Source organism: Pelobates fuscus, chromosome 1 (genome assembly GCF_036172605.1).
Source record: "Pelobates fuscus isolate aPelFus1 chromosome 1, aPelFus1.pri, whole genome shotgun sequence".
NCBI lineage: Eukaryota > Metazoa > Chordata > Amphibia > Anura > Pelobatidae > Pelobates > Pelobates fuscus.
In genome coordinates, this window is record NC_086317.1 from 93,288,990 (window position 1) to 93,560,654 (window position 271,665).

The 271,665-nt window shown below is 41.5% G+C and overlaps 3 protein-coding genes across 6 annotated transcripts; all 3 read left to right on the forward strand.

Annotated features, from left to right (window-relative positions):
• The first annotated feature begins 30,601 nt into the window (after positions 1–30,601).
• On the forward strand, positions 30,602–34,912 carry UBB (ubiquitin B). The gene is made up of 2 exons (XM_063450066.1): positions 30,602–30,688; positions 33,430–34,912. The coding sequence occupies exon 2, from the start codon at positions 33,436–33,438 to the stop codon at positions 34,804–34,806; it is 1,371 nt and encodes a 456-aa protein (XP_063306136.1). The 5' UTR covers positions 30,602–30,688; positions 33,430–33,435; the 3' UTR covers positions 34,807–34,912.
• Positions 34,913–65,545: 30,633 nt separating this feature from the next.
• On the forward strand, positions 65,546–96,222 carry LOC134588049 (caspase-1-A-like). Of its 3 annotated transcripts, none has more exons than XM_063444248.1 (11): positions 65,546–65,654; positions 73,477–73,737; positions 76,797–76,838; positions 78,415–78,456; positions 79,169–79,216; positions 83,467–83,537; positions 84,195–84,368; positions 86,763–87,021; positions 87,212–87,475; positions 90,619–90,728; positions 95,634–96,220. In XM_063444248.1, the coding sequence occupies exons 1-11, from the start codon at positions 65,648–65,650 to the stop codon at positions 95,721–95,723; spliced, it is 1,368 nt and encodes a 455-aa protein (XP_063300318.1). In that variant the 5' UTR covers positions 65,546–65,647; the 3' UTR covers positions 95,724–96,220. The 3 variants fall into 3 exon arrangements, with proteins under 3 accessions (XP_063300318.1, XP_063300316.1, XP_063300317.1); XM_063444246.1 differs by lacking the exon at positions 65,546–65,654 and adding an exon at positions 71,860–72,030 and having other exon boundaries at positions 79,175–79,216; positions 95,634–96,221; XM_063444247.1 differs by lacking the exons at positions 65,546–65,654; positions 76,797–76,838 and adding an exon at positions 71,860–72,030 and having other exon boundaries at positions 79,175–79,216; positions 95,634–96,222.
• Positions 96,223–132,823: 36,601 nt separating this feature from the next.
• On the forward strand, positions 132,824–220,425 carry MTMR4 (myotubularin related protein 4). Of its 2 annotated transcripts, XM_063450068.1 has the most exons (19): positions 132,824–132,990; positions 135,198–135,230; positions 153,098–153,184; positions 179,815–179,931; positions 180,265–180,347; positions 182,892–183,063; positions 183,841–183,932; positions 185,100–185,213; positions 187,801–188,000; positions 189,391–189,519; positions 197,294–197,405; positions 199,113–199,308; positions 199,393–199,578; positions 199,813–199,983; positions 210,884–211,038; positions 211,405–212,479; positions 214,380–214,490; positions 217,567–217,655; positions 218,661–220,425. In XM_063450068.1, exons 2-19 carry the CDS (start codon positions 135,228–135,230, stop codon positions 218,836–218,838), a joined length of 3,270 nt encoding a protein of 1,089 aa, XP_063306138.1. In that variant the 5' UTR covers positions 132,824–132,990; positions 135,198–135,227; the 3' UTR covers positions 218,839–220,425. The 2 variants fall into 2 exon arrangements, with proteins under 2 accessions (XP_063306138.1, XP_063306137.1); XM_063450067.1 differs by lacking the exons at positions 132,824–132,990; positions 135,198–135,230 and adding an exon at positions 149,516–149,666.
• Positions 220,426–271,665: the final 51,240 nt, after the last annotated feature.

A 271,665-nucleotide genomic window follows, 5' to 3' on the forward strand; every position in this document is an offset into this window, starting at 1 on the left:
GGCGTAACAACATACGCTTTCGCGGCGTACCAGAATCCGTCACGAGAGACCAACTATCACAATTCCTCCTGTCCCTATGTAAAGCAGTGGTGCCAAACATGGCGGATAATGAATGGCTCATGGACCGAGCACACCGGTTACCGAAACCGCAAAACCTGCGGCAAGACACGCCACGTGATGTGGTAGTGCGCTTTCATTATTATACGACGAAAGACTCTCTACTGCAAGCGGCAAGAAAACTACCTAAACTACCGGACCCATACGCTACTGTACAGCTTTTTGCGGACCTGTCGGCCATGACGATGAGCAGGCGCAGAGAATTTATTACGGTCACAAAGACTTTGAGAAACAACGATATACAGTACCGATGGGGCTACCCAACAAAACTACTCGTATGGAGAAACGCCAAGTCACACGTTATTAACGATCCGGAAGTGGGGATGCGATTGCTGAAAGAATGGGGACTGTTCCCGCTACAAGACCGAGACGCTGCGAGCTCAAAATCGCCGAATAGACCAAGTGCAGAATGGCAAATGGCGGGCTCGCCACGAAAACACGTCTGAGACCTGGTACTTGCCCCGACTGTCACGAACTTGAACTTTGTCACATATGCCAACCAAACGACATTCTGCCTTTATAATGTCACCATGATAAGTACCATGCAATACATTGGGTTGTGAGTATGACAAATACCAAATGTGAATATTACGTGAAATCTGTATGTTACACCTCAGTTACCCCAGATGAGTTCTAGGCCGTAGATAATAACCAAACCATATACGTGAAAGTACAGTACGGGGCAAAATACAGACAACATGGGTGAGAACAATACCGCTTAATGACAGGCTGTTTCTCACTCGGCCCGTCTTACCGGTGCGACCCCAGGATGAGTACTGCGAGGAGGGCCGTATGCCCCCTCGCATCTCACCCACGAAGAGCGCCGACGCTCTTAATGGCGCTTTATATGTATTATAGTTGCTCGTTATTTATACCCTTTCTCTGTTCCCCTATTTCCCCCCCAAACCTCCTATGCTCTGGACTGACCCCACAACGCCCAACAAGAGGTGCAAGTGTTCCCTTTAAACCCCAACGCCAGTCGGCGTTCCCACAGGACTATGGGTGACTCCCTGATAATATTTAATCTAAATGTTAAAGGCCTCAATAGCCCACATAAAAGAAGAATGGCGATGGTAGAGATGTCCAAATCTAAAGCGGCCATTGTTAGCTTACAGGAAACGCATTTTTGTGTTAAAAACCCACCCAAATTTTATACTAAACACTACCCCCAGAGCTACGATGCAATGTCCCCCACTAAGGCCAAAGGTGTCTCTATATATTTTCACAAAGATTGGGTATTCACTCCTTCCCAACAATTCGCAAGTCGCGATGGGAGAATATTGATATTAGTAGGCTCTCTAAATGGCCTGCTGATGACGATAGCATCTATATATGCGCCTAACGTTAAACAACAATCCTTCCTCACTAAGGTTTTCCGCAAGATTGACAGCATGAAAATGGGTCACACAATTATATGTGGGGATTTCAACTGCGCCCCAGACCCTGAGGTCGATATCCAAAGGGAAGACAATAAATCACCCCAACTCCACTCAATCTCCCTGGGTCAACACCTTAGGAAATTATTGAATGACCATGACTACTACGACACTTGGAGAGGCCTTAACCCGAGTGGCAGAGACTACACATACTACTCTGCAGTCCACAGGACATACACGAGGATTGACCTCTGCCTACTAGACACTAAAACACTACCCTTTGCCACCAAGGCGTCGATAGGTCCGATTACTTGGTCCGATCACGCCCCACATATAGTGACTATGCGCATACCGTACCCAGCTAGAGGTAGAGGTACATGGCGACTGAATGAGGGGCTACTGGACGTGCCGGTCCACCTCCAGAGGCTTCAAACCAGAGTAGGGGAGTATTTTATGACCCATGCAAACTGCCCGTCGTCCACTACCATGCAATGGCTGGCCCATAAGGCGGTCGTGAGGGGCGAACTGATTCAAATGGGAGCTAGGGCCAAGCGAAGTCAAAAAACGCTGCTAGAAAGTACAGAGCAGGACCTGGCTAAAATAGAGACCATCCACAAAACAAACCCAAACAAATCCACACACAAGAAACTGATGATACTCCGCAGGCAACTACACAACCTCCACCTAGCCACAACCGAGCGCCACTTACGTTTTTTGAAACAATCACACTACATATTAGGTAACAAGGCGGGTAGACTGTTGGCAAGGAAAGCGAAACAAATAAAGTTACAATCTAAAATTCCTTACATCACCTCAGATACAGGGGATAAACTGTATAACCCCCAAGATATAGTAGACGAGCTAGCAAAATATTATGCCTCTTTATACCAACTAGAGACCAACACCACTACACATCAACCTACAGATGACGAAATTTCCAGTTTTCTAGATAAAGCACCTCTACCTAGACTAACTCAGGCGCAATGCACTCAATTAGAGAGCCCCTTCACGCAAGACGAAGTAGAGACCGCGATCCTCTCCTTGCCCAAACACAAGGCCCCCGGCCCTGATGGACTATCCAACTATTATTACATAACACTAGTCAAACAGCTAACCGGTCCCCTCACATCGCTGTTTAACCATATCAAAGATGTAGGGATTATGCCCAAAGAAATGTTGGAAGCACACATTGTAACTCTCCCCAAACCCAACAAACCCCCCACACTATGCGCAAACTTACGCCCGATCTCCCTTTTAAATGCGGATACCAAACTGTACGCCAAGCTACTTGCCTCCAGGCTAAAACAGATACTTCCGGACCTGGTCTCGGAAGAACAGGCCGGCTTCGTACAAGGCCGACAAGTAGGTGACAACACCAGACACTTTTTAAACCTGGTAGACTGGGCAAATGCCTCGAAGCAAGCGGGACTTCTACTCGCGCTCGATGCAGAGAAGGCATTTGACCGTCTACACTGGAGATATATGCTACTCACACTTGCTAAAATGGGGTTCCCACCGACCTTTCAATCTAGCATAATGGCCCTGTATCAAAACCCCTCAGCCAAGGTGTTTAGCACTGGCTTTGTATCCAAAACATTTGACATTCGTAACGGGACCCGCCAGGGCTGCCCACTTTCCCCTTTAATTTTCATCTTGTGCTTGGAACCTTTGGTCAGAATCATTAAAAAACCACATACACAGTGATAGCCCCAAAAACAAGTGTAGTGGTGGTAGATAATCATAAAATACAACCTGAACATAGGCAGCTGGCAGAATGTTATCTACAAAATATAAATATAAAACATAACATAGTGTATACTGTGTAATACAAATGTATGCTAAATAAGGATGGACTGCCACTCACATTTGGCAGAGCCGTACCAGGCTCTGTATAATAGGCTCAAGGGTGCCAATTCAGGCTGACGAAACTCCAAGAAATGACTGGAAAGGTTCCGTGGTAAAAAAACGTATATTTATTTAAAGATAAAAATAATAAGCAAACTCCTGGTTATAAGGGAGTGGAACCCAAATACAAGTAATATAAAAAAGGGGTTATCCACTTACCCAAACAGTATTAACCTTTGGAGTAGTATAAAACAAATATATAAAATACAAACAAATATTGGAATAGCAGCAAACGCGTTTCGGCTTGGTTGCCTTCTTCCAGTGCTGTTTCTCAAGTCCTCATGGCTTGTTTAAATGCGCCCGGCATTTCAGATCACCTGTGCGTATTTTTCTTTCCGCGTACGTCACTTCCGGTATTTTCAAGCGATGTCACTTCCTTATTTGGAAGTTGGAACGCATGGTGGAACGCATACGGCGTTCAGTCATTTCCGGTATCGGAGAAAATATGTGTCTTAGAGAAAATTCATAATATAAAAGACAGGAAATATAAATAAAACAAAATACAATAGATGAAGGGCCACAGAAGTGGCTCAGAAGCTATCACTAGCTATCTATACACTTTAGGCACTTAAATTGACGAAAGTCAGTATAGGGCAAGATACATCTAAATAGGATGTAAGAGCTGGCAAAGCAGAGCAAAAGGAAAGAAAATATGTAAACGGACACTAATCAAAAATTGAGAAAATATAACAAGCAAATTTGATAAAAAAAAGTAGTTTTATACTACTCCAAAGGTTAATACTGTTTGGGTAAGTGGATAACCCCTTTTTTTATATTACTTGTATTTGGGTTCCACTCCCTTATAACCAGGAGTTTGCTTATTATTTTTATCTTTAAATAAATATACGTTTTTTACCACGGAACCTTTCCAGTCATTTCTTGGAGTTTCGTCAGCCTGAATTGGCACCCTTGAGCCTATTATACAGAGCCTGGTACAGTGGCAGTCCATCCTTATTTAGCATACATTTGTTTTACACAGTATACACTATGTTATGTTTTATATTTATATTTTGTAGATAACATTCTGCCAGCTGCCTATGTTCAGGTTGTATTTTATGATTATCTACAACCACTACACTTGTTTTTGGGACTATCACTCCCTATGTGGTTTTTGATACACACCTTCTACCTATATTTATTCTGATTTAGTGTCTGGGAAACACTGTTGTATCAATTACTGTTGTATATTCACTTTTACTCCATTCCGTGAAGCGCCTACTCACTATCTTCTACCTTATTTTAAGGCTTTAGGCCTAGAAATTTGCAGGAGCTGTGTGTGCAAGCAGCCATCCAGCTCGGCGGTCCGGCCCCGCCCCCTCTTATAAATATTTTAATCTGATAAAGAATGTTAAGCCTGCTAGTATACAGACGGATATCACAAAAAGTAAAAATATTGCTTATTATATTATTAAAAATGGAAACACAATGTGGAATATAATTCAAGATCATGCTAGCTTTAGTGTTCTTATAATCTTAATTTTAGTAATGACAGGAGGCAAGTATTTTGCATATCTTTCTTTTATGAGCTCTAAAAGAGCAAAGAAAGACACATATAAACAAAGTACGAATCAAGAGCAAGTACTGTGTATATGAGGTTCAGTGAACCTAAGCACCTCATCTTTTTTAATGCAACAAACATAGGCAGAATAGTGAAAACATATAAAGCAAGCAAAAAAAACACCTTGAAATCCTGGAATTAGCATCCTGTAAAACGAGGACTCCGACAACAGGACCTGAACATCATGTGCGTCCCCCGAAGCAAATCCAACAGAAAATAAAAAATGTAACAGGCTTAGTCATAAGGTAATAAGACATGTGCTATAAATAAATAAAACTGAAGCCATCCAATGAATCCTAAGCATATATAATGAAATGAATCTAAATATATACTCATATATCAAAAATCTAGTAACATAAAACATTAGATACAGAAAAACTATAAACAAAGAATACAATCAAACCATTATAAAAAAATATCTCCAATCACAAATAAAAAACAGAACCACATGTCAACAATTCAGCGAAGAAAAGAGAAGAAAGGGAAAAGGAAGGGAGGGAAAACACTAGCCTCCTGTCATGACTAAAATTATGATTAGAAGTACACTAAAACTAGCATAATCTTCAATTTAACCACATGACAGGAGGCTTCATATTTTGCAATGTTAACACTGAGAGTAAAAGCATCATTAGAAGATGGATGGAAATAAAAGGTCAGAAACTTATATTCCCTAGACCAGTCCGCCAAATCTAAAATATCTGCAAGCAAAACGCGCGGAAAAAAAGCAGAAGAAACCGCAGAGCCAAGAACAGAATGCACTCCAAAAGAAGAATCTATACCTGCCGAGGACAGGAGATACCATATACACCTGGCAAACGTTGTGTCTGATACAAGTTTATGTGGATAGATGTAAGAAATGGGCAGCTGTCCCGAAGTGAAGGACTGTAGGGACATCATAATCTCTACACAATGAAGTAATGTAAAAACCACACATAACTGTGCATCAGAAACAAAAAAAATTATATAAAAATTATTAAGAGCCCGACTTTGTGCATTGAGAAATCCGAAAAATAACCCCTTCCGTAAAACAATTCTTCAGACCCCACCTCACACTCCCAGAACCAACAATACTGCATCTCTCTATTTTACATTTCCCTGCAGCTTTTAGCAAGCTCCAGGCCTCACCTCACACTCCCAGAATCAACAATACTGCATCTCAACATTTTATATTTCCCTGCAACTTTCAGGAATCCCCAGGCCCAAATGTCTGATACCCAACGAAAGGACACAGAGAACAGGTGGAAGGTAAATTTAGCTGATAATTGATGTAAAGAGAGTTTGTCATTAAGCAGTGAGTCCCGTAAAAAAACGCAAAACAACAGAAATGTCCCACGAGTGAAAATAGTTTGGACCCGGGGCTTGTTAAAGGCTAATGCCTCTCATTACACATCAAACGAGAGGATCTTTGCCAACAGGGACCGATTGACCACCAAGGTAGTGGAGCGATAGGAACGACCAAATTCAAAAGTATTCACAGGAAGTTAATGAATGTGGACACAGAGATTGTAAATGGAACGAGACCCTGATCCATTCACCAACAAGTCCAGGAACTCCAAGCAGGGAGCTAACAAAGTCCCGTCCCCAGGGCCAAGAATCCTATAAGAGGTCTTTAGCAGCCTGCTAAAGTTCACTGACATGGCAGGAACCCCTAAAAGAGTCCAAGCCATCTGAAGAAGTTGGTCTTCTTGAAGCAATGGGTGAGTGTTCCCTTCCACGTTCTTGAGAAGCATCAGGTATAATGGCAGGAGGAGTGGGTCATCGCATAAATGCAGCAGTTGGACCTTTCCTTTGTCAGGTGTGGAACGTGTTTGGCATGTAGGGAAACAAATAGTAAAAAAAGGAATATTAAGAATACTAATGAAATCACAAAAAAAGATTTTGTGATAAGAGATCAACTCACATGCTTTTCTAAGAACATTATTTATCTACTAAAATGCCCATGCAACAAGATGTATATAGGGAGAACAATTGTTGGAATTGTTGTCAGAATTTCTGAACATGTGAGAAACATTTAAAAAGGAGTAGAAACACACAGTGTCTCACAGCATTTTAAACATTATCATAATCAAAATCCACAAGATCTCACATTTTGTGCACTAAAACTGGTTAAAAAAAATTGGAGGGGTGGAAACTTTACAAAAAAAATTGGGATTGAAGAAATGACGTTTATTTGTAACTTTAATACCTTGGTCCCTCATGGATTAAATTTGGATTTTGAGTTATGCCATTTTTTATCATAATTCCACACTCTCCGATTCTACTATGTGATTTTTATGTAATACTAATTTTATAGATTTTTATTATGCTCATATCTGGAATAATTTTATATATTTTTACAGCTCCCCCTCCAATTTCACCCTCACTTCATACTTGTGTTATCTGTACTTTATGGGGAAGTGAGATATCCCTACATTTATACTAACTAGTAGGAGACTAGTTCTATTTGTTGATTAAATACATTCCTAAATCTTTACACAATCTTTGAGTGTGCAATAGAATATATTTAAAATATTATTTACCTTTATTTTTATAAATAATTATATTGTTTTTAACATGAGAATTAAGATATTTTACAGTGTGATGAATTGAATATTAAGTTATGTGCCTAATTATGTTTTTACCTATTTTTTATCCTCCTGTTTATTGTGAGGGTCAATTGACTATTAGGGTAAGATTAGAATGCCTAATAGGATTTATCAGTACGAACTCCGGAGGTGGAACGCATATGTTGCGTTCCACGAAGAATAAGGAAGTAGAAAGCCGAGTCACATGACTGACGCACGAACGTGCGTTCCAACCAGCTTCACATGCGTTCCACGAAACCAACTTCCGGTTTCACAGATGTCGGCAATTTGATCATTAAGACCACATAAAAGAGGAAAAGGACACAGCATGAGAAACACACCAACTGAGGAAGCCAATCAATGGCGAAACGCGTTTTGGACTTATTTGAAGACTTTTTATTCTTATCAATTGATTTTTAATAAGTATTTCATATTCTTGTTTATTTTATTTAATACATTTCGTCTCACTCATCTCTGGAGTTATCCTGTTCATCTCTATATGCAAATTGGATGTGGAGGAGACCAGAAGGAGACAGAAAGAGGGCAGTGGATCTCCCTTAAAAGATCCCAAGGCGTTTTTTTACTAGAGCCAGGTGGTCTTTTGGCTCTATGTTTGTGAGTTGCCAATTTGGATTATTTCATTCACCTTTGGTTATAATAACTATCTACACTATGATTTGATTGTTAATTATTTGCAGATTATTGTAATAGCGCTTTAATTAACAATATTCATCTGTTCAGGTATTTCAGAGCTCCACTTATATTTTGTTCTTATCACGTATTGTACTGTGAAGGTTAAGGGAATCCTTCACTTAAGTGTAGAGCCTGTTTTCACCTTATTGCATTTGTGTGCACTTGTTTGTATACACTGTAGGTGTGTAAATCAGTCACCTTCAAGAAGAAGGTCCTGCAAGAGATTTATGCCTTTTATCTCGACGTGGCAGTATACTACATAAGCATTGAGATCTTATAGATTTGTCACCGGACAGTTTTCTTCCTGACCAGGAAAATATTGCTGAAGGAGCCCCCGCCATCCATTGCAATGATACCTTTGTGCTGTAATTCCTTGATTTCCATGTCATCCGACGAGATCCAGATGAGTCAAGGCGGATGTCTTTGGAGAGGGATATTGTTGAACTTGATTACTTATCTGCAAGATCCATGTATCTGATGACAGGTCCTCCCACTTCTAAAAAATATTTGACCACATATTTGAGGGGAAATCATAGGATTGCTTGCCTGAGGAAAGTTGCTCAACTGCATGCTCCACAAACCCTGTCTGAGCCTCATGAATACTGGAGCTCTTGCCTTCCACCCACTTGCAGGTTGAATGGCTAATGTTGTCCTGTATGGGGGCCTGAGTGTTTTTAGAGCTCTTTCATGACAGCTTTGCCAAAGATCCTGCCTTGTGCCTAGGGTCTGAGTTCTATAGAAACCAAGGATGCCAGTTTACTATTGATACAAAATAGTGTTTATTTCTGTCTCTCCAAAGAGAGAGACATTGGTGCTTCCAATGAAACAAACACATCTCTGTGCCCATTCTCTCATATTGTGGGACCATTCACGTACAGTACCCATGTCAACGTACCTACGTCAGTACCCACATCATCTGCCAGATACAGGACCCTTGAGAGGGATCTAATGGCATCTAGGATTTTGTCATCACCAGACTCTGTCGTCTGGACCTCACTCAGTAAAGTTTATTGCACAAAAGCTGATTCCTACTTAATACTGGTGTCCAAAGCATCATTGTCTTCAAAGCGTCACTGTCAGCCTGCTATTAATCTAGCATCCATAGGTCCTGATCCTCAATAGGTCCTGAAGTAGGTTCTGGTCCTTATTAGAGGAATCATCAAAGTGCTGGACCGAGGCAGTGAGTGCTGTCACTTGCCATGTTTAGCAGACACCTTGCCCTTTGACATTTTGGGTGACATATGCCTTTCCAATGTCGCTTAACTAGGTTGGGAAACATCTTAGCTAGGTGGGGACACTCCTTTGTAGAAGAATCTGAATCATCAGAGTCTGCTATGTATTCAGTACTCTTACAGGCAGAAGTAGGGTTGGGAGGGTCTGTTCCTGCAGGCAACACCATAGAAAGTGCTTTCTCCACAGTTGTAGCCACTGCTGCATTGACCATGGATTGAAAATCTACAGGGAGAGTTTGTGAATCCTCCATAATCTAGGACACTTAAATAGTACACAATGTGGGGCTCACCCAGAATAATAGGCCTAAAGGAAGGCTATAATAATGTATGGTGACAAGCAGACTGCAGTGGCCAGATATACAGTAGGCACAGTGAGGCAGGCAAGGGGTGTGAGGCAACAAAAACAAGGTGCCCTTGACAACTGCCCTTTGGTGGGTCCCTGCTCAGATCTCAGCCAGGTTAAAGGGAGGAAAGGTAGGACTAAAAATCATCACCATACAATAGTGCATGGAAGAGATCAAAAACTCTGATCTGTCTTTTGGATGGAGCAGCAAAGAAAGAGGAGGTGCTTAGGTTCACTGTATCTCATATACGCACTACTTGTTTTCAATTGTTTCTTTTTTTTCTATGTGTATTTCTTTGCTGCTATGGAGCTAAATAAAGAAATATATACAATGCAAATATAAAGCCTCCTGTCATGTGGTAAAATTGAAGAGTAGTAACTTAAATGTAGCAGTGTGGAATGTATTGGCTGTCTGTAAGCCTTTAAGTGTTCTCTTTTACTTTCTGTCTTTGTTTTTGTTTGTATTTTTAAAGTTATATAATACATGTATTAATCCCATAATGCAGTTATAGCATACTTTGCCATGCTCCAGTAGGTCCCAACAATTGGCAGCCCCCCATCAGCATGGCTACTAACCAGGGGCGGGCTGGGAAGGGGGGCAGGGAGGCAATTGCCCCCCAGGCCGCCCTAAACCCAGGGGCCAGGGCTGCCCACATCCAGCAAAAAAAGGAAAACCTGAATCCCCTGCCTCTGGCTGAGGACTCAGATTTTTCAATCTTCCTCACTCTTCCTGTAGCCTGCAGTCAGTGGAGTCAGCCGGCCTCTCCTGATGATGTCAGGAGGAGGGGGCGTGACTTTCACTGCTCTTCTCCCAGGTCCGCTGGGGAGTCTGGGAGAAGAGCAGAGGAAGCCACGACCCCTCCTCCTGACATCAGGAGAGGCCGGCCGACTCCACTAACTGCAGGCTCCAGACTTCACTGACTGTTGCTGTATGCTGGCTGCTGCCCACCCCTCCCTGGCTTAAGGTAAGACTCAGGGAGGGGGAAATACACTTTGGTTTTTTTTTTATTCCCCTCCTCAGTCCTGCCCCACTTTCCCCCCTCCTCAGCCCTACCTCCCCCTCCCCCCTCCTCAGCCCTACCTCCCCCCTCCTCAGCCCTGCCCCCTCTCTTCCCCCCTCCTCAGCCCTGCCCCCCTCCTCAGCCCCTGTCCCCTCCTCAGCCCTTGTCCCCCTCCTCAATCCCTGTCCCCCTCCTCAGCCATCCCCTGTCCCTTAGTCAGGCTCTGGTCCCTTAGTAAGGCTCTGTCCCACCCTTTCCCTGCTCCTTTTTTCCCCCCTCTCAGCTCCTGCCCCCTTTCTCAGCCCCATGCCTCCCACTACAGCCCCATAACATCCCCACTACAGCTCCTCTTCCCCCAATTGCAACCCATATCACCCACACCACAACCCCTTTCCCAAATTGTATCCATCAACCTACTTAAGCCCCTATCCCCCCCTACATTTCCTAAACCCCCCAATTACAGTTTATACCCTCCACTACAGCCCCTGTCCCCCAATACAACCCTGTCCCTTTACTCAGCCACTGTCTACTGGTTTTAAAAGTGTAAAGTTTGGGTGTATGTGTGTGTCAGTATGTCTGTGTGTGTGTGCGCCAGTATGTCTGTGTGTGCGTGCAAGTATGTCTCTGTGTGTGCCAGTTTGTGTGTGTGTATGTCAGCCAGTATGCCTGTGTGTGTGTGTGTGTGTCAGTATGTCTGTCTGAGTCAGTATGCCTGTAACAGTGTGTCTTTCTGTGTGTATCTGTGTGCCTGTCAGTGAGTATGTGCGTGTGCTTGTCAGTGAGTTTGTGTTTTTAGTGTGCGCCAAATCAGCAAGTGTGTGTGTGCTTGTCATTGAGTGTCTGTTTAGGTGACTGCTCCCCCTGCCCCCCTTTCAATCACATGGGAAAGGTGTTTTTACTCTCCTCTTGGTGCAATGGGCCACTTGACTGGATTTGCCCCCCAGGCCAAAGGCTGCCAGCCCTCCCCTGCTACTAACCTTCAGCGTTGATCCCAATCGGTGGTACTGCCAGACAACCCAGGCAGTCCCCCACCAGCAAATCTGGCCCTTCCAGGGCATGTGGTTATGATGACAAATCAGCATGTTAAATCTCTGCCTGCAGGAGCACTGTCTGGATTATACTGATATAAATATGAGTGTTTTAAATCAGTAAAATGTATAATGATGATGCTTAGTGAAAGTGATATTTGTATGTGAGAAATAAAAATATTCCACAATATTTGTTACTAAGCAGCTACTAAAAAATACTGGAATATCCATTTTAAATATACTGGGTTGTCTACTTTTGCAAATGCCAAGATGGGGGTAATTCTCATTCCTGGTATGCCATATGTTTCCAAATGCAACATAGACCAAGCAAACCAATCTCAATGTGTAAAAAGTGAAATGGACAAAACCCCATAAAGTCTGTACATGATGGGTACTGTTAAACTTATGAGACTTTGCTAACTACAAATATGAGTGTTTAAGAGCAGTAAATGTATAATGATTGTGATATTATCAGTGAAAATTTAGTTTTTGTGTGCAAAATACAAAAAACAAATATGAGCACTAACTTTAGCCAGGGTTTGTGACTAAGTGGCTTTTAAAAAAGACTGGACATGGGGGCTCAGCCAGCAGACTCAAGAGTCGGTCATAGGAGGCGAGAGCTCTGCAAGATTTGTTGTTACCGGCAGCCTACACTGGTCACATGGAAATATATTGCTGCACTAACCCTCCAGAATCTGATGGAGAAAAGATTTAAGAAGCATGGGGATACAAAGGTATCCAAGGCTGCCCAATGGCCCTCTGTAGTTGATGACACAGTCCCTTCCACTAAAGCAGACATCAATGCCCTGGTCCAGGAAATTAGGGTAATGTTCCAAGCCAATGTAGCAGTGGTGAGGAAAACATGGCCACACTTACCAACATGATTGTCATTGTTGAAGATGACATGGGGACTGTGAAGGTGGTACAGTTGGCCCGGATGTGGCCCTATGTACAGTGCAAAAGAGCAATGCAGATATGCTTAACCGTATGGCCACCCTGGAAGACAGGACCAGTGCAAGAAACATGAGACTCAGGGTGGTCCTTGAGACTGTCAACACCAAAGAATTACGACATTTTATCAGGCAACTTCTGGCCACACTACTGCAACCGTAACAGGTGAAACTGGTTGTAATGGACTATTGCTTCTGCTTATCTAAAGCACCCAGAGCTCCTTTGGAGACTGACAGAAATGTACTCATCAAACTTGTGCGATACTCTGACAGAGGGATTATCATGGGGGAAACTAGGGATGTGTATTGGCAAAAAATTTGGAAATTCGGGTTAGTAAAATAAATTGTCTGCTTTGGAAATTCGGACCAATGGCATTCGGTTCGGTTCAGCATTCCGGCACGTGGCATTCTGGCATTCATTTTGGGTAGTGATGTACCGAACTGTCCGCCGGCGAACTTAGCGTGTTCGCGTTCGCCCCCGCGGGCGAACACATGGGCGGTTCGATCCGCCCCCTATTCGTCATCATTGGGCAAACTTTGACCCTGTGCCTCTCGGTCAGCAGACACATTCCAGCCAATTAGCAGCACTCCCTCCCTTCCAAACCCTCCAACCTCCCTCCCAGCATCCATTTTCGATTCATTCTGAAGCTGCATGCTTAGTGAGAGGAGGGAAAGTTTAGCGGCTGCTGATTAGATAGGGAAATTGATAGATAGGCTAGGGTATTCAGTGTCCACTACAATCCTGAAGGACTCATCTGCTGTAAGGACAGCACCCCAAAAAGCCCTTTTTAGGGCTAGAACATCAGGCTGCTTTTTTTATTTTTCTGTGTAATGTAATTGCAGGTGCCTGCCTGCCAGCTTCTGTGTGAGGTTCACAGTGGATACTGTGCCCACTTGCCCAGTGCCACCACTCATATCTGTTTTTACAATAGCTTAAGCTTTAGATTAAAAAAATATATATTTTTTTTCACTGTAATAGAAGAGCAGTTGCCTGCCTGCCAGCTTCTGTGTGAGGTTCACAGTGGATACTGTGCCCACTTGCCCAGTGCCACCACTCATATCTGTTTTTACAATAGCTTAAGCTTTAAATTAAAAAGAAATATTTATTTTCACTGTAATAGAAGAGCAGTTGCCTGCCTGCCAGCTTCTGTGGGAGGTTCACAGTGGATACTGTGCCCACTTGCCCAGTGCCACCACTCATGTCTGTTTTTACAATAGCTTAAGCTTTAGATTTAAAAAAAATATTTTTTTTTCACTGTAATAGAAGAGCCTGCCTGCCAGCTTCTGTGTGAGGTTCACAGTGGATACTGTGCCCACTTGCCCAGTGCCACCACTCATATCTGTTTTACAATAGCTTAAGCTTTAGATTTAAAAAAAAATATTTTTTTCACTGTAATAGAAGAGCAGTTGCCTGCCTGCCATCTTCTGTGTCAGGCTGGATGCTGTGCCCATTTGCACAGTCAGTGCCACCACTCATATCTGTTGTGACAATAGCTTAAGCTTTAGATTTAAAAAAAATATTTTTTTTCACTGTAATAGAAAAGCAGTTAGTTGTCTGAAAGCATCTGGGTGTCAGGCCTCCTTCAGCGTGTGCTCTGCAGACCTGTGCCAGCGTACTTTGACAGTTGCCACTCATATCTGGTGTCTCTGTAGCGTGCTTTTACAAAGAAAAAAGGTTTCCGGTGTAAGCTAATAGCAGCCAGTAAGTGTCCTTCAAGCGGCTCTGTCAGTCCTTCCTTCAGCGTGTGCTCTCCAGAACTGTTACAGTGCACATTGCCAATCATATCTGGTGTCTCTATAGCGTGCTTTTACAAAGAAAAAAGGTTTCCATTGTAAGCTAATAGCAGCCAGTTAGTGTCCTTCAAGTGGCTCTGTCAGGCCTACAGTGTGTGCTCTCCAGAACTGTTACAGTGCACATTGCCAATCATATCTGGTGTCTCTATAGCGTGCTTTTACAAAGAAAAAAGGTTTCCATTGTAAGCTAATAGCAGCCAGTCAGTGTCCTTCAAGCGGCTCTGTCAGGCCTACAGTGTGTGCTCTCCAGAACTGTTACAGTGCATATTGCCAATCATATCTGGTGTCTCTATAGCGTGCTTTTACAAAGAAAAAAGGTTTCCATTGTAAGCTAATAGCAGCCAGTCAGTGTCCTTCAAGCGCCTCTGTCAGTCCTTCCTTCAGCGTGTGCTCTCCAGAACTGTTACAGTGCACATTGCCAATCATATCTGGTGTCTCTATAGCGTGCTTTTACAAAGAAAAAAGGTTTCCATTGTAAGCTAATAGCAGCCAGTCAGTGTCCTTCAAGCGGCTCTGTCAGTCCTTCCTTCAGCGTGTGCTCTCCAGAACTGTTACAGTGCACATTGCCAATCATATCTGGTGTCTCTATAGCGTGCTTTTAAAACCAAAATTTTTTTTTCACTGTTATAGATTGAATAGTAGTTACTTGTCTTCAAGCGGTTGTGTCAGGCCTACAGTGTGTGCTCTGCAGAACTGTTACAGTGCACATTGCCAATCATATCTGGTCTCACAGTAGCTTGCACGCATAGTACCACTAATCCCCCAAAAAATGACAGGCAGAGGCAGGCCACCCCGCAGGGGCCGTCGTGGTCGTGGTGCTGTGATTCCCTTTTGCCCTAGAATAATGCCCAGTTTTCAGAAGCCACGTACCCTGGACTTGAAAAGTTCTGAGGACATAGTTGACTGGCTAACACAGGACACCCAATCTTCTACAGCCTCCGCTCGGAACCTTGACGCACCATCCTCCTCCAGCTTAGCTTCAGGCACCTCTCAAGATACCACTCACCCGCCTGCCGCCACCACCAAAACTAGCACCACAGACGCTTTACTTGGTATGTCAGAGGAGTTATTCACACACCCGTTTGAAGAAATGAGTGATGCCCAACCATTATTGCTAGAGGATGTAGATAACAGGGATATGTCTCAGGCAGGCAGCATTAAACACATGGAGGTACGGTGTGATGATGATGATGATGTTGTACCCGCTTCTGCTTCCTTTTCTGAGTTGTCAGATACCAGCGAAGCGGTTGATGATGACGATGCGTCCATGGATGTCACGTGGGTGCCCGCTCGGCAAGAAGAAGAACAGGGCGAAAGTTCAGATGGGGAGACAGAGAGGAGGAGGAGACGAGTTGGAAGCGGGGGGGGGGTCGTCGCAAGGAGCTAGTGGCACAGTCAGACAGCATGCATCGGCACCCGGGGTCAGCCCGACAGCACGCCAATCAACGCATGCTGTGTCCACCGCCAGAATGACGTCATTGCAGAGTTCAGTAGTGTGGAATTTTTTTTGTGTGTCTGCCTCTGACAACAGCGATGCCATTTGCAACCTGTGCCAAAGGAAACTGAGTCGTGGGAGGTCCAACACCCACCTAGGTACAAATGCTTTGCGTAGGCACATTATCTCACATCACAAATGCCTATGGGATCAACACATGAGTACAAGCAGCACGCCTACTCTAAGCCGCCATCCTCCTCCTGGTCCAGCATCTTCAGCCACGTCAACCACTGCTGTCCTCCTTGCCCCCTCTCAACCATCCGCCACTCCGTCTCCCGCCTTGAGCAGTTCCCGCTCATCTGCCCACAGTCATGTGTCTTTCAAGGACATGTTTGAGCGTAAGAAGCCAATGTCACCAAGTCACCCCCTTGCCCAGCGTCTGACAGCTGGCTTGTCCGAACTATTAGCCCGCCAGCTTTTACCATACAATCTGGTTGAGTCTGAGGCGTTCAAAAAATTTGTAGCTATTGGGACACCGCAGTGGAAGGTACCCGGCCGGAATTTCTTTTCACAAAAGGCAATCCCCAACCTGTACTCGATTGTGCAAAAGGAAGTCATGGCATGTCTGGCACACAGTGTTGGGGCAAGGGTCCATCTGACCACTGATACCTGGTCTGCAAAGCATGGTCAGGGCAGGTATATCACCTACACTGCGCATTGGGTAAACCTGCTGACGGCTGACAAGCATGGAATGCGTGGCATTGCAGAGGAGTTGGTGACACCGCCACGACTTGCAGGCAGTCCTGCTGCCACCTCCTCTACTCCTCCTACTCCATCCTCTTCCATAACCTCCTCGGCTGAGTCCTCTTGCGCTTCTGCATCTTGCTCCACATCAACGGCACCCCCCCAGCTCCCCAGGTACTATTCCACATCACGGATACGGCAGTGTCACGCCGTCTTGGGTTTGACTTGCTTGAAAGCAAAGAGTCACACCGGACAAGCACTCCTGTCCGCCCTGAACGCACAGGTGGAAAAGTGGCTGACTCCGCAGCAACTGGATATCGGCAAAGTGGTGTGTGACAACGGAAAAAATTTGATAGCGGCATTGAAGTTGGGCAAGTTGACACATGTGCCGTGCATGGCACATGTGTGTAATCTGATCGTACAACGCTTTGTGCATAAGTACACAGGCTTACAGGACGTCCTGAAGCAGGCCAGGAAGGTGTGTGGCCATTTCAGGCATTCCTACACGGCCATGGCTCACTTTGCCGATATCCAGCGGCGAAACAACATGCCAGTGAGGCGCTTGATTTGCGACAGCCCTACACGTTGGAATTCAACACTCCTAATGTTCGACCGCCTGCACCAACAAGAAAAAGCTGTTAATGAATATATGTATGACCGGGGTGCTAGGACAGCCTCTGGGGAGCTGGGAATTTTTTTGCCACGTTACTGGACGCTCATGCGCAATGCCTGTAGGCTCATGCGTCCTTTTGAGGAGGTGACAAACCTAGTCAGTCGCACCGAAGGCACCATCAGCGACATCATACCATTTGTTTTCTTCCTGGAGCGTGCCCTGCGAAGAGTGCTGGATCAGGCCGTGAGCGTGAAGAGGAAGAGGAAGAGTTGTGGTCACCATCACCACCAGAAACAGCCTTATCAGCATCGCTTGCTGGACCTGCGGCAACGCTGGAAGAGGATTGTGAGGAAGACGAGTCAGAGGAGGAATGTGGCTTTGAGGAGGAGGAGGAGCAAGACCAAACACAACAGGCATCCCAGGGTGCTCGTTGTCACCTATCTGGTACCCGTGGTGTTGTACGTGGCTGGGGGGAAGAACATACCTTCAATGACATCAGTGAGGAGGAGGAACGGGAAATGAGTAGCTCGGCATCCAACCTTGTGCAAATGGGGTCTTTCATGCTGTCGTGCCTGTTGAGGGACCCTCGTATAAAAAGGCTGAAGGAGAACAACCTGTGCTGGGTGTCCACGCTACTAGACCCCCGGTCTCTATTCTGCTCTGTGTCAGTGTGTATCAGGGATCATTAGGATAGGTGTCAATCCATATCTGCCAAGTGACCCTATGTAGGGGGAACAGTCCCTATTCTGCTCTGTGTCAGTGTGTATCAGGGGTTTTGAGGACAGGTGTCAATCCATATCTGCCAAGTGACCCTATGTAGGAGGAACAGTCCCTATTCTGCTCTGTGTCAGTGTGTATCAGGGGTTTTGAGGACAGGTGTCAATCCATATCTGCCAAGTGACCCTATGTAGGGGGAACAGTCTCTATCCTGCTCTGTGTGAGGAGGAGGAACGGGAAATGAGTAGCTCGGCATCCAACCTTGTGCAAATGGGGTCTTTCATGCTGTCGTGCCTGTTGAGGGACCCTCATATAAAAAGGCTGAAGGAGAACAACCTGTGCTGGGTGTCCACGCTACTAGACCCCCGGTCTCTATTCTGCTCTATGTCAGTGTGTATCATGGTCTCTGAGGACGGGGAACAGTCTCTATTCTGCTCTGTGTCAGTGTGTATCATGGGCTTTGAGGACAGGTGTCAATCCATACCTGCCAAGTGACCCTATGTAGGGGTAACAGTCTCCATTCTGCTCTGTGTCAGTGTGTATCATGGTCTCTGTGGACGGGGAACAGTCTCTATTCTGCTCTGTGTCAGTGTGTATCAGGGGCTTTGAGGACAGGTGTCAATCCATACCTGCCAAGTGACCCTATGTAGGGGGAACAGTCTCTATTCTGCTCTGTGTGAGGAGGAGGAACGGGAAATGAGTAGCTCGGCATCCAACCATGTGCAAATGGGGTCTTTCATGCTGTCGTGCCTGTTGAGGGACCCTCATATAAAAAGGCTGAAGGAGAACAACCGGTGCTGGGTGTCCACGCTACTAGACCCCCGGTCTCTATTCTGCTCTGTGTCAGTGTGTATCAGGGATCATTAGGATAGGTGTCAATCCATATCTGCCAAGTGACCCTATATAGGGGGAACAGTCCCTATTCTGCTCTGTGTCAGTGTGTATCAGGGGTTTTGAGGACAGGTGTCAATCCATATCTGCCAAGTGACCCTATGTAGGAGGAACAGTCCCTATTCTGCTCTGTGTCAGTGTGTATCAGGGGTTTTGAGGACAGGTGTCAATCCATATCTGCCAAGTGACCCTATGAAGGGGGAACAGTCTCTATTCTGCTCTGTGTGAGGAGGAGGAATGGGAAATGAGTAGCTCGGCATCCAACCTTGTGCAAATGTGGTTTTTCATGCTGTCGTGCCTGTTGAGGGACCCTCGTATAAAAAGGCTGAAGGAGAACGACCTGTTCTGGGTGTCCACGCTACTAGACCCCCGGTATAAGCAGACAGTGGCGGAAATGTTACCGAATTACAAGTCGGAAAGGATGCAGCATTTGCAAAATAAGTTAAAAAGTATGGTTTACACAGCTTATAAGGGTGATGTCACAGCACAACGGGAATCTAACAGGGGAAGAGGTGAAAGTGATCCTCCTCCTCCTCCCACAACCATGCCATATCTGCCAAGTGACCCTATGTAGGGGGAACAGTCCCTATTCTGCTCTGTGTCCGTGTGCATCAGGGTCTCTGAGGACAGGTGTCAATCCATATGTCAAGGTGTCAATATGTCATATGTCAGGTGTCAATCCATATCCATTGTGATTTAGGAATGTTAGGTGATTTCTGCCCTTTACGGATTAAAAGCAGACTCTGCATCAACTGTGTAATTTTCCATGGGAGTTTTGCCATGGATCCCCCTCCGGCATGCCACAGTCCAGGTGTTAGTCCCCTTGAAACAACTTTTCCATCACTTTTGTGGCCAGAAAGAGTCCCTGTTGGTTTTAAAATTCGCCTGCCCATTGAAGTCAATGGCGGTTCGCGCGGTTCGCCGGTTCGCAAACATTTGAGGAAGTTCGCGTTCGCCGTTCGCGAACCGAAAATTTCGGGTTTGCGACAACACTAATTTCGGGTATTTGGCAGTACAGTATGTTATTCGTTTCAGGCATTAGGCAGTTTGGAATGTCGTTCGTTTTGAAAAATAAACATTTGTGTATTTTTTTCTTAAACAGCAATGTTTTACATTGCATAGTGGATCACAGCAACACCCAGACTACTTAATCTTAAAGAAGTGGTCTGGGTTTAGTTAATAATTAGTAGTAAAGTCTCCATCTGGTAGTTCTAGCTCTTAGAGTAGGTGCAGTAGTAGTAAGGTGCATCAGAGAGGTGAGGGAGGGAGTGGGTCTTGCCACCCTTCTCCACAAGAAGCCTGTGCATCCCCCATTTGTACAACACCCTGTGTTTCTGGAGTAACTGGGTGAGTTGCTGGAGTGATTGCCTCCAGAGGATGATGTGGCATGACAAGTCCTGGCAGAAGGAAAGCGGGTGGCCTTCAGAACTCATGGAACGTGTACTACTGGTTTCCCCTAGACATTTGCAATTTGTTTCGTTCCAAATGTACATCCGTACCAATTTCATGCCATTCGGACATTCGGATGCTTATGAATGTATCACCTTAGTATCATGTTTACCTTAGTGAAACTCTTTTTTGATGCTCGGAGCATTTCATGACCATGGATACACACAATACATCAGTTGACAGTCTCCAGCATACTGTTTTTATTTTAGTGTTTTTAAAATTTAAAAAATGTGCTGTGCCTTTGACACAATCGGTTAGTTTTTCTGTCATATTTTGGTGAATTTGCTGACATGTCTTTACCTTTCTGTATGCTTATTAAAGCACAACCAAAATAAAGAATATAAAAAAAAGCCTGGATATATCCCATTTTTATTACTATGGGTTGCCTACTTTTAGAAATGGTATGCTGTTATGGGGGTAATTTTCAATACAAGGCTGCCAAAGAGCCTTAGATGCAAGATAGACCAAGCAAATCAATCTGCCAAATTTCAATGTGTAAAAACTGAAATTGGCAAGCTCTTTAATTGACCCTGTGACTTTCCAAAATGCCATGAAACCTGTACATGGGGGACATCATTGTACTTGTGGGCAATCGCAGACTACAAATAGGTATGTTTTGTTGAATTAAAGGCTAACAGTATAGTTACATTCACAGTCAAAATGCTATGCAGGAATGCGTATAAATAACATTTCTTAATTTCTCACACCTTTTTAGATTTTAACCATCTAAATTGTGTGTTATATATATATACACACATAAATAGAAAAAATTCTTGCACTTCAACCCAGAAAAAAACCTTATGGTACTTGGTGCTCTGGCAGCTATAATCACATATCCAAGTAAATACCGGCACTCCAGGAATTTTTCAATCTTTCAATATTCTTTATTTGATACAGGACATCAGGATGTCCTGTATCAAATAAAGAATATTGAAAGATTGAAAAATTCCTGGAGTGCCGGTATTTACTTGGATATATATATATATATATATATATATATATATATATATATATATATATATATATAGTTAGATGATAAATGAAAGTCCTAGATCCCATTTACAACATGATATATAATAAGTGTGGGTGCACTTAATATGAAGGAGGTAAATTGTAATTGAACAGACATATTGTTTAAATTCTAGATGTGTTGTTTTGGTCAGAACTTGCCTACATCCTTACAGGGTTAAGCTGTGAACCTGTCCTTTTTGAATCCCGCAAACATCTTCTATTTAGTATTTTGGTAGTTTAAAGGCTCATGTACTGTTGTATTCAGTAAAGCATTGCGAATAAATCCAACACTGGTGATTGAATATTTTTAATAGCATCCTTGAGCCCATCTGGACTTTGCAAATCTATTTTGATAACATTGAATATTTTATTGGAGAGGACCCTCGGGACTTGGTTGTTTCAGGGGTTCATCATGTCTAGATCCACTTAATTCATTACCTTTTTTCGTAAGAAGGATAGTACACATCAAGGAGCTATTATACTCTCATAAAATCTGTTCTGAAGTTAGTCAAGAAAGAACAGGATTATGTGTCTAGATGCAATGTATTATGCCAAACACAATATAGTCATAAAGTAACAATTATATTTGCAGCAATAAAAAAGTCAACAACGAAAAGCTCACAACCTTGCGTCGAAACACTCTCTGGAATATATTTAATCTCAAAAAGTTGGATACTTTTAGATGCAATTTTTACATCGTCAAATCAAAGTAATATACTTTCACATTTTAAGTTCTACTTTATGTGTATTAGCAAAAAAGTTATTATTAATTATTCCATCTGATGGCAACAAAATATTATAGCATGTCTTACAATGCTGTGATCTATTACTCAGAGATGTGGAATAGCTTTATTTTCATAAACCAAACTTTTAAAAGCATATGGTATCACTGTAAAAAGTACCTCACCCATCTAAAATTTGACTGACTTGTTCATTGATGTGACTGTGCCACCGATTCCTTCTGTCACATACTGAGGAATGTGCTACATCACTCCTGACAAAATTGAGTTGTTCTTTTGCTAAACAATGTCAGAACAGGTTTGAGTCTTGATTTATTATATTTCTTCACAATGAGTTTTCAATGTCTCACTATTCGTCATCATTATGAATGGCACTGGTTACGAAACAATATCCGCAAAAATCATTCAGTAAAGCATAAACTAAAAATTCAAAGTACAGAATTACAATGACATTAAAACTAAACTGAACATTTAAAAACACAAAAAGTTACCAGTGCAATATCCCAAATCCTTACGCACATTTGGATATGTGTAAAAATAGGGTAATACAAAAAAAGGCACTTCAAAAGGTTAAGCTTAATTAAAAAAAAGTGCATAGAAATTTGAAATAGTGAGTAGTTTGTGTTGTGCTCTTTTGTTTAAATAGATTGGTTTCGGCTGTGTTGTTGTGTAGTATGTGTGACTAGAGGATGTAAACGTTTTAATTCAAAACTGTTGGTATTTAGTGACTCTAGATCTGCACCTCTGCTAGGTGCAGGCTGAGTTCACTCTTCTTGCGAGCTTTGGCATAATCATGTATTGGAGCATTGTTGTGATAGCCCGTGGTAGTAATAATATACATCCAGGCGTAGTGAAGTTCTAGAGTCTCCCTGGTTCTCCCTATCCTGCAGCAGGGTAAACTTGGCCAAGATTGATTCAGCATACGTTGAATTGGTTCAGCAGAAGTTTGATAGTGCCTCCTTCTCATCCTTCCAAGATAGACAGAATTAATTTAGCACCATTAAGCTGGGTAAACATATCTGGACACAAGATGTACTTGAAGAACACAAATGACTACAAGCTAAGGTTCTAAGAATCTAGAACTAAATTTAAGAGCCACAAAAACAGAAAAAAATTATGTGCCTTACTGGAATATTGCGATATTTCTGTAATTAAAGTTTCCTTATGAAATATCTGTACTTGGTATTTTTGTTTCTCAAACAGAGTAAACGCCCTTATTTGAATGTAAGCACTAATTTATCTCTGGGAATTACAAAAGGCCATGTCTCTTCATGTGCTAACTGTTGAATAACACTTGCAAGTACTGAGCTGAACTCCCTTCCTTTCACACCCTTATCTGAAGATGTAAAGATGTGTTCTACAAAGGCCTTCAAATGAATCAATAGATTTTGATGGCAGATAAAAATGGCCAATTTAGCTTTGCTATTATAAGATTGGATACATATTTTAAATTTGTAGAGTTATACACATACCAGTCATGCTTGAGCTTTCTTTCCGTGACTTCCTACACTACTTTAATTTACATCTATTTAATGCATTCACAACCTTTCCTATATTAAATAGCATTATAACATCTAAATCTTCAGTCTTACATATTCTGGCTTCTATTAATATCCATTTGGTGCAGTACCTGCAATGGGGAGAAAAAAGCCTTACAGTACTAAGCTCATTGGATGTATTGGCAGAAAACGTCAGCTGGTTGCCAGTCTACCTTTAGGTCATAGTGTGAACATATGTAACCTAAAAAAAGCACAGCAACGGTGAAGGAGAGAAAAAAAAAACCCTCACTGGAGTTGAGTAGGTCGTAGGGTATCAGGGAATAACCCAAGACAATTAATATAAAAAAGAAAGAAACTGAAAAGGGATTTCCAATTGGTCCTCCCAAAAATCAGTCCCTATACCCTAAAAGGAGGCTGTTCCACTAGTATAAGGCGATAAATTGCCAGTATTGGAACATAGGAAAACTAATAAAGAAAATAACAAATCTTTATTGATCCCTCTTGAGGAAAAAAATATCAAATAATAATAGTAAAAGTGTATATACAATAAAGTGAAAAGTGTATATAAAAAACGTCTACTGTTCTATTTGTTAAACAATATATACATCACACCAAGAAGCTCCTGCTTTTAGCAATTGAGATTTAAATATTAACTGTTGCTAGTAATTCATGTGCAACAGTGTCTCAGTGGCGAATGTAACTTTTTGTGTGAATCTAAAGAAGTCAAAATTAAACCTACTGAAGTGACATGACTTCAAAACAAATGCCTCGCACTGGGCAATAGGTGATTATATCCTGTCTAGTGTGGGTATTAATTTACATCCCCCTGGCTGTCAATCAGACAACCGATCTTGTTTGGAGCTCAACACAAGAGGCAGACAAGTGCCCAGAGCACCTGCCTTGCAAATGCTTCTCATTGAGCTGCATTGTGATGTCTGTGGACAGCCATAGAAAGTCTTGACTGTGCTAGAAGGGGAGGGCTTGCAAAGACTTCAGACAAGAGATCTGCAGCTTTTACACATTTTTCATTGGGGTATACCTACTAAACAGTAATTTTTATTTATCTGGGCAGTGGAGGGCCACATTAATTTTCTTTCTTGTTGTTGTGAATTATACCTGCACTGTGATTGGATTTCTAATTGTATGATGCACATATTTTATGGCTTGATAAAGACGCTTAGTATATCCGAACATTACCAACTCATGCTTGATGACTGAATAACCTACCATTATACCTCATGCCGTGTGCTGAAGGGTCTGTTATTCTATTAATATTTTGGACCTGTGAACAAGGACTAAAGCTGGGGCACAGGTACCAAAGAATTGAATATTTGAGTGCCCTATACCGATAACCTCACTATATCACATTAATGTAAGTGTCAAACGTAATAGTACCATACATATTTATTTAATAAAGTATTTGTTTAGCTACTATGATAGCAGAAAACTGAAGTGTGCAATCTTTGCTCCTTACACTGCCAATTTTGTTAACGTTTGTTTTACCAAATTCTCTTTATTTGAAAAACTGCATAATATTTATTTGAAGCATGGGATGTTTTGCTATATATCTGTACTGTACTGGGCATTGCAAACTATTGTTGACATATCCAAATATTTCCTCTATTAGAAACATAGAAACATAGAATGTGACGGCAGGTAAGAACCATTCGGCCCATCTAGTCTGCCCAATTTTCTAAATACTTTCATTAGTCCCTGGCCTTATCTTATAGTTAGGATAGCCTTATGCCTATCCCACGCATGCTTAAACTCCTTTACTGTGTTAACCTCTACCACTTCAGCTGGAAGGCTATTCCATGCATCCACTACCCTCTCAGTAAAGTAATACTTCCTGATATTATTTTTAAACCTTTGTCCCTCTAATTTAAGACTATGTCCTCTGGTTGTGGTAGTTTTTCTTCTTTTAAATATAGTCTCCTCCTTTACTGTGTTGATTCCCTTTATGTATTTAAATGTTTCTATCATATCCCCCCTGTCTCGTCTTTCCTCCAAGCTATACATGTTAAGATCCTTTAACCTTTCCTGGTAAGTTTTATCCTGCAATCCATGAACCAGTTTACTAGCACTTCTTTGAACTCTCTCTAAGGTATCAATATCCTTCTGAAGATATGGTCTCCAGTACTGTGTACAGTACTCCAAGTGAGGTCTCACCAGTGTTCTGTACAATGGCATGAGCACTTCCCTCTTTCTACTGCTAATACCTCTCCCTATACAACCAAGCATTCTGCTAGCATTTCCTGCTGCTCTATTACATTGTCTGCCTACCTTTAAGTCCTCAGAAATAATCACCCCTAAATCCCTTTCCTCAGATGTTGAGGTTAGGACTCTATCAAATATTCTGTACTCTGCCCTTGGGTTTTTACGTCCAAGATGCATTATCTTGCACTTATCCACATTAAATGTCAGTTGCCACAACTCTGACCATTTTTCTAGTTTACCTAAATCATTTGCCATTTGGCTTATCCCTCCTGGAACATCAACCCTGTTACATATCTTAGTATCATCCGCAAAAAGACACACCTTACCATCAAGACCTTCTGCAATATCACTAATAAAAATATTAAAGAGAATGGGTCCAAGTACAGATCCCTGAGGTACCCCACTGGTGACAAGCCCAAGCTTCGAATATACTCCATTGACTACAACCCTCTGTTGCCTGTCACTCAGCCACTGCCTTACCCATTCAACAATATTGGAATCCAAACTCAAAGATTGCAGTTTATTGATAAGCCTTCTATGTGCAACAGTGTAAAAAGCCTTACTGAAATCTAGGATAAGATTAAGATCAATAAGATTAGTTTGGCATGATCTCCCTGAAGTAAACCCATGTTGTCTCTGATCTTGAAATCCATGTGTTTTTAGATGTTCAACAATCCTATCCTTTAACATGGTTTCCATCACTTTCCCCACTACTGAAGTAAGGCTTACTGGCCTATAGTTGCCCGACTCCTCCTTATTACCTTTCTTGTGAATGGGCACAACATTCGCTAACTTCCAATCTTCTGGGACTACTCCTATTAACAATGATTGGTTAAATAAATCTGTTAATGGTTTTGCTAGTACACCACTAAGCTCTTTTAATAGCTTTGGGTGTATTCCATCAGGTCCCATTGACTTATTTGTCTTTACTTTTGACAGTTGAAATAGAACCTCTTCCTCTGTAAACTCACATGTAATAAATTACTCATTTATCCTTTTTTTTTAACAGAGGTCCCTTTCCTTCATTTTCAGCTGTAAATACCGAACAAAAATATTAATTGAGGCAGTCAGCTAGACCTTTATCCTCATCTACATACCTTCCTTCTTTTGTTTTTAATCTAACTAATCCTTGTTTTACTTTTCTTTTCTCATTTATGTATCTAAAAAAAGTTTTGTCCCCCTTTTTTACTGACTGTGCTATTTTCTCTTCTGTGTGTGATTTGGAAGCTCTTATAACTTGCTTAGCCTCTTTCTGCCTAATCTTATAGGTCATTCTGTCTTCCTCACTCTGGGTTTTTTTATAATTACTAAATGCTAACTTTTTGTTTTTTACTATTTTGGCCACATCTGCGGAGTACCACAGTGGTTTCTTGAATTTTTTGCTTTTACTGACAAGCCTAATGCAATTTTCTGTTGCCTTCAGTAGTGCAGCTTTTAAATAATCCCATTTATTTTGGACTCCATTTAAGTTGCTCCAGTCTGATAATGACTCCTTTACACATATTCTAATTTTAGAAAAGTCTGTTTTTCTAAAGTCTAAAACTTTTGTTTTTGTGTGGTGTGACTCGGTCACTGTTCTTATATTAAACCACACTGACTGATGATCACTGGATCCTAAACTTTCACCTACAGTAATATCTGATACCAAATCTCCATTTGTTAACACTAAATCTAGTATGGCCTCTTTACGAGTTGGCTCCTCAACGACTTGTTTTAGAGACAATCCCAGTAGGGAGTTTAGAATATGTGTGCTTCTGGCACAAGTAGCTATTTTTGTTTTCCAATTCACATCAGGAAGATTAAAGTCACCCATGGTGATAACTTCCCCCTTCATTGTCATTTTAGCTATTTCTTCAACTAGTAGATTATCTAACTCTTCAATTTGTCCTGGGGGCCTATAAATCACACCTACACGAACTACTGTGTGATTACCAAATTCTAACGTAACCCAAATGGACTCTATGTTCGTCTCACTAACCTTTATTAGGCTAGATTTTATGCTATCCTTCACATACAGGGCCACCCCTCCACCCTTTCCCCCCTTATTTAAAGAGCACCCTGGTATTTCTATGTCCCAGTCATTTTTTTATTTTTTTTTGCATACACACACAGCATTCATATACACACTGCATTCATACACACACACACACACACACTGCATTCATTATATACACACACTGTAAATAAATATTAAATTAATGTAATTTTAATGGGATTTAATTTTATTTAGAAATTTACCAGTAGCTGCTGCATTTTCCACCCTAGTCTTATACTCGAGTCAATAAGTTTTCCCAGTTTTTTGGGGTAAAATTAGGGGCCTCGGCTTATATTCTGGTCGGCTTATACTCGAGTATATACGGTATTTGATATTTTAATGGAGCAGAAGGTAGTGACAGTAAAAACACCTCTATTAAAATACTTGATTGAATCTAGTCTGAAGATGACTGATTCAGCTTACAGGAGAGCTGTTAAATTAAAACTGTTACACTAAAGTTGTGTGCAATGCAAGAGCTAACTGAATAGTTTTTTTTTCAATTCTGAACAGATTTTATTTTTTAATTACCTATGTACAGCACGGCAGAATGTGCTGATACTTTATAAATAAAGTAAAATAATAGTACATTTATTTTTATACCTGGCGATTTTTGTAAATTACTTTATGTAAGGAGCATTCACATTCAGACTACAATTCTCTTTAAACGCCCAAACACTCATGAGTACCCTCAGAGCATAATAAGGTGCTAACGTGAAGTGAAGTGCAGAGGAGGTAAAGGTTTTTTTTGTTTTTATATGAAAGGAAAGTGCCAAAAACAAGTAGTACACTGCAAATGCAAAACACTGTCTATATGAATATAAAGAAATAAAAAAATATATCATATATTTTACATGCACTAAGATATAACCTCTAGTGAAACCAAATACTTGTACTTGGAATAAGATCACAACGATCAGGGTAAACTCATATATGAATCCAAATACGAAAAAAAATATAACCCCACAAAGTAAATGTATCATAATGCAATACTGTACATTAAAAGACAAAACGAGGAGGCAAAAATATGTCTATCCAACTAACTGTGGCCAAACGGCCATATAAACCCATATCATGAATCCAGAGTTCACTGTGACATTTGGTATATGGGCACATGTCTACATGACTTGGCGTTGAGCCATTCTGTACTCAACAAGCTTTTGTGGTACGATGTCTAAAGACAGATTTTGCTTTCGAGAGGCAATAACATTTCTGTAGGTGCCTATATTTGGAACAATAAAAAAAAAAAACTACTCACACTTCAAACTGCTAATCTGTGTACATTTTTCTTTCCGTCATTGTATTGTTGGTTTTTGAAGCAAAACGCAATTAAGAAATATCTTTAAAAAAAAAAAACACAGATTGTGTCTACGGCTAAGCGGAGCTAGTCACTTGGTGCTGTGATGAACAAATATTTGCTGAGCAGAAATCTAGCTCCCATCCTCCTTACAATGCAGATTGCTTCGGCTTCCCTCTAGCCATCTAGCATAGGAATAGAAAAAGACATTATCAGAAAAAGCAGCAATGTGTGAAAAATTCAGTAAAGATAGTTTGTTCTAATTTTTTTACATTTGTTCTTTAAAGTTGTCGTTCTTTAAAAGCTGTTTGGAAATTACACCGTTGACTAAAACATTAAAATTAATTTATAACTTGTGTAAACCTTTTTTTTTTTCGTGTTGTGCTCCATTTTCGTTTTAAATGTATAGTAAAAACTTAGCAAGTGACATCACAATCCAGTAAAATCCAGGCACAGCCAAGGCATACAATGCAATTGAGAGGAGAACAAAACATTGTTTTGGTTTCTCCTCTTCTATTAACTATGGCATTGGTTTAACTTGTTTTAATCAGCATCAGAAATTATTCCAATAAGTTGAATCTTTTCAAATGGTTTATCTATGAAAAAATCCCATAGTTTATATGGTGGCTTCTGTAGAAAAAGCATATGGAAAGCTTTTTTCTAATAGATTGAAAACATTAAAAACGCTGATTCAAACAAATTAAGGCCTGTGTTAGTAGAAGAGGAGGAAACGTCAACACTTAAAACAAAGATTGACATAGAGCCAAAAAGGATTGATAGAGCACAAAAACGGCAGCACACATCCTTGAAAATATATGGGGATTTCTACATTTAATTTTATTTTCCAGATCTCACAAAACCATATTTGTCAAAAATAAAGGAAAAGTAAATATGGTATTAAAAATCCTGGTAAGTTACAATTCCATTTTAACTGAAAAAAAATCAATATAATTTGCTATTTTGATGGTAAGGAATAATATTTATTGTACGTCAAATACCAATTGCAAATATGTGGTTGTGTGTTAATAAAACTTAAAGTTTGCAAGTATTTTTTTGTACTTTGTTAGTATATGCTGTCTTAAAGTATGTGTTTTACATTTACTTTGCTCTTTGACTTCTTGAGTTTTGAGTCACTGCAAAAATACCAGGCAGTCTAGATCTTTCTATTTTCTATTAACCTACAAAGCTTACAGCTACAACACAAACCGGTTTTTCATTTTAATAACAGGGAGTTGCCTTGCACAGTAAACCATCATTAAAATAATTGAGCTAATTCAAGTTATTTATAAATAAATGCTGAATATTTTAGAATGTATGCCAGATTTATAAAAGGAGGTGTATTTAAATTACTGCTGTGTTTTCTCTGAGCTGTCATGCTCACAGGGTCATATAAATACCCAGTTAAGGTGTGCCACACAATCAACCCAACACTTCGACTGAGCTGCACAGAGGTTATTGTGCCTGCGTTAGGCATCAAACAAGGTAAGGCTTTGGGGTAACTTTGCTGTTTCATATAAAATTTAACTCGCTAGGAGAACGGGAGTTTAGCTTTGTAAAAAAAAATAATCAGATATCTTATTGTATAGCGATAGCCCACTCTGGAGTATTAAATTAATTAAGTGAAAAATAAAGAAGCTGTAGGTAACAAAGAACTGCTAATAAATATGGGCTGCTACTCAAAGACAAGATCAGAGCGACTTCAATGAAAATATCACAAAACAGAAAATATGGTGTGTGGGCTCTGAAATAAATTAAAAACATGATTTTTTTTTTTTTTTCAGAGCACACACACCAGGTTTTCTGTTTAAAAAAAACAAGTGACTATCAACCTATGTGACTTTTTGATAATGTTCCATGTTGAGAATTGCCGTATATTAACTGTATATAAAAAATATATTTCACAAAACTATTCTAACCTGTAAGGGAAAAGAAGGCAAAATTAAAACTTTTTAAAAATGAAAGCACTAATAACTTGGTGTCAATATATATTACACACAAAAAATAAGTGTGTACACTTATTACACACAAAAAATATCTGATTTTGACATTTTTTCTCTTAGTTATAGTCACAGCTTAGCTAGTTTAGCCTCAATTTTATAAAACAGTTACTAGTCTAGTTTATATATATATATAAACTAGACTAGTAACTGTTTTATAAAATTGAGGCTAAACTAGCTAAGCTGTGACTATAACTAAGAGAAAAAATGTCAAAATCAGATATTTTTTGTGTGTACATTTTTCAATTACCTTTTTAATTCACAATTAGGTATTTAATGATTAAACCCCATCATTGTAATTTTTTTTTAAAACAGGCTTTTAATTGTGTTGATGTTCATGTGAGCTGTGTAATAACAAAATATATTTTTAAAAGTATCTATACCAAACCAAAAAGACTATTCACAGAACTGATAGAACAAGATGGTGGAGCTCAAAGTGCAATAACATTTATGAGTACCATTCAAAGACTTTTTCCATCTTAAGTATAAAATCATCTTCTTTCTCTATGCCCTTTGTCTTGAAAACACCACTTTCTATTTTATATATTTGTCATTTAATAATTTATGATCACCACAGCCTTTTTAAAATTCTCTTTACCAAGAACCTTAATTATCTGTTCTACCTATCTTTCCTATTCACCCTTTCTTCAGTTGCCCTTCTTCTCTTGTCCACGTATCCCTGCCCACTTCATTTCTGTCCCTCAGCTTTATTTTCCTTCTTTTTCTCCGACCATGATTTACATTTCTCCATGTCCTCACTCTTTGCCCCTTATCAATAGCTCATAGATTTCCTACCCTTCCTTCACACTAAGCTTGATTCCCATCCTGTCTCTTGTTGAATCATTTTCCTCACCCCTTCTCACAATTAGGATTGTCCCTTTTGCCCTTGAAAAAAAAAATATAGAAGAATAAAAATACTTGTTACAGCAACCCTTCCACTTATCTAATTGTTTATCGCCAGCTGCTGTAACCCTGGTACTGAGTCAAGACAAGTCAGGATGAAGATTTTGTTTATATTTTTGCTAGTCTTCTTACATTGGCATACAGGGAATAGTTCAGCAACTAAATAATGTGTGTTTGTAATAAGGTTAATGGTATGCCTAGAGTTGTAAGGCCAACAATCAATCATGTTCCTTGCCTAAATTATTGTTACTGAAGGTTGAAGGCTTCTTGATTTCATGTAAGAATTAACCATCGGAATGCCAAAAAAAAGACATTTGCAATGTAACAATCTGGCACTTAAATAAGCTCTAAACAAGGTATTATATTCAAAGGTGTTCCAACTAGCTAGCTGGTATATTATCAAACTCATACAGACATACTGTTAAGAAATAAACATTAATGGTATGGTCAATCAAAATTAAAATGTTGATTTATGTCTATCAGCTTTAGTGATTTATTGGTTGTGTCTATTTAACTCCAGGCCCAGACCCTCTCAATGATATTAGCACCATAGGTGGTCCAATGCTGTTATTGAAACCCAACCCTTGTAAGGAATGCGTTAGCCATTAAACATTAACCACATGACAACACTGGCTGTTCATCCATTTAGACAACTGGAAGTTGGTCAGAGATAGAAATACTTAAACTGAGAAATGAATCAAACATTTTCTAAAATTTCAGGGGAAAAAAACAGTTTTATTGATACTCAAAAGACCAGTTTGGACACCATAACAATTTCATAAATATGAAGTTGTTTTGGTGCTTGGAGGTCCCTGGCACTGGTTTACTTTTAGGGGTTAAACCATTCTCCAATGATTTAACCTCAAAGTCTGTGTTCTAGAGCCAGATCGCTCTGCTTCTCTTTCCTTTCACTTGCTGAAAAATTGGAAAACGGAAGTGTGGGGCTGCCACAGACAGGAGCGCGCGTTGATTTGCTAAACAGTCAGCTGACGCTCTCAGCCATTCAGTGGCTCTCTATTCATAAAATCGCCTCACAAAAGGCACTCATGAAAAATTCTCTCTCTGATGTCATCCTACCAAGCCTTCTCACTTACTTCCAACTGATGCTTTACGTAGGAGCTTAATAGTGACTATACATTATAACTATTCACTATTTAGTCAATCTAGCAATATTGCCAAATTGTCTATCACCATAATATCTTTATATATTAACTGTTTTGCTTTGTTCATAAAAAGATGGAGAAAACAACAGCGAAAACACAGATTTGTTTTTAAGTATTTACACTTGGTTAATTGTTCTTAAACTTTCCTTTTTATTTTCAGGCAAACATGCAGGTCTTTGTGAAAACACTGACAGGCAAGACCATAACACTTGAAGTAGAGCCAAGTGATACAATAGAGAATGTAAAATGTAAGATCCAGGACAAAGAGGGCATTCCACCTGATCAGCAGAGATTGATCTTTGCAGGCAAGCAGCTGGAAGATGGCCGTACACTTTCTGACTACAATATCCAGAAAGAATCCACTTTGCATCTGGTCCTTCGTCTTAGAGGTGGTATGCAGATATTTGTTAAAACATTGACAGGCAAGACTATCACACTGGAAGTAGAAGCAAGTGATACAATAGATAATGTGAAATGTAAGATCCAGGACAAAGAGGGCATTCCACCTGATCAGCAGAGATTGATCTTTGCAGGCAAGCAGCTGGAAGATGGCCGTACACTTTCTGACTACAATATCCAGAAAGAATCCACTTTGCATCTGGTCCTTCGTCTTAGAGGTGGTATGCAGATATTTGTTAAAACATTGACAGGCAAGACCATCACACTGGAAGTAGAAGCAAGTGATACCATTGAAAATGTGAAAAGTAAGATCCAGGACAAAGAGGGCATTCCACCCGATCAGCAAAGATTGATCTTTGCAGGCAAGCAGCTGGAAGATGGCCGTACACTTTCTGACTACAATATCCAGAAAGAATCCACTTTGCATCTGGTCCTTCGTCTTAGAGGTGGTATGCAGATATTTGTTAAAACATTGACAGGCAAGACTATCACACTGGAAGTAGAAGCAAGTGATACAATAGATAATGTGAAATGTAAGATCCAGGACAAAGAGGGCATTCCACCTGATCAGCAGAGATTGATCTTTGCAGGCAAGCAGCTGGAAGATGGGCGTACACTTTCTGACTACAATATCCAGAAAGAATCCACTTTGCATCTGGTCCTTCGTCTTAGAGGTGGTATGCAGATATTTGTTAAAACATTGACAGGCAAGACTATCACACTGGAAGTAGAAGCAAGTGATACAATAGATAATGTGAAATGTAAGATCCAAGACAAAGAGGGCATTCCACCTGATCAGCAGAGATTGATCTTTGCTGGCAAGCAGCTGGAAGATGGCCGTACACTTTCTGACTACAATATCCAGAAAGAATCCACTTTGCATCTGGTCCTTCGTCTTAGAGGTGGTATGCAGATATTTGTTAAAACATTGACAGGCAAGACCATCACACTGGAAGTAGAAGCAAGTGATACCATTGAAAATGTGAAAAGTAAGATCCAGGACAAAGAGGGCATTCCACCCGATCAGCAAAGATTGATCTTTGCAGGCAAGCAGCTGGAAGATGGCCGTACACTTTGTGACTACAATATCCAGAAAGAATCCACTCTGCATCTAGTGCTTAGACTGAGAGGTGGTTAAAAATTATATAAGTTTTTTTTATACTTTGCAGTTGTATTAAAACATTTATCAAATACACTTCATAGCTACTTTAAATCATTTTATTACTTTCGTTGATAATTTGTTAACCAAACACTGAATAAAAATTGACCTTTCTTATACATTTAATGTGTTTTAATAGTGTCATTTTATGGTTTATTAAAATAAAATTATACGTTTGTATGTTCACTTGTCTTTAACTTTACTTTGCAATTTATTTACACAAATTAAGTCCAAAGCCTATCATATATTGTCTACTTGCCATTTTCTACAGCTACATGCATCTTTCCCTTCCTTCCTGTAGCCCAGCAGCAGATATGACAGGGCGCACAAAGGGCACTCACCACTAGCTTTTGGTGAGTGAAAACATAGCCCTGGTGAGTTGAACACCCCTGGTTGAGTGTGACATGAACTTTAGAGGGACACTCCAGGCATCAAAACAACTTTATCTAAATGAAATAGTTATGGTGCCAGGAGTTCCCCAAAGGCACACTTACCTCAAAGTACAGTTGTTGAATGGTTTATCCCCAAAGTTACCTCCAGTGATGATCTCCACTCCCCAAATCAGTGACTCCCAACTCACAAAACTGGATTGGAATGAAACAAACCTTTTCCTACTTTAAGATCTGGCTAGTAGCATAGGATGTAAACTATTAACCCCTTAGTTCACTACATCACTTCAAACAAGACATGTGTGACTGATCTTTAAAGGGAAGCAGTTAAAGGAACACTCAAAGCACCATAATCACTGCAGCTAGAGCCACGCCAGCATAATCTGTTAAAGTTTTTTACCATGTTATAACATTTGCCTGAGTACTGCAGGACATCCCGTCCTGCTTTCAGTCTTAGAGCTGGAGAACTTGGATTTTTAGTTTTGTTCAATACAAAAATGTATTTGACTCATCCATTGGCGTAGCATGCTCAGCTGACTCTCCCAATGAAAGAATGACTAAATCAGTCTCTGGCTTCTGCTGTTCAAGAAGACTGGAAGCAGTGTAGAGGTGGGTGGCAGGTAAGTGTCTTATTCTGTAATAATCCTGCAATGGCTCTAGGGCACTCCGAGCACCATAACTACTACAGCAGTCTAATATGACAATTCATGTTTTTCTCCTATGACAGCAGAGCTGCTTGCCATTGTGTTGTGTAAAATACACCTGTTTGCAAAGAAAATCTCTGTACCTTGTGATAATTGATTGGTTTAATAAATCCCACACACAAAAATGCCTCTCATTCTTAAGTTACTGATTTAGAATAGAGGTCCCTAAATCAGGCAGCACTTTACACCCCTTCTGCTACTTCGCTCATTCTATCTATTTGTTCGACAATCAAATAAACAGGGATAGACTGGTCACTCTAAGTGAATACAGTGCAGTATAGGGAACTTTGTATTGCCTACATGATGAAACTCTTACTGTGGTATGCTGCCATCTAGTGGTAGAATCTCAATTAGAAGTTGCCTCTGAAAAACACATGAAGCAGGTTGCTAGTAGTTTTTGATTAGATATTTGTTTTTCACAAGTATATGTGCACTTGTGGATTTGACCGCTCATTTAAATGAGTTAAACATGCGTCTTCAAGGTGAAAACCAATTTATTACTGCAATGTTTCAAACCACAAAAGCGTTTGAAATTAAATGTAAAGTATGGCAAGCTCAAGTTCTGGAACATAATTTAATACATTTTAATTTGTTTGCCCAATGTGACCCAGGGAAGCCAAAAGGTTGGACACCCATGACCTTTTGGCTTCCCTGGGCCACATTCAGTGAAAAGAAATTTTGTTGGCCACATATAAAATCTATAATATATTTAAGGTATATAAGTTATAAATAGTGATGTACCGAACTGTTCGCAGGCGAATAGTTCCCGGCGAACATAGCGTGTTCGCATTCGCCACGGTGGGCGAACACATGCACGGTTTGATCCGCCCCCTATTAGTCATCATTGAGTAAACTTTGACCCTGTTCCTCACGGTCAGCAGACACATTCCAGCAAATTAGCAGCAGACCCTCCCTTCCAGACCCACCCACCTCCTGTACAGCATCCATTTTAGATTCATTCTGAAGCTGCATTCTTAGATAGAGGAGGGAAAGTGTAGCTGCTGCTCATTTGATAGGGAAATGGATAGCTAGGCTAGGGTATTCAGTGTCCACTACAGTCCTGAAGGACTCATCTGATCTCTGCTGTAAGGACAGCACCCCAAAAAGCCCTTTTTAGGGCTAGAACATCAGTCTGCTTTTCTTTTTCTGTGTAATGTAATTGCAGTTGCCTGCCTGCCAGCTTCTGTGTCAGGCTCACAGTGGATACTGAGCCCACTTGTCCAGTGCCACCACTCATACCTGGTGTCACAATAGCTTGCATTTAAAAACAAAAAATTGTTTTTCACTGTAAGCTAATAGCAGTCAGTGTCCTTCAAGTGGGTGTCAGGCCTTCAGCGTGTACTCTGCCAACTTCTGCCAGTCCACTTTGCCACTCATATCTGGTGTCACAATAGCGTGCCTTTAAAAAGAAAAAAAGTTTTTCACTGTAAGCTAATAGCAGTCAGTGTCCTTCAAGCAGGTGTGTCAGGCCTACAGCGTGTACTCTGCCAACCTCTGCAAGTGCACATTGCCACTCATATCTGGTGTCACTATAGCGTGCATTTAAACTATAGCGTGCATTTAATTAACCAATATGTTTGTACCCGACAATGTGGTCTGATTGTGTGTAACCATTTACCCTCACCCCATCTTATTTCTGTACCCCTTTGTTTACATTTCCTTGATCAAAACCAATAAATATGAGACATTGAAAAAAAAAAAAAAAACCCAAAACCTTTTTCACTGTTATAGATTGAATAGCAGATACTTGTCTTCAAGCGGGTGTCAGGCCTACAGCGTGTACTCTGCCAACCTCTGCCAGTGCACATTGCCACTCATATCTGGTCTCACAGTAGCTTGCACGCATAGTACCACTAATCCAAAAAAAAATGACAGGCAGAGGCAGGCCACCCCGCAGGGGCCGTCGTGGTCGTGGTGCTGTGATTCCCTTTTGCCCTAGAATAATGCCCAATTTTCAGAGGCCACGTACCCTGAACTTGAAAAGTTCTGAGGACATAGTTGACTGGCTAACACAGGACACCCAATCTTCTACAGCTTCCGCTCGGAACCTTGACGCACCATCCTCCTCCAGCTTAGCTTCGGGCACCTCTCAAGATACCACTCACCCGCCTGCCGCCACCACCAACACTAGCACCACAGCCGCTTCACTTTATCTGTCAGAGGAGTTATTTACACATCCGTTTGAAGAAATGAGTGATGCGCAACCATTATTGCCAGAGGATGTAGATAACAGGGATATGTCTCAGTCAGGCAGCATTACACACATGGACATACGGTGTGATGATGATGATGTTGTACCCGCTGCTGCTTCCTTTGCTGAGTTGTCAGATACAAGTGAAGCGGTTGATGATGACGATGCGTCCATGGATGTCACGTGGGTGCCCGCTCGGCAAGATAAGAACAGGGTGAAAGTTGGATGGGGAGACAGAGAGGAGGAGACGAGTTGGAAGCAGGGGGAGGTCGTCGCAAGGAGCTAGTGGCACAGTCAGACAGCATGCATCGGAACCCGGGGTCAGCCCGACAGCACGCCAATCAACGCATGCTGTGTCCACCACCAGAATGCCGTCATTGCAGAGCTCAGCAGTGTGGCATTTTTTTGTGTGTCTGCCTCTGACAACAGCGATGCCATTTGCAACCTGTGCCAAAAGAAACTGAGTCATGGGAAGTCCAACACCCACCTAAGTACAACTGCTTTGCATAGGCACATGATCGCACATCACAAACGCCTATGGGATCAACACATGAGTACAAGCAGCACACAAACTCAAAGCCGCCATTCTCCTCCTGGTCCAGCATCTTCAGCCACGTCAACCACTGCTGTCCTCCTTGCCCCCTCTCAACCATCCGCCACTCCGTCTCTCGCTTTGAGCAGTTCCCGCTCATCTCCCCACAGTCAGGTGTCTGTCAAGGACATGTTTGAGCGTAAGAAGCCAATGTCAGAAAGTCACCCCCTTGCCCGGCGTCTGACAGCTGGCTTGTCTGAACTATTAGCCCGCCAGCTTTTACCATACAAGCTGGTGGAGTCTGAGGCATTCAAAAAATTTGTGGCTATTGGGATACCGCAGTGAAAGGTACCCGGCCGAAATTTCTTTGCACAAAAGGCAATCCCCAACCTGTACTCGATTGTGCAAAAGGAAGTAATGGCATGTCTGGCACACAGTGTTGGGGCAAGGGTCCATCTGACCACTGATACCTGGTCTGCAAAGCATGGTCAGGGCACGTTTATCACCTACACAGCGCATTGGGTAAACCTGCTGACGGCTGCCAAGCATGGAATGCGTGGCTCTGCAGAGGAGTTGGTGACACCGCCACGACTTGCAGGCAGGCCTGCTGCCACCTCCTCTACTCCTCCTACTCCATCCTCTTCCATAACCTCCTCGGCTGAGTCCTCTTCTGCTGCTGCGTCTTGCTCCACATCAACGGCATCCCCCCAGCTCCCCAGGTACTATTCCACATCCCGGATACGGCAGTGTCACGCCGTCTTGGGTTTGACTTGCTTGAAAGCAGAGAGTCACACCGGACAAGCACTCCTGTCCGCCCTGAACGCACAGGTGGAAAAGTGGCTGACTCCACAGCAACTGGATATCGGCAAAGTGGTTTGTGACAACGGAACAAATTTGTTGGCGGCATTGAAGTTTGGCAAGTTGACACATGTGCCGTGCATGGCACATGTGTGTAATCTGATCATACAACGCTTTGTGCATAAGTACACAGGCTTACAGGACGTCCTGAAGCAGGCCAGGAAGGTGTGTGGCCATTTCAGGCATTCCTACATGGCCATGGCGCACTTTGGAGATATCCAGCGGTGAAACAACATGCCAGTGAGGCGCTTGATTTGCGACAGCCCGATACGTTGGAATTCCACACTCCTAATGTTTGACCGCCTGCTCCAACAAGAAAAAGCCATTAATGAATATTTGTATGACCGGGGTGCTAGGACAGCCTCTGGGGAGCTGGGAATTTTTTTGCCACGTTACTGGACGCTCATGCGCAATGCCTGTAGGCTTATGCGTCCTTTTGAGGAGGTGACAAACCTAGTCAGTCGCACCGAAGGCACCATCAGCGACATCATACCATTTGTTTTCTTCCTGGAGCGTGCCCTGCGAAGAGTGCTGGATCAGGCCATAGATGAGAGTGAAGAGGAAGAGTTGTGGTCACCATCACCACCAGAAACAGCCTTATCAGCATCGCTTGCTGGACCTGCGGCAACGCTGGAAGAGGATTGTGAGGAAGAGGAGTCAGAGGAGGAATGTGGCTTTGAGGAGGAGGAGGAAGACCAACCACAACAGGCATCCCAGGGTGCTCGTTGTCACCTATCTGGTACCCATGGTGTTGTACGTGGCTGGGGGGAAGGACATACCTTCATTGAGATCACTGAGGAGGAGGAACGGGAAATGAGTAGCTCGGCATCCAACCTTGTGCAAATGGGGTCTTTCATGCGGTCGTGCCTGTTGAGGGACCCTCGTATAAAAAGGCTGAAGGAGAACGACCTGTACTGGGTGTCCACGCTACTAGACTCCCGGTATAAACAGAAAGTGGCGGAAATGTTACCGAATTACAACAAGTCGGAAAGGATGCAGCATTTGCAAAATAAATGAAAAAGTATGCTTTACACAGTGTATAAGGGGGATGTCACAGCACAACGGGAATCTAACAAGGGAAGAGATGAAAGTCATCCTCCTCCTCCCACGACCACGCCGGCAAGGACAGGACGCTTTAAAGACATGTTGTTGATGGAGGACATGCGGAGCTTTTTAAGTCCTACGCATCGCCACAGCCCTTCGGGATCCACCCTCAAAGAATGACTCAACCGACAGGTAACAGACTACCTGTCACGTCTAAACATTTGTTATGAAGGAACACAACTGCAGATTTCTTATAGTTTGAATATTTATTATAGAAAGTAAAAGGTATTGACTTTAATTCCAATTACAGGTACTGTAGCTTTAAGTAGTAAACGATAACTGAAGTCCACAATTATATGCACTGTAGCTTTAAGTAGTAAACGATAACTGAAGTCCACAATTATATGCACTGTAGCTTTAAGTAGTAAATGATAACTGAAGTCCACAATTATATGCACTGTAGCTTTAAGTAGTAAACGGTAACTGAATCCCAAGAGTCCTTTAGTAGTATTAATTAATTAGGTGATAAGAAGTTACAATAGCTGTTCCATAGACTTTAACTGAAGTAAGATAGATGCAGCTAACTGAGACAAGTATGAGTTGAAGTTAGCTGTAACGGGTTGGCTTTAACGAAGGACTTTGGAGACAGGAAATAACAGCCTTGAGATGCAACGCTTATCACAGAGGTTTTACTTAGCTTCCGGCACATAGAACACTGGTTCCCGAGATTTCCTCAGAGGCGGTTTATCCTGCATGGATAGAGTTCAGCTTTAGCCGTGGATGAGGAAAGGTGAAGGGAACTTGAAGTCTTCCAGTCCGGTCCGGTAACAGCAGGCTTTCACAACGATGTTGCAGCCGGTTCGTGAGTACGGAACGTAGTTCATTAATCCAGCATCGATCAGCTGGTGCGGTCAGATTAAATAGGGAGACCGGGTCATAAAGAGGTGTGGCTAAGCTCCGTGGAACCAGGAAGTAAGGGGATATTATAATTAAGGCATGACAGTATCCCCTCCTTAATGAGCAACCTCTGGGTGCTATTGACTTGGCTTAGAAGGGTAACGTTTGTGAAACTTGGAAATTAATTTGTCAGCATGAACGTCAGAGGAGTTTTCCCATGTTTTCCCATGTATCTTCATCAACTCCATATCCTTTCCATCTGATGAGGTATTGTAAGGAGCCACGATGGATCCTTGAATCCAGTATACTTTGAATCTCGTATTCTTCTTCACCCTGGACCAGTATGGGATCAGGAGAAGTAGTGACATTTCTTTGGAAAGGGTCAGGATGATTACCAATTCAATAATTGACCAAATGGTTGATGATGGACATGTTTTGATCTTTGGCATACAGAACAAGATTTGACATAAGATTCAATAGTTTGGTCTTGACGAGGCCACCAATAGTATCTTTTAGACAATTCAAGGGTCTTCTTTATACCTGGATGACCTGCCAGAGGAGAATCATGAATAAATTCGAGTACTTTAATTCTGAAGGAGGGAGGCACGTAAATCCGGTCTTTGAAATAGTAGAGACCGTTTTTCTTAGATAATTTAAACGATTTAGGAAGTTCGAGAGCATCTTCACTGAGATCTTTAATGTCGTCAATAAGAGAAGATAAGATTCCAATGACTTTAGGCGAAGGAGGTTCAATTTTAGTGTCTTTATGGATCCTGGAAAGGGCATCAGCCTTTTTGTTTCTAGACCCAGGTCTAAAGACGATTTGGAAGTTGAACCGGGAAAAAAAGAGATTCCATCTTACTTGTCGAGCAGACAGTGTTTTATTGGAGTGAAGATATTCGAGATTTTTATGGTCAGTATAAATGATTAAAGAGTTCTGAGCGCCTTCAAGAAGGTGTCTCCAGGTTTCTAAAGCCACTTTGATACTTAATAATTCTTTTTCTCCTGTAGGATAATTCTTTTCAGCAGGAGATAGTGATCGTGAGAAGAAGGCGACAGGATGAAGAGGTTCTTGAGGAGTTTTGTGTTGAGAGAGGACAGCTCCAATTGCAATTTCCGAAGCATCCGTTTCAAGGACATAAAGATATGAAGGATTTGGAAGTTGAAGAATAGGAACTGTTGTAAACTTTCTCTTTAATTCAGTGAAGGCAGTTTGAGCCTTTTCGTTCCAATTGAAGGGATGTTTTTTACTGTTAAGTTGATTGAGGGGGTGAGCAATCTCAGAGTAGTTTTTAATAAATTTTCTGTAGAAATTGGCGAACCCTAGAAATCGCTGTAATTCTTTTACTGTAGAGGGAACAGGCCAGTTGATGATACAATCGACTTTTGCATTATCCATACCTATTGAATGAGGGGAGATGACATAACCTAAGAAGGTTATTTCTTTGACGTGAAAAAGGCATTTTTCAGGTTTAGCGAATAATTTGTGAGTTCTGAGTCTTGATAACACCCATCTGACATGTTTTCTATGTTCCTCAGGAGTGTTGGAGTATATGAGAATATCATCTAAATAAATGATGACACAGACGTCCAATAGGTCTCTAAAGATATCATTTATGAAGTGTTGAAAAGTTGCAGGGGCGTTGCAAAGGCCAAAAGGCATCACCAGATATTCAAAGAGGCCATATCTTGTTCGGAAAGCAGTTTTCCATTCATCATTAGCCTTTATCCTGACGAGATTATATGCCCCGCGAAGGTCAAGCTTTGTATAGATGGTAGCAGTTTTCAATCGTTCAACCAGTTCATTGATGAGAGGAAGAGGATAACGATTTTTAACTGTTATTTTATTTAAAGCTCTGTAGTCAATGATAGGACGTATAGTCTGGTCTTTGTTTCTTACAAAAAACATACTTGAGGCAGCAGGTGAACTAGAGGGTCTAATAAACCCTTTCCGTAGATTTTCATCTAGATAGTCTTTGAGAATTTGTAATTCAGCCTCGGAGAGAGGGTAGATGTGCCCAAATGGTACTGGGGCACCAGGTATGAGGTCTATAGGACAATCGTAGGAACGATGAGGCGGGAGCGTTTCAGCTTCTTTTTTACTGAAGACATCTGAAAAGTCTGAATAACAAGAAGGTATGGTTGGTTCTTTAGAGATTTGAAGAATAGGAATTTGCTGTAAACATGTTTCTTTACAATAATGTGAGTTAAAGGTGATAGAGAAAGGAGACCATGAAATTTGAGGGTTGTGGTTCCTTAACCAGTTGATCCCTATTATAACGGGATAGAGAGGTGACGGAATAACATCAAATACTAGAAATTCGGTATGTATGTGATTTGTGGTTACCTTTAGAGGGATGGTTTCATGAAGAATCGGTCCCGAGGAGATAAAGGAGCCGTCAATCACTTTAATAGGAACAGAATTAGCTTTTTAAACACAAGGAATTTTATTCTTTGTTACAAAGGTTGAATCGATGAATACTCCATGTGCACCAGAATCGATGAGAGCTTCAGTCACAATTCTAACCTTATCCCACTGTATTACAAGGGATACAGTTGAGAACGGAGTGGTCGATGTTGAAGGGAGTGCACTGAAGATAGCAGAAGTATAGGCTTGTCTACCGGCCTTTGTCCGTTTTAATAAGGGACAATCAGAAACCAGATGATCTTGAGAGGCACAATACATGCATAGGTTTAATTGACGTCTTCGGTTCTTCTCTGCAGGAGTAAGAGGACTTCTTATTACCCCTATTTCCATAGGTTCACTGGGTAAGGAAGTCTTTTCTGGAGCTTTTGAGGGAATAAAAGGTTTGCGGTCTTTAGAATGTAAAAGGGCTTTTTCTGCCTTTCTTTCTCTTAATCTTCTGTCAATGCTGATTGATAAGTGAATTAGAGCGTTCAAAGTAGTAGGAAGTTCTGTTCTAGATAATTCGTCTTTTACAGCTTCAGATAACCCAATTCGAAATTGGTTGCGCAATGTGATGTCATTCCATTGCGTTTCTACAGCCCATCTTTTGAATTCAGCAATATAATCTTCAACGGGTCTATTTCTTTGCTGTAGTGTTCTGATTGTTAAATCAGCTGTAGCTTGTTTGTTAGGATCTTCATAGAGGAGAGACATGGCTTCAAAAAATTCATCCAGTGAATCTAAGATGGGGTCATCGTTTTCCAGAAAGGAATGGGCCCATGACATAGGTTCACCTCTTAGAAAGGAGATAACCGAACAAACTTTAGTTCTTTCTGTAGGGTAGGATCGAGGTTTCAAAGCAATTAATAATTTGCAGGAGTTGAGGAACTCCCTGTATTTTGAACGATCTCCAGAGAACTTTTCAGGGTTACACACAGCAGGATCACTAGCCGAGTGCAGAGTAGTATGAGGAGTATGCGTTTGTAAATCTCTAATATAGGTGAAAAGTCTTTCGTTAGTATCTTGCAGTTCTTGCACACTTTGGGCTAGTGCATTAACTCTTTGATTCAACGTAGTTATAGTAGAATCGAAATCTGCTGGATCCATTACAATGGCTGGATTAATCTGTCACGTCTAAACATTTGTTATGAAGGAACACAACTGCAGATTTCTTATAGTTTGAATATTTATTATAGAAAGTAAAAGGTATTGACTTTAATTCCAATTACAGGTACTGTAGCTTTAAGTAGTAAACGATAACTGAAGTCCACAATTATATGCACTGTAGCTTTAAGTAGTAAACGATAACTGAAGTCCACAATTATATGCACTGTAGCTTTAAGTAGTAAACGATAACTGAAGTCCACAATTATATGCACTGTAGCTTTAAGTAGTAAACGGTAACTGAATCCCAAGAGTCCTTTAGTAGTATTAATTAATTAGGTGATAAGAAGTTACAATAGCTGTTTCATAGACTTTAACTGAAGTAAGATAGATGCAGCTAACTGAGACAAGTATGAGTTGAAGTTAGCTGTAACGGGTTGGCTTTAACGAAGGACTTTGGAGACAGGAAATAACAGCCTTGAGATGCAACGCTTATCACAGAGGTTTTACTTAGCTTCCGGCACATAGAACACTGGTTCCCGAGATTTCCTCAGAGGCGGTTTATCCTGCATGGATAGAGTTCAGCTTTAGCCGTGGATGAGGAAAGGTGAAGGGAACTTGAAGTCTTCCAGTCCGGTCCGGTAACAGCAGGCTTTCACAACGATGTTGCAGCCGGTTCGTGACTACGGAACGTAGTTCATTAATCCAGCGTCGATCAGCTGGTGCGGTCAGATTAAATAGGGAGACCGGGTCATAAAGAGGTGTGGCTAAGCTCCGTGGAACCAGGAAGTAAGGGGATATTATAATTAAGGCATGACACTACCTCACCTTAACTGCAGATATCGACACTCTGAGGAGCGATGAACCCCTTGACTACTGGGTGTGCAGGCTTGACCTGTGGCCTGAGCTATCCCAATTTGCGATAGAACTTCTGGCCTGCCCCGCTTCAAGTGTCCTGTCAGAAAGGACCTTCAGTGCAGCAGGAGGTATTGTCACTGAGAAGAGAAGTCGCCTAGGTCAAAAAAGTCTAGATTACCTCACCTTTTTTAAGATGAATGAGGGATGGATCCCGAAGGGACTGACAGTGGGTGTTACATTCGACTAAAAAAGGCCTGATGAGAGGAGCTGTCTTGGGCTAAAAATGGTCCACACGCTGCTGTATTTTAGCTCTGAATGCCGGTTGACTTGCATGACTTATCCGCCACCAACTAGGGTTCAAGCCACAATGTTTTAGGGCACTTTCTGCGTGGGAAACAAACATCAATTGTTATGGCCGCTGCTACAGCAGCGGCTGCAACAATACCTAATTTTTCAGGCATGTGTACATGCCTAATATCTCGGCCCTCTGGTGCTGCACTATGGCTTCAAAAACCAAACCAAAAAAAGGCACATAACAGGGATTAAACTGATAGGAATAGTACTACTTAACACACCACTCCTATCTGGTGGCACATTAGATTGCACGCGCAGTGCCCCAAATTTGAAGTAGGAGGACCGACCAAGCATCTTTTTCCATCTCCCGGTTCCTAAAATCGATGCCATATACACGTCCCCTGATAGGGCGCCAGCTCGTTATTCTCTTGGGCGCCAGCTTGTTATTCTCTTTTTCACTTCACTAGGGACACTTTACTGCACTATGGGCACTTAGACCCACTCTTTGTCTTGCACACTGTTATTCCTAGCCAGCATCTGTGATGGGAAATCAGGCAGTCATCTAAACGTAGATTGAGCTTTAGCTTAGAACACCCTTGAAGGTGTTTAAGGAGATTAGGGCTAGTTTAGAGGATTCTTCTTAGACCTCTCTGAGTCTTTATAGCCCTTCTACCTATCCATCATTTCTGGAAACTAGCTAAGAGAAAGGGTGGCTGTGTGTCTGTGATACATTTAACTTTATATCACCTTATTGACACTTTATCACTCCAGGCTCCATACTCTCTGCCTATACCCATCTATTTAGAGGGAATGTCCTTGCCCCTGCCAATATTATATAATAGGTAATAGTATTACCATTATTACACAATTAGGTCTCTGAGGACAGGTGTCAATCCATATCTGCCAAGTGACCCTATGTAGGGGGAACAGTCCCTATTCTGCTCTGTGTCAGTGTGTATCATGGTCTCTGAGGACAGGTGTAAATCCATATCTGCCAAGTGACCCTATGTAGGGGGAACAGTCTCTATTCTGCTCTGTGTCAGTGTGTATCATGGTCTCTGAGGACAGGTGTCAATCCATATTTGCCAAGTGACCCTATGTAGGGGGAACAGTCTCTATTCTGCTCTGTGTCAGTGTGTATCATGGTCTCTGAGGACAGGTGTCAATCCATATCTGCCAAGTGACCCTATGTAGGGGGAACAGTCTCTATTCTGCTCTGTGTCAGTGTGTATCATGGTCTCTGAGGACAGGTGTCAATCCATACCTGCCAAGTGACCCTATGTAGGGTGAACAGTTCCTATTCTGCTCTGTATCAGTGTGTATCAGGGTCTCTGAGGACAGGTGTCAATCCTTGGCTCACAGCCATAAAGGCCCACTGGGTGTTTTCTGGAGAACCCACCAACACCCACCTAAAATCCCAAACTGCCCACTAGTGGGCGGTAGGGACCAGGTTGACTACCCCTGCTCTAAGTGAATACATGGCAGTATAGGAAATGTTTGTATTGCCTCCACTTTTCTTATTTTTGTCTATGACGAAACCCTTACTGTGGTATGTTGCCATCTAGTGGTAGAAACTCAATTAGAAGTTACCACTGAAATATATATGAAGTATGCTGCTTGTACTTTCTAATTATATATTTGTTTTTCACAAGTGCATTTAATTGGGTACTACAATGTCTAATAAAAAGTGATATATTATTTTGTTATATCTACAGCACCTGAAAAAAAATCAGACCTGAGCTTTGTATCTTCTGCTGTGATGAGTTTTTGGATTGTGATATACAATTATTTTAGTAGTAATAATAAAAGTTACTACTGGTTATTCACCCTTTCTGTCTGCTTGTTCTACATCAATGAGGGACTGAACCTTCTTTAGTGTGATAACTTTTTACTGATAAGTCTTTATGCTTTTGCGGTTAGTGATTCCAAATTGTTTGATTTAATGCTAGGCTGAGAACAAAACAACAGGTTCATGTTGGAAACAGATACAAAAAAATAACTGCCTCAATTAGATTTATACATTAACCACATTCCGTTAGCTACAATGCTTTCATACTCCTGTTCTTCCTAATAAGACCCATGTCTTATTCTGCCTTTCTACTTCTAATAACACCATGAACTGTTGTAATCCAAACTACCCTGCTGTTACCACCTTCTAGTTAGGTTTCCAAAGTTAGAAGACCTTTACTTATTCTCAAGTTCAAAAGTATGTGTTGGCAGTACAGTTTCTTAAAAAAAGACTTTCATAACCTAATTGCATTCTACAAAGAAGTAAGTAGAAGTATAGATCAGGGTGTTGCAGTGGATGTGATCTACTTGGATTTTGCCAAGGTATTTGATACGGTTCCTCACAATAGGTTAGTCTTCAAACTAAAAGAAATTGGTCTAGATGAATATTCTTGTTCTTGGGTAGAAAATTGGCTTAAGGATAGAGTACAACAAGTTGTCATTAATGGTAAATTTTCAGGCTGGACAAAAGTGGTAAGTGGTGTCCCTCAGAGTTCTGTTTTGGGACCGCTTCTATTTAACATATTTATAAATGATCTTGAACTAGGCATTAAAAGCCATGTTTCAGTGTTTGCAGATGATACAAAGCTTTGTAAAGTAATAAAATGTGAGGAGGATATTGCTTTGTTGCAGAGGGGTTTGGATAGATTAGGGGAATGGGCACTAAAATCGCAGGTTAAATTTAATGTAGAGAAATGCAAAGTTATGCACTTCGGTGTCAAGAATGCACAAGCAACTTACACCCTAAATGTGTCAGGATTCTTCATAAGTTTATTATAAAAATCCGAACCACAGCGGTCGACGCTCCTAAGAACGTTGCACCCACTACGGACCGGAACGGAGGGAGGTCGGGTAGTGATCTGCTGTGATTAAGGTAAGTAAGAATTGTTTATGTCGGCGTGGTTGCTTAATTCATGTGCAACCACGCTGGCAGAATCACCAGAAGCCGTAGCACTACCCCCCCACTTGAAGACCACCCACCGGGTGGGCAGGACCAGGCTTGAGGGGAAACCTGGCATGGAAAGAACAGATTTTGCAGACCCCATGTATGGCTGAAGCAGAACCCAAGAACGTTCGGCAGGCTTTTCTTGTTGCAAAGGGCGGTGATCTCAAGGAGAAATCTACTTTGGGTATTACCAGAGGACATATCAATCACACCTAAGACCTGTCCCCTTGAGGTTCTTAGGTGCGGACGTTTCCGGACGTATAGGACAAGCATCTCATTTCTTGCCACTGTATAAACAAAGGCCCTCTTTCTTCTGTACTGTTTCTCTGCCTCTGACAGTCTCGTAACCCCTAACTGTGTAGGTTCAGGATCACACTGTACAGAGAGGCCGGAGACAATAGGTTTGGAGAAACAAGGTGCCAGTGACATAGCCATACGTCTGGTTCTATCTCTAGTAATTTCCCTGTTCCTAATTCGGTTATTAATCTGCATCACATGTGATAAATTAATTTAGCCTCTTAAATAGATCTTTGGCAGCAATTTCATCAAGGATAGCTTCGGATAATGCCTCTTTAAATGCAGAGATTAATTCGCTATTAGTCCAGTCTACCTCAGAAGCCAAGGTGCGGAATTCTATGGCATAATCCAAGACACACCGGTTCCCTTGTTTGATATGCATTAGGGCATCATCTTCCCTGCCTATTGGTTCAAACGTTAATTTGAATTCTGCAAGGAATTCCTGGTAATTATACGCAATGCTCCTGTTACTCTCCCATATTGGATTGGCCCAAGCTAAGGCTTTACCTTTAAGTTGTTTCATCAAGTACCCAATTATAGCTCTATCTGTGGGAAAAGACCCTGGTGAGGCCTCAAAGTGGTACTCAATCTGATTGAGAAATCCCCGACATTCTTGAATATTACCATCATAATGTGGAGTAGATAGGGAGATAGTAGATGCCTTATATACTATAGGTGAAGGTACATTAGGCGGAGGTTAAATAGTCAGAAGAACATCAGGCTGTAAATGAGCGTCTGATTAAGAAGCGTACTGAAAGCCTGGGCAAATTGATCCATATGGTGATCATTTTCCTCTAGCTTTCTCTCGCAAGCTGCTATGTCCTGATACAATTCTGCAGGATCTGTGGCCATGTCGTAATAGCAGAATTACTAGTTGATCCAGAAATAGTATCACACCTAGGACTAAGGATAACGTCTAACCGGACCTTAGAATGGCCGGACTGAACATACCCAAGAATAGTCAAAATACTTGCCGAGGTCAGGTATACAGAATGAGACACAACGATGAGGGGAAGCCAAAAGTCAAGGATACCAGAAATCAGGGAAGTCAAAATGAAGCCAAAGTCAAAAACCAGAATAATACGATCAGGAACACACTCTCGGATAACCAGCAAAGGGAAACCACGACAGGGCACAGACAGAAAGGTAATTTGGGTTTCAATACCCCTCATTCAGTTGTAATTGCCTGCCTCCGACCTCTGACCCCAAAATGTGCGTGCGCGTCTATGATTTGACATCGCATGCACGTTGGCGCCATCTTTGGTGTTGGCGAAGGTAAGTTTATTACAAAAATCGGAACAGCAGTGGACCGGAGGGAGGTCGGGCAGTGATCTGCCGCGAGCAAGATAAGTAAGAATTGTTTTTGTTGGCGTGGTTGCTTACTTTATGTGCAACCACACTGGCAGAATCACCGGGAGCCGTGACAAAATGGTAATGAATTAGGGATAACCACAAACGAGCAGGATTTGGGAATTGTTATAGACAACAATTTAGGCAGCAATATGCAATGTCAATCTGCATTTGCTAAGGCCAGTAAGGTTTTGTCATGTATAAATAGGGGCATAAATTCTCGGGATGAAAATATAATTTTGCCTCTTTATAAATCGCTGGTAAGACCACACCTTAAATATGCTGTGCAATTTTGGGTACCTGTTCTAAAGAAGGATATCATGGCACTAGAAAAAGTGCAGAGACGAGCTACATAATTGATAAAAGGAATGGAACATTTTAGTTATGAAGAAAGGTTAAAAAATTTAAATCTCTTTTGAAAAACGGCACCTCAGAGGGGATATGATAACATTATATAAATATATTTGGGGCCAGTACAAACCTTTATCTGAAAATCTATTCATAAACAGGTCTATACATAGGACAAGAGGTCACGCATATAGGCTGGAAGAAAGGAGATTTCATCTAAGGCAAAGAAAAGTTTTTTTTACCGTAAGAGCAATAAGGATATGGAATTCTCTGCCTGAAGAGGTGTTTTTATCAGAGTCCATACAGATGTTTAAACAGCAATTGGATAAATACTTGCAAAAACATAACATACAGGGATATCATTTCTAATTAGTGGGATAATAGCTGCTTGGTCCAAGGAGATATCTGACTGCTATTTTGGGGTCAAGAAGGATTTTTTTTCTGGTTTGTTGCAAAGTTTGAAGCGCTTCAGACTGTTAAACAGCAAAAACATATGTGAGGAAGGCTGAACTTGATGGACTCAAGTCTCTTTTCAACTATGTAACTATATAACTATATATAATGATCATATATAATTATTTCTCAGCCTCTTTATTAGAATACAACCAGAAAATGCAGGAAATTTAAATGCAGTATGTAAGCAAGGCCACTCTCAAAGGGAAATCAGCATACAAACTGGATATTGAAGATGTGATATTCAGGCTGTCATAAAGAAGTTTGAAGAATCAGGAGAGGTCATGAATGAAAAAAGGACTAGAAGGCCAAGAAAACTTACAAAATCTAATAAAAAGTGTTTAAGTTTCTTCGTTGAGAAATCGGAAGAAGTCCAGAAAGGACCTGGCTCAGCATCTGGAAGATTCATCGCCAAGTTGACCCTTCTACAGTCCGAAGACATTGATCAGGAATGGTCTTTGTGGAAGGGTATACATTTCAATATTTGCATATCTTAGCCTTTTCACCCTGTTCCCCTTCTGAAATTTTTTTTTTCTTAACTGCTACACTGTGCAGCCTAGCCCCAGGAAGCATAGTTACATAGTTACATAGTTACATAGTTACATAGTTAGATAGCTGAAAAGAGACTTGCGTCCATCAAGTTCAGCCTTCCTCACACCTGTTTTTTGCTGTTGATCCAAAAGGCAAAAAAAAAAAAACCCAGTTTGAAGCACAATTTTGCAACAAGCTAGGACAAAAAATTCCTTCTTGACCCCAGAATGGCAGTCAGATTTATCCTTGAATCAAGCAGTTATTACCCTACATTGAAAGATTATATCCTTGAATATTCTGTCTTTGCAAGTATGCATCTAGTAGCTGTTTGAACATCTGTATGGACTCTGATAAAACCACTTCTTCAGGCAGAGAATTCCACATCCTGATTGTTCTTACAGTAAAAAACCTTTCCTTTGCCTTAGATGAAATCTTCTTTCTTCCAGTCTAAACGCATGGCCTTGTGTCCTATGTAAAGTCCGGTTTGTGAATAGATTTCCACACAATGGTTTGTATTGGCCCCGAATATATTTGTATACTGTTATCATATCCCCTCTCAGGCGACGTTTTTCTAAACTAAAAAGGTTTAAATTTGTTAACCTTTCTTCATAGCTGATATGTTCCATTCCTTTTATTAATTTTGTAGCCCGCCTCTGCACTTTTTCTAGTGCCATGATATCCTTCTTTAGAACAGGTGCCCAAAATTGCACAGCATATTCAATATGTGGTCTTACCAGTGATTTATAGAGAGGCAAAATGATATTCTCGTCCCGAGAATGAATGCCCTTTTTCATGCATGACAATACCTTACTGGCCTTGGCCACTGCTGATTGACATTGCACATTGTTGCATAGTTTGTTGTCTATAACAATTCCCAAGTCCTTTTCGTCTGTTGTTATCCCTAATTCACTTCCATTAAGGGTATACGTTGCTTGTGTATTCTTTACGCCGAAGTGCATAACTTTGCATTTTTCAACATTAAATTTCATCTGCCATTTGAGTGCCCAGTCCTCCAGTCTATCTAAATCCTTCTGCAGCAAAGTAATATCTTGCTCACATTGTATTATTTTACAAAGTTTTGTGTCATCTGCAAACACTGAAACATGACTTTCAATGCTGTCTTCAAGATCATTTATAAAAATGTTAAATAGAAGGGGTCCCAGAACAGACCCCTGACCACTTGCCACCTCTGTCCAGCTTGAAAATTTACCATTAACGACAACTCTTTGTATTCTGTTTTTAAGCCAATGTTCTACCCAAGAACAAGCATTTTCATCGAGACCGATTTCCTTGAGTTTGAACACTAATCTTTTGTGTGGAACTGTATCAAATGCCTTGGCAAAATCCAAATAGATCACATCCACTGCAACACCCTGATCTATACTTCTACTTACTTCTTTGTAGAACGCAATCAAGTTAGTTTGACATGACCTGTGCTTCATAAAACCGTGCTGATTTTTGCTGATAACCATATTCTTCTCAAGGAATTCTTGAATATTATCCCTTAATAACCTTTCAAATATTTTACCAGCCACAGAAGTTAAGCTCACAGGTCTATAATTTCCAGGCAAGGATTTTGAACCCTTTTTGAATATAGGAACCACATCTACCTTCCTCCAATCCTCCAGAACACTTCCTGAAAGAAAAGAATCTTGAAAGATTAAAAACAGAGGTTCACTTATTTCTACACTTAGTTCCTTAAGTACACGTGCATGGATACCGTCAGGCCCTGGAGCTTTGTTTATATTAACTTTCTTTAGTTGCTGCAGCACATTGTCTTGAGTTAACCAATTACAATTATTCTGCAAGTTTTTAGAAGCAATCATTTGCACATCGATTGCCATGGGTTCTTCTTTTATATATAAGGAGGAGAAATAGTTATTTAGAATTCCTGCCTTTTCTTGGTCTTCATTAACTAACACCCCCGTTTCAGTTTTAAGTGTACCTATACTTTCATTTTTGTTTTTTTTTGGAATTTATGTACTTAAAAAATGCTTTGGGGTTGGTTTTGCTCTCTTTAGCTATCATTTTTTCATTTTGAAGTTTAGCAAGTTTAATTGCCTTTTTGCACGCATTATTTGCTTTCTTATATCTTTTATAAGATGCATCTGATTTGTCTGATTTAAATGCTTTAAATGCCCTTTTCTTATTTTTAATCTCTTGTTTTACTTCTCTACTAAGCCACATTGGTTATAATTTGTTTCTTTTATACTTATTTCCGAATGGTACATACTGAGAAATGTACCTTTCTAATATTTGTTGGAAGATGATCCATTTATCCTCAGTGTTCTTTTCCCTAAAGAGTTTATGCCAGTCAATATATTGTAAAGCACTACTAGTAGCCATCTGAGGAGTGCCCAGTGGAGGTATCCCTGGGCTGTAATGTAAACACTGCATTTCTCTGAAAATACAGTGTTTACTGCAAAAGGCCGCAAGGGAATGATTCAATTTACCCAAACAACTACAATAAGCTGTATTTGTTCTGGTGACTATAGTGTCCCTTTAAGAAGATTCCTTCTAAAATATTCCGCTTTTAAATTTTTGTTTGTTCCATATTTTTTTTTTCTCTTTTGTAAAATAAAATCGAGTAATATACTCACCTTATTTTTGTGCAATGGCATTTCTTCTTCTACTAATTTGATCCTGTATCAATGAAAGGTAAAAGACAATTATGTATTCTCTCATTCAACAAACCCCTTAGTTAATGTCTAGAAAAGATGTAACAGATTTACAGCGCCCTCTTGTGTCTCTTATACAATATAGCCTGCACAATTGTCTCAATCAATGGAAACATTAACACTTGTTGACCTTATTACACAGTTTCTTCACGAGTTACACATGAGGCAAAATGAATTACAAGCTCAATTAAACACTTTAACATCATCTCCTGTGCATGGACCCTCTGAACCTACTGTCTCCTTGCAAGTGATAGAACTTTCCTACATGAATGAAAATTGATATTTGCTTTAATGCCCTGTACCTACTCAAATGGGGATATTAAAATAAAAACAATAATGTCATTACTATAGGGAAACTAGAAACTGAAATTAGAAACTGAACATCCTTATCTATCAAATCTGAATAATTTTCTTCTTAAATTAGCTAAATAGTATGAGGATTCACACAAATGATACAGCTGAAAGTAAATTGAATGTAATTTGATACAAGGAAGAAATAATGTTAAGGATTATATTAGCACAATTAGAAGGTGGTTGGTTAGCTAGCTGATATCTCAAGGAATGGAGCCGCATTAAATTACCAATATAGGATTGGACTTTCTGATTCTTTAAGAGATAAGTTAAGTTAACTCGGACGGGAATTCCCGAATCCTAAAATCACTTGATTGATCTTACCATCAAACTAGATAGATGACTATGTGAAAGAAAAGCTGATATGCCTCTGTTTTTCATTAAAAAAAAAAGCATTCAATCCTAACAGTAATAAACGTATTTTCCAACAGACCTATTAAAACCAGAACCTATAGAAGTTTGGTCCATCAGACCAATATGGATACCGCACTCTCCTAGATCCAAGGGTGCAACCAGGCTTGAAGTTGGCCAATACTCACAATGGGATTTGCAAAAAAGTAATGATGGTCCAGGCACTCAAGTTCAATCCAGTGGGCAGATTTATCGGAGCAGAATCAAAACAACATTTCGGCCCACAACAGGACCTTTATCAAGCTGCTTGACAAAGGCCCAGTTGTGGGCAGAAATGTTGTTTTGATTCTGCTCCAATAAATCTGCCCACTGGATTGAACTTGAGTACATCAGATGATCTTTGTCTGAAGAAGAAAAACAAAGAAGAATCAATATATGCCTTTATAGTGCCTAGTCTAACCATCTACTGCTGAGTTGTCCTATATTATAAAAAAACACTTAACACTTAAAACTTAAACTTTCTCTAAGCACATCTACTCATGCTGGTACATTTCTTTGTTAAGGTGTCTCTAGGGATCAATATTGTTATATATGACCTCAATCAATTTATTGATTCTGGAGCCATCGAATGCTTCCTAACAAGTTTGCTAAGGATCATGATATTGCTGTAGAAGAAAAAAAATTGCATTTACCCAGACCATTTTGTTTGATGGGTTTAATTCATACAAGGGTCTCATAACACTTCAAACCAACCTTATGCAAACAATAATAAAATCTACTCATATTGAATGGTTAACATATAATTTAGCCCCCACCTAAATGTTTGACATTGTTCTGCTAATTAAGACAACATAATCCTTCTATAAACTAGGAAACCAATTCAATTACTTTTGAATCTCAATAATGTCTTAAAAGTTGTTGCTATCATCCATGTATTAGATCATTATCTCCAACTATTAGGGATGTGCATGGGCAAATAATTTGGTTTGGTTCGGAAATTTGGGTAAGTAAAAAGGTTTGGCACTTCCGCATTTGAGCACTTCGGTTCAGCACTTTCGAAATTCAGAACATCGGCAATTCGGAACTTCGGAATTTGGAACATCTGTAGGGCTCCCTAACCCTACCCCTTCTTATTCTGAAAAAACAAGATGTGTTCAGTAAGGTTGAAGGTTGATTTGCCTCCAAACTGTCCTTATAACTATCCAATTGACCATATCGTGATCAAAAATACCTTATGGTCAACTGTATCCCTTATCTGAACTGGAATTTAAAACACTCGGACTATTTAGATAAAAATGTAGAAAAGTGATTCATAAGACATTCCACATCTCAGGCAGGTGCTGGAATACTTTTTGTCAAGACAGGACTATCAGACCGAACATTAAGTACAGGCAATTGAGTAAAAAAAACAGATACCCTCTCCCTCTCATACTAGAAATTCTTGAAAGAATTAAGGATGCCAACGTATTTACTAAACTTGACCTTAGGGTTACCTATAACATCCTACGAATCAGACAAGGTGGCAAGTGCAAAACTGCTTTCAGTACCAGGTACCGAAATTTTGAATATTTAGTCATGTGATTTAAGCTCTGCAATACCCCTGCTTCTTTTCAACATATTATACATAAAATCTTCAAAGACATTGTAAATTTATTAATTGTAATATACCTTGATGACATTGTTATTTTCTTGAAAAGTTCAAGCCAAAACATTACTCTTGTTAAAAGGGTCCTTAACAGATTGCGTTTACACAAATTATATGCTAAACTTGAAACGTGTATTTTTAATGCAACTGAAATTTATTTCCTTGGATATATAATATCAATGTCTTCTATACAGATGGATCCCCAAGAAAGTCAAAGCAATCAAACAATGGCCTATACCAAAAAAAAAAAAAATAGAAAGATTCTTAGGTCGCACTAATTTTTTACAGAAAATTCATCAGAATTTCTTTTTTCATTTGTCTCCACTAACCACCTTAATTAGACTCAATCAACCTTTCATATGGGGGAAGATGCTTTTTAGGAATTAAAAACATTTTTCACGTCCAATATTGAAACAACCTGATATTTCTCTACAATCTACATTAGCAGTTGATGCATCCGATCATGCCATAGGCACAATCTTCTCACAAGGTGAATACTCCAGTAAACCTATGTATCCTACTGCCTTTTTGTCAAAAAAAAGTCCTACTGAACAAAACTACTGTATAGGTGAAAGAGAATTTTATTGCAAGAAACGGAGGTTCATATTGCATATCCCTTTCTTTACTGTCCACCAATAGAAGCAACATAGGCGTGCGCACGGGGTGTGCCGGGTGTGCCTTGGCACACCCTAATCACACCTCCGTGCTGCACTGCCTCTGGGCAGACTAACATGTCGGGTCCTGGATAAATAAGCACTGCCTTGCCCTGTGAGCTTGGTCAGTTCATTGACTCTGGTTCTGCTGTTTGGTTCCTGATATTCGTATCTTGATCCAGTGTTCTTTTAGACTGATTCCGGCTTCAGACCTTGGCTTATTTCCTCGATTACTCTGACCTCTGGCTTCCCCTGACTTCGGCTTTCCACAACTACTCTTCTGGTAATTCTTGCCTGTACTGCGACTTGGAGCACTATTCCTGCACAGCCCCCATGCACAGACTCACACCTGTGAGGTGGATGGATTATCTCGGCAAAGGAGAGGTGCTCACTAACACAGATTTAGACAAATTTGTGAACAATATTTGAGAGAAATAGGCCTTTTGTGTACATAGAAAAACACTTGATGTTTGAGTTCAGCTCATGAAAAATGGGGGCAAAAACAAAAGTGTTGTGTTTATAATTTTGTTCAGTGTATATACCTGACCATGGCTTGGTATCAAGAGATTCCTGAATTTATATATACACACACACATACATATGGTAGCACTCAACTGATGACTGCTGCGGCTAATTAATACAACATAAAATATCCGGCGCGCACACACTCACTAAACACTAACTTCACAGCTGTTTTTTTTTTTAAAAATGATAGGGATTTATTTACAGTATAGGATCATACATAGTGTCATACTTCATGGCATAGTGGCAGGCTTAGGCTTAATGTACTATCGTATATTGTAACTAAATGCAGGTGTCTTTAAAAAAAACCTGTTACATTTTGTCAGCTTTGAAGGTTTTGTTTAGTGAGTGAGTGCAAGAGCTGGATCTTGTATAGTTGTGCTCAAACATTTGCATACCCTTGGACAATTGGTAATATATGTACCATTTTTAAAGAAAACATTAAGTGAGCAGGCAAAACATGGGATTCATATGCAACTGTAGGTTATAACGGAATGGCACAATCATAAAAATCATAAAACAAACCATGGCAACAAAGAAAAAAATGAGATGACCCCTGTTCAAAAGTCTGCATACCCTTAGTTCCAGGGCCGGACTGGCCCACCAGGATACCGGGAAATTTCCCGGTGGGCCGTCGGCACCTGGGGCCGGGGTGACCTGCGGCCGCAGGGAGAACTTGAAAGGCGGCCGCAGGGGAAGCTTTTCATGAGGCCGCTGGGGGAGCAGGCTCTTCTGGGGGAGCAGGCTGTTCTGTCTCGGCTCCCCCTCCCTCGCGCGCTAGAAAGAGACCGGGGCCGGCCCGGAATATGATGTCATATTCCGGCTCCGGTCTCATTAAGCTGCGCGCGAGGGAGGGGGAGCAGAGACAGAACAGCCTGCTCCTCCAGAAGAGCCTGCTCCCCCAGCGGCCTCATGAAAAGCTTCCCCTGCGGCCGCCAGCACAGCAATCAGTCTGCCCACCCACAGGTACCAAAAAGTGTGTGTGTGTGTGTGTCTGTCTGTCATGCTCTGTGTGTGTCTGTGTCATGCTGTATGTGTGTCTGTCTGTGTCATGCTGTGTGTGTGTCTGTCTGTCTGTCTGTGTCATGCTGTGTGTGTCTGTCATGCTGTGTGTGTGTCTGTATCATGCTGTGTGTCTGTCTGTGTCATGCTGTGTGTGTGTGTCTGTATCATGCTGTGTGTGTGTGTCTGTGTCATGCTGTGTGTGTCTGTGTCATGCTGTGTGTGTGTGTGTCTGTCATGCTGTGTGTGTGTGTGTCTGTCATGCTGTGTGTGTCTGTCATGCTGTGTGTGTGTCTGTCTGTGTCATGCTGTGCGTGTCTGTTTGTGTCATGCTGTGTGTGTGTGTCTGTCTCTCTGTGTCGTGTGTCTGTGTCACGGTGTGTCTGTATCATGGTGTGTGTGTGTGTGTCATGCTGTGTATGTGTGTCTGTCTGTGTCATGCTGTGTGTGTGTGTCTGTGTCATGCGGTGTGTGTGTGTCTGTCTGTCTGTGTCATGCTGTGTGTGTGTGTCTGTCTGTGTCGTGAGTGTCTGTGTCACGGTGTGTGTGTTTGTCATGGTGTGTGTGTCTGTCTGTGTCATGCGGTGTGTGTGTCTGTCTGTGTCATGCGGTGTGTCTGTGTCATGCTGTGTGTCTGTCTGTGTCATGCAGTGTGTGTGTGTGTCTGTGTTATGCTGTGTGTCTATCTGTGTCATGCTGTGTGTGTGTCTGTCTGTGTTACGCTGTGTGTGTCTGTATGTGTCATGCTGTGTGTGTCTGTGTCGTCTGTGTCACGGTGTGTCTGTATCATGGTGTGTGTGTCTGTATCATGGTGTGTGTGTCTGTATCATGGTGTGTGTGTGTGTCTGTCATGGTGTGTGTGTGTCTGTCATGGTGTGTGTGTGTGTGTCAGTCATGGTGTGTGTGTGTCAGTCGTGGTGTCTGTGTGTGTTTTTAAAAATAGTGTTTTACTCACCTTTTTTTTTTTTCAACGTCGTGCTGGTCTCTGCCTCTATGACTGAGATCAGCCAATCCGCACTGACACAGGAAGCGCCTCTAGTGACCGTCTGAGTGTCTGTCACTAGAGGTGTCACTAGGAAGCAATGTAAACACTGCCTTTTCTCTGCAAAGTCAGTGTTTGCATTCAAAAGCCTGCAGGGACAGGCTATAGACACCAGAACCACTACATTAAGCTGTGTGTGTGTGCGCCTGCTAGTGAGCTTGCTTGCTTGCATGTGTGTGTGTGTGTGTGTGTGTGTGTGTGCCTGCTAGTGAGTGAGCTTGTGTTTTTATGTCAATGAGCTTATGTATATTAGTGAAATTGTTTGTCTATGAGGCTGTGTATCAATGAGCTTGTGTGTGTCAGTGAGATTGTCTGTGTCTGCATGTGAGTATGCTTACTGTATAATTAAATGTTTTACTCTGAAAGGACCAATATATTATATTAGAAAAAGCAATATATATATATATATATATATATATATATATTTTTTTTTTTATATATATTACTCTATTATCTGGGTGGCAAGACATATCCTTACATATTACATGCGACAATATATGGCGCAATGACTTATGGGGCTGGCATAGATTTTTTTTTCCAGGGCTGCTTTGTATCCCCAGTCCGGCACTGCTTAGTTCTTAATACTGTGTATTGCCCCCTTTAGCATCAATGACAGCATGCAGTCTTTTGTAATAGTTGTCTATGAGGCCCTTAATTCTTGCAGGTGGTATAGCTGCCTAATTCATGCAGGTGGTATAGCTGCCCAGAGTGGCTTGATGATATTACGGTCAGGAGACTGAGATGGCCACTCCACAATCTTTACCTTTTTCTGCTGTAACCACTGGAGGGTCAACTTGGCCATTGTCATGCTGGAAAGTCCAAGAGTGTCTCATGCGCAGCCTTCGTGCAGAAGACTGCTAATTGTCTGCTAGTATTTTCTGATAACATGCTGCATTCATCTTGCCATCAATTTTCACAAGATTGCCTGTGCCTTCAGAGCTCACTGCCCCCAAAAACATCAGTGAGCAACCACCATGCTTCACAGTGGGGATGGTATTCTTTTCACTATAGGCCTTGTTGACCCCTCTCCAAACATAGCGCTTATGGTTGTGAGCATAAAGCTCTATTTTGGTCTTGTCACTCTAAATTACAGGGTGCCAGAAGCTGTGAGGCATGTCAAGGTGTTGTTGGGCATATTACAACCGGGCTTTTTTGAGGCATTGGCGCAGTAAAGGCTTCTTTCTGGCAACTCGACCATGCAGCTAATTTTTGTTCAAGTATTTTCATATTGAGCTCCTTGAAACAACTACATCGTCTTTTTCCAGAGCAGCCTGTATTTCTCCTGAGGTTACCTGTGGGTTTTTCTTTATATCCCGAACAATTCTTCTGGCAGTTGTGGCTGAAAGCTTTCTTGGTCTACCTGACCATGGCTACCTGAATTTTCCACTTCTTAATAAGTGATTAAACAGTGCTATATATTTTCCATCTTTATAAAGCCCCATTACCTTGTTATGCAGGTCTTTTGACAGTTCTTTTCTGCTCCCCATGGCTCAGTATCTAGCCTGCTTAGTGCATCCACGTGAGAGCTAACAAACTCATTGACTATTTATACACAGACACTAATTGCAATTTAAAAAGCCACAGGTATGGGAAATTAACCTTTAATTGCCATTTTAATGTATTTGACAATGAGTTAGCACACCTTTTTTTTTTTTAAAAGCTCTCAAATTGGAATGTACATAAAAATAAGAAATTATAATTATAACCTATTAACCTTATAGATGTAATTTATACAGAATATGTGCTCACACAAAAATACTTTTTCATTAAATATGAACTTCCAGCACAGAGAGTCCCAGAAATGAATCCCAGAAATGAGCAGTCCAAATCTCAAAAGATAACCACTTTTTTTTTTCTTTTTCCAGCACTCCAGGTGTTAAGCTGTTATCTAGGGAAATACAAGGCTTAAATGGTGTGATAACATTAGGTAAAGAGCCTCCACCATATGCACCCTCGGTGGAGCTCTCACCTTATTCTGTTACACTTTGGTTATAATGACTTGTATCCACTTTGTATACAACCCACAATATAGAGATTAATTACTCCAGAGATCTTTCAAGGATTACTCAGCTTTATTTCCATTTTAAAAATAAATAAAATATAAAAAATATATAAAAGATATATAGCTCAAACAGTAAATGTCACTGTATTTATCCAGCTCACTGTTCTTGGGGTAGTTACAGTTTTTGTGCAGGGCCACCGTCCGCCGATGTTGCTGCTTGTTTCTCCTCTCCCCTGAACGCTGGATACGTACAAATTGGCACCACGTAACTTACTAGTTTCGCCCTGGGTGGGCTTTCTCAGACACTTTGAGAAAGCCCACCCAGGGCGAAACTAGTAAGTTACATGGTGCCGATTTTTGCGGCAACATCGGCGGCCGGTGGATCTGCACAAAAACTGTAACTACCCCAAGAACAGTGAGCTGGATAAATACAGTGACATTTACTGTTTGAGCTATATGTCTTTTATATATTTTTATATTTTATTTATTTTTAAAACGGAAATAAAGCTGAGTAATCCTTGAAAGATCTCCGGAGTAATTAATCTCTATATTGTGGGTTATATACAAAGTGGCAGCAAAGAGGTTAATGAAGGGGGCAAGACTTGGAAGATGCTCCAATATGTAATTTACCACAATTTGCTGTATAGTAAATAAACCCCTTAGTAATCAGTTTAAAACTCAAAAATCAGTAGTGTCCTAAGGGATGGGCAGTTCGCCCCGGGTGCCATTCAGTAGGGTTGTGCACTTAGACAGGGACTACATTTTGCCTCTGTAAGGGACCCAGGCGCCTATTTGAGAGGATAGGAGCTGCTGCTGATCTATATTCAACATGGAGACTCCTGGGCCCTTTTTCAGAATCCACGCAGCTGTGCCACCGGACCACCAGAGAATTGTAAAATCCTCCCTTCCTGACCCTCACACCCCCCTTAAGAGGTAAGGGTGGGTGGGATAAGCCCTATTGATTTAAAAAAAAAAAAAAACAGTTCACCCGACCCTGTCACTCTCCCAGCCCCCTTTCACCTTCCTACACCCTGCCTACATTCTGTCCCCTCCACACCCTGCCCCCGCACTGTCACCTTCCTACACACTGCCCCCACACTCACCTTCCAACACACTGCCCCCTCCACACTGTCACCTTCCTACACACTGCCCCCTCCACACTGTCACCCCTAAACACTGCCTCCCACACTGGCACCTCCGTACACATTGCCACCTTCATACACACTGCCCCCTCACCCTGCCATCTTCATACACACTGCCCTCCCCACACTGTCACCTTCCAACATGCTACCCCTCATACTGTTAACTTCCTACATAATTCCCCCCTATACTGTCACTTTCCTACACACTGCATCCACTACACACACACACTCTGCATCCATATTGCACACACATATAATGCATTCACTACACACACTGCATCCACAATACACACAATGCATCCACTACACAAACAGACATTGCATCCACTACACAAATAGACACTGCATCCACTACACACACTGCATCTATTATACACACATACACACTGTGTACCTGTGTCCATGCATCTGTATGTGTGTCTGTGTCTGTGCATCTGTTAGTGTCAGTGTTTGTATATATGTGTGACTGTATCTCTGTATCTGCATATGTGTACCTGTGTCTGTTAATCTGTAAGTGTGTATCTTTATGTGTGTCTGTATCTGTAAGTTTGTGTAACTGTTTGTGTGTATATCTGTGTGCATGTGTGTGTGTGAGTGAGTGTGAATGTGTGTACCTGTGTGTAGCTGTGTGTGTCTGTGTATCTGTGTGTCTATGTATCTGAATGTGTGTGTATATCTGCATACATCTCAGCATCTTGCCAACACTACACAAAAATACACCCCTGCATTCAAATGCCAACAATACATACAAACACACCTCTGCATTAAATAAATACCACCATTTTATATAAACACACCAGAGTATTCAAAAACGACACTACACACAAATGCACACCTGCATTCAAATGCCAACACTACATAAAAACACACTCCTACAGTCACTCACACATACTCCATACAAAAACATGCTTACATTCTGTGGCAGAACCACTGCTTATTTGTGTGTTTTCCACTTGTATTGTGTGTTTACCCTTGTATTTTGTGTGATGTGTCTTGTTTCTCGTTCAGGAGAGTCCGTATGAACAGAATCCATTAGTCTCCCAAACGGGGACCACCCCAGTTCCCCATTAGAATGTGCACACCAATTACCTAGAACGTTCACACCAATAACTTAAGTGTGAAAACCGCAAGGGAAGTAATTAATGAGTGCTCCCCTGGGTGGCCGCCATTTCATATAGATGAATGCCAACCAGGGAGAGAATTAGTATGCCGAAAGGAAGCGGTTCCCTTGCATGGTGTCCGCACAAACAGAGGCCGGTCGGGGGATGTACTTTTGCGGGGTTCCTGAGATTGGTGGGGACACTTTTTGGGTAATGGCTATTTTGGCGGGGTTTCTGTGTCTGGGAGACAAAAGGGACTAGAGCCTTTTTCACGCATCTTGGCTCCCAGGCACAAATGATCCTGGGATGAAGACCCCTGTCATGTTTCGTGTGGAAGACCCCTTGCATGTGTGGCAGGCTTTCTGTACCTGGAAGACAGAGACTAGGTCCCTTTTCCAGTGCCTTGACTCCCAGGTACAGAGGATCCTGGGATGGAAACCCCTGTTTGTTTGTGTGGAAGACCCCTTGCAGGAGGTTATGCATAAAAGTCGTGTGTGTCACAATAAAATAGTGTTGTACTCCCAGAGCTGTGTGTCGTCCAGTTACTGGGGGGAATGGAGGTCTGCTTAGTTTAATGAAGGAAGGGATTAGAGGACATAACCGGTCAGGTTATCCGGGGTCCACTACACATTCAAACACACAAACACTGCTCAGTGCTAAATACATTAAAAAAAAAAAAAATACACAAACACACAAACACTGCTGAGTGCTAAATACATTTTAAAAATACACAAACACTGCTGAGTAATAAACACATTAAAATATTTTGCAGGTGTTTTTTACATTTTAAAGTTTGGGGAGAGAGGGTCCCAAATATAGGATTCTCCCCGGGTGTCAAAGCTCAAAGTACGACCCTGCCAACAATTAGCTCCAGGACAGTCTATATGTTTTGGAATGTAACTTCCTTGATGTTCAAGAAACAAAATAGCTTGAATGGGGGTGTATTTTTGTGTCCAATGAAGAGACGTGAAAGATAGGTTTCAGTTTTGCTTTAAACAATAATTTCCTGTTTCCTGTAAATGCAACCCTGTGCAGTTGTTTCTCTATGCTCGTGCAAAGACAAAGTTACAGCCACACTGTGAATATTTTTTTGTTTCTATAGTTTGTAAGAGCTGATAAGACATGGCTGGTAAGTATAATCTGTATGTGGTAAGTTGAACATTCAGCATGTATTTTTCATGTGGAGTTCTTCTATATGAATGAATCACAATGATTGGTCTAATGACTCAATACCTGCCTGTGTTCAGGCACTATGATGAAAAAAAAAACTACAATATTTATAAAAGCCAGTACACTGCAGTGAATAGCTATTTACTTTACAGCAGTTTTTTTTACATTTTTGAACCACTTGAGTCAGAAGCAGTATTTGTAATATTGCACCACATTCTGCAACCATTTGGGTTAAATAGTACTTGATTATATTAACCATTTTTAACTCATCTAGAATTAAATCCTATTATATGTTTTTTTTTCTTGCATTTCTTTTAATTTAAAATCAATGTTTGCATCTTGTAGTCACCTTTAAATCTCCCATATAATACCCTTGATTGCATTAGGAGACATTTGCAAAACAATGGTAATTGTGATAAATATTATGGAAACAGTACTACTTATAAATATACCTTTTTTACTTCCTGGTTTCCTTAAAGGACCACTCTAGTGCCAGGAAAACATACTAATTTTCCTGGCACTAGAGTGCCCTGAGGGTGCCCCCACCCTCAGGGACCCACTCCCGCCGGGCTCTGGGGGGAGGAAGGGGTTAAACTTACCTCTTTCTCCAGCGCCGGGCGGGGAGCTTTCCTCCTCCTCTCCTTCTTCCTTGCGACGTCATCGGCAGGAGCCGCGCTCGCATTCAGCCGGTCGCATAGGAAAGCATTTACAATGCTTTCCTATGGACGCTTGCGTGCTCTCACTGTGATTTTCACAGTGAGAAGCACGCAAGCGCCTCTAGCAGCTGTCAATGAGACAGCCACTAGAGGTTTTGGAGGCTGGATTAACCCTCAGTATAAACATAGCAGTTTCTCTGAAACTGCTATGTTTATAAAAAAAAGGGTTAATCCTAGCTGGACCTGGCACCCAGACCACCTCATTAAGCTGAAGTGGTCTGGGTGCCTAGAGTGGTCCTTTAACTTTAGTTTGACTGTAAGCACTCAGTCAGTGGTGTAACTACAGAAGGCGCCGAGAGGAGTGTGTCGATGATTACCTTAGGGCAGGGGTAGGCAACAGCCTATGTGCCGATATAGGATTGTGATGTCCCGTAGCGTGCCAGTCCTATTTTTTTAAATTACGGTGTGTATTCTGTCAGATTCTGCTTGTGTTATTTATACTGCAGTTACTTCGGATTGTTGTATTTGTATGTATATGAGCTATTATATTGTATATATTCATGAGTAGTTTGTGGTATTGTGTATGATACATATGAATGTGGGCTGTGTATGGGGGCTGCTTGTGGAATTGTGTGTGTGGATGGATATGTCACATTGTGTGTTTGGTAGTGTGTGTATGTGAGGGGCTGTTTGGGGTATTGTGTGTGTGTGTGTGGATGGATATGTCACATTGTGTGTTTGGTAGTGTGTATATGTGGGGCTGTTTGGGGTATTGTGTGTGTGTGTGTGTGTGTGTGTGTGTGTGTGGATGGATATGTCACATTGTGTGTATGTGAGGGGCTGTTTGGGGTATTGTGTGTGTGTGTGTGTGTGTGGATGGATATGTCACATTGTGTGTTTGGTAGTGTGAATATGTGGGGCTGTTTGGGGTATTGTGTGTGGATGGATATGTCACATTGTGTGTTTAGTAGTGTGTGTATGTGTGGGTGCTGTTTGGGGTATTGCATGTGAGAGGCTGCATGTGGGGTTGTGTGCATGTATGTGGATTGTTAGCGGGTTACGTTTGTGCGGATTGTATGTATGTTTGCTTGTGGGCTGTTCGTATTATTTGTATGAGGGGAGGGTTATTGTGCATTTCTGTGTAAATCTAGCAGTGTGGGTGGCTTCCCTGGGTTCCAGTGGGGACCAGGCTGGCCAGGTACAGGTCAAGTACAGGAGCTGCTACAGCAGCTGCAGGCTGCTCTACTTCAGTGTGGATTCCCATTCACAAGTGCTGGGAGGAAGTGATCTGAGATCACTTACTCTATGTGCTGCAATACCTAAATTGAGGATTGTCCTTCACCACCTTTTCGTATTAGCAGATATCTGAAGTTTCACTGGGACTCCTGATAGGCCAGAGCCTGTTTGGCTGTAGCAGCCTTGAGTGCCGTGCAAAGACACCTCGAGTGCCGTGCATGGCACTAGTGCCGTAGGTTGCCTACCCCTGCCTTAGGGTGTCCCCAGAGTGGGCAGTTATTCCCTCATATTGAGTAAGTACCTACTTACCTGGACAGCAGGTGCCTACTCTGCTGGATTGAGGAGGCAGACGGCAAGTGAGAACTGATCTTTCAGTTCCTCGCTGTTTCCTTGCGTGCCCTCTGTGGTGATGTCGGGAGCCGGAATATGACGTCACTCCAGAGGGAGCAGTGTGAGGACCTGGGAGATTGCAGGAGCCCTCCGGATCCCAGGGAGAAAACCCATACCAGCTCACCTAAAGGTTTGCAGGCTGGGTGAGCTAAAAAAAATGACACCACAATAAATAGAAAAAAATTGTGAGTGTGTGTGCAAGAATGTGTTATGTGTCTGTCATGTATGTGTGTATCTGTCAGTATATGTGTGTGTGTTTGTGTGTCTGTCTGTGAGTGTGTCTGTCAGTGTGTATCAGTAAGTGATAGTGTGTCTATCAGTGGGAGTGTGTCAGTGTATCTGTCAGTGAGTGTTTCTCTGTCAGTGAGTGTTTCGAATCAGTGAGATTGTGTCTGTCATTGACAGTGTGTGTCAGTGTGTATGTCTGTAAGTGTTTCAAACTGGTGAGATTGTGTGTGTATATGTCAGTGTTTACGTGTTTGTGTTTCAGTGTGTATGTGCAGGGCAGTGTTTGTGCACCCAGTAATCAATAAAAAAGAAAAAGAGGGAGGTATCCGATAGATTTCTCCTTAGTGGGGGCTAGCCCCTGGTGAATTGCTTCACCAAAAATACAAAAAGTAAAGGACAAACAGGAGAAAGATAGGAGGAGGGTGAATTATCCTAGTACAGTGGGTTTCCCTCTCTCACAGGGAAACTTATGGGGAAGAGTATAATAACAAATTACAAAACTTCACTAAATACTAAAATTTAACTTTTAATTTTAAGCAAGCTAAAATGGGGGTTGGAAAGAATGCCTAACACCCGTGAGAAATACAGTAAAAACGGCAACTCAATGCCACAATCTTGTTCAGTTTGCAATTAACTATATAAACAAGAGAGAGTTTCTACAATAGCAAACAAAATCTGTTTTGGCAGGATTAATGGCATAAAAGGATAAGAAGAGCCACTCTGTCTAAATATGTAAGCAGATGTCAGTAGAAAAAAACTTGCACTGAAGGTGGAAGTTGTCTAAACAGTACGGTCTGGAGATCAAATTGTAATTTGTGGCTGTAGCCTCAATTAATACATGCAATATACTATTGCCAGTTAAGGTAGTATGTCATATTCACTGAACAAAAATCGTTAAGAATCACGTTGTTAAAGTGGCTAAGACAGTATACTGTTTTTATAAAACATATGTCAGTTGTGCTGCTGCCACTTATCTATGTCTGATAGACAAAAACCAGTGCATTAAGTCATAAAGTAGCACTTGTTATAAAACATATATTTGGTAGATTGTATATTTATCCATGGAAAAATGTGTTATCCGATCTGATGTCAGTAAGGGGAATACTGTTATGGTAAAAGTTATTATTTAAAGGATCGCTATAGGGTCAGGAACACAAACATGTATTCCTGACCCTATAGTGTTAAAACCACCATCTAGCCCCCCTGGGTCCTTCATGCCTCCATAAATATAGCAAAACTGTGTTCAAGCCTGAAGCTGTAGATCTGCATGCTGTTTGCCTCGAAAAAAAAAGGCTGTCTGCTGACATCATCAGAAGTGGTAGCCTGATCCAATCACAATGCTTCCCCATAGGATTGGCTGAGGCTGACAAAGAGGCAGATCAGGGGCAGAGCCAGCTGGCCAATCAGCATCTCCTCATAGAGATGAATTGAATCAATGAATCTCTATGAGGAAAGTTCAGTGTCTGCATGCAGAGGGAGGAGACACTGAATGTATGGATGCATTTTAGGCAGCCATGACCCAGGAAGGATCTCTAACAGCCATCTGAGGAGTGGCCAGTGAAGTTATCACTAGGCTGTAATGTAACACTGCATTTTCTCTGAAAATTTTATTTTACAGCAAAAAGCCTGAAGGTAATGATTCTACTCACCAGAACAAATCCAATAAGCTGTAGTTGTTCTGGTGACTATAGTGTCCCTTTAATGTGTCAGTGCAGAGTCTGACTTGACATCTGTTAGATTTGATATATTGTAGCAGCATTGTATCTGATCGCTCATTTGTTTAGTTTTGTCTGAGTAGACTGAAATAATTATGGTTTAACCCCTTAAGGACACATGACATGTTTTATTCCAGAAGTTTGGTCCTTAAGGGGTTAAAGGGACACTATAGTCACCTGAACAACTACAGCTTAATGTATATGTTCAGGTGAGATCTATAGCTCCCTGCAGGCAATCTAATGTAAACACTGTATTTTCAGAGAAAATACAGTGTTTACATTGATTGATAGGAATACCTCCAGTGGCCGTCACTCAGACGGCCACCAGAGGGACTTCCTATCATGCAGGGCCCTAAAAAGGCCATGTACACGTCAGACATGTACACTGTGTGCGCGCCTTCTCTCTCCAGCCTGTCAGAGAGGAGAGGGGGCGGGCAAAGACCGCGAGCTGAGCTGTCAGTCAGCTCAGCTCGCGGCCGCGCACACCGCGCGCATGCGCGGTAGTGCGCTTAGGACTTCAGAGGGCGGCATGAATGCCGCCCTCTGAAGTATGTGCGCATGTGTGGCGAAGCAAATGGAAACGTCTGATTGCTCCCTGCTCGCGCCCGCCTATTTCGTCATTTTGACGAAATAGGGGGCGCGGCTTCACGAGGCTCCCGGCGCTGAACCAGGTGAGTAAAACTGCTTGGCTGGAGAGTCCCTTTAAGCAGCGTTATCAAGGTAGCGGAAGTGGAACGAAATGCGAAATACGTTTATCCAGCGAGCTATTTGGCTGTTTTTACAGCCGGACACTGTAAAGTATTATATAGATACTAAACAGGTATAACCAACGATAACACAGATGATGAAAACCACAGTATAATATAAGTGGAAAGAAAATCCATGAGGAGGTGTATCCTAATTTCCAGGCTGATGTCGGTAAAAACTGTGTAATTTGTATCCAATAATTTTGTCTATCTCCAGCGAGTGGAAATGGAGTAGGTGCAAATATATGATACAGAATACATCCATGCCGGTACCGACATGCACTAGCCTATATCTCCTGCTTAGTTACAGGAAAACTATACACCTCCTCCCGCCATTAACATAAGAGCGGCTGCCGTATAGATTCAATAGTTCTCGTGCTATCAGTACTGATAACTAAAAACGACAGCTAGAGTATAGATAGGTGCTATACTGACTGTGCTGCTATTAAAGGAACGGCAGCTAGTCCTAAGATTCAGGAACTCAGTGTGCCGTTTTGACAGACGGCACAGAGCCGCTCAACAAAACATTATGAGCAAGTAATGCAGTATAGACCTGCTCATGTTACAGCGGGGATACAAGTAATACACTGATGATTTAGTAATGATGGATAATGCCAGGTAAGTGCCCCATGATGAGCCATGGTGGCGAAACGCGCGTCAGAGGCACTTACCTGGCGTTATCCAACTTTCTCTTGTTTATATAGTTAATTACAAACTAAACAAGATTGTGGCATTGAGTTGCCTTTTTTACCGTATTTCTCACGGGTGTTAGGCATTCTTTCGAAGTATTGGTATTCAGTGAAGTTTTTGTAATTTGTTATTATACTCTTCCCCATATGTTTCCCTGTAAGAGAGGGAAACTCACTCTACTAGGATAATTCAACCTCCTCCTATCTTTCTCCTGTTCGTCCTTTACTTTTTGCACCCAGTAATCAAACACCAAGTGTACATACAAACACATTCAAACACAAACACTAAACACAAGTACACCACTGCTTTCAAATAGCAACAGTACATACAAACATACAACTGCATTCAAATGCAGACACTACACACAAATACATACATACATTACATTCATACATTCAACTACACAAAATATGCTTAAAGTTTTTTTTTTTTATATTGCGATAACAAGTGTTTGTTCGCACTTTGTCAACAAATAGTCTTTACATGTGTTGAATTAACCTTACAACCAGAGGGACAGGGTGGATGGGAGCTGCAGGGATCATTTTGTTCTGCCCCGGGCGACCGTATCTCTGGTTACGCCACTGCACTCAGTTGAAGGTCTCAGCCAATGAGAGGGCCCTGCACTACATGGCTTAACGCAGTGGAGCCTGTAACAGGCTTACAGCAGACCAAAGGTAAGTTGTCAAACCATTTGTGCATACCGTATATAGTCGAGTATAAGCCGACCCGAATATAAGCCGAGGCCCCTAATTTTACCCCCAAAAACTGGGAAAACTTATTGACTCGAGTATAAGACTAGGGTGGGAAATGCAGCAGCTACTGGTAAATTTCTAAATAAAATTATATCCTTAAAAAATTATATTAATTGAATATGTGTATGAATGCAGTGTGTGTGTGTGTATGAGTGCAGTGTGTGTGTGTATGAGTGCAGTGTGTGTATGAGTGCAGTGTGTGTATATAATGAATGCAGTGCAGTGTGTGTGTATGAGTGCAGTGTGTTTGTATGAATGCAGTGTGTGTATGAATGCAGTGTGTGTATGAGTGCAGAGTGTGTGTGTGTGTGTGTGTGTGTGTGTGTGTGTGTATGAATGCAGTGTGTATATGAGTGCAGTGTGTGTGTGTGTGTGTGATGCAGAGCATTGGTGGGGGGGTGGGCATTTTTTTATTATTATTTAATTATTATTATTTTAATATTTTTTTTCTTATATTATTATTTTTTTTATTTTATTATTTGTTTTTATTATTAATATTTTTTATTTTTATTTTTTCGTCCCCCTCCCTGCTTGTTAGCTGGCCAGGGAGGGGGGCTCTCACTCCCTGGTGGTCCAGTGATGTGCACTGTGTATGAGGGAGGCTGGCAGAGAGCTGTAACTTACCTTTCCTGCAGCTCCTGTCAGCTCCCTTCTCTCTCCTCCGGTCCGTGCAGCTCCCAGGTCAGCTCCCTCTGCAAGTCTCGCGGCCGCGTGGAGCGTTGCCACGGTAACCCGTGGCAACGCTCTGACCCCACGGCTCTCGCGAGACTTGCAGAGGGAGCTGACCTGGGAGCTGCACGGACCGGAGGAGAGAGAAGGGAGCTGACAGGAGCTGCAGGAAAGGTAAGTTACAGCTCTCTGCCAGCCCCTGGTCCTTGTCTGTATTATGGCAATGCAAGTTGCCATAATACAGACAATTGACTCGAGTATAAGACGAGTGGGGGGTTTTCAGCACAAAAAATGTGCTGAAAAACTCGTCTTATACTCGAGTATATACGGTACTTACCCTGGGAGGGCTACAGGGCATTCCTGGCCCCATAACCACACCAGCATGTTATAGTGGTTATGGTGCTTGGAGTGTTTCTTTAAGTCTGGTTATTTTAAGTTCTTGTATGCTTCAAACTGTACCTCTATCTGAATAACCACATACTTTAAGAAATTCCATCCAGAATGGAAAAAGTCATTGTTATCTTACTTTGTAAATATAATAATGTGTGTTTTATATTCTATGATATCATTAAATTTAAAAGTGGGTGGTTATATAGTCTGGTTTCATGAACGTCTAATTCCCAATTTTACAATAACTATGATGCTCATTTTCATGCTAAACTCTCTCTCGCTATAAGTATCTAACTGACTTTTCTGCAGACGAACTTCAACGAGTGAGAACTAAGCTGGTGGAAAAAGCCAGCCAAGCACTGCTTGATGGTCTGCTCGATGACCTACTTGATGGAGCAATAGTGAGTGAGGCAGAAATGGACGACATCAAACAGAGATATCCTGTTACCAGAGACAGATGCCGCCAAATAGTTGATACAGTAAAGCGTAAAGGAGACTTGTCCTCTAGTTTCTTACTCCAGAAACTATCTGAGAGGGACACCATTCTCTGCACAGAACTAAATATAAAAGGTAAATATAGCAGGAAATAGTGTGTAATTTATAAAAAGGGAGACAGTATAAATGTTACACATAAAACAGTTGCCGCGTGTCCCTTGATTATATAACCAACCCCTTTCTGGGGATTACAGATCCAATACATTTAGATTGTAAGCTCACGGGCTATCTAACTAAGCACTCTATATAAAAGAGCTTCAAAGGCATGTTGGCTTACATTATGATAATTTTTTTAATTACTCTCATTGCTACAAATAAAAATTTGATAAAGAAAAATTACTATTTGCTCATAGAATCCTTACAATTGCCGCCAGTCATAGTCTACATTATGTAAAAACCAAACCAGGAACTGCACTCTTCCATAAGCACACACTAAGGTGCAGTCGGACCAAGGGGCCAACACCCAGCACTCAGCCCCTTGATATAATTTGTAGTCAAAGGAGAAAATATCCAGTGACTCCAAGACAATATAAAGGTTATTTTATTGGACCCAAATGTCCAGCAACGTTTCGACCTAAGATGGTCTTTTTCAAGGTCGAAACGTTGCCGGACCTTTGGCTCCAATAAAATTGCCTTTGCATTACCTTAGAGTCACTGGATATTTTCTCCATTGACTACAAAATAGTCTAAATCATGTCGTCTCTTGGAATATCAGTCCTTTTTTTCTGATCTGCCAAGTATTTATTGGATATATGATATAATTTATAGTTATTTGATTGGTAAGTGAGTGCTTTATTTTAACTCATTAGTGATGTTTTTTTTGTGTTGATAGTTACATTAAATTTGTCTATCATGTAATACTTTCTGTTGCCATGGATGCTTTGGCGTATTCTGCCCTGTACATGCGCTAGACTTGCCATATATGTGCACGTTATTAATTCTAACAGCTGGCTAAAACTAGGCAAAGTTGTTTCTGTCAGAAACATATTCCAGTGTTTTGTGTTAATCTGTACCTACCAGTCAATTTAAAGAGAATAGCACTTCCTATTTATATATAGAAGGGAAGACCACAGCTACACATGCAGCCTTACAACCCTTAGTTGGGGCTGAAATCATGACATTTAAAGGCAAGGTTGTGTTGTTGCTTCTGAAGCTGCTCCATTTCAAAAAAAATTTGAGTGAAGAGGAAGTTCTGGTAAGAGGAAGTTCTGGTACATATGCTTTAAAGCACAACTATACTGTCAGGAGTACAAACATGTAATGTTTAACTATTTAGGTTCCCAGCCCCTCCTAGATCGCTTAGGAAAGGTGTTTATACTCACTTTTTCTCCCACGCTGTACCGGTCTCCCGTGCTTGATGATCTCAGCCAATCTATTGGGAGGCTATTGCGCATGTGCGACAAAATACTGCACTGCGCCAGTCAGCATCTCCTTGTACAGAGATGCAGTGAATCAATGCATCTCTATGGGGAATGTTTAACGCCTTCATGCAGAGCAATAAAGACTCCAAACGTCAGGCTCAATTTACCAAGGGTCCATCACCTAAAACAAGTGAGCATATATAAGAAAAATTAGTTCTAAAGAAAGAGCAAATTTGAGCCTTATTGATGATTCCATTATCAGGAGAGAGTTTTTCTTAGTAAGCCTTCACTTCTTTTGCAATTTTATGAAACCCTGGCACAAATGCACAATATTGTATAATGGCTTGATCCTTATAGTGAGAATTCAAAGTGGATTCAGAGTGAAGCTCAAATTTAAGTTCAGAGTAGCCGAACTGAAAACATATCTGACTTAGAGAGTGTTCCTAGTTTGGCTATTTTCACCTTAAATTTGAATTTCACTTTGAATTCTCACTATATTGAATAACATTGCAAGACTGAAGAATGTCAGAAGCCTAAAAAATTATTTGATCAGCAGCTTGCTATAAAGCAAGAGAGCGTTCCGTGAAATTGGGGGATTGCCCGGGAAGAATAAAAGCATGGGTTGTCCAAAAACAAGAATTTATGTAAAAATATAATCTGCCTGACTAGTAGTGACAAGGGTGCCCAAAGGTCAAAATCTTCAGGTTTTAGGGGAAGATAATCAATAATTCCACATAGAAGGCTAAAATCCATGCTGTTCCTCTAATGAACACACTAGCAAGAGTAAATATGTGGAATCAAACAGAACCAGTCTTTTCAGTTGACTCGAACAGATGCACAATTAGTTGAATAAGTGATCTGAAACTTGCAGGTAGTTACAAAACCCTTCAAGGCTTCTTGAGATATATTTCTAAGTAAAGAAAACCGATTGGGGATTCTGACTTGTAATAAGTCTCCAAACCGTAGCTACCGTCGCTTACATACATTACAAAGAGGTCTTTTGTAAAAAGATCTTCTAATGCCAAATGCTGGATATTTAAGATCAGATCAAGATGAACAATTAGGTGACCTTAGGCAGCTGTTTAGTGCCAGAGATTAGACGGGGGCCTCTGAAACATAAATTTGCTTTGCTCCATTAACGATCCCTATGTGAAAAATGAAGGAAGGGGCAAATTGGTAACCTGCCAAGGGTCCCATGGGATCTTAACTCTTCTCTGGCCAAGATAGATCTCAAACACACACAATGTGTTATTAAAACACAGATGTTACATCAGTTCTCTCATTGTTACAGTCTTCATCCCTACCGTGACTCACATAAATTATTAAACTAATGGTCAGTTTACTAGAGGAGTATGGTTAAGCAGATACCTAGACGATAATTTTAATGATTTGACGATTTTAAGGATTCTTGTGAACTGGATTATCATTTCGTTTCTTAAAGGGATACTCTGAGCACCATGACAATTTGAGCTCAGTGGTAGTCTATGGGTTCCATTCCTCCTTATTGGGGGAGGTTTGAGAAAGCCTTGGGCTCTGCAGAACACCCATAATACATACGCTCTTTAATCCCTTAAGGACACATGTCCTTTTATTCCAAAATGTTGGTCCTTAAGGGGTTAAAGGCACTGATAATGCAGAAATTACACTTGTATTAAACTCGGCTACAACATTTACTGTGGGTGACAAAAAAGTCTCAGACTCCTTTTGATTATGTTTTATGTTTTAGTGGATGAAAATGTATTTCTAATAATAACTAAAAATGTTTACATTTAGCTCCCAAGGAGAGGCAGTCAACTGGACCTTTCAACATTCCAGGTAAATTGTGTTTTAAGTAGAAGGCAATTCCAAAACATATATATATATATATATATATATATATATATATATATTTACACTTAGATACTTATATTCAACTTCTCGTAAATATATTATCAGTCAATCATGTGTCAGTAACTCAATGCATAAAAGCTTACAGACGTGGTTAAAAGGTTCAATATGACAAAAAGCTTTGGGACAGCACCTATATACTATTTGCAATATAGCCACTGTACAGAACTGTAGAGCTTATGTTGCTATGTTGCATAGACATCCCCTTTAACAACCCTATTGTGAGACTGAGATAAACAGAAACCTTAGGTCTGAGACTTATTTTTTCTTGCTACAGTAACTGTTGGCAAGAACAGGTTTGAGATTTAAATCATTAATTGATTAAGCTTGAACTTTCATAATGCAAGTTCTATATTAAATTAGCACTATAGGGTCAGGAAAACAAACATATATTTCTGACCCTATAGTGCTAAAACCCCCATCTAGCCCTCATGGCCACCTCTTGGCACCCTACATATATTAAAATCTTACTTGTATTTAAGTCTGCAACTGCTACCTCTGTCCCTGTCTGTTGACATCATCAGACGTGATTCTGGAAGCCAATTACAGTGCTTCCCCATAGGATTTGCTGAGACTTTAAAGGAGGCAGATCAGGAGCAGAGCCAACACAAGTCAAACACAGCCCTGGCCAATTAGCATATCCTCATCGAAATGAATAGAATCAATGCATCTCTATGAGGAAAGTTAAGTGCCTGCATGCAGAGGGTGGAGACACTGAATGGCAGTGCTGCACATTAGGCAGGACTGCTTAAAAGACCACTCTAGGCACCCAGACCACTTCAGCTTAATGAAGTGGTCTGGGTGCCAGGTCCCTCTAGGATTAACCCTTCTTTTTATAAACATAGCAGTTTCAGAGAAACTGCTGTGTTTCTAATAGGGTTAATGCAGCCTCGAAATTCTCTAGTGGCTGTCTCACTGATTGTAAATGCTTTTCTATGAGACCGGCTGAATGCGCGCGCAGCTCTTGCCGCGCATGCGCATTCAGACGAAAGGGAGGATCGGAGGCGGAGAGGAGGAGGAGAGCTCCCCGCCCGGCGCTGGAATAAAGGTAAGTTTTAACCCTTTACTCTCCCCAGAGCCTGGCAGGAGGGGGTCTTTGAGGGTGGGGGCACCCTCAGGGCACTATAGTGCCAGGAAAACAAGTATGTTTTCCTGGCACTATAGTGGTCCTTTAAGGAAACACCTCTAGCAGCCATCTGGTTAGTGGAGTTATCACTAAGCTGTAATGTAAACACTGCATTTTCTCTGAAAGGACAATGTTTACTGCAAAAAGCCTGAGGGTAATGATTCTTCTCACCAGAACAAATGCAATAAGCTGTAGTTGCTCTGGTGACTATAGTGTCAGTTTAAGTAAGGGATAGTGGGGTCTGCCAGACAACTCCTGTAGTCTATAACTATATTGTATAAATTACGAATTATGCCATAACTAGCACTAAACTACCAGAAAAACAGCTAGTGGGAAGGATGTTTTTGATAACATCTTTAATATCTTGTTTTGTTTCAGTTCCCCCGAAGAGACTAATGGCAGGACCGCCCTTGCCTTCAGGTAAGAGGAGATAATGTAAATGTATACAAATAATAAGAGTGTAAGAAATGGCTATTAACAATATCAATATTCAATGAGAATTTTCTTCCTGTGTATATATCCGTACTGTGATTTTAGTCAGGACTACACACTAAACTATCCATTATGGCATCTCATAGGCTGGCTAGTGGTTGGGGATAGTTGTAAACTTTATATAAACTGTATATATAGTTACACTTAGATATTTATATTCAACTGCTCCTGAATATATTATTAGCCAATCAGTAACTGTAGCCCAAATTCATAAAAGAGGTTAATTTGATTTAACAAAGAGGTTTGATGTCACAAAAAACTTTACCACAGCACCTACAGACTATTTGCAAAATAACCTTTGTACTGAGCTGTAGTGCGTAGGTTGCTATAGTGCATAGACAGTCCCTTCAATTACTCTGTTGGCTAGACAGAGACAAACAGAAACCTTAGGTCCTATACATCTTTTTTCTTGCTACAGTTACGGCTTGCAAGAACAGGATTTAGATTTAAATCATGACTTCGTAGATGTAGCTTCAGCTTTCACAATGCAAGTTCTATATTAAAAACAAGGGTCACTACACTATGTAGGTGGGCAAAATCTATTCATCCCTCGATGACTATAGCTGCATGTGCATGTGCCGGCCAATTCATGTCACCTATATATGGATGTCATTGATAACACCTTTAATATTTTGTTTAGTTTCAGTTCCTCCGCAAAGACAAACGGCAGGACCATCATGGCCTTCAGGTAAGGGAGGATAATGAATCGATATTTATGTAGAATTTTCTCTCTGTGTGTATATTCTTACAGGGGTTTTAGACTAGACTCCACCCTGATCCTTGGATTACAGGCTAGTGGTTGAGGATAATTAAGGAATTTTCCTGTAAGTAAAACTGAGTGTTTTGTCTCAGCTCATAGCAATCATTCTGAAATATGTCATGATGCATATAGAAGTGTGATCCTCACTCCATATCTTCAATCTATGAAGACTTAGATTCTTCACTCTGGGTTGCAGCTCCAGTCCTTGTACAGTACCAATCATATTCCTATTAAAACTACAACTGGGGTGAACACCTAACTTTTTTCCAAAGAGAGAGAAACACGTATACATTATATCACTGTTAACTATGCTTTTGCAATTTCCATTTAATTTGTGTTTTTTCCACTTAATTATTTTTGCACCAGTAAAAGCAGTAAAAAAACCACATCTCAACATTTATATCCATTTCACACACTGCATCTTAAATGGCAATCACAGTTGGAATGATACGGAAAAGTCGTTGCATTCTTAAATGGACACTCTAAGCACTATAACCTCTACACTTAATGTAGGGGTTCTGGGACAAAGATACTGTCCCTGCATGTCTCTGCAGAGTAAACACTGTCTTTTCTGAGAAAAGTCAGTGTTTACATTGCTGCCTTATGCCATCCCTGATGGCTGTCATTCAAACAGTCACTAGAGGAGCTTCTTGGCTACAATCCTGCAATCTTTACTGAACTGACATCCATCGAGTCAATGCATCTCTTTGAGGAGATGGTGATTGACGCAGCGCAGTGATTACCACTAGCCTCCCAATGCTTTCCTATGGGGAAGCATTGCACTGGCTGAGATAATTGTGACGGAGCTTCAGTACTCCGACCGAGTATGACTCTGCCATGTCTGCTTCCTTGTAGCTATCAGAGACCCTGGAGCACTTCCGACCCAGTTGCCGAGGCTTGACTGGGATCACTTAGAGCCTTTTCTACCCTGGACCAAACACCAGATGACACTTGGTGAAGGTTAAAACAGCAACTAATTTTACTGGACATAGCACACACATTTTAGCCCCCAACAGCCTCATTTACATACAACAGGGAACATAGAGCACTATAGTACAAGGAAGGGTGGGGTCAGACAATAGCAAGGGCTTATGGGAGATTGAGGAGGGATAGGGCAGCTAGCTTAAACTGGTCTGGCAGTGTCCCTGGGACAATGCGCTGCTGGGGAAACAATAGGACAGGAAAAAGGAGGAGGGGCACATACAAGCAATACATTTAACATACCCTGCACCAATAATAGGCACAGGATGACCAAAATACAAAAGGAATCAGATGGTGACTACCGTCACAATCATCATCACAATCACTCTAATGAAAGGAATACATGTTGTGTTCCTAATCTTAGAGGGTTCCTTTAAGTACAACACAGCTTTCTCAAGACAAAGTAGGGACTACGTTGTGTTATGGTAAAGCCTAAGCTTAAACGCTAGTGACAGCTGTGGGTATGAGGCTGCTTTTTGCAATCACGAGACTTAGTCTATGTCAGGGGGGCCCAAAGGGTAGACAGACATTCCAAGTTGGGAGACTCCTGCATTTTGAATATGGCTCCCTGACACCCCCAAATCACATACAACAATAATAATGTATGTCAGATTGTGTGTGGGTGATTTCCAGGCTATTATATATGAGTTGTGCCCTAAATCCTCACTAAACAAAGGCCCACTCAGGTGCCGGTCCTATGATATCAGCCTGCAGGGAGGAAGTGATGCATTTTTGCAAGGTGGGGAATCTGGGTAGAATAATAACACCCTTGATGCTTTGTATGCCTTTAGAATGCCTTTACAAAGGCAAAGCATCATGGAAGCTGTAGTTTAAAACATTTGGGGATCTACCTTTTGGGCATCCTTGGTCAATGTAATAGTTTTGCAGAATTCTTTATAGACGTCAGTGTTACACTCACATGCAAGTACAAGTGTACAGCACTGACATGGCTCCTGGGGAATAAAGCACCAGGAGCTAAAGATAAATAGGCCCTGAGTTAAGTGACTCCAAAAGGTGACAGAGACACTTTAAGGTTAAGGATGTAGGGTTAGGAATTCCTGCCTTCAATATGTGTAGAATTTAACTCACAAGTCTGGCTGAGAATCATGCTGTTGGACCTTCATCCTGTTTAGCATTCAGAAAATACTGATTCCTTTTTGCCCATAGTGTCAGACTTTTCTTATCACTGGACTTTGTTCTGGAATGCTAGACTTAAAAAGAGATTTGAACTGGTCATGGTGGTAGAAGTGTGGATATGCAGTGTTTCAGCTTAAAACGCTGCACATCCAGAGATATATTACCTTTTGTGCACCACTTGTATACATAACTTTGTCAGCCTGGATCAGAGTTCCAGGCTACTTAATGTCATTTCTGTGCATATTTTTAACTGTCATCTGTGCGCACAGGAAGCTGATAATAGCCTTAATAATCTTCTCTCTCACACGTACCAGAACCCTGTCAACCCTGGTTCTGCATGTAAATGGCTCCACTTGAGAAGGAGATATGCCACAGTATGCATGATTTGATTTTGGATAATAATTTTGTTAAAGGAACACTATAGGCTCAGGAACACAAACATGTATTCTTGACCCTATAGTGTTAAAACCACCATCTAAATATTGCAATATATTATCTTTATTGCAGTCTGCTGCTGCTGGCTCCGCCCCTGATCTGCCTGCTTGGCTGACATCATCAGAAGTTATGTTCTGAGCCAATCACAATGCTTTCTCATAGGAAAGCATTGGATTGGCTGAGACTGTCAAGGAGGCAGATCAGGGGCAGAGCCAACACAAGCCAAACACAGACCTGGCAAATCAGCATCTCCTCATAGAAATGCATTGATCAATGCATATCTATAAGGAAAGTTCAGTGTCTCCATACAGAGGGTAGAGACACTGAACAACACTGAACAACAGTGTTTACTGCAAAAAGCCTGAAGGGAATGATTCAACTTTAACCCCTTAAGGACACATGACGTGTCTGACATGTCATGATTCCCTTTTATTCCAGAAGTTTGGTCCTTAAGGGGTTAAAGGGACACTATAGTCACCAAAATAACTTTAGCTTAACAAAGCAGTTTTGGTGTATTGATCATGCCCCTGCAGTCTCCCTGCTCAATTCACTGCCATTTAGGAGTTAAATTTTGGCGTTTATGCAGCCCTAGACACACCTCCCTGTATGTGACTTGCACAGCCTTCCTAAACACTTCCTATAAAGAGTCATCTAATGTTTACTCTTCCTGTATTACACATTCTGTTTAATTGAGAATGTCTTATCTCCTGCTCTGTTAAACCTCGCAGGAGCCTGCTGTATGTAATTAAGGTTCAATTTACAGACCAGGAGATACAAACTTTTAAAGTAAGTTACATCTGATTGAAAATTAAACCATTTTTTTTTCCTTTTTTTTTTCATGCAGGCAGTGTCAGTGTCAGTCACAGCCAGAGGCAAGAGCTGCATAAACAGAAACAAAAGTTATTTAATTTCTAATGACAGTGAATTGAGCAGTGAAACTTCAGTGGCATGATCTATACACAAAAATTGCTTTATAAAGCAAAAGCTGTTTTGAGGACTATAGTGTCACTTTAAATACCAAAAAATAGTGGTGCGCTTGGAATAATACTTAATTTTTGTGTGTCACTTTGGTGTGAGTGCTGCTGGTACAATACACATTTATTTTAATGTATTATAATGTGTTTAAGCACACACATATATTGTTGGTATTGATCCAAGTGTTTTTTCCACTGTTTGGTCACCTATTTGGTAATAAACGTACTATTCGTCTCCCTGCGCGGTCCCTCTGCCTACCTCTGTTAAATAAATAGCCTTTTGAAAAATAAATAAATAAAAATCCCTTACTATTTGCCTCCCCACTCCCTCGCCCCTGAAATGAGAAGCCTGGGATTGGACCCAGTGAGGGCTGATGACATCAGAGCACAGGGAAGTAAAACATATATATTTTTACACACGGTTAAACAGGGAGGAGAAATGCCCAATAGGACATTATGATGTAAAAAAAAAAAACAACAACTCCTGATTAAAAAGAGTTAAAGTAACCCTTTAATGCCAAGGATCTCCTACCGCTTGCATTTATCAAGTATATCCTCTGAATTTCAAACCACTGCCATGTCTTTATTTACTTTCCTTTCTCTGCATATAGGTGAGTGACAAATCATATATACTCACTTTTCTCTCCATAGAAACTAAAGAAGAGATTACTTTATGCTCCGACGAAGAAGCTGAGATGATTATAGCGACAGAAGGCTCTAAGGTGACAATCTTTACGTAGCAATCATATTGCAAAAAATATATTTATTGCTGAATACGAGCAGTCCTTTAATTGTTATGATATGATAGTAAGAAAATCATAATTAGTGTTGTAATAGCTTCTTGATCCAAGGAGACATCTGACTGCTATTTTGGGGTCAAGAATGAATATTTTCCTAGATTGTGCAAAAGTGGAAGCGCTTCACACCGAGTTTCCTGCTTCCTTTTGGATCAACAGCAAAAACAAATGTGAGGAAGGATGAACAAAAGTCTCTTTTCAGCTATATAACTATGTAATATTTACAGCGAACGGACAGTCAGCTTTTGTCTGAAAACTGGAAGTGAGAGATTACAACTCAGTTTCACTTTTGAAAACGATAGTTATCATTAAATTGGAATTGTAACATTTGTTCATGTTCATGTAATACTCAGAAACTGAGTGCTGCATTATATACCTGCTTCATTAGTTATTAAACACAGTGTGGAGTTTTCCAAATAGAAAGCAAGCATGTCAAGAAATTGTAGCCAAGGAACACTCTGTGCACCATAACAACTTCATTTGGTTGTGCATCAAGATATTTTTTCTGCCACTGATTTCATTCCAATGTTGATTGTTCTTGTTTCACGACTCTCTGAGACTGAGCATGTAACATTTTCCTAGATGTATGCTGTTAAGCCCCGGAGAAATCGCAAGCGGTTGGCTCTGCTGATCTGTAATATGCAGTTCAATTTTCTGAGTGAGCGCAAAGGAGCTGAATATGATCATATTGGAATGACCAAACTACTACAAGACCTTGGGTTCGAAGTTCAGTCTTTTATTAATCTGACATCAAAGGTAATTGCTCCAAATAATTAGTGTCTTGTAATTCAGGTGAGTGAGAAAAGATATGACTTAAAGGGATGTTATAAAAAGATGTTGGGAATACAAAGTTGTATTCCTAACACTGTAGTGCCCTCTGGTCCAAGCCTTCTCCCCTACTCCCCCCCTGTAGAACAGAACTCTTTAATCATTTATCTGATTCTAGCACCGTCTCTCTCGGTGCTGGGATGGCTCTCAGGCTCCTCCAATGTTATGTGACGGGGGGACCTAATGCACAAGCGTTTAAGGCCCTCCCCATAGGAAATCATTGAATTAGCTCTTTTTTATGGGGATTTTACTGATGCTGGATGTCCTCAAGCAGAGCATGGGGATGTCCATCGTCAGTTAGGTCCGTTAAACTTCTAGAAGCACCTCTAGTGGCTGTATGGTGTCACCACAAGGCAAGCATGATGATAATCATCATAAGACGCAAGAGAAGTGCAACAAAAAACATTGCAAACTTTCAAAGTTTATTAAGGAATTTAGGACAAAATAAATTGATTTGCAAAAAACTAAACGTGTTGTGCCATGTGATCATTTTACACAGACACACACACACAACACATACACATAAACTCACTAAATGGTACTGAAGCAAATATCCCAATGTATGTTCAACCTCATTCCCCATTTTGATTTTCAAACTTTGAATTTTGACTGATTGTCTCCCTGGCCTTTTGTATTAACTTAGCTCACTTAATTAGGCTATTTCGTTATTTCGCAACAACTTGACACTTACTGACCCATGTAGACTGACGCACTGACACAAGCAGACTATACTGGCCCAAATACTGGCCCATGCAGACACATAAACTGACACACACTGATACATACAGACACACACACCGACCCATACAGACATAAACTGACCCAGTGTGTCAGTGTCAGTGTGTGTCTGTATAGGTCAGTGTGTGTCTGTATCAGTCAGTGTGTGTCTATATGGGTCAGTGTTTGTCTGAATGGGTCAGTGTTTGTCTGCATGGGCCAGTATGTGTCTTTATCGGTCAGTGTGTGTCTGTATGGGTCATTGTGTGTCTCTTTATCGGTCAGTGTGTGTCTGTATGGGTCAGTGTATGTCTGTATGTGTGTCTCTGCATGGGTCAGAGTGTGTATATGGGTCAGTGCATGTGCGTTAGTTTGCATGGATCAGTGTGTGTTTATACTTGAGTCAGCGTGTGTGTTAGTCTGCATGAGTGGGGGTGGCAACATACACACACTGACACACACTAACCTATGCAGACACACACACTGACCCAAGCAGACTGACATACACAACAGAATTGTTCAAACACAAATTCTTTGAAATACACATTGTGATGTCCCATTGACCCTGTTACTTTTCTTGCATATATGACTTTGCTTTTCATGTCTAACTGGCAGCCTCACTGCGCCTGGCTGCCTTCACTCCGTCTCAGCCCCGGAGCGAAAAATTGCTGCGGCAATGGGAGTCTTTGTGGTGGATGCCGCCGGACCAGTGTTATACCAGTTGCTAGTCAGCAGCCATGTAAATGTTCCCTTGCACCCGGTAACATGGCTGGTGGCACAATCTGTATAATTACTCCAACATAGACGGGCGGCTAAATGAGCAGAGCAGTAAAGGTCCTGCCAGCGCCCCCCTTTAAGCAGCGCCCTATCCGGCTGCCATATTGACCTATAGGAAGCGCCGGCCCTGGTTACACACTGCTGGCAATGAAGAACACTTTGGCCTCAAACAGAGAGTTGTGCCCTTCTTTGGGAAGCATTTTCTTTTTCCAAAGATGGGCTGTCAAACAGATAGTGGGTAAGAGGTAGGAAGGAATAAACACCCACAAGAGAAGCATGATGATAATCATCACAAGATGCAAGAGAGGGGCAAAAAAAAAGTTTTACGTTTATTAAGGAATTTAGGGCAAAATAAATTGATTTGTAAAAACTAAACGTGGTATGACATATTATGGTATGGCATGTGACCATTTTACACACACACACGTAAACTCGCCAAATGGTACTGAAATAAAATATCCCAATGTGTCTTCATCCTCATTCCCTCACTTCATTAAAAAAAAAATGTGTCCATTTTGATTTTTAAACTTTGAATTTTGACTGAATGTCTCCCTGGCCTTATGTATAATTTAGCCCAGCTAATTGGGCTGTTTCATTTGCAATAACTTGACACTTACAGGGTTATTCACTAATGTCTAAACTGTTGAGAATCTTTTCGTGAATAACGCTAGTGAATAACTGCTCATGTGTAATTTTTTTACATCACATGGTATCATGTAAAAAACCTTGCATAAACTGCTTGCATTGATACACTTTTTTCCACTGTGTCCCTTCTTTGATATGATTACAATTTGCTTCACCTGATTTTGACCCATGTCTCCCTCTCAGATGATGCAGGAGAAAATGAAGTCATTTGCCAATCGGGAGGAACATGCAGAATCTGATATTGCTATGATAGTTGTTATGTCTCATGGAGAAAGAGATGTGATCTGTGGGATTAATAGTAAACACATTGAACATGAAAATGGCACAAAAGAAAATACAGACCTTCTGAAAATTGATGACATCTTCAAAACTTTTAACAATGTGAACTGCTCTAAACTACGGGGCAAGCCTAAAATCATCATTGTCCAGGCATGTCGTGGAAGTAGGTAGCACAGATTGCATTATCAGAAATTGATAAATGTTAAAAGAATTGTTCAAGCCATGTAACTCGCTCCATGTGACCACACATTGGCAATTAGTGCATGCAGCTTGAAAAACAACATTAATACAAAACTATAATTATGGCTGTAAAATATATAACATGTCATATCCTTTTGGTATTCATTTTTCAGGTGAAGCAGGTCAAGTCTGGGCAAGTGATTCTACTAAGAATGACCAATTTGAAACCAATACAATGTGGGCCAGTGATTCTACTAAGAATGACCAATTTGAAACCAATACAATGTGGGACAGTGATTCTACTAAGAATGACCAATTTGAAACCAATACAATGTGGGACAGTGATTCTACTAACAAGGATGCTAGTGGCCAATTTGAAAGCGATACAATGGTACAAATAGAAACAGACTCCATCTGCTTCTGTTCTACAACCCCAGGTACATCAAGTTATAACATTGCAAAGTTAAAAGGGCACTCTAAGCACCATAACAACTACAGCTCTTATGGGTCAAAGATTCCGTAAGCACTTGTGGTGTATCACCAAATTAATATATATATTACACAAGGTTCGTCTACATTAAAAGGTATTTATTTAGAAGGCAACAACACAATACTATAAATGTATCACAAATACACAGCCCAGACCCACGGAGCAACAACCCTTTTTAAATCTATCTATTGATATAGTAATCCCCTTCCCCACACGTTTGATCTCACCCACGGTTAGGCCTTCACATCTAGTAATGGCTCACTGCTGCAAGTTCGACATCACATCCACCAAGGAAGAAAAGGAAGCAACAGAGAATAACATGGTTCACCATGATGGCACATGGCGTCTGCACATCTGCTCTGCAGCACAGCCAAGAAGGAACAGAGAGGAATGAGGATAGGGGGGAGTGGTTATCTCTTTCCTGACTTGTAAAGGTATTGAATTACCGAATTATCATATCAAAGGGTAAAGCTTATCCCCCTGTAAGAAAGATCTACATGAACTTGGTCACATGACCCCTGGTCACCATTTTAGTTTGATGACAGAATGTCATCTGTCCTGTGTGTTGCTGTCAGCCTGTCATTGCTGACTTAAAGGACCACTCTAGTGCCAGGAAAGCATACTCCTTTTCCTGGCACTAGAGTGCCCTGAGGGTGCCCCCACCCTCAGGGACCCCCTCCCGCCCGGCTCTGGAAAGGGGAGAGGGGTAAAAACGTACCTTTTTCCAGCGCTGGGCGGAGAGATCTCCTCCTGCTCTCCTCCTCCGATCCTCCTCTTTTCCTCCCCGTCGGCTGAATGCGCACGCGTGGCAAGAGCTGCGCGCGCATTCAGCCGGTCACATAGGAAAGCATTCACAATGCTTTCCTATGGACGCTGGCGTGCTCTCACTGTGAAAATCACAGTGAGAAGCACGCAAGCGCCTCTAGCGGCTGTCAATGAGACAGCCACTAGAGGACATAGGGGGAAGGCTTAACCCATTCATAAACATAGCAGTTTCTCTGAAACTGCTATGTTTCTGAAAAAATGGGTTAACCCTAGAAGGACCTGGCACCCAGACCACTTCATTAAGCTGAAGTGGTCTGGGTGCCTAGAGTGGTCCTTTAAGTTGCTCATACGAAGGTGAAAATAGCCAAGGGGCAGCAGGGAGGCCAGAACAGTCCCTGTTTTTGTTACAATGTTTGTTTTGTCAAAATGTGTATATGCAACAGGAAAATCACCAGGGATAAAATTATAAGTGGTATAATAGAAAAGTGATTTCATAATCTTTAACCAAGACATGAACAAAATCTAACTCCTTATAGTGCCCGCTCCTTCCCCATTGTGCAAAAGGGGTTAAAAACCCTTCTGTCACTTACCTGAGTGCAGCAACGATGTCCCTCGATGCTGGTTTGAACTTCCCCTGGCTGACCCTGACCGCGCTTACATTAGGACTTCGCCCATAGGAAATCATTATACAGTCCTTTTCTATTAGGTTTTGGATATTTCTTAAACTGCAATAATTACCTTTGTAGGGTTAAGGCATCTGGGAATATGCACCCAGACAACTTCAATGAGCTGAAGTGGTCATGGTGTCTATAGTGTCCCTTTAATCATGTTTTACAAGATGGCTAACCTTGGCAACTCAGATTTTTATGAATTACTAGGGCTAGCTGAGCATCATGGGAACAGTAGTTTACAAACATCTGGGGTGGCAAGATTAGCTTTAACATTCACGTAAAATATATTTGTAAGATGACTAAACTTGGCATCGCTGATATGTGAAAACTGCTGTTCCCAAGATGCTCAGACAGCTTGGGCCGCCTTAACCTCATGGGCTACCCTTTACACCCCAGATATTTGTAAGCAGTTCATTTAGCTGAGGAATATAAGAACAGCATTTACAAACATATAAGGTGAAAATTATTAGCCACATATATTAAAGGAACACTATAGTCACCTAAATTACTTTAACTAAATAAAGCAGTTTTAGTGTATAGATCATTCCCCTCCAATTTCACTGCTCAATTCACTGTCATTTAGGAGTTAAATCACTTTGTTTCTGTTTATGCAGCCCTATCCACACCTCCCCTGGCTATGATTGACAGAGCCTGCATGAACAAAAAAAACTGGTTTCAATTTCAAACAGATGTAATTTACCTTCAATAATTGTATCTCAATCTCTAAATTGAACTTTAATCACATACAGGAGGCTCTTGCAGGGTCTAGCAAGCTATTAACATAGCAGGGGATAAGAAACTCTTAATTAAACAGAGCTTGCAATAAAGAAAGCCTAAATAGGGCTCTCTTTACAGGAAGTGTTTATTGAAGGCTGTGCAAGTTACATGCAGGGAGGTGTGACTAGGGTTCATAAACAAAGGGATTTAACTCCTAAATGGCAGCGGATTGAGCAGTGAGGCTGCAGGGGCATGTTCTATACACCAAAACTGCTTCATTAAGCTAAAGTTGTTCCTTTAACTGATCAAAAAAAAATGATCCAAAAAAAAAAAAACATAAAAATGCAAAATGGCTTAACTTGGTACCTCATATATTTAGGAATGTTAGTTCTCATAATACTCCTGAGAAAGGAATACTCAGAAATCTGTAAATCATTCAAATTACTAGTGCCATTCTCTTATCCTTCATTCTGCTCAGGCCCTGTCAACCTAGCATATTAGTTTTATGATGCTACAAATTCACGATGGGTAGGTAATCATGGTGCTTCTTCTCTGTACTGTGAGCAGCCTTTTCTCCCCGAAAGAGAGATAGCAAATTCAAGAGGGAGGTAGTGGACAGATAGGCACAATGGATGGGCAGATACAAAAATATATATCAAGGGAGTGGCAAAGTCCAGGTGCTGGTAGGTTCAACTGGGCTAATTAATGCTAAGGTATAGACAGGATTTAAATCTAAGTCAACAAAGTAAAAACTGAAATTGCTAAATTCCTAAAATATTCAAAATATTCAATATGTGGCTACATGTAGACTACATGTACAATTTGGTTTTTAATTCAAATCAGTGCACTGTTTCATGGCAAAACCCTTTAGTGTTAGAGATAGCAGGCCACAAATATGTTAAAGTGAACTTCCGTGCTTTGTGTCTCCTTTCTACAGATACTGTTTCTTATAGAGATCCCAAAAGAGGTTCACTTTTTATCCTGGCACTAATTGAAGAAATCAAAATAACTGCTCACAATATTCCGTTAGAGGACATCTTCCGTCAGGTAAGTGATATTTACAAACATAGAATGTGACGGCAGATAAGAACCATTCTGCCCATCTATTCTGCCCTGGCCTTATCTTATACCTAGGATAGCCTTATGCCTATCCCACGCATGCTTAAACTCCATCAATGTGTTAAGCTCTACCACTTCAGCTAGAAGGCTATTCCATGCATCCACTACCCTCTAACTTTTTATTTAAAGTTGAACTGTCACTTCACAGGATTTTTAATATTATGTTTACTTAACACCTATATTTAACAAATGTGTATATGTGTCGTAAAAAAAATATTTAATGTAGAAATCCACACTTCGTTGGACATTCCAACATGCATAAACAAATTTCAGGGAGGTGGCTTCACCAGCTACTATTCCCCCCCCCCCCCTCCCCCCCCCACCCCTGCGCAATCTCGGGAGGGGCACTGATAGTGGGTCATAGTGCGGTGATAGGGGCTGAAGTGGGGGACAGGGGCTGTGTAATATCTGGCTGTGTGTTTATCTAGTTGAGTAAGTCCTTATATATATATAGTATTGGGCCAAATGCTCGCCACAATAATATATGTCTATATTATTGAAAAGTACTAATACGCAATCTGAAGTTCTTTATAAAAAATAAGTATTTATTCTACTTCAATAGCAAATCATAATATACTTAACAGATGGTATGTCTTAATGAAGTTACAGAGTCGTCTTTGTATCAGCAACTCAGGACATCAGAGAGGAGAACAAACAGCATCGTAGCAGGAAGAGAGGAGAACAAACAGCATCGTAGCAGGAAGAGCAAGAGAACGTGGTCCTTTGTCCTCTGCCCTTTATAGCCCAAATTACGTCATAACGTTTAGTTTAGACTAGCCATATTAGGAAATTCTCCATATAAAGACCACCCCAAATCTCTTATACAGCAAATTCCAGAGACCTCATGGTACATAATAGCAAACACCATCTGTTCTGTTTAACCCATTAGACAGCCACACCTTAATATGTATTTGAATAGGAACATATAGAATATGCAATATTCTACATTTCCCTCTGTTTATGGTTTATTTATAAACCATAACAAAATGTTATTTACCTGTCCATTCATACATCATTCGTATCACATTTCATATCACAGTCATTGGGTATAAGAAGAGATGTGTTCATAGCTACCCACACCTTAATATGTATTTGAATAGGAACATATAGAATATGCAATATTCTACAGGCTGCAGTGAAGGGTATGGGCTGGTATTGGAGCGGGGTAGGAAATGTAGCGCAGGATAAGTGCTGTAGTAGGGGGCTTAGGGACTGAAGTAGGTGGATGGCTGCAAATGGGGGATAGGGACTGTAGTGTGGGGTACAGACTGTAGTCAGGGAATATGGGCTGTAGTGGGGGTATAGGGTCTAAACGGGGGGTTAGGGTCTGTAGTAGGAGATAAGAGCTGCAAGTGTGGTGATAGACGACGTTGTGGGAGGGATAGGGGCACCAAAAATCTCCCACCCCCCATTCCATCTATATCTCCCCCCAATATCTCCCACCCCTCATAGGACCCCCTAATTCTCCCAGCCACTCATATATTCCCCCAATATCTCCCACCCACTCATATCTTCCCTCAATATCTCCCACCCACTCATATCTTCCCCAAATTCTCCCAGCCCCTCATATCTTCCCCCAATATCTCCCACTCCCTCATATATTTCCCCAATTCTCCCAGTCTCTTATATCTTCCCCCAATTTTCCCGGCCCCTCATATCTTCCCCCAATATCTCCCAGTTCTTCATATCTTCCCCCAATACCTCCCAGCCCCTTTCTTCTATATGTTCCATAAACCTCCCTCCTGCACAAGCAGCAATCAGCTGACTCCCACAACACCAGCTCTGCATACACAAAATTTGAAGCCCCCTCCCTGCTATCTTACCTGTCATAATAGGGGGCGGGGCTCCTCTAAGTATGGTGCCTGTTGGGTATCCTTTCTGTGACGGGAAGCTGTTAAAGTCTCCCACGCAGAATGGGAGGCGGTGGGTGAGGAGCTCCCTCATGGGACAGTGCATGCTGTTCCCTTATGGATCTGCACCATGATATCCCAGTAATTGATTTTTTTATAGTAAGAGAGAGTTCAGTTGTCATTTAACCCTCGCTCTCAAAAAAAGTCAGTTCCCGGGATATTATATAGAACTCATGGGCTTCCGAGAGCCGCAATTAAAATGCAGGAAACTTCCAGAACATCTGGGAGAGTTGGAATGTCTGCTTTTTTGTCATTAACTGGGCGCCTCCATCTTAGCTCCCTGTCTCTCATTGTTATTATTATTATTATATTATATATAAATAGGACAATTACAAGAAATCTTACAGGAACAATAGGTTGAAGAGGACCCTGCTCAAACGAGCTTACAGACTATAGGATGTGGGGTATAAAACACATTAGGACAGAAATAGCAATCAAATAAAGTGGGAGTGAAGCAGAGCTGGAGGAGAGAGTAGAGCTCTCTTCAGGAGAGAGCAAGCAACAGGTATGTAACGTAGAGGTTACTCTGGGAGGCAATAAGCTTTCCTAAAGAGATGGGTTTTAAGGCACTTCTTAAATGATTGAAGACTAGGGGAAAGTCTGATTGGGGTAGGCAGGCTATTCCACAGGAAGGGAGCCGCCTGCGAGAAGTCCTGCAAGCGCGTGTTGGTTCTACGGGTGCGAGCAGCGGACAGGAGAAGGTCACGGGCAGAGCGAGGGACCGGGAAGGGGCATACCTATGGATCTGTGAAGAGATATAAGAGGGGCTAGAATTGTTCAGTGCTTTATAGGTATGGGTTAGCACTTTGAATTGACTCCTATAGGATACAGGAGCCAATGTAAGGACTGACAGAGCGGTGAGGTGTGAGAGGACCGTCTAGAGAGGAAAATCAGTCTGGCGGCGGCATTCATTACAGACTGTATTGGGGCAATACGGCTTTTGGGAAGACCAATCAGGAGAGGGTTACAATAATCCATGCAGTAAATTAGTAGAGCATGGACAAGCTCCTTGGTAGCATCTTTTGTAAGAAAGGGGCAGATGCGGGCTATGTTTTTAAGTTGGAATCTATAGGATTTGGCAACATACTGGATGTGAGGTTCAAAGGTGAGGCCAAAATCAAGTATGACGCCAAGACAGCGCGCTTGCAAGGATGGACTTATGTGGATACCACTGACTTGAAGGGAGAGCGAGAGAGGAGGATCAGTATTGGGAGGAGGAAAGGCAAGGAGTTCAGTTTTAGAGAGATTCCGTTTTAGAAAGCGGGAGGGCATCCAGTCAAAGATGGAAAAAAGGCAAGCAGTGACACATTGCAGGACGGCAAGGGAGAGGTCCGGGGAGGAGAGATATATCTGGGTGTCATCAGCGTACAGGTGGTTGCGGAATCCAAAAGAGGCAATAAGTTTGCCAAGAGAGGCAGTGTAAAGAGAAAATAGAAGCTGACCAAGGACGAGGGGTAATAAGCTCTGTCCTTTGCACCTGGGAGTCAGCATAGCGAAATCACACATAGAAGAGAAAAAAATTAAACAATGATTACATTTCTCCTTCTCATCTGAGATGTGTGCCCTTAGTTTATATATATATATATATATATATATATTAATACTAAGTAGATATTCTGCATATTGTCTCACTGTTCATAAATCTGATGTATATTCCACATATATGCAATTTAACATTTAAAAATTAGTATCAATTAACATTAAAATAAATAAGATAGAAAAAAATAGCTAAAAACATATTTCCCCCTCTTCCTTACTGATGTCAGAAATGCTGTTGATAGGAACTGGACATGTCAAGATCTTAGAGAGTTTGTTCAAAACAATACTCACACCACTTGTTAGGACAATGGGAGTGCTTGGGGATAGAATCATCTCATGTGCATGTTGAGTTGTGTCCTCTCTCCCAGATACAATAATTCGTATCCTATACAGATTAAACACACACCTCCTTATTATCGCCAGCCAAGAACACTGGAACATCAATAGCTATTGGTTTTTTTTCTTAATAATATCCAGGTGATTTACTAAAATGAGAATTTGTTGAGAATTCAAAGTTAAATTCAAATTTAAAATACATTTTTTTCCAAGTTAGCAATGCTTCTACTTTGATTACTTTGGCCTTAAAATTGAAATTCACTTTTAATTCACGGCAATCCTATCACTTGTAAATAACCCTGCATTTCTTTTGTAACAGGCACAGTGGCCTGTCTCACAATACTGTGGCAGTGAATTAAATGTTATTGCCGTGAACACAGCAATATATTCTCCAAAATCTGGTTGTAACTAAACTATCATCACTTCAGGTCTTGATTTGTTTATGAGTAGAGCAGGTCCAGCTGACCCGTGAGGCTTTCAGTCAGCAGCCTCCATTTTGTGGGAGCAAAAATACAAGTGACGGAACTTTGCCTATTGAAAAGGACCTTTGGTCCTACAGTATACTCTCATCAATCCTAGGCTTGTGGTAATTCAAAATGGCTCCCATACAGGCAGGAAGCAGCCTGCTGTCTACTATATTTGCATGATGGATATGGAAACAGATATGAGGATACAGCCAATTATATCAAAGACTTAAAAGTATATGATAGGCTACTACCCTCTGGCAGCACTATGTATGTGAAGGCAAATATTGCACTCACAAGTGTATATGGGACTATGGCCTTCAAATACAAACTCTCCCCATGATTCCAATTAGATAGTGCAGGACACCAATGTAATTAAGAGTAATGACACATTTATTCTACGTAACTTAAAGCCATGTATATGATCATGTAGTAAATATGACTGGTAACAAGTACAATTGATATCCACCCGTACCTGTTATTGGTGATTTTTACTACATATGACATACAAATGCTGTATGACAAATTATTGACAGATAGATAAGAATTTGTAAACTTTTAAACTTGATTTCATCTCTCCATAGGTCAGATCATCTTTTGAAGGTAAACTGCAAATGCCTACCTCGGAGAGGAATACTTTAACAAAGAAATTGTATCTACTGCCAGGGTACTGATTCACCTACACGTACCAAATGAAGAAAGGAGTTGCAATCCATGTTTGACATATGAATCCTTCTTACTCTCTGTCAACTATTCTATATAAAAAATGATCCCTGCATCTTTTGTTAGGATTAACTAATATTTCAGATTTTATGGACTTTTAGCCCAACCGTCGTCTGACAGCCACTAGTAAACTTGTAAGAGTGCGAAACAGTGTAATTTGTCTGAAATTGTACTGTTTATAACTGAAATACTGCAGGGGTAGTATCTATGCACCAAGATCACTTTATTAAGATGAAATTATTTTGGTGCTTAGATTATCTCTTTATCTGCACAGGTACCAAGCATTTCGGAGTCTTTGAAAAATCTTGAATAAGGGTCATCAATGATCGCAACGAAGATATAAATTATTATTTTTTAGATGAAAAGAGTGGCAACTTTCAGCTCTACTGTGCCTTTATAACGTCATAAAAGTCCTCTGTATCACTGCTGTATATTTGCTAATTCTTACTTTTTCATCTTAAATAGCATGAGGTTTGAATGTTGCAATCGAAGTGAAACATAAATAAATAAACACAAGCAGATTTTCAATCAAAATGTTTATTTAACAACTTTAGTGATACACCTTGGAGAATGGCCGTGGACCTTTATTACGGATTTCATCATTCCAATTAAACCATAACCATATGAATAATAATAAACCATAACTTTTAAAACCAACATGTTAAATAACCACTTTCCAAGGCTCCGCCCCCCTCCAAAGCCAGGAGCCATAAATATCTCTTCAACCAAATCCACAAAATCCACCCGCCTGTGATGACCAGGAGGGCGACTTACATCCCATAATAAGGTCACGACATAAAATAAATAAAAAGGGGGAGGGTGGGTGGGAACAGCAGCTTAAATATTTTAATATATAGCCAACCTTTGGATTTGTCTGGCACAAGCTGAGGCAATTAATTTTGGCGCCCTTTAATTTATACCCCTATTTTTCCCTCCACTATTGTCCTCGCGCTGCTATCTACCAATCAGGGCTCATGCCCTGGTAGCGAGCTTGCCGCCCTTACTGCCAGCGCGAGCTGTCTTGCAATTAACCGTAACCTGCATTTAACCCCTAGCACGAGCGCTATACTTACCACCCACTTCGCTCCATCAAACCTCATGGGGCTTCTCCTTATACAGTCCGCGTGCCCGACATTATGTATATACTATATGTAAATGTGACAAAATAGTTTGTCTACATTTACATTACAAGTACCATGTAGGACAAATAACTTGAGAAACAAGAATATTGATGGTGACAGAGCTACTTTTTTAAAAAAATAAATAAATACACCATCTTGTTGGTTTGTGACATTCCTAACTTAATTTTATGGCAAGACAGGAGGCTTCATATTTGCTTATCTTTTTTTACTGAACCTCCCAGCAGCAAAGAAATAGTTAACAGTAATGTAAAACAATTCAACCAATCAGAGTGTATAACAGTATTATATGATGTCATCAAGCTCCTCCCATATCCTCTTTCTTTGCTGCTTGCCTCCCAGGTGAGTCTATTCCAATTATGGCTCTTGTTTTCTAGCCATTTATGCAATATTTTCATTTAACCCCTACCCGACCGGTGACGGAAATTTTCCGTCAACCTTGTCCTTCAGTTAAGGACCGTTGACGGAAAATTTCCGTCATTTACTAAAGTTAACCCCAGATCGCCGCAATTTCGGCGCTCGCGGGGTTAACGGTGCTCCGGTCTGCCTCTGTATTAGAGGCAGACCGGGAGCACCCGATCGGGCTGCTCCAGCACCGGTGCTCGCTCTGACAGCATGTCAGAGCGAGCACATGTGCTCCAAATACTCACCTTCCGCCTCCCTGCACTTCCGGGTTCTGTGTGAAGTGCAGGGAGACAGATCAGTGCTGATCTGCTTCCCTGTGTAAAAATAAATAAATTAAAGTTAAATCCCACCCCCCCTTTCCCCTGTTTTAATAAAATTAACCCCTTCCCTGCCAATTGATCACTGACTACAGTGATCAATTGGCAGGGTATACATTTTATTTCTTTATTTTTTTATTTATATTTTATTGGTTTTGTACATATGATATACATCTCTCATTATATGTGAAATAGTATGAACAAGTAACAAAGCATTGTGGTTATAAGCATAGTCATATACGGTAGTACTCTCATGAGCCTTACACATCCTTAGTTATAGTAACGGTGTCATGTGAATGCATATAATGGGCGACTTTATGCTGTATACTGCTAATTGTGTGCTGAGAGTGTCGCTTAGTGGGGCTGCCTGGCGTTGGCGTTCTCGCAGCCCTGATCTATGTGTGTGTAAGGGTAGCTAGGCGAGTAGGGCGCTGGATGTAGTACAGCTTGCCCTGTGTTTGGGATTATCTGGCCGCAGTGTAAACTCTATGTCAAAGAAATTAGGTAAAACATTTGAAACAATTAAACAGTTTAAACATCAGTGGGGAAAGCCATCTAGCGGTGATGGCTCTGGAGGTCGAGAGAGTAGGCAGTCACCAGCCTCCGTGGATCACGGTCATTAAGTCCTCTTAATTGTTGCGTTTCGTACTGCTCTTGCCGTGCTTGGGGGCAGTCGTGCCAAGGCTTTTGAGGAGAGTCTCTGGATCATCATTGGGGGTCAGAGTGATTGCCTCGGTGCCCCGATGTACCACCAGTGAGCCCGCTGTGTCCCATCTATAGCGGACAGAGAGATCTCTTAATGTCTTAGCGACTGGTGCTAGTTGCCTCCTAGCAGCAAGGACCGAGAAGGGAAGGTCACTGTAAAAGGCTACCTCGCAGCCCTCTAGTTTCACTGTCCCCAGGGTTCTAGAGCTGGCCATAATGGCGGCTCTCGCTGCAACGTCTCTGGTTGTGGCTATGGTGTCTCTGGGGGCCCCTGCTGGTGCCGCTGGCGATTTGCGCACCCGGAAAGCGGTTAAGATTATTGGGGTGTCTGTGTTACACCTGAGGCCCATTGAAGAAACAAGCCTCCGGGTGAAGGGTAGCAGGTCTTCGTCGCTCACCGTTTCAGGGATGCCCCTCATACGTATGTTGCGACGGCGGTGTCTGAACTCCAGCGAGACCACCGTATTGTGTAGGCGTTGGACCTGTTCGGTGAGCTTATCCAGCCTTTCTGTGTTATCATGTAGGTGGTTGTCCCTGCGTTTCTCTATGGTCTCCACCTCTTGTACCCTCTGCTGTAGGATCCCAATTTCAGCCTGGGTCTCCTTTAGGTCAGCTTTCCAGACTTGTCTGAGGTCGGTTAGCAGCCTCTTGATGTCCCCTTTTGTGGACGGGGAGTCATCGTCGTCCGTGTCAGACATGTGAGGGGTGTCCTTGGGTTGGAGTGAGGTCTGCGAGTCTCTTTCGTCCTGGGACTCCTCTGAGGTTTCCAGCGCCATGTGCGGTTCCGGCGCCATCTTAGCCGGCCGCGCTTGAGTAGGCCTCTGGAAGGCGATCCGAATGTCGGGTGCCGCGGGTCGCTCCACATGGATTATTTTTTTGTGTTTGCGCCCCATGTTGTCGGCTTTCGGGTGGCGGGTAAGTTGGGGGATTGTATAGCTGAAATGTCTATTTTTAGCCTCTTTATCCGTGGGGCCGAGACGGAGCTCCACAGATATGCGACCGTTCAGCTCCGTTGTCGGCCACGCCCCCCGCAGAACATCGGCAGCGTACACATTTTAATGTCATCTGATTTTTTTTTTTAACCCCTGAGGGTTAATTATTATTTTTTTTTAACCCTCAGGGGTTACATTTATTGTATTAATTCATTTAAATATTTAAAAATTATATATTTAGCTAGCTGGGATGGGTGGAAGTTAGTGGGGAATTGGGGAATTTGGTGTTAGGCTAACTAGGGGTTAACGTTAATTTTTTTTAAAATAAGCGTTAAAAAGGTAAAAAAAATAATTTTTTTAACTGTTTTAGTAACGTTTAAGTAAAAAAAAAAATTATAAATACCACCCCCCTTTACCCAGTCTAAATAAAAATTAACCCCTTCCCTGCCAGTTGATCACTGCCTACAGTGATCAACATACAGATCGCAGTATTATACTGTGATCTAATTTTTTTTTAACCCCTGAGGATTCACTTTTATTTATTTTTTTAACTCTCAGGGGTTCAATTTATTTAATTAATTCATTTAAATATTTTATAATTATATATTTTGCTAGCTGGGGTGGGTGGGAGTTATGGGAAAATGGGGAATTTACTGTTAGTGCTGCTTACTGCTAGTTAGGGGTTAACGGTAAAAGAAAAGTTTAGAAAAAAGTGTAAAAGTGTAAAAAAAGTTAAGAAAATGTAAAACATTTAATAAGTAAAAAAAAAGTTTAAAAACGGGTTTTACAAAGTAAAAAAAGTTTTACAAAGTAAAAAAAGATTTACAAAGTAAAAAAATACATTAAAAAATGCTCATTACCACTACACTTGGTACAAGCTAGCGGAAAAATGATCCCACGCTAAGGTTCAAAATATGCCTTTTGAATTACCCTGGGATGTCTTCTTTAAGAAATGGTATGCCTTTATGGAGTAATTGGATTATATAGCCTTGTAAAATACTCTAAAATGGGACATGGACACAGCGTAAAAATTCAAAGTTTGAAAAAAACTGGAATGGCTGTGTCTCAAATGTGCCCCTTCAATGTCCACATATACCTGGCAAAGGTACATACGGGGATATTGCTGTACTCAGCCGACATAGCTGAGCAACATATTAAGTATTATACAGTCGTAGTACACATAAGGTTTGCAAAATATACTGCGCAAACTCACTTTGTGTGTCAAAAAGGCAGAAAAAATGCTTTTTACCACTACACTTGGTACAAGCTAGCTGAAAAAATATCCCACGCTAAGGTTCAAAATATGCCTTTTGAATTGCCCTGGGATGTCTTCTTTAAGAAATGGTATGCCTTTATGGGGTAATTGGATTATATGGCCTTGTAAAATACTCTAAAATGGGACATGGACACAGCGTAAAAATTCAAAGTTTGAAAAAAACTGGAATGGCTGTGTCTCAAATGTGCCCCTTCAATGTACACATATACCTGGCAAAGGTACATACGGGGGTATTGCTGTACTCAGCCGACATAGTTGAGCAACATATGAAGTATTATACAGTAGTAGTACACATAAGGTTTGAAAAATATACTGCCCAAACTCACTTTGTGTGTCAAAAAGGCAGAAAAAATGCGTATTACCACTACACTTGGTACAAGCTAGCGGAAAAATTATCCCACGCTAAGGTTCAAAATATGCCTTTTGAATTGCCCTGGGATGTCTTCTTTAAGAAATGGTATGCCTTTATGGGGTAATTGGATTATATAGCCTTGTAAAATACTCTAAAATGGGACATGGACACAGCGTAAAAATTCAAAGTTTGAAAAAAACTGGAATGGCTGTGTCTCAAATGTGCCCCTTCAATGTCCACATATACCTGGCAAAGGTACATACGGGGGTATTGCTGTACTCAGCCGACATAGTTGAGCAACATATGAAGTATTATACAGTCGTAGTACATATAAGGTTTGAAAAATATACTGCGCAAACTCACTTTGTGTGTCAAAAAGGCAGAAAAAATGCGTATTACCACTACACTTGGTACAAGCTAGCGGAAAAATGATCCCACGCTAAGGTTCAAAAAATGCCCTTTGAATTGCCCTGGGATGTCTTCTTTAAGAAATGGTATGCCTTTATAGTGTAGTTGTAATATGTAGCCTGCTCAAGTGCTCCAAAGTGGTACACGGATGCATCAAAACCCTCCATGAAAATTCACACTTAAAAAACTTAACTTGTTATGTCTCTTTTACAGCAGTGTAACTTCACAAAATAGTGTCTAGGTCATACATTGGGCATATTGTTTTACTCAGAAGGCTTAGCTGAGCATAATTTGGGGGGTTTGAACTTAGTGGCACATATGAAATGTACAAAATGCCCAGCAAAAATTTAATCCATATGTAAAAAATTCCCAAAATTATATTTTACCACATACTTTGGCATATACTGGTGAAACAATGGGAGCATGTTAAAGCACAATATGCACCATATGAGATACCCTGAGGTGTCTACTTTTACAAATGGTACGCCTTTGTGAGGTTTTTTTGAACAGTCAAACTGCTATAATACCCCAAATTGAAGCATAGGCCCATTAAATCCGCCTCTCAAAATTCTACTGTAAATGTTGAAACGGACAGGTCTCCTATATGGCACTGTAGCTTCACAAAATAGTGCCAAAGACATACAATGGGGGTACCGTTGTACTCAGCAGAAGTAACTGAACACATAATAAAACCTTGTACAGGAATAGCACACACCAACTTTACAAAATACACATGAGAAGTTCTTTGTTATAAGTTTGTGTGCCAAAAAACCCAAAATACTAAATTTTACTCCAATATTTAGCAGAGATTGGCGGTGAAATGGCTACTTAGAAAGTGTCAAAACAACCTTAGGACAATAGCCTGTGATGTCTACTTTATATAAATATATACTTTTGTGTGGCAATTTTGTTTTCTTTTATGGCTATTAAGCTTACAAGACAAACATACCAAATTCTAAAATTGCTCCATATTAAGTTTATTTTACTCCTTGTGCTTTGTGACCTGTAACTACCAAAAAAAACTGAAAATCCCAGACACATTATATATTCTGTAAATCAGAACAACTAAATTAATTTATTTTTAATTACTTTCTTTAACCTGCACTAATTAGGCACACATTATTATTGCAAAAACTGTACCAAAAAACACAATTTTTTTCTTTCTTTTTGCATTTTTCTGTATTTTTTTTAATAATAAATAAGCATTTATATATATATATATATATATATATATATATATATATATATATATATATATGTTACATCAAATTAAAGCCCTTTCTGTCCTCTAAAAAACAGTATATAATATGCGTCGGTGCAATAAACGATAGAGATGCAAATTGAAGTTGAACGCATACAGCAAGAAAATGCAAAAATTGCTTGTGTCATTAAGCGTAAGACAAGCTTCTGAAGCTGTGTCCTTAAGGGGTTAAAAACTACCTTGCTACTAATGTTAAATAAATGTTTTAACAACTTACACTCTCACTATTTATCTACCGTATATACTCGAGTATTTTTTGGGCTGAAAAACCCCAACTCGGCTTATACTCGAGTCAAGGTCTGTATTATGGCAATTTGCATTGCCATAATACAGACCGGGGGAGAGGGGGGCTGGCAGAGCTGTACTTACCTGTTCTGCAGCTCCTGTCAGATCTCTCCTCCTCCGCGCCGTCCGTTCAGCACCTCGGTCAGCTCCCAGTGTAAGTCTCGCGAGAGCCGCGGCTCTCGCGAGACTTACAGTGTGAGCTGACAGAGGGAGCTGCACGGACGGCGCAGAGGAGGAGAGAGCTGACAGGAGCTGCAGAACAGGTAAGTACAGCTCTGCCAGCCCCCCTCTCCCCCCCACTGAACTGCCACTGGACCACCAGGGAAGGAGAGCCCCCCTCCCTGCCATGTATCAAGCAGGGAGGGGGGACGAAAAATAAATAAAATAAGAAATAATAATAAAAAAAAATAATAATAATAAAAAAATAAATTAAAAAAAAGGGGGTATAAGGACCACTGTGGGAGGGGGGGGGGTATAAGGACCACTATGGGAGGGAGGGGGTGGGATAAGGACCACTATGGGAGGGAGGGGGGGTATAAGGACCGCTATGGGAGGGAGGGGGGGGATAAGGACCACTATTGGAGGGAGGGGGTGGGATAAGGACCACTATGGGAGGGAGGGGGGGTATAAGGACCGCTATGGGAGGGAGGGGGGGATAAGGACCACTATTGGAGGGAGGGGGTGGGATAAGGACCACTATGGGAGGGAGGGGGGTATAAGGACCGCTATGGGAGGGAGGGGGGGGGATAAGGACCACTATGGGAGGGAGGGGGGGGATAAGGACCACTATGGGAGGGAAGGGGGGGATAAGGACCACTATGGGAGGGAGGGGGGGGGATACGGACCACTATGGGAGGGAGGGGGGGGGATAAGGACCACTATACCACTATGGAAGGGAGGGGGGGATAAGGACCACTATCGGAGGGAGGGGGTGGGATAAGGACCACTATGGGAGGGAGGGGGGGAGAAAAGGAACACTATGGGAGGGAGGGGGGGATAAGGACCACTATGGGAGGAAGGGAGGGGGGGGGGATAAGGACCACTATGGGAGGGAGGGGGATAAGGACCACTATGGGAGGGAGGGGGGGGGATAAGGACCACTAGGGGAGGGAGGGGGGGATAAGGACCACTAGGGGAGGGGAGGGGGAAGTAAGGACCACTAGGGGAGGGGAGGGGGAAGTAAGGACCACTAGGGGAGGGGTGAGTCAGGACCACTGGGGGAGGGGGGTGAAGGAACACGGGGGTGGGGAGGTAAGGACCACTGAGGGAGGAGGAGGGGAGGTCAGGACATATGGGGGGGGCAAATATCCTTGCACCGGCCCTGCACACACTGCATTCATACACTGCATTCATACACACACTGCATTCATACACACACTGCACTCATACACACACACTGCACTCACACACACTGCATTCATACACACACACACTGCATTCATACACACACACACTGCACTCATACACACGCTGCACTCATACACACACACGCTGCACTCATACACACACTGCACTCATACACACACGCTGCACTCATACACACACGCTGCACTCATACACACACACGCTGCACTCATACACACACACGCTGCACTCATACGCACACACTGCATTCATTATACACACACTGTAAATAAATATTCAATTAATATATTTTTTTTAGGATCTAATTTTATTTAGAAATTTACCAGTAGCTGCTGCATTTCCCACCCTAGTCTTATACTCGAGTCAATACGTTTTCCCAGTTTTTTGGGGAAAAATTAGGGGCCTCGGCTTATATTCGGGTCGGCTTATACTCGAGTATATACGGTAAATGTGACTTTTATCCTATATTATATAACTGTGCCAACATATAGGACTCATTGTATTTTATTATATATTTCCCCTTTAAAACCGAACCGGGTTTATTCCCGCGAGTCTATCACGTCTAGCGGCCGCGGTCTCTCCACATTTCTGAGTGACCACGGCACTACCTTCAGTTCTCTTCATTAGTGCCGCGGACTCCATTTCCCAGAAGTCCGCGGCTCAATTCCGCGGCTCAATTTCGCGCCCCTCAGGTTTTCCCGCCCTTTCGCGTCTGCAATTTCTGGCGCGCTTCCTCTCGCCCTTTTACTGGCGGCGGCCATTTTAAAACCGCGGTTTTCTTCATTAACACCCAGATCGTTGGTACCCAGCGTTGGAATCGGTAAGTACCCTATTTACTTTCTAAATAGGAACCTAAAGTGCTCACACCTACCTTATTCATTACTCATTATACTCATTTGTTTTATTAACAGGATATACCTGCTGTATTATCTCCTACTACTAATAAAAGAAGGCCTTGTGGGTGAACCCCACCTTTTTTTCTCTACTACTGTTGTTCATTGAATGTCTGTTGTGGGTGACCCCCACCTTATTCACTTTAATACTCAATTCTAACAGGGTGTTCTCCACACCATCACTACAGTGAGTGACCCTCATCTGTACAATATATATTACTTAAAGTGACACACACTTTACTATATTTACAGACATACCCCTAGTTAAAAGGGTCTGACTATTTGTGTGGTAACCCCACTTCTTTTCGGTACAGTGGTACAACCCACTTGTATAATTTAGTGGTCTACCCCACTATTGTATGCCGCCCTACACATCAACTACGTTGATTTGGGTGACCCCCATTTATAAATTTTATCAAACATATTTGGGTGAACCCCATTTAATATCCTGTCTTACACTATTTGACATAATACAACATGTATGACAATAATGAGCCCGCAATTTCTCAGGAGCTTAAAGCCTGGCTAGTCTCGACAATTGCCGAATCTATTCCCAAGGCGTTGGCAGCCTTCCATGAAAAAACTTCTGGCGACATTAATCCCATCACACATATACCCTCTGACTCAGAGGACTCTCAGCCCTCAGATCAGGAAATCACTCGTAAACGCCCTATGTCTGCGGGCAAGGGCAAGGCTCCTGCCAAGTCCCATAAATTATCTGTCAACCGCCCCGCCCATACCATTTTTGACCCCTTGGAGGGTTCTACATCTCATAGGGGCGATGAGATTCAAGACTACCTTGGCTATTCTGATGAGGACCCCTCGGCGAATGTGCTAGGGCATACCCCATCGGAATTTGTCAAGAAGACATTTATTACCCAAAAAGACACTGATAGAAACACATCTATGCAGAAAACACCCGAACCAGACATCCTCCTGGATACTTCGGGTGTCCCCTTCTTCGACCCCAGGGTCATCAAGCATCCACGGTCGGACGAATGGGCCCCACCGGATCATATTTCTAACTTCTGCAAAATGTGGTTACGCAAACCACTTGAAAAAGAAATTAGGGCAAAACTCAGAGCCGAGTGCCCTCGACCTACCATTCCCAACAAGGTGGCTCTCACACCAGAGTTTTACCCACTATTTGTGACCTTCCTCACTAAGACGGGGAAAGATCCTCGCAAGGGCATTGAGCAGGGTCTCAAGACAGCCCAGGATAAACTCCTGGACATCGCTGGCCCTATCATTCAACTTTTCATACTAGCTGACGAAGCTATAACTAGTGGTGAGTTTGACCCTAATACCGTCAGGGAATGGGCCCAGATCATTCCAAACATGTAGCGGTAATCACTACCCTAAATAAGGCCCAATCCTCCTTACGGAGGGTTTTTCGTTCCCAGTCAAGCCGTTTTTCTGGGAGAGCTGGACGTTATAGAGGCCGAACGAACAGCAGAATTGCCTTCACAGGCTACAGGCCTCAACCCTCAGAGAATTATTGGCACTCGGGGAACCCCGACCCTACCACAGGCAGCTAATCACCAATAGAGGATCTATCCGGGGACGTGGATCTGCCTCCTTACGCGGACGCAGTGCTCCAGGTAATAAACCTTCCTTTTTTCAATGTACCTATAGCAGGTCGTCTAACCCATTTTTTCCAACAGTGGGAACTGATTTCACAAGACCTATGGGTCCTACACACAGTCCAAGGGTTCAAAATGGATTTCCTTTCCACTCCCTTCCAAGACACACCACCTACACCACTATGAATGTCTGCATCAGACAACCTGACACTACAAACAGAATTGCACAAACTAGTAAAAAAAAGGGGCGATAGAAAAATCCCCTTTCCCACACACCTTTCTCAGCAACATTTTTCTGGTCCACAAAAAACTGGAGACCTACGTCCAATTATCAACTTGAAAGACCTGAATCATTATGTCAGGTATCGTCATTTCAAGATGGAGGGCATCCATCTACTCAGGGACCTCCTTTGCGTGGGAGATTGGTTCTCCAGATTCGATCTCAAAGACGCATATCTCACAGTCCCAGTTGCTCACAATCATCGAGCTTTTCTTCAATTCCTCTGGCAAGAGGAAATTTGGCAGTTCACATGCCTTCCGTTCGGTCTATGTTCCGCACCATGGTGTTTCACAAAACTGATGAAACCAGTGATGGCGTTACTCCGATCACAAGGAATTCGGTCCATCATATATTTGGACGACATCCTGATAATGGCTCAGGATTCAGACCTTTTACGCCAACACACGGACATAACGACAGCCTTATTACAAAATCTAGGTTTTGTAATCAATTTTCCGAAATCGGCCCTGAAACCTTCTCAGAAGGTTCAGTTTCTCGGATTTCTGATAGACTCCGTACAGGCGATATTGCAACTACCCTCCGCAATAATAAAAAATATAAAAAAAGACATTCGCAAATTGTTATCAGCCCACCAGATTCGCCTACGCGATCTGGCCCATACCATAGGCCTACTGTCCACCTCTATCCAAGCCATTTACCCAGGACCTTTACATTACCGAGCCATGCAACGGCTCAAGACATACTATCTTCACCGCTCCACCTCCTACGATCAATACGTCTACCTAACAGACGAGGTTCGTATAGAACTTCACTGGTGGCTCCACAACATGGAAGCCTGGAATGGCAAAGCCATTTTCGGATCGCAACCAGATTTCATTCTGGAATCCGATGCCAGTCTCCTGGGTTGGGGCGCTACCTGCTCCGAACGGTTCACAGGGGGCCAATGGTCCCCCTCCGACAATGTTTCTGCAGTACGTTATGTGAATCGCTTAGGAGGTTCCCGTTCCAAGTTACTGTCTGACCTTACCAAGGAACTCCAATTCTGCCTAGAGAGAAATCTCTCTATCAGAGCGGAATACCTTCCGGGCACGGGCAACCTAGTCGCAGACTGGTTCTCCCGCCATTGGAGGGACATAAGCGACTGGCAATTGGCCCCCCGCCTGTTCTATCAAATTCACTGTCTTCGTGGGCCCCTCTCACTGGACCTATTCGCGTCTCAGCTAAATCTCCAGATGGAGGCCTTCTTCAGCTGGCTCCCAGATCTCCAGTCCCAGGCAGTCGATGCCTTTCTACATCCTTGGCCGGAGACAGGCGCATATGTGTTCCCACCTTTCTCCATGATCCAACGCACCCTTTACCGGGTCAAAGCTCTAGTAGTAACGATAGTCATTGTCACTCCTCTATGGAGAGCCCAGACTTGGTTCCCAACCCTACTAGAACTATCTGCGAATTACCCAACTCTACTACCTCGTCTCCCCGACATCCTCAGGGATCCAGCAGGGCTCTGTCACCCACTCGCCCTTCAAGGTCGGATCCAACTTGTGGCTTGGACCATTTCAGGGGATCCTGGAATGTCTCTGGACTTTTGGAAACAGCTCAGGCTCTCCTATGGGACTCATGGGCCCCAGGTATTAGACGAGCTTACCTCGCTGCATGGCGAACTTGGGTCAGCTGGTGTTTGGAAAGGGATACCAATCCCTTTTCAGCACCTTTGACGATCATTCTAAATTTCCTATCTACCCTTTTTGACCAAGGCAAATCCTATAGATCTATTAACGTTTTTAGATCAGCTGTTTCTGCGGCCCACAACCCTATTGATAATGCATCAATAGGAAAACACCCGTCGGTTTGTAGACTTTTACGAGGAATCAGGCTGGCCAGACCCCCTCTTCCTAAATACTCCAATTTCTGGGATGTCACTCAGATTTTTCCCTTTTAGAATCCTGGCCCTCTAATGATAATTTGACGTTGCGTCAACTCTCTGCCAAACTGGTCTTACTCCTATGTCTGGTATCCTTCCGTAGGGTCTCAGACATTCGAGCTTTCGATTTCCACGCCATCGTCTTCTCGCCTGAAGGCGTTACATTTCATATTACCAGGCGTATAAAGACTAATTCATCATCTGTTTTCTACCCTTATTTTCCAAATAGACAGTCACTCTGTGTGGCGCTCTGCGTAAGACATTATATAGATGCCACAACCACTCTGCGTCCACCTACAGGACCCCTTCTCGTGTCCTATGTCAAACCACACAAACCGGTGTTGGCCCCCACCGTCGCACGGTGGATAAGATGGATATTAGCCCAAGCAGGTGTTGACTCTTCTTTTGGAGCACACTCAGTCAGAGGAGCAGCTGCATCCTCAGCCTTTCATGCAGGTAGCTCCCTCTCAGACATTTTGTCGTCTGCGGATTGGTCCAGGGAGTCTACCTTTCGTACATTCTATTTCAAACCTATGCCACATGCTGCATCTTCTATCATATAGGAGCGTTAAAACAGCAAATATGAAGCCTCCTGTCTTGCCATAAAATTAGGGATTATTCTAGTTTTAGTGACTGAATAATCTAAATTTTATTAACGACAGGAGACGAATATTTTCCCTCCCTTCTTTATACCCGCCCTAAGGTAAGTCACTACATATGTTTTAGTCAATCTGTTCCACACACAATTATACACCATCTGTCATAGGTTCACGACACAACACTCTAACCAAGAGTTAAATTTTCAACATATTTTACATGAAAGGTATCAAAATTGTTGTTCCTAATGTGCGTGCCATAAATTGCATTCATCTAGTATGAGAACCTATACTCTCGTGATTTTCCTCTATTTCCCGTTAGTGTGAAAAAATACCAACACTTGGGATATATGGATCCATCAATCACGTTGAAAAGTTTACATGGTTGACTACATCAGGACCTCGACTTAGTCTACAGTTCATAACTACGGTTTACATGGTTGACACTCGTATCGTCAGCTACAGCAAGAAAGAGGATATGGGAGGAGCTTGATGACATCATATAATACTGTTATACACTCTGATTGGTTGAATTGTTTTACATTACTGTTAACTATTTCTTTGCTGCTGGGAGGTTCAGTAAAGAAAGATAAGGAAATATTCGCCTCCTGTCGTTATAAAATTTAGATTATTCAGTCACTAAAGCTAGAATAATCCCTAATTAGTGGTAAAGCATCAGTGATGCTTTATTTATAAATAGCTTTTATATAAAACCTGAGAAACTTGAGTTCAAATATGTACTGAAAAGTTATGGGATTCACAGTTATGTGTTTTAATGCAAAAAAAAACATGTGTTATTGAATTAAAGAGATACTATAAACACTTTTACACAACTATCAGTCTGAGAGATCATTAAAATCTGAATATCTGAGCAATGCAGATTTTCAAACCAGAGACAATCCAGAAGGACTCATTTTATGTCACAATTCAGCTAAGTTGCTACAGACATGCCATTTCTATAGATAGCACACCACCATAGAGATATCTCAGTCTCTGCTGCCGTGGTGCCACTTCAAGCATAGGACACAGTGAACTCTGGGCTAATAATAATAGTAAAAGTTAGACACAGGGCTTTATGAGGGCCCACTTGGGGCTCTCTCCTATTTCAGCCTCCCACTGGTTCCTGTGCTTCTCTAGCTAGATCACGGAATGCAGGCTTAAGTAGTAATAAACCAATCATTGTGCATGCACTGTGGTTGCTATGATGGAAAGCAAAGGCTTTACTAGGACACTGAAGCCCTGGATGTTTGAACCTTTAACACTGGATTTTTACAGTTTGTTCAGGGGCAGGAGGATTTTAGTGTTTTTTTCTAACATTTGTAATTTTACATCAGGCAGCTTCTTTGAGAAGCATCTTTATTTATTTACAAAAGAGATAATAAGTATAATGACCCCGGCTACTTAGGAGGAGGGGTTTGGTTCTCCCAGGTGATTGTCAGGATGGAGTGCTGGGGAACAGAACTTTGATGTACACCCCTCTGTCATACCTACCAACAGTTGGAGGTATGAGATCAAGTTGGGTATGATGTCTGAGAGGGGGCATCATAAGGGATGTGACTTGCATCACTGGTGATCTCCCTAGACAGGTCTGCCCACAGAAAGACTGAAGGGATCTGTCTGGCCAGTCCCCAACCTGTAGGACCTTGCAGAAAGCGCTGGGGAAGCGCAAGAGTACTGTGGTGGAATCTCGGTAAAAATAAATTTAGTAGGCCGAGATTACCACGTGGCATGTGTACGTGCATATACTGGTGTATCGGTCAGTTGGTTGCACGTGGCAAAGATACAATCAGTAGTGTACTACCGGATGTAGTATTCCCCTCCTCCATTGTGCTGGGCAAGCCATGTGGTCAAACAGGAAGTTAGTTCTTGTTCGATTGATTGGGTAAGAGAATGTGTGGGTGGAGCTAATTATGGGTGGAGTTACATGCCTATATAAGGAGCCTACACTATTGTCCGGGGCTCAGATCTTGTTGTATTTTGGTGACATTAGTCCCTCTGAGTCCCGTTCGGTGAACCGAATAAAGAATCTCTTCCTTCCTGAAGAAACCTGTGTCCATCTCTCTGTGCTTGGCTTTTGTCAGTTTCTCCGGTATCATTTGGTGCATTGGCCGGGAAGCTCATCGTTTAATGGTAGCTGAGAAGCAGAGGCGTGAGACGGTCTATCTTTGCCCACGTTCTCTACGGCTGCACCCCTGAACTTCTGCATGGACCTCCCTTCGTCTCGGCGCCACTGGTCTGTTGTCCAGGAGATCATCGGCCTCTACGTAGTAAGTGCTGGGGTGTCCCCGTCGATGAGTGTGAACTCAGGTTCAGGAACGAGGAGGTAAGACGACCGCTGTTTTAGACGGCGGACCCACTAGGGGTATTGGATACCGATTGTGCGGTAGGCCCATAAGGGGTTATTTGGAATCTGCCCCCTCCAGTGGAGGGAAGGAGCGAAAGCGCACCGCTCAATTAAACGCCCTGTAGTCAGCCCGTTTAATTTTGGTTTGGAGTCAGGCGGGGTTCTGGTGTAAATAGCCCTAGCCGGACACCGGTGTCTTGTCTAGACTAGCGTTCTAGGGTGTATATTTTGTTCGCTAGGTTGGAGGGACCGGGAGACTAAGCGGCGTCTGTGTAAATTCGGTTCGCTAGATCTCAACCTATCTTGGCTAAGTGGAAAGGCGTGTAAATTTGGAACCCACTAGACTATTGATAGAGTAGATAGACTAAGAGGGTACTGTTGTAAATTCCGCCCTCTAGTTCGCTATATGTGGTGCTTGGGCAGTGTGGCTAACCAAAACGTATGTAGATAGTTTTAGGTAGTCCATCAAGGTACTGGCCAATAGATTAGTTGGAAATTGTAAATGTGCTAAAGATTGTTGTAGTAGCGTGTATATCTGGCTAGATAGCGTAAGCTCTGCCGTCTAGCGAGGGTGTGAATAGTGTGTAATTGTATTATAGCGCACGGTACCATAACCATGTATAAGTACTGACATAAGTAAATAAGTACTGTCATCTATGTTGTATGTTTAACACCATAACCACTACTAATTGAACTGTGACTTTAAATTGTACTCTAACCTATGCTAACTGTACTATAACTACTGTTTGTAAAGACGATGTTACTGGGGTATGTTATAGACGAGTAATTCAGATATAGGGAATTATAGCGTGGGTGACTGTATAGTTTCGCCAAAGGGCACAGTATTAGTTATTTAGTGACTTGTGTAACAGCTGTGTGTGTACGGGAATTCCCTGAGTGTTTTGTTGTGTGCGTTTCGCTTAGTAACTGTACCACGTGGTGCTGTTGTCGAGGGAACGGGTGTGACCGTTGGAAGTGTGTAGTTTCTGTTGGAGACGACGCTCCATTGTTAAGTATGGGCGCGTCAGATTCAACGATTTTGGATCCCTTAGGATGTCTGATAAAAAACTTTAAAAAGGGATAAGCTGTATGTGATTTTGGGGTAAAGATGTCTCCAGCACGCCTGACTACTTTATGTAGTAGGGAATGGCCTACTTTGGTTGCCGCATGGCCACCACGTGGCAGTTTAGATCCTAATCTGGTACAGCGTGTACACGTGGCTGTATCAGGTAGGCCTGAACTTTACGGCCAGTTTCCATATATTGATTGTTGGAGGCAGGCCGTAAATGACTCGCCAAAATGGATCCGAGTATGCCACGAGGAACAATGTCGCCTCATGGTGGCCAGGACTCGCTTGTCCACTAAGGCCGTAATCACGCCCATTTTGGACATGCCCCCTGAGTCTGAGATCCCTATGCCGCCCCCTTACTCCTCCTCCACCGGAAGAGGAAGAGGAGGTGCTGTTGGAAACGCTCCTCCCCTTGCCCCGCTGTCCCCACCTACTCCCTCCTCTAGCTCAGAGCCCAGCCCTCTTGTTTCAAACCCTCCCCTTCCGGTACCTACCTCCATTAACTCCACATACCCTGATTTGGCGCCATATCTAGTTTCCGGTCAGGCTCCCCCTAGCCCGGCCCAGAATATTCTACTCACCAACCTTCCCCATAGTAAATCGTCCCCATCCCCTTGTCTTACTATCCCTCGACCGGAACCCCTAACTGACGCACCCCAACGAAGCCCCATACTAACCCGACAAATGACTGGTGCCCTACAACCCCGACATTATCATATGCCTCTTCGATTGACTCCTGGCCCGACACATATTAACGGTGACGGCCAGATACAATATGCTGATCCGGTCTTCGTCTATGTCCCTTTTACAACCACCGATCTCTTTAATTGGAAGACCCATAACTCCTCTTACACCGAAAAGCCTCAAGCCATGACGGATTTGTTTACCTCAATAGTCCAGACACACAATCCCACTTGGGCTGATTGCCAGCAATTATTAATGACATTGTTTAATAATGAGGAAAGGACAAGGATAAATCAAGCGGCAATTAAAGCGCTGGAAGAAGTGGCCAGTACACAAAATCAGGCCAACCCAGCAGCATGGGCCGCAGCCCATTATCCAAACACCGATCCAAATTGGAATGCCAATGGTGCAGACATGGTCCATTTAAAAGCTTACAGGGACGCTATTATTGCTGGCATGAAAGCTGGAGGAAAGAAGGCGATTAATGTCTAAGACGGCTGAGGTATTACAGAAATGTGATGAATCGCCCAGTGTCTTTTGTGACCAATTATTGGAGGCATACCGTTTGTATACCCCTTTTTTTTTTTTTTTTTTGCAGTGCATAAGATGTTACAGCTTTACACGGGGTACCCCAAAGGCAATCCTCGTGTTGGTCAGACAATAAGTACATTGGGGTATGCGTTTGTTTGCATGTTTGTGCACATTTTTTTTTTTAAAAGGTCGCGTTCTGATAAGAAGATGTACAACAATATTAAGTCGATTGGTTATATGAGTTATGCAGGCAGGATATACAAGTTAAATAAAATTATTTAAACAAGTAGATGCGGTACACATGTGTAGGTGCTGTGTTCTGCGTGCTGATGTTGCTTATTCAGGATTGCTCCTTAGTGACTCACCCGGGGAGGCAAGGGTGCGTGTTATAATTACATGGCAGCTTGTGGGTTCACATAATAGACAGTATGGCCTAGAACATAGTTGTTGCAGGCGAGGTGTGAGTGCAGGCTGGCTAGCAGTTTCTGCACTGGTAGGGTGCCCTAAGCGCTAGCATGGTATATGTTATGATGAGTGAGGTGTAAACAGTATGCTGTGGTCAGAATAGCATGTAAGCGTTATATATGTTAAAGCCAGGCAGCTATCTACAGACATCTTATATCATAATATCACCCAGTCCGTTCAAGAGTTCGTATAGCGGCAGATTCTTCAGGAATCACTGTCATGGTGGGTCTGTTGCTTCATGGGTGGCCGTGAGCGTATAATCGGCCAGTGCTTGTTTCAGCCCTTCAGTGCGACCCAGTGTCGGTAGTCTTGCAGGCTGGGGTACCTCTCCAGATGTGTCGCCTGGGCTTGCCACTATTGGGAGTCAGGTGGGGACCGGGATCACCCCCCCGGTCCATAGGGGGGGGACCAAGGCCGGATCCGCTCAAATTCGAGCCCCAGTCTGGGTGCTGTGTGGCGGGATAGTGGTGCGTCGGCCGTCCGCTCCACTCACCGCGGGAGAGGGCCGGGGTATCGCAGTCCTCTCCTCCAGGGGACTGTAGCTTAAAAAGCCAGCCTCACCCTGGCTCCAGCAGGCCCTCTGCTTTGGGCGTGATGGTGGTCGGTCGTTTCTTGGCTGAAGTTAAGTTTTTCCGGCATATTTAAAGTTGGGGCAGCAGGAGCTCCTACTGCCTGCGACCGTCCAGCTCGGCGGTCCGGCCCCGCCCCCCGTATACCCCCTTTAATCCGGAGGCTCCTGAGAATTCCCGGATGGTTAACTCTGCCTTTGTCAGCCAAGCCTACGGAGATATAAAGCGCAAGCTACAAAAGTTAGAAGGGTTTGTAGGGATGTCCATAACCCAACTAATGGAGGTAGCGAATAAAGTATACATGAACAGGGAAACAGAGACAAAGAAGGAAGAAGAGCGTAAGATGCGTAGAAAGGCAGATATGCTAGCGGTAGTGATCGCAGGCGTAGATAGAAGGGAAAAGGAAGTGTATAGGGGAACGGAAAAAGGCGAGAGTAAGTGGAATAGGGAACCCCTGAGTAGGAATCAATGCGCATACTGTAGAGAAGAAGGGCATTGGAGAAGTGAGTGTCCACAAAGGGAACAGTATGAGAGAGACAGACCTAGGGCAGGGTATAGTAATTATAGAGGCAGAGCGAGAGGTAGAGGAGGTCCTGGAGGGAATAGTGGTAACAATAGAGGAAGTGTTAGTGGAGACAGGTACTACCCAGCAGCGCAGAGACCCCGCGATGGAGAAGATAGGGACTTTGTGGGGTTGGCTGACACAGTCATGGAGGACTATTGATACCAACCGGGCTCCATCCCCCTTGGTCGAGCGGAGCCTATGGTCGATGTAGCAATAGGGGGAAAAAGGAGTGCTTTCATGATCGATACTGGTGCTGAACATTCGGTGGTGACTGACCTAGTTGCTCCTCCATCTGGAATAACTATCACCGTAATAGGAGCAACTGAAAGAAGTGCTGCTAAACCGGTTCTTAAAAGTCGATTCTGTACATTGGGAGGCCACGTAGTGAAACATCAATTCCTTTATATGCCTAAATGTCCAGTCCAACTGTTAGGACGTGATTTGTTATCAAAATTACAAGCACAGATGACGTTTCTACTTAATGGAACAACATCTTTAAAGTTTAATGGACCTTCAGGTATAATGACACTATCTGTACCAAAGGAAGAAGAGTGGCGACTTTATACAGTGTTGACTAGCCAAAACCCTAAGAGTGATGAATCCTTGTTCAATATACCAGGAGTGTGGGCAGAGAACAACCCACCAGGACTTGCTCGCAATATCCCACCAATTCGAATTGAACTGAAACTTGGGGTCTATCCAGTGAGCTTAAGACAGTATCATATCCCAGAAAAGGCCAAGAAGAACATACAATCATATTTGGATAAGTTCATAAGGTATGGTATCCTAAAATTCTGTACTTCCCCCTGGAACACCCCATTGCTGCCTGTTCAAAAGCCCGGTACAGATGAGTATCGCCCTGTGCAGGACTTGAGAGCAGTCAATGATGCGGTCGTAAGTATACACCCAATTGTGCCCAATCCATATATCCTGCTTGCTTTAATTCCGGGCGGGGCTACCTATTTCACTGTCCTAGAACTCAAAGATGCCTTCTTTTGCCTTCGAATTGCTGCGGAAAGCCAGTGTATCTTTGCATTCCAATGGGAAAATGCTGTAACGGGCTCAAAACGCCAGATGACATGGACAAGACTGCCCCAAGGGTTTAAAAAGTCACCTACCCTATTTGGATCAGCTTTAAGTCAAGACTTACTGGATTTCAAGTCCATCCCAGGAGAGTGTGTACTATTGCAATACGTAGATGATTTGTTGATAGCGGCAGTTACAAGAGAAATATGTCAGCAAGCAACACATGATTTACTACACATTCTCTGGAAGGCAGGATACAAGGTGTCCAGGAAGAAAGCTCAGTTGTGTCAGCCAACTGTCAAGTATCTGGGATTCCATATCTCTGAAGGTCAAAGAATAATGGGGCCAGAGAGAAAAGAAGCTGTATGCCAAATACCAGTACCCAAGAATAGAAGACAAGTGCGGGAATTCTTGGGGGCAGCAGGCTTCTGTAGGATATGGATTCCCAGTTATGCGATATTGGCGAAACCTCTTTATGCAGCTATAAAAGGTACAGAACACGATCCCTTCCTGTGGACCCCTGAACAGCAAAAGGCATTTGAAGATGTGAAGAAGGCTTTGATGAGTGCCCCAGCATTAGGTCTACCTGATCATACACGACCATTCTACTTATATGTACACGAGCAAAGAAGAATGGCTGTGGGAGTATTGACACAGTACTTGGGATCATGGCAACGACCTGTTGCATATATGTCTAAACAACTTGATGCAGTGGCCAGTGGTCTTCCACCTTGTCTAAGAGCCGTAGCTGCCGCCGCCCTGCTGGTAGCCGAAGCTGATAAACTCACTCTGGGTCAGGAACTCTATGTGCGAGTCCCGCACTCAGTACAAACGTTGCTAGACTATAAGGGCAATCATTGGTTTAGTAACAGCCGCATGACTAAGTATCAAGCTATGTTATGTGAAAACCCAAGAGTGCATTTAGAGACTGTTAACACCTTAAATCCAGCTACCCTTTTGCCACAACCTACTGAGAGTCAACATGATTGCCTGGAGGTGATGGATGAAGTGTTCTCAAGTAGACCAGACCTTCGTGACTTTCCCATTCAGAACCCTGATGTCCAGTACTATACAGACGGCAGTAGTTATGTGAAAGAAGGGATTCGCAATGCAGGATATGCAGTAACAACCATAGACAAGGTGATAGAAGCTCGGCCATTGTCAAAAGGAACATCGGCACAGAAGGCAGAATTAATTGCACTAACACGAGCGTTACAATTGGCTGAAGGTTTAAGAGTGAACATCTACACGGACTCCAAGTATGCGTTTTTAACCACTCATGCCCACGGAGCTTTGTATAAAGAAAGAGGACTATTGAACTCAGAGGGTAAAGAAATCAAGTACGCAGCTTAGATATTGCAACTATTGGAAGCCGTGTGGGAACCGAAAGAAGTTGGTATTATACATTGTCGGGCGCATCTGAAAGGAGATGGTGATGTAACCAAAGGAAATCGGATGGCAGATAATGCAGCTAAGCGTGCCGCTGAATCAGGAAGACAGGAATATGTGGAACATATAGCTGCTCTTATACCGACTCCACTGTCTCAATGGACTCCAGTTTATACAGCTCAGGAAGAAGAGTGGTTAAAGACTGAAGCTGGGAAGTACCTGGAGAACAAATGGTATCAGTTAGAAGATGGAAGAATAGTCATTCCAGCATCACTAGCTGTAGAAATTGTCCGGAACTATCACAACGGAACACATTCTGGAAGAGATAGTATGGAAGAATCTCTTGGGAAACATTTCTACATACCAAGATTGTCCAACTTGACTCAAGCCATTGTACGAAGATGTGTGATATGTGCCAAGAATAATGCAAGGCAAGGACCAGTGAAACCACCGGGAGTCCAGTATTTGGGGGGACTCCCTATGTCCGATCTTCAAATAGACTATACGGTAATGCCTAAATCCGGTGGACATCGCTACCTACTAGTAGTTGTGTGTACCTACTCAGGTTGGGTAGAAGCATGTCCTACTCGTACAGAGAAAGCAGGAGAAGTTGTACGATTCCTGTTGCGAGAAATAATACCCCGATATGGACTACCATGCTCTATAGGATCGGATAATGGTCCAGCCTTTGTTCACCAGTGCCTACAACAACTGACTCATATGCTTGGTATTAAGTGGAAGCTTCATACGGCATATAGACCTCAGAGCTCTGGGAAAGTAGAAAGGATGAACAGAACTATTAAGAACCAATTGGCAAAGATGTGTCAAGAGACTCAGCTTAAGTGGAATGTATGTGGGGATCTTAAATGGGAAAGAACGTATGGGTCCAACGATAAGTATATTTGTCCCAGTAGTAAAAACAAGTATGTAAGTCCAAAATGCCCAGATAAGGATTATAATTATTGTCCATATTGGTCTTGTGTGGGGTGAGCAACTTGGGGACAGACAGTAGATAGGGATATGATTGTTACTAAGTTGCCTACCAAACCATATTGTAAGTCTATGGAGTTGTCAGGATCGGGACAGGGATCCAACACGCAGAGTACAAACAGTAGCCAGATACATATACCGGACCTTAGAATGGCCGGACTAACGTAAGTAGTACAGTAGAGAATGGTCAAAGGCAAGCCGAGGTCGAGGGTAACAGAAGACAGGTAAGCGAGAGACAAGCCGAATCAAGGGTAACAGAGATAAGCAGAGTAGAGCAAACAAGCCGGGTCAAAACCAAAAGGGATAACTAGAAAACACGAGCACTGAGTGACTAGAACAAGCTAGAACCACGACAGGGCAATGAGCTAACGAAAGAAGCACTGTTAAATGCCCTGTTCAGATAAGTAGACACACCTCCGACGAGTCCTGATTGGTCCTGAACCAATTGAGTGACAGATCGTTCCGGTTTGACGTCCTGACGTCGACTTCCGGGCGTCATGCTATAAAAGGGAGTCACTCCCTCGCGGCCGGCTTTGCATGACCGGATGGACCGCGAGGAAGAGGAAAAACAGGCCGTCCGGATGGATGAACGACTAAGTCTCTACCTCTCTCGGAGGTAGAGACCTCAGGTACCCTGACAGGAGTGTAACCCAGTCCATATACTTATCAATAATCCTGAACAATTTATAGATAGGTTCGGAAACTTATTTGGGTTCCAGATATATGGGACGGGTTTGGATCCTGGGACAATATTATTTATAGTGATAGAAACCGATACCGTAGCATCCCAAACTCATCAGGTTTTCCATTCTTTTTATGAAGAGATGAGTGTAGAAAATAAGATCCCCCATAATGCTAAAAACCTGTTTATTGATTTAGCTGAGAGTATTGCTGGTAGTCTTAATGTGACCAACTGCTATGTGTGTGGAGGTACTAACATGGGAGACCAATGGCCCTGGGAAGCAAAGGAGGTAATGTATTCTGGTTCTGAGACAATTGAACAAATAATATCTTCTCAAGCCGATTATCAAATGAGTGTTAGAGGTAAATCTGAGTGGCGATTAAAGACCTCCATTATAGGTTATGTTTGCACAGCAAGGAAAGGAATAATGTTTAACACATCTGTAGGAGAACTGACTTGTCTAGGGCAAAAAAAGCTTATGTCTCAGAACCACAAATGTCTCAGAACCACCTAACCCGTTTGCAAGTTATGCCAATTTAAAGGACGTGTGGTTTGATCTATCTATCACATCTAGTTGGAAAGCCCCAGCAAATTTGTACTGGATCTGTGGTAAGAAAGCCTATTCGGAGTTACCACAGGACTGGGAAGGGGCATGTGTGTTAGGTATGCTCAAACCATCCTTCTTCTTGTTGCCTATTGAAACAGGAGAGACTTTGGGAGTTAAAGTGTATGATGTGAATCATAGGAAGAAAAGGGGACCCCTAGAGATAGGTACCTGGGAAGATAATGAATGGCCTCCCCAGCGTATTATAGATTATTATGGGCCAGCCACTTGGGCAGAGGATGGTACTTTCGGATATAGAACCCCAATATATATGCTCAACCATATTATAAGGTTACAGGCAGTGGTTGAGATAATTACCAATGAGACATCACAAGCGCTCAATCTCCTAGCGAAGCATAATACTAGGATGAGGACAGCCGTTTACCAAAATAGATTAGCTTTGCATTACCTATTGGCAGTAGAGGGAGGTGTATGTGGGAAGTTTAACCTAAGCAATTGCTGTCTTCAAATAGATGATGAAGGGCAAGCAATAGCTGAGCTTACTAGCCATATGGTTAAACTAGCGCATGTGCCTACTCAGGTATGGAAAGGGTATAATCCAAGTAGTTGGTTTGGTAATTGGTATGAGCAGTTTGGAGGACTTAAGGCATTGGTAGGTGGAGTCATGCTAATCTTAATGCTGTGTCTTCTCCTACCATGTCTTGTTCCTTTGGTAGTTAGGTCTGTGCAGGGCATTATAGAAAATATAGCAGAAAGAAAGGCTGCTGCACAGATAATGGCCATATATAGATATGAGGCTCTAAATCAGGGAGAACCAGTGCAGGAAGAGGAATGTTGAGGGATTCATGTCATTGGTCGCAAAGTCTGGTCTGGTTCATGGCAACCTGAGGTATATGCAAACTAAGGTTAAGTGATGCATCCGGAATTGTGAAAATATCAGAGGCATCAAAGGGGGGAATGTGGTGGAATCTCGGTAAAAATACATTTAGTAGGCCGAGATTACCACGTGGCATGTGTACATGCATATACTGGTGTATCGGTCGGTTGGTTGCACGTGGCAAAGATACAATCAGTAGTGTACGGAGCATGTGCAAGAATACTGGATGTAGTATTCCCCTCCTCCATTGTGCTGGGCAAGCCATGTGGTCAAACAGGAAGTTAGTTCTTGTTCGATTGATTGGGTAAGAGAATGTGTGGGTGGAGCTAATTATGGGTGGAGTTACATGCCTATATAAGGAGCCTACACTATTGTCCGGGGCTCAGATCTTGTTGTATTTTGGTGACATTAGTCCCTCTGAGTCCCGTTCGGTGAACCGAATAAAGAATCTCTTCCTTCCTGAAGAAACCTGTGTCCATCTCTCTGTGCTTGGCTTCCGTCAATTTCTCCGGTATCAGTACCTATATGACGATACTTCCCAACAGCATCTGATGATGCACCCCCACGGTATTCCCAGAGGATAGTTCCCTGATCTCGATGGATACGGGAGACTAGAGAACTAATTTGAGACAACAGATAGGATACGAAATCAAGACTGCTGGGGAGGGCCTGCTCTGTTAGTTAGGTAGCAATGGTGGTGATACCGGAGAAACTGACGGAAGCCAAGCACAGAGAGATGGACACAGGTTTCTTCAGGAAGGAAGAGATTCTTTATTGGATCACCGATCGGGACTCAGAGGGACTAGCGTCACCAAAATACAGCAAAGTCTGAGTACTGAATACATAGAGTACATTCCTTATATAGCACTGTAGCTCCTCCCACAATTAACTACACCCACACATACCCTTAACCTATTTAATAAATAGAGTCTAAACTCATCCATCCGGTCTAACCACGTGGCTCATCTGATACAAAGGAGAGGGACGCGTAATTCCAGTTCTTACATTCCTGCACCTGGTCAGTACAGTGATAACAGTATCTTAGCTACGTGTAATTAACTTAACTGATACTACAAACACATATACATACATATGCCTTGTGGCAATCTTAGCCTGCTAAACTTGTATTTTACTGGAATTACATCACATTCCCCCCTTTGATGCCTCTGATATTTCACAATTACTTGAGGCATCACTTAACCTTGGTTTGCATATACCTCAGGTTACCATGAACCAGACCAGACTTATCTTATGATGTGAATCTTTTAACACTCATCTTCCTGCATTGGTTCTCCTTGATCTAGAGCCTTATACTTATATATCGCCATTATCTGTGCAGCAGCCTTCCTCTCTGCTATACTTCCTATCAGGCTTTGCACAGACCTAACTACTAAGGGTATAAGACACGGTAGGAGTAGACACAACAGTAAAATCAGTAGGACTCCACCTACCACTGCCTTAAGCCCTCCAAACCACTCATACCAGCTACCAAACCAACTACTTGGATTGTACCCTTTCCATACCTGAGTAGGCACATGCACTAGTTTAACCATATGGCTAGTAAGCTCAGCTATTGCTTGCCCTTCGTCATCTATTTGAAGACAGCAATTGCTCAGGTTAAACTTCCCACATACACCTCCCTCTACTGCCAAAAGGTAATCCAAGGCTAATCTATTTTGGTACACTGCTGTCCTCATCCTGGTATTATGCTTCGCTAGAAGATTGAGTGCTTGTGAGGTCTCATTAGTAATAATCTCAACCACCGCCTGTAATCTTATAATACGGTTGAGCATATAAATTGGGGTTCTATAACCAAAGGTACCATCTTCTGCCCACGTGGCTGGCCCATAATAATCTATGATACGCTGGGGAGGCCATTCATTATCTTCCCAGGTGCCTATCTCTAAGGGTCCCCTTTTCTTCCTATGATTCACATCATACACTTTAACACCTAAAGTCTCACCTGTTTCAATCGGTAACAAGAAGAAGGATGGTTTGAGCATACCCAACACACATGCCCCTTCCCAGTCCTGTGGCAACTCCGAATAGGCTTTCTTACCACAGATCCAGTACAAATTTGCTGGGGCTCTCCAGGTAGATGTGATGGATAAATCAAACCACACATCCTTTAAACTGGCATATCTAGCAAACGGGTTAGATGGTTCTGAGACATTTGAAGCCGACCACCAAGTTGTATTTTTAGTATCATCATCATAAGCTTTTTGCCCTAGACAAGTTAATTCTCCTACAGAAGTATTATACATTATTCCTTTCCTTGCTATGCAAACATAACCTATGATGGAGGTCTTTAATCTCCACTCAGATTTACCTCTAACACTCAAATGATAATCGGCTTGTGTAGATATTAGTTGGTCAACTGCCTCAGAACCGGACATTACCTCCTTTGCTTCCCAAGGCCATTGGTCTCCCATGTTAGTACCTCCACACACATAGCAGTTGGTAACATTAAGACTACCGGCAATACTTTCAGCTAGGTCAATGAACAGGTTTTTAGCGTTATGGGGGATCTTATTATCTATACTCATCTCTTCATAAAAGGAATGGTATACTTGATGAGTCTGGGAGGATACCGTATCAGTCTCTATTCCTATAAACAATAATGTCCCAGGATCTAAACCCGTCCCGTATATCTGAAACCCAAATAAATTTCCATACTTATCTAGGAACTTGTCGGGGTTATTAATAAGTATATGGACTGGGTTGCATTCCATAGACTTACAATAAGGGCTAGTCGGCAACTTAGTCACTATCATGTCTTTATCTACTGTCTGTCCCCAAGTCGCCCACCCCACACAAGACCAATATGGACAAAAGTTATAGTCTTTATTTGGGCATCTAGGACTCACATATTTATTTTTACTACTGGGACAAATATATTTATCATTAGACCCATACGTCCTCTCCCATCTAAGATCCCCACATACATTCCACGGTTTTCTACCACTTGATATCGCCTTACATGCATCAAATAGCAGAACACCCGAAGAATGTACGGATTCTAACACCGTCTTATTAATTAGGGTCCCCTGAGGATCTCCATTCCTGAGAGTCAACCAAATTGTACGAGGTTGATACTCTGGACTGAAGCACTTAGGTTCTCCTACTCCTAAATGGCACACACTATAGTCTATATTTAGGTATCTACATCTTGATACCTCTCCTTTACATTCGTATTGTGAATGCCAAATTAGGGTTTGGGAAATATGGTTACCTGTTCTCGTAGTCTTAATGCATACCTCACAGCTAGGAGTGTCGGTACCTCTACCTTCCTGAATATAAAAACACATATAAATAAACACAATCAAAAGCACATCTTTCGCCGTCATCCTCAGTCTTCGTCCGTGCGATGGAACCTCAGCTTCCAGGATGTGAGGGCTGCAGGGAATGGAGTTCTGCTCGTCTTCACAGGTGTCCCTTCGAGACTTTCCTGGCTTATACACTATGTGTTGGTAAGCGGACAGGCTTTATTATGGCCTTCTCACTCACACCTGTAACAATAAAATTTGTAATCCACAATAATTCCTCGTTACTCCGACTGAGTAGTGCGTTTCAACCGGATCTTGCAGGGATTCTCTGGATCTGCTGTAATTTGCCAAGAATCGACTGCTGCTGGTTTAACCCTGGAGTGATGTATCCACGGAGTTACTTCGGCTACTTTTATCGCTGTAGGGGTAGACAAAAGAACAACATAAGGACCTCTCCACTTGGGCCCTAACGGTACATTATTCCACTCTTTAATCCACACTTGGTCTCCTGGATGATAACTATGAACAGGGGGATAAATATTCACAGGTAATCTATCTTGTACCCATTTCTGTACCTCCTCCATAGTCTTACCCAACTCTACAACCTGCTGCCGGGTAATTCCTTCTCCCAACTGACTCAAGTCCCCCCTTAAGTTACCAAGTACGGGAGGTGGTCGCCCATACATGATTTCAAAAGGAGAGAGGCCCATCCTTCTGGTAGGGGTACTGCGGATTCGCAATAAAGCTATGGGTAAGAGAACGTTCCACTTAAGTTGGGTTTCCTGACACATTTTAGCCAACTGGTTCTTTATAGTTCTATTCATTCTCTCTACCTTACCAGAACTCTGGGGTCTATATGCAGTATGAAGCCTCCACTTTATACCAAGCATATGAGTCAGTTGTTGTAGGCACTGATGAACAAAAGCTGGACCATTGTCCGATCCTATAGAACAGGGTAGTCCATATCGGGGTATTATTTCTCGTAGCAGGAATCTTACAACTTCTCCTGCTTTCTCTGTACGAGTAGGACATGCTTCTACCCAGCCTGAATAGGTGCACACAATTACCAACAGGTAACGATGTCCACCCGATTTAGGCATTACTGTAAAGTCTATTTGTAGATCGGACATGGGGAGTCCCCCCATAAACTGGACTCCTGGTGGCTTTACTGGTCCTTGTCTTGCATTATTCTTAGCACACGTTACACATCTGCGTACAATGGCCTGAGTCAAGTTGGACAATCTTGGTATGTAGAAATGTTTCCTGAGAGATTCTTCAGTACTGTCTCTCCCAGAATGTGTCCCGTTGTGATAATTTTGGACAATTTCTACCGCTAGTGATGCTGGTATGACTATTCTTCCATCTTCTAGCTGATACCACTTGTTCTCCAAATACTTTCCCGGTTCAGTCTTTAACCACTCCTCTTCTTGAGCTGTATAAACTGGAGTCCATTGGGACAGTGGAGTTGGTATAAGAGCAGCTATATGCCCCACATACTCCTGTCTTCCTGATTCAGCAGCACGCTTAGCTGCACTATCTGCCATCCGATTTCCCTTGGTTACATCACCATCTCCTCTCAGATGCGCTCGACAATGTATGATACCGACTTCTTTCGGCTCCCACACTGCTTCCAATAGTTGTAGGATTTCAGCTGCGTACTTGATTTCTTTGCCTTCTGAATTCAGTAGTCCTCTTTCTTTATACAAAGCTCCGTGGGCATGAGTGGTTAAAAACGCATACTTAGAGTCCGTATAGATATTTACTCTTAAACCTTCAGCCAATTGTAACGCTCGTGTTAGTGCTATTAATTCTGCCTTTTGTGCTGATGTTCCTTTCGCCAGTGGCCGAGCTTCTATCACCTTGTCTATTGTTGTCACTGCATATCCTGCATAGCGGATCCCTTCTTTCACATAACTACTGCCGTCGGTGTAATATTGAACATCGGGGTTCTGGATGGGAAAATCACGAAGATCTGGTCTACTTGAAAATACTTCATCCATTACTTCCAAACAATCATGTTGACTTTCAGTAGGTTGCGGCAAAAGGGTAGCTGGATTTAAGGTGTTTACAGTCTCTAAATGCACTCTTGGGTTTTCACACAACATTGCTTGATACTTGGTCATACGGCTGTTACTAAACCAGTGATTTCCTTTGTAATCCAACAACGTCTGTACTGCATGTGGGACTCGTACATAAAGTTCTTGACCCAGAGTGAGTTTATCGGCTTCAGCTACTAGCAGGGCGGCTGCAGCTACGGCTCTTAGACAAGGTGGAAGTCCGCTGGCCACTGCATCCAGTTGCTTAGACATGTAGGCAACAGGTCTTTGCCATGATCCCAAGTACTGTGTCAATACTCCCACAGCCATTCTTCTTTGCTCGTGTACATATAAGTAGAATGGTCGTGTGTGATCAGGTAGACCTAATGCTGGGGCACTCATCAAAGCCTTCTTCACATCTTCAAATGCCGTTTGCTGTTCTTGGGTCCATAAGAAGGGGTCGTGCTCTGTACCTTTGATGGCTGCGTACAGAGGTTTTGCCAGTATCGCATAGCTGGGAATCCATATCCTACAGAAGCCTGCTGCCCCCAAGAATTCTCGCACTTGTCTTCTATTCTTGGGTATTGGTATTTGGCAGACAGCTTCTTTTCTCTCTGGCCCCATAATCCTTTGACCTTCAGAGATATGGAATCCCAGATACTTGACAGTTGGCAAACACAACTGAGCCTTCTTCCTGGACACCTTGTATCCTGCCTTCCAGAGAATATGTAGTAGATCGTGCGTTGCTTGCTGACATTTTTCTTTTGTAACTGCTGCTATCAACAAGTCATCTACATATTGTAACAATACACATTCTCCTGGGATAGACTCGAAATCCAGTAGATCTTGACTTAGAGCTGAACCAAATAGGGTAGGTGAATTTTTAAACCCTTGGGGCAGTCTTGTCCAAGTCATTTGGCGTTTTGAGCCCGTTACAGCGTTCTCCCATTGGAAAGCGAAAATACATTGGCTTTCTGCGGCAATTCGGAGGCAAAAGAAGGCATCTTTGAGATCTAAGACTGTGAAGTAAGTAGCCCCGCCCGGAATTAAAGCAAGCAGGTTATATGGATTGGGTACAACTGGATGTATGCTAACAACCGCATCATTGACTGCTCTTAAGTCCTGTACAGGTCGATACTCATCTGTACCGGGCTTTTGAACAGGCAGCAATGGGGTGTTCCAGGGGGAAGTACAGAATTTTAGGATACCATACCGTATGAACTTATCCAGATAGGATTGGATGTTCTTCTTAGCCTTCTGCGGAATGTGATATTGTCTTAGGCTCACTGGATAAACCCCATGTTTCAGTTCAATTTTTATTGGTGGAATATTGCGGGCCAGTCCTGGTGGGTTGTTCTCTGCCCAAACTCCTGGTATGTTAAACAATGTCTCATCACTCCTAGGGTTTTGGCTAGTCAACACTGTATAAAGTCGCCACTCTTCTTCCTTTGGTACGGATAAAGTCATAATACCTGAAGGTCCATTAAACTTTAAGGATGTTGTTCCATTTGGTAGGAACGTAATCTGCGCTTGTAATTTTGATAGCATATCACGTCCCAGCAATTGGACTGGACATTCAGGCATATAAAGGAATTGGTGTTTTACTACGTGGCCTCCCAATGTACAGAGTCGACTTTTAAGAACCGGTTTTTCAGCACTTCTTCCAGTTGCTCCTATCACAGTAATAGTCCTTCCAGATGGAGGAGCAACTAGATTAGTCACCACTGAATGTTCAGCACCAGTGTCGATCATGAACGCACTCCTTTTCCCCCCTATTGATACATCGACCATAGGCTCCGCTCGACCAAGGGGGATGGAGCCCGGTCGGTATCAATAGTCCTCCATGACAGTGTCAGCCAATCCTACAAAGTCCCTACCTTCTCTATCGCGGGACCTTTGCGCTGCTGGAATATACCTGTCTTCCCTAACACTTCCTCTGTTCCCATTACTCCCTCTATAACCATTACTCCCTCCGGGGCCTCCTCTACCTCTCGCTCTACCTCTAAAGTTTCCGTAGCCTGCCCTGGGTTGGTCTCTCTCGTACTGCTCTCTTTGCGGACATTCGTTCCTCCAATGCCCTTCTTCCTTGCAATACGCGCATTGATCCCTACTCAAAGGCTCCCTACTCCATCTATTATTGCCTCTATCTGGGCCCCGTTTATCTACGCCTGCGATCGCTACCGCTAGCATATCAGCCTTTTTACGCATCTTGCGCTCTTCCTCTTTCTTACTTTCTGTATCCCTGTTCATATAGACCTTATTTGCTACCTCCATTAGTTGGGTGATGGACATACCTGCAAACCCTTCTAACTTTTGTAGCTTGCGCTTAATATCTCCGTATGCTTGGCTGACAAAGGCGGAGTTAACCATTCGGGAATTGTCTGCATCTTCCGGATTAAAGGGGGTATACAAGCGGTATGCCTCCAATAATCGGTCATAAAAGACACTGGGCGCTTCATCGCTTTTCTGGATCACCTCAACTGTCTTCGACATGTTAATGGCTTTCTTTCCTCCGGCTTTCATGCCAGCAATTATAGCGTCTCTATAGGCTCTGAGTTGAACCATATCAGCACCATTTACGTTCCAATCGGGATCGGTGTTGGGATAGTGTGTCGCGGCCCATGCTGCTGGATTGGCTTGGTTCAAAGCACGGGCTCTATCCTCTAATGCTTTAATGGCTGCTTGATTTATTCTTGTCCTTTCCTCATTGTTAAATAAAGTCATTAGTAACTGCTGGCAATCAGCCCATGTCGGATTATGCGTCTGTACTATTGAGGTGAACAGATCAGTCATAGCTTGTGGTTTCTCAGTATACGAGGAATTATGGGTCTTCCAGTTTAAAAGATCGGTTGTGGTAAATGGGACATATACGAAGACTGGGTCAGCGTGTGCCATTTGACCTGCGGCATCGATATAAGCTGACCCGGGATTCAGACGAAGAGGCATCTGATAGTGCTTTAATTGTTGGGCACCAGTCAACTGTCGGGTTTGGATGGGGCTACGTAGAGAGGCGTCAGTCATGGGTTCCGGTCGGGGAGAGATAGGGTATGGGGATGTGGGAGGTCGGTTTTGGGAAAAGGTCGTAAATAAAACACTTCGAGCCGAGCTAGATGAAGCTTGACCGGAAGTCTGAAGTGGCGCCAAATCAGGATATTCGTTTCTAATGGGGGTGGATTCTGGTTCCGGAAGGGGAGATTTAGTACGAGGGGGGGTGGATCCTGTACTGGAGGAGGAAGCGGAAGTGGATGAGGGTAATGAGGGGAGGGGTGCAGGACTTCCTGCGTTTGCGTCACTTCTTCTTAACGGAAAGTAAGGGGGCGGCAAAGGGATCTCGGACTCAGGGGGCGTGTCCAAAATGGGCCTAACACCAGTCCTAGTGGACGAGCAAGTCCTAGCTACCATGAGGCGACACTGCTCCTCGTGGCATGTCTGGAGCCATTTTGGCGAGTCATTTACGGCCTGTCTCCAACAGTCAATAAAAGGAAACTGGCCGTAAAGTTCAGGCCTACCCGATACAGCCACGTGTAAGCGCTGTACCAGAGTTGGATCCAAACTGCCACGTGGCGGCCATGCCGCAACCAAAGTAGGCCACTCCCTAGTACACAAAGTGACCAAACGTACAGGAGACATCTTTACCCCAAAATCACAAACTTTGAATCCCTTTTTAAAATTCTTAACCATACATCCTAAGGGATCCGGAATCGTTGACTGCGACGCACCCATACTTAACAATGGAACGTCGTCGACAACGAATACTATACACGCGTACTATTCAACAGTCACACCCGTTTCCTCTGGCAACAGCACCACGTGGTACGGTTACCAAGTGAAACGTACACAATAACAATAAACACTCAGGGAATTCCCGTACACACACAGCTGTTACACCAGTCACTATATAATCAATATTATGCCCTTTGGCGTAACTATACAGTCACCCACGCTATAATTCTCTATATACGAATTACCCGTCTATAACACACCCCAGTAACATCGTCTTTTACAAATAGCGGTTACAGTACGGTTAGCATAGGTCAAAGCACAAGTTAAGGTCACAATACAATTATTAGTGGTTATGGTGTTAAACATGCAATGGACGACAATGATTAGTACTTATTATATAATGTCAGTAAATATACAGGGTTATGGTACCGTGCACTATAATACAGCAACACACTATTAACACTCTCGCTAGACGGCTGAGCTCGCGCTATCTAACAAGATATACACTTTACTAAAACAATCGTTAACACATTTACAATTCCCAACTAAACTATTGGCCAGTACCTTGAATGGACTACCTAAAACTATATACACCCGTTTTGGTTAGCCACACTGCCCAATCACCACATATATAGCGAGCTAGAGAACCGAATTTACACAGGCGCCTCTTAGTCGCACTATCAAAAGTCTAGTGGGTTCCAAATTTACACGCCTTCCCACTTAGCCCAGATAGGATGAGAACTAGCGAACCGAATTTACACAGGCGCCGCTTAGTCTCCCGGTCCCTCCGACCTAGCGAACGTAATATACACCCTAGAACGCTAGTCTAGACAAGACACCGGTGTCCGGCTAGGGCTATTTACACCAGGACCCCGCCTGACTAACCAAATCAAACGGTCTGACTAAAGAGCGTTCGATCGAGCGGTGCGCCTTCGCTCCTTCCCTCCGACAGAGGGGGCAGATACACAGATTCAAAACCCCTTTGGGCCTACCGCACAATCGGTATACCCCTAGTGGGTCCTGCCGTCTAAAACAGCAGTTGTCTTACCTCCTCGTTCCTGAACCTGAGTTCACACTCATCGACGGGGACACCCCAGCACTTCTCACGTAGAGGCCGATGATCTCCTGGACAACAGACCAGTGGCGCCGAGACGAAGGGAGGTCCACGCAGAAGTTCAGGGGTGCAGCCGTAGAGAACGTGGGCAAAGATAGACCGTCTCACGCCTCTGCCTCTCAGCTACCGTTGAACGATGAGCTTCCCGGCCAATGCACCAAATGATACCGGAGAAACTGACGGAAGCCAAGCACAGAGAGATGGACACAGGTTTCTTCAGGAAGGAAGAGATTCTTTATTGGATCACCGATCGGGACTCAGAGGGACTAGCGTCACCAAAATACAGCAAAGTCTGAGTACTGAATACATTGAGTACATTCCTTATATAGCACTGTAGCTCCTCCCACAATTAACTACACCCACACATACCCTTAACCTATTTAATAAATAGAGTCTAAACTCATCCATCCGGTCTAACCACGTGGCTCATCTGATACAAAGGAGAGGGACGCGTAATTCCAGTTCTTACATTCCTGCACCTGGTCAGTACAGTGATAACAGTATCTTAGCTACGTGTAATTAACTTAACTGATACTACAAACACATATACATACATATGCCTTGTGGCAATCTTAGCCTGCTAAACTTGTATTTTACTGGAATTACATCACATTGGGATCGCATTCAATCAGGGCCAAATTAAGAGGCCATTTGGCCTGGTGATGACAATTATGGTGGGCCTCATTACAGAATATTTTGAACAGTAAACACTAAAACAGTTATACCTCCCAAGCGTCATGTATCTGGTGGAGGTGGTCCTGGAGGGAAACTCACAGGATATAGCTATCAGTAAATACATAGCCCCTAACAGCAGTGTCCAGTGAAGCAGGATTTTGGTGGGCGGGGTATAAGGGTAGGCCACTGATGGGAATCATGTAACCAGAACCGCCCAAAGGGATTTTCGTAGAACAGTTTATCTTATAGTATACAAGTATTGCAATTTAAAGACTATTATTGCTGTGGAGCTCTGCTATAATCAGACACACAAACAATTTAAAGCTCCTAAAAAAAAGAGACATCGGGAGAAAAAAGAAAAAGTGACAGGGAGATTTGAGCTAAAAATTGGTACTACCTTTCTTAAATAGGGACAGATGGGAGGATGTGATTGCTCTGTGTGCAGCAGCAAGCAAATGAGGTTGGGTTAGATGTTTACTTTATTTGAAGAATACAAATACTCAATGTGAACACATTTTCAAAATCTGATGACCTTTTATTAAGTAAACAAATAAATCTCAAACCCAGGGTGCACACACACAGGCTCACAATTTATTGTGTACATTAAAAATGCATGCATCCTGCACACTCCTATCCTTTTATACATGATGTACAGCTAGTAGTACTAGCCACGCCCACAATGCATGCAACGTCAAAAAAAAACCAAAAAAACACACCAAGAAAACAACATGGCGGGGCGTGATGGGCGGAGTATGCAAATGAGGACACGGTGTGCCACCGCATTGGGTGGACAGTTCCACGGGAAGGGCACGGGACTGCTTACTGGCGACACCACTGACGTCACTACCGAGCGACTGGGTACCAGGAAGTAATCAGTGACAGGGGGAGAAGTATGCTGAGGGCTATCACACACCAGAATAGCTGAAAATAAACAATAACAACCGCCTGGCAGCTGTCTATTATACTGAGGTAGGGGCTAATGGTTAACAGGGTTTTATTGCTGTGCTTGCTATGGGTTGCCTGTCAGAGCATTGTGAAGGATGGAATATGGTGTTTGGGGTGTAGCAGGTTTTGGGTATTTTTATTATTCAGGGTGTGATTGTATTCATCTTTGTGTGTAATTATGTATTTTGATCCTTTTATAAATGTTAACGTGCAAGGATGATATATATATCAATGCATTGCTTTACTCTACAATGCCAGGATGCAGCTAAATACGTTATTAAACATGCATATATTATGTGAATTTATTTTTATTTTCTACCTCTGGGCTAATTGCTATTAAAACTATAATTAAAAAACAAACAAACCTGAAATCATTCTGTACATTAGCGTGTTTTTATTTTATTTAATTTTTTTTTAGAGAGATCTATTGTTATTTTATAAGGAAAGTATAACTGGGTGGGCAATGATTTGAAACATTACAATGATACTGCAGTTTGTGACTTTATTTTTTATATATATATATATATATATATATATATATATATATACAATTGTAGAGAACAAGAGGCAAGCACTCACGGTCTTTTGAAGTCTTTTAAAACGATATTCCTTTATTTCATTTGTTTAAAATCAGATCGACGTTTCAGCCAAGGTGCATGGCTTTCATCAGAATCTTCACAGCTATATATATATATATATATATATATATATATATATATATATATATATATATATATATAAAAAACATTAACCTATTAATAAAGTGCTTCTGTTGCCACAATGAAGTACAATCATGTAATTCCCTGTTTTTGTGTAACTTTCTATGAGGTGTAACCACATTTCGGGTGCTTGTTGAATGAATTATTATAAAATCTGTAATTATTAGGGCTGCAAATGTTTTGTTTACATGTGACATTGGATTTTTTTTTTTTTAGGGGGATTGGGGGGACTGTCAGATTTCAGTTTCATTTTCTGTAAGTGTAATCGCTATTGTTGTAATGGTTAACAAGGGATAAAATGCTTAGTGCAAACCCTAAGCAAATACATACTAGTATCTTCTTACATACACCTTTTCAGGGTACAGAAGAAAAAAAACATACTAACAAGTCTTGTTTGCTTTAGAACTTGAATATTTTTTGTGTTATCTGTTTTTGTTTCTATATGTGAGATGTCAAAGTTAACTCTTTGCTTTTGCTTTTTTTTTTTTCACTTTCAGTTTGATGCATATTCAGTTTCAACTGGTTTCCCTTTGTACATGCATTTAAATTATTAATGTCAAAAAAGCTGTGCATATTTGTATGCATTCTGTGTTTATAGCCATATGCAATAACTGCATATATTACTGGCTCAATTTTCTGAATACACAGATTAATGGATGCTATATGATTCTTAAAAACAGACTGCCAAAAGTTAATAGTTGTTTTATTTATTGTTGACAAGCCAATAACTCGTTTGAAGGAAAATCCATGGACGTATATCACAGATTGTTATTATTCTACATACTGACTCTGCACTGTGAGAGAGTAGCAAAACAGTGCCTTTCTTTATTCTGCCTCTGCGTGTGATTTCTAAAATTGTTTTGGGTGCAGAAAAATGTACTCCGAAAGTCTTATCACCTAGTGATGATTATGAAGTACGCCTAAATTAATACATGTTTTCCATTGAATATTGCCTTGCTGTGTTGTGTTTTTGTTGGACACCACCACTCTTGTGTTCATATGAAACGTATGCTTCTTACTCTCTTTAAAAAGTTTGTTGCTGTAGTCTGTTTCTGTTTCTCTGAGAATGCAACTACCACACTGTTAACAAATTAGTCTATCTAGATATTCTAATCTTTTATATGCATAAACTGATGCTGTATTTGCATCTATGAAACTGTTGCTACCACATTACACTGCATGTTTATGGCTGGCAGGCTGGCATTAGTTTCCCAAGGGTGTATTATATATATTTCAAAAAATAAAAAACAGTAGTGTTTTGTTTTTTTTCTGTTTGTTTTGCTGCCTTAGCAACTCTTACCTGTTTGTGGTTCCCTTTTGTATCTTCCTCTCATAATTTGTGCGACTGGCACTGGCTTGTGTGGAATTTTTTTTTAACATATTGCCAAAGTCTATCTGATCAGGTAAAGGGGTGTGACTCTCACCCTACTGGTATGAAGGTGGTACTTGTATAACTTCTTATATGCATTCGTGTAACCTTTTTCTAACACAGTTTGCTACTTTCTGTTCTAGGTTTAACTTTGATTTAAGAAGAAGCTCAGCATGGTAAGTAGATACTACATTGTTTTTCTTGCATACATCAGACTTGCCTGTTTAGTAGAGTGAATAGAATTACTAGTTACAATTATAAGCACTTGACTGAATTTAAGATTAAGAAATTAACAGTATTGTACTGTCATTGTATTCAGGGCTTAGTTTTGTCATTGAATTTATTTTATTCATATGCACTCTTGCACTGAAAAGCTGAGAACCTTTTATAGGACCACAGAATGCACCCAGCTTACCGGAATATCAAAGATTGCAATGTAAAACATAACAATTTTGTAGAAACTGCAATTTTTCCATTGCAGGGTAAAATGTACTACTTGTGTAGGGGGTTCCCAAAATGTAGATCTCCAGATGTTGTTGAACTACAGCTCCCATGATGCACTGCATTAATTTAGAATGGCAAAGCATCATGGAAGCTGAAGTTTTAAAACATCTGGGGCTCTACCTTTTGAGCATCCCTTCTCTATTGACTCACTTCCTGACACCCACTAGAGGCGCTTCCCTGTGAGAACCGAATCAGACTCGGTTCTCATTCAACTGCTTTTCCTATGGGAAAGCATTGGACTGGCTGAGATCATCAGTCTTGATTATCCCAGCCAGTGAGACGTAGTGGCCAAGGCAAGATAAGAAAGGTAAGAAATACTCACCTTGATAATCCTCACAGGCAGTGGTGACAGGTGCATGGGTAGGGGAACAGTAGTGTTCGGAATACATGTTTGTATTCCAACACTACACTGCTCCTTTAACTCCCTCTCTTCTCATGTCATGTTCATTCTGCTCTGTTTCTTAAAGTACTCAATCTAGGGCTTCTATGCACAGTAATTTTTATTCGGCATTAACACTGAAATAACTTATGTTCCGTTAAGCCCCAGTGAGGTGAGCATTGTGTCAAGCAAGCTGTTAATCTCCTGGATTTTCTTTTCTTCTCTTGGATGACATTATGCTGTGTAAATAACGTTCCTGTGCAAAAATAAGTTATGTCTACTGCCATTATAATTTGTGAGCATAGTGACTAAGCAGGTTCTGTTTATTTCTATTCATTGTAGCTGTATGACTTTGTTGTATATTCTATATTAGAACATCTAAAGCACATATTCAGTCTTTAGCCCTACTAATCTGAGCATTTAAAGGAATACTTGAACATTAAAAACAAATATTAATTTAGAATTTGAGAGTGTTTCTTATATGGCATGCATGCACCCCATTTTTAAAACAAAAAATGATCCAGGTAAACTCTCACATGTCAGTTCCTCTCAGGCAGATGCTCTTCCAGAGCTGCAAGGAAGGCAGGAATATCAGTCCCTGTGGTTAGTTTACGGATAGTCCCTTTGTGTGTAACAAGAAGTGATTGTGGGGGTCCCCACCTGTAGGGCACTCCTGCCGCCCGCAGTTGGGCCATGACGTGGGTCAGGGATTTTCGCCACTGCAGAGTGGCTTTGGATAAGTCCTGCTAAAAGGACAATTGTGAGTCCTCAAATGTAATCGGGGTCTTGTTTCTTACCGCTGTCATTATTTGCCCCTTGTCTTGAGGTAGTGCGCAGCGGAGTATGACATCGCCCGGTGTTGTAGTGTTGGTAGCGGTGGACATCGGTAGGCGATACATCCCAGCGATGTTTACTTTTTTAGCGGTGGCGGGTGGCAGCACTGTGGCTAGTAACCGTCTTACGTAGTGTGGTAGTTCCTCCTGAGGAACGATGGCTGGGATGCCCCTTATTTTAATATGGTTGCGGCGGTACCTGTCCTCCTGTGTTGCCACTTGTATTGATAGAGCCTGTTGAGCTGCTTGTAGTTGGGCTATAGATGCCTGTATATTAGAGGTGTCTTGACGGAGCTCTTTGACGTCTGCTTCTGTAGCTGCCAGTCTGCCTGTGAGCTGCTGCATGGAGGATTTCAGGATGGGCAGGTGAGCAGCAAGTAGGCCCTGAATGTCCTTTAACATAGTAGATAGGATTTGGAGGTTTTGTTTAGTTGCAGGCTCAGTGTTACTAACAGATGCTGTGGGCTGTGGCCGTGCGTCCTCTTTTGGGCTTTGCAGCTGGGTGCTGCAGGGGCAATTGTGTGGGGAGGCCCTGGTGAGGGTGGGTGGTTGGAGGCCGCCATAGTGGCTGAGGTGTGCCGTTGGAGCATGGCTCCGATGTCTCTCTGTTCAGGTACATTACCGGGTGTGGGTTTCTGAGTTCTGCGCCCCATGGATGTATTGGCAGGCGTTGTTTGGGGCGACCACAGCTCCGCTGCGTTTTCGTCAGGTTCCCCGCCCCAGAGATACTCGAGGTCGCGGTATGAGGGCTTGTGGTAGGCCCCGGTTTTACGTTTTGCCTTCAGATGTTTCGAGGAGTACTGGAAGGGCATCTGTGGGTTCAGCGGGGTGTCCCCGGGCTGTTTATGGCGTTTGCAGGGTCGGATGGTTGCTTCTAACCGAGATATTGTCGGGATTGTATATTGAACTTGCGGAGCTGGGAGAAATGGCGTCCGGTCCGGTTCAGTGCCAGGCTCCGCCCCATTATCCGTGAATTATTTTCTAACAACCTACTTCGTACCCCTACTCTTACCCTTTAGGTCACTATATCCCACTCCCTCTGGAATGTAAGCTCATTGAGCAGGGACCTCCACCTCTCTGTTCCTGTACGTCCAATTGTCTGGTTACAATTACATGTCTGTTAGTCAGCCCATTGTACAGCACTACGGAATCTGATGGTGCTATATAAATAATAATAATAAAGGGAGACTTATATTATGAGATTAATATGATTTCCAATGATGCTACAGGTAGAGTGAGAAAGGGGAGAGCATAGGCGAGAAGGAAAGTTTAAAGAGGATGAAATTCAGACTGTAAGACCCGTGACATTTAGCAAAGGGTTTGAGTAGAGTGCCTAGTATAACTAAAGGAAGTAGGAATTAGGAGGAAGAGGTAGGTAATATATCCATTTGAATGTGTGTGCTGAGACATGTAAATGGAAGTAATGTTTTGTGATAAGATCCAGAAAGTGAATAAACAAAGAAAAAAAAAAAAAAAAACAGAGATCTTTATTCAAACTGAAGGAAGATGAAGTCTGAACAGGGAAGGACATTTTAGGAAAAAGCAGAAGCTGGTTAATATATATATATATATATATATATATATATATATATATATATATATATATATATATATATATATATATATATATATATATATTTATATATATTTTTTTTTTTAGTAAAAAAGCATGATAATGGAAGCTATTCTACACAGGAACAGAACATGCATATCCAAGCAGTGGTGCTGCCATAAAGATCAAAACATATACAAAATACAGTTAAAGGAACAGCACACACACAAACAAAAATACAACTTTACATTTAATAAGGCTACTTAAATCACCTATCTTACCAAATAAATGGGAGGATCTTCAGTTCCACCATATGGCCATATTCTGTTTAGCCAACCAAGTCATTAATTGGACTGCACAATGCCTGACGTGGCTTCATATGTAGGCATGAGTAAGAACATATTTTATTCCTTTTTTGTAATGAGGCATTATTCATTTTTTTTTTTAAGTTATAAGGGTTGGAGTAACTCTTTAATGCTATTTAATTTTAATATAATTTGTGTGTACAATGACAGTAACACTTTAAAAAAGTGATTGCATTTTAAAGTGAATGCCTAATTATATGATATTTGGTCAAAAAAGGTTGGTTTGTGTAGTATGAAATAGATATGCATAACATTTATAATTAGATGTGTATCTTAGATTAACTGAGGTTAAAAGGTTGTCTTTCTGGTACAAACTTAGGGAGTCTTGACATGTTTATTGTTCACCATGGTACCTAATCATAGACTTCAGAAAGCACACAGTCCCAGTGCTGCAGTCCCCACTAATGGCATGTATATTAATATATACACAAGGGATCTCGCCTACTGCGTATGGAAAACTAGTTGCAGTGGTTGAGAGATACACAACATGTTGTTAAGTGCCTGCGAGGCACTCGTAATAACTCGGTTAGGTTGAAGATGCTAAGTGTAGAATGCCAAAATCTCAATCATTTTCTTAAAATGTTGGTTATTCAGCTATTGCGGCCCTCTTTACCAACTGTTCCCATATGTCATACATATTTTGTTAGAATTAGATAATTGTAATTATATTCGAATGTGAACAAACCTGTAACGGCCCTAGTCAATGTAGAAACTTTATGTATCACCCAGTCCCTTTTATTGGATTATTTCTGTATATCTGCAAAGAGGTAAATGCAAAAACTGACCAGGAAGAGTCTTCAAGTTAAGCTGTAATTTACTTTTTGGGCTTTTTTATAGAGACTCTAAGTACTACAAGTGCCTATGCATGGGTTATGGTTGCTGGATGTCCCCTTTCCTCTGTTTCTCTTGCATTCTGTTATTTCTAAAAGCATGTAGAATTAGCTGCTATGTATGAGCACCCCATTGCAAGCCTCCATGCTGTTTACAAGAAATAAGAAAAATCTTATGAGAGCTTGTGCTGCAGACATTCAATTAAAATGGGTATAAAGCTATAAATTAAGCCAATAGAAACTGCATTCTGCTGGTTTTTTTCGTTCTTATCATTCCTTGATTAAAATACTGCAGAATTTTAGTACTAAACTACATATTCCATAAATTACTGCCTTAAGTGCAGGAGACAGTCACCGGTGTATCTGTGTTATTTTCACACAAGTTATACTACAGCAAATATGCATGGTCTGACAGCCTTATCAGTTCTGTCTTTACTTATCTCAGATAATTATGATGCAAAGAAAAACAGATTGGTAAGTAAAAAAAAAAGAGCAGAAAAATCCTTTATTTTTTTATTTTTTTTTCGTTTTTCTGCTTTGTTTTTTTTTTTTTTTTTTTCTTTTAAACACCTCAAACAGTCTGACAGGAATCTGAGAGATGGCAGCCAGTGACGCCATGCAACATAGCCACCTTCCTGTCCTTTTAATACATTTTTGCGTGCATTAAAGAAAAAATAGACTTGGATTCAGTACCCTGATCATAGGCTGCAAAAAAATAAACTAACTGTATTTTTGTGAATTCATATTCTAAGCAAATTATACTTTCTATACTACTCACTATTTGTCCCCTCAAATATATGTTCTTCTACCAGAAACATATGGAGGAGTGCTTCCTTCCAGTTATGCATAAATTACCTAGCAAGCTGATAAATACATGCTGGTTGTTAATTTATTTGTATTTTTTTGGGATGGAATTCTATGCAGATTGTTAGTCATTTGAATTTAGACTCGGAACAGACTGTAGACATATGTGTAAAGTTGCAGTTCCCTGCTTTAAAATACATGAATGTTTTTTTTTTTTTTCCCCCTCAACTTTAAAAAAAATATAGAATTAAAAAATAGTTTAGAAAATCTGTACGTTGTTTTGAATACAATAACAATACAGTATTCATTCCTCATGGTTTCTAAGTTTTTAAAATTTGTTCCACCAGAGTATAGTTGCGTGTGTTGGACTGGAGAATACGATTAGGGATGAATTAATAGATATTCTGAAATTGTTTGAAAGACATATGTGCAGAGACCAAAAGTGGGAAGATCTAAAGCTATTTTTCCTGTGTATCTTCAAATATTGAAATAATGCAAAACGCACAGATTCATCCTCTGGAAATACTCTTGCCAATTAAGTTATTACAAGAAAGGAAAATACTCTACTCTGCATGGAGGCGCTAGGCATGCACCTCTAAGAGGAGATGCTGATTGGCTCAGCATGGCGTTTTGCAGTAAATGCCCGATAGCCTCCCAATGTTTTCTTTTGGGAAAGCATTGGATTGGCTGAGACCATCAAGTTTGGTCCCATCTTGGCCCCTACGCTCTGCTGAAGACCTACATCTATCCTCTGCTTATACTCCTACCTCTGATGCTTGCCTTAAAGACTTCTCTAGGGCTGCACCATTGCTATGGAACGCCCTTCCCCTCTCTATCAGACTTTCACCCAGTCTCCACTCCTTCAAAAAATCTTTCAAAATTTACTTTTTCAAGAAAGCATATCAATTAAACTGTCAACAGCTTTCCTTTCCCGCTTTAAGTTGTTAGGACTGTTGCAGAGCACTCAGCAAGTTAGTTCTCTTGGTTCCATCTGTGATGTTTTTATATATAGTGATTTTTAATTCTTCTGTTTTATAGTAGTTGAGCAAGCGTTGCTCATGGTGTTTAAACGGAGTAGTCTACAGAAACAAGGGTTCTGCCTATCTGAAAGAATGTTTTGGCAGGCTACTTGTATCGAATCTAGTGAGAACTGAGCTTTTCAAGGACAAGAGATAGAACAGGAAAAAGTACACTGTTAAACTTTAGTGAAAAAGCTAATCGTATAAAGGAGACAAGTACGGTAAAATATTAATCATGCTGTAGCCTTAATCTGTCAATCTTTAACATCTACATGCTTTCATCTCAACCTTTTCAACATAAACACATGGCAATCCTTTATTTATATTGCCGTGTTTACTTGTGTATTAAAAAGTAGAATGTGTTAGCTTTGCATAAAAGATAACACCCTTTGTACATTAGTAATGTTTTTGGCAGCACTGTACCGCTAAATTTGCTGCAACCAGCATTTTAAGAATATATCTTGTGTTATTTGAAGAGGAGTTTGTGACATCCCCTGTATTTATATCACTTGGTTGTAAATAATAAGATACAGATAGATTACTATGTACTTTCAAACGAATAATACATGCATATGTTTAATGCATATAATTAGTAGTTGCAAAAACACACACACACACATTATATATATATATATATATATATATATATATATATATATATATATATATATATATATAATATTTTTACTAACCTTTTAACAAATGTTTCTAAACCTACAACATTCTTTTCATCGGCTGCACAAATGACCTCTGCAACTAATAAAAATCCATCCCCTTTTGACTTGTTAGTATAGGGCATTATTCAATGAAATGCTTCAACGAGAAGCATTGAGGGCAAATATACACACCAAATCTTCTCATAGGTTTATTGAAATTATATTCCACATAAACTGTTTAGCAAGTGTTTGAGTCACAGTGCAATTACAATAGAAAAACCACAGGTGCATAGGCCTTTGAAACATAACTACATAAGTATGATGAAGTGATCATAATGCTTGGATTGACCCTTTAACATCTTTACCAAAATGTGATTTTTTTTTTTTTGAATTTTTTTCCCTACATTTCTTCCTTCCACACCATAGACCCGTGAGTTCATTTTCATATAAAATTTTAATTAATTCTATTTTATAAGTTAAAAAGAAATTAAAACGTAGCAAATGTATCAATTTACTAACCTATCATTTTGAAGATTTGAAAAGGAAATTGTACTTTTTATGGTAAAATTGCCAAAATGCTAAATATTTAACCCTGGTCCCTTTAAATAACTTTTGAAGCTGCATATGTTGAAGTTAGTCATGGCCCATGCATTCTCAGTGTCACTGGAAAGGCACCTAACAGGGGCACAGCCAGTGTGTAGAATGCTTTGGAGCCGCATATAGGGTGTTCCAATATGGGGATGTGGATACATACTCTAGTAACAAACTTAGCTAACAAAGTTATTGGCCTAATTTAATTCCCGGAAGTATTGTAAAATGTGCTCCAGGTATCTCCCTTCTGATAATGCAGATCGGGCGAAACGCACGCGTCAACGGGGTCCTTTTAGTGCTACTCCGATGACCTAATGCTAGCACACGGACTTGCCACCACACTGATGCTTTTATTTATTCAATTACTCACCTAGTGATCACACTAAATTTTCTTAGGTATCATGGAATAATAGTACACAGCGGGACTAGCAATAGGTGCCCTTGAAGGCATGAGAGGGAAGTTGTTGAGTTTACAGTAGCTTCTGATTCCTGACTATTATCTTTTTACTATCTTGGAATGTGGGACTTTATTTAGGTGCCCTTCAAAGCACTGGAGTACTATCCTAGCCAACCAGACATCTAGTGTGTCAATAGACAGAGACAATGTAGCAGATAATTGCTACAGCATCATCATTTATTTTTTGCTGTCAGATAGCCACCAAGTGTGGAACTAATTTAAGAAATTATTGGCAAATCACTTTAACAAACCTGATATCGAGAGTGGTTATAGTGCTAGTCACCGGCTCAGGCACGGCAGGACTCTTATTGTGATCACCTAAGCGAGGAGGATCGGAGTAACCATCATTCCATTAAGATAGCACTATTCTAACATCTACCAATTGGCTATATTAAAACTACAGGTCGTGATTGGGGTATAGTATCTGAGTTTAATGGGGGATCTGCCTCTTATCATTCTGCCTCTCACAACTCTCCTCCCCCCCCACCCCAATCAAATTTCTATTGCTATGTTATCCTTCCCGCTTGCCGTATTTAACTGAGATATACCGGTGTATATATATATATATATATATATATATATATATACATACATACATACATACCCTGGCACAGACATATGCTAGGCAATATTAATATCAGGTTTTGTTCCATTACTTACCATGATCCTGTAACAGGTTGTTTTGTTACCTAGCATATTTACTTCAACCAGTTTCAACGGAGCATCAGTATATTGCTATTCCTATTCATCCTCATACCACTATAAGAGGTATCTTATCAGAGTATATTACATATCCCAGTCCCTACTGGTACACTACTCTTTGCCTATTCATATTAGTGCTCCATGTAGAACCCTGGAGAACAGAAAATCAACTACCAGTTGTCCCAAGTTGGAGTTTGCAGCACGATAATGAAGATTGTATGGATTAAGAGGGGGACACTTAGCACCTGTACCACTACAGCTTAACAAACTCCATGCAGTATGTCATTTGTAAACACTGCTTTTTCTGTGAAATGATAAAATGTGCAAGTTTCCTCTCCACTATTGCATCTATAGAAGGTGATGGCACTCAAGAAAAGACTGTACCTGACATACTTAGTCCTTGGGCTAATATACACTTTTACCAATCAATAGGCAAGAAAATAATCAGACAGCCACCAATTTGGGGGGAATCCCCTCAGAATTCTGTAAAGAACCTTTGGTAATATTTTTTGGATCCTGGGCTTCAAAGTTAAATGCCTCCAATCAATTCCCTGGTCTGGACCTGCCGATGGTATACTTATAGTTTTAGGGGTGATTACTCCACCTCTAGAACTCTGCACCACGTTTTTACTTTTTATTAGCAACACCTTAATAAATCTCTCTCTTAGTTTGGTTTAAATTGATTTCTAGTCAAATGAGGGCAAGCAGAAATGGAATGAGGTGTTATAAGTATATAGCTATCATATAGTTTTAAAGCACTCCAGAGGTACCTCTGTTTGCTTCAGTACATAGTGTGCACTGCCTTTGAATTTGTCTGCTAGTGTTAATGCAGATATTGTCTGAGGGTCTTTTTCATTAAATTGTGAATTGAAAGTTTAGCTGCAGAATATAAACCAAAACATCCAAGCTGGAAAAGCGTACAATTGTAGAATTTTTATTTCTAATGCTGCTGTTTTGACCTACAAGTTGTTTGCTTATTGTTTAGTCTATAAGCCCTTGAGAATTAAATTATGGTGACTGATCAACTTAAAAAGAGGAAGTGGTACCAATTTAATTTAGGACACAAAGGGAAATTCCATTAGTATTCTGTTTAATTGCCGATGCCCACCTAAAAACAAGCTAAGGGAAATTCTGTTCTGCGCTTACATAGGTAAATAAAATACATTTAATTGTTATATGTTTAGTTTGATATCAATATCACTAATGTGCATATTTAAATAATCTATCTACTTTCTATTACGGATTCTTTGTAAACAATTTAACATAGGTTTGAGTTAGAATTGATTTGCTGTTGATGAATGGAATAACCATTTATACAATCCTATACATGTCAGACGCATTGTATCTCCTAATAACAAAAGCCTACAATTTTGTATTCTTCTGTTCTTTACTTCCTCTTTGCTCGTATTATTTTCTTCAACAGCCCTAGGTAGTGCCTGCCTTGAAATAGGGTTGTAAGGGATTCTATCAATCAATTATGCATTTTTTTTCGAAGCAGACTAATGCCTCGTTTCCACTGAGCGGATCGGTTTGGGTCTGTACAGTTTGGAAGGTTTAGAATGGTCCAGCCCATTCTGGTGAGCGTTTCTACTTCAAGCCAGCCCTTCAGGGGCCATGCGGGGTTTAGAAAAAATGCTCTTCCTGTCCACCAATCAATGGATTGTATAGTAGCTCCGCCCTAACTAAACCGTTCCATTTCCTATGGCCCTACATCTGAAGCAGGAGCCTGAGTGGATCGGTACGGCTCGCTTATATGGACCAGTTTCAGAATGGAAACACCCAAAATAGCGAACCGAACCGATCTGCTCAGTGGAAACGAAGCATAAGTTACCTTTCATGATTAAAGGGGCACCCCAGCACTATAAAATCTTCTTTGCAAATAAGTTGTTATTGTGCGAGAAGATCTCGAACGCCAAATTACCCGAATGGGTTAAGCCTATTTATGTTAATGCTTTAAAATCAAATTCTGGCAGAAGGCACCTGATTGCACTGCCATTCTACTTCCTTTGATGGTTGGCGACTTCACCCAGTAAGCCTCAGAATGGGCACCGTTGATAGGCTAGGAGCGTCACCAGGCATTTTCAGACAACCCCTCCCCATTTAAAAAAAAAAAAGGGAGTGAAAAAGATACTATTTTTATTCTGATAGTGTTCTAGTCCTTAAAGGAACCTTATAGGCAAAAAAGGCAGCCAGAAGGTGACGATTTTGGGGGTATTAGGAGCTCGGGTTTCTGCCAGAATAAGCATGTGTAAATTTTGGTAATTTGCTATTGTTTATTTTGTTTGCCTTATTATTGTCACTTTCATTTTTTGTCTTATTGATTTTGTGCTTCTTGTTTGTTATACCTAAGGAGCAAATCTAGTGTGCAATCTCTTTTCATATATTGGATTTTGTTTCGGCAATTGAGGGAGTGCTTTGGAATATTAGCACCTAGTTATACGTATTTTATTACATGGTCTCTCCATACTGTATTGTTGTTAAAAAAAAAAAAAAAAAAAGTTTAGGAATAACACATCTAGTGAATTCCATCCAGATATGGCCAAAATTGATATATCTAATGCTATAGGAAAAACTTCCACTTTAGCAATACCTGTGAGTAGGGCTGAGTACATACACCCAGATTAGTGTCAAAACCAGTCTTGTGCTGTTATGGTGCTTAGAGTGCACTTTTAATAAAACTATGTATAAAACAGATTAGCTGTGTACCACCAAAGAAAACACGTATGTAAATCTTTTTTCATGTTTTTTTTTTTTAGGGGGGTCAGGGATATATGAAATCTAAAACTTGCAAAAGCTGTAGATCTTCCCTTCCCCAGCATAGACGTTGTGGGGAGAATGACCAGTTAGTGACTGTACGTCCTCACACTTGGGAGGGGGGACTGATCCAGCAACTTAGACACTGGAATCAGGCAAGTGAGAGAGAGGCTATTTAACCCTTTAATAACTTGGGGGGAGGGATACTATAATGATAGGAATACAGTTTTGTCTTCCTTTAAGCATTATTAAATGCAGTCCTCCTTGGAATATTGCAAAGCCTGGCATACTGCACATTTGACACTTATAGAGTTCACTTCAAGATAATTGGTCCTTTGTCTTCTAATTTCAATATAGCACAATTTCCACTGCGGACATACATCTGCTAATTTATTTCTCAAAAACTTCTTGTATATACCTCACTAATAGGAAAGTGTTAGTTGTGACTGGTTGGTGTATTCTCCACGTTAATTAACACCTTCTTTGGCACAGAGGCTCACAGTAAGGCCGTGTTTTCTATAGTTACAGAAAACCTCAAGAGGGTCGATGTGTGAAAGCAAAGTATTTTTCAGAAGAATAAAAAAATTGTCTGTTGCTAGATTTAACAGAGATTACATTGTATTGGGACTTCAGATATTTTGGAGATGTGAAACATTGTTCTACTTTGTCTACCACATCATATCTCTGTTGCAATAGTCAATTCTTCTACAGAGCCCTGTGTGTAGCACAAATGCTTGGTGTATGTAAAATATGAGGGTGTTTTGCCTCCATATAAAGACATTTTTGTATTTTAGTTCTATATTTAGGAATCCGCATTCGTACAAATTCCATTAGGTTAAAAAACAAACAAAAAAAAACCCACAGCGGCAAGTTATTTGCCCATTTTTGTTGCACCTACGATAAGTAACAAATCTGGTTGTTTGTGTTTCAATGGCATTATTTTCTGAAATATGGGACATGATGGACCATATCTCTTTAGAATTACTGGTAGGGGGAGGGGAGTCGTTTTATTATTACTGTAATGCAGAAGTATATATGTAAATCTTTGTTTACATTCATATTCTAGCTACGTGTTCCATATTTCAAATACATTATTTGCTATTTGTTAATTTTTTTTTAAATTGAAAACTTTTGTTATTGAATGGGTTATGAATGGGTTATCTTTCCTAACACCTACTCATAGAAGAATACTTAAAAGGAACACTACTGCGTTAAGAATACATTTTTGTATTTTAATGCTATTGTGCCCTGGTCATCATTTAGGTGACCAGGACAGTCTTCCAGGATTATAAAAGGGTATTTCTTACCTTTTCTCCCTCGCAGCTCTGGTCTCTGGCATGTAGGTCTGCCTCTCGGAGATCATTGAGATTGATGATTTCAGCCAATCCAATGCTTTCCCATAAGTAAGCATTGGGAGGCTAGTGTGCATACAAGGCAAAACATGACTTTAGTGTTCCTTTAGAGTTTCACAATGAGGATAATATAATGATATCTTAAAGGACCACTATGCAATGGTCTTCTTGTTTTAATCCTGCAATTTAAAACATTGCAGTTTTGTAGAAACTGCAATTCTTACGTTGCAAGGTTAAAAACACCTCTAGTGGCTTTTTCCAGACAGCCTCAAGAGGCGCTTTCACTGCACTGTCAAGTGAGGTTGCAGTTCATAGGAAAGCATTGTATGTGTGTGTGGTATTCGATTGGACATCAGAGACCCAAATGATGTAACGTGAGGCGCTGGAGAAGCGATACGTCTAAAACTTTTTTTTTTTTTTTTTTAACGGAAATTGTGGAGGTAGAGGTACCCAAACCTAATCCGCAACTAGGAAACTAGCATCTGGAATACAGGTTTGTATTCCTAATGCTATAGTGTTTCTTTAATATGAACAGAGACTAGATGTAAAGTGGTCCTACTCAGATTAAAGGGTTAAACCATATTTTGTGTACCATAAAGTATAGATGAAATGTTGTGACCTATTAAGTGGCAACAGGCTATCTCTTCACCAACAAGCACACTCTACTTTCTGGTAGAAGGATAGGTTTTCTCAATAAGTGGGCATTTAGAGAACTAATGTTAACGGACTGATCTTAGGTTTAGAGTTTTCGAACAAAAAAGTTGTCACACAATCTCCGTAGAGACTGACTACAATAGAATGTTTATAGACTACTATATAATTTTTTTATAGAATTGTTATTTTTTAAAATATTTATTACTTTATTTCCATCATATTTAATGACAGAACTGTCCTGAAAACAATTTATGCATTTAAACTCAAAGTTGTGCAGTCCAGTAAAATCTAAAAGGATGCATAGTGAATAAAACTGAGCAGGGATACATTTTCTTTTTGATGCCAAATGTGTGTTTAACTGGAATGAATTGTTAGGAATGCTACTATCGAACTGGCATGCAGTGTCATTCAGTGACACAATATTTAGCAGTTTAATGTCTGGCGTGACCTTCAACTACTTATGCAATGTCTGGCATGATCTTCCCCCACCTAATGTTTTATGCCAACGTTACAAAGGAATGCCAGATCTCCTTCAGTAAAAATAAAATGACATTTATGGTATTTGCAGGGGAAATTGCAAATAGAAAGCATGCTTTAAATATTCTTGCAGTAACACAACATTCCTTCTAAATACAAAATAAGGTGCAGACTTGGTTTAACCTTTGGAATGTTAATGTCTGTGGAATGCCCACCCTGTCTGGTTACCCATCTGTGCTCTAGTGTTACCACCTATCTAGGCATACTCCAGGTATGTGATACATTCTTACATGCCAGCGCTGCTGCTGGCATTCTAGAAGGTGCCCATCCTCTACCTGTGAACACCCCTGACCAGGGAGCCCATTGCTGATGGTGGTTATTTATTGGGGCGAGGTGGCTGCCATCCCTATCAGTGTGCGGGCCTGCTGATCCGGCAGATGGGTGGGAGTGTGTGTCTGAATCCATGCCAGGGGAGGAGGCATCAGACAGCAGAAGCACCTGCCCCTCCTCCTCCTTTTCCAGTGGATGGAGCGGCCGCAGTGAGCTGGCTCTGGGCACACTAGCCGAGGAGGAGGCGACGCGATGGTGACACCGGGCCGGCCCTTGTGTGCGAGCTGCGGCCGGTCCTTGTCAGCATGACTGTGCGCCCGCCGCGCCCCCACTGCTCGGTGCTCAGCTGCTTTGTGAGTCTCCCATCCTTGTGTGCAGGGACCAGCAATAGCATGGAGCAGGGCTGGGTGTAGACCGGGGGAGGGGAGAGCCATACCCACCCTGTGCAGTCAGCTTGGCCGGGGCATGTTCCGATTTGTGTACATTTGTGTACACCTCCATGTCGGGGTTCCATACGTTTTCCAATGCCGAGTAGTAGGTTGCATAAGGTGTTTATAAGTGTATTAGGTGATGGGGTGAGTGTTTGTTGTGTGTTGCAGTGAGGATACAATCCTGTACATTGTGTTTGTGGTGGTGTTGCGGTTCCGATGTGTATATTGTTTTGCCCAACCCATACACCCATTCTGGAGATGGGAGGAATGATCTTGTTTTGACTGCTGAACACATTGCAGGGCAACAGGACTTTAGGGATTCCCACAGGCCAGAACATTACAAAGCAGTATGTGTGATGGATGCCTTTGTTATCATATTGCCCATTAAGGAATAGATTAAAAACTATGTTTTGTTTTCATTTTTTTTCTTAAATTTTTTTTTTTTACCCATGGTGACTATAGCTCTAGGTAATTATCATTTTTGCTTACACATGGTGCATGAATTCTTTGTGCTTCCTGCATATGAAAAATGCTATCACAGCCATTTTTAGTGGCTCACCTGTTGTGATGGAAACGACTTTGCAACACATTTTGACATTATCTGTGTCAGTTATACAATTGCAACTAACCTGGCAGTGAATTGTATGGTGTTTGTTCTAAATGGGTTTTGAAATAGTTATACTTGTAGTTATGTTAAATGCTGTATGGGGCATTAAATGTTCTTTCCCAGGAATAAAAGGTCCTTTAGGTAATAGGTGATCTGTCCTTTCCTTGCATTAGTGAATAGTGAAATTGTGTATAATGTAAGTGCTGCAGTCCTTTTACCTATGTAGAGACATCAACAGTGATCTTCCCTGTACGTCATCCAAGTACATAATTGATCTTGGCTTTCAGAATGTTCTGTTACAGTTTTCTCTGGACAGGAATAACTGAATGATCAGATGATCGTCTTCTAGCACAGTTTGTGTGCTGCAGTTCCTTACAGCAGAATACATAAAATGGCATTATGATAATGCTTTTAGTGTTTGCGTTTAGCAGGTTGAGCATCATGGGAGATGTTGCCCAAACTCAATGGATCTGCAAAGTGTTCCCTTTCATTCATGCAATGTAACCAGTTTATTATTTGTAAATCTTTTTAGAAAGTTGCACAGTATTTCAGCTATTAGTTCAAGTAAAAACAATACTACTATTGTACCAGATTATGTATCTTCTTAATCTACCTACAGGTTTCCAAAATGTTAAAAATGTCTAACTACGTCACCTCACAGCCATGACACACCTGTATTACTTAGCACAGTCTCTATTAATAAATTCTCTAGAAAATCATATGCTCTGACTCATAAATTTCATCAGCAGAACTGAAAGTTACCTTAAAACTAGCGTTTATGTTCACTTTCCTCTCACACTTTGTTGTTCATGCTTTTTTATGGTCGCTTCTCTCCATTGTGTGTTATCCCTTGTTTCTTCTAAGTTCTCATTTCATAGCTGCATGTTTTCTAATCCATATTAAAATATTCCTCTCCATTTATATCTTTCTCCTCTCTGCTACATATAAATTCACCCTTTCAATTTTAGTTCCCCTTCCTTTCCTTGCTGATCTCACACCGGCCATATCCATAATCTAAACTTCCTTCTTCTTTACTTCTCCCGGTTCCTACATCAACATATTCCTGTTCTACCTTCACATTAATCATGTTTCCTACAAATCGTAATTCACTTCTTATCCTTCACATTAGTCTTTCTCCTTACTGTATAAATTACCATATTTCTCACCATATTGCTCCCCATCTCTGTTTTAGTCCTGTATGTCAAATTTCTTCCACCTCCATTCTGTTTCTCTTCTCCTGACATCAATAGTAAGTAGCCCCACTTATGGTTGTTCCCACCCTGGTAAACAGGGCCGGACTGGGAAGAAAATTCGGCCTGGGCATTTTTTTAATTACAGCGGCCAACTAAAAAGGGGGTGGGGCCAGATAGGGTGTGTTTTGTCATCACCAATGACAAGCACGCCCCATCACAAAGTGAGCATGTTGGTTTAATGCTCTTCCAGGGCAGACCATGAGCTCTGATGAAGCCCTCTGATGGACCCTATATTTGTTCTGCACAGCACAAGCAAATTTAATAATATGCTTGCACTGTGTTTGCTTGAAATTTGTCTCTGGTGTCTCCATAGATGGGATACCAGGAGACAAAAATATTGTGTTGGGTGATATGTGAGGGTGCTGTGAGTGTCAGGGGTGCAGTGTGTGTTAGTGAGGGTGCTGTGAGTGTCAGGGGTGTGCAGTGTGTGTGATTGAGGGTGCTTTAAGTGTCAGGGGTGCTGTGTGTGTGTGTGTGAGATTATATCCCCCCTCCCTTCTTACCTTTAGCCTGGGAGGAGGGATCGTGCTGCTGCCATCCCTGGTGGTGCTAGTGGTGAGTGAACTCTAGCCTGTGGCAACGCTCCGAATCTCGCGAGAGGAACCCGGCGGAGCTGTAAGTTAGAGCTCCTCCGGGTTCCTCTCCTGTCTACCTCCCTTCCTCCCCTGCCGGCGGCTGCAATAAACCACATGTGGGCCAGTGAGTGAGATTTTTGATCTCCCCACCGGCCCTTCATGAAATGCAGCAGGGCCGGAGCTCAGATAGTGCCGGCCCACGGATTGTGCCGGCCCTGCATAGACTGAGAGGGGAGGCCAGTCTGGGCCTGGACACAGTGTGCCACCATAGAGACTTCAGAATGCCACTGGCTTGCCATCACAACTTTAGCACAGGGTTTGCTCTATAGTCTGACACATTTCACTAAAGGGAAAGTGATTGTTTTAGAGCTTATCAATATATCAACCTGCAGAAACTTTACGATGTAAAGTTTCATCACACATTCTCCTTTTAAATGTTATGTTTGAAAAAATCTGCAAAAGCCCATCATGAAGGCAACTAAAGAACATTTTCAGGATTTCAGTTGAAAAACTTTCATTTATTAAAAACAAAACAAACAAAAAAACCGCTACAAATTCACAAACATGCCCTTTCACCTATGTGTGTGCAGCAGGTAAAGTGAACAGCTATAGATAATATTTTGTAATGTCTAGCATGTGCTTTAGTGGTACAATTCACTTTGCAAACATGAGTACTTTATACTAATAAAGATAAGCAATCTCAGGTTTAGGTAATTTTCTCTATTCAGTTGCTAATTCTAGCAGTAGATTGTATAGCTTGACACAGATAACCTTTGTATACTAATTAGTCTTCCTGTGAACAAGCACTGTGTCAATGCATATGATGGTGTCTTGCTGCAAGAAATATATGTACCGTATATACATGCACATAAAAAATGCCTTACACGTAAGATATTTATTTTTATTATTGTGCAATAGGGTGAAGAGCCTCCCAGTCTAGAATATATTCAGGCCAAGGATCTTTTTCCGCCAAGGGAGCTGGTGAAGGAGGAGGATAAACTGCAGGTAAGGATCAGACATGTTAGAACATGCAATCTATAGCTGTAACTCTATCAGTCTATGTCTTTGATTCCTTTTGGTAGCTTCTATAAATACTACTCTTTTGTAAACACTGAAGTAACCTGGGATTTCTAGATCTTGAGTAGTATAAGGCATTTTTAGCCTCTGCATTTTGTAACCTCTTCTTCTTTTTGAGCCACAACTAAAGTAAGGCGTCTTATGTAGTAACTAAAACAAAAAATATATATAATAGAGAGATAAAAATATTTGAATCATTTAATAAAAATAAAATATATAAAAAGTCTAAGGAGATGAACCTCATCTTAGTAGAAATACCTCTAGAGAAGTAAAATCAGTGTGGAATATACAAACTGGTAAATTATAGATGTTTATATATTCCACGCTGGTTTTAGAGGGGTGTATCTACTAAGGTACATTACATGTCTCCAGACTTTATATATTTTATGTTTAATAGAGGCTTCAAATATTTTATCTTTTCAATCTCCCGTATTATATATTTGTTAGTCCCAACTTCAGTGGTGGCTGCAATATCATTATTATATTTTATTTGGTACGGGTATGTAACAGAAGCCTTTATTTTATATATTATTATTATAACTTCTGTTAAATTTTATTTTGGAGGTTATTCACAAAACTCAGACTTGTAAAATAAATCATGTGTAACATATTTTTTTTTCTCAGTTTGGTTGTTGCTCAGTTTATGTACAATAGATGAAACATTTCCCCCTGTTTTGTGAATAAAGTTATGTAAGTGTGCTACCTTGAAAGCAAGATCTAGGTTTCTCTCTCTATGACTGGCTTTGGACAGTCCTGTTTTACGGACTGGAGATGACCTCCTTGTTTCTCAAAGTAATTGCATAGATAATAAAATAGGCAATACAAATAAATAACTAATGTTAACAAAAAGATCAACTACTGGGTCTGTAGAAACAACAGAACCAACACACCAGTGGGACACACCAGGAGTATCCAAGAGCTTAACCCTATACGAATATATGAGCACATTCTCCCACAAAGTGAGAGATCCCTCAAACACAAAATGTACAATAGTAGATGTGTGCTTAAAAAGTTTGATCCAACCACAGAATTACCTAGTAACAAATTCCTTAAAAACTATAGCTCAATCTAACCTGGTTCTTATCCTGCAAACAATCCATAAGTCATGTAATAACCTAGGCAATATGTAGATGGGTGCACTTCAAAATTAGATAAGGATTTATAAGCTTAGGACAGTGCACCCTGCATATTGCACAATCAGTATAGCATGGTGAGAATTGAAGGGAAGTTCTTCCACCTCTCCTAAATATCTAGTCTCTAAATAGCACTGCAAAGTCCCAGATACGGTTTCAATATAGATCTTCTCATGTCCCTGATACAATGTAAATGTATGGGGGAGGACAAGCAACATACGTATCTGTAGAGAATAATTGGAAAAAGTGTTCAGCAATAGGCGCCTTCGGCTACCTGCTAAAGACACAGACAGTGTACAGGAGGATGCTAACTAGACAGGATAAGGAATAAAACTAAATAAGTAGAAAATTTAAAGGAACATTATCAAAGTGACAAGTGAGTTATGTGCCAAAAACTGAACAGCTATAAGTGAGTGATAATGTCATTTATTATTTTATAAGAAATGTTACCTGCAAGGGATCACATTTGGTTTTCTTTCTCTCTTCTAACTCTGTTGATTACATTTCTAATTGAGGAATGGAGCAGCAAATACGTTTTGATTTATAGACATGTCTTTTAAATCCTCCTAAAAGAGAATCCAAGAATTGACAACATTTGCACATTTTATAGTGCACTGATCACACAGCCTTTGCATCCATTAGATAAGCCAATTGCAAAAACTTACACTCACTTGTGCAAGAACTTTAATTGAATTATTAAAATAAAAAAAAGTAAAGCAATTACTGTGTTTCAGGTCAAGCATTAATACCAGCATAGGCATTTAGCATGGAGATATTAGACCAGGGAGTTGTGAGAGTGGGACTCCTGGTCCATTTCTTATCAATTTCTTTCACTTATATGGTACCTATTAACTTAGAGAAGTTATATTGAACTGAGGTAAATTCTTTTGTCACAAGCTTTACTATAGTATTTGTGTCTAGTGCATTAATTCACTTTGCAATTGAAATATGACATAGAGGAACTCTATTAAATGTAAAATGTATTTTATAGATTTCATTAACCAAATCGCCAGCAGATGTATAGATAATTAATGAGGTAAATACAGTAATCTAATCTTCATGCTTTTCTTATTCAGAGAGCAGTAAATGTGTGCAAGGAGTTATGGCATTGTGAGAATACATTGAGACCTACCAAGCAAAAAGCAGATGCACATGCAATTGTACTATTTGAGCAGAAGGAAGTTCGATATATATATATATATACTAGAAAGCTGTACCTTCAGGCCACTTACGATAACTACCAAATAATTAGTAGCTGCAACCATTTCCCATTTTTTTTCTAAGCCAACAGTGTGGTGCACTAACCCTCTTTTTAAGTTGAATTAACACTTTCTACAGCAGTTGTTGTTATGCTAGTGGAATTTTGTAATGTTATCAGAGTCCACCCTCAGGTATAGACGTTGGTGTTAGCGGTTAAGGTTATGCGATATTAGTGTGATAATGTAGTAAAGAGCAGGGTAGGACACAGATATTGGAGTTGTGCTTAGAAAATAGGAAGGAACTGTGCCACCAGAGTGGGAAGATACAGTCTCCAAACACTCCACCAGTGATCTGTAAATCCACAATTCCAGTATGGCACAAAATCTTAAAGGGAACTGTCACTTCTCAGGAAATTACACCATTGCTTAAGACATTAGAAATCACCTATAACTTGTAGTAAGCTTTTTTTCACCTTCGTCTTCTTCTCGTCTTTTTTTCTTTTAAATGTATGCTAAGGAGAACCTGTTATGAAAAAAAATAGCTTACCAGAAACTGCTCCGTTCCAGCTCCACTTCCTGGAAACCCTACACACCCAGAGATATAGTTAATTGTGTGCTGGGGTCAAATGTGACATCGGCCTAGAACTGTTTCAGGCTGCCTGATTTCAATTCTGTGCATATAATGATATACACAAAAAATAGGTGGAGCTGTAAAATACTTCCCTCTCTTCAAAATACAGCTGACAAAGCTGAAACAGAAACAGAGGGAAACACAATAGTGCAGATAAATCTTTTAAAATATAGAGTAAATCCAATATCTGTAGATAGCACACTCACAAAAATAGAGCCATAAAGTAACCTGGCTCTGGTCTGGATATCAATAGGATCCTTTAAGGGAGATCCAAACCCCACTCCAGATGATGGAAAGGATTTTCAGGTTTTCAGGTAGAGTAGTAAGGAATAATAAATACTTGAAAATTCTATAAAAGTATATAATTTATTCCAAAAAACAGGTTAGATAAAAAACAAAAGCATATATTAAAGTCCAATAGTCCCCAAAACGCGTTTCGTCTAATAGGCTTCCTCAGTTGGTGTGTGTTGCACATCAAAGTTCTTGTGGTTCTTTTATATCCGTCCATTTGTTGTGGATTTGCTGTATTTTTCTCTGGAACGCATCCTGCGTTCCACCCGGTGTAAACTAATGACTTCCGGTTCCGCTTGGTAAATTTCGCCATCCTGTTCCTGTTTGGCCGATCATGTGATCGGATGTATTGTTTGTGGAACGCACATGCGTTCTATTGAGCGCTCACATCCGCCTCCCATATCAGATACAAGCGGATATGCCGGCTGTGGAACGTAATTTAAAAACACATACCAAGCTGGAAAAGAGACATACATACATACATACATACATATATATATATATATATATATATATATATATATATATATATATATATACATATATACACACAAATAAAGTGTACTAGGTTAAAAAAGCAAGACAATAGAATAATAAGAATGGAAGTGATGGGCAGAAACATGTATATTGCCACTCTTATTGAGATAATATGGTAAAAATAAAATTTTATTGATAAAAGATACATGGGAAGAAATATTAGGGATAAAAATCTTTTTTACCGATGGAATATACACATAACTAAAAAACAGAATATTGAATATTAAAAATTAGCATACAAAATTAGCATAAAAAGTGGCATAGTTCAAACCATTCAGGATAAGTGTATTAAAATTATATATACATCTCATTTCCTCTTCACCTATTTTCTTATTAAAATCTCCACCTCTCCAATTCCTTTGTACTCATTTATTTGCGCAAAAGAATAAGTCTCTTGGGTTGCTATTATGATACGTTTTGTAGTGTTGTGAAACACTATGGGTTTCTAGACCTTTTTTTATATTGCGTACATGTTCTGCAATTCTGACATGTAAACACCTAATAGTTCTTCCAACATAGATTAAGTCACAAGGAAACTTTAAAATATAAATCACATTTTTTGAAAAACAAGTAAGCTGGTCTTTAATAGCAAATTCTTTTTTATCTTTATATGTAAAAGAAGTAATATGCCTTTTTATATTATTAGTTTCTCTACAAGCAAGACAAGATCCACATCCATAAAAACCTTTATTTTTGTTTAAAAAATGTTCTGTAGGTTGTGTTTTAAAACTACTTTTCACTAAAATCTGTTTAAGATTTCTACATCCTCGATAGACCATTTTAGGATTATGAGGTAGAATTTTATTTAATAGAGGATCTTCTTTTAGGATAGGCCAATATTTTTTTTATAATTTTATTGTTGTTGCCACTATGGTTACATATAAAAGGTGTATCAAACGTATTTCTATTAGTGGATTTGTTATGTATTTTTTTATTTTTATAACTTGTAAGATCTTTTCTTTCAATTTTTTTAACTTCTTCCATGCTGGCAAATTACAAAATTGCATGGAAGAAGTTAAAAAAATTGAAAGAAAAGATCTTACAAGTTATAAAAATAAAAAAATACCGTATTTATCGGCGTATAACACGCCCCGGCGTATAACACGCACCTCATTTCCAGAAGGAAATTCCAGGAAATTTCCACCTCTCCCATAGTATTCCCCCCCCTCATCCCATAGTGTTCCCCCCCCTTTCCATAGTAATCTCCCCCCCTCCCATAGTATTCTCTCCCCCCTCCCATAGTATTCTCTTCCCCCTCCCATAGTATTCCCCCCCATAATATTCTCTCCCCCCTCCCATAGTATTCTCCCCCCCCATAGTATTCTCCACCCCCCATAGTGTGTCCCCCCCCCCTCCCATAGTGTCCCCTAGTGCACTTTCCCTCTGTCCCATATTTACTTACCTGTCTTGAAGCGTGGGCCGGCTTCACAGCGCGCACCGCGGAACTGGAACTTAAATTTCAGGTTCCGGTTTCCGGCGGGACTGAAAGGAAGTGTGCACACAATAGTGTGCACACTTCCTTTCAGTCCCGCCGGAAACCGGAACCTGAAATTTAAGTTCCAGTACCGGCGGGACTGAAAGGAAGTGTGCACACAATAGTGTGCACACTTCCTTTCAGTCCCCCTGGAAACCGGAACCTGAAATTTAAGTTCCAGTTCCGCGGTGCGCGCTGTGAAGCCGGCCCACGCTTCAAGACAGGTAAGTAAATGTAGGATATCGGCGTATAACACGCACCCATGATTTTCTCCCTATTTTCAGGGAGAAAAAGTGCGTGTTATACGCCGATAAATACGGTACATAACAAATCCACTAATAGAAATACGTTTGATACACCTTTTATATGTAACCATAGTGGCAACAACAATAAAATTAATACAATTATTAAAAAATATTGGCCTATCCTAAAAGAAGATCCTCTATTAAATAAAATTCTACCTCATAATCCTAAAATGGTCTATCGAGGATGTAGAAATCTTAAACAGATTTTAGTGAAAAGTAGTTTTAAAACACAACCTACAGAACATTTTTTTAAACAAAAATAAAGGATTTTATGGATGTGGATCTTGTCTTGCTTGTAGAGAAACTAATAATATAAAAAGGCATATTACTTCTTTTACATATAAAGATAAAAAAGAATTTGCTATTAAAGACCAGCTTACTTGTTTTTCAAAAAATGTGATTTATATTTTAAAGTTTCCTTGTGACTTAATCTATGTTGGAAGAACTATTAGGTGTTTACATGTCAGAATTGCAGAACATGTACGCAATATAAAAAAAGGTCTAGAAACCCATAGTGTTTCACAACACTACAAAACGTATCATAATAGCAACCCAAGAGACTTATTCTTTTGCGCAAATAAATGAGTACAAAAGAATTGGAGAGGTGGAGATTTTAATAAGAAAACAGGTGAAGAGGAAATGAGATGTATTTATAATTTTAATACACTTATCCCGAATGGTTTAAACCAGGATTTTGAACTATGCCACTTTTTATGCTAATTTTTAATATTCAATATTCTATGTTTTTTAGTTGTGTATATTCCATCGGTAAAAAATATTTTTATCCCTAATATTTCTTCCCATGTATCTTTTATCAATAATTTATTTTTACCATATTATCTCAATAAGAGTGGCAATATACATGTTTCTGCCCATCACTTCCATTCTTATTATTCTATTGTCTTGCTTTTTTAATCTAGTACACTTTATTTGTGTGTGTATATATATATATATATATATATAAACTGCAAATGTCCCGCACTCAATGTACCGGTCTTGTGCTTGCCTCGGTGCTGCCTCAGCCTTCAATATATTCAAATGGAAAGAGTGCACTCAAAGGTCTTCTTAAGGATATAAACAATTTATTTTGCCAAAATTTCAAAAGACATACAAGTCGACGTTTCAGTCCTCGTGGGACTTTTTTCAAGACAATGAAAGGCAGGAAAACAGTGATTTAAATATGCATTACAGGTGATTTGATTGGAGAGTAAATTATATGAAAGAGAGGCTGTGCAAACGTGGAAAAGATTGTTCAACTTTGAAAGTAGGGATTAACCCCTTGGGTGCCTAAAGTAAAAAAAGCCCGACAGTGATTGTGGTTACGGCCAAGCATCTAATAATCTGCACTCGCAGACATATTTTAAAATTCAAGGATGAGAACTAAGAAATACTGCGGCCACCTTAATTTGACTAAAAGTTTAAGGATCTTTTTGAATATTTTAACAAATTTGTTAAACTATGTTAGACAATATTTTGCATTTGCTACATTTTTAACGCTAACATACGGTGGCTGCATATAAATTGGAATTCCCAATATAAAACGAAACATATTAACAAAACTTCAAAGTATGTTTGAATACCCCGCCAGGGTGCTATGTATATACTTAATAGTTTTATGGCCATACAGTCTATAGAGACTAACAGGAGCAACCATCAGCCAACATATTCTAGAAAAGATTAACATATTCTAGAAAAAATAATATGGATAATGTATAGTTGAAGAAAGTCTCATAGATAAATCACCCATTTTTCTTTAACCTTTAGTACAAATATATCGATATATCAATTGCTATGCTCTTCTTTATCTTTTCGGGGTGAAGCAGCTGAGTGGGTTAATTTCATTAAGACCCCCCGGGGACAAAGTTCCTAATGTAAAGATCCAGAAGGCTTCTCTTTGAAGAAGTAAGACATCTCTGTCACCTCCCCTGTTCGGGGCCGGAACATGTTCAATGCCCATGAATTTCAATGTGGGCAGTGTGTGTCCTGCTTCCAAAAAGTGTTTGGCTATGGGGGTGGTTGCTATGCCACTTGATAACGCAGTCCTTATAGTAGATCTGTGTCCCCTCATGCGCTCCCTAAGGTCATTTGACGTTTTACCGATATACATGAGTCCGCATGGACAGATGATACGATAAATTACATGTGTAGTGGTACACGTGATCCTTTGCCTTATCTTGTATTCTTTGCCTGATCGAGGGTGGTAAAACACTTTACCCGGGGTCATACTATTGCAAGCCATGCATTTCAAACAACGATAGCAGCCTGGGTTTTGAACAGATTGTTGTGCCATAGATATATCTGTATGAACCAGGTAGTCTCTTAGGTTCCTATTTCTCCTATAACTAATCATAGGAGTGTTTTGAAATATCGTCGGTAGTGTTTTATCTTTTTTAAGAACCTCCCAATTGTGTCTTATTTTCTGGGACATCTCTCCCGATAGTGAATGGAACGTTTGAGGGAAAATCATTCTATTTTGGTTATTTTTGATTTTAGGACCGTCTGTGTAATTTTTAAGTGCTTTCGAGTATGCACCCTCCAGCAGTTGTCTTGGGTATCCTCGTTGTGCGAACTTTTCAAACATTTCTTGTACCTGATTTGCTGCTTTTATAGAATCAGAGTTGTTCCTCAGTATTCTCATGAACTGAGATACCGGTAACGATTTTATAAGGTTGGGTGGGTGGTGACTGCTGGCGTGTAATAGCGTATTGCGATCAGTTTCCTTGGCAAATAAAGTATACCCCAACTTGTTATCTTCTATGAAAATTCGAAGATCCAAGAAGTCAATTTGTTGATTGTTAATTTGATGGGTAAGTCTTACTGGTGAGTCCAGTTGATTCAATGACCCTATCATATCATGGAGGCTTTGTTCATCACCTGTCCATATGATGAGCACGTCATCGATGTACCTTAGGTATTTCAAGATATAATGACCATATTTTTGAAGTATGTGTGTCTGTTCGTATGCATGCATGTATGCATTGGCATACATGGGTGCCATGGGGGCACCCATCGATGTTCCGGATATTTGTATATAGAATGCTTTTTCGAAACGAAAATAATTGAGTGTAAGACATAGTTCCAATAATTCAAGTATATATTCAATCGGGGGCTCTATACGTTCTTGGTACTGTGTTAATACTTGGCGCATCGCCTGAATTCCCTCCTCATGGGGAATAATGGTGTATAAACTACTTACGTCTATGGCTGCTAGGTAGACTCCTTGTGAGGGAAGTTCTATAGAGTTTAAGGCTGTTATGACTTGCGCGGAGTCCTTGACATAGGTAGGTAATGACATTACTGGTTTTTTAAATTTTGCGTCTAACCATTTCCCTATGGGTTCTAATAGTCCCCCGATCGCCGATACAATCGGACGTCCTGGTGGGCACTCCAGATTTTTATGAACCTTAGGCACTGTATATATGATCGGGCACCGAGGATGGGTTTCAAACAAATATTCATATTCCGTAGTGGTAAGGAAACCTGCTTCTAAGCCTCTTTGCAGTGTCTGTTGAACAACTTTACTAAATTCGTGGGTGGGATCTATTTGAGTATATTCATAGACTCTGGTATCTTTTAGTTGTTTAAGGATTTCCTCCTTATAGTCGTCATATTGTTGGACGACTATTGCGCCTCCCTTGTCCGCTGGACGTATGGTAATGGACATATCTTTAGCCAGGCTGTTTAAGGCTTCTCTTTCGTCTTTAGATAAATTCGGACGTCTTTGGTTCCGGGTAGTTGTAACTTTCATAGTATCAAATTTTAACATTTGTGAGAACGTTTTTAATGTAGGGTTTAGGTTGGAGGGGTCAAAGGTGCTTCTCATTTTGAACTTTTCACTGTTCTCCTCACTTTGATGTTGTTGATTAGAGCTTTTGAAAAAATCTGCTAAACGGAGTTTTCTGTTAAATTGAAATTGCTCAATTTCCCATTGGAATTTATTAATATTAGCAGTCGGAACAAATGAAAGTCCTTTATTTAGAAGCATAATTTCTGTAGTGGTAAGGTTCCTAGTGGATAGATTGATAATAGGGTTAACTAGCGTCTCCTTGGCGGTCGTCCCCTGTGTCCAGTGCCTTTTCCCTTTCTGTCCCCTCCTGGTGTGATTTTGATGTTTGGAGGGCGCTCTGTGCCTTGGTGGTTCCCACTTGCGGTTTCTCTCACCAGACCAAGTCCCGGTTCTAAAAAAGACGTATTGTATGGTGCTGTGGTATTAGAGTAAGCCCCCTCTCTTTGCGAATCCTTATAATCAGAGTCAGAGGCCGACTCTCCCGATGTAAAGTCGACAGTAGATGCAATTGGTTTTCTAATTCTAGGCTTGTAGGTTCTATATGCGGGTCTGGTGTTGTCTCCTGATAGCCACCTGTATACTCTATGCTCTGAGTAATCGGCTTGTACTTTGGTAAGTTTTTCTCTTTTGAACCTGACCAAATCGTTTTTATATTGTTTCAAATCCTCTGTTAGTTTTTGAATCAATGTATCACAGTTGGGTGCTGTTATTGTAGTTGTATGCAGTACTTCATAATTTGAGATTTTAAATTTAGTAATTTTTAATTCACGACCTACCTCCTCGATCACCACCAGCATCAAGTCCAGGGAACACTTGTTTAATATACCAATCCACTTCCGACACACTTCAGGGTTGTTTCTTCCAATAGTTGGAACGTTTTTGATCCGAAAACCTCTAGGGATTTTTTTCATGCGGTAATAGTCGGATAAGTAGGTGGCATGTAGTTCAAGATCAATTTGTCTTTGTTTAAGTTTAAGCAGATTTCTAATAACGTCCCGAGGTTCAGTAGATACTGGTAGGTCCGAGTCTGTTTGCGGCCATAAAATAGCTGCAGCTTCTGCTTCTGTGTATTGCAATACTTCTGCGTGGTCTACATATGCTCCGGCTCTGGTCAGGAATTCCTCCATAGATCAAATCCTTGAAAACGATATAACTCTCCTAGGTCTGGTGCGTGGATTGAGCCCTGGCTTGACAGGCTCGCCGTAATCAATACAAACTGCAAATGTCCCGCACTCAATGTACCGGTCTTGTGCTTGCCTCGGTGCTGCCTCAGCCTTCAATATATTCAAATGGAAAGAGTGCACTCAAAGGTCTTCTTAAGGATATAAACAATTTATTTTGCCAAAATTTCAAAAGACATACAAGTCGACGTTTCAGTCCTCGTGGGACTTTTTTCAAGACAATGAAAGGCAGGAAAACAGTGATTTAAATATGCATTACAGGTGATTTGATTGGAGAGTAAATTATATGAAAGAGAGGCTGTGCAAACGTGGAAAAGATTGTTCAACTTTGAAAGTAGGGATTAACCCCTTGGGTGCCTAAAGTAAAAAAAGCCTGACAGTGATTGTGGTTACGGCCAAGCATCTAATAATCTGCACTCGCAGACATATTTTAAAATTCAAGGATGAGAACTAAGAAATACTGCGGCCACCTTAATTTTTAAAATATATTTTAAAATATGTCTGCGAGTGCAGATTATTAGATGCTTGGCCGTAACCACAATCACTGTCAGGCTTTTTTTACTTTAGGCACCCAAGGGGTTAATCCCTACTTTCAAAGTTGAACAATCTTTTCCACGTTTGCACAGCCTCTCTTTCATATAATTTACTCTCCAATCAAATCACCTGTAATGCATATTTAAATCACTGTTTTCCTGCCTTTCATTGTCTTGAAAAAAGTCCCACGAGGACTGAAACGTCGACTTGTATGTCTTTTGAAATTTTGGCAAAATAAATTGTTTATATCCTTAAGAAGACCTTTGAGTGCACTCTTTCCATTTGAATATATTGAAGGCTGAGGCAGCACCGAGGCAAGCACAAGACCGGTACATTGAGTGCGGGACATTTGCAGTTTGTATTGATTACGGCGAGCCTGTCAAGCCAGGGCTCAATCCACGCACCAGACCTAGGAGAGTTATATCGTTTTCAAGGATTTGATCTATGGAGGAATTCCTGACCAGAGCCGGAGCATATGTAGACCACGCAGAAGTATTGCAATACACAGAAGCAGAAGCTGCAGCTATTTTATGGCCGCAAACAGACTCGGACCTACCAGTATCTACTGAACCTCGGGACGTTATTAGAAATCTGCTTAAACTTAAACAAAGACAAATTGATCTTGAACTACATGCCACCTACTTATCCGACTATTACCGCATGAAAAAAATCCCTAGAGGTTTTCGGATCAAAAACGTTCCAACTATTGGAAGAAACAACCCTGAAGTGTGTCGGAAGTGGATTGGTATATTAAACAAGTGTTCCCTGGACTTGATGCTGGTGGTGATCGAGGAGGTAGGTCGTGAATTAAAAATTACTAAATTTAAAATCTCAAATTATGAAGTACTGCATACAACTACAATAACAGCACCCAACTGTGATACATTGATTCAAAAACTAACAGAGGATTTGAAACAATATAAAAACGATTTGGTCAGGTTCAAAAGAGAAAAACTTACCAAAGTACAAGCCGATTACTCAGAGCATAGAGTATACAGGTGGCTATCAGGAGACAACACCAGACCCGCATATAGAACCTACAAGCCTAGAATTAGAAAACCAATTGCATCTACTGTCGACTTTACATCGGGAGAGTCGGCCTCTGACTCTGATTATAAGGATTCGCAAAGAGAGGGGGCTTACTCTAATACCACAGCACCATACAATACGTCTTTTTTAGAACCGGGACTTGGTCTGGTGAGAGAAACCGCAAGTGGGAACCACCAAGGCACAGAGCGCCCTCCAAACATCAAAATCACACCAGGAGGGGACAGAAAGGGAAAAGGCACTGGACACAGGGGACGACCGCCAAGGAGACGCTAGTTAACCCTATTATCAATCTATCCACTAGGAACCTTACCACTACAGAAATTATGCTTCTAAATAAAGGACTTTCATTTGTTCCGACTGCTAATATTAATAAATTCCAATGGGAAATTGAGCAATTTCAATTTAACAGAAAACTCAGTTTAGCAGATTTTTTCAAAAGCTCTAATCAACAACATCAAAGTGAGGAGAACAGTGAAAAGTTCAAAATGAGAAGCACCTTTGACCCCTCCAACCTAAACCCTACATTAAAAACGTTCTCACAAATGTTAAAATTTGATACTATGAAAGTTACAACTACCCGGAACCAAAGACGTCCGAATTTATCTAAAGACGAAAGAGAAGCCTTAAACAGCCTGGCTAAAGATATGTCCATTACCATACGTCCAGCGGACAAGGGAGGCGCAATAGTCGTCCAACAATATGACGACTATAAGGAGGAAATCCTTAAACAACTAAAAGATACCAGAGTCTATGAATATACTCAAATAGATCCCACCCACGAATTTAGTAAAGTTGTTCAACAGACACTGCAAAGAGGCTTAGAAGCAGGTTTCCTTACCACTACGGAATATGAATATTTGTTTGAAACCCATCCTCGGTGCCCGATCATATATACAGTGCCTAAGGTTCATAAAAATCTGGAGTGCCCACCAGGACGTCCGATTGTATCGGCGATCGGGGGACTATTAGAACCCATAGGGAAATGGTTAGACGCAAAATTTAAAAAACCAGTAATGTCATTACCTACCTATGTCAAGGACTCCGCGCAAGTCATAACAGCCTTAAACTCTATAGAACTTCCCTCACAAGGAGTCTACCTAGCAGCCATAGACGTAAGTAGTTTATACACCATTATTCCCCATGAGGAGGGAATTCAGGCGATGCGCCAAGTATTAACACAGTACCAAGAACGTATAGAGCCCCCGATTGAATATATACTTGAATTATTGGAACTATGTCTTACACTCAATTATTTTCGTTTCGAAAAAGCATTCTATATACAAATATCCGGAACATCGATGGGTGCCCCCATGGCACCCATGTATGCCAATGCATACATGCATGCATACGAACAGACACACATACTTCAAAAATATGGTCATTATATCTTGAAATACCTAAGGTACATCGATGACGTGCTCATCATATGGACAGGTGATGAACAAAGCCTCCATGATATGATAGGGTCATTGAATCAACTGGACTCACCAGTAAGACTTACCCATCAAATTAACAATCAACAAATTGACTTCTTGGATCTTCGAATTTTCATAGAAGATAACAAGTTGGGGTATACTTTATTTGCCAAGGAAACTGATCGCAATACGCTATTACACGCCAGCAGTCACCACCCACCCAACCTTATAAAATCGTTACCGGTATCTCAGTTCATGAGAATACTGAGGAACAACTCTGATTCTATAAAAGCAGCAAATCAGGTACAAGAAATGTTTGAAAAGTTCGCACAACGAGGATACCCAAGACAACTGCTGGAGGGTGCATACTCGAAAGCACTTAAAAATTACACAGACGGTCCTAAAATCAAAAATAACCAAAATAGAATGATTTTCCCTCAAACGTTCCATTCACTATCGGGAGAGATGTCCCAGAAAATAAGACACAATTGGGAGGTTCTTAAAAAAGATAAAACACTACCGACGATATTTCAAAACACTCCTATGATTAGTTATAGGAGAAATAGGAACCTAAGAGACTACCTGGTTCATACAGATATATCTATGGCACAACAATCTGTTCAAAACCCAGGCTGCTATCGTTGTTTGAAATGCATGGCTTGCAATAGTATGACCCCGGGTAAAGTGTTTTACCACCCTCGATCAGGCAAAGAATACAAGATAAGGCAAAGGATCACGTGTACCACTACACATGTAATTTATCGTATCATCTGTCCATGCGGACTCATGTATATCGGTAAAACGTCAAATGACCTTAGGGAGCGCATGAGGGGACACAGATCTACTATAAGGACTGCGTTATCAAGTGGCATAGCAACCACCCCCATAGCCAAACACTTTTTGGAAGCAGGACACACACTGCCCACATTGAAATTCATGGGCATTGAACATGTTCCGGCCCCGAACAGGGGAGGTGACAGAGATGTCTTACTTCTTCAAAGAGAAGCCTTCTGGATCTTTACATTAGGAACTTTGTCCCCGGGGGGTCTTAATGAAATTAACCCACTCAGCTGCTTCACCCCGAAAAGATAAAGAAGAGCATAGCAATTGATATATCGATATATTTGTACTAAAGGTTAAAGAAAAATGGGTGATTTATCTATGAGACTTTCTTCAACTATACATTATCCATATTATTTTTTCTAGAATATGTTAATCTTTTCTAGAATATGTTGGCTGATGGTTGCTCCTGTTAGTCTCTATAGACTGTATGGCCATAAAACTATTAAGTATATACATAGCACCCTGGCGGGGTATTCAAACATACTTTGAAGTTTTGTTAATATGTTTCGTTTTATATTGGGAATTCCAATTTATATGCAGCCACCGTATGTTAGCGTTAAAAATGTAGCAAATGCAAAATATTGTCTAACATAGTTTAACAAATTTGTTAAAATATTCAAAAAGATCCTTAAACTTTTAGTCAAATTAAGGTGGCCGCAGTATTTCTTAGTTCTCATCCTTGAATTTTAAAATATGTCTGCGAGTGCAGATTATTAGATGCTTGGCCGTAACCACAATCACTGTCAGGCTTTTTTTACTTTAGGCACCCAAGGGGTTAATCCCTACTTTCAAAGTTGAACAATCTTTTCCACGTTTGCACAGCCTCTCTTTCATATAATTTACTCTCCAATCAAATCACCTGTAATGCATATTTAAAAAACTGTTTTCCTGCCTTTCATTGTCTTGAAAAAAGTCCCACGAGGACTGAAACGTCGACTTGTATGTCTTTTGAAATTTTGGCAAAATAAATAGTTTATATCCTTAAGAAGACCTTTGAGTGCACTCTTTCCATTTGAATATATATATATATATATATATATATATATATATATATATATATATATATATATATATATATATATATATATATATATATATATATATATATATATATATATATAGTTTCTTTTCCAACTTGGTATGTGTCTTTAAATTTACGTTGGTGGAACGCATTTGCGTTCCACAGCCGGCATATCCGCTTGTATCTGATATGGGAGGCGGATGTGAGCGCTCAATGGAACGCATGTGCGTTCCACGAACAATACATCCGATCACATGATCCGCCAAACAGGAACAGGACGGCGAAATTTACCAAGCGGAACCGGAAGTCATTAGTTTACACCGGGTGGAACGCAGGATGCGTTCCACAGAGAAAAATACCGCGAATGCACAACAAATGGACGGATATAAAAGAACCACAAGAACTTTGATGTACAACACACACCAACTGAGGAAGCCTATTAGGCGAAACGCGTTTTGGGGACTATTGGACTTTAATATATGCTTTTGTTTTTTATCTAACCTGTTTTTTGGAATAAATTATATACTTTTATAGAATTTTCAAGTATTTATTATTCCTTACTACTCTACCTGAAAACCTGAAAATCCTTTCCATCATCTGGAGTGGGGTTTGGATCTCCCTTAAAGGATCCTATTGATATCCAGACCAGAGCCAGGTTACTTTATGGCTCTATTTTTGTGAGTGTGCTATCTACAGATATTGGATTTACTCTATATTTTAAAAGATTTATCTGCACTATTGTGTTTCCCTCTGTTTCTGTTTCAGCTTTGTCAGCTGTATTTTGAAGAGAGGGAAGTATTTTACAGCTCCACCTATTTTTTTTGTGTATATCATTATATGTATGTGTGTAGGTGAAGGGGATACCTCACTAGGTGTTTGAGCTGTTTACACTACTTTGGGACATACTTTCCCTTATTGTTTGTTTCAATTCTGTGCATAATTTACATCTGTCGTCAGCTCACATTGCCAACAGACATAACAGCTGCAAGGGAGAAGCTCTTGTTTTCCCTCTCTCCCTCCCACCCACACTGAGGGAAGTCCTCTCACCGCCCTATACCATCCATGAATTTTGTAATTGTCTCTCCTGCTCCATTCCCTCCCCTTGCGGGCTCAGAGCACGTGCATGCATTGAGAAGCATTAGGCCTTTGATTGGACCTTGATGCTGCTCCTGTGACGTCATGGGATTGAGATAAGTTAAGCTCCTCTTATTATTATTATTATTATTATTGCCATTTATATAACGCCAACCGATTCCGTAGCGCTTTACAATGTTATGAGAGGGGGGATGTAACTATAAATAGGACAATAACAAGAAAACTTACAGGAACAATAGGTTGAAGAGGACACTGCTCAAACGAGTGTACAGTCTATTGGAGGTGGGGTATAAGAAACGTTAGGACGGTAAATATCAATCAAATAGGGTGGGAGTGAAGCAAAGCACTGCCCTAGAGTAGAGAGCAAAAGACAGGTATGTAAGGTAGAGGTTACTCTGGGAGGCCATAAGCTTTCCTGAAGAGATGGGTTTTAAGGCCCTTCTTAAATGATTGAAGACTAGGGGAGAGTCTGATGGCGGTAGGCAGGCTATTCCATAGCAAAGGAGCCGCCCGTGAGAGGTCCTGCAAGCGTGAGTTGGCCGTACAGGTGCGAGCAGCGGTCAGGAGGTGGTCACGGGCAGAACGGAGGGAACGAGGAGGGGCATACCTATGGATCAGTGAAGAATTGTTCAGTGCTTTAAATGTATGGGTTAGTGCTTTGAATTGACTCCTATAGGATACAGGGAGCCAATGTAAGGACTCTTAGAACGCTCTTTGAGCGTTGACTTTGAGGGAAACAGACTAATGCCAATAGGACATTATCCTATATTGTACAAATGAAAGGAGAGACCATTTAATGCAGTGGTTTTGGTATAAGAATACTGTTCCTTTTTTTTCTGACACTGTAAAACATTGCTGTTTTCGAGAAACAGCAATGTTTACATTTTGTCAAAAACCTGCTTCTAGTGGCTAAACTTCCTGAAGATGCAGAGTTCCCATTGTGCTGAAGGGATGCAATAGTCAGAGATATAATGAAAAATAATTATACAGACTTCATGATAATGGCAAGTTGCACGCAGAGTAGTAATTATATGCACCTTAGTTTGTTTGTTTTTGCTTTTTTCGTTTTTATTGCTCTCTTAGGGGTTTTCCTTTCACTCCGTTCGATACAGCTTCTGCGTCATATTTAATCTATAGGTTGCTTTTAGGTTCATCGACTAATGCATTTTGATTAACAAGCCAGCTATTCTCACCAGCACCTTTCTTCAAAATCACTTATGGAGGCATTTTGATTTACCGTATATACTCATGTATAAGTCGATCTCATGTATAAGTCGAGGGCAGTTTTGTGACCAACAATTGTGAAATATGCTATGCCCCGTGGATAAGTCGAGGGTAAAACTTGGGGCTATGAAATTCTGTGATTTTTAGAACTATATACACACTCATACAAACACACTCTGCATTATACACACACACACTCATACAAACAATCTGCATTCTACACACACACTTATACAAACACACACACACTCTGCATTATATACGCACACACTGTGTGTATATAATGCAGTGTGTGTGTGTTTGTATGAGTGTGTGTAGAATGCAAATTGTTTGTATGAGTGTGTGTGTATATAATGCAGAGTGTGTGTTTGTATGAGTGTGTAGAATGCAGATTGTTTGTTTGTATGAGTGTGTGTATATAATGCAGTGTGTGTTTGTATGAGTGTGTGTAGAATGCAGATTGTTTGTATGAGTGTGTGTGTATATAATGCAGAGTGTGTGTTTGTATGAGTGTGTGTAGAATGCAGATTGTTTGTATGAGTGTGTGTGTTTGTATGAGTGTGTGTAGAATGCAGATTGTTTGTATGAGTGTGTGTGTATAGAATGCAGAGTGTGTGTGTGTGTGTGTGTACTGGGTGGGAGGAAGGCATTTTTATTATAATTTTTTTTATTTTAATATTTTAAGTTTTTTTTAATTTTAATATTTTTTATTGTATTTTTTTAAATATTTGATTTAATTTTCGTCCCCCCTCCCTGCTTGTTAGCTTGCCAGGGAGGGGGGCTCTCACTCCCTGGTGGTCCAGTGTATGGGCTGTGTAGGAGGGGGGGCTGACAGTGAGCGGTTACTTACCTTCCTGCAGCTCCTGTCAGCTCCCTTCTCCTCCGTGCAGCTCCTCTGTCAGCTCCCACTGTAAGTCTCGCGAGAGCCGCGGTGACCCTGCGGCTCTCGCGAGACTTACAGTGGGAGCTGACAGAGGAGCTGCACGGAGGAGAAGGGAGCTGACAGGAGCTGCAGGAAGGTAAGTTAATGCTCTCTGCCAGCCCCCCAACAGGACCGCCGGGCTTGTAATGAGCCCGGCGGTCCTTGTCTGTATTATGGCAATGTAAGTTGCCATAATACAGACATTAACTCGAGTATAAGTCGAGTGAGGGTTTTTCAGCACAAAAAATGTGCTGAAAAACTCGACTTATACTCGAGTATATACGGTAATGTGAAACTGCACTGCAGGGCTCTGTAACTATTGTGACAATGTTGAAATATACATAGAAATAAATGGTTTTGGGCAGCAAATAGAGTTAGTGCACAAATAAATATACTATAAAATGTCCAAGGCACTTTAACCCCTTAACCCCTGAAGGACCAAACTTCTGGAATAAAAGGGAATCATGACATGTCACACATGTCATGTGTCCTTAAGGAGTTAAGGACACATGACATGTGTGACATGTCATGATTCCCTTTTATTCCAGAAGTTTGGTCCCTAAGGGGTTAAGCTTATATAGGTGTATATATCCCAAGTTAAAATATAAGGATTTAGTCACAATATGTAGCTTACTGTGTTTTCCCAATATTAAAGTATCAATAAGTGTCCTGTGGTGCTGGAATAAAAACTTGAATGTTTATATATATATATAATTATCCACAACAAAGCAAGACAACCCTATAGTATATATTACTATATGTCCTATATATATTCCTTAAATGTATTTCTAGATTGATTATACTGTGGTTAAAATTATGTTGCATGTTAAGTACTATCAAAAATGCATATTTTAGCCTTTTTCATGTGCTATACTCCAGATACAGTCATGTTAACAGAAAAAAAGAAAAATCTATTCTACAGGCGTAATGGCTACTGTTTATTTTGTTCTCTACCTGTTTTACATTATGCTCAGCCAGTCAAAGGAAAGGCCAGTCAAAGGAATTCTGTCCTATATTGCATATCACAATTTGTTAGTAGTAGTGTTAGTTGGCAGAAAAATATGGGGAAATAATCCAACAGCAGCTTGTTGGTCCAAGGTTTCAGCATTTTAATAAATATATAAAAAGCGTCAACAAAAAAATGCCTCTTATCTGAATAAGGAAACTTGTTTAGTCTACTTGCGCATCTTTTTTTTTTTTTTTTTTATCCCCCTCTTTAGTCAGATTGAGTGCCTCTACATGTTTGGGGGGTTGTTTTTTTTTTTTTTGCAAAGGGTATGTTTGAGATGATTTATTTGCAGAATTTGTTGATTCTATATAATTATATGATTATGTATATGCAATCTTGTTTGCAGTGGCTAGTGGATTTTTTTATTTATAATTATAAGCAGAACTATAAAAGTGGTACTTTCCACAAAAGAAACGAAAATACAAGGAGATGTATTCATACCGTACTTAATATGTTCAAATTAACACCTGATAGAAACCAACAGATACATTCAAGAATTAAATAAACCCAGAAAAAGGATATTGCAATAATGATGATAATGCAAGGAGATTCTCACTAGGCCAGCCTTCCTTGACACAGTTGCACATGACTGCAGCAATTTGCAGAACTCACCGCTTTGAACCTGACCCTTCGATGCATGATGTCAGTAGAGGAAGTCCAACTTCCTTCTTTGCCTTTGTCTCTGTTATGAGATTCTGTACTGACAGACTTGCAAAACAATAGCCACTGATCGAAGCACCCATGTTCATAGTTATATATGAAAAGTCTAAAAAAAATTGTTTAACCAATAGCCTGCCAGAGGAAATAGTAAAGGCTAAAACTAAGTGCTTCTGGTGTGCATAATTTTATCCTATAAGATAAGTATTAAATCTACGAGGCTGCAGCTGAGATTTTCTGTATGCATGACTCATTCGGAGTACAGAATTATGATATAATAAGATTCCTTATCTTTCACATGCTCAGGTTTTGTTTAAATGGACCATTACTATGCCAAGTTAAACTGCACTTAACTCAATGCTCAATACAGATTATTTATTTAATCTCGAAATATTTCAGAATGGGCAGGCTAGGTGGGCCAGTTAGTCATTTTCTGCTGTCACAGTCTGGGGTGTCAAAGTTCTAGCCCCTAAATACCTGTCCTGGAATAGAGAGGTATGTCCACGCTATGGGCATATCTGTGCAAGATAATGCACCTTGGACGTAAAAACCCAAGGGCAGAGTATAGGATATTTGATACCCTACTAACCTCAACATCTGAGGAAAGGGATTTAGGAGTAATTATTTCAGATAATTTAAAGGTAGGCAGACAATGTAATAGAGCAGCAGGAAATGCTAGCAGAATGCTTGGTTGTATAGGGAGAGGTATTAGCAGTAGAAAGAGGGAAGTGCTCATGCCATTGTACAGAACACTGCTGAGACCTCACTTGGAGCATTGTACGCAGTACTGGAGACCGTATCTTCAGAAGGATATTGATACCTTAGAGAGAGTTCAGAGAAGGGCTACTAAACTGGTTCATGGATTGCAGGATAAAACTTACCAGGAAAGGTTAAAGGATCTTAACATGTATAGCTTGGAGGAAAGACGAGACAGGGGGATATGATAGAAACATTTAAATACATAAAGGGAATCAACACAGTAAAGGAGGAGACTATATTTAAAAGAAGAAAAACTACCACAACAAGAGGACATAGTCTGAAATTAGAGGGGCAAAGGTTTAAAAATAATATCCGGAAGTATTCCTTTACTGAGAGGGTAGTGGATGCATTGCATAGCCTTCCAGCTGAAGTGGAAGATGTTAACACAGTGAGGGAGTTTAAGCATGTGTGGGATAGGCATAAGGCTATCCTAGACTTAAGATAAGGCCAGGGACTATTAAAAGTATTTTGAAATATTGGACAGACTACATGGGCCGAATGGTTCTTATCTGCCGTCACATTCTATGTTCATGTTAGCCAAGGATTGCTGGTGGTCTGGTCGGTGATCATTCCCTTATTTGCTGTGGTTTAGGAGGCTGGCCAACTGGGACCAATTGTTTGCCTGTGCTGTGCATCCCTGGCAGCATCAGTAGCATCAAATGCTACTATCATATTCTAAAACTTCAGTGAAGAGACTTTGGTGCACATAGCTCAGGAAAAACGCCACAGCCGTGCTACAGGTGCTGGGGAGGAGGAGCATGTAGTGCGTGTTTGTGTATAGCTGTGTATGTACTAGGTGGACATAGAATATCTTCATGTAGCAGTGTGAGCAATTTTTATACTGTATGTATACTTTTTATTCTCTTCACATTACTGCTGCCCTAGCAATTTTTGAATTGCTAAGCTTTATTAATTATTTTTTTTTTTTTTTTTTTACTTTTGTAGCTGTGTATGGTAGTGTGTAGAGGTGTGGTGAGTACTGATTTGTGTGTGCCGGATTGCATCTGGTAGTAAAAGATCTTTGGCTTTTATGAAACACTACGATGTGGCAGTAGTGCCCTGTTAAATTGACTTTAAGTTTACAGGCTTTGGGTTTTTATTGTATTTTCAACTAGTATATTATAGAATTTGTTTTTAAATAGGGCAAATGAGGACAGCTCTGGTTAGTGCTGAAAGGGTGCATGCCGTCCCTAGTTTTCACCCATTTCCTGTGCCTGATTACTGTGAGGGCAGTAAGACCGCACTCTGCTAGATCACAAATACAGTTCTTAGCCTGGAAAACACGTAAGAGCTGAAATTTTATTACCAAGTGCCAATTACTGACTCATGCTGAAAAGGACATTAAAATTCAAGCCATCATACTCAAAGCTGGACAGTAGGGAGGAGAGAGTTTTCTGTTTGAATTACTCAGTATGGTAAGACAAGAGCCAAACTTGGCAATGCAATACATTATAATTTAACCCCTTAAGGACCAAACTTCTGGAATGAAATTGAATCATGACATGTCACACATGTCATGTGTCCTTAAGGGGTTAATAACTAAAAATATATATTTTTAAAAAGTACAAATAACTTTTAGCCTCTCTTCTTTTTCTCACCTTTTATTTATATCTGTCAGAGGCATTGGCAGAACATTATTGTCAAACTAGGGACGGTATGCACCCTTTCAGCACTAAACAGAGCTGTGCTCATTTGCCCTATTTAAAAACAAATTCTATTTGCCTATAATATACTAGTTGAAAATACAATAAAAACCATAGGCCTGTAAACTTAGTCAATTTAACTGGGTACCACTGCCCTTTTTTTTTTTTTTTAAGGTTTTTAAATTTCAAATACAATAGGGAAGATAATTATAGAAAATGCAATATGGAGAAAGTAGTTTGTAGTGACAATAAACAACATTAATATGTTTTTGGGGTGAGTGGCAAGTATAGAAGGGATACCGGTTATTTTAGTGATTAGGTGTCCATGGGTTGGAAACTTCTAGCCAGGAGGATCAGTTTGAGAGGGTGGCTAGTATGCTGGGCATCCTCTTCTCCTTCAGTATTTAGCAAGGGGGATTTGGGAGTAAATTGACTTGCTTTACTCCTGTGTCATGTAGGAAGTATTAAGAGCAGTGGTTGAGAAGAGAGTTTATACAGCAGGCCTTTCCTAGTTACGAAGACTGGCCTAGGAAGTGTTACTCCTGCTTGCACCCATTACAAGTGGCTGTCTTTCAGGTGTTTTTTGTTTTGTTTGATTTACTGTCCATTTGCTATATGTTTCACTTCCGCAGTGAAGAAGAAAAACAAATATATAGCAGTTTTTGATAAATGTTATAGTAACAAAATAATGACAGATACACTTTATTTTTATGGAAATATTCCTTCAGGATTTATCTTGCGGATTAAACCCTACATTATTAACAAATGTATTCCTTGTTGAGTATTAAAGCAAACAGACAATTATATTTGTTCAGCGATAGGGACAAATAGGGACAGAATATTGAAAATGCAAATCATTAACTTTTTATGTTAGTGGAAAGTTCGACTCAGACTTTGGTTGTTGAATAAATCCAGTTCACTAACCTCTGGAATACTTTTTGTGTGTTTTATATATGTATTCAGAATATCATTCATTTGATATCTATTCAGTTTTTGTACTAAGATAAAGGTTATAAGAATTCGTATTATTCGGTCAATGTGTTAATAGTCAACCAGCCATTAGACAAATACATTAAAGCCTCAAACACACTGTTCCCCTTAGTATACGATGATCTGTCACCTTGTAATGTATGAGGAGATTTAAAAGTTACAATTACTTGGATGGCACCCAACTTTAGTATAAATGGATCAAATAAATTGACTGTTAAGGTGCGCACTATGAATACCCTGTTTCTCCCAGGGCACAGACTACACACTATAATTTAACACAGGATCCTTATTATAAATCCAACAATATATATATATATTCCAATTTGACATTAAACACCCTATCACTAACTAGAAAAATTGCAAGCCTTTCTGTACAATTGCATGGTCATCCAACTAATAAGTACAAGTCCATCAATATACAGAACAACTTGATGAAAAATACATATACACAATGGGTTGCATACCAGTCAGACACGTGCGGGGTGGTCCCTAACTGCAAGAGGAACCCCTGGTTTTAGTCAAACTGTTCTAAACTTCAGAGAACCAGGGAATGACTCTCATTGACAAATAGCAAGGTTGCTCTAATGGTTATGGTGTTTAGATGGCCCATTTGATCTCGTTAGGGGTTTAATGTTACTGTCAAGCAGGTCTAAGATTGCCAATCTTAGGAGCTGCATCTATGTAAAAACCTAACTTGTTCATATCAAGATCTCCATCTTTTTATTGCATATGAGATTTAATGAATGGATTCTTGCGTACCCTCCCCTTTCTAATGAAACAGACCCGTTACTCATTCGGTTGCACTTCTAATGCCATGAATTGTACATTGCACATGTTCAAGAATCGGGAACTGTACTCTAGAAAATCCTGTGATATCGCGGACATCATTGAGATCTTCTCATGCATGTTTAATTCCCATAGACTATTACCTATACATCGCTCAATCTGTGATTGAGATGGGAATGTTGACTTCGTGCCAGCTTTAAAACTTTTTTGGTAGATGGTGGGGTGTGGGAGAGTTACTTGTGCAAATGTTGGTTGAACAATCAAGCATCAGTTTTTAAAGTTAGTTGTCAAACAACTACTGTTTATGTGTAACATCTAAACAAGATCTCACAAGACCACATGATCCTCCCATAGACCGGGCCTTTTTTCCTACAGCCGTCACTAGGGATTGCCCGGGGAAATTACAAAACTTTGACAAAAAGGTAACTCCATCTTGCCGAGCATATGAAAAATACTAAGGCAAAGTAGTCTCTATTTTGTCTCAGTATATCTTTTGACTGCGTTTGCATTTTAGTGAATTTTTCATTTAGTCAATGTAAATATCTCAAAAAGATTTTATCTTGATGAAATATATTTAAAAACAAAACAAAACACAACAACCTGCCAAATTCTTTTAACTACAAAGATGGCTGAGCGGGAGCACACCAAGGGAGCTAGGGAGGGAATTGCTTAAGTTTCCCCTTGCAGATGCACTCCCTTTTTTTCACTCTAACTAGTTTCTTCACTATGCACTTCTAGCTGATGTGAGCTATACATACCAGCATAGGTCTATCCAGTCTTTCTGTTTATCCAGTTGTCATGGGCGTTAGGAGGGTGAAGTAAGCTATCAGCCACTGTTCATCTTTCTCCCATTTCTTGATATTCATTTAGGAGTGACCCTTAGTGAGACATTTCATTTAGCCTAGTTCTCCTCCAGTCCTGCTTTGGTTTACTGATATCAGGGCTTCTTTACCTAACACGCAATCCGTAAAGGGGGTGATTTCACTTTAGTACAGCTCTGACAACAGACGTAAGTTTTGCATAGAAGTAACATTAGGCAGCCTAAGTCACATGTGCCAGGGTGCAATTAGCCCCCGGTCACAAAACTGCAAACATCTCTGTACGGGGCAGCATTCCAAGTAGAAAAGCTACTCCATGACCACTTCTAAAAGCATAAGTGGTCATGGATGTTGGAATAGCTCTTTAAATTAGATTTTTTTTTTTTAATTCTCTGCATTAAATATATATATATATATATATATATATATATATATATATATATATATATATATTTTTTTTTTTTTTTTTTCTATTAAGGAGTTTAAGCTTTGAGAAACCCTGAGGGTTTACAGGTTGGCCAAGATACACGTGACATAGTAGCCAATTCCTGTAACAAAATGTGATATTCCCTGCATCAGAATATGTGAGAAGTACTTATTTGGAATTTCCTTTTTAATATAAAGCTTATATATATATATTATTATATATAATATTTGTGTCTTGTGAAATTTCTTAAATATATCTTGCTATAATTATTATTCTATAGTCAATTTATGAGGTTGATGATCAATCATAATGGCTTTAACGTGTAAAAATTATTTAGGGTTTCCAGCTACTTTCCGGAGAGACTTTTAAACTGTCCTGTAATTTAAACATTGTTTAAAAAATAAAAAATAAAAGTTTACATATGTTCAATGAAAACCTACAATAACATGTTTATCAGGAAGGTTTAATTAGCTTCTGAACACAATACTGTAATCAGATCACAATGTAAATATACCAGTAGTGACTTAGCATAGCAAACACTTTATTGACATAATGGACCAGCCCATATTCTTGCCCATACCTATGGTGAAGGTCAGAGGTTAATTTTACACTGGCAGGCTTTAAAAAAACCCTATGTATTTTAAGACTCTTCTACTTATAAATAAATGACCTTACATTGGCTTTTGCAGCTAAGATTTATGACCTTTTGTGGTGCATGGTTGATATTCATTTATAAGCTTTAAGATTATATAAGTAGTATTTGATAAAGTATATCTATTTTTATGCGCACTAACATTTCATAAATGTAATTTTTCCTCCATTTCCAGGTACCTTTCCAAGTGTTGCCAGGAGAGAGTGTAGAATATTTAGGGAGTGCAAATGATGCGGTCATAGCAGTTTCCAACTACAGATTGCACATCAAGTTCAAAGATTCTGTTGTCAATGTAAGTTTCTCAGTCTACATAGTTTATGAATTGTACATACGCAGTTCTTTTTAGTTATTTGGCTGGGAGTGGGTTGATTAACCCCTTAAGGACCAAACTTCTGGAATAAAAGGGAATCATGACATGTCACACGTGTCATGTGTCCTTAAGGGGTTAAAGAGGCATTCCAGACATTGCATGTTTTATTTTATTACTTTTAAATACGTCATTTTAAAACTTACCGGTATTCCAAAAAAAGAGTTCAACATCACTCTGGAGAGTCTCTTTTTAAATTGATATGATGATTCTGAAATATTATTCTGTCAAGAAGTAAAACTCCGTTTTTTTCCCCAGGTGCCTTTAAGGATGATTGAGACTGTGGAAAGTCGAGACATGTTCCAGTTGCAGATAATTTGCAAAGATTCCAAAGTAGTGAGGTAATGCCATTGTTTTGATTTGTGAGTGGTTTTCATGCTAATTTTTATTTCTCCTCTGTTTCAATTATCCAAATAGACTTGCGTAAAGGGTCATTAACATCTAAATATAAATGGCCTTCATATGAAATGCCATACAGAGAATTAACTGCATATGTAAGCGTTATGAGATTTGCTTGTCAAACATTCTACTGCCACAAGAAACCCTGTTTTGAGAGAAGCAGATAACAAGTCTGAAGAAGAAATACAAAATGTACAATGATTATGCTTTTAGATCGCACATAAATCAGCAGTTATTCAAAAATATTAGATGAGATTTGCTGGTGCTTTATGAATAATAATAAAACAAATAATAATAATGAAAGGTTTTTTTTAATACTGCGTTAAGATGCTCTGTTCGAGTGACGCATGGCATGTTTGTCAGCTCAGTGAAAAATGTCCTGCTCTTTTTTTTTTTTTTTTTTTTTTTTTTTTTAACGGATGAGTTCATTTGTAGCCTTTCCAACAATGAGGACAGATATCCACTGGGGAATGTATCTTCACAGTGGTAATGCTGATTAATGGTAGATAGTGATGTCCCGAACTGTTCGCCAGGAACCGTTCGTGGCGAACGCGGCGGGCGAACATATGCGATGGTCGGTCCGCCCCCTATTCGTCATCATTGAGTAAACTTTGACCCTGTACCTTACAGTCAGCAGACACATTCCAGCCAATCAGCAGCAGACCCTCCCTCCCAGACCCTCCCACCTCCATGACGAAAAGGGGGCGGACCGACCATTGCATATGTTCGCCCGCCGCGAACAAGCTATGTTCGCTGGCGAACGGTTCTTGGCAAACAGTTCAGGACATCACTAATGGTAGACACTATATAGATTTCATCAAAGTAATTTAATTTAATGGGATGAAATAATCTGGTCCTAAACTGCCTGGATGCATGTGTAAATTGTAATTCGTACAAAGCTATTGTGAAATGTGTACATGCTAATCAAAAGAAAACAAAACTTGGGTAAAATATTCTAACATATAATATTATTATATACTCACACACACACACACACACACACTTGCCTAAGATTAGTATAGAGTAGAGTTGTCATGCATTGGCATAAGGGTAGGCCAAAGCTTTGAGAATCTCTTGTCTAGCACCTATGGCACTCGAGGTGCATTTGCACAGCACTCAAGGCTGCCAGAGCCAAAAGGGCTCTGGCCTAACAAGATTCCGAGAGGGACTTCAGATACCTCCTAGTGCAAACCGAGCGGTAAATGGAGGTGGTGAGGGACAATCCTCAATTTACACATTGCAGCACGTAAAGGAAGTGATCTCAGAAAACTTCCTCTCAGCACTTGTGAACAATAATCTGTACCTAGTATAGCAGCCTGCAGCAGCTATTGCAGTACCCTGGCCTTGACCTGTGCCTGGACAGCCTGGTCTCCACTGTACTCTAGGAAATCAAACTGCACTGCTAGATATACACAGAGCTGCAGAAGAAGCTTCCTCCTCATACAAATAATATAAACAGACCAAACACCGTTCCCACAAACACAACACCACTGACAATCCACATACATGCACACAACCCCACAAGCAGACTCTCACATGCATTACCACAAGTAGCACCATACATTCACACCACCGAACACACAATGTGACATGTCATCCACACAATTCCACAAGGAGTCTCCATACACAGCCCACATCCATAGGTGTCCTACACAATACCAAAAACTACTCATTAACATAAAACAGCTTACTTACACACAAATACAATGCTACAGAGCTCTGCAGCACCCAAAAATAACACAAGCAGAAAACAGAAACACACACACCGCCATTTAAAAAAAAAAAAATAGGACTGGCACGCAAAGGGATTTCAAGATCTTGTTTTGGCACAGTACTACTAAAAGGTTGCCTACCCCTGGTCTAACATCTTACTTGTCATGCACATCTCAACACAGAAAACATTCCAATAGTGTTTATCAAGGTGAGTAAAATAGAAAATGTCATCAACAAAAATAGTTGTCTCTCCCTCCTTGCATTTCCCTGCAAGATATTTCTGGATCATAGCGGTGTGCTCTTTTGTATTTTAGAGTACATACGATGTCCACAAATTATGTGGAGTTTCAGGAAGGTACACAAATGTACATACAGTGATTGTATAGAATAAAAATTATATAAACCAACCAACCACTACTCATTTCAATGTTGGTTGTGCAGGTGCTAGCATAATTTGTAGATTGTGATGTTTTGTTTTTTTAATTTTTGTTATTTGATAACTTGTCTGTTGCATAGAGTACAGCAATTGTACCAGTGCAAATAAGAAGACATTAATTTGAGGTAACAAAGTAAGTTACAGGGCGTTTGTGGATCTAAACTCCTGTTAAAGTTTGAATGATTATTATGAAGCTCGACTCTGTTTCACATTGTTTAGTTGATATGAAAGTGCATCCATCAGGAAATAAAGATTACAGTGACTAACAAAGATACTGAACTGGTAACCTGAATTCTTGCCATGTGATAAAAGTGTAACCTATGCATATTTGTTTCAGATGCCACTTCTCCACATTTAAGCAGTGCCAGGAATGGCTGAAACGTCTTAGTCGAGCCACTGTGCGTCCAGCAAAACAAGAAGATCTGTTTGCATTTGCCTATCATGCCTGGTGCCAGGGAGTGTGTAATGACGAGGAGGAGCACCATGTTCACCTTTGTCGTCCAGGCAAGCTTTTACTGTGCTTTAATATGTGGTATTTAACCTGATCAGTAAAGCCTATCAGTGCCCAGCTTCTTCCGATACGTCATACGATTTCACATAGGACAGTGCCAGACACTTCCTCTGTCCAATAATAAATTCTCATCACAGTCTGTTTGTGAATCCAGTGAGGTGTGTTAAATGTACATGAATGCTCTAGCTATCCCTAGTGTATTCCCTTTGGCAATTTAATTCAATATAAACGGCTTCTGTACTGCTGTCCTCAAAAGGGATAACTACTGCATCTTGTTCCTTCAAGAAATACTGTAAAATATTCTTAAAGGGGGTGGGGTGGGGGGAATTATTCAAAATTATGTAAACTTTTTTGTATTAAATAATTAAGCATCTTTTTTTGACCATTCCTTTAGAAAAGAAATGTTTTTTGATATTTCAGCTACTTTGGTTTTGCTCAGTTACCGCAGTTTTAACAACTCTTATTATTACATCTCTACAATGAGTACCCCCCCTCCCCCCCTTCCCCTTATCCTGCTTCTTAAATCCAGAAAAATGTTTCATCAAACCTTTCGGCATAAAATAAAATGATTCTTTATTTCTATTCTGTCAGGAATCACACACACAGCACTCTCCATGTGTTATTTTCAGCAGGTGTTCCTATGAACACAGAAGTTGCTTTCAGTACACTACATCACATTTCTTTACAAAGTACCTGTTTGTGATCTCTTTCCTTTTGTTGTTTCCAACACACGCATGACATCTTCATTGTAAAATGCCTTTTTATCTTAGGTGACCATGTGAAGTTTCGCTTCCAGATGGAATTGGTGCGAATGGGTTTTGACTTGCAGAATGCCTGGAGAGTGTCTGAAATCAACAACAACTACAAGTGAGACAAATGCACACACCTTTTCAAATACTACACATATCAAAACATCATTCAGATCCCTCTGTTCAATATGAATTGCTTGTTTCTCTTTCACAGAAAGGGGCAACAATGTTCAGGCTTGTTTATTTAGAAAAAAAAAATAGTTGGAAACCTGAATTGTTGTATAATGTAATGCTCTGTTGGTGGTCTTTATGCAGTGCTCCTTCTAGCCAGCCCATCAAATGTGATGAGAGCTGGAGCCATTCTTCATTTGTGTTTTTATTATTTTTGTTTTGCGATGGTTAGTTAGATTCAATTTATTCTTGCATTTTGACATCACACCTAAATCAGAGGTTAAGAGATAAATCCATTGTCTGTAAACCTTATCTTTGTTTTTTTTTAGATTAGAGCCCTTTACAGCATCACTAATTAAAGTGGCAGTATGCTCAGCATAATTAGCGGCTCCATTTTAGTCTTCATGATAATGTCAGAAAATCGAAGCTCACCGTGGACTTAGTCCCTAGAGAAAATTGCTTTCTGTGTGGGAGTTTTTTGCTAGAGATAGGCATAATGCTAAACATACTTATTGATGTTTATTGTTTTATCCAATCATTTAGTTTTAAGACAAACAGCCAGTAACTTGGAGGCATCTTTAATGTAATAGTTAGTCATTGCTGTACTTCTTATATTCCTGTATTACTTCCATAATTGTTATTTTTTTGGTAATGTTAGTGTGCCTGCCTTTTGTACATGTCAGTGTTTACAGGGCTGGTAAACAACTGTTGTTGAACCACAATTGCTACCTGACTCGTGCTGTCTAGTAGAACATCACTGACACTGCAGCTATTTCTTATAATGCTCAGAGACCCAATTGGCTGGTTAATCATCATGGGAAATGTTGTCCACTTTTTAATTCTGCACTACTGGCTACTAAAAGGTGACATTTTAATTTGTAAATTGCAGACAAACATCTTTCTGTTTGCATGCAAAGGCTTGTCTGCACATTATCAGCTTCTGACAATCTATTTGTGACATGAGCAATAACCGCTTCAATAATTATTGCAAAGTATGAACCTATTACAGAGCACCTTTGAATCATCCACCTTTATATAAATTGCTGATTACAATACTCTACAGAACAGATCTGACATTGCTGGAAAAATATGTAATGAAATATTTGTATTTTAGGCTTTGTCCAAGTTACCCTCAAAAGCTCCTCGTTCCAGTATGGATCAGTGACAAGGAACTAGAGAATGTTGCTTCTTTCAGATCATGGAAGCGGATTCCAGTTGTGGTGTACAGGTAATAGAAAAGGATTTATGCATGTATTTTTCTATGGCACAAGCATTTCATTTAAATGCATGTCTGTTCAAAATATCCATACAAACTCTTTGCAAGGCTTTTAGCAGTGAATTGGATTTTTACAGTGACTTGCCATACTCCTGTTTTATGTTATAATCTATATTCAAATGCACAGTATGGTGGTGTTCTTCTAGTAACTCACTTTAGGAACAACAAAATTCACAGCAATCTTAGGCCTCTATTTAATATTGTTACATATGAGTACTGCGTTACTCTTGTGAAAAACGAAGCAAGGTTAACTAATAAATGATTCATGAAGCTTAACAGCCTGAGGCAATGGCCAAAATAAAGAGTATTTTTCAGATATGTTGTTTAGGATCCCGTGAGGACCTAGGTTCAAATATTGAGTATTGTAGACCCCAGGAAAGTGTAATGGCTTAAATAGTTAAATGGATTCTTACCAGGATTTCGGCAAATCATTTGTACTGCAGATAGTCATCCAAGATGCCAGTAGTAAAGGAGTACAGATTAAAGCGGCACTGTCATGGCCGAATCCCGTTTTGTTTTTTTTTAACCCCCCTCCCGCCTCCACTACATCTAACTGACCCCCTAGTCACCCCCAAATGCCCCTAAGCCCCCCATATTACCTATTTTTTATTCTTTATTTTCTGCCCCGATCTATATTCAGGGCGCCGCCTTCTTTGTGTGGTTAGGTGAAATCCCTGTGGGACATGTCAACTGCCCACACTAGACAGACTGTGAGATTCCCGCACATGCCCAGTGAAACACTTGGACATGCGAACGGGAATTTCATCTATTCATTCATTCGTCAGTCAGACAGAATGAATAGAAATGTCAGACGAACATTAAGGGGGGGGACCTACTGTCCTCCCCCCCCCCCCCCCCCAGCCCCCACCCATGAACAGTGGGTGGGGGCCCTAAAAAACAATAAGGGGGGGACCTACTGTCCTCCCCCCCCTGGCCCCCACCCCTGAGCGGTGGGTGGGGGCCCTATATAAAAATGGTGGGGGGGGGGACCTACTGTCCTCCCCCCGGCCCCCACCCCTGAGCAGTGGGTTGGGGCCCTAAAAAACACGAAGGGGGGGACCTACTGTCCGCCTCCCCCTGGCCCCCACCCCTGAGCGGTGGGTGGGGGCCCTAAAAAAAACAATAAGGGGGGGATCTACTGTCCCCCCCTTCGGCCCCCACCCCTGAATAAAAATCCCCCCCAATCAAGGTGACTAGGGGTCCCAAGCCCCTAGTCACCCCCACCCAAATAAAACTATCCCCTACCTACCCCTCTCACCCTGAAAATAGTGAGGGGGGAATAAAACTAACCTGTAAACAAAAATTAAACTTACCATTTGACGTCTTCTTTTTTTCTAAAATCTTCATTTTTCAGCCCCAAAAAAGGCCAAATAAAAAGCCATCATACCCGTCGAAATAGGGACAGTAGATCCCCCCCCCATATTGTTTTTTAGGGCCCCACCCACCGCTCGGGGGGAGGACAGTAGGTCTCCCCCCCCCCCCCACCATTCTTATATAGGGCCCCCACCCACCACTCAGGGGTGGGGGTTGGGGTGGAGGACAGTAGTCCCCCCCCCCCTTATCCTTATTTAGGGCCCCCACCCGCCACGCAGGGGTGGTGACGGGGGGGTGGACAATAGGTCCCCACCCACCGCGCAGGGGTGGGGGTGGGGGTGGGGGTCGGGGAGGACAGTAGCCCCCCCCCTCATTGTCATTTAGGGCCCCCCTCCCGTCGCCCATGGGTGGGGGCCGGGGGGGGAGGACAATAGGTCCCCCCCACCTAATTGTTATTTAGGGGGCCCCCACCGCCTGCGCAGGAGGGGGGGAGGCGGTTAGTAGTTGTTTTTTTTTTTTTTTTTTTTTTAAACAGTGAGCAGCCACACTGCTTACTAGACATGCCCCTACTCGCAGTATACTTAGTATTAGTAAATTCGGCTGAAAGACCAATTTAGGTCTTTCAGCATTTTAGTAGATAGCTCCCTGATACCGTGGGAATTAAGATGCAGCCACAGCACGAATAGGATCGAAGTTTCATTCATTCGAATGAAATTGCGATCCGAACAAAGTCCCGAATTGCATCCTAACATGAATGGAGAAACACTTCTCATTCTGTTAGGATGCAATTCGGCAGTTTTGCCAGCGCTCTGTCTAAGTGACAGGACGTTCGGCAATACTGACAGGAAGCATTGTGGGAACTGGGAGGAAAGCTAGGGATCATGGGAAAATTGCTCTGACCAGCGGAAATGAAGCACACTTTGATCCTCCACTGGACAGAGCTGGTCAAGCTGAGGAAACCTTCATAAGGCAAAGAGTCCCTACCTTGTCTTATGATTTTAAAGAAAACTAAAGAAGACAGGAAGAAAAGAAGAACAGATCCTGAAATAGGGGAAGAAGAGGAAGAGATTGAGGAAAGGTAAGTTCGGCATGACAGTGCCACTTTAAATAAAATACTTCAGAATGCTTGCAGATCAGCAGTAACATCCCCAACCCAATTGATAAAGCAGTGTCTGTTAGGTACATATCTTACTATACTTGTTTTATGGATGTTTTTTTTTTTTAGACATGCACGGACAGGCGCAGTGATTGCACGTTGCAGCCAACCAGAGATTAGCTGGTGGGGTTGGCGCAATGCAGATGACGAATACCTAGTTACTTCCATTGCCATGGCCTGTGCACATAATCCAGGAGTACGAGTAACTAACGGAAACGTCACTAACAAAGGCACCAACGAGGCAAATGAAAATGCAGACACCGACTTTGGTAAGGGATGTATGTTTGCTCACTGAAAGCATAAATCTGAACGATCAAGAGCTGCTTTCTTCAATCTGAGTACTTTTTGTGTTCTATTATGAAGCTTTCTTCTACTACCTGTTTTTATATGCTCTTTTGAAATCTTTATATCTGTTTCCTTAATTCGGTACTAGAGAACGTGATCCTAGACTTTTTCCAGACACCATGAAACATTAAAAATTAAGTGTGTGTGTTTTCAGAGAGATCTAGCAATATAGGACTTTAAAAAAAGTCCTTCTTTATTTCATAGCTATAAAAAGAAGCCAAAGTCCATGTTTCATTTCTACAAAGAGAACTTTCTCCAGGACAGCTAAAATACATTACATGTAAGAGCAGCAATTTAAACACAGACATAAATTTACTTACCGCCCAGTAGCAGCTAACACCTCAGTTCTCAGATTCATGCACGCATGCAGTTCCTCCCACTTCTGTGAACATGCGTGGCCACCCGGAGCGTAAACATGGAAACCATACAACAGATGGAACCCCGTCCTTTCATGTTTCCAAGGCAACAGAAGTGTTTGCACTTGTGGCTCGTGTTCCTATGAAAAATATGAACAGTACTCTTGTAAAGAATTCCTAACTGCCGAAATTAACGGCAAAAGGATTAATACAATTAAGCACCACAAATAAGAATTTCTGAAAAGAAACAGATGCACTGTTTACACATTGAACAGGGAAAACGGGATATGGGCCATTACAGAGTGAACCTATACCATTGCACATCAGACTGATCACATGCATAATGGCTATCCAGAACCAAAATGCCAGCATCTATCTGCACGACAGATACAGCAACCCCAGACGATCGTTTTGGCCCTCTTTGGGCTTGGTCTACAATGCGTAGCTGTTACCTTGGCGATTAACTTGGGGAGAGCCAATTTCATGCATTGCACACTAGAATTGTGAGGCAGTAATGTGTTTATTTCTTTACCCACTCTCTGGGTAAAATTGCAAGGTAAAAGTGACATTGAATCCAAGTAGCAATACTCACACAGGGTATCAATTGGAATGAGATTTTCTTGTGCATACTTATTTTATTTTAGGAGAGTTTGACTAAAGCAATTAGGAACAAGATTTGTTGTTTTGTTTCGCTGCAACAACAGTGTGGAAAAACTCTTTGAGAGCTACAGGACTCTTAAGACAAACACTATGTTTATTGTGATCTACACTTCAAACTGGAATCCATTAGAAATGCTCTTTATCTGATAATCTGTTTACCCATCCTTTTCTGTTTACTGTCTACTGTGACAAAAACCTACCATTATTATAATAATAATAATAATAACTATTATTATATATATATATATGTGCAGAAAAACATAATATAACGTATATGCATTTTTTATACCCATCACAGATTCATCACTGACCGCTTGTCCTGGGATTGATGGTGGAGGTCCTCCGCAGAAGCTCTTAATACTGGATGCCAGATCTTACACTGCCGCCGTTGCAAACAGAGCCAAAGGAGGAGGCTGCGAGTGTGAAGGTGTTTATTTAAGATAAGGAGATCAATGTTTAGATTAGCATATCCTGAATAATGCATTGAGATTTAAAATATATGGCTAAGGGGGGCGGAGTCTAGCAGCCGCGCTGACCGGTCGCACATCGCGTGTGCTCCGAGCCAAACAGCCAAAAACAAAGGAAAATAAACTAAAATAATACGTTCCCTGAAGCCTCAGGGACAGGGGACTGCCACGGCGGTAACACCCTACGGATCAAGCGACCGAGATCGGCGGCACCTCCTCTGGGATTGACCGGAGGCCCACAAGAGGCAAGCACAGACAGCACAGGGGAGACGGCTGATCCCTTGGTTGACCAGAGCACCCTCATCCCACGGTCTCCCACACTCTCCTCTCCCTCCCCCCCCTGCCAGTGAGGGATATCACGGCAAACACAGTCAGTGGAGCACACCCTGAGAAGAGACGCTGCTTCACCAACACAACCAAAAGGGCGGATGCCACGTGTAACTCCGAGCCCAACTCCGAGCAGCTATCTCTGGCTGAACGGCTAGACGCCCTGTTCGCGGACTTCTGGGCCAGGCTCTCATACAACAAGGGCACAAAGGAGGAAGACCCACCTGCAATACCCACACAAGACAACACTCGGCAACCTGCAGTCTCCAACCAGAGCCCTAACTTGCAACGCATAGTGGGTAGTAGGAGGAGGACGGCCCGACAGAAACTAAAACACCGACACACTAGACCAGTGAACCGCTGTCCGCCCCTCAAGCAGCAGCCCAGCACTGGACTAACCCCCCCATACCTCCCTCCCCTGTGGGAGACAACCACCCACCCAACACGAAGACAACATACCATGGGACCCCAGGCTTTTAAAGCACATAGCAAGGAAACTGCCGTAACAGGCGCTCAGGAAAGCGGTGAGAACGGGGAATGGGGGGGCGCTGAAACCAGAAGCCTGGGCCGGAGAGGCAGCGTACAGGGGACCTGGTACGCAAGACACTCCCTAAGCAGGCATCGTTGCTTGGCGGGAATAGGCTGAGCACCATCCCAGCAGTAAGATCTGGACTCTAAACTCCTTCCAGAACCCAGGCCTGCTTGGACTGGACATTTTCCGCAAAGGTTACCCATACTCAATGCTTGCCTTAGGCGACAATCAGGGGATTACCCCAGATCTTGCCTACGTTCTGATTCTACTGCATACTTTTACCATGCTACAATGTTTGCATGTATTACAAGCAGCATTTGGCTTTAAGCACTGTACAATGTATAGCCCGAGACAATATCGAGGGTTGAAAGCATAGATGTGTAATATTTAACCTGTTTGACTCTAACCCAGTTATATAAGCATGTTTTACAATCTACAATATATCTAAATACAGGCCTATAAACTTGCATGCATAGAATAGAAACTCCCTCTCATAATCTCCTTTAGACGTGTCCTGCATAGCCTGCACTTCATATCACAATGTCTCCCATTCATGTACTTAGCACGTTACTGACTTAAAGCGGCACTGTCATGCCGAATTCCGTTTTTTTTTTTAACCCCCCTCCCGCCTCAACTACATCCAATCGACCCCCTAGTCACCCCCAAATGCCCCTATGCCCCCCACATTACCTATTTTTTATTCTTTATTTTCTGCCCCGATCTATATTCAGGGCGCCGCCATCTTTGTGTGGGTAGGTGAAGTCCCTGTGGGACACGTCATCTACCCACACTAGATAGCCCTGAGATTCCCGCACATGCCCAGTGAAACACCTGGACATGCGAACGGGAATTTCACCTATTCATTCATTCATCAGACAGACGAATGAATGAATAGAAAAAAATCAGACGAACAAACTAACACTGTGTATCAGTGTTCGTTTGTTTGTTCGGTTTATTACAAGGAGGGAGCTACCGGCGTGCAGCTCCCTCCTTGCAATATGTAAAGACAGAAGCGGCAGGGAGCAGTGCTCCCCACCACTTCATAAGCCCCCCAGGTCCCCTCCTCACTCTATGGGGGTCAATATGACCCCCATAATAGCACAAGGGAGATTAAAATCTCCCCAATGCCCCTACTCGCTATACCGCGAGTAGGGGCATGTCCACTAAACAGTGAGCAGCCTGTGGCTGCTCACTGTAAAAAAAAAAAAAAAAAAAAAAGGTAATAAGGGGGGGACGGGGGACCTACTGTCCTCCCCCGCCGGCCCCCACCCCTGGACGGCGGGTGGGGGCCATAATGGGAATGAGGGGGGACCTACTGTCCTCCCCTCAGGCCCCCACCCCTGGGCGGGGCGGGTGGGGGCCATAATGGGAATGAGGGGGGACCTACTGTCCTCCCCTCAGGCCCCCACCCCTGGGCGGCGGGTGGGGGCCATAATAGTAATAAGGGGGGGGGGACCTACTGTCCTCCACCCCCCGGCCCCCACCCCTGGGCGGCGGGTGTGGGCCATAATATTAATAGGTGGGGGGGGGACCTACTTTCCTCCCCTCAGGCCCCCACCCCTGGGCGGCGGGTGGGGGCCATAATAGTAATAAGGGGGGGGGGACCTACTGTCCTCCCCCCCCGGCCCCCACCCCTGCGCGGCGGGTGGGGGCCATAATAGTAGTAGGGGGGGGGGGACCTACTGTCCTCCCCCCCCGGCCCCCACCCCTGGGCGGCGGGTGGGGGCCATAATAGTAATAAGGGGGGGGAACCTACTGTCCTCCAGCCCCCGGCCCCCACCCCTGGGCGGCGGGTGGGGGCCCTAATGGTAAAAGGGGGGGGGACCTACTGTCCTCCCCCCCGGCCCCCACCCCTGGGCGGCGGGTGGGGGCCATGACGATAATGGGGGGGGACCTACTGTCCTCCCCCCGCCCCCACCCCTGGGCGGCGGGTGGGGGCACTAAGTAAATTCCCCCCCCCCCATCAAGGTGACTAGGGGTGCCCAAGCCCCTAGTCACCCACCCCCCACCCAAATAAAAAATGCCCCTACCTACCCCCCTCACCCTAAAAAATAGTGAGGGGGGAATAAAATTGCTAACCTGTAAAGTAAAATTAAACTTACCATTCGACGTCTTCTTTTTTCTAAAATCTTCATTTTCAGCCCCAAAAAAGGCCAAATAAAAAACCATCATAGCCGTCGAACTAAAAATAAAATAAAAAAACCCGAGCGCAAAAAAAACCCGACGAAAAAGAAAAAACCCGAGCGCACAAAAAAATAATCCATCTTCACCCATGGAGGGCTCCGCGCAGACTGAGCTCCGCAGGGCGGGGCAAGGCTTATAAAGCCTTGCCCCGCCCTGCAATTAGCCTAAGAACACTCTGATTGGTGGGTTTAAGCCAATCAGAGTGCTCTTTGTCATTTTACAAGCGTGGGAAAGTTCTTTGGAATTTTCCCACGCTTGTAAAATGACACAGAGCACTGTGATTGGATGGATTTCAAGCCATCCAATCACAGTGCTCTGTGTCATTTTACAAGCGTGGGAAAGTTCTTTGGAATTTACCCACGCTTGTAAAATGACACAGAGCACTGTGATTGGATGGATTTCAAGCCATCCAATCACAGTGCTCTGTGTCATTTTACAAGCGTGGGAAAGTTCTTTGGAATTTTCCCACGCTTGTAAAATGACACAGAGCACTGTGATTGGATGGATTTCAAGCCATCCAATCACAGTGCTCTGTGTCATTTTACAAGTGTGGGAAAATTCCAAAGAACTTTCCCACGCTTGTAAAATGACACAGAGCACTGTGATTGGATGGATTTCAAGCCATCCAATCACAGTGCTCTGTGTCATTTTACAAGTGTGGGAAAATTCCAAAGAACTTTCCCACGCTTGTAAAATGACACAGAGCACTGTGATTGGATGGATTTCAAGCCATCCAATCACAGTGCTCTGTGTCATTTTACAAGCGTGGGAAAATTCCAAAGAACTTTCCCACGCTTGTAAAATTACGAAGAGCACTCTGATTGGCTTAAACCCACCAATCAGAGTGTTCTTAGGCTAATTGCAGGGCGGGGCAAGGCTTTATAAGCCTTGCCCCGCCCTGCGGAGCTCAGTCTGCGCGGAGCCCTCCATGGGTGAAGATGGATTATTTTTATGTGCGCTCGGGTTTTTTCTTTTTCGTCTGGTTTTTTTTTTTTGCGCTCGGGTTTTTTATTTTATTTTTAGTTCGACGGCTATGATGGTTTTTTATTTGGCCTTTTTTGGGGCTGAAAAATGAAGATTTTAGAAAAAAGAAGACGTCGAATGGTAAGTTTAATTTTACTTTACAGGTTAGCAATTTTATTCCCCCCTCACTATTTTTTAGGGTGAGGGGGGTAGGTAGGGGCATTTTTTATTTGGGTGGGGGGTGGGTGACTAGGGGCTTGGGCACCCCTAGTCACCTTGATGGGGTGGGGGGGGGGGAATTTACTTAGTGCCCCCACCCGCCGCCCAGGGGTGGGGGCGGGGGGAGGACAGTAGGTCCCCCCCATTATCGTTATGGCCCCCACCCGCCGCCCAGGGGTGGGGGCCGGGGGGGAGGACAGTAGGTCCCCCCCCCCCTTTTACCATTAGGGCCCCCACCCGCCGCCCAGGGGTGGGGGCCGGGGGCTGGAGGACAGTAGGTCCCCCCCCTTATTACTAGTCACCTTGATGGGGGGGGGGGGATTTTACTTAGTGCCCCCACCCGCCGCCCAGGGGTGGGGGCCGGGGGGGGGCAGTAGCCCCCCCCTCCTTATTACTATGATGGCCCCCACCCGCCACCCAGGGGTGGGGGCCGGGGGGGGAGGACAGTAGGTCCCCCCCCCCCTCTTATTACCATTATGGTCCCCACCCGCCGGCCAGGGGTGGGGGCCGGGGGGGAGGACAGTAGGTCCCCCCCCTACTACTATTATGGCCCCCACCCGCCGCCCAGGGGTGGGGGCCGGGGGGGTAGGACAGTAGGTCCCCCCCCCCCCTACTACTGTTATGGCCTCCACCTGACCCCCAGGGGTGGGGGCCGGGGGGGGGGAGGACAGTAGGTCCCCCCCCCCTCTTATTACCATTATGGCCCCCACCCGCCGGCCAGGGGTGGGGGCCGGGGGGGAGGACAGTAGGTGTCCCCCCCCCTACTACTGTTATGGCCTCCACCCGACCCCCAGGGGTGGGGGCCGGGGGTGGGAGGACAGTAGGTCCCCCCCCCCCCCTCTTATTACCATTATGGCCCCCACCCGCCGGCCAGGGGTGGGGGCCGGGGGGAGGACAGTAGGTCCCCCCCCCTACTACTATTATGGCCCCCACCCGCCGCCCAGGGGTGGGGGCCGGGGGGGGAGGACAGTAGGTCCCCCCCTCTTATTACCATTATGGCCCCCACCCGCCGCCCAGGGGTGGGGGCCGGGGGGGAGGGGAGGACAGTAGGTGTCCCCCCCCCCCTCATTATCTTTATGGCCCCCACCCACCGCTCAGGGGTGGGGGCCGGGGTGGGGGACAATAGGTCTCCCTCCCTTATTTTACTTTACAGCCCCCACTACTTCGCCTGGAACCAAGCTTGCATGTTATATAAAAATTGTGCAGTTGTAACTTATGTATATCCCAGAACCGCCGGTACCTGCTGTCGTGGCAGTAACGGCATGTTTGTAATTTCTATGCACACCAAAATAAAGAATTTAAAAAAAAAATATATGGCTAAATTATACTGGTAGCAAAATTAAGGCAATTCTTTTTTTTTTTATTCTTTTTTTTTGGAGTGCATGAAAGTATAACGAGGGCTCGTCATGCCCCAACAGCATTGACAAGTATATAATCAGACATTTGTTAACAATTGGTCAGCATGAGGAAAGATCAGCACAATTTTTATGTAGTATAGACAGATTTATAGACAGCGGTCCTGTCTAAGCGATCTATGCATAACATGCTTGTTGGCAGGAACTTTAATAGAAATGCTTGAGAATTACTAAAATGAGAAAGTTAGTAAAATAATGAAAAAAAAAAATCAAACAGGCTTATATCTAAACAGGTTAGGTACACAAAATGCTATGATGCTATGATGCTCGGTAAGTTAAGCTAGTGAATCTACACTATGCGAGCATGTTGTGTCATGTTTTTAGGCTTCCAAGATATGAGACTAGTCGATTAAGAGGTATTGATTAAGCATCTCGATCAGCTTCACAGCTAGCTTTGTGCTTATTTGTTTGCGAGGTTGTGCTTCGCCGGTTGATGGTCGCTGGGACCGGTGAGTGTGAGGTGGGTCGGGTCCCGCTCAGTGGCTTAAAGTCGTGAGTGTCGTCGTGCGAGGAACCCGGCGCTGTTTCCTGCCTTTGTGAGCTGCGACTCCGTTTCAATCTGGAGGGTGATCTGGAGGTGCTAGGAGGATTCCAGTGCATTTCGCGCCGGATAGCCGGGCGGATCCACGCCGCCACCTCCCTCATTGCCTGCTTGTAGGATTGTCTCCGTCTTTTGAGCCTTACCCACAGGTACATACGTAGCCGGTCGAGAAAGTCCAGCGTATGCTTGGGTGGTTTAATAGGTGTGTGCTTGGTCATCGGCTTCGTCCGTGCCGCCATTTTGGGTGGGCCTTGTAAGTCCTGTATACTTGAAGGTTTTGCCGCTTGGTCGGGAATGTAGGTGGGGGTGATCGTCCCCAGTGAGGACTGGGATGACCCCCGCCGGTCCGGGGGGGGAGGGGCAGCAGGGCTGAAGTGGGCTTCTGCTTATGAGTATGAGTACGTTGGCCGTTTCTCTCGGGTCCCGCTCGGGTGTAGGTCGCATGTTCGGTTTGAGTGTTTCTGCGGCGCACAGGTGCCGTACTGGTACCGTTGTGTTTGCAGTGTTGTTCTGCGTCTGTTCCCAGGTACCGCTTGCCACGAACATCGTTAGTTTCATCAGTAGTTACACACTTTTACCCTTTGTAGCAGGAGCTCTCAAAATGTGCGTCCGGCCATCTTAGCTGTCAGGCCCCGCCCCCCAAAATTAAGACTATTCTTAAAGCTACCAAAATCTTTTTGTAAAGATAATCATAAAATCATAATTTGAGAAATAACAATGATTAAGTATCCAATAAAATTCACAGTAATCTAAATATTTTTTTAAATTACATTTTCTATACAGCTAGTTTGTTTTAAAACAAAACAGAAAAAAAAGAAAAGGAATTGTTAGAATTGATAGTTATATTGAAGATATACCATTTATGAATGATATGACGATGTTCAGGTGACATTTCAAAATTCTTTTCTGTCTGCATATAGAAAAAAACAAGTTAAAAATGTAACCTTAAAGATAGTTGAGCGAGTAAGGCTTTTTTGGCCTCTATATCATAAACCAGTCATTGCTCATACTGATTGGTATGGCTGTGTGTGCAATGGGCAGTGATGGGCTCAAAGTGCACATATGATACTCCAAGCCTTACACTGCCCCTTCGCTGCTTGGCTTAACATGGAAGTGTTTGCCAGGGCAAAAATGGCAGGAAGGCTCCTTGGGTGGCCATTGGCCCTACTTTCACTGTCAAACAATAAGTAAACTGTGTAATAGTGTTACAAGGGATAGCACCAGGGCACTCCAGCTATATTGATAAAGTCGTAATGATGCCCCTATTGTCTCTTTAATTACAAACATTAATGGTTAATGAAAAAACCTAAAACATACTTAAAACTTTTTTTTTTTCTTTTATTAAATCACTTGAAGAATAATGTCCCTAGTGGATATGGAAAAACATATTTTCTGCAACTTTTAGGCACATAATCCTGAACACCATGGTTTGAAGTTGACATAGAAAAATATTAGAGTAGCTCTCTGCTTACATAATTCTCATAATAAAACTGATTCTGGATTTATGCACATTTCGTTATTTTTAATATGAAAATTGTCACTATTTATTGCAGAATATTATCCGAACTGTGAAGTGTTTTTTATGGGAATGGCAAATATCCACTCAATCAGGAATAGCTTTCAGTACCTCCGAGCTGTGTGCAACCAAGTGCCTGATCCTGGAAAGTAAGATTATACACATTTACATTGTTACCTTTTATTTCGTGTCAATTATCCACTCAGGCACATCAAATGCCCATTTCCATTATGGGAAGATCGCTGCTGCTGGTTTTGAGTGGAAAATAGGTGCCCACGTCAAAAGCAATTTTTCATTAACATTACGCTTACAGTAATGACTTTTGAATTTACAAATAAACTATTGCAAGGCACATTTAATAATATTAAAGCAAAATAATGTTTTGATATTTGAGATTGTTTTACCCTCCTTAGAATTTGAGAATTTATGATTTTTTTTTTCCATTACTGTACATATGTTATGGAAATGTTTATACATAATTTCACTCTTACATTTTGTCCCCTAAAAAATGAAAGATCACCATACACTGATAAATATCCCTCCATAGTATTTTCATCAGGGTGACCTATATCAAACTGTTCTGTTCCAAAAAGTGTTGAAAATATGTAGGAGGGGAGGAGTCACCAATGGAATGTGCCTCCTGGTTCAACTGGTTTCCATGGTGACTGCCCCAAGTTTAGTACTTTAGAATACTTCATAGAACCGAAACACTTTGCTAAGCTCCCCTTGTATTGTTTCTTCAATATATGTTTATGCAGCAGACCATCTGTCATGGGCTGCTATTGTTCTACATGAGCTGTGTGATATCAGTCTAGAGCACGGGTAGGCAACTTTTTAGCAGGACTGTGCCGATATAGGTTTGTGATGTCCCGTAGCGTGCCGATCCTATTTTTTTTAAATTGAGGCATGTATGCTGCCGTATTCTGCTTGTCTTATTTTTACTGTAATTGCTTTGTATCGTTGTATTTGTAATGAGCTATTATATTGTATATGTTCATTAGTAGTTTATGGTATCATGTGTGATACACATGAATGTGGGCTGTGTATGAGGGCTGCTTGTGGAATTGTGTGTGTGGATGGATATGTCACATTGTGTGTTTGGTAGTGTGTGTTAGCTGTTTGGGGTTTTGCATGTGAGAGGCTGCATGTGGGATTGTGTGCATGTATGTGGATTGTTAGTGGTGTTGCGTTTGTGGGGATTATGTGTATGTTTGTGTGTGGGCTGTTCGTATTATTTGTATGAAGGGAGGCTTATTCTGCAGGTCTGTGTATATCTAGCAGTGTGGGTGGCATCCCTGGGTTCCAGTGGGGACCAGGCTGGCCAAGTACAGGTCAAGGACAGGAGCTGCAACAGCAGCTGCAGGCTGCTCTACTACAGTGTGGATTCCCATTCATAAGTGCTGGGAGGAACTGATCTGAGATCACTTCCTCTACGTTCTGCAATGCATAAATTGAGGATTTTCCTTCACCACCTTTTCGTATTAGCAGATATCTGAAGTTTCACTGACTCCTGATAGGCCAGAGTGTGTTTGGCTCTAGCAGCCTTGAGTGCCGTGGAAAGACACCTTGAGTGCCGTGCATGGCACTAGTGCCGTAGGTTGCCTACCCCTGGTCTAGAGTCATTAATACAAGAGAGCAGACTAGATACACGTGAAGAGCTTTATTGCCAGTAATTACTGTACTTGGCAATGCATTTCAAGATGACCTGAAACACACTCAACGAATTTGAGATTTTTATTTTAAAAACCTTGGCCTGAACAATTTCCATTTCCATCAACTAACATCGTAATCATGGTCTTTCTTCCTCAAGATGCCACTTACCAGTCAGGTGGTGAAACCCTTTATATATTTTCTAGCTGGCTCTCTGCACTGGAAAGCACGAAGTGGCTGCAGCACCTTTCTGTGATGTTAAAGGCAGCCACTATTGTGGCCAATGCTGTGGATAGAGAAGGACGGCCTGTGTTGGTCCACTGCTCGGATGGCTGGGATAGAACACCACAAATTGTATCCTTAGCAAAGATTCTGTTGGACCCATATTATCGAACCTTAGAGGTATGTAGCTTCAATGTTTCATCATATTTTATACTTTTTTTTTTTTTAAATCTGAGAGGTAAGGTTTTGATATTTCTCTCATAGGGTTTCCAGGTGTTGGTTGAAACGGACTGGCTAGACTACGGCCATAAGTTTGGAGATCGCTGTGGTCATCACGAAAATGTGGAGGATCAAAATGAGCAATGCCCTGTTTTCTTACAGTGGCTCGACTGTGTCCATCAACTGCTGCATCAGTTTCCATGCCTCTTTGAATTCAATCACTCCTTTCTGGTAAAGCATTTAACATTTTCAGTCAAAAGTTGTATAATGAATCAATAATTCATCATAACAATTGTAGTGATTGTAGCTGCAGGTTGCACACCAACTGGTCTATGTGTAGAATTTAGCAAACGTTTTGGTAATATGTTTTTTTTATATTTACTGTGGCTTTTAAATGTTGGTTATGGATTATTATTTTGGAAGAAATTTGTTAGACTTGTGACAGCACAATTTGTTTTCACATAGGTGAAGTTAGTTCAACACACATACTCCTGCCTCTACGGGACTTTTTTGGCCAATAGCCCCAGTGAGAGAGAGATGCGCAACATCTACAAACGTACCTGCTCAGTGTGGTCTCTTCTGCGAACCGGCAACAAAAATTTCCACAACTTGCTGTATATGCCAACCAATGAGCTTGTGAGTATATATTTAATACAATCATTTCAACATCATTAGAGATTACAAAGGTAAAAAAAACACAGAGTACTGTAACCTTAAAGTGACATTTTGTCATAATAGTTCCTCCCATCTCCATAAACACTGCTGCTTATTTAGGTTGTTATGGGGAAGGAGTATCCAGATGCCCAGGGCCGCATTAGGCTTTTAGGTGCCCTGTTGAAAAATCTTCACAGCACCCTTCACTGGCCTCCCTCCCCCTTATCCAATATTTCAGGTTAATATGTGTGTGTGTGTATATGTGTGTATATGTATATGTGTGTATATATATATATATATATATATATATACACACACACACGCATAAATATTTCAGCAAAGAAAAGTTGGCACTCACAGGTCTTGTTTAGTGAAACAAATTTAGCAAATTTATTTGTGTAGCATCAACGTTTCGGATCTGTTCTCGATCCTTTCTCAAGGTGGTAGAGCACCCAAGAATGAGGAATAAACATACCACCCAGGAGGGGTGAGAAAATCTATTTTTATTTTTAATTTATTTATATATATATATATATATATATATATATATATATATATATATATGTGTGTCTGTGTATATATTACTCTCACAAATCACATTAAACTGTACTGGTTATGGTACACACAGCATCTTGTTAAAGCATAAAATACGGATATGTATGGATTTTGAGAAAAACTTAATTTAAAAGGCCACTCCAACATTAGGAATACAAATGTATTTCCAATACAATAGTTTTATACAAGCTATTTATATTATCGTGCCCTCTTAAGTTGAAAAATAGCTCCTGTGTCCCTGCAGCCCCCTTCCTCCACTGGCTGCCTTTAGAGCGTTTAGGTAGGCTGGTATGTATGCTCATCAATTGCGTAGCTGTGCCAATCACCATCTTCTTATAGAGACTTAATGCATCTCTGTTGGGAGCATTCAACATCTCCATACAGAGTATGTACACGCCAAGCATTGGTAATGCAATCTACTGCAACCAGAAAGCCTCTTTATTGGTGGCATTAGACCGCAATGTCAACACTGCTTTATCTCAGAAAAAGCAGTGTTTACAAGGTCAATCTCCTTGTTCCAAAACCACTACAATAAACTGTAGTCACTCAGGTGCCTAGCGTGCCCCTTTAATATAATCAAAACCCCACAACTTTGCTTGTGGAAGAGACCCTATGTTGCGCAACACAAGTGACTGACACGCATGTGCTGCATTTGATGGTGTATTGTCTCTGGTGTTCCGCATTCAAGTGGGCTTAAAAACCTCCTCATACTTCTAACCCACAGATCTGCATCGGGGGGGGGGGGACGGGGGGGGACGGGACGGGACTGTCTGACAACCCAGTCAGTACCCATCCGACTGACCATGCGATTATATGGCCGGAATGGCTGTCTCAAGCTCTGCCTGCTGTGGGACTTCCTGGGTTGTCAGGTAGTCCCCCAAATTGCAAATTAATATAAAATAAATCATTCTGCATGCCCCAAAATATTATATATACATATATTTTAAGAAGTTATATTTTCATAGTTTGTGTATTTTTATATTCATATCAAAATATACTTAGAAAGAAATTACGTTACAAGGTATAACGCACGTTAGTAAGAATTATTATAGGGATAGGAGAATTTATTCAATATAGCTTATTCCCTGTGCGTCCCTAATTGCTGTGGTAGTCTGTTCTATCATAACATACCTTCAGGACCTGAAAACTGTAGAACTATGTCACTGTGTCCTTAGTTCAATTGACAACAATATACTGAATAAAGAAAATAATTTGAGCTGATTTATAACAACATAAACTCTTTATTTGGTCTAATACAACTTGCATGTAAGTTTTTCATAAAGTGTCACATAAACCTAATTTATTCATAAAATATATAACGATCGTTACTGACTTTTACTATTAATTAAACAGGTCCAATCAGCACTGACTCAGTTTAGTCTGATAGGTGAATCAAAACTTGAAATGACTCAATCACCTATCACCCTTTTTAAACCGGACGCATCAGAAAGTCCAGGTCCCCCCTGATGAGCCGAAGTGGTAAAACGCTTGTCAGGGGTTTCGACAGGCTCCAGCACACATCCACTTTATCATGAGTTATCTTGAACCATGACCTATCCTTTCTGTTATGCATCTGTGATTTGTCTGACCCTCTCTGCAATTTTCACCATCACTACAGCAGGAGCAGCTACATACCACCTTTTTTTGGATTCCCTAGTTGAATCACTGAGTGCGGGATTACTTTTATGTAGCTGTTTCTACTATTAGATGTAATGATGTTAATTTTAGGGGGGGCCTCAAAGGCACAGTAGGGATATTCGTTTTAGTACTTACCCTTTCTGTTTATTTCCCACGTTTGTGTATACACCAGCATTCTTTCTTCTTACTTCACTTCACCTCGATTCTGCAACACTGTTGCAAGTACGGTATTTTAATTTCAAACAATACCTTGTATTTGCGGACCGAATATTAGCTGGTTTATTATATGTTACAATTTCTAGTATCATATTGCCATCCCCACTCTTCTCGCATTGCTTTAGTAGAGTCTTCGATATACCATCCTTATCCTTTTACTTAGCATTCATTGATCTCCAAAAGCAGGAGATCACATAAAGCCATCTCTTCACCCTACTTCCCTCAAAGCTTTTGTAAGTCTTGTCTTTACCCATCTGTCTTGCATCCTCACCTTCAACTCTCTTTTTCACCCTCTTCAGTCTGGATTCTGCACCCTCCAATCCACAGAGATTGCTCTGACTACAGTTACAAATGATTTAATTGCAGCTAAATCCAAAGGCCACTACTCCATACTAATTCTTCTTGACCTCTCTGCTGCCTTTGACACTGTTGACCATCTCCTTCTCCTAACTCTTCAATCTCTTGGTCTCTGTGACACAGCCCTCTCATGGTTCTCCTCCAATCTCTCCCAACGCTCCTTCAGTGTCTCTTTTTCCAACAACACCTCCTCTTCTTGTCCTGTCTCAGTTGGAGTCCCTCAAGGTTCAGTTCTTGGTCCCATTTTGTTCTCTCTCTATACTGCCTCTCTTGGCAAACTCATTAATTCATTTGGATTCCACTACCACCTGTACGCTGATGACACCCAGATATACCTCTCCTCCCCTGCTGTCCTACAAAGTGTCACCAATTGCCTTTCTTCTATCTCTGATTGGATGTCCTGCCGCTTTCTGAAACTCAATCTCTCTAAAACTGAGTTTCTTATTTTTCCACCTCATAACACTGATCCTCCTTCACTCTCACTGTAGGTTAACGGTACCTGCCTCACCCCATCCTTGCAAGCTCGCTGTCTTGGTGTCATTTTTGATCCTGACCTCACCTTTGCGCCTCATGTCCAGTCTGTTGCTAAAACCTGTCGATGCCAGCTTGAAAACATTGCCCGCATACGCCCCTTTCTTACGCAAAATGCTTCCAAGAAGCTTGTTCATGCTCTAGTAATCTCTCGCATGGATTACTGTAACTCTCTCCTAATAGGTCTCCCCAGAAGCCGTACTGCCCCCCTTCAATCTGTGATGAATGCTGCTGCCCAACTGATCTTTTTCTCCTGTCTCTCCTCTCACACCTCACTCCTTTGTCGATCCTTGCACTTGCTTCCTGTACCCTGCAGGTGTCAATTTAAAAAGCTAACCCTTACTTATAAAGCTCTAACCAACTCTAGCTCCTCTTACATTTCTTCACTGATTTATAGGTATTCCCCCATGTCGGTCTCTCTGCTCTACTGGTGATCTTCTGTCTGCTGCTCGTACCCTTACTGCAAATTCACGCCTGCAAGACTTCTCACCGGTGGCTCCTTTCCTTTGGAACAGCCTGCCTACCAATGTCAGACTCTCCCCTAGTCTTCAATCCTTTAAGAAGTCCCTCAAATCCATCTTTTCAGGAATGCGTATGGCCTCCAGGAGTAACTTCTATCTCTCAAACCTTCCTCTTGCTCTCTCCACTCTCACCTCCGGTTCTGCTACTTTCCCACCATGTATATTTGCTGTCTCCCTCAATACCATTCCTATTGTGTTTTTATACCCCACCTTCTCTAGATTGTAAGCTCGTTTGAGCAGGGTCCTCAACTACCTATTGTTCCTGTTACATTTTGTTATTGTCTCGTTTGGTAAATCCCCCTCTTATTGTAAAGTGCTACGGAATAAGCTGGTGCTATATAAATACCAATAATAACAACAACATAGACCTTCTGACCTGAATAAACTGCAAGCTGATTTGGTGTGTCACTGGATAACCCATAAGCAATGAGTCACTGGACTATCTAACTAAATACAGTAACCATTATACCTTGTTTTATTGTTAATTGAGACTTTATAGTTCCACTACCCTTTGGAGGATGCCGAGTTTATTCAGAGCATCTTCTTGAATAGAGCCTTAAACTATTTAGTAGAATGTCCAAGACTATTTATGAAAGGGAAACTATAGTGCCAGGAAAACAAAGTTGTAGCTCCATATAGTGTCCCTCTTCCTAAAGTCACCTAATGACCCAGAAGTCCCTCTAGTGGCAGTCTGGTAGACAGTCACTAGATGTGGAGTTAACCGTCAAAGGTAATTATTGGTGTTTATTAAAAACTGCAGTAATTACCTTTGCAGGGTTAAGGCACCTAGGAGTATGCACCCACACCACTTCAATAAGTGTCCCTTTTATTATATTATATTGCACATTCCAATTGGATGGTTATTATTATTTATTACACTTTACATATGTAAGTTTGTGTGTGTGTTAGTGAAAAATATTTTATCTTATTTTAATAAAAGTTAAGTTTTATTTACACACCTTAATGGTGTATTGTACTGTGTACATTACTATACTCCTGGTCTATTGTTTCATTATTATGGAAATTACGTAGTGATTATCCCCCATACAGGAACAGTAGTATTTACTCAATTTGGCTCATTCTCCTCCCTTTCCTTTCCCCCACTCTTTTGATTTTTGGGGGTACTTTTATATTCGTGAGACATCGCTTAACACTAATATGTGTATTTTATTGCAGTAAACGCTAGCAGTATTATGACCGAATGAAGAAAAACTGCAATATTTACATTGCACGGTTTTAAATCCACCTCTATTGGCTGTCACATTGACAGCCATTAGAAGCGCTTTCGCTTCAGTGACCGAATAAAACTCCATAACATGACGCTAATGCATATAGGAAAGCATTGAATAAAATTATTTGCTTTGGGGAAGCTTGGATGCATGAGCTGTGCATGTGCACCAGTTCCCCACTGCTCTTCTATGAGGAGCCTTGGACTGGGACATGCCTTCTCCATGATGTTTCAGGAGGCTGGCTGGTGCCAGCGCCGAGGGAGCTTCAGCGGTGGAAAAGGGTAAACCTTTTATTTCACTCATTTTTATGGCACACTGGGAGGGCAGATCTATATAGAACGGGGGACAGGAGCATTATACCGTTAGGAATATAGGTTTGTATTCCTAACGCTACAGATTTCTTTTAACAAATGCAAGTTTATTCTGCAGAGTTTTCCATTTGGAGTCCAAACATATAAATAAAGCAGATAATGTTAAAAACATTTTTCCTTTCAGATTAGAGGCAGTGCTTATACCACAGGGATATCCAATCTGGAGGGAAAAAACAGGCAGGCAAATCTCCAAACATTTTAATCCCTCCCCTAATTACCTCCTTTCCCATAAGTAGCAGCTCCTCCTGATCATCCCCAGTTCTTTGCCTGCCTTCGGCAGGGGAGGTTAGACAGGAAGGTTCTCCAGGAAGTAGGTGAGAAGGGCTGAGGCTCTGGAGGCTCTGCTTCCTTGATGTCCGGTAAGTAGCGTTCAACACGCCGGCCGGCGTGGTCACTCAAAATTTATGTTGCCGTCTTTTGCCGTGCCAGGTGCCGGTATGACGAAGGACGCAGGCGTGCGTCGGCTGGGAGGTCCTGCGGTGGAACGCACACACAGGTTGCGTTGCGTTCCACCAGGGAGTCGCAGAGCGCTATGCACATGCGCAATGCGAACCTGGATTCAGGCGCCAAATTCGAACTGGACGTTTCCGTTTGGTTACAGGACTTATATGAGCATGTACCAGCAGCAACCTCTGTTTGCCAGGAGCTCTCAGATCGGTTGTGAAGTGTGTTTCTCACCTGCCCTCCAACACACTCTCAGGCCATTTAAGGTAAGACTGTTAAGTTTTCATTTTAAATGGTTCTTAGCCTGAATCCGTAAGGAGAAAATTTTGATTATTTTCCCCTTTCTTGTTTTCTTGTTTTCCAGTATGTCTAATCCGGAAAGTATGGATAAAGTTGCTGAGAAGGGGAAATGTGCATCTAAAACCAAGCATTTAATATGTTCTGTGTGTGGCCAACCTATGCCTGATGGTTGTAAAAAGAAACTTTGCTCAGTGTGTTCAAAAGAAGCTTCAGAGGAAGCAAAGAGAACAGAAATGTCCACTTTTCTCAGCTGGTTGCAGCAAAGTATGCAGCAAACATTTGTGGATATGCAGTCAGCTGCATTACAGTCAGTCCAGGCTTCTGTTGCCCAGGATTCTCAGATGGTAAAGCATGCTAGGAAAAGACTGAGATCTTGGGAAACATCTGATACTAGTTCGGGAACTAGTGGTTCTGAGTATGAAGATAATTCAGGCAGTGATTCCTCAGATGAGGAATTTGCTTTCCCAGATGAAGCCATTGGGAAATTGATTAAAGAAGTGCAGTGCATCTTTGATTTTGGGGTAACGGGGAAAAAGTCCAAAGTGTTTCCTTTTCACCCACAGACTAAGGAATTGATTTTGAAAGAATGGAAGTTCCCTAGTCACAAGCCGTTTATGTCTAAGCATTTTAAAACTCTTTTTTCCATAGAATCAGAGCAAGACTGCAAGCTGGATACGGTCCCTGTAGTGGACGTCCCTATTGCTCAAATAGGTAAAAAGACTACTTTACCAATTGGAGATTCAAGCGGGCTCAAGGATGTCATGGATAAACGCATGGACTCCTCTTTAAAGAAGTTGTTCATCTCTTCTGCAGCCCAAGCTAAAGCCTTGATTACGGGGTCATCCGTTGCCAAGGCCCAAAAACTTTGGTTGGAAGAACTAGAAAAGGTATATACGGGAGAAGCTAAGGAAGACCCGTTAAAGCTATTAAAAAATATCAAGATGGCGTCTGATTTTTTAGTGGATGCTTCTACAGAAAGCCTGAAATTGTCGGCCAAGAATATTGGTATCTCAACCGTCGCCAGGAGAGCGCTTTGGCTTAGAAATTGGTCTGCAGATGCGGCATCTAAAAATTCTCTGTGTGAACTACCTTTTGAACCAGGAAGACTTTTCGGTTCTAAGCTGGATGAGCTGTTGAAACAGATGAAGGAAGGAAGGAAAGCTTTACCAGTATCATATAGGAAGCAGTCTAGAAGCCGTCACGCAGTGACACGTCCTTCATTCAGAAGTTCCTTTCGTAGAAACTATTTCAGGGGTCAACAGCAAAGAGCCTTTGATTATAGGAAGAAGGAAAGGTTTACTGCCAAGAGAAATAAAAAATTATGACGCCAGGCCGGTGGGTGGAAGGTTGAGTCACTTCCTAGAGCACTGGAAAGAGACAACATCAGATCGCTGGGTCCTTACAGTGATAGAGCACGGATACGCTCTAGAATTATCACAAGCCCCTATAAACATGTTTCTATGTTCCAGGGTTCAGTCTCTAGATATGGAACTCTCTCTGATGCGAGAAGTGTCAACTCTGTTACTAAAAAGAGTGGTGGAAGAAGTTCCTATGAAGGAAAGACATCAAGGCACCTATTCAAGACTTTTCTTGGTGCCAAAACCAGATGGTTCGTTCAGACCTATTCTAGATCTGAAAGCCGTAAACAAGCGGATTATCAAAAAGAAATTCCTCATGGAATCAGTAAAATCAGCGGCTCTGCTTATTCACCCAAAGAGTTGGTTTGCGTCCCTGGATTTGAAAGATGCCTATCTTCATGTACCCATAGCGGAATCCAGCAAACGTTTTCTACGGTTTGCGGTGTGCTGCCAATCGGTAACCAAGCATTACCAATTCAGAGCACTGCCTTTCGGCCTATCATCAGCGCCCAGAGTTTTCACAAAGCTTCTAGTAGTCGTTTCAGCCTTTCTAAGAGGTTTGGGCATCGCTGTCATTCCATATTTGGACGACTGGCTGTTGATTGCAGAGTCCCAGGTTCAACTACAGTTAGATCTGGGGACAGCCATCAAATCGCTGGAAAAGCATGGCTGGCTAATAAATTTCAACAAATCGGAACTAGTGCCAGTTCAAAGGATCCAGTTCTTGGGTCTAATTTTGGATTCTATCGCAATGAAGTTATTTCTGCCAGAAGAAAAGAAACTAAAGATCAAGCGGTTAATCCGGAATCTCAGAGTAAAAAGAGTGTTTTCAATCAGAGAAGCCATGTGCTTGCTGGGTCTGTTTACAGCCTCAATTCCGGCCGTTGGTTGGGCAAAAGCCAGAATGAGACCTCTACAAAGAAACATTCTGCTAGTCTGGAATCGACAGGAACTCGGCCTAGATGGGCTGATGAGGTTCAACAATCTAACTTTAAAAAGTCTGCAGTGGTGGACATCTTCTCGTTTCCTCCACGAGGGTCTGTCATTCCGGATGAAGTCCTTCACTATCATAACAGACGCCTCTGCGCTGGGCTGGGGGGCCCATCTGGGAGACATAAAGAAGCAGGGGTCCTGGCAAGTGAAGGATATGAGAAGTTCCTCGAACTTCAGGGAATTAAAGGCCGTATGGATGGCACTCTTGGCGTTTCAGTTTCTCATCAAAAAGCAACATATTCAAATTCGTTCAGACAATCGTACGACAGTGGCATATTTGAACAAACAGGGAGGTACGAGATCAACAAGATTAGAAAGCCTGTGTTCAATGATCATGCTGTGGGCAGAAGTGCACCTTATGTCCATCTCTGCAGTTCACATTTTAGGAAAATTCAATGTGGTGGCGGATGCCCTGAGCAGGCATCATTTGAAACAAGCAGATTGGTCCCTGTCATGCAGAACTTTCAATTTCATCACAGACCGCTTCGGTGTTCCAGAGATAGACCTGATGGCATCCAGAATGAACAGGAAGACAAGACGGTTTGCGTCCCTGAATCCAGCGGACAGGCCGGATTTCATAGATGCCCTGTCAGTTCCATGGAAGTTCAACCTGGCTTATATCTTTCCGCCAGTAGTGCTTATTCCCAGAATACTTCAAAAAGTAAGGCTGGAAAATGTAAGAATTATCCTAATCCTTCCATGGTGGCCGAGGAGAAGTTGGTTCTCGGTTCTCCTGAACTTTCCGGGGGCCACCTTTTGGAAGTTGCCGCTTTCAGGAGAAATTCTAGAGGACGCCATGGTGCCTCTTCCGACCCTTCGGAAATTCCAGTTGACGGCTTGGTTTCTGAATTCCAGATTTTAGAGAGCAAAGGTCTGGATCCTGAAGTGATTAAGATCCTGTTGGCAACTAACAAGGAATCGACGTCTAAGATCTACACTAGAATTTGGAAGATATTTTGTCAGTGGTGTTGTAGGTTTAAAGTCAACCCGGTTTCCGCGTCCATTCAGAAGATCCTAAGCTTCCTTCAGATGGGATTTGCAAAAGGCCTTAAACCTGCATCGTTGAAATTACAAGTTTCTGCTATCAGTTTCTTCTCCCTCAGATGCCTGGCCTCAAATGTTCTGATTTCTAGGTTCTTCAGAGCTCTGACTCGTTTGGTGCCCTATGTTAGGGAAACCTGTCCTCCCTGGGATCTAAACTTAGTCCTTTCCGCGCTTTGTGAGCCGCCCTTTGAACCATTGGAGGAAGCTTCCCTAAAGCTCATTTCATTGAAAACTGTTTTTTTGGTGGCTATTACATCTGCTAAAAGAGTATGTGAGATCCAAGCTCTTCGGGCAAATTTTCCTTTTTTAGTTTTTCATCAGGACAAGGTGGTTCTAAAGCTCGATCCTTCGTTCAGCCCGAAAGTTTTTTCTGTTTCAAATGTTAACCAGAAAGTGGTCTTACCAACTTTTTGTCAGAATCCATCTAATGCCTTGGAAAGCAAATTTCACTGCCTAGATGTAAAGAGATGTCTTTTGCAATATCTAAAAGCAACAGAATCCTTCAGGAAGGATTACAGTCTTTTTGTATTATTCAAGGGCCCAAGAAAAGGCATGAAGGTTTCGAAAAGTTCTCTGGCTAGATGGCTGAAGGATTGTATTCAGTTGGCGTATTCCAAGAATGGCATGGATCATGCAGGCCCGTTAAAGGCCCATTCTACTAGATCTGTTTCGACGTCCTGGGCTCTGCGAGCAGCTGCTTCTCCTTCTCAGATTTGTTCAGCGGCTACGTGGTCCTCGCTCCATACTTTCTCAAAACACTACAAGTTGGACATACTGGCCTCGGAGGATGCAGCTTTTGGGCGCAAGGTGCTTCAAGCAGTAGTGAAATGAACCCGCCCTCTGGATCTGCTTTATTATATCCCTGTGGTATAAGCACTGCCTCTAATCTGAAAGGAAAAACATAAATTTTACTTACCGAAAATTTCTTTTTCCTGAAGATTAGAGGCAGTGCTACAATTCCCGCCCCTTTTTTCTAATAAACTAAGTAATTTTGCAGCTATTTGGCTTATGTATTGTCTGGGGATGATCAGGAGGAGCTGCTACTTATGGGAAAGGAGGTAATTAGGGGAGGGATTAAAATGTTTGGAGATTTGCCTGCCTGTTTTTTCCCTCCAGATTGGATATCCCTGTGGTATAAGCACTGCCTCTAATCTTCAGGAAAAAGAAATTTTCGGTAAGTAAAATTTATGTTTTTTTTTTTTAAAAAAGTAGACAGATTCATGTAAATGCACAGAACAAGGAATTGACTACTCGTTATTCTTAGTCGTCACAGAAATAGTGTATTTGCACCAGTAGTTTTATTTCCGTATATTTTCTTTCTTAAGGTTCTGCATCCAGTTTGCCATGTTCGTGCTCTTCAACTCTGGACAGCTGTATATCTCCCTGCATCATCACCTTGTACACCAATGGATGATGGCATGGAACTCTATCTGACTCCATCTTCTCAAGGTCCAGACTTTAATGCCAGATCCCTGGACAGGTATGACTAGAATAAAAAAACAGCATAACAACTGAGTTTTACTCTAGTCTGTTGCAATTATGAAAAAAAGTGTTTTTCTTTTTAAATTAACATTAACACTTCAAAATAAAAATGGATCCTATATGTTCACTTAGGTCCTGACCTCTTCCATGTGAGCTGTCTGTTTAATTTATTTATTTGTAAAACTAATTTAAGCATTTGAGATTACATTGTTTTCCTGGTATGACTCTTTTGCAGCTTTGTAAATTAAGATATTTTTTATGTTAATGTTATACATTTTTTTTGTGTGTGTGTGAAACCTTTAAGATGAAAATTAACTTAAAAAATATTCTTTTTCCATGTGTGTTCCATATTCTGCTTTATTAGATTACCGAAAACACGCTCAATGGAAAATCTAGCAACAGCATGTGACAGCAGCGGAATGTTGACACGCACTTCAAGTGACCCAAATTTAAATAACCATCAAGCTAGCTTAGACTCTCGCAGCAGCACCATGGAAGGTGCTGAGACAGGAAATCTGGACCTCCCGCAGCCAGGTCCAGCTACTAAATGTAAGGAACAAGAGGAAAGTGAAATCAAAGAAAGTGAAGAAAAAAGTGAAGGTGAAAAAGAAGAAATTACAAATCTGAATGGTGATGAACTCAATTCTCTTGAAAATACTTCATCTGTTAGTAAAGCAGAATGTGTAGATTGGACATGTGATAATTTTAAATCTGCTTTGGAGAATGGTACAACTATAGATGCACAAAGTAATGTAGTAGTAGTCACCCATATTAATGAGCCGGCAACTAAAGCCTCATTAGATCTTCTGAGCTCAAACTTAGAGGCAGATCTGTCTGATCATGTAGTATCCTGTGTAGAGGTTAGCAAGGCTGTTAAAGAACAAATCAAGTTTTCTAGGACTGATAAAAAAGTAGTATCTCAAACACAGAAAAGTGATTTCTCTCTCATGACTTCAAACTGGAACAGTTTGCAAGGAATGATGAAGTCTGTTCCCATCGGAGAGATTGGTTTACGTCGACATCTGTCTTATGATTACTCAAGTAGGAGTCTCCACAGCAAGCATGGAAGACATATTGTTGGCTGTTTCATGTCAAGGGAGGCATCAAAGATTTCTTGCAATTTTCCTGCCTCTATGCACTGTTCTGGACCCTCCACGAGAAGCTGTAGATGTCTGATGGCTTCTAACACAAAGCCACTTCATAGTGGCAGGTTCTTTCCCTTTGCCTGCCCATCTCCTACTCCTCTCATGTATCCAGATGATGATGGTCTTCCTCTTCCCAATGACGTGGTACAGCAGCGGCTGAGGCAGATGGAAGCCAGCTACAAACAAGAGGTAGAACTTTTGCGAAGGCAAGTGTGGGAGTTGCAGCTACAGCTGGAAATTCGACAGCATTGCGCTCCTCCCCCAGAGCCAGAGGCAGACTATGAAGATGACTTTGTGAGTTATATATAAGTAAACATTCTTATGGTTTTATTATTTATATTTGTACTCTGCTTTTCTTTTGCACTTGTTAATTTATTACATCATCAAAATATTTCTGCTGCTTCCTTGGCACCAATCTTAGATGTCACTGGTCTCCTCAAAGTAATTCTTTTAAACTGAAAAGAGAATATGTAAAACACATTCCAAGCATAGGCTGGGCATTGTTGCATGTTGAATTTAGTTAACAACACATACCTGTCCTACATTACCACTATGAAAATATACCCGTGGTAAAATGGACCTGTTAGCTATAAAGGAGAGGCATAAGAAACTGTCTATAAACTGCGCAAACATTTTTTTTCCTGCCATACAAAGAATAGCTTTAAAAATGTTATGTAAAAAATAACCTGCATGGTGCACATTACACAATTAAAAGTGGGGTCTGTAGACCTTGTCATATCTATTGATCTCTTAACCATTTCAGACAGCGATTTAGTTTATCTGTCTAGAACACAGGCAGCCTCAAATACCATACAATTTTAACATTCCTTTCAAAATACAAGCGTACGCTTAAATAAAACACCGTAAACACCATATTGCAGCTTATTTTTTTTTTCTCATGTATGGCAGTAAGGTTGACCAGACTCAACAATCCCACAGAAGGGCAAACAGCAGACATCATGGGCAGAGGAGAATTAAATGGCTGCTCTCAGGTATTGAAATCCAAAATGTGACAGAACTCCTGTACTCCAACCGAGTACGTCCGCCTAGTCCGCTTCCTAGCTGCTTGCAGGGACCCTGGAACGCTTTCAGCCCCAGTAGCTGAAGCTTTATTGGGATCCTTGTGGAGCTTTTCCACCCACCCAGGATGCAGCTCTCCTTCCTATTGTCCCCTCTGCCTCATAAACCGCAACCCTGCTTCCAGGCAGGTACAGTCCCCTCTGCCTCTTCTCCTGCAGCCCTTCTTCCAAACAAGTATCCACATCCACCTGCAATGTTACAGCTATTGTCGTTAAAAAAAAGAGGCTCTCAGGCCTGGCTCTCTTGCTTTACCCCAGGACTAGAGGGATCCTGCAACCAGGTCCGAAGACTCTATCACTGGGATCCCTACAAATCCACACAGGATACAAGTTCCGAAAGGAACTGACGTACCATTCTTTATTTTTAGTCATGACATTAAGCTCATAACATTAAGCTTACTGTGACAACTTAATTAAAATACAAACACTCAAATCACGTTGGACAACATACAAGAACTTATAATGACATATTTATAAAGGGGTAGGAAAGACAATAATTAACACAAAACATCTCTGCTTGCAGAAATAGCACTATGCAAATCTACCTGAATATGCAAACTAGGGATCCTTGCTATTCAGGTAGTGCATACAGCGCTTGCTAGATCCTTGCAACCAACAGGTGGCGCTGTGCAGGGTCCTCAGCCCAATCCACCTAGTTCATTGCAAGCATTAGCAATACATTAGAGCACACTAACATTTAACACTAAACAATTAAATTACGCACATCCTGCACCTACAATGGGTACAGGGTGACTAAAACATAAGAGAAGTCCAGCAACCTACATACATAGTCTGTCTGAAGGTCAGGGTGATGGTGACTACCTTCACACAGTACAAGGAAGAAAAGATAATAAATATAAACAAAAGCAAGTGGCAAGGAAGGGAGTATAATCCTTAAGATACAGCGTCATAAGGAAAGAAAAATCTAAAGTTTAAAAAAAAATAAATGACAGGTCTGCTTTAACCGGAACAATGATCAATAGGGTGGTGTTTTGTTAAGTAGAATATGTGATGTGCTATAAAATGTTGCTAATTTGTATACTAATTGACTTATGTATGCAGTGCTATTTTTTTACATCTTACTCTACATACGTTGTTTTTGGTTGATGTTGTAGACATGTGTTAAAGAGTCAGATGGCAGTGACATGGATGACCTGTACTCTGATAAAAGTGAAGATAAACTTTCTGAGGCCAGCTGGGAACCAGTGGATAAGAAGGAAATGGAGGTAATTACAACCTTGTATCCATTTACAAGTAAAAAAAATAAATACATTTTTTTAATGTAGTTTTAGCTACACCTCACTTGGCTGAGGCTCTAGTTCTAATCAATAGCATAGTTTCTATTAATGCAACACATTGTACATGAAGTCTCTTTCCAATGCATGCATCTTAATCTAAAGGTTTTGCACAAAACTATTTAAACCGTTAAGGCATTAGTTTTTTTGTTTGTTTTTTTACGTTTTGGGGTTTTTGTTTTTTAGAAGAGAGCTAGTTGCAGATCATATTGTTTTAAAAGAGGCATGTAGTTTAGAATAATGTTAACAGAACCGAAAATATGTTTAAGACCTTAATATAACCAGCTCTCTTTTATAGGTTTTTCCATCAAAAAACAGTGATTTAATAAAACCCGGTTTTGTTTGGAGAATACCATGCTTTCATTTTCACCCCTAAAAAAAAACAAAAAAAAACTTGACAGGGTTTCCATGCATCCCAATTCTCCTTTGGTGATGTCATTCCTCTTTTCTGCAGGGGGAGGGACATCCCAGAGGTCATTCTGCGGGGAGGATCTTTGGCAATACTGAAGGGGGCCCTGTGCAGCCATTGGTTATCTGTTACCAGCATGCTTTTTTTTCCAATTTTGGGCTGCTAATGATATTGCCAGAGTTGCACTTTTCACAGCAAAGTGTATTCTATAAGTGCAGCATTTATTTAGTAAAACACTGCACATACAAACTCTAAGACCTAATCATTGAAGTAGTCCTAGTGCTTGGAGTAACCCCTAAAGTGTATTAAGTCTTTCTTTCTTTACTGCTGTCTGTGTCCATTTGCTTTCTTCTGCTGTCTTTTCTAGCCTAAGAGGGATTTTATTTCTTAAAGGAACACATTAGGCAAAATATACACTGTAGTGTTTATGGAGTTGAGTCCCTTGGTGTTGTCCTTTTTTTTTTTAAAAGGCAGATCCGTCTGAATGGTTTGACACTTACTGGGATGCCTGTGGTCCAGCACCTCCACACAGAAATGGCAAAATCACAACTTACCTGCATTTGATATGACAGATTTGTCCTCTTAAACTGACACTGCAGGCCCTTTAAATGCTTCATCTTATCGATGTGGTTATAATGTCTAGATATCAGTGGCAGGAAGAGGATCCAGGCACTTCAACTATCTTTAATTTTATTTATTTGGATAAGTGAGACACCGCAACGTTTCGACCCCCGAAAGGGTCTTTGTCTAGAGTCCTGTGGCACATAAGCCTGGCAAGCATTGGGTCACTGTGACTACTTGCGGCCTATCACAGCAGCAATTTCTGGTATGAATTGGAATAGCTGGTAGGAAATGTGCAATCTCTGCCTTAGCCAAACTTCCAGTGGGGGCTGGGTTGTGATTAGCCAGGAACCCTCATTCGTTGTTAAATAGGAGCCATAGGACTCCAATCACTATATCGAGTCAGTCAATGAGTTTAAATTGTTATAGTGCCTACAGTGCCCCTTTTAAGATTGTCAGCTAATGAATTCTGCACAAAGATGGACAGAATTGATATGGTAATGTGCATGAAAATCCAGAAAGATCATCATGCAAAATCGTATTAAAGCAATAGGGAACTCCAGCAGTGGCGTACACATGACCCATGGGGCCCCGGTGCGAAAATTGATCCGTGGGCCCCCCCTCTGCGCGGGCCGGGGCCGCAACACATGGCAGGGGCACCTGGTTGCAGAGCTGCGACCGCGGTATGTATGCCAGTGCATGCAGATGCACACACACTTAAAGGACCACTACAGACACCCAGATCACATCAGCTCAATGAAGTGGTCTGGGTGTCAGGTCCCTCTAGTTTTAACCCTGCAGCTGAAAGCATAGCAGTTTCAGAGAAACTGCTATGTTTCACTGAGGGTTAATCCAGCCTCTAGTGGCTGTCTCACTGACAGCCCCTAGAGGAGCTTCCGCGATTCTAAGACACTGAACGTCCATAGGAAAGCATTGAGTAATGCTTTCCTATGGGCGGTTTGAATGCGCGCACAGCTCTTGCCATGCATGCGCATTCAGAGCTGAGAGGCGGAGGGATCCCCAGCGCCAAGGGAGTCCGGCGCTGGAGAAAGGTAAGTGCTGAAGACACACACACACTCTCACGAACAGACGCATACACACTAGCTAACAGACACACACATTTACTGACAAAGACACACTCAGCTAGAGACATACATACACACTCACTTACAAAACATACACTCTCACTGACAAACACACACTCACTAACAGACATCAAACAGACTCACTAGCAGACACACAAATACACTCAGTAACAGACACACTAACTGACACTCACTAGCAGACACACACACTAACACTCACACTCACAGTAGCACTAACACTCACACTAACACACACGAACAATTACACGAACACTCACAGTAACACTAACTCACACTCACAGTAGCACTAACACTCACGAACACTCACAGTAACACTAACACACTAACACACTCACATTAACACTCACACTAACATTTTTTTTTTTTAATTTAATCCCCCCAGCCTCCTTACGTTTTGGAGTGCTGAGGGGATTCCCTGGGGTCCAGTGGTGCTGCTGGGCTCCTGGGCGGCCGGTCACTGGGCGGACAGGCAGGCAGGCGGGCGCACGAGGAAGCACTCTCCCCTGAGTGCTTGCTCTTCAGCTCCCTCGCGCGCCGCGTAGGGATGCCGGCGCCGGAAGATGACGTCATCTTCCGGCTCCGGTATCAGTGCGGTGCGCGAGGGAGCTGAAGAGGAAGCACTCAGGGGAGAGTGCTCCCTCGGGGGGCCCTAAGGTGGCCGGCTCCTGGGCCCCCCAGGAGAAGAGGCTGGCCACAGTGGGTACATACCGGGTCGCAGCCGCGACCCTGGTACGTACGCCACTGGACTCCAGGCACCATTACTTCTATAGCATTTTGTAGTGGTTATGGTACTTAGAATGTCTATTTTTGCAAAAAAACAGGATGACATTGTCATATGCAAGGCTACCATAATTAAAATTTGTATTGATGTTTTGATAGTGTTTTATTTTAATATGTGCAATGTTTTAATTAATTCAATGCTTATCTGCAGGTCACAAGGTGGGTTCCTGACCACATGGCTTCACATTGTTTTAACTGCGACTGTGAATTCTGGTTAGCTAAACGTAGACACCACTGCAGGTAAAGAATCCATTCAGTGATCTTGTAAATATGTTGCCATTCTCTTTACTGTACCAAATGGTTTTTTTTTGTTTGTTTTTTTACAAGAAAACTTTACTTGTTTGTTTGTGGTTTTGTGGAGGTTTTTTTTGTGTGTGTGTGTGGTTTTTATTTTATTTGTTTTTGGAGAGTAGAGGAAGGATTGTTTATGGTGTTACCTGCACGTCTATTGCATTTTATACTGTGGGACATAAAGATGTATACATATTACTTTTTATACAGCTCTAATATTACTTTGGCTCATTTATAATGGTAAAAAATAACCTCTAAAACCACAACTACCTTTTAGCCATAAATAAAATGTAAAGCAGAAACGAAAACGAACGGAAAATGATTAACAATGTTAAAAACACAACATTGCAAGTAGCACTATAAAAATTAGATTCGCAAGACCCAAGTCCTTAAGTGGGAATAAACTGATGTTGCCAGAGGGACTTGTATAGTTCTTATAGAAACACTCCAAACTCCATGACTGTAGATATTCTATTGCTGGGGGTGGCATGACCCCCACCCCACCCCACCGTCAAGTCTTTTTATAATGGTTTGGATTCTTACCTGGTACTGCAAGGCACTGCTCTCCGCATCTACTACTTCAGACTGAGCCCTTCCAGCTCTACAGACAGAAAGCTTTATGAAGTTACAGAGCTTAGCTCATTGGCTGAAAGCTATCTGTTGATGATCTAAGCCCATGAGCTTCAGGAGAGCTAAAGGAATCTCTCCAACATTAGTAGTGCAGGGAGAACAGCACCCACTTTACCCCAGGTAAGAAGCCAGACCATTCTAAAACAGTTTGACTACTTACAATAGAAGAACCAGGGAACTCTTAGTACCATAACTACTACAGTGTGCAGTACTGATGATGGTGCTTGGAGTATTTCTTTAAAACCAGACTATCACTGACTTAAGTCCTGTTTAATATATCTTTGAGGTGTCTTATGTTCTAATTGTGAAATCTTCTTCTTTTAGGAACTGTGGAAATGTTTTCTGTGCTAGCTGCTGCCACCTGAAGCTCCCTATTCCAGACCAGCAGCTGTACGACCCAGTGCTTGTATGCAACATGTGCTATGATCAGATCCAAGTAACACGCGCAAGGGAACTTATGTCCCAGCAACTGAAGAAACCTTTAGCTGCAGCATCGAGCTGAATGCTTGCTGAAGACCTGGCTTTAAGCTCCTCCTTTTGTTCTTGCAGCCAAGATGAAGTTTTGAGAGAAAGGCACACCTACAGTCCTAGTTACCTGCCCCAGAACTCTTACTTCAGTAATAGACAGCACATCAGCCTACGTTGCTGTCACAGCACTGCATGGGGCAGGCTCTTTCCTGCATTATAAAGTGGATTTATGGTATAAATACCCCCTCCTCTAATTGCCCACTTTTCTGCCCTAATACCTCCGGCTGATTGAATGAGATTGCCCATGCAACTCGCTGGTTAAAAAAAAAAGCCAACAACTTATTGTAGGTGTTGGAGAATGTGGTAGACAGTTGTATTTAACCCTTGAGTGCTGACTCAGGGTTGATCTGCACGGTTCAATTGGTCAGTAAAAGATTGGAATGGCAAGTAGACAGCAAAGGATTTTTTTACCCTTTTATGGTTTAGTTTGTTTTGTTGAGGAGGGTAATGTGTTTGGAGAAGGCCCAATTCCCCTGGCACACACAGATGCCCATGAATTTGGGCTTGTTGTGTTTAATTTCTCCTGCTGCCTCTCATATGCTGAAAGACTGGTAAAGGGTATTGGATTGTTCCATGTAGTGGAGATGCTTTTGCACCATTGCTTCGAATGTGACAATGTGTATTTTAAGATGGTTAGTCAAGCTCACATGGTGGGTTTATATGTAAATACTAGGGAATCTGAGTGCAAAAAAACTGTGAAGATTAACCCCTTTGTTGGCAGTTAAAAACTGCAGTGTGTTGACACCTCCTATTGGCAGCAAAAGTGTTTAAGTGTGGGAGTTCCAGCATTTGCTAGTGTTTCCATTTTATTTGTCTTGTGGCGTTTATAGCACTTAACCTTTCATGTGCTGGTGGAGTGTGCATCAGATTGCCAAGCTATGTGATTCTCCCATTTCTGGCTCTGAATATCGCTGCACGACTAGCTCTAGCTAGGACTCTTTATTTCTGTGTCTGTAAATATTGTTTTAATTTTTGTTACCATGTCTTCTGTGTTTACTTCTGATCTCAATTCCCAAGTAAAATATCAAATGGAATAGTCTTTTTTTTTTTTTTTTTTTTTTCCCTTTCTTTTCTAGTTTGAGGGGCTTCTTATTAAATGCTGCTATTTGAATTTGTGTGCACTTAACCAATGTAACCCAGACAAGGGACAAAGCATTGATACCAAAAGGTTTGGGATAATTTTGTTTTATTTTACTCTTGCTCTGTAAAGTGCCACTGTGTCTCATTAATCCGCCATTTTATGTCATTTGTTCCTTTATCATTTATATGTAAATACATGGTTCTTGCTGGCTCTCTTGCGTCATCAATCTTTAACAAAAAAAAGTGACTCCGTACTTCAGTGAGGTCAATAGTTCTGAAGTAGGAGTGAAATGTGTAGGGTTTTTTTTTTTTTTAATCTGATCTTGGATAAAGCCAAACTAAAAGGGTAAAAGTGGTTGTAGTGGCATTTGTGTCTTAACAGACCACTATCTAGTTTCTGTTTGTTTGTTTGTTTGCATACATCATACGGTCTTTTGGAAGTGAAATAGATTGTGTGTTATTATCACATGTTGCAAGTCCTTTCAAAAACAACTCTGTTAATTAACTCTATGCAGCACCTCTTTTACCAATATGCTTTACAGTCTGGTACCTTCTGACTAAGTATAGTAGAACATTTGTTAGGCAGTATCTAGTCATATGAATTGCATGGCTGCTTCCTGGGTGAAGGGAATATTAATGGTGCTATCCATTAAGAGGTATGCTAGTCCAGTGAAGAAACATGAAGACCAAAGCCTGTATCTGTCAGTGATGGTATTTTAACATCATTCATTCAAACCATTCATTAGAAATAACGTTGTTAGTACTTAAAAGAGAACTGATTAGAATTTTAGATGGAATTTTAGATGGAAAACAGAAGGCATTTTTTGGCTTGCACAGTTTGCTTATATGGTCCTTCAATACATCAAAATGTCTTCTGATATGCAGTAGCTGAGTGGTAGATACTTTTATTTCACTTTAATAGTTATCATTACAAGTAACATGTATGTGTCAAGAAACACAACCAAAATGGCCGCTTACGCATTCATGAAAAGAACAGAGCACAACCCTGTATGTGAACAACACGAGGCAAATATGTGGTTGTGTAAAGTATTTTGAGATGCAGATCAGGATATCAAAATTTACACACACTCTTTAGTTTTGTAAATATCCTTTAAGTGCTAAGGGTGGGTAAGCTGTTGTGCCATATGCCAACTTTCTAAGGAAAGGTCATTACCTGAAAGGAGTGTGTAAGCCTTGGCAATCTAGTAAGCCTTAGACCAGGTTTGAAATGTATTCCTATGGTCAACTCATGAAGTGCCAGTCGTGTGGTAAACAAATCATGGTAAATGATTAGTTTTAAGCATCCGATTTCATATTCGCAGGAAACAAAATGGAAAACAAAAGTCTAAAAACTTGTGATATAGCTGCCTCTTTGCATAGCACTTGTCAAGTTACCTTCCCTGGAAGACTTTTTATTGTGTTGTGGAAACTTTTCATTGACATATATTCCAAAATTGTCTGTTCTATGGAAAAATGCATTGTGTGTATGCAGTCTGTGTTCCCTAGGGCAGAGTATTTAGGAAGGAAAAGTATCCCATTGAGATTGCACCATGGATAAAACAAAATGGTGTGGTCAAGCAAATGACAACAGGATACATCTCTGTAAATTATTATTGTGTACAACATGAAATGTGCTGTAAATGTGAACACATCAGAATAAATACTGATATTATGATCTCAAATGATTTTACTTCAACCACAAGGTTCTTTTCCACAGCTTGTATTTCTGTCATATTGCCCAAAGTATGTTTGATTCAGTCCTTTTATTAAAAACCTTTCACCTGTCTAAACACTAGTGAACATAAACAATATTTAGATACTCCGGTGGTGGCAAACCTTAGCACTATCAATGTACGTGGATCTCCAAATATCAGTTGTCTTTGAAAAGATAATGTAAGCACCTAAAGACCTTTTGCTTAATGATACAGTTTTGGTGTATAGATCATGCCTTGCAGTCTCCGTGCTAATTTCTCTGCCATTTAGGAGTAAAATCACTTGTTTCTATTTATGTAGCCCTAGCCATACTTCCCCTGGCTGTGACTCTCCGTGGAAAAAAAAGGCTTCAGTTTCAATACGATCTTACAACACATTGTGTATATTTTAGAATGGTAAGTTCTTAAGCTTTTTTTTTTGTTTTTTAAGCCATTTTGGGGGTGTCAGACTACCACATCAAGTATAAATAAATATGAATACTGCACTCAAATATGTAACAAATTGCAATAAGACTTATTGCTAATCATGCAATTATTTCATAGTTTTAATTATTATTATTATTATTTTTAATTAGCTTATAAAGATATGTATAGTATTTCATCATGGTGACATACATTTCATCCTATATACATGAGCTATTTACAAATATATACACAGAATCCTCCCTCATATAAATTAAAGTTCATAATATATGTATATACAATGGTAATGATCCACAGAATCTCCAAAAAAATATTGAAAAAATAGAAAAATTAGAAAAATAAGAAAAAAATTAGAAATATGGAAAAAATCCAAAAAAGGAGAAAAGAGAAAAAGGGAAAAAAAAGGGTGAAAACAAGAAAAAGTAAAAAGAACAAAAATGAAAAATAAAAAATAATAATGATACAGTCCAAAATATAGTGCACTATATATTTCACTGTCTATGGGTGGATCTCACCAATGTAGGAGTTTCTCCTGGTGTGCTCAGTAGGAGAATGCTGTGGTCTGTAGTTGTAATCTGATAATGATGTTGAAGGGGATGAAAAAGGTTCCTGTTGTGATGTAAAAAACGTTCACCTCACCAACTCTCAGTTTGTATTTGTGTGGTCAGTATAGCAGGTCGTTCTCGGCAGTCTTTGGATGGGCGGGCTGCGCGCTCGGGACGTCCATGTCCCTTCGACGGCCCCTGTGTGCTGCGTACCACATCAAGTACTCCAACCAACAACAGTGTTTTATGAAATCACAAGTTTTTGGTTGGAGTAACCCTATAAACATATTCAGCTTATTAAAAACTGTGTTAAAAAATAAGCAATGCGGGGGCGGAGCTAGCAGCCGAGCCGGCAAGACGCATGCAACCCGAGCTCCGACGAAACTGAAGCCAAAAAGCCACAAAATCTTGTATTTTACCTCCACAAACCGGGAAAAAAGCTGCAAAGGACCCAGCACACTATGGGTAAACACTCCCAAAAGCCCCGAGGCTCGCCCGCAGGACATACCCGGGACATCGGGCAACTCCTGACCCAGGCCTGCAGGCCCAAAATGGCGGACGTCCTCCACAACATGGGGCTGGAGTCACTCTCTGCCTCTGAGGACGACTACATGAGTGATGTGCCGACCCCAATGCCCCCCAAAAAGCATCATACAGCTCCACAAAAGCAGTCAGACCCACCTCTAGCAACTAAGGCCGATTTAACAGGCATGGTGGCTGACTTAAAGGCCTTCTTCGCGGCTGAACTGGCGGGCCTCAAGACGGAGCTGAGCACGCTCGCAGGCTGCATGAGTGCCACGGAGGAAGCGATACAGGATCTGAGCGCCCGACAAGCTACCACGACGAAGCAAATGCTTGGGCTCACGACCACATGCTCTCAGCTGGGCGCCCGGGTGGGGCAACTAGAAGACATGGCGCGACAAAGAAACATTAAGGTGAGGGGAATCCTTGACAATGTGATGGCAGACGAACTCCCATCCCTTATAAAATGACTGTTGCAAGCCGCCCTACCGGCCAAACAGGCCAAAGGTTTAACCCTGGATTGCCTATTCCGCATACCAGGGCGCCCAAACAACGCCCCAGCCTCCGCAAGGGACGTCATCATGGGCTTCAACAAAGAGGGTTTCCTCCGGGCAGTCAGGGGCCAGACCCCGTATGTCTTTGAAGATCATACTCTCCAATTCTTCCATGACCTGAGCCGCCAGACACTACAGTGGCGGGCAACGCTGAAAGATACCACTGCGCAGTTAAGGGCGGCGGACATTCCATATAAATGGGGCTATCCCCGCACGCTGATTGCCTCACGATACGGGCGAGAACACAAACTAACAACACCAGAAGATGCACCCCAGTTTCTTCAAGCTCCGGGCATCCGCCGGCGGCAGGCGCCAAGAGGGCTACGACTCACCGATGGGATGTCGCTAACATAACACCTTTTATCCCATCGGAACCGGCGGCTCCAGCAGGCAGCGGCACCACACACCCACCCAGCACTTAACAGGGGAAAACTCTTCCAACGCAAAGAACTAATGGATATACCGGCTGGTTCTATCCTTACTAGACACTAGTACCGTTTATGTTACACTGTCCAGTGCAACGTCCTCCACCGATCTTGTGGAATATTATTTAACCATGTATATATTTTGTTTACTAATTGTGCATCTTTCTTCTTTAGTCTAGCCTAGTCGGCGGTCGGCTCTCACCTGATGTGTGAGCACTTTAAACTTATTTTGCTCCGACCATACAGGTCCTCTGATCAGACATGACCCACAATCCCCTCCCCCCCACCCCACCCCTCGGACTCCGGGGTTACGGAGCCCTTACACATAGTGGCCGCTTCTTGCCTCTGGCCGTTACTCCGGGGACCCGGAATCAGGCACCCCAACCGGTCAAATACCACAGATAAAGCTTGCTCCCTATTCGTAGGGAGAGAACCCAGGGGCAACAAAATCTTGTAACCCAAGCCTACGACTTTTTAACGACCTCTCCTAAACAGCCCGGTCGTTTAACCTCCCGGCCAATAGCTTTAGCTACTTACATTTTGCATGTTTCCATGTCCTTGTTCGTAGGGCACCAACGTTTATCTCTCAGTTAACAAAAAGCATCGCAGCAGCAGCATTGAAATCCGCACGTTGGCCCATCTCTTTGTTTTAACCCTTGATTCTAATGTTGTAGACATAACTAACCTAGCATCCTTGTGTGCACTTGTCCCTAGCGGCATGGACTACTGCACGGCTGACACTGAGCAATAGGAAGATACTATCCATGTTACCTGTAAGCTTGTCTATACTACCACAACGTTAAAGCATGCTATTATTAATGTACTATAAAATTGTGCTGTCACATGTATGCCACAATGATGTTTTACACTGTTACTATTTGGCTTGTCACAGCTGTCGTGGCTATAACAAGCGTACTGTTATGCTTTGCACAGAAAAAATAAAGAATTTTAAAAAAAAAGCAATGCATCTTTTGTGACACCTTCTTGTGCTTTTAAAAACAGCTATGAGAAAGTGATGGAAAAACTATATGCAGATATGCAAATATATATAGTCACTTATCGTAAGTTTTGAGTTACTATATATAACATTGTCCCTCACTGTTTTTTCTAAAGGAGCCACAAGAAACAGCCAATAGGAGAGTCAACATTACTTTATATTCCTGTGGTATACCTGTATACCCATACCTCTTGGTGACCCTCCATATATCTCCCCTCACCTTGTGCCCTCTTCCCCCCCTGTGTCCCCTGTCTGTTGTGTGTGTGCTTCCCTTACAGCTCTCACTTACAAAAACTTCCTCTACTCCTCGTTAGCAGTAATGGCTACGATATCCATCAGCCCGAATACTTAAAACAAAAGCAAAATAAAATTACCTGCGCACAGTCCCAAATCCATATACAGATTTAAAAAGGTTTTCATTATCACTCCAATGGCCATTATTGTGCAAACTCACTTTGCTCGTCACTTGGCTTGCAAACCTCTTAGGTGAGTCCTACACTCACAACTCATCTTGCCCCTTTATCTAATAGGCAAAATCTCTGAGACAGAGGAATTTTATATACACTGCTCAAAAAAAATAAATGGAACACTTAAACAACACAATGTAACGCCAAGTTAACCACACTTCTGTGAAATCAAACTGTCCACTTCGGAAGCAACACCTAGTGACAATCAATTTCACATGCTGTTGTGAACAGGTGGAAATTATAGGCAATTTGCAAGACACCCCCAATAAAGGAGTGGTTCTGTAGGTGGTGACCACAGACCACTTCTCAGTTCCTATGCTTCCTGGCTGATGTTTTGGTCACTTTTGATTGCTGGCGGTGCTTTCACTCTAGTGGTAGCATGAGACGGAGTCTACAACCCACACAAGTGGCTCAGGTAGTACAGCTCATCCAGGATGGCACATCAATGCGAGCTGTGGCAAGAAGGTTTGCTGTGTCTGTCAGCGTAGTGTCCAGAGCATGGAGGCGCTACCAGGAGACAGGCCAGTACATCAGGAGATGTGGAGGAGGCCGCAGGAGGGCAACAAACCAGCAGCAGGACCGCTACCTCTGCCTTTGTGCAAGGAGGAACAGGAGGAGCACTGCCAGAGCCCTGCAAAATGACCTCCAGCAGGCCACAAATGTGCATGTGTCTGCTCAAACGGTCAGAAACAGACTCCATGAGGACCCGACGTCCACAGGTGGGGGTTGTGCTTACAGCCCAACACCGTGCAGGACGTTTGGCATTTGCCAGAGAACACCAAGATTGGCAACTTCGCCACTGGCGCCCTGTGCTCTTCACAGATGAAAGCAGGTTCACACTGAGCACATGTGACAGACGTGACAGAGTCTGGAGACCCTGTGGAGAACGTTCTGTTGTCTGCAACATCCTCCAGCATGACCGGTTTGTCAGTGGGTCAGTAATGGTGTGGGGTGGCATTTCTTTGGGGGGCAGCACAGCCCTCCATGTGCTCGCCAGAGGTAGCCTGACTGCCATTAGGTACCGAGATGAGATCCTCAGACCCCTTGTGAGACCATATGCTGGTGCGGTTGGCCCTGGGTTCCTCCTAATGCAAGACAATGCTAGACCTCATGTGGCTGGAGTGTGTCAGCAGTTCCTGCAAGACGAAGGCATTGATGCTATGGACTGGCTCGCCCGTTCTCCAGACCTAAATCCAATTGAGCACATCTGGGACATCATATCTCGCTCCATCCACCAAGGTCACACCACAGACTGTCCAGGAGTTGGCAGATGCTTTAGTCCAGGTCTGGGAGGAGATCCCTCAGGAGACCATCCGCCACCTCATCAGGAGCATGCACAGGCGGTCATACAGGCACGTGGAGGACACACACACTACTGAGCCTCATTTTGACTTGTTTTAAGGACATTACATCAAAGTTGGTTCAGCCTGTAGTGTGTTTTTCCACTTTAATTTTGAGTGTGACTCCAAATCCAGACCTCCATGGCTTGAAAAATTTGATTTACATTTTTTAATTTTTGTGTGATTTTGTTGTCAGCACATTCAACTATGTAAATAACACAGTATTTCAGAAAAATGTTTAATTCATTCAGATCTAGGATGTGTTATTTTTGTGTTCCCTTTATTTTTTGGAGCAGTGCATATATATTTAATTTTTTCAGTTACACCACAATATGCATAATCTTACCAAGTTCTTCAGTCACATATTTCCTCAGCATCATAGTTCCATATTACAAAGCATGCATTCAGAAAGCATATTTTAACTTTTTTTTTTTTATGTAACAGATATATACTACAATTGTTTAAATGAACACTATAGTCACCTAAATTACTTTAGCTAAATAAAGCAGTTTTAGTGTATAGATCATTCCCCTGCAATTTCATTGCTCAATTCACTGCCATTTAGGAGTTAAATCACTTTGTTTCTGTTTATGCAGCCCATGCCACACCTCCCCTGGCTATGATTGACAGAGCCTGCATGAAAAAAACAACTGGTTTCACTTTCAAACAGATGTAATTGACCTTAAATAATTGTATCTCAATCTCTAAATTGAACTTTAATCACATACAGGAGGCTCTTGCAGGGTCTAGCAAGCTATTAACATAGCAATGGATAAGAAAATCTTAATTAAACAGAACTTGCAATAAAGAAAGTCTAAGTAGTGCTCTCTTTACAGGAAGTGTTTATGAAAGGCTGTGCAAGTCACATGCAGGGAGGTGTGACTAGGGTTCATAAACAAAGGGATTTAACTCCTAAATGGCAGAGGATTGAGCAGTGAGGCTGCAGGAGCATGCTCTATACACCAAAACTTCATTAAGCTAAAGTTGTTCAGGTGACTATAGTGTCCCTTTAATTTATAAATGTTTTCACACCAGTCTACACTCAACACTGAATAATGACAAAGCAAAAAAATGTAAAATAAGCTTTTTGACCACTGCACATCTATTAACCCTTTAAGACCGCAGGACGTACCATGCCGTCCTTATTTGGGCGGCTCTAAACGCCGCAGGACGGCATGGTACGTCCTGGGCGGTCTTACCCCCCACGTGGCCGGCGGCACATGGCGGCTGCAGATCGCGGTCGGGGGGCATGCCTGGCCCCCCAGGCAGCCCCCCTGTGCCTGGGGACCGCGGTCTGCAGCTTCCGATCGCAGTGACAGGCAGTCACTGCGATCGGTATTTACCATGTGTCAGACGATTTTAAAATCGGCTGACACATGGAGCCGGCCGCATTTTCACTCTGCAGATCGCGGTCGGGGGACATGCCTGGCCCCCCAGGCAGTCCCCCTGCGGTCAGTGACCGCGATCTGCAGAGTATGATCGCAGGGAGAGGCTGTCTCTGCGATCTGAATGCAGAGACAGCCTCTCCCTTTCGATCTGATCGCAGTGACAGCCTGTCACTGCGATCAGAGTTACTATGTGTCAGCCTATTGGCTGACCCATAGTAACTGCAGGCAGGATCCCCCTGCAGATCGCGGTGGGGGGCATGCCTGGCCGCCCAGGCACTCCCCCTGTGGCCAATTACCGCGATCTGCAGGAGGTGATCACAGTGACAGGCAGTCACTGTGATCACTGATCCTGTGTGTCAGCCAGTGATGTAAAATCACTGGCTGACACTGTCTCTGCCCCTCTCCTCCCCTCTTAACCTCTTAAAGTAAATAAAAATTAAAGTTAAAAATAAAATATACTTACATCATTTATATATATTATATATATGATCTAAGTGTATATATATATATATATACGCACACATTTACACATACACTAAGTGTATTTTAATATTTATATATATATATATAATATATATTAATATCAAAATACACGTAGAAGGATATTGATTAAATATATACATAATTATAATTATATATATATATATATATATATATTATAATAAAAAAATATGTAAATACTTTAAAAAAATAATTAAAAATATATATATGTGTGTAATTTCGTTCTAACTGTATTTTGAGATATATATATATATATATATATATATATATATATATATATATATATACAAAAGATAAATCGGAGCACTCAGAAGGACTTTTCCAAAGTGGGTTTATTGGTGCAAGAAAGTTACATCAAAGTGTAAATCCTCTATTTCGACGTTTAAACCCCTCAGGGTCTTTTTCAAGAACAATTTACACGTGAAAAATATACAGTTTATATATGAGTGAAGGAAATTGACTCACCAATCTCGTGTGTGCAGCCGCCCGTTCAAACCCGGAAGTGTCACGGAGACCCACGTGGTTTCCCTAACGTGCGTCAGTGCGTACGGCGTGGTTGCTAGGTGATACTCAGTAAACAGTGAAACTCGCAACCAGCCTGCAAAATGTCATACTAGATTGTGATTTCAGAGATAGTGCTATTTGTTAAAGAGATCTCATAGGATAGATACGCAAATAGTAAGAAGACCTCAAGTTAATACAAGTGTATAGAAATAAGAGCTATAAACAACATGTGAAAGTGCTATGTGCTTAAAGTGCTCAGCAGTGCGGTGATTCAGTGCAACAGAAAAAAGTGGTTTAAAAATGAAATACCATAGGTCTCATGAGTTACAATAAAAACAAACGAAAAGAAAGATTATATGTTAGAGAGCATAAATGAATATACATACATTCATGAACGTGATATACATTCATGAAAAAATAGTCTGTTTAAGTAACTATTGTACATTATCTAAGAGTTACTATATAGCATGAGCGTTGTCTGTGGATCAAGAGCCTCTTGTCTAAATAATCATAAACTGTATACAAAATATAGAGTCAAGAGAACATGGAGAATGTGATATATTCGTTCAGTCCTTTCGGGGTAACCGTGTCAAGGCGGTGTATCCAGTATGTTTCACGTTGAAGTAATGCTTTGGATCTGTCCCCTCCTCTGGGACTCCGAGGGACATGATCTATAGCTATGAAACGTAAAGTGGGAAGTTGGTGATTGGCTTGAAGGAAATGTTTTGCGACCGGTTTATCTGATTGTTGATCCCTGAAGGCCGTATTTATGGTGGATCTGTGGCCTCTTATTCGATCCCGAAGGGTTCGATCCGTTTTCCCCACTTATGAAAGACCGCAAGGACAGGTAATTAAATATATCACGTGGTCGGTAGTGCACGTGATGTATTGTGTAATAGGGATCCGAATGCCACTGTGTGGATGGGCAAATGAGGTGCTGGTATTCATGTGACTGCACGTCACACAGCCACTGCATCTATAGCAACCTTTCTTAATAGGTCCTGTGTTTTTTTGATAGCATGACGTAGGATCACTTTTAACTAATAGGTCCCTTAGGTTCCTATTTCTTTTTAGACTGATGGTTGGTTGTTGCTGAAAAACAGTTGGTAAGTTTTTGTCTGAACGTAAGATGCCCCAGTATTTATTCAAGATTTTTTGAATTTGTGAGGTACCTGTATGAAAAGTTAGGGGTAAGTACATTTTGGTTGTTTGTGGAGTCTTCTCAGTGGTTTTGGTGGAGTCACCTGTCATATGTGCCATGGCTTTATCCTTTGCCTTCAGTAATACTTCAGGGTTGTATCCTCTGTGTAAAAATCTTTCGGTCATCTCTTGTAATTGATGTTCACGTTTTACTGGATTACTATTGTATCTCAGTACCCGCATATACTGAGATACAGGGAGAGATTCCTTGAGTTTCTGAGGGTGGTAGCTGTTGAACTGGAGTAGCGTGTTCCTGGCCGTATCCTTCCGATATAGGGTATACCCCAATCTGCCGTTGTCTTTAAAGATGGACACATCCAAGAATTGAATTTCTTGGGTATTGGACACCAATGTCAGTTTTACTGGACTTTCAGCTGCATTAAGGTCAAAGACCATTTGTTCCAACTGGCTGTTGGTTCCAGTCCAAATTAAAAAAAATATCATCCACAAAGCGGTGGTATGTGAGTATATGTTCCCGGTATTTGTCCAAAATATATTGGGTTTCAAAGATGAACATATAGGCATTGGCATATGAGGGTGCCATGGCCGCCCCCATTGAAGTGCCCGTCCGTTGTAAATAAAAATACTCTTCAAACTTGAAGTAGTTGCATGTCAAAGCTATGTGTAACAGCTCCATAAGGAATTCAATTGGTGGTCCGCAGTATTTAGATGAACTGCTGAGAATCTGACGCAATGATTGTATACCATCCGTATGCGGTATAATAGTGTAAAGATTCTTGACATCCAATGTGACCAATACATGACTTTCTTCTATAGAGGTTAAAGCTTTTATGTTCTCCAAAAAGTCAGTTGTGTCTCGCAGACAAATAGGAAGATCCATGACTGTAGATTTTATATAATCGATATATTTCGCGATTGGTTCCAGTAAGCTGTCCCTGGCTGAGACGATCGGTCTCCCGGGTGGATTTCGCATGTCTTTGTGGATCTTCGGCAGTGTGTATAACACTGGATGTTTTGGATATTCCACGAATAAGTATTTGGCCATATTGGTGTCAACAATTCCCATCTGTACCCCAGTGGTGATGATGTTTTTCATCTTGTTTTGAAACTTTATTACCGGATCAAAAGTTTAATCTCTGATAGGTATTGATGTCGGATAGTTGATTGCAAATTTCTACTTTATAATCAGCGTATGACATTATTACAATCGCTCCTCCCTTATCAGCAGGACGAATGATGATACTGGGGTCTGTCATAAGATCTCTTAAGGCTGTCTTCTCTGCTTGAGATAAGTTTTGTCTGTTGTCACTTGGTTTTTTCAACATCTTGGACGACGCATGCACCAAAGGCAAGATATACCTATATTCTATTCAGGGGTGAGTGCCTAAATCACTATTTTTATATATATATATATATATATATATATATATATATATATTTGTGTACGGGATTATGGAAGGGGCGCACATTAAAGTGTGTGTAGTTTTTAATATGTAAGAGTCGGTTGAGGTGTGCCGAAACCGACGCGAGGTTAGGCCTGCAAAAAGAGGGCCCACCCAGGTATAATGATATATAAGGAGGGTGTGGTGGGAGGGAATTTCCGAAATCGTCGAAGACAGGTGAGTAAGGGGTTTGCTGGGTTTAAATAGGGTTAAAATCCCTCCCACAACTTCAGGCATACGCCTTCTATTTGTGTACGGGATTATGGAAGGGGAACACATTAACGTGTGTGTAGTTTTTAATATGTAAGAGTCGGTTGAGGTGTGCCGAAACCGACGCGAGGTTAGGCCTGCAAAAAGAGGGCCAAAAAGTATGTAATATTTATTAAACATAACAACATCATTTAGACATTTTATAGAAAGCGAGCCTGATTTCTTCTCTGGACTTGGAATGTACCGGTTGTATGCCGAGGACTTCCAGCGTCCCATCTTCTCTACAAGATGAGTCGGAACTTGACAACTAGAGACTGCTGTGGCGGCCCTAATACGGAATGAGTGTCCCGAGAAGGAATTTGGATTGAGGCCAAGACTAATAAACGAGGAGCGAATGTATAGCATGAACTGTTTGAGAGATGTGCCAAAAATTGTACAAGCAACCATTATAATCGGAACGCACATATTATCCTGAACCACATACAATACTTACACGTATCGTAAGCCGTAGAGTACGTTTGCTTAGTATTAGTAGATAAATCTTACCTGCGTAGACTCTAACTCCGGGCATGATCGATACCTTTTTTGACCAGCAGAGGAATTCTGGACTGCTTGTTCTTATATCTTAACTGTTACGTTTAAGCAAGGTCTGACGTCAGGACTTCAGAAGTGGCTAAGGCGGAGGATACTGCAGGGAACTTGAGATGACAGGGTTTGTGTTTATTAAAGATAATTCGTTACCTGGAGCTAGTTCTTGTAGCATGCTGTGAGGAGGAAGGAAACGTAACATGTTTAAAATATGCAAAACTCAGATGCCCATGGAAACTCACGTGTAGTAGAGCTGCTAACTAATGGGTACCAATAGGCGAAGATAAGGACTATCCCATAAGAGTCGAGGCCGTGCCGCCCTGTGTTTGAGAGAGGCCCTACCTATGATTTGGGCCAAGTGGACTTGTACTAACTACGCGCAGCAGGGTGTTAACCTCTTGTGGACAAGCGTTAACCTGACCGTACACGGTGTGATTACCTGCATCGAACCACAGCGACAAAGGACTGTAACAGGCACCTGATGAAACTAACTGTTGTGATGTGAACCGAGGAATAGAATGCAAATCCGTGACTCACCGTAGGGAAATGCTTGCACAAGAGAGGAACCTGAAAAGGAGCTTAGATTGTAGTTTAAATTCAAAGACGATATGTGGTTGTATAGCAAGTACCCTATAGCAGTTACATGGTAGGCTTGGGATCGTAAATGCTAGTATTATAGGGTGCTTAAGGTGTTACGACCTAAATCGAAACATCTAGCATGACCGAAAGTAACTCCTGATGGACTTCATAAACTTAAATAACGTGAAATGTGAACGACGTCAAATGCGTGATGAATGAATTGAATGCGCATGGAGGACCCTGTGAATGTCAAGCGTGCAGACAAGTCCCTAATTAGCAGATTAAGGATTTGAATGGTATACGTTTGGTCGAAATGGAGGCAGAGTGATGCCTCGACGTTCGATATGAAACAAGTGGGAATCCTGTTCACCCGGTCAAATCAGATTGCTAAAGCTTATCCTGTATTGCTTGTATAAGTGACGTTGACGTGAAAAGTTAAGTGATAGTATGAGTCGATAAAAGGTAATCTAGAACTCACTGTACTAAATGCCCCCAAAATGTTGCGAAGTAATAAATAGTATCCGTAATACATGAGTCTGGAAGCAGTCACCATATGTACGTCAGCGTCTGGAGGACCTGACGATGGTCCCATGCAAGGCCAAACCTGTACAACGTGTAATGTGAAAGGCAACGTGAGACCCAACATACGTATTTAACTGAAAATATGTAAGAAATGCCTGAAACAAGTTGTAGGAGTAACCGCTGGTCATGGTGTCTACTAGCTTGGCCTGGGCACGTAGTGTATGTGGTACCTAAGGATCACCAGCGAGTGACAGGTTGGGGTAATATATATATTGGTGTCTTCGTACTGCTATAACTAATTATCTAGTGGACCCTTAGCCCGTAAGAGATAACGTATTGAAAGCCCAGGATTAGCCCAGTACTGTTTGCATCACTGTAAGAGTATGTAACTCACAATCGAAGCAAAAGCGGGAAATAAAGCGCTAGGATACCCGAAGTGGTCATAGGATCCAAAACATAGTGATTATGCGTGATGGGTCTGTAGTGTGCCGTCCCCCCCCCCCCCCCGGCTTACTAGGAGTGTGAGTGTGAGAGCGTGTGCGTGCGTGCTGGCTGACTAGCTAGTGCCGCAATGCGGCGAAACGATTACTCTAGGTTGGTGACAGGTGAGGCCCTGCTATTTGCCAAGCGGCTTGAGAGGCTCTATCTATGCGTTGGCGCGAGGGGGTAGCGTGGCCACTGAATAATGTGGCGGGGTGTCGGCCTCTCGGTGAAAGTTAAACATAAGATAGAATGGGAGTGACAGATGAGGCCCTCTCTATGCCACAATGCGAGGCGACTAGCTATGATTTGGCCCGAGGGGCGTAGTACCTCCAAGTATGAGGATGGGTGTTGGCCTCGCGGGACCACTAACCTATGGCGAAGAAGCCGGGGAGAATAACAACTAGTGGACACCTAGGAACCTAACAGCCAGCAGTTGCTAACTAAGATGGAAGGGTAGATAGTGAGAGAGGACATACTACAGAACGAAACGTGGGTAGCAATGAGTTAGGATCGTATGGTTTGACCGAAACTGGAGTGCCCAGTGAGCATGTGGGGTTCGGATGGTCGGGACGTATAAACTAGAATGCGTGTACGATCGTATGTATGGCCCTCGGGGCTCGTGGTGCCAGACCGTGGCCTTGATTCGAAATGTAATACGAATAAACTTTTTTTTTTTTATATATACATATTATGATCTTGTTCATAGTATAGTTAAGACACATACTTTTACGTTGCCGAGGCTCGCCCACCAGAACTGCAGTGTGAAATGAGATGCACTTGTCCGGTAACATTTGTGCTCGTCTGCGTAGGAGTACGCCGGGTTTTTCATTTAGCGCATATTGCTGCACTGACTGAGGATGAATTAGGACTGGTTCAGACAATGCTTTGTTTGTAGCGTAAGTGCATTGAATCAAAGACCCTCACAATGATGAGCGGGTCAAAGAAAGCCAGTGCGGCGTTCTCTCAAATCTACACATGATCAGCGCTCCTAATCAGATGCCCGTATGACTTCCTGTAATGCCACCAGCATGTTAATCAAGCCCTCTGTGGGGATTGTGTCTATGTACGAATGATCTAACTGTGCCGAGGGAAGCCATCACTCCGTGTACTGGAACCCTCCATTAATGTTCAATTGCCATGAATGTGCAACTGTGTACAGACAATGGGAGAGGGGGGCGTGGGGAGAAGAGGGGGAATCACCTTCCCACCCAGTATACAGACAGTGTAATGTAGACAAGACACTGTATACAAAGACTATCTGTATGCAGCGTGTGAGCGGCTCTGAGTCTGTGCGTTGCAGGTAGCGCAGAATGAGTGTAATAGTATTCTAAGGCTGGAGAGTTTGCAATCTAACAGGTGTGTAGATCCATGTCATTTACGCAGACATGTCCGTTAAAACTGGAATACAGCAAGCAAAGGGGGCACTTTTAACCCCTACATGCCTTGAGCATGAATGCAACTCTCCGCCCTGCATGATATTACACGTGATTGACACGTTCACTAGAAAGTCACATAAATTGCAGAACCCGCTATCCATTCTGATACACAGGATAGCCCGTAACACGCCCCAATGTGCTTCGTAACAATACCTCTGTCTGCCTATCAACATAGGCGTATTAGAATGATGTCTTGCCCACAGAGCTTACATGTAGTCCCTAATTTACCAGCGGTCTTACATGTATGATGAATGGGCTCCGTAGAACAACATGGAAAATGTAAAGGTTCATTTCATACCTAAAATTTAAGATCGACACAAAGCGAATCTCCTGCTCACTAAACGGTGCTGCCGTGGGTAGAGTGTGACCGTTCCCAGATTGCAGGGGTGAATAGCTGCTCTAATTTTTGCGGCGCTCTCCCGCGACCCCACTTCTCACTACGTAAACTAATCACACAGTTATACCCCCATGTTCCGGTCTATACACGTGAATGGTACATTTCAGCATAAGCTTAATGGATGGTAGCAATTAGCAAAAAATAAAAATTGGAAACAGGGTTTTCTTAGAAACATCACAGGCGTATTAGCAAAAATAAAAATTCACTCTCTTTATTTAAATGGCTTTTAACACTGCGCTTCCTCCTTTCACTATAAACAGGTATCCGCTAACGTGTTTATTAAACCAATGGCCATACCATCAGATACCATCAGATACCAATTACACAGTTTGTATGTCCATGTATTCACTTCCTGGCAGATGAAAGGCTCGGATGTTAAAACAAATCTTGTCGAAAAGGCTTCCCCCCCCCCCTCTTTAATCGTATTTTTTTTTTTTTTATGTACTTTTTAACTCTTGACACTGAACAAACTTGTTTAATTTAAAAATACACAGGTTTAAGCGAGTGACTAAGAAAAACGTGTGAAAATCCCCCCAAAGCGCTTCACTAAAAAGGGGTGTATTTACCCGCATTCACATGTGTAGAAGTTGCATGAACCATTCCATACAAAGGCAATAAATAACAAGGAGAGCATGGGAAAACGAAATCATGAGGGTGTACGGGAAGCTGTACGGAGTAATTTATCGTCGTACGGAACGTATGCATGAAAGGAAGATAATTCGAATGGACTTACAGTTTGTATGGAACCGACGAATGGCCTCCGTGCATGCGAAAATACTCACGAAAAAGCTGGCGGTCTGTGTACGAGCGTCGCGGCAGATTGACGTCAGAGGTCTGTGAAGCGGAAATGAAGGCGGGAATTTCCGAAATCGTCGAAGACAGGTGAGTAAGGGGTTTGCTGGGTTTAAATAGGGTTAAAATCCCTCCCACAACTTCAGGCATACGCCTTCTATATATATATATATCAAAATACACGTAGAACGAAATAATATATATATGTATATACCTAAGTATATACGTATACATCACTATATGTATACCTATATATAAATAAAAATAATAGTAAAAAAATTATATACATATATATACATATATATATATACACACACACGTGTATATATAATAATTTTACATATATATTTATGTAATAATTTACATAATTAGGTCCTGGGGGGTACTGTTTTACTCGGGAGACATCGCTGAATACAAATATTTGTGTTTCAAAACCGTAAAATTTATTACAACAATGATATCGTCAGGGAAAGTGAAATTTATTGAATTTTTCGCACACAAACGGCACTTACACTGACGATATTTTTGCTGTCATACTTTTTACTGTTTTGAAACACAAATATTTGTGTTCAGCAAAGTCTCCTGAGTATAACAGTACCCCTCATGTACAGGTTGTATGGTGTTTTCAAAAGTTACAGAGTCAAATATAAGGCTTGCGTTTCAGTTTTTTCACACTGAAATTCGCCAGATTGGTTATGTTGGCTTTGAGACCGTATAGTAGCCCAGAAATAAGAATTACCTCCATAATGGCATACCATTTGCAAAAGTAGACAACCCAAGGTATTGCAAATGGGGTATGTTCAGTCTTTTTTAGTAGCCACTTAGTCACAAACACTGGCCAAAATTGGCTTTCAAATTAGTTTTTTGCATTTTTCACACACAAACAAATATTAACGTTAACTTTGGCTAGTGTTTGTGACTAAGTGGCTACTATAAAAGACTGGACATACCCCACTTGCAATACCTTGGGTTGTCTAGTTTTGCAAATGGTATGCCATCATGGGGTAATTCTCATTCCTGGGCTACCATACAGTCTCAAATGCAACATAACCAATCTGGCAAATTTCAATGTGAAAAAAATGAAAGGCAAGCCTTATATTTGACTCTCTAACTTTCCAAAGCACCATAAAACCTGTACATAGGGGGTACTGTTATACTTGGGAGACTTCACTGAACACAAACATAAGTGTTTCAAAACCGTAAAACATATTACAACAATATCGTCAGTAAAAGTGCTGTTCGTGTGTGAAAAATGCAAAAAACGTCACTTTTACTAAATATATCATCGTTGTAATACAATTTATCATTTTGAAACACTAATATTTGTGTTCAGCGAAGTCTCCCGAGTAAAACAGTACCGCCCATGTACAGGTTTTATGGTGTCTTGGAAAGTTACAGGGTTAAATATAGCGCGTGCAAATTTAATTCTCTGCACTTGCTGCCTGGGTTGTCAGGCACGTCATTCAAATTTTTATTAATTAAGGGGCGGAGCCTGACAGCCTAGCTGTAAAGACTAGGACACCACGAGCTCCTGCCTGGCGGGCAAAAATCGGGGTCAAAGCGATGGCTACAAAGACCAAGAACCCACCAGGGTGCACCATCCATGTCGGGGGTGCACCCCGGAATCGAATGGAACAACTCCAAAACCCGTCGGGGCCGGGAGAGCGGAACGCCAAGTGCGGCCTACTGGGGCTGGAGCCGGGGAGAGGCGGCCGCTCTCCCCGACACCGGTGCCCCCAAACGGATACGCTAACATCCGACCCCCCCCCTTTGGACCGATGGGGGATATCCCGGTCCCAAATGGGTGAACTGACCAGGCCTGGGGACGAACTAACTGGCTACACCGTCTGCAGGGGCAATGTACCGCTGAGCGCGGTCAAGATGGCGCCTCGGAAAAGGCCCAAGACGCAGAGCCCAACGCTTCCCCTGGAGGCTTTTGACCGGATCTGCAGGGGCTTTTGGACAGTGCTTTGCGGACGTGGAATGGCCTACCATTTAGCGGTAAAAGCGGTGGCTACATGTATACGCCCCACAACTCGCCGCTGCCAATACACCTTCTTACCTCTAGCCTCCAGAGCAGCCATCCGGCAACGTAGACGCCAAAAATCTAAATGGCGGGAAACAGCGCCGAGACACCCGGGCGCACTCACTCTCTCCCACACGCGCAGGAGCCGGTTCCTCGAGCAAGCACTGCAAACAAGCAACTCACCTGTCCCAAAAGCCTGCGATCAGCGAAGCACCACCCTACCGACCCCCACTCAAGCTGCAAGCCACGATGCTGCCCACAGGTACACCAGGCGGAGCACTGCTGGAGCGACATCTCAGCCTGGGATCATCGAAGAGGGGGCCACCAACGCCATCACCCAAGACATGAGCTGCAAGGTGAGCCTAGAGAAGCCTGGGCCAAACGACTGGGAGGCCAGGGTCCATGAGAAAGCCCCCATCGGAGTAAGCACTGGCAAACGGAACTGCCCTTCTATAGGCATTGGCTGACAGACTTATAAACTTTACCTGCTTTACCACAGAGCACACGGAACAAGTAACTTAATGTGCCATCCACTTTATTTCCACGGTTCCTAACCTGTTGTCCCCACATTGTTTTCCCACAGTTCTTCTGCACACACTGTCGTTACGCCTAGATTGCCTACCCACAGTATTCACCGATTATAGTCGCTACTAACACGGCACATTAGCCGGATGAGCTTGTTTTAACTCACAGTTGATATTGCCTAGCAAATACAGACCAGCCAAACTTATATTGTTAAGCTTGCATACTCATAACCGCCAAATATACTCATCTGGGTAATTTACTCTGACTCCATGCACCGTAACACAAGCAATAGTTACTACTAATATTGGCACCCACTTTGTTTAGCCTTAAAACCAACCACCATATAGTTAATACCCTTGATTACCGTTATTTCTTACCTTTGCACCAACTCAGGAGCTAAGCTTGGACCTTTAGTTAACCTGTACTATAAACACATATTCCAAGAATTATCAAGCTTGTTTATCATATGTTAAGGTATCTATGTTTCCTCTTGTAGTCTCTCAGGTCCTCAACTCAAACTTAGGTCTCAGCCTGTATACTTAAACTATAAAAATGTGCAGTCCTTCATATGTTACGACACTGTATTTACCTGTGATTTTGCCAAATGTTTGTCATGCTGTCGTGGCATCACAAGCAATAATGTTACTCTATGCACTAAGAAAAATAAAGAATTAAAAAAAAAAAAATTTTTATTAATTAAATCACATAATTATGTTAAAATACTACATAAGTATACACGTAGAATTTAAATACACACACACATATATATATATATATATATATATATATATATATATATATATATTTAACCCTGTAACTTTCCAAGACACCATAAAACCTGTACATGTATACTTATGTAGTTATTTATGTAATTATATATATTTATCTATATATATAACTATTTGCAGTTATTTGTATTTTATATATACATAGATATTTTTAGAATGTCATTCTAAGTGTATTTTGTTACCAATATATGTGTATTAATAACAAAATACAGTTAGAATGAGATTACATATGTATATGTAATTTATTTACATTTAAAAAAAAATATTTTAATGATTTACTATTGTAATTATACGTGTATATATATATAAACATAAAATATATATGCATTATATATATATAAGATATATATCTATATATGTGTAACGTCATTCTAAGTGTATTTTAAGATTAATATACCGTATGGACTTATATTAACATTAAAATACATTACTTAGTATCACGTTACATAAATATAAGATATGTATGTATATATATATATATATATATATATATACACATTTAATTTATTTTAAAACTTGTTTAATCATTTATTTTACTTTCCCACCAGCAGGGGGGGCTGTCTGACATTTCAGACAGTCCCCCTGCTGGCAGATCCACAGCCAGCTATAGGGGGCCTCATTTGCCGGGGGAGGGCTGCCTGGGATGTCAGGCAGTCCTCCCGAAGAGGATCGCGGCAAAGGTGAGTACCGCACAGCTCCTAGGGCAGGCGGTTCTATGCCGCCGCAACAGCTTTAAAGCCCATTTAATGCGGGACGGCATAGAACGCCATAACGGCGTTAAGGGGTTAAGCAGAAAAAATGAAATATCACATTGACATAAGTATTTATATCTAAGTATTCAGTACTTAGTTAAAGTACCTCTGGCAACAATTACAGGCTCCAGTGTTTTGGGGTATGATGCAACAAACTTTGGGTTGTGTAGTAATGGTCTTCTCCTTAAGGTTCCTAGCTGAAGTATGTGCCAGCGGTTGCTGAACATCCCAGGTGGTCTGGCATAAATGAAACTGCCTGGTAATCCTCTGAAATCTCCCATTGCGTGAAGATCTAAGAGCTAGGACCTTTGCTCCTACGGTGGACTCTAAGGTAGTTCTTGGTCCAGCCCCTGTAATTGCACGTCTGTTGCCAAAGGCTTAATTCAGCCAATAATCAGCAAACACTTTGTCCAGCTGAGTCAAAGCATTATATGGCAAGGTGTTTTTTTTTCATTCATCTCAGCAGATCCTCTCATGTTGCATGAGGACAGTCAGTGGACAGCCATTTACAAGTGTCTCCAGAGATGTTTAATTGGGTTCCAGTGCGGGTTTTGGCTGGGTCCCAACTCTTGTATTATCTTGGCTGTGTGCTTAAGGTCATTAACTTCTTGGAATGTAAACCTTTGGACCAGTCTAAATCCTGAGCTCTCTTGACCAGGTTTTCATTAAGGATATCTCTGTATATTGCTATGTAAAAGTTCCTCTCAAACCTAACCAGTCTCCCAGTACCTGCTGCTGAAAAATACTCCCAAAGCATGATGCTGATGCTACCACCACCATGCTTCATGGGGATGGTATTACCCAGGTAATGAGCGATGCCTGATTTTTTTCGCACTCATGACACTTTGAATTGAGGCCAAACAGTTCAATCTTCATTTTGCTGGACCCAATAATCTTGTTTCTCAGAGTCTAAATGTCCTTAAGGTGCTTTTTTTTTTTTTTTAGAGAGAGGGCATGTGTCTGGCCGGTCTGTCATAAGGGCCAGATTGATAAAATTTTGCAGTGATCGTTGTCCTTCCACAAGTTTCTCCCATCTCCAAACGACTTCCATAACAGAGTGACCATTTGGTTCGTAGTGATTTCTCGTACCAATGCACTTCTCCCCGAAATTGCTCAGTTTGGCCAGCTCTCAAGAGTCCTGGTTGTTCCAAACTTCTTCCATTTAAAATTACAGAAGGTTACTGTGCTTTTGGGAATCATAAATATAGCTGCCAATTTTTTCATTACCTTCCCAAGATCTGTACTTCTGCAATCATTTGCCTGAGCTCTGCAAGTAGTCCCTTTGACCTCATGGTTTGGTTTTTGCTCATATATGCATTTATAGCTTTGAGATGCAACTGAGCTAAATTTCAAGGGTCATAGCAAAGCATCTAAATATTTGTGATATTTCAGTTTTTTCTTTTTAATAAATTTGCAAAGTGTTCAAAAATCTGGCTTATACTTCACTATTATGGAGTTGTGAGTGTTTGATGTGAACATAAAAATAATTTAAACCAGGCTGCAAAAACAAACAAAATAAATGAAAGAATACTTCCCGAATGTACTGTAGCTGGATTTCTGAGGAAATATGTTGTCATTATTATGCTCAAAATGATTTCACAATCAAAATAACATTTATCTCAAAGAGACCGTAAAGTGGAAAAAATATTACAGAACTGGCAAAATCTTAATCAGAAACAAAAATTTAATAAAAAATTCTGTTGAATGTACTAATTGGTTTCTTAAATTGTGTATTGTGGGGACAGCTCCCTTTTGTCCTTTAACAGATCTTTTCTTAGGAAGGAGTTAATTTGTTGGGATATGGTTGTGGAAGATGGAATGTTACAATGTACCATTTTTAAAGAAAACATGAGTGAGCAGGCAAAACACATTTCTTTTATTTCCTATGGGATTCATATTCAACTGTAGGTTATAACAGAATGACAAAATCATAAAACAAAACATGGCAACAAAGAAAAAAATGAAATGACCCCTGTTCAAAAGTCTGCATACCCTTAGTTCTTAATACTGTGTATTACCCCCTTTAGCATCAATGACAGTGTGCAGTCTTTTGTAATAGTTTTCTATGAGGCCCCTTATTCTTGCAGGTGGTATAGCTGCCAATGCATCTTGGCAAAATGCCTCCAGTTCATGCAAAGTCTTTGGTCGTCTTGCATGAACCGCATGTTTGAGATCTCCCCAGCTCAATGATATTAAGGTCAAGAGACTGTGATGGCCACACCAGAGCCTTCACCTTTTTCTGCTGTAACCACTGGAGGGTCAACTTAGCCTTGTGCTTAGGATCATTGTCCTGCTGGAAAGTCCAAGAACGTCTCATGCGCAGCCTTCGTGCAGAAGAATGCAAATTGTCTGCCATCAATTTTCACAAAATTCTCCATGCCTTTAGAGTGCACCCCTCCCCCCCCCCCCCCCCCCCCAACACCAGTGAGCCACCACCATGCTTCACAATGGGGATGGTGTTCTTTTCACCATAGGCCTTGTTGACCCCTTTCCAAACATAGTGCTTATGGTTGTGAACATAAAGCTCTATTTTGGCCTTTTACTCCGAATTACAGTGTCCCAGAAGCTGTGAGGCATGTCAAGTTGTTGTCAGGCATATTGTAACCGGGCTTTTTTGTGGCATTGGCGCAGTAAAGGCTTCTTTCTGGCAACTCGACCATGCAGCTCATTTTTGTTCAACTATTGTTGTAATGTGCTCCTTGAAACAATCATACCATCTTTTTATAGAGCAGCCTGTATTTCTACTGAGGTTACCTGTGGGTTTTTCTTTGTATCCCGAACAATTCCTCTGGCAGTTGTGGCTGAAATCTTTCTTGGTCTACCTGACCTTAGCTTGGTATCAAAAGATTCCTGAATTTTCCACTTCTTAATAAGTGATTTAACAGTATTGACTGGCATGACTGGCATGCTCCACATGGCTCAGTATCTAGCCTGCTCAGTGTATTCACGTGAGCGCTAACAAGGCCAAACATTCAAGGTTATGTAAACTTTTGATCAGGGCCATTTGGGGGATTTGTGTTGTCATTATGATTTAGAAAGGAGCCAAACAACTGGGTGATAATAAATGGCTTCATATGATTACTATCCTTCAATAAAACATATATTTCTTTTCTCATATTTTCAAAATCAATGCCTAAATTTCACAATTTCTGCAAGGGTATGCAAACTTTTGAGCACAACTGTATGTAAACAAAAAATTAGGCTCTTGATTAAAGGGACACTATAGACACCCAGACCACTACATCTCATTGAAGTGGTCTGGGTGAAGTGTCCGTCTCTACTTAACCCTGCAATGTAAAACATTGCAGTTTTAGAGAAACTGTAATGTTTACATTTCAGGGTTAAGCCAGCCTCTAGTGGCTGTTTACCAGACAGCAACAAGAGGTGCTTCCTTGATTCACACGGAGTCTAACTCTGTGAAATGACGCTGGACGTCCTTGCGCTTTGCATAGAAATGTCCAGTGTCTTTAAAATCCCCAATGGTAAGCATTGACTAAAGGCACTTGATGCCAGTTCTTCATACAAGGAGGAATTTTTCAAAAGTAAAAGCATTTTTTAACAGGAACTTTGCCAAAAGGACATTATTTATTGAACCAGGTAAGATTTTTAAAAATAATTACAAATTGTGAATGAAAATATATTGGGGCTGATTGTTTTGGCCTAAAATCTACAATTCCCTTGTATATATCTGACAATTCACGTTGTTAATTAACCTTGAATATATTAACCTTTCCTAATAACAGATTGATTTATGAAAGTGCATGAACATGTTTTTCAACAAACAGAGGATATTACTGTGGTCCTCTAAGAATTGATAACCCTGACACGTTTCGTATAGATTAAAATTAAATGGTGCCAGCCCTTTCCAGGCCTACTTTTTACCGGTGTAAAAAGACATGTTCTTCATGATGCATGCCTCCTAATGCTCCTGCTTTCATGGAAACTGTTTTGATTTCAAGGCCCTGTCCCGCATCTGGGAATTGTCCCAGGACAGCACAGTGTGAGCGCATCATTAGATGCTGAGGGGCAGGCCAGATAGTCTGCCAGTGGGCAGGCCCGCATCACTGGTGATGCCTTCTCAGGACCTATTTTCTGTTTCTGTTATGTACACCATGTGCCCTCACTTTCATTTTATTTTTTTAAAGACCACTAAAAGCACCCTTTTAAAGTGGCCAAAATCCTGTCCATTTCTAGAAACCACAATGTTTACATTGAAGGGTTAAATACACCTCTAGTTGATGTCTTCCTACAGACCCGATAATAATATACTAATAATCTTATCAGGCTACTTAAATTCACCTAAGAAAATAAATATGGGGATTCAGTTCCACCATATGGCAATATGTTAAGCCCACCCCTACTTCACAGTACCCCAATTTTGGTGGGTTCTACACTAAATCCAAATGTGGGAGACAAATAGTGCTAAATAGGCCAACTGAATGAGCAGCGGATATCTGAGAACATAAGAATATCCATCTTTCCTGCCAAGTGAGGCTCTCAAGTTTGTTTTCAATAAAACTTTAATACACTTTGAATAAAAAGTCTTTTGGTATTGAGTTCATTGTGATAAAAGAAAAATTGCAAGTCCCTTTTGGGAAAGTAGATGCTGTTCAATTTCAATACTATTATGTAAACATATTCGTGATTAATGTGTTTTCTATTTCACAGGCTCCTCCACACGCATTCTGGCCCATTCTGAGGAAAGATCCTTGGCTATCTTTCTGCATTTCGGATTCACCAAGAGTCACATTCAGGAAGGCACCTAGTTTGAAGAACATTCTAGCACCCTCCAAATTGCCATGCCACATAGAGAGGAGAAAAACGACACTGACAAAGAAGGGCTTCACAAGTAAACGTTGTGGTCACACTAAATGCTTGACATGTGGCTTTATTTGGCACTCTACCTCGAGTTTTAGCCCCTTTAACAGTACTGAAAATTTTTTTGTTCAATCAGATATCAGTTGTAACACCTCCTTTGTGGTATACTTGTTAATTTGTCCCTGTGATCGGCAGTATGTGGGCCAAACAATTAGACCCTTGAAATGCAGGTTCCGTGAACACAGAACAGCTATAATTCGTAACAACTGCAAATCTTCAGTAGCTCGACACTTTTCTACCTTTCACGACAATAATCCTTCTGGCATCAGGTTATTGGGCCTAACGCATATTCCCCCATTCCAAGATTTGGCCAAAAGGAAGAGGGAACTTATCAAATGCGAATCCATGTGGATTTTTAGGTTGAATACCATGGCACCGAACGGCCTGAATGAGGAGTTAGATTTGTTCTAAGGGTTCTATTATTGGTCCTTTTCTGTTTATTCACATTCATATACCCTTATGTTGGTTCTGTGTTTTTTTTTTTTTTTTTTTGGGTCCTGATTAGATGGTTTTGTGCAAATATTATGGGGTACTTACCATAAGCACTTGCGATTTTAGATCGCGCTTTAAACCCCTATGCATAACGAATGTTTGCTCCTTTATATAATTAATAGGGGCTCCGTATTACAGTCATTTATTGCTGTAATCTCTGGCCCCCCCCTTTTTTTTGGGGGGGGGGGGAAAGGTAGAATTAACTTTTAGGGGCTTACACCTTCTATCTATGTCTTCTGTGAAGAGTCAGATCTATATTAAGATCTTTACCATCTGGTTCGTTTGTTTGTTTATATTTGCTTATTTCTATGTCGGTTCTCTGGTTTGGTACAGATATATAAGAATTTTTCTGTGTAAATATCTTGAGATATATTACATAGTATAAGTACTGTTGACTTTAGACCGCTCTTGAAGCTTATTGTCATTTATATACACGATCAGCATCTGTCCCTTTAAATTACAGGGGTTCTGTATTAGAGGTGTTTATTGGTACATTTTGGTCTTTTATGTTTTTAAAAATTTATGTACATATATGGATGTCCAAGAGGTTTACCCTTTTCTCTTGTGTGCTCTATGGGTAGATTTATTTATTTTCTAGTTGCTATTTTTATTCATCTTTATTCAATTTTTGTTCATTTATTTTGTATTTAATGGCTAATTGGTGGGTGTATTTAAAGTTCGAACTGTGGCTGTTTCTGCATCTTGAGAAAGTCCCGTGGGCGGGACGAAACGCGTCGATGAGCCACAGCTGTTAACTCGACACCCTGATCAGCTGTTACAGGAAGAGGTCGGGTACAGGAAATCCCCGTGAGTATCTACTTGAAGCGTGTTCTGCTGCCGGCCGGTCCTCGTACACCGCGGTCTTTTTTGAAGGCACCGACCGTGGTGCAACGCGTCCCCTGTTGGAGTGCCTTCTCTACTCACCGCGGTCTTTTTAGAAGACTCCGACCGCGGTTCAGCACTGCACTCCTTACACGCCGGATTTCGTCCTGCTCCCGAGCATTCCTCTGGTTTATACCTCGGTGGGGGCCCCCACCGAGGTTAGGTACTTTTATTGAGCTGTTTCATTTATATTTGTTCATTTTTATATCATTGTATGTTTTTTATATTTCGAGATAGCTATATTAGACTATATATCATATATTATATCAATCTCATTAATTATAGATCTATTTAGCTATCTTTTTATTTATCATCTAATAATAAATACATTTATATTGGTATACAAATACTTTTGTTCATCTTTTCAGTTTATTTAGGTGCGCACATGCATTTTATATCGTGAGCTTACACTCATATTTAGTCGCTTGTATATGTATGTTGCTGCCCATTTTGATTTATTTTTCGATATTAACTACACCGTGTTTTTTAATTTGTTACTCCTCCACACGCATACCTTACAGTAGACAGTGGCAGGTAACTATTGGATTTTCTAAATCCAAGAGAAGACTATACAGGAAAAAAAAACAATATATAAAGAATGGAAATATGTTGCTTGTTTCCATAGATGATCTGAAAAGAATTAGAGAAAAGTTTAATAAAAGTATGAATTCAGCAATCAAATTGTCTGCTGGACAAAATGTGAACACCCTCACAGGAGGGTGACTTAAACATATTATGTGTGTGTGTGTGTGTGTGTGTCTGTCTGTATGTGTATGTGTGTGTGTGTGTGTGTGTGTCTGTCTGTATGTGTGTATGTATGTATGTGTGTGTGTGTCTGTCTGTGTGTGTGTCTGTATGTATGTGTCTGTCGAGGGGAAGTGGGGAGAAGAGGGGGCTCACGGATCAGTTTCGCACAGGGGCACCATGGGATGTGTGTACGCCACTGCGCATGATTGACTTGATCATAAAGAAAGGCAATCAAGCTTCAAATATATTTGTTTACAGGAAGAGGAAAGTAGCACCTGTAAGTACTGCTGCACCACGATGGAGACTCTGGTTTGGGTTGCTCAAGATGCTTTTGCCTGCTATACAAAAAAAGCACTAGAAACCTACTGTTACCTTTGTCAAATAAATGTAATCATGCACTTGAGGAGGTCGGTCCTATGTGCTTGAGTCGTCAGAAGAGGTCTCTCTCATGCAACTTATCCCAGGTATTTTTAGGTTGCTGAAATTACAAACCAAAGATGGATTATTGACAAGTCACACAGAGTACTAAGGGCCTGAAGGGCTGGTGGAAAAACCCCCAGGGACATCATAGCACAATTTCACTACAGCTCTACTGCAAAAGCGATCATTAAAAGGTGTGTAGAGAATGAGGCATCATGCATGGACACACCACTAAAGGTGTTCAAGAACTGTCTCCGAGCATATTCCAGAAGAGAAGGCAATGGAAATTACAGCCAGATCTTCTCAGATCTAATAACGTGCCCTTTTGCTTGGGACCACGCAATTAAGATCATTGCATTTAAGAACAGCAGACGCTGGTGCTCCTACTACAATGGGGCTGTACAAAATTTCTCCAATCCCTAGGTATCACCGCATTGGTGGACTTGCTTCCCCTCCCTTGGGCCTACAAAACCATTTATGTTATACATTCCCAAGTTGCATAAGATGCATAAAGGCCAAAAATGAGGGGGAAGACATAGTAGGGGTTAGGATAGAAGGACGTAACTCACAAATATTATGACATTGTTAATTATATGAAGACCCTGTACAAAAACGTTGAATCTTGTATTAGATTAGAAGGTGGTGCAGCACGCAAACTCAAGAATATTACTGAACTGGAGGCCATTGCTCATGAACAATGGGCTAAGATTCCTTAGGAACACTGTCAGGAACTGGTGTCTGGTTATGCATCTTGTTTGCAGCAGGTCATAACAGTAAAAGGGTTCTCTACTAAGTACTGAAGATGCCTGCCATAAAAGGGTTGAATATTTTTAAGACTGGAGAAGTCATTATAAGTTGCATTTTCAGTTGAACTTGGGGAAACCACTTAAAGCATGTAATTGCTTTTGTTTGATTTGTTCATTGCAAACAGCTGAAAGTCTGTAAATATTGACAAACTTCCTTTTAACCCCTTAACGACGAGTGACGGACGAGGTCCGTCACTCAGGGGATTGCCATAACGACTCACCCGTTAAAATTAACCCCAGATCGCCGCTATCGCGGGGTTAATGGTGCTCCGGTCTGCCTCTGTATTAGAGGCAGACCGGGAGCACCAACTCGCGCTGTCCCAGCACATGTGCCCGCTCTGACAGCATGTCAGAGCGAGCACATGTGCGGTGTATACTCACCTTCCCCCTCCCTGCACTTCCAGGTTCACTGTGAAAAAATAAATAAAGTGAAATTAAAATCCCACCCCCCTTTACCCATTTTAATAAAAAATGAACCCCTTCCCTGCCAATTGATCACTGACTACAGTGATCAATTGGCAGGGATTACATTTTACTATGATCTGATTCTTTTTTTTAACCCCTGAAGGTTAATTATTTATTTATTTTTAACCCTCAGGGGTTAAATTTATTTTATGTATTTAAATATTTTAAAATTATAAATTTAGCTAGCTGGGGAGGGTGGAAGTTAGTGGGGAATTGGGGGATTTAGTGTTAGGCTAATTAGGGGTTAACGTTAAAAAAAGTTTTACTTTAATTGCTTTTGTTTGATTTGTTCATTGCAAACAGCTGAAAGTCTGTAAATATTGACAAACTTCCTTTTAACCCCTTAACGACGAGTGACGGACGAGGTCCGTCACTCAGGGGATTGCCATAACGACTCACCCGTTAAAATTAACCCCAGATCGCCGCAATCGCAGCTATCGCGGGTTAATTTATTTTATGTATTTAAATATTTTAAAATTATAAATTTAGCTAGCTGGGGAGGGTGGAAGTTAGTGGGGAATTGGGGGATTTAGTGTTAGGCTAATTAGGGGTTAACGTTAAAAAAAGTTTTAAAATAAGCGTTAAAAAATTAAGTTAAAAAAAAGTTTTAATAACGTTTCAGTAAAAAAAAAAAAAATAAACCCTTTACCCAGTCCAAATAAAAAATAACCCCTTCCCTGCCAGTCGATCACTGCCTACAGTGATCAAAATACAGATCACAGTATAATACTGTGATCTAATTTTTTTTAACCCCTGACGATTCACTTTTATTTATTTTTTAACCCTCAGGGGTTAAATTTATTTAATTAACTAATTTAAATATTGTATAATTAAATATTTTGCTAGCTGTGGTGGGTGGGAGTTATGGGAAAATGGGGAATTTACTGTTAGTGCTGCTTACTGCTAGTTAGGGGTTAACGGTAAAAAAAAAAGCTTCGAAAAATGTTAGATCTGTAAAAAAAAGTTTTACGAAAGTTTAGGAAACTTTAAAAAAAATTAATAAGCAAAACAAAAGTTTAAAAAATAGTTTTAAAAAGTAAAAAAAGTTTTAAAAAGTTACAAAATACATTTAAAAACGCTCATTACCACTACACCTGGAACAAACTAGAGAAAAAATTATCCCACGCCAAGGTTCAAAATATGCCTTTTGAATTACCCCAGGGTGTATTCTTTAATAAATAGTATGTGTTTGTGGGGAAGTTTCAATAACCAACCATCTAAATTACTCCAAATTGGAACATGGACACAGCATAAAACTTCAAAGTTAGAAAAAAAACTGAATGGCTGCGTCTCAAATGTGCCCCTTCAACATCCACATATACCTGGCAAAGGTACATACGGGGGTATTGCTGTACTCAGCAGACATAGCTGAGCAACATATGAAGTATTATACAGTGGTAGTACACATAAGGTTTGCAAAATATACTGTGCAAACTCACTTTGTGTGTCAAAAAGGCAGAAAAAAACACTTATTACCACTACACTTGGTACACGCTAGCGGAAAAAGGATCCCACGCTAAGGTTCAAAATATGCCTTTTGAAATACCCTGGGGTGTCTACTTTAAGAAATGGTAGGCCTTTGTGGGGTAGTTTGAATTTAAAACCTGCGAAGATGCTTGGAAATTGCACATAGGCCCAGCGTCAAAATTCAAAGTTCGGTAAAAACTAATATGGCTTGGTCTCCTATATGGCACTGTAGCTTCACAAAATAGTGCCAAAGACATTCATTGGGGGTGTCTTTTTACTCAGAAGACTTAGCTGAGCATAATTTGGGGGTTTTGAACTTAGTGGCACATATGAAATATACAAAATGCCCAGCAAAAATGCAATCCGTATGTAAAAAAATGCCCAAAATAATTTTTTACCACATACTTTGGCATATATTGGCGGAAAAATGGGGGCATGCTACTGCACAATATGCACCTTATGAGATACCCTGGAGTGTCTACTTTTACAAATGGTGGGCCTTTGTGGTTTTTTTTGAACAGTCAAACTGTTATAATACCCCAAATGGAAGCATAGGCTCATTAAATCCGTCTCTCAAAACTCTACTGTGAATACTGAAAAGGGCAGGTCTCCTGTATGGCACTGTAGCTTCACGAAATAGTGCCAAAGACATACAATGGGGGTGTCCATTTACTCAGAAGACTTAGCTGAGCATAATTTGGGGGGTTTGAACTTAGTGGCACATATGAAATATACAAAATGCCCAGCAAAAATGCAATCCGTATGTAAAAAATGCAAAAAATTATTTTTTACCACATACTTTGTCATATATTGGTGAAATAATGGGGGCATGTTAAGGCACAATATGCACCTTATGAGATACCCTGGAGTGTCTACTTTTACAAATGGTAGGCATTTGTGGTTTGTTTTTTTTGAACAGTCAAACTACTATAATACCCCAAATGGAAGCATAGGCTCATTAAATCTGTCTCTCAAAATTCGACTGTGAATACTGAAAAGGACAGGTCTCCTATATGGCACTGTAGCTTCACAAAATAGTGACAAAGACATACAATGGGGGTGTCATTTTACTCAGCAGATGTAACTGAATACAAAATAAAACTTTGTACAGGAATAGAACACACTAACTTTACAAAATACACATGAGAAGTTCTTGGTTATAAGTTTGTGTGCCAAAACCCCCCAAAAATAAAATTTTACTCCAATATTTAGCAGAGGTTGGCGGTGAAATGGCTACGTAGAAAGTGTCAAAACAACCTTAGGTAAATAGCCTGTGGTGTCTACTTTATATAAATATATACTTTTGTGTGGCAATTTTGTTTTCTTTGATGGCTATTAAGCTTACAAGACAAACATACCAAATTCTAAAATCGCTCCACATTAAAAGTTGATTTTACTCCTTGTGCTTTGTGACCTGTAACTACCAAAAAAAACTTAAAATCCCAGACACATTATATATTCTGTAAATCAGAACAACTAAATGAATTCCGATCTACCGCAGCTTGAGGCTGTGCTCCAAGACCAGTTTATAGAGGTAGAAAAGTGGATCGCAAAAAACAAACTGTTCCTGAACACTGACAAAACTGTCACAATGATCTTTGGAACAGTACCTAAATTACACAAATTACACAATTCCCACCTATCCATCAAAACAATTTCAAATGGCACACTGACCGCAGTCCACTCTTTCAAATACTTGGGTATGATGTTAGACCCCAATCTATCTTTTGGCCTGCACATAGAAAAGCTTGCATCTAAACTTTATCCAAAACTAGGTGCCCTGTACAGAAACAAATCCTGCCTAAGCCCTTCAGTAAAGGAAAAGATTGTACAGCAAATGCTGATGCCAATCATTGATTATGGGGATGTAGTATATGCATCTGCATCGCAATCCCACATTAATAAACTCAACACATTGTATAACTCGTTCTGCCGATTTGTGCTACAATGTAATTACAGGACCCACCATTGTGACATGCTAAAAGAACTAAACTGGCTGTCGCTGGAATCCAGACGCACCCTTCATCTTTCCAGCCTTGTGTTTAAGAGCTTTTCTGGGAAACTCCCACCCTACCTGAACGCAATGCTTTCCCCGGCTGTTCCCACTTCCTATAACCTCCGATCCAGTACCAACACTTTACTTAGTCTACCTCAATATAAAAAGAAAGCAGCCCGATCCTCCTTCTCCTACAGAGCATCTGTGGAACAACCTCCCGCACAAATTAAAATCTTCCCTAAGCTTAAAGTCCTTTAAGAGATCCCTCTCTACATCAAAACAGAATGTACCTGTCATGGTTGATTATATATTTCCTACCTGTTCTATGTTAAATGTTGTATATATTGTATATCAATATTGTATTTTATTGTACACTAACTGTAACAATGCAATGATTTGTGGACCCAGGACATACTTGAAAACAAGAGAAATCTCAATGTATCTTTCCTGGTAAAATATTGTATAAATAAATAAATAAAATAATTTATTTGTAATTACTTTCCTTAACCTGCACTAATTGTGCACACATTATTATTGAAAAACTGTAAAAAAATAACAACAACAAAAAACATTTTTCATTTTTTTTTCATTTTTCTGTATTTTTTTATAATAAATAAGCATTTATGTATATATATATATATATATGTTATATCAAATTAAAGCCCTTTCTGTCCTTTAAAAAACGGTATATAATATGCGTCGGTGCAATAAATTAGTAAAATGCAAATGCAAATTGCAGTTGAACGCAAACAGCAAAAAATGCTGTTGTCATTAAGTGAAAGACAAGCTTCTGAAGCTCTGTCCTTAAGGGGTTAATGGGGGTTGAATGATTTTGATTACAGCTGCATATTCTTTTTCAAATTGGTCACTATAAATGCATCATTTTATGATCCATGCTAGAAAAAAGACAATGGTTTATCATACCATGTAGTGGTTACATTACAAACTAAAATGGGAGAGAAAAAAGGAAATATTTTCAGGTATACCTGTCTTTTAGGTTGTCCACCAACAGACAATCCAGTAAGCACTTATTGGGTAAGATGATAAATCACAATAGAGAGGAATGTCTGAGGTCTATACTCAAGACTGGACATTATTACACTAATGCATCCATATCTTAAAGTAACACTATAGTGTCAGGAACACAAATGTATTCCTGACCCTATAGTGTTAAAATCTCTGTCTGTTTGATCTTTTTTTTTTTTTTGTTACATTTGTTTGGATCTTTATCTTTTTAGACTAAGCAAGGAATGGATCTTACAATATCAAAGATTATTTTTGAATTTTAAATGGGCAAATAAACGTCCAAGAAAATCTCAAAAGATGCTGCAAAACAAATATAGTAAAGGCGATATATCCTTTCCTGACATTGTTAAGACACATCAAGCCTGCTTAGTAGCAAATGCAATGGTGTGGACTAAGCCCAAAATTCTAATTAATGCATGGTTTCAGATCGAACAAGAAACATGCCGACAAGGTAATCTGAATACAATATTCTGGTCAGATGAACTATATCAAAAGTCTATATCAAAAATAAAAAAAAGTCTCTAATCATCTGATTGTCGATATGTTTGACACCTTAGAATTTTTAAAAATTTAATCGTTCAGAATACATTCTTACATATGCTCCCATGGAAACTCTTCAATACACATTGAAAGATATAGATATGCATAACTGGAGGCAACTGGGTATTAACCCCTTAAGGATGGTGGGCGTTCTATGCCGTCCTTTTTTAGGCGGTTATAAACGCTGACGGCAGTCGCGATCTTGGGCTCTGCCTGGATGGGTACTCAGTGTCACGGTAATATACCCCAACACGCAGGAATAGTTCATATAGCCAAGAGACAAGAAACCAGGGTTCGTCTTACCGGACCTTAGAATGGCCGGACTAGGACGAGAAAGAAAGACAGAGTCTAGAACAAGCCGAGGTCAAGGGAACTGAGAGACAGCGTAACGTAGAACAAGCCGAGGACTGGTACACAGAGGACAAAACAGCGGATAAGCAAGCAAGGATAAGGAGAGAGCGGAGTCAGGAACAAAGCCAAGGTCAAGCACCAAAAAACCAACTGAACGATACAAGCACTAAAGGGAACTGGACAGAAACCACGATAGGGCAAGGAGCAAAGGAAACAGGTGAGTATAAATACCCTAATGTTCACTTTGATTGGCCCTTGTCATATCCACGCCCCCAAAACGTGAGTGTATGGGGAACGTGGCATGACAGGGGCCAATGGGAGACTGATTCTAATTTAGTCTTTAAGAGCGCGCCCGAGACGCGCGGCGCGCTCTTAGTGTCGGGCGGGACACGTGACCGCTTCTCGCAGTCACTGCCCGCCTGACTGATCTTATCGTTGGCTGAGCCGCGCGCGGCTCGTGCAGGAGCAGGACCGCGCGCGGCGAGAAGAGAGGACCCCGGCCGGCCCCTGGAGAGGGTAAGTACCGCTACAGTACCCCCCCCTGAAGACACGCCCACCGGGCGGGGAGGAGCAGGCCTGGCAGGAAAACGAGCGTGGAAAGAACGCACAAGGCGAGGAGCGTGAACAGCGTCAGCGGAAATCCAACTGCGTTCCTCAGACCCATAGCCCTTCCAATGTACCAGATATTGGAGGCGACCCCGAAGAAAACGAGAGTCAATTATAGCCGCCACTTCAAATTCCTCATGGCCCTCCACAGAAACCGGAGGAGGAGGAGGGACATGCCGAGTATAACGGTTGCACAGGAGGGGTTTTAACAAGGAGGTATGAAACACGTTAGGAATGCGTAGATTCCTAGGAAGATCCAATGCATACGAGACAGGATTAACCACATGCAAGATACGAAAAGGACCAACAAAACGAGGGGCCAACTTCATAGAAGGCACACGAAGACGAATATTGCGAGTAGAAAGCCAAACCCGGTCTCCCACAGCATAGGATGGAGCCGCCCTGCGATGCTTGTCTGCCTGAACCTTCTGGCGAGCAGCTGAAGCCACCAAAGAACACTGAACCTGCTCCCAAGTATTACGTAGACTAGCCAAATGTTCGTCCAGAGCTGGCATGCCCTGTAAGGAGAATGCAGCTGGAAGAACCACGGGATGCCGGCCATAAACAACGTAAAAAGGGCTGTTACCGGAGGATTCATGAGCAGCATTATTACGAGCAAACTCAGCCCAAGGAAGAAGGTCAGCCCAATTGTTCTGATGGTGGGACACGAAACAACGAAGATACTGCTCTAGAGATTGGTTGGCACGTTCAGCAGCTCCATTAGACTGGGGGTGGTAGGCGGAAGAAAACGAGAGGGAGATACCCATCTCTGTACAAAACGTTCTCCAGAATCTGGAGATAAACTGGCTACCCCTATCGGACACGATCGAAGTGGGAATACCATGCAACCGAAACACCTCCCTGGCAAAGATAGAGGCAAGTTCCTTGGATGATGGCAATTTGACAAGAGACACAAAATGAGCCATCTTAGAAAAACGATCCACAATCATCAGGATGACAGTTTTACCATTAGAGGGAGGTAATTCAACAATGTGGCAACGGATGCAACAACCCACAAGGAACTCTGTGGGAGGACTTCATACTGGCACAAGTACTACAGGCATTAACGTAATCGGTGACGTCCTTGCGCAAGGAAGCCCACCAGAAATATCTAGAAACTGCTGAAAATGTCTTAGAAATACCAGGGTGTCCAGCAGTTCTAGTGTCATGATATAATGACAAGATGTCTCGTCTCTCCGGTATATCAACGAATAGCTTATCAGCAGGCCTCTCCCCAGGAGCCAAGTTTTGTTTAGCCTGAATAGCTTGTAAGAGGGAAGACGAAATAGAAAGAACAGTAGTAGCTATTATTCTGTCAGGCGGAATGACAGGGGTAACATCGACCTCGAGTTTGTCAGTAGTCTCGAATTGTCTGGACAGAGCGTCAGCTTTAGTATTACGATCACCTGGTCTGTATGTGATTATGTAATTAAAACGAGACAAAAACAGAGACCACCTGGCCTGCCTAGAAGACAATCTTTTTGCTTCACTGAGATAGGAGAGGTTTTTGTGATCTGTTAAAATGAGGATGGGATCCCTAGTACCCTCTAGCAGATGTCTCCATTCCTTGAGCGCCAAAATGATAGCAAGGAGTTCACGATTGCCTACATCATAATTTTTCTCTGCTTTGGACATCTGTCTGGAAAAGAAGCCACAAGGGTGTAACGGCTTTTCAGGTGAATCTCTTTGAGACAAGATAGCACCTACCCCTATCTCAGAAGCATCAACTTCAAGAATAAAGGGCAGTGAAGGGACAGGATGCTGTAAAATAGGAGCAAAGGCAAATGAAGCCTTCAGGAATTCAAAGGCCTCGAGTGCTTCTGGTTTCCAGACATGAGTATTACCATTCTTCTTGGTCATTCTGGTTATAGGTGCTACAATGGCAGAAAACCCTTTAATAAAACGCCTATAATAATTTGAGAACCCCAGAAAACGCTGAATGGCTTTCAAACCCTGAGGTAGAGGCCATTCCATAATGGCAGACAGTTTCTTGGGATCCATACGAAAACCCTTGGCAGAGATTATATAACCCAAGAATTGGACTTCAGATTGATCAAATGAACATTTTTCGAGTTTGCAATAGAGACCGTTAACCAGAAGAGTTCTCAACACTAATTTAACATGCATGTGATGAGTCTGTAAATCAGTAGAATAAATTAATATATCGTCCAAATATACTATAACGAATGTATGTATATATTGACGTAGGACATCATTAATAAATTCTTGAAAAACTGCTGGGGCGTTACAAAGGCCAAAGGGCATCACAGTATATTCGTAGTGGCCACTCCTGGTATTGAATGCGGTCTTCCATTCGTGATCCTTTTTAATACGTATGAGATTGTAAGCACCCCTAAGGTCCAATTTAGTAAAAACTGTGGCCTGTTTAAGCCTATCAAATAGTTCTGTGATCAAAGGTATGGGGTACGCATTTTTGACGGTGATTTTATTTAGGCCCCTATAGTCAATACAAGGCCTTAATTCGCCATCTTTCTTAGATACAAAGAAGAAACCCGCCCCTGCCGGGGAAGAGGATCTTCTTATAAATCCCTTCTCTAAAGATTCCTTAATATATTCCTCCATAACCAGATTCTCCTGAGGAGATAAAGGATATATTCTCCCTTTGGGAGGCATCGTACCAGGTAGTAAATTAATAGCACAGTCGTAAGGCCTGTGAGGTGGCAATTTTTCAGCCTCCCTTTTATCAAAAACAGATTTAAGAGGCAGGTACTGAGGGGGTATGACCGTAGGCACGGGAGGTATATTAGTAGAATTCAAAGGGGTGATTTTAACAATACAAGACTCTTGGCAAGAATCACTCCAAGAAACTATTTGTCCTGACTCCCAATCAATGGTGGGATTGTGAGTACGTAACCAAGGATACCCTAACACGAGGTGAGAGGAAGGAGAAGTAATGATCTGAAACCGAATGGTCTCAGAGTGTAACACCCCTGTAGACATATGTAGTGGAACAGTTTCATGTGTGATAACTGGAGAGCATAATGGTCTACCATCTATGGCCTCAACGGCCAAGGGTGTCTCCTTCTCTCTGGTGGGTATGTTATTCTCCTTGACAAAACTGGAATCAATAAAGTTTTCGGCCGCTCCGGAATCAACCAGGGCTAGTATATTCCCTGCTATGCAGTTACTACCAAGGTGCAGGGAAACAGGGAGAAGTAATTTATTAAGAGGCAAATGAGAGGATTGTGATGTCACACCCAAGGCCAGTCCTCTATACGGTCTTAGGTGCGATAGTTTCCCGGACGCACGGGACATTCTTGTCTCATATGACCCCTCCTACCACAATAAAGACAAAGTCCCTCCTTTCTCCTATAAAGCTTTTCAGCGTCAGTAAGTTTGGCAACCCCTAACTGCATAGGTTCCTCCTCAGAACCTTTAGATCCCTCGGGAGTCTCAGCTCTAGGTGAGTTAACGGGAACAGAACGTCTATTTCTGGACCTGGTATATAACCTGTCACGGATCCTGTTATCTATATCGATAAGATAGTCAATCAGGTCCTCCAGGGGTACAGGGAGGTCCTTAGCTGCTACCTCATCCAACATAGTTTCAGACAGACCTTCCATAAACGCAGTAGTAAGCCCATTATTAGTCCAATCTACCTGTGAGGCAAGGGTACGGAACTGAATAGCATAATCGGCTACAGATTTAGATCCTTGCTTTATTCTCATTAATGCCCTAGCGGCATTTTTTGACCTTTTAGTCGTGTCAAATGTTCTACGAAACGCTGTGAGGAAGCTATTGAAGTCGTGTACCATAGGCCCATTAGCCTCCCAAATAGGATTTGCCCATTCTAGTGCCTTATCCGTAAGCTGGTACATAAGAAAACCCACCTTAGATCTATCAGTGGGAAATGAACGTGGGTACATTTCAAAGTGGAATTCCACTTGATTAAGGAATCCCCTACATGTCTTAGCGTCCCCTCCATACCTAGGTGGCGGGGTTAGATGTGCTGAAGCATTAGGCATATTAGCTGTGTCTGGTATAGGGTTTACAGGAGGCGCAGGTATAGGTACCGGAGCTGATCTGGATAACAGTGTCTGGATAGCTTGAGCCATTTGATCCATACGGTGATCCTGTTCTGCGAATCTAGCCTCATGAGTGGCCATCTGTTGTCCTAAACCTGCGGGGTCCATGGCCCTATCGTAATGTCACGGTAATATACCCCAACACGCAGGAATAGTTCATATAGCCAAGAGACAAGAAACCAGGGTTCATCTTACCGGACCTTAGAATGGCCGGACTAGGACGAGAAAGAAAGACAGAGTCTAGAACAAGCCGAGGTCAAGGGAACTGAGAGACAGCGTAACGTAGAACAAGCCGAGGACTGGTACACAGAGGACAAAACAGCGGATAAGCAAGCAAGGATAAGGAGAGAGCGGAGTCAGGAACAAAGCCAAGGTCAAGCACCAAAAAACCAACTGAACGATACAAGCACTAAAGGGAACTGGACAGAAACCACGATAGGGCAAGGAGCAAAGGAAACAGGTGAGTATAAATACCCTAATGTTCACTTTGATTGGCCCTTGTCATATCCACGCCCCCAAAACGTGAGTGTATGGGGAACGTGGCATGACAGGGGCCAATGGGAGACTGATTCTAATTTAGTCTCCCACTGTCCCTTTAAGAGCGCGCCCGAGACGCGCGGTGCGCTCTTAGTGTCGGGCGGGACACGTGACCGCTTCTCGCAGTCACTGCCCGCCTGACTGATCTTATCGTTGGCTGAGCCGCGCGCGGCTCGTGCAGGAGCAGGACCGCGCGCGGCGAGAAGAGAGGACCCCGGCCGGCCCCTGGAGAGGGTAAGTACCGCTACACTCAGGCAGACCTCCTCTACCCGATCCAGCCCGCGCCCCCCGGCCATGTAATCGCAGGGTTCTCGCGATCACATGGCCGGAATAGCCGGCTTATGCAGTACCTGCTGGGGGCCTGCCTGAGCTCTCAGGCTACCCCACTAAAGCCTGCAAAAAAGTTTATAACATTTTTAAAAGTTAACAAAAAGTTGAATAAAGTAAATAAAAGTAGTTGGATAATATATATATATATATGTATATATATATATATGATCTAAATACTTTTATATACACATTCATCCATCATTAAAGGACAACTATAGTGCCAGGAAAACAAACTTATTTTCCTGGCACTATTGCATTAATAGGTCCCCCCCAACCTCATGGCCCCCCTCCTGCTGGGCTGAAGGGAGAGGAAGGGGTTAAATCACTATATATATATATATATATATATATATATATATATATATATATATAAATTCTACAAATATATTTATATAATATTTTTACATAATTGTAATTTTATGAATTACAATCTGAGGGAACTGCCCGACAACCCAGGCAGAAAGTCCAGAGAATTTGGCTCGCAAGCCCTATATCTAACCCTGTAACTTTCTAGGACACCATAAAACCTGTACATGGAAGGTACTGTTTTACAGGAGACTTCGCTGAACACAAATATTAGCGTTTAAAAACAGTGAAACATCACAATAATGATATTGTCAGTATAAATGCTGTTTTTTGCATTTTTCACACACAAACTGTACTTTTACTGATGATATAATAGTTGTGATACGTTTTACTATTTTTAAACATTAATATTTGTGTTCGTCGAAGTCTCCAGAGTAAAACAGTACTCCCCATGTACAAGTTTTATAGTGTTTTCAAAAGTTACGGAGTCAAATAAAAGGTTTGAATTTCCTTTTATTTCACATTGAAAATTGCACAATTGGTTATGTTGCCTTTTAGACCGTATGGTAGCCCAGGAATAAGAATTACCCCCATGATGGCATACCATTTGCAAAAGTAGACAACCCAAAGTCTTGCAAATGGGGTATGTCCAGTCTTTTTTAGTAGCCACTTAGTCACAAAATATTCTTGGGATGTCTAGTGTAAATCGCTTTCATGAGGTCATGCCACAGCATCTAAATCGGGTTGAGGTCAGGACTCTGACTGGGCCACTTCAGAAGGCGTATTTTCTTCAGTTTAAGCCATTCTGTTGTTGATTTACTTCTATGCTTTGGGTCATTGTCCTGTTGCAACACCCATCTTCTGTTGAGCTTCAGCTGGTAGACAGATGGCCTTAAGTTCTCCTGCAAAATGTCTTGATAAACTTGGGAATTCATTTTTCCTTCGATGATAGCAATCCGTCCAGGCCCTGATGCAGCAAAGCAGCCCCAAACCATGTGCCCCCACCACCATATTTCACAGTTGGGATGAGGTTTTAATGTTGGTGTGCTGTGCCTCTTTTTCGCCACACATAGTGTTGTGTGTTTCTTCCAAACAACTCAACTTTTGGTTTCATCTGTCCACAGAATATTTTGCCAGTACTGCTGTGGAACATCCAGGTGCTCTTGTGCAAACTGTAAACGTGCAGCAATGTTTTGTTTGGACAGCAGTGGCTTCCTCTGTGGTATCCTCCAATGAAATCCATTCTTGTTTAGTGTTTTACGTATTGTAGATTCGCTAACGGGGATGTTAGCATTTGCCGGTGACTTTCGTAAGTCTTTAGCTGACACTCTAGGATTCTTCTTCACCTCATTGAGCAGTCTGCGCTGTGCTCTTGCAGTCATCTTTACAGGACGGCCACTCTTAGGGATAGTAGCAGCAGTGCTGAACTTTCTCCAGTTATACACAATTTGTCTTACCGTGGAATAATGAACAGCAAGGCTTTTGGAGATACTTTTATAATCCTTTCCAGCTTTATGCAAGTCAACTGTCACGATTCCGGGAACCAAACACGCTAACACACACACAGCAAAGGTGCAGTACCGGACCTTAGAGTGGCCGGGCTAAGCACACAAAGAATAGTCAGGAGACAAGCCAAGTAAGGGGAACCAGAAGACAGAATAACGAGAAACAAGCCGAGGTCAAAGGGTAGTAGAACGTCACAAAGTCAGATAAACAAGCCAGAGAGTACGTAACCAGAAACACAAGTTCAGTAGCAATACTAGCAAGCAAAGACCACAACAGGGCAGAGAGGAACAGGAAAGGTAAGTGTATAAATCCTTAGGTTAATTCTGATTGGATAATTTCCAATCAGAATTAACAATCACACGTGGGAGATATCTAGACCTCCAACTGTGATTGAGGCACTGTGCCTTTAACGCCGGGTCAGGTGGCTGACCCTGGCGTTTAGTAAAATGGGCGGTCTCCCAGCGTGCAGCGGACGGCTGGAGGGTTGGAGCCGCGAGTGGACTGCAGCCTCCCCTCGCAGCCGCCCGCGGGATCCTGACATCAACAATTCGTAATCGTAGGTCTTCTAAGAGCTCTTTTGTGCGAGGTGTGTTAAAAAAAAAAAAAAAACATGGCAACTGTTGCGGACCGTTTCAGCATATGAGGGGTAAAATCCGTTTAGGCGATAATCCCCTTTAGATAGACCAGCAGCTACTATAAGCACCAACTTCCCGAACTCCCAAACTGCACAAATTCACCAACTCTCGAACAGCAGACACACGAACCCTGGAAGCAGCCGAACAGGAAAAGCAATACGAACAGCTTACACTCCTGGCAGTCGGCATACAGTCCCCTTTCCCCCCAAGAAAGAGACACACTCCAGCTTCAGGGTTAAACAGCAACAACAACGATTTATTCACACACAGGCTTATATGAGATTCTCCCATGCAAGGGAGGGGTTTACAGTACACCAATCCAGTTTAAGGTACAACCCACACATCTCCTCCCTCCAACATATCTGTTAACACAATTAACAGGGACATAGTTTTACCCAAGTTTTGGATGTACCCTAAATACTTGGGGTACATCCACAAATCCAATATCTCCAGATAGCCCTAGTCTGGAGGAACAACATATGTTAAAATCAGCCCATTCGGATAAAGCGTTCGGGAGTTATGGGCAGGCAAAGTTTTGACCGACCGCATGGGTAAAGTATCCGAAAACAGTTCCATGCATTTTGGCCCTGCGGTCGGTCACAGAAAAGGGAACGAAACAGACGAATTGCCTGGGTTATGGAGCCTAAGGAGGATTCGCCTGAATCCCCTAGTTCGTGAGTTTCTTTCTACCGAACGGCGGGCCGTTCGGTAGTTTCCCCACGAAATCCTGGAAGTCTGGAGGTCTCAGCGGTGTTTGCCTAGTCGAGTGTCCGTTTTCAGTTCCAGACGCTCGACGGCAAAACACCGCTGTTCGGTAGTTTAAGATGGCCGCCGCCACGTGTTCGTTTCCCGAATGGCGGCCACCCAGAGGACAAAGACCACACTACACTGATTGCCAATTACCCGTTTGCAACATTGTTGCAAACGGTAATTGGAGGCACACTTAGTCCTGGGTGGTCTGGTTGTTCGGTAGTTTCCTCAATACAATGAATGGAGTGATTCTACCGAACAATCAGATGAATGCTGCATATATATAACCCAGGTTAACTGCATACATAAATACATACATGACATTAAAGTATTAAAGGCATGATTACTGTAATACGCTCCACAGTCTTAAAGGTACAGTATCCCAAAAGTCCCAATAGATCCACGGATGGCCCTTAACCCCTTAAGGACACATGACGTGTGTGACACGTCATGATTCCTTTTTATTCCAGAAGTTTGGTCCTTAAGGGGTTAAAGGCCCAGTAGCAGTAATATACATTATTACCTGCCCAAATATAGTTTTTACAGTACAATATGTCCAGGGGCCATAGTCGCAGGGCAGGAGGCTAGCAACCAGGCTTCTCCAGTTCACAGTGGCGAAGTTGGTTTCGCCACAGCAACATTTCATTCTTTGTGTGTTATTAGTTTAAGCAGACTGTGATTGTCTACTGTTGTGACTTAGATGATGATCAGATCACATTTTATGACCAATTTGTGCAGAAATCCATATCATTCCAAAGGGTTCACAAACTGTAAATGTATCACATGTTTACTGTTGGCAATGTCTTTATAACTGAAAATAAAGAGAAGAAATCTATATATAAAAAAAAAATCCTATCTGCCTTCACCCTCAATATAGATTTACATTTGCACATAAATACTGTAGATGAGAATTTTTTTAAACTAGCAACCCTCCAATACACGCAACAACTCCTAAAGAAGCAGCAGACTTCGGCGCAAGGAAAATGTGAAATACGCTCCCCCCACCCCCACAAACCCCAACACAAAAAAAGAATAAAACTGTTGGCTCCTCTATAATCAATTTGCCTTAGCCAAGCTTGGCCAGGTTAAATTTGCAGGTTAAGCTTTGAAACAAACCCACACCAAGACTTGATCACACCTGATTTTTTTGTTCCCAGTAATTAAGAGCCCCTGCAGTAGGAGGCAAAGTAGGCTCTGAAAAGTATGCATTCACCATTCACTTCACTCTGGGATGATAATAGGTAAAATAACTGGTTATTCCAGAGTGGTAAAGACCTCAGTCCAAACAGCTGCTTTTCCACACTATATACCTCTGCCAGTGGCACCATGACCACACACCAGTGGAGGAGGATCTCTGCTGCATAAAGTTGCTGCCACTGCCAAAAGGAGTTTCACTAGTTTCTCCCATTGTCAACACCTACTGTTCCTTATCATACCCACCTTTCAATGTATGTCATCACTCTATAAATTAGTCCGTCTTTCCATATAGGCAGGGTGTTACTCACAGCCAGATTTCCCTTTATTCTTTGGTCACAAATGGTGTCCAGAATTTCCTACATGGAAATTTCAACCCATCTTCAACCTCCTAACAAAAGCTGCCACTTCTGGATACAGCCTCTCTCTAGGTTAAATCTCACCGTTCTCTAGGCTTCCTTCCAGTTTGTTGTTTAATGGATGAATAATGGAATCACCTGTCCAAGGCTAACTATATCATGACTTACATTGTCTGTGACACCCTTGGAAGTCTTAATGACTGCCACTATCTATTATATAGCTCTTCAGCCTCCAATGTTCATATGATAAGGAATGTATCACTCTCTGCTGCTGGAGGATACATTCCATCATCTCCAAAGTCAAGGTCCTCCATGTCACAAGATCCTGAGAAAGACAAAGCTGTGTCAAACCGGTTTGTTTTTGATACTTCTGCAACTTCTAGCTAGCCTTCACTGCTATGGACGTGCCTGGCAATCTTGCAACATTTCTCTAAATGGATGAAAAATCTGCAACCCTTTGCACCATTTGGAAGCACAGCACACATCAATAAAGTACCCATCTCTAATAGCTTTAACCATACTGGCTCCTTTATCACTCCCTGCAAACACATTTGTGTACTGGTGTGCCTTCTGCCCCTCCAACCATAGCATAGTTCGAAAAACTGCTGGAATATTGGCTAAGGTCCGCCTTAATCTGCCTGCCTTAGAGAGCTACTCCTTTAAAATGATGCATACGAGCATTACAGTGAGGGTACTATTTCCCAGCTAAATGTTGTTCGGGAAGGCAGGTGATAATGGGGAACTAGAGTCTTTATTAGTTTTTGATTGGCTCCCCTTCTACTTGGGCAAAAGAAGAAGACCCAACAGCATTAAGCTGGCCTATCAATCTTGACATGTTATTTGACAATTGTTTTGAAATATACAGTGCCAAATTTTTCAGAGGTTTCTCATAACGTTGTCTTCTTTTCACTCTTCCCCCCCAATACTGCTGATTGAAACTTCTCATACTGGTACTTGCTGCTGCTGCCACCTTTCTACCATGACTATGCATAAAGTAGCAGCACTAGTAGTAGTACTACTTTGCAATATAGGACTACTGTTGGCTTTTTGGACACTGACAAGTATGGTTACACGACTCATTGTACACGTGAGGGTGCTGCTGCTTACTACTTTCACTCGCTTCAATAAACAACTTACGACTACAGTTTGGAGGATCTGACTTCTTCTTTGACTGTTTACAAATAGAATGCAATGACACTACTTGTCCCTGCCTTTGAAGTTTAGAAAATAATACAGGCATTCTCTTACTCAGTGGTGGGCCTGACATTTCTCTCCAAGGTTGCTGTTGCTGAATCTGCAGACCGACAGTGCTGCTGCTAGCAGCTGAAGACACTGCAGAGGTGGATGTCATTGGCTCTTTTGAGGGACCAGTGTCCCTTCTTTTTAAAATACAAACTTGGCTGCATTCTTGTTGTGCTAATTGCTTTATTAAACTTTATCAATGTTTACATTTAGAAAAGGCTGGGGTGGAAAATGCTTCGAGAACACACACACACACTCTCACTCTCTCTCCCCACAAGCCGGTGGGATTTTATGCGGCCACCTGCCGATGAAGAGCCAGCACTATACAAGCGTTGGCTCTGCGGTCCTTTAAAGATCTTCATCACTGGTCCAAAGGCACTTCGCAGCAGCAGAGCAGAGTGAGAGCTGGGAAATTCAGAGCGTTGCTGCAGGTTAACATGGGAACGCTCCAAGGACTGAACTGTGCCTGCAGCCAGAGGAGCTGCAGGCAGAATAAATGAATACCACCGTACCACCAGGGCCTGCAGTGTCCCCCCTCCGTGAATTATTATTATTATTTTTTTAAATATGCATATTGGCTCCGAAAATCCCCACACATTATATAGGCCATATAACTTCCAACACACATCGCACATTGAACCCCTGAAACACACACTGTACCCCTAACACACACTGCACCCTTCACACACAAACACTGCACTCCTCACAAACACACACCCTGCACCTCTCACACAATGTACCACTCACACACCCTGCACTCCTGACACACACTGCACCCCCCGACACACACACTAATCCTCTCACACACCCTGCATCCCTCACCCACATTGCACCACTCACACACACTGGTCCTTCATACAATTTGCTCCCCTCATACACACTGCATCCCTTAAAACACTACATGCCAATCTTTACATGGGATGACAGCTTAGGCTTGGACCATTATCTCCAAAGTGACAATTTCTCTTTACTAAATTGATTTTATTTATTTATTATTTTTTCTTGCAAACCAGGTACGAAACATCAGTGCTTTAAAAGAGTAACACTAAGCTGACACAACCTTCCTTGCTTCTTCTAAATTAACATAAATACAATAATAACCAAATCAAAATGTTAGAGAATGGAGAGAATAAATATCCAGTTGATAAACAATTTTACCAGCTGGTTCAATTATTGCACACTGCCAGAAACCGAACGCAATCCAACTACCAACACAATGCAGCTAGTTCACAGTCTTGGTGTTCAATGTTACGTGCCTGCAGAACAGTTAAAAAAAACATCAGTGTTTTACTGGGTTAAGCACTAGAACTACTTTTCTTGCTGCTTACTATGAAAATAAAAAATACATTAAATCAAAATGTTGGAGAATTGGAAGGACACATCTCTAGTTAAAAATACTAATACAATTAATTCTCTCTCTATAAACTACCAGCTAGCTTAATTTCTCTCGGAAGTAAGGCTGCAAACTGCAAGAAACAAAATCCAATCCAACAATCAAGACAACGCTGCTAGTTCCTTGTCTCAGAGTTCCAGCAACAGGGGATGAAAACCTGACAGGCTGTCCTATTTACAGATTTTCAAAGCCACCCCTTTAGTGTGATAAAACAACCAATAACAATTAGCACTGCATGACGATTGGTCCATCATTGTGGTCACACGATTGGTCAGAAAACACTCACAAAGCGAGATGTCCATATGTGGTGTGCCTGTGAAAAATGAACATCAGTCTGGAGGGAGGTCAGGGAACTTCGGGACACGCTGTTTGAAAGACCTATTGACCTAGAGCCCTGGGCCTTCCTTTTAGCCAGACCGGTAGATGGCTTGACAGCTAAAAATCTGAAACTTATAAATAAGGTCACGTTGGCCACCATATGAGCCATAGCGACAAGTGGTTGGGCCAGCCACACCCTGTATGACTGAGGTGACTCGGAGAATCAAATAAAATTATTTAATGGATAAATTAACAGAAATTATTCACAATACCATGAAGTCATTTGAGAAGATGTAGGGCCCTTAAACAGACTTGGGAGCCCAGTTGAGGAGGATGGGGGTTGGCATCATAGCGGTTCACTGGTGCATAAAAAGTAGGCATCCACAAACTCAATGGAGCCTTTACGTGAAATTAGCTGATGTGTCTGCAGTTTCATGTGCTGTTTGTTTGGTTATTTTTTATCTATTTTTCTTATTATAAAAAAGACAGTCAAGTAGGGCATACCTTTAGTGGGCGTGTTGCATAGATTATGTTGTCACTGGTTGAGTTTGACTTCACTAGTAGGGGACACTTCCCTATGTGTCAATAGGGTGGCTTTTGACAGTGCACTGTTAATGTTTAGATGCCCTCACTAATCTCTGTTCACCGAAATCCTGTATGAACTCATGTCTACTGTGAAATGTTTGTACCATTACACATGACTGTCCAAAAAAAAAAAGAATAAAAAAAGAAAGAAAACCATCACAAGTCATAGTTGTAGCACTGTCGTTGGCATTAGTGTCAGTTAATAAATTAATCGCTTAGTGACCCATTTGGTCATTCAGATTTTCATTATATGAGGGTTCTGTAATTTTTTTTTTATGACTAAAGTGCTGGAAATCAATTTTTTTTCACATTATCCACATATTTATTATAAAGTCACATACAAAACTTATTTTTTTTTCTAACAGTTTTTTTCTAACAGTTACTGTGAACTGTGAAAGTCTGCATGGTAATCATTATCTTATGGGGGGAAACAAGTGTTAGTAACCTATAGCTTTATTTCCCTAAACAAACCTACCTTATAAACATTTTGATTCTAGATTATACTGACATGTTGTCAGGGCCGGATTACCATAGGGACTGATGGAGCTGCAGCTCCAGGCCCGTTGTTTAAAAAATATATATATGTTTTACTACTCTTTACACACTCTTGTTTATGTATGTAGTTTACTCTTGTAAACTAAAGAGGGATGTAGAACTTGTGTAGACTGTCTGACAATTAAATTAGTTACGGTAAATCTGACTTTGGGCACTATGCAAATTCTCTTGCTGCTTAAGTCTCTCTAACACTGTGACAAGAAAGACGACTTCCACGAATAGTGGCTGTCCAAATCTGGGCTAGTCCACTATACTTGTGGAAAGTCACACCTTAAATGACACTCCAGCAGTGTCCCGGGGCATTACCCCTAAATGTATAAACTATAAAAAGATCCTCTTGTTGCTAGATAAGAAAACCAGAAACAGGAGTATCAACTGAAAAAATAATTTGAAAAATCTATATATGATAAAGTTATATAGGCCTTAGAAAGATTGAAATGGTCATAAGTGGATAAAAAATTATTAGACAAGCCAAATGGCTAGCCTCCTGTCTTCAGGGATCTTCAAAACATCTACAGTGCTCAGACTCTGGACTTTAATATGATCAAAATGGTCCACATCTGAGATATATTAGAGATGTGAAAGAGCCTTATTTCGAACTCATAATGTCTAAATGGAGATTGACATTTAAAAAATTGCCCACTCTTAGTACTCTAATAAGTTAATCACCTTCATAGAGTGAGTGGAGGTTGCAATATAAAATGAAAACCAGGTAATTACCTACAGTGGCTTGAAACTGAATGATGTCTACTACAAGTTATATAAAGCTAATAACAGAGTATCCAAAAAGACTCAAATGTGTGCACAGTAAGAATGGCTCTGTAGCAAGTGTAACTGTAAGAGACTTGCTCAGTCAATAGCCAGTGTTGTAGCTAAATTTGTATCCAGTAGCTAGAGATGTCCCGAACAGTTCGCCGGGAACTATTCGCCGGCGAACATAGCTTGTTCGCTGTCACCGCGGCGGGCGAACATATGCGATGTTCGGTCCGCCCCCTATTCGTCATCATTGAGTAAACTTTGACCCTGTACCTCACAGTCAGCAGACACATTCCAGCCAATCAGCAGCAGACCCTCCCTCCTAGACCCTCCCACCTCCATGACGAATAGGGGGAGGACCAAACATCGCATATGTTCGCCCGCCGCGGCGACCGCGAACAAGCTATGTTCCCGGCGAACAGTTCCCGGCGACTTGTTCGGGACATCTCTAAGTAGCACTAACAACATATGGGTATTAGCTAGAAAATAATTACATCGAACCAAGTAGGTAAATCATCAGTATATAAAATGCCAACTCCTAGAATTGTCAAAAAAAAAACATTCAGACTGAGTGTACACGAAAGACAGGAGGGAAAAAGTGATATAATGTTAAAATAAAAAGGTGCTAATGTGCAGAACCATACTTAGAGTGTTGGTTACCTGCACATAGTGATACAGTGTCCTATAAGTGAGAAAAAGTGTAAGTGAAGGAATAAACCCTCAACCCGACGCGCGGGAGCTTCTGCCCTATAGTAAGAAGGTTAGGGCGAGTGCTAGGGGACAGTCCTTATAAAGCGTAGAGCTAGCACATCATTAGACGCATTTGTGCCAAGCTCAGGGTGCTGTCTGCAAATTATACCCTTGGTTAGTCATCCTGCATGATTGTCAGGCAGCCTGACATGCATTTACACCATAGTAAATACCAAAGAAAAAAAGTAAAAGAAAAAAAGTTACCTGCGTTCTCTCCTTAATCCCTATGTATATTTAACCCCTTAAGGACCAAACTTCTGGAATAAAAGGGAATCATGACATGTCACACATGTCATGTGTCCTTAAGGGGTTAAACAAATTGAGGTCATTTAGTTACTCCAATGGCCACTGAAGGGAATGCCCGCCTGCCAAGGTTAAGGCAGACCCCCCCTAGATGGGTCCTACTCTGACCCTTCACCTTGCTTCCTTAAGCTCCTGGCATTTACACCAGGCTGACCTTCTAATCCTTTGTGCAGACACGCACTCTTTTTAAGCATGATTGCCCCTTTGAGAGGTTCTGATTACATAACTCGTGTCAGTGGCCCACCCTTTTACCCCACCCACCAAAATCCTGCTTCATCGGACACTGCTGTTATGGGGTATGTATTTACTTGAAAGATGAAAGCGAGAGATTAGCATAGGGTATGTGGTTTCTGATCGCTATATCCTATGAGTTTTCCTCCAGCACCACCTCCACCAGATAC

Bases quoted from the DNA above. Each gene is read 5' to 3' on its own strand.
- LOC134588049 (XM_063444246.1), top strand. From the start codon at position 71,964: ATGAGAGGGCCCTGCACTACATGGCTTAACGCAGTGGAGCCTGTAACA. The intron at 78,457-79,174 runs GTAAGAGGAGAT...GTTTAGTTTCAG, and splicing joins AGGACCGCCCTTGCCTTCAG to TTCCTCCGCAAAGACAAACG. The intron at 83,538-84,194 runs GTGACAATCTTT...ACATTTTCCTAG, and splicing joins TAGCGACAGAAGGCTCTAAG to ATGTATGCTGTTAAGCCCCG.
- UBB (XM_063450066.1), top strand. From the start codon at position 33,436: ATGCAGGTCTTTGTGAAAACACTGACAGGCAAGACCATAACACTTGAA.
- MTMR4 (XM_063450067.1), top strand. From the start codon at position 149,619: ATGACTGTGCGCCCGCCGCGCCCCCACTGCTCGGTGCTCAGCTGCTTT. The intron at 197,406-199,112 runs GTAAGATTATAC...TATATTTTCTAG, and splicing joins CAAGTGCCTGATCCTGGAAA to CTGGCTCTCTGCACTGGAAA. The intron at 214,491-217,566 runs GTAATTACAACC...GCTTATCTGCAG, and splicing joins TGGATAAGAAGGAAATGGAG to GTCACAAGGTGGGTTCCTGA.